This window comes from Balaenoptera physalus, assembly GCF_965194825.1.
Source record: "Balaenoptera physalus genome assembly, chromosome: 4".
Classification (NCBI taxonomy): domain Eukaryota; kingdom Metazoa; phylum Chordata; class Mammalia; order Artiodactyla; family Balaenopteridae; genus Balaenoptera; species Balaenoptera physalus.
In genome coordinates, this window is record NC_138891.1 from 8,246,524 (window position 1) to 8,534,881 (window position 288,358).

Here is a 288,358-nt window from a genome sequence, read left to right on the forward strand (position 1 = left end):
CGTCTGGCCTTGGCAAGGGTGGTGGGGTCAAAGTCTGGCTGATGTCTTCATGTGAATGACCATTCGTCCTGCAGCCTCTGCAGAAAATAAAAGTTGAGAGCAAAAGCCACACACTACTCAGATTATTTCTGAACTATAATGTTGGAAATCCAACACTGTCCAAAATACTTCATACTTAAAGTCAAACCACTCCAGTTCTTAACATTTCACGCCATACCCACAAATGAGAGGATTCTGACCCTAACTCCTTCCCTCCTTTTGCCTCTTTCTTCATCCATTGTTACAAGGCTTTCTAGAGATCAGAACACAATGCTCCAGGGCCCAAGGATGCAGGTCCGAACTTCTGGGGTATCAACCAACCTGGCTCTGTTCCACGCGCTCAGGCTCCAACTCCTGCAACTCTTCTCAAAAAAATGTCGAGCTTGGCCAGAGGAGCCCAAAAGAAATTACTCAGCTGAATTTTTTGCCAGAGTGGCAAAGATCAAAGCACATGCTCGATTAAAGGTAGGTTGCTGACACTTCTCTGGATGCAAAAACAAGCATTGTGTGGCTTTAAACCATCCTGCAATCCACACACTTTTGCTGTTTGTTTATTGCTTCATCCAACAAATGCGTTAACTGATAGTCAAAGGCACACTCTTTGACAAGATCGAATATGCTGACAATATGAGAGTCCAAGTGAGTAATTGTTTCCACCACTTGCAATAGGATTAAGCATTTATCAGATAAGGAAAATACTGCCATTCAATTGGGAGCAGGGGTGACAGTTCAAATATAAAATATTTGGAATATGTTTCCCTATCTGATAAACATCTCGATCAATTTCCTTGCTATTATATCAATTTTATCTCTATAAAAAACACAGGATTCTGTTTTTAAACACCATGCAGATATATTTACACTTGTTTGGGCACAAGTAACTATACATGTATATGCATACTGTGTGTGTATTTGATTGCATGTAAGGTTACATATCACAATGTGCTATAATTCACCAAAGTTAAGCCTGAAGTGATTTTGCACAGCAAACCATAAAGGGGAGCACAAAAGGAAGTAGGTAGGAAAACTCCCAAAAAATAGCATAAGGAAAGCTAAGGAGGAAAAAAGCTTTAAGAGGAAAGAGTGATCATCAATTTCAGCAGGGGTGTAACAAACATGAGGAAACGCAAAGACAAAAACATTTTCACAGACTGAGGATGTTAGGTGACCACTAGGGACTTTTGTTACCTGCAGGAGTATGATGGGGACAGAATCAGATTGAAGTCGGTTTAAGAATGAACTGGTGAGAGTTTGGGATTACCAGATGCAAACTATTATAAATAGGATGGATAAACAACAAGGTCCTACTGTATAGCACAGGGAACTATATTCAATATCCTGTGATAAACCATAATGGAAAAGAATATGAAAAAGAATGTATATATATATATATATATATATATATATATATATATATATATATATATATATATATAAAACTGAATCACTTTGCTGTACACCAGAAATTAACACAGCATTGTAAATCAACTATATTTCAATAAAATAATTTTTAAAAAATAATGACCTGGTGACTAAAATTAAAATAATAACAATAATAGCAACAACAATCATGGCATCATGCATCAGCACTACTTTAGAAAGAAAATAAACAAAAAGGCATCCTTCTCAAAGTTGTATGTGGCTTGACTCAGGGTTATTGGAAAGACCAAACTGGGAAAGACATTGAAAGGACTGTATTTCCTGAATTCTAGGATGCCTTCAATTATAAGGTGCTCCATCAATATAATAACAGCTTTCTTCAGAAGGGACAGGGGGAAACCACCGCTTAATACACACATATCAATTCTAATAACCAGACTTCCTAGGCTCAAGATAATGTAGTATATACAAAGGTAAAATGTTTATCTTTAAAATGTATGACTTTTTTCTATTGGAAGAGGACACTTTAGCTCTGTGGATAGACTCCAGTCAATATTATCACAGATTCTTAGGGAATTGTGGCTAAATATTCTTGGGCAAATGGTAACCAGAGTGAAAAATGTATGAAAGTTACCACCAGAGGTAATGATATTAGGACAAAGAACGGGGATAAGCAGAGAGGTAAGTGAACTTGGATTCCAAAGAGAGTAGAGACAGTATTATTCTGTCACTGGCCTCAATTAAAGAGATGAGACTAACCTAGGAATCAAAAGCACTCTGAGCACATGCGCCTGGGAGAGACCACATGCTTAGGTGAATGTCGGTTTCAGGTAAAGCCACTTCTGAGTTCTGGTGCCAGAGGGTCTTCACTGGAAGTACTGCCAGCATCGTTCAGTAGTCAGAGGAGACACAAGTGCTTTCACCTCTCCCATCCCCATCTCCACTCTTGCCATTTCTGGGCTTCCAGTCTAGAGGCCAAAAATGAACATTTTCCTTTACCTCCATCTGTGAAATTAACATCAGCATGGCGCCAGCTCACCTCTTCAGGCTTTATATGCACATGGAGAGGTATTTACTTTTATTAAAGAGCATCAAATCCTAGAACTAGAAAAGACATCATAAATTGCAAGCTATTATATATAGGATGGATAAACAACAAGGTCCTACTGTATAGCACAGTGAACTATGTTTAATATCCTGTGATAAACCATAATGGAAAAGAATATGAGAAACAATGTATATATACATGTAGCTGAATCACTTTGCTGTACAGCAGAAATTAACACAGCATTGTAAATCAACTATACTTCAATTTTAAAAAGTTAAAAAAAAAAAAAGAAAGAAAAGACATCATAAACCACCCTCAATTCGATATTGTCTTTAGACAGGTATTTGTTTATCCTGCCCCCAAGAGATGATTATTTATTTTCTCCTTGCAGATCCCTAGGGACAGAGACGTGACATTCTGCCTTGTTTGTTTGCTACCACATTTCATCCAGATGTTGCTTCTCCTGAACAGAGATCTGTACATTTGTGGCAAAATGCACCAACCTCGACGCTGGAGCCTTTGTTCCAATGTGGACTATATTTGAATAAACACGTCTGGGTCACTAAGTTCCTCCCAACAAATGTTTTAACATCTTCCCATTTCTTTCTCCCATTTGTTCAATTCATTTCAAAAATAATAATTATTGTTCTTTGCCCTTTTGTCCAGTTTGTTACTCTGTCTTGTATTTTTTTTTAATTAGAGAAATTTAGTGCAACATGTTATGCCTCTGATTCTAAATATCGACAGTAAAGCTCTCCAAACACATGATTCTGTGACAAATGTAGCTCCGTCTCATTGCCGAGTCACAGAGGCACAAGCATTAACATTTTATGCTATATGACAAAATACTGCACCTTTGGAAAGGGCCGGAATTAATGTTACTATGACAACTCCAAATTTCTGACTTTCAGGCATGTAAAATTTCAAAGATACAGTTGCATTACAACACAAGGTAGTTTATAAAATTTCACCTGAGCACTAAGATATTTATTACAAGTCTTCACTGAGACCCATAGGAAGTGTCTCACCCACACCCCCCAACCCCGTGCCGCCTTACAATACACATCAGTGAAATAGATGGGAGTGTATATGTGGTTGCAAAATATTATGAAATCAATTAAAATCTTATTTCTTTTCGTAGCGGCTATACTTATAAACACATACATACAGTATGCAGCCCCGGATAAAAATACAAATAAAACATAAAGAGAAAACATATAAAACCTCATAAATATACAGTATCCTGCCTTATCAATATTCATTTATGCATATCTCTGCACTCACGCATTAATAAAAGCACATATATTGGATTTGAATGTGTGAGGGATGGGTAGGGAAGCTGTAATCAAGATATTCAAGCTCTCCTCTTCATGGAGAAGGATTACATTATCTCTCTCAGCCTATTATGTTTTCTGAAATTTCCAAATGTATGTTTTGGCCTCTTCAACTTTAGTCTTTTGCATTTAAGTAATGAGAAAGTTAAGTACAATAAATGGATCACTCAAGGGCATTACAAAGAATGTTTTGATCTATTTAAAGCCTTTAGCTTCAGAGCAAAGGCCTGGTTTACTGTGACCTTAGTGAATTCAAACGGTTTTGTTTCACTAACAAGTGAAGCATATATTTCAATAGAATTAATGTATGACTAGCTTCTCAAAAAGACTCCATTTCATGGGGTGGGGAGTGGGGGGAGCTTATTTCTAAACCCCCTCAGACATTTTTAAGAAAGCATCTCACACACTACCATACATCAAATAGATAAACAACAAGGACCTACTGTATAGCACAGGGAACTATACTGAGTATCTTGTAATAACCTATAATGAAAAAGAATCTGAAAAAGAATAGATATATCTATATGTATGTGTAACTGAATCACTTTGCTGTACACTTGAAACTAACACAACATTGTACATTAACTATATCACAATTTAAAAAAAAGAAAGCATCTCAAGTATAAAGTCAATTGATGAAAACTTGAGAAGTATATGGACCCGCAATTCTGTTTTATTTCTGTTAGTAATTAGTGGTGCAAATATAGTTTTCTTCAAAAATTCAAAGTGCTGAGACTCTTTTGGGAGAGATCTGTGCTTTTTCTCAACTGAGGCTTACCTGTTTCCCCATGGGATACAGGGTAGAGGGCCCTGTCCTCTTCTTATTCGGTAACTGTTAATGCTGAGGCCAAATCCAGCTCTGAGAGGAGATTACTTACTGTTTTCTGGGCCTTCACGTCCCTTAGGTGTCTTTCTTTTCTATGGCTTTTTGTATTCCTTTGGCAACTATGAATAATGCCCCAACCTCCTTACTAAAGACCAGTTGTTTTATGGAAACAGGATGGATAATTAGCAAATTAATTCATTAGAGTTAGCCTCTTATTATTGAACCAATCATCTGTATAAGCAAGATGTCTTTAGTTTATAAAAGATATTTGTGCCTGTGAGTGAATAATTGTGAACCTGTTTTTCTAGAAAGAGTTTAAAAAGACATTTCACACAGAGTTCCTTGTGTTCTTACTGAAAACAACTGGAAGAATGTAACAGGGGCCCTGAGGCAGCTTAGGGTACCAGGATCCAAGAGGTCTAACACAAGAATTATAAGCAAGTCTCAGAAATGGAGCCTTGATTTAATAATAGCTCACGTTTATTGAGTTCTTATTGAAAGTGAGGTGCTATTGGAAGTACTTTCCAGTTCCATGCTTTAATCCTCAAAAAAAACCCCATAAGGATAAGGCAATGATACAACAGACTAAGTGACTTGTTCAAGTTCATACCACCAGAAAGCAGAGGAGCCAAGATTTGAATCCATGCAGCCTGGCTCCAGACCACACTCAACTGTTTTTCTTGACTTAATTTTATCAGACCGCTTAAGGAAATTCAGTGTTTTGGGCATAGAGTTTTGGACCCTCTTGAGGCACCTCTATTACCATCTGCATCTGAGGATGTGATAGGTCTTCCTATGAGTGGAAGCTTCAAAGCAGTTCCTCTCTGTTCAGACAGTTTCGCCTCCTTCATGTCTGAAATCCAAATATGTCATTGCCCTTAAGTCAGTGAGAGAAGGAAAGACCAAACTTATACCTTAATTGTTAAATTTTCTCTTTATTATTGTATAGGCTTTTTTCTTATTATTAAAGTAATAATCTCTTATTACAGAAAATGTTTTAAACACCAAAACTATCATTTTTAATAGTTATGCCCTACTCATGATCACTCCTGGTCATAATGCCATAGTAATTAGCCCTTTAACATATTTTCCATGCATATTTTCCATATTTTAGATCACAGTGTATATAGTAATTACTCATAATATTTATGCCAGTGCACTAATATGTCAAGTTTTATATGCATCTTGCTTATTTACTTTATATCATAAGCCTCATGCCACTTATTTATTACCAGGTCAATGGCTTTATGATATTTCATCATGTGTAATATCTAATGTGTTTACAATTAAACATTTGTGTTTTCCAATTTTTTTAACCATTATAGATAATACTGAAATGAACATCTTCATGTGTTTCACATTATTTCTAACATGGATAAGGTAGACTTCTAGACATGGGATTACTATGGCAATGACCTGACCCTTTATAAGGCTCTTTCTGGTAGTTATTGCCAAATTGCTTCCTAGAATCTACTGCACAATTCTCACTAGAAACCTGAAAAATTTAGTGAAGCAACTGTTGTTTGGGGAGGTTAGGTAAAGAGACGTGCCAACCCCGTGACCAAATTAAACCATCAGAAAGCTCCATGTTTGAAACTCATGAATGCCAGCTCCTCAGAATGGCCCTTCCCAAAGTCATATGTCATATGTCAAGACTTGGCCTTGGCTTTCATTGAGGACCATCAAGGCCACATCTGTATGGGCAAAACCACTGCTGAAAACTTCATCCCCGGTGTTGGGATGATCCCTTACATAAGAGTAAGCAAACTTTGTCCTGTCTGATTCACTGGTACATATCTGTCTTTTTCTTTTAGGAAAAAAATATATAGTTCCATTTTTGCCTGGACAGTCAGGATACCTAAAACTTAAGTGAATATCCTATAGTAGCCTACAGCTACAAACTTTTCATGAGCAAAATTTTCTGCCCACCGTCTTGCCCCAATCTGGCGTCCCAATCACATATCCTATTATTGCTGTAAGCAAACTCTCTGCCCTGGACAATTTAAGTCTTACTTTTTGACGACTCTTCCGTTGTCTTCAACATCCTCATTACATGCCCAGTGCCCTTATCCAAACACCTTGTCTGAATCGTCTGTGTTACTCTGTTTTCTTTAATTGCCTTTTATGTCCAACTTGATGACTGGGTCATAGGCCCCCAAAGGGTCCCTCTCATGTCCTCATCCTGGAGGAATTCTTAGAGAAGAGGGTCTCACATCTTAGGTTTATGTAGTGATCTCTATGGGATCTATTGTGTATTATTTCCCAGGGAAATACAGTGAGGTGAGAAGAATCCATTTTTACCCCTGATAACTTTTAAGGACTTGAAATCCTTTTAAATCATAATAGCTCTAATAAAGGCAGAGTCACTTAAGGTAGGAAGTCATTCTCCTGCACAATAGAAACATAAACTGCTAAACAGACCTTGTTCTTATTGTTAGGACTACAGCTTAGTATAAGACCTCAGCTGGAATCTCCTGAGTGGTTAGGAAAACACAAATGTTGACTCAGTACCCATTATACATACCGAACCTCTCCCCGAGAAAAGAGGACATTTCTGAAAACCCCCTTTCAGGTTGGTTAGGGTTTAGAAATTGTTTTCTGTACCCTTGCACCAGGGAACATTTCTCAGTGGCACTCCTTCAAGGAGAATAAGTATGTTTTGTAGAAACCTCTTTAGAGAGTGCTTGTGTTGTCTGGAAAGCCGCTCTTTTTCAATATGGAAGCTCAACAAACTAGCTCATGTCCTTTTGTAGCCCCTGATTATTCCTGCTCAAGTTTCCAGAATTACTTGAGAAGTATTCAGTTGGTGAACCTTTCCCTTTGTAAAGTCAGAATTTGACTTGCATGCCTCAGTCACGAGTAGAGTCATAAAATGTGACTGAACAAGGCACTTGAGGAAAGAAATTCAGGGTCAGTGTTCACGTTAGCCTGGCAAAGGAATCAATTCACTGAGGAAAGCCACCAGGTAATGAATGGGTTAGAGGCAATTGAATTTTCTGTCTGGAGAAGTCTTCAACTCTCAGGAGGGTGAGGGAAGGAAAAAACACTTGTTGATCCAAGAGGCTCTTTAAGTCTCCCATGTCTCGAGTGTGGAAATGTCCAAAATTAGCCACTGCCATAAGATGAGGCAGCTTCAAGACAGGCAGTGACAGCTTCCCCTAATTCCATCTGAAACCTGCAGAGAGAAATTGCAGAAACCATCTTCCAGCTCCTAGAGACCGGGAAGTAGTTAATGGAGCCATATATTCATCATATTGATTGGTCCATTGATTTTTTTTCCCCTGTTTTAAACACCCTTTTCTTGGTCCTGGGCCAGAGATGCTTTAAAGAACTTAAACAAGACTTACACCAAATCTTGCCAATGGCCCCCAGGGAACCGACAAAGTAACTTTCTCTGTTGTCACCAGTACAGCTGCACAGGTGAATCCCCTCCAGAAGAAACTGCAGAATTTTGGATCCAAAAAGCTACTCAACCTATCAAGCTAAGAACCCCAAATGGGAAGGGAGGTAAGGAAAACCTATGTGAGGAGCCTGGACATTTGGGCTAAGAGGATATGAAGAAAGAGATTTGCTCAGGTTGCCCTGCTAATAAAAGATGAAGGATTCTTATCTCAGCATCAGGGGTATGGATGGAGCGTATTCAGTCTCACAGGACCAATTCCAGAAGTTCTGGCACCACCAATTCCTTAATCCATTTTGAAAATCATCTGGAACATTGTTTAAAATGCAGATCCCTGGATCTACCCTCATTGAGTCTGATTCAGTAGGGAAAGGGCCTCAAACCTACATTGTAAAAAGCAGATTCCTAAGTGAAGGGGGTCTTTGGATTCAACTTCTCCAATTCTGCGAATAAGTTAACAGAAAAGCTTTATCTGGCGACTGCTGTAGATTAACTGACGAGGTATAAAATGGACGTTATTAAATATTTGGAAGGTTGATAATTATCCATTAATTGTTGGCCTTGCATCCTCCTACACAAAGTACTCTAAAGAGCCTCTGGCCAACCCTTGAGTAACAGAAATACACAAAGATTGGTACTAATTAGAAACTTTTGATTGCAAGTAGCAGAAACTGACTTACTGATTTAAGAAGTCAACTCAAGCAAACCAATGAGGGTACAATGGTGTCCCATGGAGTTTGATGACCCCAAACGTATAACCAGAAATTCACAACACTCTGCCTCTCTCATTTCTGCTAATCTTCTCTCTCTCTTTCTCTCTGTTTTCAAATATTCCTTCCCTCCTCAGTTTCCAAGGCAGGACATGGGTGCCCCCAAGCAACCCAGTTCACACAAGAGAGCTCTACACACTGAGACTAAATTCCAATTCTAACTTGGGTTGGTTGCTACCTATGGTACAATCGATACGGATCCAAGGTCATCTGGAGGTCAGGGGCCCACAAGAAGAGTGGAGAGTAATCTTGAACAGAGAGTGATAATGAATTTAAAGTTTCGATCATACTCTTTCTGGGCTTTCCATTTATCTCAAATCCTCACCCTCCTAATAGAGATTATCTTACAATTAATCATGCAGAATGTAACTGTTATAGCAAGAAACCAATGGTCCATAGATGGTTCTTTCTTAGAGGGAAAATAAAATATATGGAGAGGATTTAGTCTCAGCACCGGGTCGGCTCAAGGCATAATTGTCAAATGGATGATAAATAGCTGATTCCCTTTATCTTCTCTTTCCAAGTCTTTACACTCCACCTGTGTCTACTTGCTCACCCCACCCTCTTCAGTAGACTAATATTATTTAATCATTTGCACCCAGTGTGCATGGATTAAGTCGATCTGTTCCTTACTCCAGGGGAAAAGATAACCACAATAAGCTTAAAAACATCCATTTGAATGACAGAACATTAATTTCATTTACCCTGAAGGGATCTCTCTCCTGGAGCACTGGGCGTGTGGAGTTAGTCCTTGTGCTAGGATTTTGGTGCCTCTCACATTTGAGCAATAAAGCAAATCAAAACCTACAGAGTATGATCAGGAGTCCTGATGTCAAAAGCAGATGTATTCTCAGATATATCTTTTGGCACTTCATGACCTATTTGCCTGTATCAGGAGAATTTTCTGTTTTTAAATATTAAAATGGGGTGAAAGAGTTCATTTCAGCCTCAGCGACAGGCAAACCCCATGGTACCCTTCTGCAGCTTGAACAGAATTTTCTTTCTGAAAAATTTCATCCTCCAAAGGTTGAAGGTAGAGGTGTGTGCGTGCGTGGGTTGGGGGTGCGGGGAGTTTGATCACAATTTAGCAAACCTTGAAATTCTTTACAAGCTCCATCATCTACTGCTTGAGGGCATTTTCACCCACCCAGGTGTTCTCTACTGGCAGTTAGTTGGGGTGTGTGTGTGTGTGTGTGTGTGTGTGTGTGTGTGTGTGTGTGCGTGTGTGTTGGTTTTAATCAAGCCACAAACGTCTTTACTTGAAATTTTATAAGTTCTTTCTGGATTTAATTTGTGCATTTGAAGAAAGAATTACCAATAAGCATCTGGTCTCTTGAAGGTGAAAGTGTACACTCACCAAGCCGCCCATCAGACATCAGAACCAGCTTCAAATGTGTCTCCCTTTGAGTCCAACGAGCACAATCTTATGCATTTGGCCAAGGTGTGACTTTTCTTTAAGACGGGATGAGCTCGTGCCAGTGAAATACAATAGGACAGCAAGCAGCAATTTGTTCCCACTTCTCTTTGGGAATTCACTTTTGGTGGTGGTGGGGGCGGCGGGGGGGGGGGGGGGGTGGTGGCGGAGTCTGTCTACACTGAGCCACCTAGTGGTTGTGTAGAGAACAACAGCCAGAGGCACAGGTCCTAGGTGACACAACAAACATTTGCAGGGGGGCGCTCTTGGGGAGGGTGTGGTAGTGATTCTGTGAGACCCCTGAAGTGAAGGAAGCAATTGGACAGCAGAGCTTGCTTCTGCTACTCAGTTCGTCTTCTGTAACAACTCGTCAGGGCGATGGTATTATTGTAGTGATTCAGAGAGGAAATTTGGAGAGCTGGAAAAATGAGTCACTCCTCATCCCACCGACTACTGGCCACATAACCCGGAACAAGTTATTCAGCCTTTTGAGCCTCTGAAAAATGAGAATGATATTGGTACGTACCTCACACAGTTGTTGTGAGAATTAAATGAGATAATACATGAGGCACAGAATGTCTAGCACAAAGAATGGGCTCCAGATGTTTTACGTGGTTAACAAGCAAACACAATGCTGTCAGACTTCGTTGGGAAACTCTCACTGTTTCTCCTTTGAAATGAGAGCCGTGCTCTTCTTGCGTGGTCAAAGATCTGTTGACAGAGTTGCCTTTAGAGAAAAGAGGAAGAATCTTTTAAGAAGTGCTGTTAAATGGTCAAATTCAATTAGTCAAGTAGAAACGACCTTTAGCTTCTCTCCATTTATGAGGAAGAGGTTCGCTGTGCATCGTGGTGGACTCTGAAGATTCCCTTTCCACTTTGTCTTCATTGTGCCATATTTGACCAAACTAGACATTGCAAAGCCTTGGGAGATATTAGTCAGAGAAAACAGACTTATTGACCAGTTTCAGCAGCGTAATTTGATGTCTGTTCAGATGAAAGTTGAGAGTTGTCGGTGATGGTCACACGACCATTGCATTTATCTCATTTAATCCTCACAACAAACATATGAGGTTGGTACCATCATCATACACGCAGAGTGATTCCATCTAAATCCCAGCTCGCCCAAACCAGTGAGGGAAAACTTCCTTTCCCACTTCCTGTCTGTCTTCTTCCTTTCTCTTTTTATTTGAACATCAAGTGACTCATTCTTAAGTACTGATCTTCTGGATACATCTGAGAGCATTGGCCATACCACAGACCCTTTGCTTCTGCCAAAATACAATGAAGAATCTGTTGAGGGGGAAAAAAATTATAGAAAAATGTTGTCCAAACCCAATAGACTTCAATTTTGAGTGATTTTTTTTTCTGGCCAATATCTCAATAAGAAAAACCTAAATAAAATAGAATTATGTAGAGGATGAAATCTCACATTATTAGTGGAAGACACCAGATACTCAGCCATATTCTTCTCTCTCCATTTCTCAGGCTGACTCACTGGAAGAAGGTCTTAGAAAGGTGGATTCAATGCACAGAAAAGGCCACAATCCCAGGTAACGGGGTACAGGCTACTATTTCTGTTATTCATTTGAAATATAACTGAGATGGCATGGAAATTAGAGTCAAGGAATCCAAAGAATATCCAACTGTAGGAGATATCAATATTTTAAGTTTAATGACAGAAGGTATGATTTTGACCTTCTTCCATCGTATTATGTAGGTTAAATTAATAGGAGTTGGGAGACTGCCAATGGTTTTCCATCTCTACTAAGGCGTTCGATGTATTTTCTTGATTGTATTGTACTTTGAGAGGTGCTACATGAGCAAGAATTATGTTTAATATCATAGGAGCTTTTCACTGCACAATACTTCACAGTTTGAAAATTCCTTTTAAGTGGGTTGTTCAGTTTGATCTTCACAACAATAAAATGAATTCCACAGATTATTATTAGAATTCAAATTTGACAAATGAAGTTCCAAGAGATTAAGTGACTTGTTCAAGTACATTCTGCTAGTAAATATTCACGCCAAGATAAAAAGATGGTGTTGCTGGGAGCTTAAATGGGATGCCAAGGAAACTTTGGAACTTTCTCTCCTGCAAATCTTTTAGAAACACAGTGTTTTCTGAATAAAGCATTTTGATAAGCGGTCCTGAAGGAAGGTTAGGAAAGAGACCAGGAGACCTCTCCTAAGTATTCTGCTAGCCCTGTAATCGGGACAGTTTCTTGCTCTCTAAATGGAAGGGCAGAGATGATAATAATTAAGCTTTAGGCTTCTGTACTTCCTTTCATCTGAGCATTTCAGCCAGACAGGAAGGGACCACCCCCTCTACACGGTATGGCTCTCTTTTCAAGCAGGTCCATGTCCATTAGCTCTCTAGACTTTGATTTGGGGTGAAAGACAAACATCTTAAGGAAACCCCAGGAATTTGCACCCCCAAAACGTGTGGTCAGGGCTGCTTTTTATAGAGCTGAATGTCATCGTTATAGAAAACTTTCTGAACAAACCAACTTGCTGCCCTTCTGCGTAAAAATGAAGTTATGGCACCGTCAAAGTCTCTAGTCAGCAACATCTGCAAGTTTAGTTGGGAGAGTCTGAAGGCAGAGCATGAACAGAAATGTGACTACTCCCTCACTCCGTCCCCGCCTCCTCCCAGCCTCCCACCTGCAATAGACTGTATTCATATCTCCCAGAGGAAATATGCTGTTACCGATAATATGATCACTGAAACACTGGGAGTGGTTAGATACTGAGCTCTGGCAGTGGGTTAATAAAAGGCCTAATGAAGAACAAAATATCCTGCCAGTCACTGTAAAAAAATATTGCCCTCAGGAAATTATAAATCAGACATAACAGTGCGAAGTTAAAAATATACATATACATATATACATTGCATTGGCTCGCTGATAAATGCAGGAGTGGGCAGACTGGTGATGAAACAAATATGTCACTGGATGCCCTTGAAGTTCCAGTCTACCTCATATGGCGCAGTTAAACGCCTCTGCAGTGCAAAGCCAAAACCACATTTACTCAGCCTTGTCAGATCACGCTGCACCACACAACAGAAACAGGATGCCTGGTCCACAAATTAGTTCTAATTCCCAGAGCCTCACTCGCCTCTTCTCCTTTTCTTTTTCTCACTTTTTTACTTGTTTGTTTGCCTAATTCCACCTCATTCATCTCAATGGACTCTTAAATGCTGCCTCTGGCTAGAGACCTGTGGTAGGGTTTCCTTAATAGATCCACCCTGAACTTGTCTGGAAAGAGCCCAGTGGAAATTAGTTTTATGGGCAGCCTCAACCCAATGCCATCTGACCGACAGAGGAAATATGAGGAACAAACCAAGGTAGAGGCCCTGACCAACAACTTAACCTACCTTTCCGCCATCACTACAGAACCAGTAACCCCAAACATAACCAGAGTTCTTAAAGTATAAGCCCAAGGCAATAAATTCTCCCCCAAAATGTAGGAGTTGCCTTTCACTCCAACCTCAAAGTACCAACTTCGAATTTTTATTCTGAGACCCTTCCTCTTTACATCTAGCTTGAAGACAGAATTGGTTCAAGAAGGGTGTTGCTAAGGTAACGTCTATCACATGTAGACAAAAATGAGACCAGTGACTCTCTCGTGTTTACACTGCCCCCATCTTGAGCCAAGCCGAAGACGCACTTTCCCTTCCACATACACTTAACAGTGGCATTGTATGTATTTGGTCATGCGTATTATCAGACAGAGCTTTGTCATGTTGCCAGATGTGTGACCACCAGACTTATTTGTCAAATAAATTCCTTGACGGAATCTAGTTATTTAGTCATTTTAGTTCATGAATTCCAAATTCTAATATGTATTACTCAAAACCAACTGAATAACCCAACCAAGTTGGATTAACTAATACTTAACACAGTAAGTTATGCTTAAATAGCTCTTGGTCACATGCAAAATAAAGGCTATGAAAAGGTATGTTTTTCACCCCTAATTTCTAAGTATTAAAGAAATGACTTGTGTCAAAAGGAGACCCTCGATGGGCAACCAGGGGACCACAAACCATCCTTTAAGAATCAACACTTTGGGAACGCTAAACTACAAATGAACAAGCCATGCCTATGGACCAGAATGTTGGCTTGATAAATTCTTTCTGGGTTTATTTTTTGGGCTTTGTGATTCCTGAGTTTTTAGTCTAGTTATTTTTTTACATGTTCCTGCTGTGCTGGGAGATCTTAAAGAAGAGTCTTGAGTCTACAGCTGAATTAGGACTACTGAGAGATATCATAGGAGACACCTCAAGTCCACATCTGGATTTGGAGTTAGGAAAGAGATGGAGCAGAGGCTGTGCCAGTATATGGTTTCCCAAAGAAACAGGCATCTGGAGAACAGAGAGAAAAGATGAAGGACCTCCCACTGGCAGGTTCTTCCTCTCGGTCAGTTTTAGAGAACCGCAGTCCTATTTTACTAAAGATACCACTAAATGCTCTTAGGTAAAGCATTTAGATAAATAAATAAATATAATACTTATATTTATAAATATATATATAAATAAATAAAGATAAATAAGAAAATAAAGATAAGGACAGAAAATCAGCCTTTGAAATTGGTCCACAAAGATTCCTAGTGGTCTTAGCCAAAGCAATTGTAGTGGAACTGCAGGGGTGGGAGCCATTCTGGAGTTTGTTAAAGAGTGAATTCAATGAAAATGTGGAAGTAGCCTTTGCAGACCAATCTTGGGAAGATAAGCTATGAAAATGTGTAGGGAAATGGGGCAGTCGCAGGAGGTGGGACGGGGAAGAGGAAATGTAGAGATGGGAGATAAGACGGCATATTAGTATTATGGGAAAAGTCATTTAGGAAGACAAAGATTGATAACGTAAGAGAGAGAGAACGGTCTAATGAGCAGAGATCTTAACAAAGGGAGAGAGGATGATCTCAGGAGTATATACGGAGGTACCAACATTTGAAAGAAGGGATATGCACTTCATTTTAATATTAAGAAAGAAGAGGACAGGCACTACTGCAAATGGATTTGGACCACCCATTTTGATGATGGAAAAAAACGACAGAGTCTATCTTATGGTTTTTACTTTCATACCGACACTAGGTTATTAGCTGAAACGAGAGGGAAAGAAGTGAGAGTAGGATAGATTTTTTAAATGATGCTGATTGTTTTTTTTAATGTAGAATTGTTGAATAGTGAGTATTAAGAAGCCATTTGAGGCTGATATCTTGACTTTTTGTTTTTTCCCTCAGCTATGTCATACTCCTTCTTGTGCAGATATGGAAAGGGCAAGAGAAGTTGAACCAAGACTGGAAGTTTACAAAATTCATACAACAAAGGGAGAGAGGACAAGAGCATTGGGATATTTGCAAGGGAGAACTTTTTATCACAAATCTAACCTGGAAATGAAGGGAAGTGATAGCAGACATGAGCTCAAGGATTTTAGGTAAGCAATGAGATCAACGGATTGAATGTCATGGAGTAGAAAATACCAGAATAATGAGACATTGTGGTCCAAGAAAGAGATATATGTAACTGAGATTCTGGACTGGATGGAAAGGACAAGGTCACTTCAAAGAGAAGGAAAGGAACTGAAAAGCCAAGTTCCCAAGAATGATGAAATAGGTGTAGAAGGAAATTCAGATCCTGAGGCTAAAATTTAATTTAATGAAAGAAGAGAAATGGCTAGGAGGAAGGCTGTAAACAATGGTCATGGAAAGAAGATGATGATCTATCTAAAGAAGTGAGCCTCAAAGCTACAGGAGTTGCAGAGGACGGAGGGGATCCCTGGTCTAAAAGCAGCCTGGTGCAGTGGAGGACAATTATGTCTCTTTCCGGTCCTGGTAAGGGGGAAGAAACCTCTCCAAGAAAGAGAGCTGCTGAGGAGTGAGGTCTTCAGAGGACTGTCAGATGTCAGTCCAGGTGGCGAAGTGGACATTTATCAGAGAGTTAGGGTCTCTAGGGTGGTTTACCTCCCACAGGAAGAGTGTCAGGATTTGATAGTGAGGGGAGACTAGAGGGTGGAACCAGTTGTCCAGTGATGCCAGTTCAATGACTAAGAAAGGAGAAGAGGATGAGCAGAATTGTGAGGCGTGATGGAATGTTCCCAGGTTCTGCTTTTTCTATGAACATAGCCACTATTATGAGCATTACTGAGTATCTGCAATGTATGAGGTATACATTTTACATGCATTGTCTCATTTAAACTTCATAACAATCTATGAGCAAGTTGCCTCATTGCCCATTTTACAAAGGATGAAATTAGGACTTGGATGGGCCATGTAACTTGCCCCAAAACACACAGCTTTTAAAAGACAATGTTAGACATTGTTTAACATTTAGTAACAGATGCCTTACTGAAGAAGTTGATCATCATTTGAAATTTTGTTAATCAAGCCACAGTCGTAATGCACTAACGGAGTTCGGATTTCTGGGAACACACTTATGAATCCTTTGTCAATGCAAAAATAACTTCCCCAAATGGATGCCTCCTCTGTAATCTGTTTGGCCAATCCCAATTTTCCTGAAGTAAGATAATTTTTATTAAATAGTGTAGTTACATAGTATTCTAGATCAGAAATGATCAAAGCATTTTACAGACAATAAATGGTCTCTCTGATTTAAAAAAAAATAAAATGACCCAATAAGGTCAGTGGCAAAAGCAAGAATTACACCAAGGCATTATGATTCTACTCACTATAAAACACTGCAATTCCTTACTCATTAGCAGAGTTTTATTTTCCATGGGATGTATTTCAAATGAGGATATGCTATAAGTAGAAAACAATACATACGGGTTCATTAGTCTTGCTCTTTTAAAGATAAATGCTGTATGTGGGATAAATGCTGTGAGCAAGAAATTATAAGCAGGTTCCCATATGTTAGATATCTATTTCTACAGCTCCTATCATCATGGTTTCTGGGCACTTTGACAGATAGATGAGGCTAATTCAGGCAACACAGTATATTCAGAAGAGTAGGTGAAAATCCTCTCTCCTTAGCTCCCTGCCTCAAAAAACAATAATTCATCAGAAAGTGAAAAGAAGAAAAGATTTTCTGGAATGGAAACCTAAGAGAAAAGCCGCACAGAAGGGGCAAGTTTCAATCTTTTGGTTACAAGTAATAATGCTGACTGTATTACCCTTTGATCAAGGTGTTTGTGACTCTATCCTAAGAAATAATCCTAAGTGGGGAAAATGTTGTATGCTGATCATCATAGCCTTAGATAAAAAAATTCAAAAGTAAACAAGAAAGAAAAGTGTTCAAAAGTAGGAGATATTTTCAAGTAATTCATAGTGTCTATTTCTCTGAATATTATGTAACTGTTAAAATCATATTTATAAAAACAGTAAAATTATTTGGGAAAGTTCTTATATGACAAAAGTAGTAATCCGTTCAATGTAGTATGTCAAATGTTAAATAAAGAATATAATTACAACTGTGATTGGGTGTTGGGTTTAGGTATTGAGACAAGAAGCATAGAAAACACAAAGCATAGAAAAAAGGTTGGGTTTAGGGATTGAGACAAGAAGTCATTTCTTTTTGTTCTTTTAACTTTTCTGTATTTTTCAAATTTCTATTAATTAAAGTGTCATATTTTAAAATATAAATGATAATTAATTTATATTCTTAAGGTTTAATAGCTGGAAATTCTACCAATGATTATTACACCTTAAAAATTAGCCAGTGTGTGTTTCCACCAAGTGTATTATTATTGGCTAACCCTATGGTATTTTTTAATCATCTTTAATCAAATGTTCTTGATGTTACATGCCTCAAAGTACACTAAAGTGTGGACAGTTGATGCATTTTGACAAGCATGCCCATATAACCACACCACAGTCAAGATATAAAACATGTCCCTCCCTCCAAAAAGTTTCCTTATATGCATTCCCAGGCAAATCCTCCTTTACACTTAGAGACAACCACTGATCTGTTTTCTATCACTACAGATTAATTTTTCCTGTTCCAGAATTTCACATAAGTGTATTCTTTTGTGTCTGTCTCTTTTGACTCCACATAATGTTTCAAGGTTAATCCATGTTGTTGCAACTGTATCAACTGTTTATTTTTTTTATTGTTATGTGTATGTATATATATATATATATATATATATATATCACATATATGTATATACCACACCTTTTTATCCATCCACCCATTGGTGGTCATTTGAGTTGTTTCAGTTTAGGGATACGATAAACATTTGTATTCAAATCTTTCTATGAACATGTTTTCATTTCTCTTGGGTAAATATCTACCAGTGGAATTCCTGGGTTGTATGGTAAGTGTATGTTTCACTTCATAAAAGTTAAACCAACTTTCCATGTGCTTTTCCAAAGTGGTTTTAAGCATAAAACTTCTAGGAGAAAATCTTTTCAACCTTAGAATATGCAAAAAAATTCTGAGATAGGACACAAAAAGCACAAACCATAAAATAAAATTTCTTATATATAAGACTTCATCAAAATTAAAATTTTCTGTTCTTTTAAAGGCAGCACTAAGGAAATGAAAAGGCAAGCAACAGACTGGGAGAAAATATTTACAATACATATATGTGAAAAAGGACTTGCATCAGAATGTATAAATAACTTTTACAACTCAATGATAAGAACTCAAACAGCCAACGAAAACATGGGCAAAAGATTTGAACAGACATTTCTACAAAGAAGATAAACAGATGGTAAAAAAAAAAAAAAAAGCACATGAATAAATGTTCAATATCATTAGTCATCAGGGAAATGCAAATTAAAGCTATGATAAGATGCCATTACACTTCTACCAGAATGTCTAAAATTACAAAGATTGACAATACCAAATGTTGGTGAGGATGTGGAGCAACTGGAACTCTCATTGTGTTTTTTAGTGGTATGATTCATCTCACACTGACATCTTAAACAAGTAACAGATCATTTCCTTGAGTCAGGCCTGAGATTTAATTAATGTTCATATTTGTTCTTTATCTCGTCATGCCCTCAGACTTTGCTAATTTCCATGGCGGGATTACTGTACATAGCATCACTAAATATCAAATACTCTCTACATCAGAAAAGAAACAATTAATATTGGCCTGATAACTTATTTTAGGATATCACCTCTAAAACGCCACCTCTTATGTTTAACATCTCATTCCAACTTTGTTCTATTTAAATTCTTATAAATTATTTTAGAGATCATACTGCATCTCATTCTTACCATGTAAATCTTATAATGTCTTTGGCCAAAAGGAATAAAAATTCAGGCCAGAAACAATTAGCAAATTCTTGAGTTATCTTTCAGTTTCTACATCGAAAGCCAAATTCCCCTTTGACTCAAGTCAAGCTTTATGGAGTCAATTAGAACGTTAACTGTGCTAGGTTGTGGAGTTTGAACTGTGAGATTGGGAAAATTCAAAAATACTTTCATTTACTCTAGACATTTAATTTCCTATCATCTTCTCACAATCTATAATAAAACAGCTCCGTGGTCTTTCCAAAGTGAACACAGGATCACTCTTGAATTTTACTAATTGCCCTCTCTGCAAGTCTTATTTGTACTTTTTTTTGTGTTATTCTGACTTTCCAAACCCCAAATCAGATATTTCAGAGGCATCTGGGAGGCAAACAATCTGAGATATGTTGTTTCTCTGCCAGAATAATGAAATTTCCACAATATTTTGATGACCTATGGAAATAATGGAACAGATATTTTAAATCCAATTTTTCCAAGACCCCAGATCATATATTTACTGGAGCTATAGCCACACCAAATGTTCTCATCACACCAGAGCAGAAATACGTTTTGATGTTATACTACTGAGACCTCCAAGTTTAGACACACACGTATCTGATGGTTTTATAAATTTTCTGTGGATTGTGCCCTCCACAACTTACTGGCCCCTTTTCAGTACCAATATTGATGGGTTTTGCTTCATTATTCATTTCTTCCTAAGTTTCTTTAAAATGTTGACACATACAGATTAAATCAGATGGCAGGATTGTTCATGGTACAGCCTGTACCTTTTTGGAGACACACATTTAATGAATTAAGAAAAAAGTAATAGCATTCCGCAGGAAAAGCAAAAAATGCAAGATCAAAACTCCAGCTAAACTCTTTAAGCCATTATGAGTGACCTCTAAACCACAAACAATGCTAAAGTTCTTGGGAAAACTTTGTTTCCCTGGCACTCACGATACATATTAACTCAGAAGCAGAACTCTGCCAAAAACGTAAACCAGTCACTGTTTATCAGCGTGAAATAAAATTAGCACATGAGCAAAAGGAAAAGCACATCTTTGGTGTCAACCTTTCTGTGAACTTCTCTATAGTGATTACAGTTGCATTTGCTGGGTTTTACAGAGGTATGATGGGCAAAGGAAAATGTACACCTGGAGTGAATGGTACAGCTGTTTGTGGTTGCAGGTTGCAACTATGTCAGGTACAACTGGGTTCATTGTTTCTGATTCCAGATTTACAGAGCCTCTTAAAGTCACTGCAAAATGAGTAAGATTTGCAGAGGTCCCCAATTCTGGCTGCACATAGACTCACTAGAGTGTTTGAAAAAACTAACAAACAGACAAACAACCCTCCAATGCCTGACTCCTTCTCTAGGCTCACTAAATAAGAACCTCTGGGCATGGGACCTAGATATCAATCAGTATTCCCTAATAACCCCTGGTGATGTACAGTTAGGTCTGAAAAATTCTATATTGAAACAAACTTTAGCAGCTGTGTCCAACTCAGTCTTCTGAGATGATAGGGGTGGTTGGGACAGGATTGAAGGTCATGGAGCTATTTCCAATTTCTCAAAAAGTCCAAGAGAAAACACACATGCAACCTACAACATGCGGGGTGGGGAGGGGTTGTTTGTTTTCTGTTTGTTTATTTGTGTTTTGTCTATAATTATATTGGCTCAATACTGTGTCATGAAAGAAAACTTTATTTGAGGAATAGAAAATAAAGAAATGAACTATTACATAAGAAAGCATATTTTCAGTAGACAAATATCTTCAACCATGGGCTCCATTTGGGAAAAACTAAAGAGAGGATCTCTTGTAGATAGCTGCGGCTTTTGCCTATACAGCATCCATTTTCCTTTTGAAAAAACAGTGCTCTAATTTTGGAGTTGGGGGGAAAGATTTCTCCCCTAGAGTCAGTCTGAGACTAGTTGAGCCCACCACTTGGTCCTAGGATGAGCATGTGACCCTGACCTGGATAATTCCAATATCACACCCCCTCAGCCAGAATGAGTGGTTCAGGTCCTTGACAATGACCCTAGTCAGGCTATTAGAATAATCAGGTGTCAGCCAGAAAAGTCTGTGTTAACATGAGGGCATTGCAGAGGAAAGCAGAGAATAACAAGGAAGACAGAGCTGCTCCAGTTGACATAATTGGGTCCCTGAGATACAATGATCAAATCAGCAAGATCTTGGGCTTGTCAGTTATGTGAGTAAATAAATTTAATTTTATTAAATTCATTCATTCATTCATTCATTCATTTTGTAAAAGTCAATATAAATAAAGTTTCTGTTACCAGCAGCCAAGCAAGTGTGATGAATGCAAGATCCTTGTCAGTGAAATTGTCAGAACCATTAAGAAATCTGGAGATGCTTTCCCGTCTCACAGGCAGTTTTTGTTGGTTTGTTTGTTTTACTAGGCAAACTAAAGCTTTAATTTCCTAGAATCAGAACCTCAAGGACATTTCTAGTCAATCACTCAATCCATTAACAAGTATTCAATGAGCTCCCTACCTGGGCCTGTCACTCTACTAGGCATGACAGGAAAGTGGAAGTAAGTAGAAGGCTTGGTCCCTGCATTTAGGAAGCTCACAATCTACTCAGAGAGATAAAGCAAATGCATTAGAAATAACTCGGGGAAGAAAATCACGTAAACTTCAGTAGAAAGAAGTATTAATTAGCATGCCCTAAGTGTTTTCCATGAGCCAAATGTCATACGAAGTATTGTAAATGGTACTACCACTGCCTTCAAGGAGCATATTATTGAGAACATAAAACACAGATTCCAGAGATGATCTTAGTGCATTACAAAGCAACATGGCATTTTGTTCAACAACAAAAATGGTACTTCACAACAAAGGTCATGAGCAGCATGGGAATTACTGGGCAAATTTACTTCAGAGGCTTCTACTGTGACTCCCAAGTGCCTCCAATGCTAATCTCACCTAAACGTTGAATCTCTAGGGTCTGAGGTCTTCTCCAAACTCCACCACAGCTCCCATGTTCTCTGTTGGAACAGGTCATCCTCTAAAAACTAAGACCACCTCCACTGTTCCCCAATTCTCCAACTTTTCATTATCCTCCAATGCCTCATCATCTTTCAACTTCCCCTCTTTCTCTAGCTCTCTTCCACCTCTTCAACTCTCCAAGCTGTTCCCAGCTCAGCGTCCAGAGCTATCCAAGGGCACTGTAACCGAGTTCTCATACTAAAGACAGAGAAGGAGGCGATGGAAGGGTGCACTCAAGACACCAGAAATTGCATCCACGGTGAAACAAATCTCTATTTTGTTTCTTTTTCCTCTGGTTCTCGTCTTCCCTTCAACATCCAAATCCAGATTCCTTTGGAAACAAACTACTTTTGTGTAAAGAATTGCTTTTGTACTTTAAAAAAGGAGTTTGTTAATGCAAATGACTCTCCAGAGTATGTGTGTCTCTATGTGTATGTGTATACATGTACGTGTGTGTGTCTGTGTATGTTGAGGGTTGATATTTCAAAGCTTTGGAAGAGGGAGGAGGCCAGGAGAGGTTGAGAAAAAAAATCACCAAATAAGGATTCTTATTTACTTTATATACTCCTGTATCATTTCTTCACAGGGCGTGGGTGATCAATTAGATTAGTACTGCAAATATTCACATACCAAGAACACGAAGAATGCCTCAGTAACAGAATCAGAGAAAAATTCAAGAATTAAAGGTTCTCTAGTATCGATTCTGCTACCTTACTACCTTAATTTTCCCTTTGAATTCTCACTAACCTTTCTGTGAAGTCATGGAGAGCATGAAGCATTGAAAGGGGAAATTACACGAATTGACTACACAGAACTCTTGTTTTTAAATAAAAAGTTGACATTTAAATGAATGATGGAATAATAATGTTAAAATATTAGCCAGCCTGATCCCACCCTCCCACCCCAAGTGGTCTCTCAACACGTCTTTGGCTTACGCACTGTTCAGTCAGCTAGGCTGTTCCCATCTAACTGTTTCAGAGAGAGGATGTGACAGGAGAAAACAAACAAACAAAAAAAGGAGTGGCTTCTTGGCTTTTGGATTCAAAAGCCTAAATAACGAAGTAGAAGAATAGAAATGAGTCACAATCTAGCAAAATATTGAGGATAAAATATCATGACAATGCACACAGCTTTCCCTAAGTCCTCACGGCCAATCTAGAAAACAGAGTTCCCTAAATGTCACACTAAGCTAAGCCTAAGGCAGAGGACAGAAATCCCTGAGAAGCTCGTGAAATCTAGGTGAACCAAAGGAGGGAAAAGCTGAGAGAAAGAGTGACCTTTGAGTACGCTGAGGCAGGTAGAACTTTAGACAATAGCAGCATTTCCCATTCTGCAGTGCAGCGGAGGAGAAGGAAGATGACTGACTTTGGTCAAGTGTGGCTCAGAGGTAGCAGGAGAACCGCCCGACCTGTGGTTGTGCACATCAGAAGAAGGCATGTCTCTGTGGTGATGCGAGTAGATTGACAGCTGAGATCCAGATGAAACAAGGAATGTCGTAGCCATTGTGGACAGAGATCACTGAGGATTGGATAAGGCAATGGATGTCTTCAAAAGCGCCTAAATGGGCAAATGACATGGAAGACCAGATTTGGCCTGCCCCCTGCCCCTGCATAGTCTTCCATAATGCAGGATCTTTAACACTAAATAATTTATAAGGGCAGACGCAATATCTGTTAAACTCTTAAAAGAACTGACATATTTAAATAATCAAAACCTATTATCCAGCTGAATAATAATGTTCAAGTAACTGTTTCTAATGCAAAAACTTCTCTTTCATATGGATGATCACAAAATTCTGTGAGTGATCTCCTTCTAAAATGAAGCTGATCAAAATTTTACATCTGACAAATACGATCAACAGTCACCGCATCACCTTAGAGTGATGAAAGCTGCAACAGTCACACTTCACCCCCTTGAAAACAGACATGACTGAAATATTTGCAAGCCAACAGGCACCAAAGGCATTGCTTCAAACAAGGCTCGATAATAGCTCCATTTTCCCTGTTCCCAGAGCCATGAGTGGGTGGCTTAGGGCCAGAGCAGAGTAAACCTCTGAGCTTTTATGCTGGGAGTAAATGAAAAAGTATTTATAATGTCACTCATTTGGTGCCTCCACACTCATGTACCATTTCCATCATATTATGGTATGCTGCTTTTCAATGCCTTGTACATTTCCAGGGTCTATGCTTTGTGCCATCAAGAAAAGCTGTTGAGGAGAGGGACTGAGTCAAATCCAGTGGATGCCTCTTTATTTTAGGTCTTTCCCCTGTATTTGACATTATTGCCCATTGACTCTTAAATCTCTCTTTGCACTTTGCTCCTTGACTTGGAGCATTGATCACTCGATAAATAGTTATGGACCACTATGTAGCAGGTACCATCCTAAGTCCTGGGAATACTTCTGTAAACAAGGACAAGGTTCTGGCTCTCATTGAGTAAACATTCCAGTGCAGGGAAAAAAAAAAGAATTTAAAAAAGAAATATATGAATGACATAACTTCAGATTGTGATGTGTGCTTTTATTTAGGATTATCAGGAAAGACTTCTCTGAAGAGGTGACTTATGAGCTGAGACTTCAATGATTGGAATGAATCAGACTTGCATGTATCTGGGAGGAAAGCAAATAACAAGTGCAAAGGCTCAGAGACAGGATGAACCAAGCCTCATGGCAAGAAGACCAGTGTGTCTTAAGCTGAGCAGTCTAGAGGGGACATGAGGAAAGGGCCTGGAGAGGCAGGCAGGGGCTAGCCCTGTTGTGCCTTGTGGGCTATGTCCCCCCTCTCCCTGATTGTCCCCTTCTTTTCCTCATCATTCCATCTTAATCTCCTTCATGTGCTCCTCCGGTTCTTCTGGGCTCTCAGATAGTGGTATTCCCCAGATTTCAATCTTACCTCTATTCTTCCCCTTCCAGGCTTTTCCTAGGTTATCACTTACCATTTGATGAAAACTCCAAGATCATTATGTCCAGTGGTAGAATGTGTTCATTATGGCTCTTAGTGGTGGCCACAGACACATAGCAGTGTCAACATAGGAGAGTTGTCTGAGTTCAACAGGGTCAACATATAAGTGTTGTATACAGCCCATCATAACAGGGCCAGGAATAACATCTCCCACAAGGAAACCATTCGTGAAAAAAGAAATTTCTGAATATGAAGCTGTTATATCTCTATGGCACTTCTCCCAGGGGAGGGTGTACTCTGCCCCTCTTCTCTCCAACTTGCTTGAAGGTCAAGTTTCCAGGGACAGAGACAACATTTATCTGTACAAGACGTCTGGACTGTCGGAGGCACCCATGCAGTGGTTAAGGTAATAAGTCTTTATAGCCCTACCCTAGGTTGGTCTAGATAGATGGAATAATTTTATATCGGCATATTTCTGGAATGTTGAGTAGTCCTATAATAATTAAAAATCATTTGGAAAGGCTGCTACTGATCATTCCCACTTATTACATGGAAGCCAAAAGAGCAAATCTTGCACTGTTTGCTGTAAGTCTTAGACCCCCAGCATTTTGACACCAGCCCTGAACTCTTTCCTGAGCTTTAGGTTCATCTATCCACTTCCTTCTTGGTCTGTCCATTTTTTTTCATTGTTATGTATGTATTTTTATTGAAGCATAGCTGATTTACAGTTTTTTTCATTGTTATGTATTTATTTTTATTGAAGCATAGCTGATTTACAGTGTTCAGGTGTACAGCAAAGTGATTCAGTTACACACACACACATGCCTATGTATATATATACATACACGCATATGTATTCTTTTTCAGATTCTTTTCCACTATAGGTTATTACAAGATTTTTGTTTTGTTTTGTTTTTTATCATTTTTATGGGAGTATAGTTGATTTACAATGTTGTCTTAGTTTCAGGTGTACAACAAGGCGAATCAGTTATTCATATACATATATCCACTTTTTTTAGATTCTTTTCCCATATACTCAATTACAGGGTATTGAGTAGAGTTCCCTGTGCTATACAGTGGGTCCTTGTTGTTTATCTATTTTATATATAGTAGTGTGTGTCCATTATGATATAGCTGGGAAATGTAAACTCAACAGATCCTAAACTGAACTCCTCACTCACCTCCACAAGCCTAACCCTATACTCTTCCTATATTTCTGATTTATTCTAATGCGATGTTTATACTTTCAGTCACTAATGCCAGAATCTACCAGTCAATTTAGACTCTTCTCATCCCCCACATCCAATCAACTAACAGATACTCCCAGTTTTACTTCTCTCAAATATTTCCCTAAATCCATTCCTTTCTCTACATTTTCATAACCTCTGTTCGTTAGGTCCCATCATCTTTCACTAGACCATTGTAACAGCCTTCTAAGTAGCTTCTTTACTTCCAGTTTTATTGTCTCTGAATCCCCGGTACACACTAATGTCAGAGAGATTCTCTGAAAACCACTCTCTGCCCAGAACACCATTCCCTTGCTGCAACCCTTTCAGTGAGTCCCCATTTCCAGTAAAACATCCAAGCATCCTACCATGCATACAAGGTTCTCAGTGATATGTCTCTACCCATTTTTCCAGCATAATCCCACCACCACTCTGCCTTACCCTTTATGTTTTACCCACAACAGATTTCCTGCATTTCCTCACTCCCCATGCTGTTTGCTCTCTCCTTGGAATTTTGCCTGAAACTTCTCTTCTTCTCATACCACCATATCCAATCCATCAGGAAATCCTATCAGCTCTATCTTGGAATTTAGCTAGAATCTCACAACTTTGCACCATTTTCACTGTAATCAATCTGTTCCAGAAATTCACTGTCTCTCACCTGGATTATTGTGACAGTCTCCTAATTGTGTCTCCACTTCTACCCTTGTTCTCTGTAGTCTATTCTTTCCCAAGAAGCCAGAGTAATACTTTTTAAATGTCAGTCCTATCATATCTTGTATCCATTGTTTCCCCATTTTGCTTAAGTATAATCCAGATTCTTTACAACGGTTCACAGTGTCTTAACACCATGTGCTACCCTGAACTCATCACTTCTCAGCTCTCACCTCCTCTCACTGTCCCCTTTGCTCACTGACCTCTCTACTCTTCCTTGGCCATGCCAAGCCTGCCCTTGCTCATGGCTTTTTCACATGCTGTTCCACCTACCTTGAAATCTCTTCCACTCTGTATCCACGTGGCTACTCTCTGACTTCGACATGAAAGTGACGGCCCTACATAAACTAGAACACCAACCTCCCCATGAGTCTCCATGGCCCATACTCTGCTTTATTTTCTCCTTATTACTTTTATTTCTCCTTTATCAACACCATTCTATATTTAAGGAAGATTTGTTTCTTTAATCACCTGTCTCCCTCACTAGAAGAGAACCTCTACGACGACAGAGATTACGTTCTGCCCTGTTCATCTTCAGCCCTCTGCGTCTGTAGCAGTACCTAGACCATAGAGCTGCTCAGTGAAGATTCCTTGAATGAATGAGTGAATCTCCATGTCTGCTTAGGCTATGTTTTCTGATGGGTATGTTCCACATTTTCCCTTCTGTTTTGTTTATATTCATTTTTCTCACCATGGACATCATGCCCTCCATAAAGCCATTCCAGAAACCCCAGTTTGGGCTAATTGTTCCTCCTCACTACACCCATAGCACTGAATGTGTCATCACCTAACAATCGTTTGTCCATTATAATGACATAAATCTATGTCCTTCTTCTTGCACTAGACTTCAATATCCATCATGAGGGAATATATCTTCATTCGACATACTCAATAAACACGTATGAAGCACATAGTGCTAGGCACTAGGCATACAGCATTGAACTTATAGGAAAGCCCGCATATTCATGATGCTTGCAGTCAAATGTCTTACTCTTTGGTGCATGACTTGGCATATCTTGGCACATTAATCATCTTGGATGATTAATGAGTGTCTCTATTTGGGCCTATTATCTTTTATCTTACATTTAAAAATGGGTCTCTCCTCATATTACTTCTGTCTTTCATCAGAATAAAGGGTACAAAATTTGAAGATAATAGCTTCGGTTTTCCTTTGTAGTTGGCAACTTGGTTCCCATTCCAAAAGTCAAAGGCATTCATACATTTTTCCCAGGAATGGGAGCACCTAAAGAACTCAAAGAGAATAAAGAAGTAAATTGAGCTTTTGATTTATTTACTTTTAAATCAGTTTTACTGATGTACAATAGATATACACTAAAATGCACTCATTTTAAGTGTACATTTTGATGAGTTTGGGCTAATTTATTAAACCATGCAATCACTATCACAATGACAATATAAGAACATTTTCATCAGCCCAGAAAGCTCTGTTGCCTCCTTCTCAGTTACCCCCATCAACACCTCTAGCCTCAGGCAACCATTCATCTGCCTTCTTTCCATTTAAATTAGGTTTGTCTTTTGTAGTTTCGTATAAATGGAGTTATTCAGTGTGTAATTGCTTAGATCCAATTACCTTTGCACAATCTGATGTTTTTGAGATTCATCCATACTGCTGCTTGTATCAATATTTCATTCCTTTTTATTGCTGAGTAGTATTCCATTTTATGGGTATATCATAATTTGTTTACCCATTCATCGTTGGATGGACATTTGTGTTATTTCCAATTTGGGGTAATTGTGAATAAAGCTGCCATGGACATCTGCATACAAGTCTTTGGTAGAAAACTGTTTTCATTTCTCTTGAAGAAATACTTAGAAGTGAAAATGTTGGGTCGTGTGGTAAGTGTATGTTTAATTTAATAAGAAACTGCCAAACTGTTTTCCAATATGACTGAACCATTTTGCATTCCCACCAGCAAAGTATTAGAATTCCAGTTGCTTTGCATCTTTGCCAACACTTGGTATTGTCATTCTTTCTTATTTATGTCAGCCTATTTCTTATATTTCAGGGCAGACTAATGTCTTGATAACTAGGGCAGAGTTTGGGAATACTCAAGCCTTGTAGAATAAGAAGAACCAATCTGCAGATATCTTCTTATAGGCAACTTGGTGAAACCCTATATAGTGGAGCCTGGTACTAGCCAGCAGCCAAGATTTTCTAAGCCCTAGGAGCTGAACTTTGGCAACAAAACTGAACAGACGTTAGGGTTCAGAAGATAAGGATGAAAAGGATAAGAATGCAAATGGAAATCATGGTTGGGCTACAAGCTTTAGTAGGGGAAATACAGGGCTAGGTTCCTGTGAGCCTCTGGGCACAGCATTTTCATCAACCAATCAAAACATAACTTTGTTTTAGGTATGTTTCCGTTTAAAGACACTCTATTTAATATATGTTGTTGATTCATTAACAATGAACTCATAGACAACAGCACTACGATTCATACCAAATGAAGCTTATTTAAACACATAATTTTCTTCATAAGACACATCACAGCCTTCTTGATCTTGGGGACACTAGACAGTACTTCAGGTCTTCGACACTGTGTTTGGGGGCCATTTTAAACAGAAAAATCACCAAAAGATCAACTTGTAAAAAATGTGGCACTAAATTGACCACAAAAAGGGTACGTGTTTAGAGTAAGAGAGCTGAAACAAGAAAGCAGTGTTGCTTTGTTCATCCTTTGCTGGGAATGTGCACATCCGGTGCACTGAAATTGTATGTCCACAAATGACCATGAAAGTGCCACAAGTACTGATCTAGGGGTTACAGGTAAATTTTAGCAAGTAGGCAAATTTGCACAGCGGAATCTGCAAATAATGAGGATAGGCTGTGTGTGTGTGTGTGTGTTTGTGTGTGTGTGTACACAGAGTGGACAGTACCCTCCGTGAAGACATGAACATTGCTGATATGACTTTAGAAAGAAAATTAGCTCTTTGTGGATCCTCAACATATACTGACTAATCAGTCATTTTTGATCCAACATTAGTAGATCAAAGGAATGTATTCAAAGCTCCGTTTCTCTCCAGAGGTGTTAATAAATTATAATCATTTAACCTCAAGCATTCTCTAGACTAAAGTGCTTTGCATTGGTGATGCTTAACTTCGTAAAAAAAAGTTTTTATCCAAAAATACTGATATTCCAGAGTTTGAGAATCAATCACCTTATTGCTGTACATCTAGTTTGCCAGGTTTAGAACCTTTATTGCTTGGGGTTGGGTCTTTGTGGCCATTCCTCATGGAATATCAGAATTTAGATCTTTGTGAGCTCATACTTAATTTGCACCCTAATTTTCCCTTTTACTTTCTAACGCCTCCTCAACTCTTTCTGGAAGGAGCCAATACAAGACTTTCTATATTTTAAAGAAACTTATGTCACCTTATACCAAATGTAGATTTCTCTTTCCATAGTTTTAATACTTTTTCATATTGGCCATTCATTCACTTATTTTTAAAAATCATTTAAGAAATGATGATTGAGTGACTCATGTCCTAGATCACCATCATGTTCTATGTGGGAATCTATCATCTACTTAAATGCCATCCAGTCAGCTCTCTGCTGGGCCTAATAATCTTGATTCATATCTCCCAGACCTTCAATCATCTTCATGTTTATCTTCTATTATCTTCTTTCTTGTTCTAAATATCTTCTTTTGGTTCAAAAGCCCAGAACTGAATCCAAAAATATCTGATTAGTGCAGGTAAAACCAACAAACAACAACAACAAAAAGAATCTTGGGATTTGAAACAGAAAAAGTTTTTTTTCTAATTATAAAATGACAGGACTTTATTGTCCCAAAGTATTTAAAATAGTTAGTAAATGTCTAATCTCAGCATCCAAAGATAATGCTCTTTATAATCTGTTGTCTTTCTCTCCTTTGCATATTGTTTTAAATAGTTTAAATTGACAATGTATGCATTTTCCTGCCTTTTCCACTGTCCCATAGTTTAAATTCTTTATAAATATAATAATAGTCTTTTGTATAATGACATCATAATTTAATTAGTCATTCCCATGCTGTTAGACAAATAGATTCCTTGTAATTGAGTAACATTGCAAAGGATTAGCTTGCTATCCAAGTGAAGTCTTAGTCATTTTTGACATGATTAAATATGACCCATTATTTCTGATTGGAATACACAGTGTTAAATTTATTCCTGGAAGATATAATACTCTGTGGTTTTTGACTTCCATTTGTGTTTACCAAGGTTACTTCAGATTTATTCCTACTAAAGGTGTGAATTTAGCAGTGGAACTTTAAGTGGCTTTATTATAAACAAGTGACACTTGAACAGAAAATATATAGAATGGCATCTCTGCTATAAACAAATCAAACAAAGATATTCTTTTAAAAATAAAAAATGTTAGAACTTACAGGTTTAAAATAAATAAGTCATAGGGATGTAATGTACAGCATGGTGACTATAGTCAATAATACTTTGAAAGTTGCCAAGAGAGTACATTTTAGAGTTCTCATCACAAGGGAAAAAAAAGTTTGTTGTAAATTTATATGGTAAAGGATGGCAACTAGAATTATTGTGGTAATCATTTTGCAGTACATACAAATATTGAATCTTTATCTTGTATGCCTGAAACTAATATAATGTTATATGTCAATTATACCACAATTTTTTAAAAAGAAAAATAAATAAGTAAATAAACCAACAAATAAATAAAAACAAAAATAATGTTAGAATAATGCCAAAAATGAGCATGGAGCTTGTATCTGCTAGAGTTCAAATTTTGCCGTAAAGATAACAACATGACCTATTTGGGGCAGTCCACTTCACAATAAATTATATATTTCGTGTCATGCATGATAACTAAAAGAAATTAGAGTTCTTATTACTCAGAACTTGTGGAACAAGATCCCCTTTTCCAAATGTAAGCATTTACTTTATAGTTTTAATCATTCTATTCTCACCACTCAATAAATTTACTGAGTCCCCCACTCACCCCAGGGAACATGTACCAATTTGCTTTGTATTTGCTGAAAATAGCAATTAAAATGTCCAAAGAATTTTTATTCTGCAGAAACTTGTTAACCCCCTACTAATAGGTAAAAGGTGCTCTCTTTACATCCCCAAGGTGAAGAAATCAATAGAATCTCAAGTATGATCACCTACGAGGAGTGGAAATCACTTGCACCATAACTATCTGCTATATTATATGGTCAGAACAGGAATAAGAAAGTAGCTAAGTGTAGCTTAGCTGTGGGTAGCCTCTCTCCTGCGCTCTCTCTCTCTCTCTCTCTCTCTCTCTCTTTCACTCTTTCAGTTGTGGGTATGGAGTGAGAGGAAGCATGTATTCTGGGAAACAATTTATGGGCAAAGGGTTAAGATACAGGTATAAGAAATAGACCTCAAGAGAAGGGAGTCCATACTGGGATGTTGAAAATTATGTACATGTGGATGATTTCACATGGAAATAAATCCCATCCATCATTTCTCAGAATTTGAACAGTGTGTGCACATCCCTGCCTCCCTGATGGGAGATGTGGTCATGTGACTTGCAGGGGCCATGAAACATAGGATGTGCATCGCTTCCAGGCGGCAGCTTGAAGAAACAGGGCATGGTTTGCCATGATGCTACCTTCTTTACACTGTGATGGTGGATTCACATTTTGAGATGCGACCTCCATCTACCTGGGTTCCTGATTGACTATAAAGAACAAAGTCCCATTGCTAATTTGCTCTGGAAATGTCACATGCACAGGAAGTATATTTGTATTCTTCTAAGCCCCTGAGATTTTCGAGTTTTGGCTGTAGCATAACCCCGATTTATTCTGACAGCCATCCTTGAGGAGAAAATCTCCAGTAACAAAATTAAATGTTTCTTGTTCTCAGAATAACTTCATTTGCAAAGGACCAAGTAGAACTGGGGTAGATACTGGGGTCTTGTGACTGAATTAATTCTTCAAAGCCTACAGAAACGGTAATATTTGAAATTCACCCCTTCCAGACACAGAAGACTTGCTGAGTATTCCTTATTCTATGAGGTGAAATCCACTTCTTAATTCACTTTAATTTTTCCTTTTTTCATATTCATTCACTCCACAAAGTGGAGTTACCTAATTTGAACAAATTAGGTAACAAATATTGTTACCTAATATGAACAAATCACTTCAAGATCATCTTCAAAGATGACATGAATCTTATATTTGAAGACTTTCTCACCTAAGGATGGGGATAAAAGATTTTCAAATATTAGGATATGAAATAGGAAATGACCTTCCCTCCCATAAATCAATACTTTGGAAACAATTACTTAATTTGCTGTAGAGCGTTCAGGATTTTGATGCACATAAAAAGTGTTTCTTTTCCATAAAGGGATGTGCTCTACATGGTTTTCTGGAACCTGAATTATTCACATCCCCGGAGCATCTTTCCATATGACTACACAAAGACCAGCCTCATTATTTTTTTATGTTAACTCTTTTTTTTAATTGGAGTATAGTTAATTTACAATGTTGTATTAGTTTCAAGTGTACAGCAAAGTGATTCAGTTATACATATATATATACTTTTTCAGATTCTTTTCCATTATAGGTTATTACAAGGCACTGGGTATAGTTCCCTGTGCTGTATAGTAGGACCTTGTTGTTTACCTATTTTATATAAGTAGTGTGTATATGTTAATCCCAAAGTCCTAATTTATCCCCTCCCCATCCCTTTGTTAACCATAAGTTTGTTTTCTATGTCTATTCTGTTTTGTAAATAAGTTCATTTGTATCATTTTTTAGATTCTACATATAAGTGGTATCATAAGATATTTGTCTTTCTCTGTCTGACTTACTTCATTTAGTATGATGATCTACAGGTCCATCCATGCTGCTGCAAATGGTGTTGTTTCCTTCTTTTTCATGGCTGAGTAATATTCCATTGTGTATATATGTGTATATACAAATTGCAGATGCCGCAATAGTTTCAGCGTACATTTTTCCAGACTCACATCCAGAAGAAAAGAGTTTATATTCCAGGAAGCTCACAATTGCATCCTAAGATTGACTCTGATAGGACCAGCTTGCAGCTCGTAACATCCCTGACCAATCACTGTGGCTCAAGGAATTGGATAGGCTGTTTGACCAGGCATCCATCTTATACTCCACGTCTGGAATCACAGTGATGAAGCACCCACCCAAAGCGTGTGACCTGAGTGAGAGGGAAGGATAAAATTTTACACAAAGAAGGAAGAATAAATGTTCTTGGCCAAAAAATAATTAATGTCCACTCTAACCCCTGTCTCCCTCTCTGGACCACTATTAGCCCTGCTCACATATTATCATTCTTAACAATCACTCACGCATCCTTTACAAATCTTTGATGCATATACAAGACATACACAAATGGGATTACACTATAGTTTTTTTTTTATTTTACATTTCATTAATAATCTATCCTAGACTCTCCATATGAGCCCACAGAAATCTACTTCATGCTTTTCAATGACTACATAATATTCCATTATAAGTATGTACTCTAATTCATTTAACTAATCCTCTGTTTATGGACAATCGGTTTTTTGGGGGTAGTGTTGTCATAACAAATAATGTTGCATTGAACATACTTGTACATAAATCTGGCACATTTGTTCAAGTTTATCTCTAGATCAAAATCCTAGCCATAAAATTACTAGGTCAAAGAGGATGTGCATTTAAAATGTTGATAGAAATATTCAAAAATACAAAGAAAACTAAAGGTTGAATTTCTTTGTATTCCTATCCATAGTATATGAGAATGCCTGAGTTTCATTGTACCTTTGTACTTTTGCTCCAAGCGATGACTAAAAAGCAGAATTTTTATTTTATTTTGTATGTCATATGTTTACAGGCCACACGAATGCCATTATCTATGAATTGCCTTTTTCCATGCTCATTTTTCTTCTGGGTGCTGAATTTCTCTTATTTTGTTCTTAGTATATTAAGAAAATTAGCATCTATTCTGCTATGTTAACACACGTTTTCAGTCTTTTGACTCTCTACTTTTCTATGGTATGTTTGTCACATCAAACTTTTTCAACATTTTATGCATTTAAATTTGTCAGTCTCTTTCCCTTGCAGCTTCTGGGTTTTGCATGTTACTTAGAAATCACTTTAAATGTGTATAAACCTCACTCATGGTTTATTCTGTTCCTTTAATGCCACTTTTGGGGTCAGGTCATTGATCCATCTGAAGTTTTTGTTAGCCTTGGGATGTGGTAGTCCTTAACCACTTGTTTCTCTCTTCTTCCAGATACGTGGTGGAGGGCACGTACACAGCTCATGGTGGATTTGACTATGAAAATAATCCTAGGTGATCATTTGTGGGTCAAAGTGGCACAAGTCACTGCAGGTCAAACTATTTAATTGCCAAGGCAAAGCCTCACTTTTCCCTCTGATATGCAATTGGCCGAGTTTGACGTGGTGGCACTTCTACCATCTTGGATCTTTGAATGAATACAATCCACAGAGGCCCCTGGGCAACCATGAGTGAAAAATAAACTTTTGTGGCATTGAGCCACTACTAATTGGTTGCTTTTTTAACTGCAACATAACCAACCCTATTCCAACCGACACAGGAGATCAAGTATTATTTTTGCGTTTTTGTTTAATAGACACTCATTTGTCCAGAATGTTCCATCTTGTCTCTCGGGTGCAGTTTTAGATCAGATGCTGTCAGTGCCTCTCCCATATCACCTCCCTGTTAGCATTTGTTTGCACTTGCTCCGACTCCCAGCTCCCAGCACCAGCAGGTGTTGTTGGGGTGTCCTCTCACTGATGGAATTCACTTTGCCACCTGTTCAACAAACTGTAAGTTTCTGGAATCCATGCCTCCAGAAGTAATGCTCAAGCAATATCAGAGGAATGTTGGAGGATAAAAACTGTAGCTCCCTTACCCCTTGGGTGAGATAACTCTAAAGTGGAATAACTTATATGGGCTTCCCGTGCTTCTCCAGTGGGATTATACTTCATAACACTGCTCAGTATTTAATCCATTACAACTTTGGTAACCCCATTCTCATAAAAATCCAGGATGTCCACCCCCCGCAAAGGAGACACAGTGGAGGGAACATGACATCGGCCATTAGAGCTTAATGTGAATTAAGACCTGGAAGCTTTCAAGTCTCAGAAGATAGAATTGATTTCCAAAAATGTAATAAACCAGTCAATTATTCCATGCTTATTCACATTAAGTGTTTATATTTAACTTTTCTGAGGTTAAATCTACTTGAAATCCTATTTGAAATTCTTTTTTAACAAGGATCTATCAATTTGAAACTGAATTGGTTGGATTTTAATAAAAGGTATTCTTGTATAAGTTAAGAACAACTATGTTACTATGGAGAACAGTACGGAAGTTCCTTAAAAAACAACATAGAGCTACCATATGATCCAGCAATCACACTCCTGGACATATATCTGGAAAAGATGAAAACTCTAATTTGAAAGGATACATGCACCCTAATGTTCATAGCAGCACTATTTACAATAGCCAAGACATGGAAGCAACCTAAGTGTACATCAACAGATGAATGGATAAAGAAGATGTGGTATATATATATATATATATATATATATATATATATATATATACATATACATACAATGGAATACTACTCAGCCATAAAAAAGAATGAAATAATGCTATTTGCAGCAACATGGATGGACCTAGAGATTATCATACTAAGTGAAGTAAGTCAGACAGAGAAAGACAAATATCATATGATACCACTTATATGTGGAATCTAAAAAAATGATACAAATGAACTTATGTACAAAACAGAAACAAGCTCACAGACGTAGAAAACAAACTTATGGTTACCAAGGGGAAAGATGGGCGGGAGGAGGGATGAATTAGGAGTTTGGGATTAACAGGTACACACTACTGTATATATCAATAGAAATAGATAAACAACAAGGTCCTACTGTATAGCACAGGGAACTATATTCAATACCTAGTAATAACCTATAATGGAAAAGAATTTGTAAAAGAATATATATATTATTTTACCTATATATAAGAATATGTGTATATATATATATATATATATATATATATATATATATATATATATATATGGGGGGGAGGGGTATAACTGAATCAGTTTGCTGTACATCAGGCAAGAAAATAACAACTAGTATATGGGTGACCAGAAAAGCACAGATATCATTCAGACATAATATAGTAATTCTTGAGGTGATATTAGTTAAATTAAATTTTAATATATTTTTATTGGTGATAAAGTTCAAGTGAGAAGATGTTTTTAGAATGAAAGAAAATATGGTAGTATCCAAAGGATTGAATATTTATTTGTCTCAATTAATTCAAAGCTCATCTTATGTCTCCCATGAGAGGGCATTTCAAGAATGTAGAGGCCTGAGTTGTGAAGTTGATAGCTTTCCACCATGAATTAATCAGCATCCTCAGAGTTGAACAGGTGTCAGATGAGAAAGTTCAGGCTTTACTGACCTAAGGCAGCAGGAAACCAACAAACTAAAGCCTCTATAATCTATCACTGATAACCAAAAACCAAAACACTATTTCAAATTATAGTTTTTAATGTTTTGTCATAAGCCAATTTTGCTCTGTATTACAGAAAAGGAGGTTCAAGGAACTCAGAGAGAAAAATTCACTTGTGCAGTTTACATGAGATTACGGCTGTGGCAGGAATGTTTCCACTACTGGCAAAGCCAGGAAAAAAATCTTTGTTTTGTTTTTTGTTTTTTTGCAGAATTTGCAGAAACAATAACTTTAAATCAGCCCTCTTGATCTACCACAGCCTCCGGGTAATTATCCCCAATAGGTCCCTTTAGTGAGTCAGTTTCTATTTTTTTCTTCAAAAGTAGTTTCTTTTTGACATTTTTATGCAGTCTTTCTGTTTGCTAAAATAACAGAAGTCTCCTCTTACAAAAGCATCAACAACTGTCAGGGATTTTGTTTCTCCAGAGCGCAGCTCTCAAGCCTTCTGACACAGTGGCTAACAGCAATCTGAGTTGTGAATTTCATGCAGATTCCTCTTTTTCTTTAGCAGATTAATGAAACTGAAGTTGAGACTGGCCCACTGCTCTATTTAATTGTCAAACACCGATGCTGCATACTTGAAATCTCTTTGTGAGTTTCTTGAAATATTCTTTTCTTCTTTATCCTGATCTTAAAGAATCCAGTAGAAGTCACAAAGAAAAATCAAATAAGGAGAACGCCTGCCTCTGGCCAGGATAGAGAATAAGGAACTGATTTAGTCTCCCACCAAAAACAACCAAAAATTAGACAAAAATATACGAAGCAATTGTTTTCAAGACATTTGATCTTCAAGTGATAAATGATACTGGTCCCTCAGATATGAGAAACAAACCAAGTGAACCCTATGTTGTTCCATCTTGCTACCTTACAAGAGTTTCCAGGCCACATCTAGATGGGGAGAGCTCAGGTGGAGTGCAGCCAACTCCTTGACCTGAGGAGAACAAGGTAGCTATAGTTCATGGGACAGAGTACCAGAGAGTAAAGAGCTACACAGAGAAAGTACTGCAGATACCTACAGAGTGTCCCCCTTGAGTACACAGTTGAGTACAGGTCAGTGTGTGCATGTGAGGGAATTACCTGGGACCAGCGAAAGAAACACCCCAAAGGATTAGAGGTACCAGTGCCCAGTGAACACTTAGGGGTAAGAATCTTGTATGTACCCATCAGGCAGACTGGAAACCTGATGATTTACAGGGCATTGAGTACAATACTCAGAAGCATCTTTCGTCAATGGGGAATAATTAGCCCATGAATAAACACGACATTGGTTCTGCCTAATAGTTATTAAAAGCAATACCAGAAAGGACAAAACTGTTTCCAAGTAACTTAACTGTGTCCCAGAACAAAGCTCAAGAGTATTTATAGAAACACAAAAATATTCAACATCCCACAAGGTATAATTTACAATGTCTGGCATTCAATCAAAAAGTTCCAGACACACAAAGAAACAGGAAAATATGATCCATAATGAGGAGATAAATCAATCAATTGAATCTGATTAAGAACGAACCACAGATGTTAGAGTTAGCAGAGAAGGATGTTAAAATGGTTATTATAACGGTATTCCATATGTTCAAAAAGTTAAGCAAAAACATGGAAGATATAAAAAAGATCCAAATCAAACTTCTAATGTTGAAAACTAGAGTGTGTGAAGTAAAAAATATACTTTCTAGGATTAACAGTAGATGAGACATTGTGAGAGAAAAGATTAATGAACTTGAAGGCATAGCAATAGAAACAATCCAAAATGAAACACAGAGAAATTTAAAAATTGGACAGAGGGTCAGTGAGGTGTGGGACCATTCAAGCAGCCTAATATATGAAGTCACAATGGGGAGAGAGGCAAAAAAAAATTTGAAGAAGTTATGGATGAAAATTTTCCAAATTTGTTTAAAACTATAAACACATGAAGCTGAGAAGCTACAGAAACATAAAGAAAATGATACCCAGGCACAACATAATCAAACTGATCAAAACCAGTGATAAACAGAAAACCCTAAAAGCAATCAGAGAAAAAGAAACGTACAAAGGAACAAAGAAAAGAATAATAGTAGATTTCTTGTTGCAAACAATGCAAGAGAAAAAAACAACAGTAGAACATCTTTAAAGTGTTAAAAGGGAAAAAAAGCTGTTGATCTAGAATTTTATATTTAGTGAAAATGTCTCAGAAATGAAAGCAAGATGAAGACGTTTTTAGATGTATGAAAACTGAAAGAATTCATCAACTTCCTGAGAAGATCAGTAAAATTGATAAATCTCTACACTAATCAGGGGAAAAGGGGAAATATAAATTGTCAGTATCAGAAATGAGAGAGGTGATATCACTAGAGACTTTACAAATATCAAAATGATTCTACATACACAACTTTATACCAATAAACTCTGCAACTTAAAGGTAATGGGCTGACTCCTTGAAAGATACAGACCATCAAACCTCACTCAAGAAAAAACTAGACAGCATAAATATCCCTCCACCTATTAGAGAAGTTAACTTTGTAGTTTAGAAACTTCCTACAAAGAAATACTGAGGCAAAGATGGCTTCACTGGAATATTCTACCGAAGACTTAAGGAAGAAATAATATCAACTCTACACAAATACTTCCACACAGTTGAAAAGGAGAAAATACTCCCCAGAATGCCCTGATTTCAAAACAGATGAAGACATTACAAGAAAAACAATTGCAGACCAATATCCCTCATGATCATAAATGAAATTTTTCTTATCAAAATTTGAGCAAATTAAATCTGACACTATGTAAAAAGATAACACCTTCTGACCGAGTGTGCAAGCTTGTGCAAAGTTGGTTTAACAGTAGGAATTTGCCAATGAGTTTCATAATAACAAAGAAACAAATAAATGAAATAAAGAAAAGTTATATTAACACCTCAATAGATGCAGAAGAAAACACCTGACAAATTTCAACATACATTCCAGATAAAAACTCTTAGAAAACTAGAAATACAAGGGAAATTTCTCAGTTTTATAAAGGGAATCTACAAAAATACAGCTAAAAAACTGTAAATACAGCTTTACCTGAAATCAGAAACAAAGCAGGATGTCCACTCTCACTACTTCTCTTCAATATTGTATTGGAGTTTCTTGTCAGTGCAATAAAGCAAGAAAAAGAAATAAAAGGCATCCAGATTGGAAAGGCAGAAATAAAACTCTCTTTATTCAGAAACAACATAATTGTTTATGTATAACTCCATTGCAATCTATTAAAAAACTACTAGAACTATTAGGTGAGTTTAGGAAATGTTTCAGGATAAAAGATCAATATATAAAAATCAATCGTATTTTTATATATTAGCAACAAACAATCAGAACTTTAAATTTTTAAAAAATGCCAGAAGAAGGAACTCTTCCAAACTTATTCTATAAGGTCAGCATTATTCTGATACCAAAACCAAACAAAACACTATTAAAAAAGAGACAGAGAGAATTACAGGTCAATATCCCTGATGAACACAGATGCAAAAATCCTCAACAAAATATTAGAAAACCAAATTCAATAATACATTAAAAGGATCATACACCATGATCAAGTGGGATTTATCCCATGGGTGCAAAGATGGTTCAAAATCTACAAATCAATCAATATGATAAACCAAAATTAAGGATTAAAATTATATGATTATTTTAGTAGATTCAGTAAAAGCTTTTAACAAAATTTAACTTTCATTTATGATAAAAACTCTCAACAATGTGGGAATACAGGGAAAATAACCTCAACATAAAAAGGCCATCTATGACACACCCACAGCTAACATCATCATTTCCTCTAAGATCTGGAACCAGACAAGAATGCCCACTCTCACCACTTTTATTCAACATAGTATTGGAAATCCTAGCCACAGCAAAAAGACCAAAAAAAGAAAGAAAAAGAAAGAAAGAAAGAAAGGAAGGAAGGAAGGAAGAAAGAAAGGAAGGAAGGAAGAAAGAAAGAAAGAAAGAAGGAAAGAAAGAAAGAAAGAAAGAAGAAAGAAGAAAGAAAGGGAAAGAACAGAAAGAAATAAAAGGCACCCATATTAGAAAAGGAGTAAAACTGTCACTGTTTGCAGATGACATGATACTATATATAGAAAATCCTAAAGACTCCACCAAAAAAACTCTTAGAATAAATTAATTCACTAAAGTTGCAGAATACAAAATTAACATACAGAAATCTGTTGCATTTCTATACAGTAATAATGATCTATCAGAAAGAGAAATTTAAAAAATAATCCAGTTACAATTGCATCAAAAAGAATAAAATACCTAGTAATAAATTTAACCAAGGAGGTGAAAGACCTGTACTCTGGAAACTATAAGACTTTGATGAAAGAAATTGAAGACAACAGAAATAAATGGAAAGGTATACTGTGTTCATGGATTGGAAGAAGTAATATTGTTTTTTGTTTTTGTTTTTGCTTTTTAATTTTTTTAATAGATCTTTATTGGAGTATAATTGCTTCAAATACTGTGTTAGTTTCTGTTGTACACCAAAGTGAAACAGCCATATGCATCCATATGTCCCCATATCCCCTCCCTCTTGAGCCTCCCTCCCATCCTCCTTATCCAACCCCTCTAGGTCACTGCAGAGCACTGAGCTGATCTCCCTGTGCCACGCTGCTGCTTCCAAACAGCTAACAACATTTTACATTCACTAGTGTATATATGTTGATGCTACTTTCACTTTGCCCCAGCTTCCCCCTCCCACCCTGTGTCCTCAAATCCATTCTCTTTGTCTACATCTTTATTCCTGCCCTGCAACTAGGTCTCATCAGTACCTTTTTTTTTTTTTAGATTCCATATATATGTGTTAGCATACTGTATTTGTTTTTCTCTTTCTGACTTACTTCACTCTGTATGACAGACTCTAGGTCCATCCACCTCGTTACAAATAACTCAATTTCATTTCCTTTTATGGCTGAGTAATATTCCATTGTATATATGTGCCATATCTTCTTTATCCTTTCATCTGTTGATGGACACTTAGGTTGCTTCCATGTCCTAGCTATTGTAAATAATGGTGCAGTGAACATTGTGGTACACGTCTCTTTTTGAATTATGGTTTTCTCAGGGTATATGCCCAGTAGTGGGATTGCTGGGTCATATGGTAATTCTATTTTTAGTTTTTTAAGGAACCTCCATATTGTTTTCCATAGTGGTTGTATCAATTTACATCCCACCAACAGTGCAGGAGGTTTCCCTTTTCACCACACCCTTTCCAGCATTTATTGTTTCTAGATTTTTTTGATAATAGCCATTCTGACCGGCATGAGGTGATATCTCATTGCAGTTTTGATTTGCATGTCTCTAATAATTAGTGATGTTGAGCATCTTTTCATGTGCCTCTTGGCCATCTATATGTCTTCCTTGGTGAAATGTCTATTTAGGTGTCCTGCCCATTTTTTAATTGGATTGTTTGTTGTTTTGATATTGAGCTCCATGAGCTCTTTGTATATTTTGGAGATTAATCCTTTGTCTGTTGTTTCATTTACAAATATTTTCCCCCATTCTGAGGGTTGTCTTTTTGTCTTGTTTATGGTTTCCTTTGCTGTGCAAAAGCTTTTAAGTTTAAGTCCCATTTGTTTATTTTTGTTTTTATCTCTGTTACTCTAGGAGGTGTGGCAAAAAAGATCTTGCTGTGGTTTATGTCAAAGAGTGTTTTTCCTGTGTTTTCCTCTAAGAGTTTTATAGTGTCTGGTCTTACATTTAGGTCTTTAATCCATTTGGAGTTTATTTTTGTGTATGGTGTTATGTAGTGTTCTAATTTAATTCTTTTACATGTAGCTGTCCAGTTTTCCCAGCACCATTTATTGAAAAGGCTGTCCTTTCTCCATTGTATGTTCTTGCCTCCCTTGTCATAAATTAGGTGACCATTGTTTTTGCTTTTTTAAAAATTTTTGTCCATGCTGCATGGCATGCAGGGTCTTAGTTCCCTGACCAGGGATTGAACCCATGCCCCCTGCAGTGGAAGCAGGGAGTCTTAACCACTGGACCACCAGGGAAGTCCTGGAAGAAGTAATATTGTTACAATTCCCATACAACCTGAAACAATCTACAAATTCAATGCAATCCCTATCAAAATTCCAATGGCATTTTTCATAGAACTAGAACAAATAATTGTAAAATTAGTATGTAACCACAAAAGACCCCAAAGAGTCAAAGCAATCTTGAGAAAGAAGAACAAAGTTGGAGGTATTATGCTCCCCAATTTCAAACTATATTACAAAGCTACAGTAATCAAAACAGTATGGTACTGGTACAAAAACAGATATATAGATCAATGGAACAGAAAGAGATCTCAGAAATAAACTCACCCTTATATGTTTAATTATTCTACAATAAGGAAGGCAAGAATATACAGTGGGAAAAGACAGCCTCTTCAATAAATGGTGTTGTGAAAACTGGACAGCTACATGTAAAAGAATCAAACTGGACCACTTTCTTATACCAAGTACAAAAATAGACTCAAAATGGATTAAAGAATTAAATGTAAGACCTGAAACCATAAAAATCCAAGAACAAAACATAAGCAGTAAGCTCTTTGACGTCAGTCTTAACAATATTTTTGGATATGTCTCCTCAGGCAAGGGTGACAAAAGCAAAAATAAACAAATGGTACTACATCAAACTAAAAAGTTTTTGCACAGCAAAGCAAACCATCAGCTAAATGAAAAGGCAACCTACTCATGATATTTACAACAATATATTCAATAAGTGGTTAAAATCCAAATTCTATAAATAAATCATACAGCTCAATATCAAAAAACCAACAATCCAATTAAAATGGGCAGAGGACCTAAATAGACATTTCTCCAAAGAAGACATACAAATGGCCAACAGACACATGAAAAGATGTTCAACATCACTAATCATGAGGGAAATGCAAATCAAAACCACAGTGAAGTATCACCTAACACTGTCAAAATGGCTGTCATCAAAAAATCTACAAATAACAAACATTAGTGAGGATGTGGAGAAAAGGAAACCCTCATGCACCATTTGGGAATGTAAATTGGTGCAGCCAATACCAAAACAGAAAACAGTATGAAGGTTCATTCAAAAAAATAAAAATAGAACTACCGTATGATCCAGCAATTCCACTTCTGGATATTTACCCAAAGAAAACACAAACACTAATTCCAAAGGATATGTGCACCCCTATGTTCATTGCAGCATCATTTACAATAGCCAAAATATGGAAGCAACCTGTATCCACTGATAGATGAATGAATAAAGAAGATGTAGGTATATATACATATATATAATGGAATATTAATCAGCCATTAAAAAAGAGTGAAATCTTGCCATTTGTGACAACATGGATGGATCTAGAGGGTACTTTGCTAAGTGAAGTAAATCAGACATAGAAAGACAAATACCACATGATCTCACTTATATGTGGAATCTAAAAAAACAAAATAAATAATCAAATGAAACAAAACAGAAACAGACACACAGAAACAGAACAAACTAGTGGTTGTTTGGGGGGTGAGGGGGAAGGTAGTGAAATAGGTGAAGGGGATTAAGAGGTAGAAACTTCCAGTTACAAAATAAATAATTCACAGAGATGTAATATACAACAGAAGGAACATAGTCAATAATACTCTAATTATTTCGTATGGTGACAGTTACTAGACTTATTGTGATCATTTCATAATTTATTTAAATGCTGAATCACTATGTGTGCACCTGAAACTAAAATAATATTATATGTCAACTATCCTTCAATTACGTAAAAGGAGATAGACATCTTACCTTCATAGGAAGGGAAACTAAGCTAACAACTGGCTGCTTAATGGGAATAATAAAAGCAAAGAGATTGTGAAATAATATCTTCAGAGACAGAGAATACTGGGCAACATGGAACTGAATATACAACCAAACTATCTTCACAAATAAAGGTTACATAAAAATATCATCAGACTCATGAGCACAAGCATTTCTACTTTCCCTCAATTGATATTTATTCTAGTTCTAATAACATCCCAATATTTTGTTTTAATATGTTAAAGATAACTTTAAAAGTTATGGAAGAAGAAAAGTTCAAAAAAAGCTGAATAAACTTGGAGTTAAAGAAATGAAAGGCAAAGAAATGAAACAAAGTGTGGTGACTTAATCAGATGGTAAAATATTTTAAGATTTACAGATTTAAGACTTAATGAGTGAGAAAAATAATACTAGGAAAATAAGCTACCTCTTTGGGAAAAAATGGATCTTTACTGCATATAATATACAAAATAAATTCAAATGAATTAAGGACTGAATTATAGATGGCAATATTTCAAAGGTTTTTGAAGAAAATATACAAGAATATCTTTAACATCAGGGTAGGTATGGATTTTATCAACAAGACACAAAAATAATAAATTAAAGGAAAAATCCAAAATTATATTGCATTAAAATTAAGAACATCTATTTTTCTAAGTACAGCATAAAGGAAGAGCCAAAACAAACTACAACTGGAGAAAAAATGTCTGCCCCATACATATTATTGACAAGAGATATTTACTATCTATTACTGACAAAAGATGTTGTAATGGACTGAATGTTTGTGTCCTCTCTAAACTCATATGTTGAAATCCTAACCCCCAATGGGATGGTGTTAGGAGGTGGGACCTCTGGGGGGTAATTAGATCATGAGGGTGGAGCCCTCACAAATGGGATTAGTATTCTTATAAGAAGAAACTAGAAAGAGAAGATCTCTCTCTCAGCCCTGTGATGATTTAAGGATAAGATGGCTGTTTGCAAACCAGGGAAAGTGACCTCACCGAAGACTAGATCTGTTAGAACCCAAATCATAGACTTCCTGGCATCCAGAACAGTTAGAAACAAATGTTTGCTATTTAAGAAAAAAAAAATTGCCCTTAAAAAATGGCAGTAAGAAATATGAAATAATTAGGGATAAATCTGACAAAAATCATGAAAGACGTGTGCACTGAAAACTACAAAATGTGACTGAGAATAATTAAAGGTGTAAATAAGTGGTGAGAGATACTGTGTTCATCAATCAGAAGACTCAATAAGATTAAGAAATCAACTCTCCTCAAACCAATCTATAGATTTTAAGCAACCCCAATTAAAATCTTCCCAGGCTTTTCTGTAGAAATTAACTGACTGATTCTAAAATTGATATAAAAATCCAGAGGATTTAGAATAGCCAAAACAGTGTGGAAAGGGATGATCAATTTAGAGAACTAACACTTATGAAGCTACAATAGTTAAGACAGTTTGGTGTTGGTGTAAAGATAGACAAATAGATAAATGGAACAGGATAGAGTATAGATATGGACCCACACATATACAGACAAACGATTCTGACAAAGTTTCAAAGGCAATTCAGTTGAGAAAAATTGGTCTTTTCAACAAATGGTGCTGGAATAATTGAATATATATATAATTTTAATGGTACAAGATATGGATACATATACAATATATATGTATATATGAATGATCCGTATCTTGTACCATGAAATTAACTTAGCATGAATCATAGACCTAAATGTAAAATTTAAACCTATAAAAGTTCTAGAAGAAAACTTTCCTGACTTTGTATTAGATAACGTTTTATTAGATATGACACCAAAAACACAATCTGTAAAAGAAAGTATTAACAAACTGAACATCAAATTTTAATTTTAATCAAAATTTAAAACTTGTGCTTTTTGAAATGCACTGGTAACAGAATGAAAAAAACATGCTACAGACTTGGAAAAACTATTTGCAAATTACATATCTGATTAAGGACTTGAATTAAAATATACATTTTAAAATACTCTTAAAACTCAATAATAAGAAAACAAACAGTGGGCAATAGACTTGAAAAGGCACTTCACCAAAGATATACTGATGGCAAATAAGTGCATGAAAAGACCCTCAACCACATTAAATTAAAACCACAATGAGCAAAACAGACCTATTAGGATGGCTAGAATTTTTTTTTAAAGGTTTACTGTATCTGGTGTTACCAAGGATTTTGGAGCAACTGAACTCTCATACATGCTGGTGGGAATGAATGTAAAAGGGTTCAACTCCTTTGGAAAAAAACATTTGACAGTTTTTTTTATTTTTTGGTTTCTCTAGGCCACACCATGTGCCATGCGGGATCTTAGTAACACGTGCCCCCTGCATTGGAAGCCACGGAATTTTAACCACTGGACCACCAGGGATGTCCCTGATAGTTTTCTTAAAAAGTGAAACATATACCTACATATAATCTAGGCAATCCACTTCCAGATATTTACCGAAGAAAATAAAAGTATATGTCAGAACAAAGACTAGTACACAAATGTTCATTGTAACTTTATCTGTATTAGCCCAAAACTGGAAACAGCACAAATGTTCAACACAGAAAAAAGGGTAAAGAAACTGTGATATAGTAATATAATGGAACACTACTCAGCCATAAAAATGCATGAACTGTTGATACAAGCAATGACATGGGTGAATCTCAAAATAATTATGCTGAGTGAAAGAAGTCAGACACTTCCCCCACCTGCAAAAATTACATACTTTTGGATTCTATTTGTCTAAGGTTCCAGAAAACACAAACTAACCTACCATGATAGAAAACAGTGCACCGGCTGACTGGGGATGGGAGAGGTTCATGAGGAGGGGCAGGAGGAAGAGATTACAAAAAAGTATGAGGAAACTTGGGTGTGACGGGTGTTTGCATTATCTTGATTATTTTGACAGTTTCATGGGTGTAAATGTTTGTCAAAACTTACCAAACAGTACACCTTAAATATGTACTGCTTGTTTTATGGCAATTATTCCTCAATAAAGCTGATAAAATTTTTAAATATAAAAAAGTAGACTAGATCTTTCCTTTTATACAGAATCCAGACACCCTTCAAGGAAGATTTGAGGTGAAAACTATGGTGACCCCACAAAGAGTCATCAGGCTATAGTCTTGGGAGGTAAGAGGATTCACCTAGAGGCTGAAGCAATTTCTTTTCACCTAAAGCTTGAATAGACCAAGGTCAGATCCAAGTGTTTGGGGCCTAAAGAATGTTAATTTGAGGATGTTAGTTTAAGAAAAGAAATACAAAATTAAAAATATTAAATTAGATTCGGAAGTGATTATCACTACAGAATAAGAAACCAGAAAACCTTTCCAACTTTACAAAGCTGACACACACCTCAAATTGCACAAAATTCAAAAAGTGATGTATATATTCATTAATTCACCACTTTCACTTCTTAATACTCTTCGTGCAAAATCTTTGTTCATCTCTTTTATGACAATATTATAACATTGTCTATAAGAAGATAAAAAGATAGTTTGTTCGTTCCTCTAGAGACACCCATATAACATGAGCCATTGTACATGCAGCATTATTTATTATATTCCTAACCAGAGCACACTTTCTAGTCTGATTTCATATTGATAAGAACTACGTTACATTACTAATAATTGGAAGAATTTCCATAGACTCGCTTCCATTTCTGTACATTTCATCCCAAGTTCCTCCTCGCTAGCTACCTACTTCTAGTTCTGGACAGCTTAGCACCCATTCATTTCATAATAAAATCTCCAACCATGCAGATTCTTGTCTCAGTGCTGGGTACGTTGGCCCAGTTGATGGAATGAGTATTTCTGGAAGGCCGTCCTACACTGGGATCTCTAGCAATACCTTAACTAAACATGGAAGTGTCTGTGGCCCACATAAATACATCCCTCTTGAATTGCGTCCCCTAGAATTTCCGTAGTCACTCCAATGTTACCCAACCCAAGTAAATATAACAGGGCAGAGAGCATTCAAGGGGAGAAAAGACAATTGTCAACCAATTTCAGTTAAAATATCTAGCTCTCGAAAATTTTGGAAAATCCTGTGACTATATGAGCACATCAATAGAGTCCCTCCTGCAGCCTCAGAAGGGCCCTGCAAGTAAGGGACCCTGCAGGTTAACATCGTTAGTTTCCCAGTGGAGTGACCTTTGAAATAAACCTCTATTTCTTCTTCCACCTTCCTATTTTCTCTCTACTGTTTGCTCTCTCCCTCACAACCATTTCCCAGCTTCTTTCCGTTTCTCAGTTTAGAGGATAATGATAGGTATTTGGCTTTATACGTGATCCGTATAACACCTTCAGAACTATAGCCCCTTTTCACATACAGAGGAAGTTATCATCACGATACCTTCAGCAAATTGAGCAGTTATCAAGATAAAGAGAAATACCCTTTGCTTAAGATATATTAATATATTGCTGCAGATGAGAAACCAATATGTGCACACATTTTTTTAAATTAAGCATATGTGGGACTTCCCTGGAGGTTCAGTGGTTAAGACTCCGCCCTTCCACTGCAGGGGGCACGGATTCCATCCCTGGTCAGGGAACTAAGATCCCACATGTCGTGCAGCATGGCCAAAAAAAAAAAAAAAAAATAGTTAAGCATATGTAAAGAATTTGAGAATTTTGGTCCTCAAACATAAACACAGACCCCAGTTTTTATTATTCCTATGGAATTAAAACTCAGATTAATTAGAATTATCAGAGAGTGGCATCATTTAATTAATTTTTTTATGCCCAACTTAAAATCCTTAACTGAAACATCCTTTGTTTTCATTCTGCATTATTCAGAATCTTTGTAAATTTTAAGCGGACAACTTTTCTCACTTAGTGAGAATAGCCTGAATGTAATTTAATTTGATTAATTAGGTTGCTGAATTCTTTCAGGAATGTGATTCATACCAGAGTGCCTGTGTCACTTACAACTCTTTGCGGTGAAAGTAGCGCAAAACCTATAGAGTGGCTAAAACTATAAATGGTAGTTTGAGCGAATGTTTGTAATTATTCCTGGAGCAGGTCTTACTTCAGGTAAGGCTTGATCCAGGAGTTCAATGGTTGACAGTATGAGCCTGAATTCTCTCTGTCTCTGACCTCTATCTTCTGTCCCAGTGGCTTCAAACTCAGGTTCTTCATAGTAGTTACCCCAGCAGAGCCATGCTCTCTCCCCTAGGTAAGAAAATGCTGCCACCATTTCAGAACTCACATCCTTATACAATATAGTTAAAGAAGGGAGCTACTCATTTCCAGAAGGTCAGCAAACATCTCATTCCATTTCATTGGCTCCGAATAGTACCTATTCATTTTTGAACCAGGCAATATGGCAGGAGAAATGGCGAAGAGGAATATAGTGCTTGGCTTACATCAATCTAAGCTCACTTCTAAGGCAGGCATGGGGTCAATTCTGCACAAATCAAACAGCTCTAGTGTGCTGTGGGGGACAGGCAGTGAGGATAGATGTTCCAGAGGAAGATAATGGTGAGGGAGAATGGATATCAGGGACGCAACCAGGCCGTTACCTCTTCTGTAAAATAGTGAAAATAATACCTACTCCCCAAAGTTATTATGAAATTTACATAATATACATACAGTGAATGACAGAGTGTCTGATCTATAGTAGGTGTTCAATAATAATTATCACTCTTGTACAAATTCTTCAGTCCTACGAATGGCTGCTATTAAACTGGAAGGCAGGGGAATTCTCTTTTACAGAGAACAAATCACCACTCTGGCTAGAAGAAAAACAGATATGGACTTAAGGGGGCAATTGACTTTTCACCATTGACCTCACCCAATCTGTAGAAAATCCCCTTGCCAGCCTCCACTGAGAGGTATTTTAGGATGGAACTAGTCCTGAGGTCCCAAATCCAAACTGAAACTCATTTTCCAGATAAATAATGGTCTGAATGGTGATCAAGTTCCTATACTAGCTCAGATGTATCCATTTAAGTCCACAGTGTAGCTAAAAACTAGGACCTTCAAAGTACATTGGGTGTGATTGCAATGGATTCTTCCCCAAAACATGTCCATCTACATTAGAGTTTCTATGGGGAAAATATATTCATAAGTGATTTCCAAATGAATTTTCAGTACAGGTCCCATTATAAAATAGTGTGTAGTTTAGTCTGGCAGCAAACACATCATTGAGTGTATATATTTTTTTAATATTTAAAAAATATCATTGAGTATATATATTTGTTAATACTTAAGAAATCTAAATAGAGTCATCTTTCATAGAAAATCCCTGGGGGAGGGAGCAGAAGATGGGCAGAGAACAGCAAAACAACAGATTATTCAAAGATACGTCACACTTCCCAAGGTCCATCCCCTCTGCTATCCAGTCAGTGTCTCCAGACCACGCTGCAGCACCAACAAAGGTTCTTTCTCTGTATTTCTCTGCAAAATGTTCTTTTACATATATGAAATAGCTTTGGGGGTCTTTTCTTTGGGGGAGAAAGGACCAAAGTGAAAAAAAGACTTCTCATTGAGAAGCAAATTACCAGACCAGACCAGTAGGTGTCCCTTCCCCAGCCCAAACAATGGGATAATTTCTGGTGGGCCATCCTCAGCTCCAATGAAGTTCACTGCTTTTTTTTTTTTTTTAATTCACAGCTCCCACTCTGTGGAATATTGCAGGTGTGAAGCAGCTGTGTTCAGGGTAACATCTCATACATTTGCACAGTGTTTCAGGCTGGGCTTGCATCTTTCTACTTTTCCTTTCTCTTTTCTTTTTTTTTTTTTCTTTTCTTTTCCTTCTCATTTGAGTTTATAGGACTTCACTCTAGTACTCAATAGCCATTATGGCTAGAGAGCACTTCCTTTAATTCAATGTAAAATCCTCCTGCTATAATAGCAAGGAGGTTTCTTTCCTCTTCCACTCTGTTGATATTTGAGCACAGCTGGTCAATCAATTCTGTGTTAAAAACTTTCATGAACTTGAAGATATTATTAGATTTCCTCCCTTCTCCTGGCCATAGAATTATCCCCACTCATTTGCTAAAATATTTCTTGCTTACAAATGATTTTATCATCTGTGTTTTTCTTATTTACCCTATCCCCAATTTCCCCATCCCTTCCTGAACTGAACCCCTCACTTTGGTTATGCAATATAACCAAAAGGAATATTGGAATATAATAAAAGGAAAGAAAAGTAAGTAATATAATAAGAGGAGAGGAATAAGGAATATAATTAGTGACCAGAGAGGAATATAATAGGAGGAAAGAAAAGTAACTGTGGGCTTGGTCTTTAGATAGACCAGGAGTTGAATCTTGGCTCTGTTGCTGACCTTTTTGGAACATTCTTACAAATTACTCAACACTTCCATTCCTTATGTAAAATAGAGATAATTCAAAGGGGTATTGTGAAAACTAAATGATATACTACATGAAGAAAAAGCTTTTCTGGCACCAAAGGCTCAATAAATGTTTATGGTGATGTGGCAGGCACTGTGATTACCCCACCCAGATCCCCTTGAATTCCTTTGACCCTTTCTGTGCATTTCTTCCTGCTCCTTGGTTTTTACTTCCAGCAGCCCCGCACATGACTCTCCTTGGGTGGATGGGCCCAGGGCTGTTGGAGCAGAAGTACCTGGGAATTTACATGGCCCTGGGGTGGGCCTCCACAGCGAGTGTTGATGTACGTGTATGGAGAACCAGCCTCGTCCCAGTTGCCTCATGGGGGACAATCAACTCCCACTCAGGCTCTCTTGAAGTTTGAGGCTAAACATCCCACAGTGGAACTTGGTCTGAAGCTCACTTGTGGCTTTGCTTCTTCCCTTTCCCTGTCCTGATACCTACCCCCTCCATCACTGATTTCTCCTGGGAGCACTTCCTTCATAAATCAGTTGTATGCAAATCCTCACCTCAGGACCTGTTTCTGGGGTCCTGACCTAAGACAGGTACAAATGCAATGATCATTCCTCACAGTGTTCAGATACCTCAGTTTAAGAAACATAATACTGATTTTCACTCAGGTGAGCCAATATTCTGAAAACATTCCCAAAGAGGGCCACTTCCTTAACTCATCACATTATAACAAACTGTGGCACATCGTGAATTATTCAGTAAATTGCCAGAAGAAAGGGAGGCTTTAAGCAGGTGGCATGGACATTTCCAGAATAATTCACAGTAATTCATTCATTAGAAACTACCTTGCCATTCCTCACCTTGTTTTTGTACTACTGAGCCTACAAGGAATAAAACCTTTCCCAGCCCATGGACGCAGTTCTGCTCTGCATTAAGAAAATGTGTGTCTAATCTCATCCCCTCCCTTGCAAGAGAGACTAGAGACAGGGCCTTGAGAAGTTGGAACAAGACCTCTTATCCAAGCCACCCTGGAGAAGGAGACACACAAGCAAACAGCTGAGAGCAAGCCCATACACACACTGAAGTTGGAGTGGGAGACGAGGAGTCTGAGGTCTTACAGAGATGGGCTCAGGGCAAGAACAATGAAGAACGCTCAAAAAGCATCCCGTGTGATCGCCATCCAGGCCCTTGGGTCACTGCATCTGAGGTGTGGGAGCATGTCAGGCTGGCTTAAAAGTCCAGATGCAGAGATTTTAGAGCTGAAGACCACAGATCGTGGGAGTTTACTGCATATCACTGTCAAGCCACCACTCCTGAAGGGGGCATTTAAGGGACTTCAAATAAATTAATTTACTCCTCCCATGGGTCATCTCTGATCTTTGTTTTCACCTTCCCCATTGCACCCAACTCCTGGATTGGTCAGCAATTAGTCAATAAATCTGCTGCCCCTAATTTAAGTGGAAATCAAATAACCAAAGGAAGCAGCACATTTAGGGTTCCCTCTGCCCTCCAGGGCAGGACCACACCTGTCCTATATACTACATGAGGTTTTTGACAGCTTTCTCTTAAGAGGCTGTATTTCAGTTAGCTGAGGCTGCCAAAAATGCAATCCCAAATATGCAAAGCAGTGTGACCATTATTTTTCATGTGCATTTGCCTTTCTTGAGTCTTATGGAGCAAAGGTCTATACTTTTTCAATTTTAAGATTAATCCGATCACTCCCTTCCATTACCAATTCTCATTCCACTTAGGCTGAGTTTGAGTCCTTCTAAAAATCAAAGGGATATGCTTTTGTTTTAGCCAAGATTACCTTCCACCCTTGTAGCATAATTAGACTTCCTATCAAATCCACCCACACAACTGCAACCCCATTCATTTTTTTAAACTGGATTTTTACATTTAAATTGGTAACTATCGAGAGCATTTTTAAACAGCTATGTTAGATCACTTTGTTTTTTTCTAAAAGATGAGGAATCACTATTTATCTTTCCCTAGCTTTTGCTCTTGCCAAGGCCACAGCATGATAAATACATTGAGAAAGCAAAGCATACATACACACACACACACACACACACACAAAGTTTCTACAAGGTCTCTTTTCCGGTTGTCATGGTTTCTATTGAAGCCTGGTACCTATGGTAATCCTATTTGGATGATGTTCTAGTTTTTGTTTGTTTGCTTATTTGTTTGTTTGTTTTAAATATCACATCATTTCCATACTTTAGATTATTGGCTGGTGCTGGGAAGGAATTTAGAACTCTCTTCCTCAATACCGTGTTCTCTCACCCCAGCCTGCTTTTGAACAAATTGTTTCCATCCAAACCCATTTCCTTATTTCATCCATAGAGGTTGTTGAGGTGTCTTGGATTATTTAGACCTTGAGCACAACAGAATTAAGTTCTCCTAAAAGTTACTGATGATATATTAGGAGTTTGAGATTTACAGATACACAGTACTATATAGAAAATAGATAAAAAACAAGGGCCTACTGTATAGCACAGGCAACTATATTCAATATCTTGTAATAACATAATGGAAAAGACTCTGAAAAAATATATATATATGTGTGTATATATATATATATATATATATATATATATATATATATATATGTATATATATATATATGAATCACTTTGCTGTACACCAGAAACTAACACAACATTTAAGTCAACTGTATTTCAATTAAAAAATATTTGTTTAATTACTGATGAATTATGTATTGTCAAATGCAATGGCTACATCCCAATCAATGATTCTCATCTTATTAGACCTTTCAGCAACATTTGAAATAACTGATCACTATTTCTGCCTTAAAACACGTTCTTCACTTGGCTTCCAGGAAATCATACTCTTTTTGACCCCTCCTTCTCAGCTTCATAAGCTGGTATCTCCTTATGTCTCTGAGCCCCCAGTTTCAATTCATAGACCCCCTTCCCTAAGAAGTGACCTAAGTGATCTCATCCCATCTCATGGTTTTAAACCATCCATCTGCTGATGAGCCTCAAATTTCTATCTCCAACTTGGAACTCTCTCTCTCATCTCCAGACTCATATATCCAAGAGCTTACTTGGTAACGTCACTTGGATATCCAATAGACACATACCTCTTAACATGTTCCAAATGAGGATGTTTACACACACACACACACACACACACACCCTCCTTCTCCAATCTTCCCCATGTTAACTGAACCTCCATTCAACCTGTTAATTCAGTATCTGTTTACATCAATATCCTGAGGGAATCAATAACTCTACTCTTACTCTAAGAGCCGTCATCAAATCCTATTGTCTCTACCTTCACAATATACCCGGAACCTGACTGCTTACCATCCCCATTACCACCACCCTGATCCAGCGCCGACCGGATAATTCTAGTAGCGTCCTGACTGACCTCCCTTTCTTTGTCTTTGCCCTTCATCCATCTATTCTCAGTCAACATAACATCCAGAGCCATCCTGTTAAAAGGTAAGTATGATCATCTCAGTCTTCTGCACAAAACCCTCCAATGGCTTCCCATGGGACTCAAAGCAAAAGCCAAGTTCCTTTCTATGATTTACAAGATCCTACACGGTCAGGTCTTCATCACCTCTGTGACGTCACCTCCTATAACTCTCCCCCTCATTTACTCCATTCTAGTAATCCCAGCCCCTTTGCTTTTCCCCATAAAAACGCCAGACATGCCCCAGCCCTGTGGCCTTTGCACTTGCTCTTCTCTCTGCCTGGCTTACTTGTCCTCCAGATACCTATTATACATGGCTAGTTCTCCCACTGATTTCAGGTCTTTACCTAAAACCACCTTCTCCGTGAGGCTACCATTATCTCTCTCTCTAAAACTCTTCCTTCCCCTCTTTATTTATTATTAGCCCTTATCACTTTCAAGCATGTTATTTACTTTACTTATATATTTTGTTTATAATCTGCCTCACTCACTGAAATGTAATACCCATGAAGGGAGAAGTTTTTTCTATTTTGTTCATTACTGAATCCCCAGCTCCCAGTGCCGGAAGTACAGTAGGGGCTTAATGCATATTGGTTGAATGAATGAATAATGCTTAATATATACAGAGATAGTTTTATCTAACCCATCTCAATTATCCAAATCAAAAGAAGATAGAGTAAGAGTTGCTCTGGGAATGGATACAAGAATGGTCAAGGGAAATGGGCATCATCAGAAAATCTACAAACAACAAATGCTGGAGAGGATGTGGAGAAAAGGGAACCCTCTTGCACTGTTGGTGGGAATGTAAATTGATACAGCTACTATGGAGAACAGTATGGAGGTTCCTTAAAAAACTAAAAATAGAATTACCATAGGACTCAGCAATCCCACTACTGGGCATATTCCCAGAGAAAACCATAATTCAAAAAGACACATGCACCCCAATGTTCATTGCAGCACTATTTACAATAGCCAGGTCATGGAAGCAACCTAAATGCCCATCGACAGATGAATGCATAAAGAAGATGTGGTACATATATACAATGGAATATTACTCAACCATAAAAAGGAACAACACTGGGTCATTTGTAGAGACGTGGATGGACCTAGAGACTGTCATAAAGAGTGAAGTAAGTCAGAAAGAGAAAAACAAATACTGTGTAATAACACATATATATGGAATCTAACACATATTAACACATATATGTGGAATCTAGAAAAAATGGTACAGATAAACCGGTTTGCAAGGCAGAAATAGAGACACAGATGTAGGGAACAAACGTATGGACACTGAGGGGGAAATGCGGGGCGGGTGAGGAGGGGTGGGATGAATTGGGAAATTGGGAGTGACATATATACACTAATTTGCATAAAATAGATATCTAATAAGAACATGCTACATAAAAAAATAAAATAAAATTCAAATAAAAAAAAAAAAAGAATGGTCACAGGAGACCACGCCCAGTCATTACTAAAGCAATGTAAGATGTCAGACTAAAACTCATGACCTTCTAACTTTACGTGCTACCATATGCATTAGTCATTGGATGCACCTACTTGGGAAGAAATGGATTTCACCCAACTCATCCAGCATCTTAGGCTGCTAAATACTTACCTTGTACTAGATTACCTGCTGAAGATTTACCAAGCCCTCAGCTTTTCTCCATGCCAGGGGGGTAGCAAATCTACTAGCCAGTAGTGCCAATTTTATAGGACTACATCACTGTGCCCTTCTTCAAGGTATATGTAAACATGAAGTTTCTTGACCTTGATATATCAGAGAATTATGTGGAGTTTTGCTTAAAAATGGAGTTTCCATAAATTGATGACATGATGGGTCCCCCAGCGTGGCCATTCAAATCCTGATTCTCCTGCCCTTTGTTTTTCTGATTTTTCCCATTCTCCTCTTTGCAAAATTTTTTTGCTTCCCTTTTGTTGTTATTATTATTTTTTTAACTTTGAAGGTGCATAGCAGGGATTCTATACAGCTCACCTGAAAGCAACAGAAAATTAGTCAAGTAGTGAAAAAGTACCTGCAATTGTATTACTCAGTGGAGACCCATTTAGACAATTTTTCAGAATTGTGGTAAGTCTTCCAATTTTGTTTGTTTGTTTGTTTGTCTTTCTGTGTCTCAGATTCCATCATACCTAAGACTGGGGGTGGCTTCCTTTCCCATATTGCCTCACCTGCAGGCATGAAGTTACCTACAGGCACTCATGTGCATTAGCTGTTAATTTGGGGGTTGGGGATATTACTATTAGGGTGTGGAAGATTTGTTTCATACAGGGAGTTATGTAGCATCTTCAGGGGATCTGAGACCTAGAAAACAGCAGTCCTATTCAAGGAAGACCATGTTACCAGGGAACCCAGTTATCCATCAATGTACCACAAAAATTAAACCATCTCTTGTAACAGCAGTGGAAACACTATGGGCAATGAATTCTTAGGGGGTGGCAAAACAGATGAAATCCAGTCATCACATTTTACAACAGATCTGCTGCTTGATAAAGTACAACTGGAGAGCAGGCTGTTAGCAATAAGGCCATTTCTAAGAATAAAATGAGAGTTTGTAAAAGATCCATTTGAATTATTAATTCCAAAAAAGTGGCTGGAGAAGAAAATGGTTGCGTGTATCACTGGCTTTTCTCCTCACGTGTATGATTAGAACAAAGGGAGGCACATAAGGGCAGGGGAAAGAAGGGAAAGCAAATTTTCTTCCGACATAAGGAGGCACATTTTCACGCAGTGCCTCGTCAATACATGGAGAGGCCACCTACCAGGTAAAGAAAAACTGCGGCCACTGTGAAAGCAAGCAGATGCCGAAGCAGGGGAAAACCACACTCATTTGTACCCAACACCGTTTCTTTTTTTTGCTTACAAAAGCATTCCTTTAATGCCAAGTGGACACCTCTAGCCTTTATTCTGCACCCTGTGGATTTCCCCTCCCTGCTGCAGACACCCCAATCCAGACTCCATTTAAAATGCAAGGCATGTTGGAAGTCACAAGGAAACAGCCAAGGTGACCATTACGATCTTCTTTCTTGTATTGGCATTACAAACGGAGGATGAATCGATATGGAGAGACCTATTTGTGTTTTTCCAATTCAGTATTTTTCACCACGTTAATCACGAGATGTGAAATCTTTCATCCAAAGAGAAGCAGAGAAACATGTTCACAGGTCACAATGGCCAACGCTGTCCTTTGATTTTATGAGCATGTTTCTTCCATGTCATATGGAGACAAATGACACATCCTGACTCCAGAAAATAAGGCTTTTCGTTATGGAATCCAGTCAGTGAAGGAAAAAAGACCCATACTATCATTGATACTGAAGACCCTGGAATGTAATTTGGTCTTTCCCTCTTCCGGAAGTTGCTCTCAGGACCCTTTCACACCTTCCTTTTCAAATCCTTTGAGTAGAAAATTCTAAAATCTTCTTTAAAGAATGTACAACAGGACCCTTCAGAATGTGTAGGTCCTATAGATGGCAAATACTGTCAGTAAGTAATGTCAGTGTTTTCTGTTTCCTTCCTTGTTAAAGATGCATGCCTTTCTCATATAAAGCAAGCAAATGTAAGATAAACTGAATAATATCTAAGACTGTTAGGACTTAATTGTCTTTCTATTTAAAAGATGGGGGAAATAGAGTTTACACCTCAAATATTACAGATCTGATAAGGGCACTTCAAGAAAGACAGTCTAAGACCCAAAATAAAGGGAAAAAATGCTCCAGACATGCTCAGTCTGAATATCTGGAGGATGAAAGGCATATGATCAAAGGTTACTAAATCTCCACAGATAAATAGACTTGTTCACCATATTATGGAATAACAGAGCTAAAGTACTTGAAGGAGGTAGTTTGGGGTTGAATTATTGCAATTTTTTGTGTTGGGTTGTAGGGTTTTTTATGTGAGTTTTTCATATCACAGGGTGAATACAGATTTAGAAAGCAGTTTTTTCTCTGACGTTGTATATAAGATCCAAAGAAGATTTGGGTTCATTTTATTTGTATTTATTTATTTTGTTTTAGGCATTCATCTAAGCACTTTTTTAAAATTAATTTATGAATCCCCACTTTGTGTTCAGTAAGGTAGGGACTCTTATTATCATCATTTTTCAGATGGGAACTGAGGCTCAGAGAGCATAAGTAACCATCTTGACATCACACAGCGGGTAGGTGGTAGAGTCTGGCCCCAGGGTCTATGCTCGCAACTATTCCATCACCTCTCATTCAATCACACATTCACACATTCAATAAATCACACATTCAATAAATGTTCAGTGAGCACCTTGGGGGGAGAAGCACTGTGCTACATATTAAATAGTGTCCTTTCTTCAAAATGTCAACAATTAAGAAGAGAGATGAGACACGAACACAAATGCCTACATCCTAAAGAAGTGTGTGACAAGCTACCTAACAGAGACACCTGGAATATAAGAAGCAACTTTGTAATCCCTACAAGTGGTCCAAGCAGAGCGGGACATGGCAGAAGCAACAGGAGGAAGATTTAGGAGGAAGGGACCAAGAGTCACGATGGGGATCATTAGAAAGGGAGCCTACAGTAAATACCATTCCAATGTTGAGAAAAGAGAGTTCTCTGTGGGAGAAAAATCAGTTCTTAGAAAATGCTGGGGTTTTGCCAATTTCAATGTGCTGTCGACTCAGTGAGGCCAGATCTCTTGGAGCAAAACTTGGCTCTTGCCTTTTTTCCCACTTGGACAGTAAGGAAACTGATGAAGTATTTGCACACTTTAAAAATATAATTTATCTACAACACACCCATGAGAAGGACTAAAATTTTTTTAAAAAAAGAAGACCTGACAATACTGACAATGCCAAGTGTTGCCAAGAATAAGGGGCAAATGAGACTCTCATAAACTGAAGGTGGAAGTATTAGATGGTACAACATCTTTGGAAAAAGGTTGAACCGTTTCTTATAAAACTCAATATACACCTACTCTATAACTCAGCAATTCTATCCCTAGGTATTTATCCCAAAGAAATAAAGACAGAGGTCCACAAAAAGACTTGTACAAGAAACACAACATAGTTGAATCTTGAAAATATTATGCTGAGTAAAAGTAGCCAGACACAAAGACTACAAGTTCTCTGATACCATTTATATGAAGTTCTAGACTTGGAAAAACAATTATTAGGTGTTCAAATCAGAACAATGGTTGGCCCTGAGAAAGTTAGTGCAGTTATTACTGGGAAGGAGCATGAGGGACCCTCCTGGATGATGGTGATGGTCTATATCTTGATAGGTGCTTGGGTAGCACAGATACATGCAGTTGTCAAAACTCATTAGTATCACTTAAGATTTATATATTCCATTGCATATAAATTTTACCCTGAAAGACAAGGAAGAAGTCTAAAAGATATTAAATTCTAGTTAAAGATCTGCATGATGTTATATTTAGAAGTGAAATGTCCTGATGTCTTCTACTTACTTTAAAATGTATCAAAAACTAAGATGAAAAACTAAGATCATTTAATATATGAAGTATATTAAAATTTTAATTATAGAATCTAGCTATAGATCTATGAGTGTTTACTGTAATAGTCTTTCAACTTTTCTATATGTTTGAAATTTTTCATAATTAAATGTTGGGAAAATACAACTCAAGAATATATTAATACACATATATTTTTTAAAGAATTTTGAAATTTTGAATTACCTACAAATTAAAGGTAAAGTACTTTGCAGTGAGGAAGGCTTAGGTTTTTATTTTATTAAGTGCCCTCATTTCTTGAAGTGTGGTGTAGAAGGAAATAACCCGAGAAGTAAAACCATTAACTACAGAGCAAGACTGAAAGACCCCAGTTTCATGACACAAGACCTATGTCTTATGTTTTAGAAATAATTTCACTATAGACTTCAAATGGACTTTTAATTTAAAAAAACTGGAGTGGATAAACCAAAGATATTGGAATATAAATACAGTTTCTGGACACCTGAGAATTTGTTAAAGACATTTTTTACTTGTTGTGCAGAAGATTTGGAAAAGCTCATAAGTGCACAATGAAGAAGAAAGAAGCCACCCACAAGCCTATCCTCCCACCAAAAGAAAATCACTATTAATAGTTTGAGAAACTTATTTCCATGGATTTCTCTTTCCACGTCGTTAACAGAGTTAAAATGGCAAATATAATATTCCAGTAAAATGTAAATATGTTTCAGGAGCAAAAAATTATTTTCATAAATAATTTTAAAGACTACATAATGTTATTTTAAATGGGTATGTTCAGTATTTTACTATGGAAATGTGGGCATATATGTTGTTTTAATTTTATTTTGCTATAATAACATTGGAAAAACGTCTGAGTGAAAAGCTCTTTACATATTGATTGTTTTTAGGACAGAGAATTTCTGGAAATGTACATTTAACAGAGCCTGTTAGTTGGCCTGTGGGTTAAGAATTGTCCCTGTGGACTTGTGACAAAGTGTCCTTATTGCTGCAGATAGCTCAATGATATTAAATGTAGGATGAACCTCGTCCCACGGTTTGTCGGTATCCCAGCAACCCATGGAAAGATAATCGTGAACTGTCTACACCTGCAGTTCATGCAAACACAGACTTATGCACTGGACGCAGGTGGGGTGGGGAGGAGGAGATGATGAACTCTGTTTGAAATGCTCCTTTCCAATCCAGCAAGAAGTAAGACATAATCTAAGTGAGGTAGGAGCCCAGCTCTGGAAGACGCACCAGAAAGTGGGGGAACAAGTTCTTCTCATGGCTTGAGGTTCTGCTTGACCCCCTCCCAAGATGAGGGCCCCCTCCCTGCGCAGAGCAGCCTCTGTAGCATCAAAGGATAAAGAAACTGTATCACGGCAACAAGAGGATGGATAAGCCACGGTGCCCCCGAGGCCCTCTTTAAGGAAGTGGACGTAAGATGGTCAGGTTTTCCATTTCACAGCAGAGAAAGGTGAGAAGCATGGACGGACACTCAGAAATGGGGATTCATAGCAAAAGAACTTAAACTCAATGTATCCTGTAGGCAAGAGGACCTGGTGCAAAGTGAGGAAAGATTTGTGTCTCTCTCGTTCTCTGCCTCAACCAATGACTCAAAGCTAGGAGTGTAGTGGAGCCAGCAGGCACCAGCTGGAGAGAGCTGAATGGTAAGTATTCAGAAATTTTGCAAACCGGTTTGGTAACTTGAAACTGGTCATGATGGGAGTATTTACAGCATGGAAATCAGCAAACTACATATCACAGCCCCCTTGGAAATCTGATTTACCACCTTACCATAGCTCAGATCCAAAGCCCCTTTTCTGATTTCTCTCCCAAATTCCAGACCCATTGTTGGTAACTGCATTCAGAACATTGCTACTCAAATTGATTAGGTTCAAAAGAGAACTCATCATATTGTCTCCCACGTATGATCTTACTGTTGTTAACAATTTATCATCTTAACATCAAAGCTCTAAACCTCACAATCATGTTGAACACTCTGCTCATTGATAACAAGAAGAATAAAAGGGAAAAAAAGGAGGAGGAGAATTATTTGAGAGACATTAATTTCTCAATGCATTATGTCAGCTCTTGTAATAAGCTCACAACATTCTCACAACATCTCTTGAAAGAAGTTATTACTGTAATTCTGCGAAGGGAAAAATGAAGTTCAGAGAAGTTTTGTGACTCAACCAAATTTTCACAGCTAATAAGTTTCAGAACTATGATTTGAATCCAGAGCCCTCAGAGTACAAAATGCACTCAAACCCAAGTGCCATATTTCTAACCAATCAGTTGCTAAATTCAGCCCCTTAGGACTTTCTTTCATTGTTTTTATGGAAGTATTATTTACATATAATGAAATGCACAAATCTTAAATGTACATTCACAGTGTGGACAAATATATACACTTGCGTCAACTCATACTCCTTTCAAAATACATTTCCATCACCCCCCCTCAAAATTTCCTCCTTCCTTATTCCAGAGAGTAAACACTGCTTTAATTCATTTCATCGTAAATGAGTTTTGTCTGTTCTAGAACTTCATATAAATAAAATCATAAGGTATGTACTCTTTTGTGGAAGTTTTCTTTAGCTCAGCTGTTTGAGAATTATCTATATTATTCATGTATATCAGTATTTCTGTGTTTTTTTTATTGTGAGTAATATGCCATGGCATGGATGAATCAATGTTTTTTTTATCCACTCTTTTATTGATGGACATATGAATGATTGGCTATTATGTTTAAGGATGCTATGAACATTCTTATACAAGTCTTTTTGTTGACATATGTGTTCATTTCTTTGAGTGTAAAACCTAAAATTATAAGAGCTAACCCATAGGTTAGGTGTATTTTTACCTATAAGAGAAACCATCAGACTGATTTCCAAAGTCATTTTATCATTTTATATTCTGACAAGCAGTATATGATGATTCTAGTTGTTCTACTTCTTTGTCAACACTTAGTATTGTCAATCTCTTTAAGTTTAGTCATCCAGTGAGTGTGTGGTGATAACTCATTGGCTTTAATTTGCATTTCCCTGATGACATTTCCTTAATGACTTAAAATGTGGACCTGGAAATCAAAGAAAACACAGGATTATCAGGAATATATCTTCATGACTTTAAAGTAAGCAAAAATTCCTTTGACAGGAACCCAAAAGCACTAACTTTAAGAGAAAAAAGTGTATATATATATATATACACACATATATATATGACTTCATCAAAATTAAAACCTTAAGAAAATGGATAAACAAGCCATATTCTGGAATAAATATATACATACAAAGGACTTATACCTAGACTATATAAACAACTCTTTCAACTCAAATTTTTTAAAAATCCAATGGGAAATTATGGGCAAAAGACTGACAGGCACTTCACAAAAGAAGATATGCAATGGCTAAAAAGCACATGAGAACATTTCTCATAACACTTCATCTTTACTTTTCGAGGAGCCAATCATTTTGCATTTTGTACTACAGTTTATGTAAGTATAACTCCCAACCTGAACTGTAAGCCACTTGAAAGCAGAATGAATATTTGAGGCATCTTTGTACCCCCAGGGTATATATACATGTGGAGACGGAATAGGCTCACAAATATTTTTAAGTGGTTGGCCAAATGATTTAACAAAGTCTGTCTTAAGTCATTTTAGCTGGCTGTCAATATTGTAAGCAAGTGACACAGTAATATTAGAGCAGTGCCAAGACAGAAGAAATAAAACAGATCGCAAGAAGACTAAGCCTAAGAGGTGGAAAAAAGTGTTTCCCACAGACAGATGAAATGACATTTCAAGGGTTAGTGTAAAATATAAGAGGAAATAAGTTTAGTAGAATGAAATGACACGAGTAATGTGAAACAAAGCTTTCCAAAAATAAGACACCTACTCTTTTGCCTGGGCAACCCATCTCTGTGTGGGTAATTTTGCATCTATGAAAGCCCAGGGGAAGCTATCAGACCAAAACAGGAAGCTGTGCATGTGCTCTCAGGCGGAAGTCTCCAAGACATGCCTCTTGTGTACTCTGATGTGCATCCTGCTTGCCCGAAAACTCAGATTCCTTGTCAAAAAAATAGACCCAGAAAATGCACACGGCATCACTACTGCATTACAATAGTGTTTTCAGATTCTAGTGACATCTTGGAATTCCCAGCATGCCATAATTTTAACTCCTATAGGGTATGTCCTCCTTGAAATAAAATTTGTTCACTGGGGCACTTGTAACTGAGTTGTGTGAAACTTGCTCATCCCCACGATTCATGAAATATTCATGTTCAATATTTACAGTAATTCTGAAAGGAATTTTCTAGAAGTAGAGGCTTACTCAAATCTTATTCATAATTATTTTAAAATAATAATGCATTCTCTGTTCCAGATGATGACCTCAAGAACCAGTTCTTTTCAGGAAAAAAAAATCCCTGAGTATATTCCAGTGATCTTATTTCTGTCCCAGATTTCAAACTAATTTGCATAAATGATTCAGTTCCCATTTATTGGGTTTTTTTTTTTCCTTTCCTGATCAGCACTTTCACATACGTGGAAATTCTGACCAATAAGAGCAATTTTCACGACTTTTCCTTTTTGTGATTCTCAGTAGGAAAAAAAAGAAACTTACTGAATAAATTAAATTACATTTCATGACTAGAGCAGTAAACAAGAGGATTAGAGGGACACTCTGGGGGGGGTTCATACAGGTCCTCGGAAAAGAAGGAAAAACAGAAATTTTTTTTTTAAAGAGGGAAGAGTTAAAGGATTCAGAAGACCCTAAAAAAATGACATCCCAGAATTATAAATTGTGTGTGTGTGTGTGTGTGTGCATGTGTGTGTATATGTCTGTGTGTGTTTATGGATGTGGAGAAAGAAGGTGTATGAGAGTCAGAGAAAAGAAAACCTTAAGTGAAAATTATAGTTTTGCCAGAAAAACCTTGGAGTGAACATATTTATCCTTATTCAAGCAAAACACATCCAGATAATTAGCAGAACCACTTAAATAATATGACCTCACCCGAGATGCCACCTCAGAACCATTATTCTCCAATTGAATAGAGCCATCTAAAACACACACACTTTAACACCAGACCTGACTCCATAGTAATAAACGTAGGGAAGGAAGGAGAAGATGGAAATAGCAAAATGGCAGAATCCTCTTAAACACATTGGGTGGACATACTTACAACCTTTAAACCACTCTCTTGAGGTCAAACCACTTCTTTCTCAAGTTTTCTCAATGAAAAGCTAAAAAGAAAAGTAAGTACTGGTGGTCAGGGTGGGGAGAGAACAAAAAGAAAATGGTTCAAAATTCTAGAATGACATCAAGATAAAGGCAAATTCATTCCAGTTATTCCATTCTTTGTCCTTCCAAATGTTAAATAGGCTGAGGATGCACGTTCAAGGCTCCTCGGCTCTCTCCCTCTCTCAGGGCAACATTGGCTTTGACTTTTTAACAAATTTGATGCATTCCTATTAAAGGTATATGTGTATCATTCCTTAGATCTGTCATATTTTTTAAATGCTCAAGGAGATCCTGTTATGTAAAGGATCCCCCTAGTGTATAGATCTCAGTTCCAATTCTGGCATTTTGGACTTCTCTAAAATGCAGCCTATCAGAATAGTACTCCATCTCAGAATTACTGAATGCATCTGCTACACCTGAACGTCATTTTTATATTTTAATTTTATTTTTTTTAATTTTTAATTTTTATATTTTTAATTTAAGTTTTTATATTTTATATTTTAATTTTAATTCAGATTCTTCTTGTGACTATCTGTTTCTCAGTTGAATTTTTTGGGTGGTTTAAAGCATTTACGTCCTTTCGCATCTCTTCTTTAAGATGCTTAGTTTAGCAGCTAACATTTTCCCAGCAGGGTTTTCTTCATGCATAATTCTTTGGCACCCCAGGCGCCAGGCTCTGAAACAGTTGTTGGGCTTTCTCTGGCCCCCAAACTTTCCAAAGGAATATGGGCAACTTGGGAGTCTCCTGAAGGATTTGGTGCCTGGGGTAACGTGTGCTGTTTGTTTAGTGAATTAGCACCTCAGAAAAAGATGTAAAGAAGGTTTTCCTGATGGCGTGGAGAGCAGAGGCAGGAAGCCTAGTCAATTTACTTGGTACTATTTGGTACTTTGTCAGCACTAGCCACGTTTTCGACTCTGGCTTGAAATTGATAACCTTGATGTTTTTAGCCAGCGTTGACACTGTTTGAAGTTATGATTTAGGAGATTTCAGTCAGAATCCATGATCCATGAGGTTTATTTGGTCATAGAAGATTCTAATGCCTGTCTTGTTCCTTTGTGCTCCCTTGCAGGGGTGTGGAGCAAATTTTTTAGGGACCTCAGTTCTGATGTAGATTTTTTTAAAATTCTGTGCTATGACAATAAATCTATAATGACTATTTTAAGACCTAAATACATGAAACATAAGTGGTGAAAAAGACACCTGCATTAAGGTAGTACCAATAATAGCTACCAGCTACGTGATGCTAACTCGGGCACGGCCACAAGACTAAGCTATTTATATAAACCTAATCTTTATAATAATGCTATGACTTAGGTACCATTATTTATATTTCACAGGTAAAGAATCGGGGCATTTACATTGCTAAAAGTATATCACCTTGACTCCAAAGCCTACGTTTTTGACCAGTACACTATACTGCTGCTTTCTGTAATACATTTAAGTATACTTTGAAAAGGTATCACACTCTATAAGTATTAGGTGGTATTATCATGGCGTTGGAGAAGAGTCTTAATCTCGTACTATTCTTACTGCTACTCTCTAAAGGAAGAAATGCCTTAAAGTGGTTTGAATGGTACAGCCATCCTTGTGAGTCATTTAAGTGAGTGTAGTTAGACCTTTTGGAATTAGGTGCGGGAATACTTCAAAACTAGTGTTTTACAATTTCGAGAACTCAAGATATGGGCCTATGTCATCAGAAGCTGCTGTTACCCACTCCTGAGTGTGGAAAAGGAAAAGGCTCGGCAAGAAAATAACAAACAGAACAACTACTTCCAGGCTGATGATGGTCTAAGATGCCTACATTTTTCTGCTGTGGCTGCAAAGGAAACATTTGCATTCTGAGAGCACTTCAAAACGGGTTCAGTTATTTGCCCCTTGGAAGATACCTATATGTTAAAATCTCTAAGATTTTGTTTCTGGAACACCACAAGTGAAAGACATCAGTTTCCATCATCCATTACTGTTATTTTGAAGTGAGATATCGATTGAAAGTCAAAGGCCAAGACTCTAGAAGCAGAAACCTCAAACAATGTGTTTAGTATTTCCATAATACCTCTCCAGCTTGTGCGAATATGACGTTTCATAGTTTAAGGGTTATGGTTTCCTGATATATCTCTATGGAAGAAATATTATATGTCAGTGTTCCCTGAAATAGAAATACACATCACTGTTGAGACACAAGAATGCTTTTGCTAACAAGTTGATAATTTGGGCAGCAATAAACAATTGCAAGTTATCAGTAATTGCTTTATTAAGCAAACAGATTTCAGCAATATCTATCCAGTAAAATATTGCTTTCATGATATCAACCCTTTATTTTTTTATTGAAGTATAGTTGATTTACAATGTTGTGTTAGTTTCTGGTGTACAGCAAAGTGATTCAGTTATACATATACATATATATTCTTTTCCATTGTAGGTTATTACAAGATATCGAATATAGTTCCCTGTGCTATACAGTAGGTTCTCGTTGTTTATCTATTTTATATATGTGTATCTGATAATCCCAAACTTCTAATTTATCCCTCCCTCATTCCCCTTTCATAACCATAAGTTTGTTTTCTATGCATGACATTGATTCTTTAGCTGAAAAGGGGAATTAATCTACTGTTGAGGCAACTAAAACGATCTTAATTATAGCTGTGAATTTGGTCTCATCCATAGACTGGGGGAACTACTTTGTTCATCCCAATGGATTCTCGAATTTCCTCTTTCTCTCATTCTCTCTTTCTCTCTCAATTAGAGTCCTTTACCTGTCACATCACCATCCCCAAATACAGGCTTGCAAGTCAAAATGAACTTGACATGGTGGGACAATATATTTAATTTGTGAAAAAAAATGTAGAATGGAAGCAATGTATGATGCAGACCAAATTCTGAGGTCATTCACCCAGTTGCTCCTCTAAGGATCATAGAGCTATTGATACTTTGGGTTGTCAGAAACAACAAACAACAAAAATGCTACAATATAAATGATTAAAAGGAGTGGAAGGATGGTCTTCGAAAATTTTGTTCAATAAAAAGTTTTAAAACATGAGACAAAATATCAAAGAAAGTAAAATAAGAATGTAAAATGTATAACAAGTACATGTCGTTCAAATTTGACATTTGCTCATATACTTGTTGTTGATATCACAAAAGAAAAGATGTTCATTTTGTAAGCCATTATTAAATATGTCATTAAAATCAAAACAATAAAATAGAGTCCTCAGGCCTGAGCTGATGTAGTAAATGTCTATGAATGCATTCAAATATCTACCCCGTCTACAATGCTTTGGAGCCAGCACGATTACACACAGCCTCTGTCACTTGAAAGGGATGGCAACACATCCTTCTTGATAAGGTAAGCTACCTGTGATCACACACCTTCAGGAGAGAGCAGATGTAGAGTGTTTGGGTGAGAAAGGTGACTAAGCCAATTTGGGCACCATCCAAGCCAAGAGTATCTCAAGACCTGGAATTGGAATATGGATCAGAGCTATGGTGTATAACTGAGTTCTATCCCTTTTTGATTTTTAAATTCATATGAAAAAACTGAGCAGAGAAGCTGTCCACAGTCCTCTCTTTCAGCGCTTTTATTTCCTCTACCCTAAGGAAGTCTAATTTATTGTTGTATACAATTCTAACTTGTTTTGTGTCATTACCAATTTATCCCATTTTGTTTTAAATTGTACTCTGCTTTGTTCTGGAGGGGAAACCTTGAAAATTTCAACCTCCCCAAGGACACTGTGATGGAGAATCCATGGTAGGTTGTGTAACTCCTATCAGCCTCTATCTAGAGATACAGCTTGAAAGATCATAGAGTTTTGTGTAAACTATTATTCCTCAGTTAATGAGACAAGGGCTTTGACCAATTAACACACACTTCACAGCCTTTAAAACAATGTGGGAATGTCCTTAAAAGATTTCTGACAGAAATAGCTAAAACATTGTGTGTGTGTGTGTGTATGTGTGTGTGTGTATGGGCACACAAGTGTGCACATCCCTTGAAGTTTGGGTTAGAAGCTAGAAGGAGAGTTGAAAATTTTTAAAAATAGGCAAAGCCTTAAAAGTCTAAGTATTGTTTTCAGCTTGAATCTTAAAGAAGGGTCTGAGTGGTTCATATTCTATCTAAAATGGTTTGTTCATAAATAATGAATGTTAGAAAGGCAGAATGCTAAAAGTCCCTCTACATCTGAAAGGAAATTTATGATCCCTTCAAAACTTTAAATCATTTCAGGCTGTGTAAAACATATACCTTTAGGTATTATTCTTGATCTGAGTTCTACTCTGCAAACTTGCTAGCACTATATCCCTTATAAGGCAGAGTTAATCAACTTCAGCACGACTGATATTTTGGACCCGATAATTCTTTGTTATCAGGGGCTTTCCTGTGAATTATAGGATGTTTAACAACATTCCTGGCCTCTATCCACTAGCTTCTAATAGCAACCACACCATCAGTTGTGAGAATCAAAAATGTTTCCAGACATTGCCAAATGCCCCTTGGGAAAAATAGGTACAAAATCATCCCAGCTGAGAACCACTGATAGAAGAATAACAATGTAGGGCATGTGTGGCCCAGAGTGCCGGGGTGGCTGGTCTTACTAAAGAAACTAACATAAGATAATTTCACAATTTCATTTGGTATTGTACATTGAAAAACATGGCCACAACAGTTGGCATCTCCTAAGGGGTCAAGTGTATTTCACCTCCTTTCGAATCTGGCCTTGCCTTGTAAAGAGCTTTGACAAAAAAAAGTGCATACATGGCATTATGTGACATCTGAAGCTAGGTCTTTCAGCTTCCAGTTTGCTGTCTTAGAGAGCTGCCCTGGGACCGCCATGTAAGGAAGCCAGGCTAGCCTCCTAGAAGATGAAAGGCCACGTGAAAGAAAAACAAGGTTCTCCAACCGACCGCAAGAACCAACTGCCTGACATATGAATGGAACCCTCTTGGGCCTCGCAGGCCAGCTGATCCTCAAGCTAATTCAGCCTCGTAAGTGAACCTGGGTGAAACCAGCAGAGGAAATAACCAGCCTAATTCTAGAATCAAGGGAAATAAGGAATCATTCTTGTTTTAAGTCTCTAAGTTTCAGGGTGGTTTCTGATGCAGCAAGGACTAACATGGTACCCTAGCTTGGACTCAACGTATGCTGCTATCAAGAGACTCCTACGTGAAAGATGGTGGGTCAGATCCAGAGAAGTGAATGACTTTCGGTTAGAGTCATGAAGACATGGTTCCTGGTGACCTCAGAGACTTCACACAGCTTCTCCAGAGCACACATGGAGATTAGATACTAACTTTTCAGAACTTCATTCAATTCAATTAGGAAAAAGTGCATTTATACAGTATCAACAATGTACAAAGTACGTAAGGGGAGGAGAGGGGAAGCTATCATTTTCTACCTGTTTTAAAGTAGGTTAAAACAAAATCTTGACTATTATTGTGAAAAGAAGTGAAACATGATGCTCTGGAACAAATAAAAATACATACCTTAAACAGAGAATGATTGTGGTGGGGGGCTGTATTGATCACTTGTCAACTTGGCTAGTTTGGAAGGATTTTCCCAGAATCTCCCACTTATGGTTCTAGATGGAAGTTGACCAAAAGAGAAATTCACACGAGGTTTTTGAAAGGTGTAGGGGAAGCTGTAGCCATCATGCCCTGAAGGTTTTCATAGTTAGATGCAGAGATGCCAATGGATTCTGCCATGTCCTTGCTTCATCCCCCACCATGGGTCCAGCTCTTCTTCCCAAATGCTGGTCCTGCTGACCGGCAGCTACCCCAAGCTGGACTTTCTGTTGGCTCTCCTTAGTAATTTAACTTCAGCATCTGGACGTGCTTAGCTTCCAGGTTTTCCTGTAAGTTATCATTTGTCCTCTTGTATAGTGTATCAGAAGGCTGGTGGTTTCTATCTGATCTTTCAACTCGTCCTTTTGGACTTCTCTCCAACTTCTCCCCATTTGTGTAATGTCTTCCTATAATAGAGTCTTTATATCATGATACTCATAGTGGTTTTGACTTCCCAGTGGAACCCTGGAAGATAGGATATCACAAACAGTTCAGAAAGAGGAAGTTCTGAGAATAGGTTTTGCTCTGGCATTTTCTATGAGATCACACTTAATTTTGAGAAGCCCAGTTTGTTTGACTTCCTAGCATCAGTGATGGTGGAAAATGTCCCTATGTTTATCATATACACACAGTCCCCTCATTCTTCACCTAGTCATGGAGAACCAGAGGATGGAAGAAACCATTAAAATCGCTCCTGCTCCTTAGTTGTTCCAGTTATAAATCCAGGAGGACCCAAGAGGTAGCAAAGGGGATTAATACACTGCCTAAAGAGATAAAGATCTCATGGGCAAAAAATGTATTAAGGAGCAGTAATCATAGCATTTTTTAAAAATCAGAAGTAGAGAAAAAGTAATATCAGATATTTAGTGAGACAAGATCATGTTTATGGCATTTGAAGGGAGATGTATCTCAGAAATAATTTAAATAGGTTTCAGTGTCTGTCATAAATACCAAAATACCAAAAGAAAAATCTGTAGGCAAATGTAACCTTGAGAGGTATAAATCAGTAAAGAATAAAAAAATTTCTGTAAGACAAATTGAAATGTGTCAGGGAGAAATAAATGCTATGAGCTCCATGCTTAGTAAAATTGAGTGTTGGACTTTGGAAAGCATTGTATGTGCACAAAATTTACGATGTTCATGGTGTCTTTCATAATGGTTAGATGGAATTTTCAAATTATAAAAATTACAAAAATGAGCTGCAAGACTAGAGTTCTGAACTGTAGATAATTTTTTAAGCTCAATGGATCAAGTCAAACATATGCTACTTGTTTTCACTTATGTTTGGCTCTAAATGGTTAACTCTTTGCCATATTGGATGGAAGATCGACCCAGACTCTAGGGGACATCAGAAATTACCTGGGGCTTGCTGAATATATGCCCTTTGGGCCCACCTCCAGACATTCAATAGATCCTGAGTGGAATCAGGAAATTTCTGCTGTTTGAAAGATTCCAGGTGATTCTGACCTAGATAGTTTAAGATCATACCTTGAAAAACAGTTATCTGGACCCAACAGAATGAGTTCTCAGGCTCTGTGCTGAGTATACCAAGTGAAAATATCTATAGGTTATTTTTAAAGTATAAAAATACCACATCAAGTCCCATATGACACTTTGCTGAAGAAAACATACCATTTGCATTGTTTCCAAGTAAGATGCATGAGGCTCACACACACGTGTGTGTGTGTGTGTGTGTGTGTGTGTGTGAACATCCTGCGTTGATGCTGCTGAGGCTGTTGGCAGCTCTGTCTCAGATGTGAAGGCGTGAGGGTCTCAAATTTGGAGCAGAAGCAAGAAGATGGCCCCAGACCAAAGCATCTCCCATTAGAGTACTGCTAAGTCCAAAGAAATGTATAAAATTACTCATGTGAATGTATTGATCAAGAAAAATCTATATTTTCTTTCTAAAATGTATATTTAGGAAAATTAAGGACAACTTACTTCACTATGAAGAGTTTACTTTTGGCAAAAGGGGGAAATGTTGAAACATCCAGCTTTCAAAAATGGCAAAGGAGTTTACATTTTGTACTTAAGGATTTGGCAATAATTCGGATGTGGAACAGGATATCAATCATCCACACGTGGCATCTCAACTTTTCTTATTTTTTCGTGAATGGAAAGGTCATTGTATTTAACGAGGATAAGGGTTTCAAACGTTCCCTCTTACATCTTTGCTTTGTAGACTTCCTTCCCTCTGTCTGAAATGCCTTCCCTGTACCTTCTTCACTTAACTAAATTCTGCTTTTGCCAGAGATTTAGCTCAACTCCACCTCCCCAGGGGGCTTTCCTTGAAATGCATCCCCATCCCTACCCTCTTACCATCCTACACAGTCTCAGTACGGTCTCTTCCCTCCATCACTGCACTGTGACTCTGATGTCTCCAACACCTTTGGCTCCACCAATAACCTGTGAGTTCAATGAGATCGTAAACCTCGTCCTCTTCATATTTATTTCTGAGCAAATAGGGTTAAAAAATCCGCATAATAAGTGGATTTTAAAAATTGAAATTATTAACATTTGGTAAATCCTAATGAAACATAACATTAGTGCCTGAGTGTTAGTTGCACGTATACAAAAAACCAGGAGGTCATTAGTTGCAAGATGTGTAACTATACCAAGAGAAGCAAACATAATAACATATTGTACCCCCACAGTAGCAAACACCGACAGGGACACTTAACTAAGAGTAGTACGACCTATGACCTGCTATGTTGAACTGCTACAAAGTGTGATCAGAATTTGTTTTCCCCATTACACTGCAAAACACACACACACACACACAAACACACTCAAAGGCAATGAAGTTTCCTGATCCTTCTGTTTGCTCTAGCATCTAGCACAGAGATGAGCAAACATCAGTGTTCCTATTTCCTTTGCTCTTATTAATAGGAAGAGTTTAGTATTTATTCTTTGAGATAAGTGTACAGATTCTCCTAATCAAAATTTAGAAAACAAATAAGTACTTGGTTTTCAAAGAATAGGCATAAAATGTTTCCTTCCATTGATTGATTTATTTAAAATACAACTTTATCACTTAATTTGTATTGTTTATTTGGGAACAATCTTACATTTGTTTTTACTGTTCAAAACTTTTTCAAAGTGCAGATTGCTTACTTGTTTTGTCTTCTTTTTTCCCACTGCAAGTTGAGCTGTGCAACACCAAACAATCTGTGATTAAGAAAATGAGTTTTGCTTTTAATCAATTAAATTTAAAAGTTGGCATATGAAGCTCATAGCTCCTTAAAAGAATGACTTAATAAAGAAGCAGTAGTTTAATATTTAGACAGTGAGACAATAATCAGAAAATAATAAAAACAGACATCTTTAAATAGATAAAAGTGACAATCTTATATAATGCATAGGTTTTATTCCAATAACTTCCAAAATTAATATCTCATGAATGAGTGAGTGCAAATCACCTTATTCAGTGCAATCAGACTGAACCTGCCATCTTGACTATAAAGCTATCACTGCAGAGGCAATTATATCCTAACAAACAAATATTGTTCAGGTAGGAAGATGAACACATGTGGGAAGGGAAACATGTACATATTTCAAATGAAAAACTGTTCCTTGAATTAAAAAAATAAAGAAGACTTCAAATACTTTGAATCCTACATTCAGCCCAAAATCCCTATGTCACTTTACTCTTAAACTTAGTTCTTAATTCTTAATCTTCTATGTTAATTCTTAATCTTAATTCTTAATCTTATATCAAAAATATATTTTTGTCAATACAAATGTTCCTGAGAATTCTGTACATTATATTATAGAAACTGTTTTTGTCTCACAGTTTATAGACTTAGAGGTATGCATATGGGAAAACTCATTTTTACAAGAATATCTTAACAAAATATATGTCTGATAAAACTGGGTTTATTTTACAGTCAAAATTTTGAATCTGAAAACTCTGCCATAAATTTTAATTAGGAAATTTTTTCCTTTTTTTCTCTGTTTTATTAAGATATAATTGATACACAGCATTGTATAAGTTTACGGTATATTATATAATGATTTGACTGACATGTATTGTGAAATGATTACCACAATACATTTAGTTATCCATCATCTCATATAGACACCAAAAAAAGAAAAGAAAAATTTTTTTTCTTACAATGAGAACTTTCAGGAATTGCCCTCTTAACAACTTTCAAATATACCATACAGCAGCGTTAACTATAGTCATTGAGTTGTACATTACATCGCCAGCTCCCACTTTTGGTAACCTCAAATCTGATCTCTCTTCTATGACTTGTTTGTTTAGATTCCACCTACAAGTGAGGTCATATGGTGTTTGTCTTTCTCTGACTTACTTCACTTAACATAATGCACTCAAGTTCCATTCGTACTGTTGCGAATGGCAGAATGTCCTTCTTTTTTATGCCTGAATATTATTTATTGTCTATATATTCCACAACTTCTTTAATCATTCATCTGTTGAGGGGGAAAAAATGAAGGTAGAAATCTGTCCATGGCAGCACTGGAAGTACAGGAAGAGTGCAAACAGCAAATGAGCTCAGGCAGGAAGTTGAGCATGATGTCAACATTGGCCAATAGAATCCAATAGGGCTGAGGAATCTGTGCCCCGATACATGTTTTTTAAAAAGCTCTTATAAATTTTCATGATTTCCAGTTATTTAGGATAATCTATTTTTTAGCATGGACACAACTGATGAACAAATTAGTGACCCAGAAGATCAAGCAGAGCAATTCTCTCATAACACACTGAAAAGATAAAGCTATGGAAGGTGTGAGGAAACTACCAGGAGAAATAAAGGATAGATTCAGAAGTTCCAGTTTCTATTTAATAGGGATTCCAATTCTAGGGAATGAAGAAGACGCAGGGTTGGAGTAATTAAAACAGAAAATTTCCCTGCGCTGGAAAAAAAAAAAAAAAAGATGTAAATATTTTGTTTGAAAGGGTTGATACTGCCAAGCTGGAACGTTCTCAACTTAGTGAAAATTCAGCTTCAATAAAGAGAAAATCATAACACTGAAATCACAGAAATATGAAAAGAGTTTCCTTCAGCTTCAAAGGAGTGGAGTTAGAATGAGAATGCAGATGTGTCATCCGCAAATCTGGGTGCTAGAATGGAAAAAGTTCCTCTCGGGTTCTGAGATTAAATTATTTTGAACCTAGAATTCTACATCCAGCAAAATTGCAAATCAAGTGTAAGAGCAAAAGAAAAACATTTAGAGGCACAAGAAGACTCGGACAGCTTAAAATCCATAAGCTCTTTCTGTAAGAATTACTCAGTGCAATACTCAAACAAAGCAAAAAAATGATGTATATCATAAAGAGAAAAGCATAGGATAAAAGAAAAAGTAGTAAAAAGAAACAGCTGTTAAACTCTTGATTTAGTTTAAATAATCATCATTAAGTGACTAAGACATCTAAGAAAATTATATAATTCTTATGCTCCAGAAATTCCTAAATTCCTAAGTAAAATAACAAAGCAAAATTTTAAAAAGAGCAAATGGAAAAACATAAAATAAGAGGATATTATATTATATATCCCTTTATAACAATATTTGGGTAAATCTAGAAATCTAGATTCTAACACCCTAGATTCTAGATTCCAGTGGGTCCATAATCTTGGATCGTAAAAGAAGTTATATCTTTATCTCCACTCACCTCTAACTGAAAGTTAGCTTGACCTTCAGTTATGAACCTAGGCAATAAACATAGTGATATTAGCATCACCTGTGACAGTTGTCTGTACAAATCACACAAATGTCTATATCACTTTTCAGTTGGTGCAGGTATGTGAAAATATCATTATAGTCATTAGATCAACTGTAGATTGCACATAGTCTCCAAGTTCCTGTCTACAGATGCCCCTGCAAATGGGCTGACCACCCTCGCCCACCGGCAGGGCAAATATGCCTAGTTATCTATTTGATGACTCTGTCACCCATTTTACTCTCTCTAATATTCTTATCTACCTCTGTTCACCAATAGTTGAAAGGGGGTGAGCTTTTCCCCTCACTTCGTAAAGTTTTGTAAAACTGGACAGTTGATATGAGAATGTTTAACTCTCCATAAGGCAGGATGGTGTTTTGTAAAACTGATAACTGGTGAGCTACCAGTATAAGCCTTGCAAGTTCAAACACATCGTAAGATTGAGATAACTGCTGAAGCATTATTTAAAGTAACTTATTAGGAGTCACAGATTGTGCAGTGATACAGGCCATGCACGTTACAAGTTCTGAGGAGCAGCAAAAGTTCTTTTCTTTATTTGGATTCCTTTTCAATTCCTGTTTTGTACACTGTTATGAAGTAAAGACAAGCCTCATAGTATATTATACGAGCAGGTTTTGTGCATTTTTATTCCATGAAAATACTGCACGTATTGAGAATAACATTGTAACATCATAAACATAATCAGAAAAAAAAAACCCACACACATTATACGTAGGAAGACACAGAAAGTCATGTGATTCCACTCACAATAAAAGTCAAATTCCAGGAAGAACAGTTTTTTAAATTATTCTAAGACGAGGTCCATAGATTTCATCAACTGCCAAAGGGGTTCAAGGCATTAAAAAAAACAAAAAACAAAAAAACAAAGGCTCCCTGATCTAGATCGAGTAGATGTTTTCTAAGAAGATAAAAATTACCAAAACTAACTCAAGAACTGGGGGTGGGGGGATGGGCTAGACCAATAATTATAGGAAAACCTGAAGGGTAAGCAAAGATTTACATACACACCTCTCATCACCCTTACCACCCTACCACTATCACAGACTTGTGCCAAAATGCTGCTACCAAACTTGCAAGGAACAGATCATTTCCCTCTCTCTCTCTCTCTCTCTCTCTCTCTCTCTCTCTCTCTCTCTCTCTATATATATATATATATATATATTTATTTATTTATTTATTTATTTATTTATTTATTTATTTATATTTCTATATAGTAGTGTGTATGTTCATCTCAAACTCCTGATTTCTCTCTCTCCCTGCCCCACTACCCCACTATCCCCTTTGGTAACCATGTTTGTTTTCTATGTCTGTGAGTCTATTTCTGTTTTGTAAATAAGTTCATTTGTATCATTTTTATTAGATTCCACATATAAGTGATATCATGTGATATCTGTGTTTCTCTGTCTGACTTATTTCACTTAGTATGATAATCTCCAGGTCCATCCATGTTGCTGCAAATAGCATTAGTTCATTCTTTTCTTACGGCTGAATAATATTCCATTGTGTATATACCACATCTTCTTTACCCATTCATCTGTCAATGGACATTGAGTTTGCTTCCATATCTTGGCTACTGTAGATAGTGCTGCTATGAACATTGTGGTGCATGTATCTTTTTGAATTATGTTTTTCTCTGGATATATGCCCAGGAGTGCAGGATCATATGGTAAGAACTTTTAGTAAAAGGAAAAAACAAACAAAAGAAAGTACCCTAATTCATTCTACATATCAAGTAAAATAACCCTGATATTGACTATGAAAAGGATGTATACAAATGAAAACCATTAAAGCAATACTACTAATAAATATGTACACAATTCCTAGGGCATTGAGAGTTGTGGTTTTGCAGATAGAAAAAAAGAGAGAGAGTCTAATGAAATAACTATTTAAGTTGGAAAAGAGGAGAAGTGAAGAGGAGAGGAAATAGGTCAATGATCTAATCTATTCCTGCTGTTGGAATAGGAAAGTCCAGTTGAGAAGAGTTGATGAGGAAGATTATTACATATTTCTATTATGGGATACTATGCAGCAATTTAAAGAATGAAGTAGATATATGTACACTAAAAAGTAAAACTCCCCCAAGATATACTGTTGAATATGCTGAATAAAATCAAGATGTGTGTGTGTGTGTGTGTGTGTGTGTGTGTTTGTATGTGTGTTCCTACCAAATGATGCCATTGCAAGGAAAAAGGCTCACAAATTTTTATTTATTTATTTTTTTACTTTCCAATGGTTTGATATTTCTATGCCTAGTATGCATTTTAATTTTAAAAATATTTTTTGAAAAGCTATTTCCACGTTGGAAAAAAATGATATGCATAAGTCCATCATATAGAGACACTGCTGTTCGTATTTCTATTTGTTTTCATCCAATTTTTTTTTTAAGTATCATTTTAACTTTATTTATTTTTAAATTTTATTTATTTATATTTGGCTGCTTTTGGTCTTCGTTGCTGTGTGTAGGTTTTCTCCAGTTGCAGCGAGCAGGGGCTACTCTTCATTGCAGTGCACGGGCTTCTCACTGCAGTGGCTTCTCTTGTTGCAGAGCACGGGCTCTATGCATGTGGGCTTCAGTAGTTGTGGCACGTGGGCTCAGTAGTTGTGGCTCACGGGCTTAGTTGCTCTGTGGCATGTGGGATCTTCCCGGACCAGGGATCGAACCCGTGTCCCCTGCATTGGCAGGCAGATTCTTAACCACTGCGCCACCAGGGAAGTCCTATCCAATATTTTTTAATGCAAATATCCTTTTTTATGGAACGGAATCATATTGTGCATACTGTTTTTAATCAGCTTTTCCCACCTTTTCATAGCATTAAATATTTCTCTAGTATCATTTTTAAGGGCTAACTAAAGCCTTGTTTTAAAATATTTATGCTTCATTCAGTTCTTGTTTCTATCAAAAATACTTCCATAAAAATCTTGTAGCTATAATTTTGCAAACATCCATGACTATTTTCTCAGCATGAATCCCCCAAAGTAAAAATGCTGGTTTAAAGGTTTTAATGCAAAATTCTGAGGCATTCAATAGCTATGGCCAAACTGCCTTCCAGAAAAATTTTAAAAATTTACACGCTCACCAACAGCATATGACAGTGTCTCTTTCCATGCCATTTTGCCAGCACTGAGAATATAAATTTTTTCATCTAGTTTTTAATACTAGGTCCCTAAAACTAGATTTATCATGAAATTAAGGATTTTTTCCATTCTAACTCTATGTTAAATTGTGTTTTCAAATTCAAATACCATAGCGATAATGACCTTAAAGCAGCTTTGATTGCGTGAGACACAGGAATCAATACAACATTTATGTACCTCTTACAGACTTTTTTCCTAAGCTTCCCTTCTTTGGCTATCTGTTACACTACAAGATTGAGGATTAGGTTTTGAGAGTCTGCTTTTAACTGCCTCCAATGAGTAAAATTATTAAAATTTAAATATAAATTTAAAAACTATGCATTGGACCTTTGTGCCATTGAAGAAGGTCAAGTTCAAGCCCCTTATTTAAAAAGACCTCTCCCTGAGAGATCACAGAAGGAAGTCTATTAACATTACATCTTTCTCCTTTCTTTTCCTCTTTGTTCATTTTAAAACAAGGCTAATGCTGACTGAAAGCTAAAATTGCATAAAACTGTCATGACTTATGCTATATGGCATCAAAATCGAGCATGCTCCCACTGAAATCACTGTACACAATCATTAGTGAAAATCCTTGATGAATTACCCATCTAAACAAAGCCTAGCTATTTTGTTTTCTAAACAATCCTGGAAAGGACCCATTAAAGATTGCCAGCTTGGGCATTTTATGTTTTTATTTTCAAACAAGAAATTTAGAGTTTGGTATATTTGGAGTTTGGTAACTAAACATTCTCTTGTTCCTATAAGAGACCATGATGAGTTTTCAAACAGAAATGCTGTTTGAAATGCTTTGACACTAAACTTTGAGACTGTGAAATGGTCTACAATTTTTAAATTATTTCTTTTTGGAAGAAAAATAAGATATTTGCTTGCTCTGGCTGTAGTTGTGCTGTAGACATGCAAATAAAACGATAATCTACGGAGACAAAGTTGAAGATGATGGTTGCAAATGATTTTATTGTGTAGATGCAGCAATGTTTTTCAATTAATTATAACGACAGTGTTAACTTTTATTGTTTATTCTCCTATAAAAATTGCAAAAATGCTACAATACTGAAAAAAGAGTAGTTGAGAGAGATCAAAGCAGATCAAATGCAATTGAAACCTCTGTTGTCTTAGCAGTTATCAAAGGAAATCACACAGCTCTCAAGACATCCAATACTTATTTATTTCATTAAAAACCATACAGTTGAAGTAAAAACAAGAGAAAGAAAAACAAGATAGCACAATAAACACAATTTTTCTCTGTAGCTTCACCCAGGATCTTTTCAAACATGTGAAGGCCTGCATATCTTATTTACAAAATAATTATAAACCCTAAAACTTAAATTTTTGCTTTATATACTACTTACCTGGCCACGGACCTATTTCTTTCTTTTATTGCCAAGCTCCAATGATAAAAGGTCCACGTTAACCATGTCAATTTCATTTATTCCCAGCTCAACTTTTTGTAATATATCAGCTCAATCAAAATATTAAGTTTGTAGTTTCAGATGAGTCACCATATTAGAGTAATGCCAGGTGACAAAGGAGGTGCTAGACCATACGGAAATTTACAAAAGAGGTGTGTTGAAACTTTGTTACATGTTTCCCGGAACCCCTCACCTACTTCAAGGTTGTAAAGGGGGTCAGGTGTGGGAGATGAAAGAAGAATTTTGACGGGAATAACTTTGAAGAGAACTCTATAAAGTCCAGCTCACAAGGGGGAGGGAGACATCCCACCACTACCCACTACCCCAAACCTAATGAGAGGGGCTTCAGTAAGACCCTTTAGGCTGTTTCTTGACATGTGTTCTTTGCAGTTGGGGGATCCAGAGGACCTTTGCTGAACTCCTATACGGGAAAGCTAAAGGATCTGGGGATGGCCAGTGGGAGGGCCATTGCTGGTCTGGGAGATAACTTCACTGCCTACTGACAATAGGTATAAGGTGCATAAGTCCCAGAGTAGGTGATCAGACTGGAGTAATTCGAACTTCTTCCCAAGAGGACCCCAGAGAGAGTGTGTGCTGAGCGGACTGACAGAGAACCAGGGGTAGGGGTGGGGGGGATGGGAGAGTGGGATACTGCCAAAGGAAAGCTACCACATCAAGGGGGTTTCAGTCAGAGAGGCCCAGCAGAGGAAACTCTGTAAAACCTCCCAAAGTGTCTGACAGAGAAAGTGACAGTGGTAAACATCTGCCAGGCATATACATGGTCCCACATCATCTTGAAATGGGACCAGTTAAGTGAGTTTCCTGCGTCTCTTCTCTTTCTGCCTCTCTGCCCCAGCCCCTGGTTCCTCACAAACTGCGATTAGTCATCTGGAGAAAGAGGACAGGGCAAGAAAGAGTTAACTTTCAATCCAGTTGGATTCACATCAGGACTGGATACTCTTCTTTCTGAGAAGGGATTGTGGCTACAGGTAACCAGAGGATTTGTGGTTACATGAGAAGAACCAGAAGTGTCAAGAAGCCTCTCCATGTTTCCAACCAGGAGCAAGGAGAGGCTACCACCTGCCCAAGAAGGTTTAAAGGGCGTATAGATTGCTTATTGTAATTTCGTCCTGTGAGCCCTAAATGCTCCATTGCTCCTAGAAAACACTTTGTCCACAACTGTCAATAATCTTTATTTATTTTTTTTAAGGTACAGTGGAGTGTGGATTATTTTTTTGTCAAATAGATGGCAATACAGTGTGTTTATTAGGCAATGGCACTATAACTGTGTGAAAAGAATACAATATGTGTCAACATTACCAGACTAAGCATTTGTCACAATATTCCCCATTCGTGAGCTAGCAATGGTCAGATGAACTAGAAAATTTAGAAATAACAAATCTCCTCACAGCACAATCTCCTCACAGAAATGAGAAAGGGAAATGAAGCCACTGAAGCCACAATCAAACTAAGTTCCAAGTGGCTCATATGTTAGCCAAGCAAGGAAAATCACTCACCAATGATGAGTTAATTTTTTTTTTTTATTACTTAGAAAGGAACTTTTTTTTAACATCTTTATTGGAGTATAATTGCTTTACAATGGTGTGTTAGTTTCTGCTATATAACAAAGTGAATCAGCTATACGTATACATATATCCCCACATCCCCTCCCACTTGCGTCTCCCTCCCATCCTCCCTACCCCACCCCTCTAGGTGGTCACAAAGCACCGAGCTGATCTCCCTGTGCTATGTGGCTGCTTCCCACTAGCTATCTATTTTACATTTGGTAGTGTATATATGTCCATGCCACTCTCTCACTTCGTCCCATCTTACCCTTCCCCCACCCTGTGTCCTCAAGTCTATTCTCCATGTCTGCGTCTTTATTCCTGTCCTGCCCCTAGGTTCTTCAGAACCTTTTTTTTTTTCTTTAGATTCCATATATATGTGTTAGCATACAGTATTCGTTTTTCTCTTTCTGACTTACTTCACTCTGTATGACAGCCTCTAGGTCCATCCACCTCACTACAAATAACTCAATTTCGTTTCTTTTTATGGCTGAGTAATATTCCATTGTATACACGTGCCACATCTTCTTTATCCATTCATCTGTCGATGGACACTTAGGTTGCTTCCATGTCCTGGCTATTGTAAATAGTGCTGCAATGAACATTGTGGTACATGACTCTTTTTGAATTATGGTTTTCTCAGGGTATATGCCCAGTAGTGGGATTGCTGGGTCATATGGTAGTTCTATTTTTAGGTTTTTAAGGAACCTCCATACTGTCCTCCACAGTGGCTGTATCAATTTACATTCCCACCAACAGTGCAAGAGGGTTCCCTTTTGCACTCCACACCCTCTCCAGCATTTATTGTGTGTAGATTTTTTGATGATGGCCATTCTGACTGGTGTGAGGTGATACCTCATTGTAGTTTTGATTTGCATTTCTCTAATGATTAGTGATGTTGATCATCCTTTCATGTGTTTGTTGGCCATCTGTATATCTTCCTTGGAGAAATGTCTGTTTAGGTCTTCTGCCCATTTTTGGATTGGGTTGTTTGTTTTTTTGATATTGAGCTGCATGAGCTGCTTGTAAAGTTTGGAGATTAATCCTTTGTCAGTTGCTTCATTTGCAAATATTTTCTCCCATTCTGAGGGTTGTCTTTTGGTCGTGTTTATGGTTTCCTTTGCTGTGCAAAAGCACAGGTCCCATTTGTTTATTTTTGTTTTTATTTCCATGTCTCTAGGAGGTGGGTCAAAACGGGATCTTGCTGTGATTTATGCCATAGAGTGTTCTGCCTATGTTTTCCTCTAAGAGTTTGATAGTGTCTGGCCTTACATTTAGGTCTTTAATCCATTTTGAGTTTATTTTTGTGTATGGTGTTAGGGAGTGTTCTAATTTCATTCTTTTACATGCAGCTGTCCAGCTTTCCCAGCACCACTTATCGAAGAGGCTGTCTTTTCTCCATTGTATATACTTGCCTCCTTTATCAGAAATAAGGTGACCATATGTGTGTGGGTTTATCTCTGGGCTTTCTATCCTGTTCCATCAATCTATATTTCTGTTTTTGTGCCAGTACCATACTGTCTTGATTACTGTAGCTTTGTAGTATAGTCTGAAGTCAGGGAGCCTGATTTCTCCAGCTTCATTTGTCTTTCTCAAGATTGCTTTGCTATTCGGGGTCTTTTGTGTTTCCATACAAATTGTGAAATTTTTTGTTCTAGTTCTGTGAAAAATGCCATTGGTAGTTTGATAGGGATTGCATTGAATCTGTAGATGGCTTTGGGTAGTAGAGTCATTTTCACAATGTTGATTCTTCCAATCCAAGAACATGGTATATCTCTCCATCTGTTTGTATCATCTTTAATTTCTGTCATCAGTGTCTTGTCAATAATCTTTAAAAGGCAATGTAATACAGTGAGAAAATAAATGCATCTGTAACTGTGAGATCTGAAATCAAATTCTGAATTCACAGCTAAATATTTGAGTGGCCTTGGCGACATCATTTAACCTCTCTGACCTCATTTTTTTTCATCTATAAATGTAAGAGGTTAGAATAGTTAATCTCTAAAATTCTTTCCTGTTTTTTTTAATTGAAATATAGTTGATTTACAATGTCATGTTAGTTTCAGGTTTACAGCAAAGTGATTCAGATCGATTGCTTGATCTATCTATCTGTCTATCTATCTATCTGTCTATCTATCTATCTATCTACTTCTTTATATTCTTTTCCCCTACAGGTTATTACAAAATGTTGAGAAGGGATAAATTAGGAAGTTGTAATTAACATATACACACTACTATATATAAAATAGATAACCAAAAAGGGCCTGTTGTATAGCAGAGGGAACTGTATATTCTTTCCTGTTTTTAATGCTGTTTGTCATGGTTTGGATTCTCGAGAAACAGGCCCTGAGACAAGGATTCTAGTGCAACCTAGGAGGTAATCCCAGGAAAATTAGCAGAGAAGCAGGAAAATGAGAAGGAAAGAAAGTCAGTAAAAAGTGTGTTATCAAGCCAGTTACCACGGTGGGCACCAGGAGTTCAATCCCACTGGGCCACCCAGGGAGGTAGTGTACCAGCACTGGCCAGTAGATGTGTGAAGCATGCCAAACTGGCAGTTTTAAATTTTCCAGTAGCCACATTTTAAAAAGTAAAAATAAGGACTTCCCTGGTGGCGCAGTGATTAAGAATCCACCTGCCAGTGCAGGGGACACGGGTTCGAGCCCTGGTCCAGGAAGATCCCATATGCCACGGAGCAATTAAGCCTGTGCGCCGCAATTACTGAGCTGGCGCTCTAGAGCCCGCATGCCACAACTACTGAAGCCCACGTGCCTAGAGCCTGTGCTCCACAACAAGAGAAGCCACCGCAATGAGAAGCCTGCGCACTGCAATGAAGAGTAGCCCCCGCTCGCTGCAACTAGAGAAAGCCCACGTGCAGCAACAAAGACCCAACGCAACCAAAAATAAATAAATGAATGAATAAATAAATTTATTTAAAAAAAATAAATAAAAAGTAAAAATAAAAAGATAGTTAATTTTAATAATTTATTCTACTTATTAAATCCAAAATATTACATTTCAACATTTAAAAATTATTAATGAGATATTAAATTTTTTACTACATCTTTGAAATCAATTTTATACTTATAGGACTACTGGATTTGGACACTAAAGTTTTATCCTGATGTGTACTTAGAGTTTGTAAAATTTACAGTTGGAAAGTAGATTTATGTAGCCAAATTTTTCCAAATATAAAGGTCTTCTAGTAACTGGAGAGTTATCATTTTTTACTTCAACGTAATGAAAATCAAATAAAATTGAAAATTCAGTTCCTCTGTCACACTGGCCACATTCTGAATGCTCAGTAGCCACATGTGGCTAGTGGCTGCTGTATTGGACATCATGCCCCAGAGTTATTCTACACAAGGGGCAAAGAGGCTGGGGCATTTATCCTCTTCATGGGCCATCATTGGCTAACGGCTGTTTCTGGGGCTGTTGACAGCTGTGTGCACGACCAAGCTTGCTTACAACCAGAACAAATCTTTTTGTTTTTTGCAGGGAGGTGCAGCCGCTCACAGTAAGAAGCCTTCTGCACGTGGAGGTGAATGTCAAGGGGATGTGAGCAGAGCACTGATGGCATCTGCTGATGGTGTATGACCGCCATCTTGCCGTGTATTGTCATTTATATCAAGTCTCTTCCTGATCTCTTGGAAGGGTGTGACAAATCAATTTTTTGTTTCGAATATCTCCCACAGTCAGCTCTTTCCTTCCATTGCCACTGGTGGTGGACTCTGTGTCCGAGGCCTTGCCTTCCCTAGCATGACTTGCCACATTTACATGGCAACTCCCCTGTAGCTTATTTGCAATCATGCAGGTGTGAAGGTGGGTGCTGCCATATTTGGGGGTCTGTGGTATTCTTATGTTGCCTTAGCCCCCTTAGTCTCTAAAAACAAATCTGATTTTAGGTAGAAAGAATTTAACATCCAACTTAATATTCTAGGACTTGGCATTTAAATCTCTCTATACCTAGTTTAGTCAAGAGCTTAACCATGAGACCCATTCAAACCTGCACCATAGTTTGAATGTCTGATTCTCTGGTCTCTTTCTCCCAGCCCCAGCTGGGCTAATGTCTCTATTTCCTAATCTCAGGCTGGGCCCTACCTGCTCACCCCATAGGCCTCTGGATGCCTTGTGGCTCTGTCCTCTTCCTCCTTTATTCCTCAGTGGTTTTTGGTCTCCGTTATCCAGTGCTTTCTGGGTTGTATGAGGCTAAGCCCTGTGGACCCCACGTTCTGCCTGCCAGACTGAATCTCCTCCTTTCTCCTCCTTCCTGGCCTGTGCCACCCACCTGGCAGCATCTCATTCCAGGTCCCTGTCTCCACCACCCTATCCCACACCACAGCATTTACCCAAGTCACAAGTGTCACAAAATAGAATAGCATCTGCCTTCAAACCTAAATTAATACATGTAAGTTATTATCACTCCTCTTTCTTTCTATCTATTCTGCATTCTGAAGTCTGACTCATTTCTTGAAATCCTGTACTTGACATACCAAAATTTGCTAAAGAAAATCCATAAGTGCTCTACATGGACCAGGTGTCAGGGAGACAAAAGAAGTATATGACAATATTCCTGACTTCAAGGAGTTTTCAAGCAAATTTGAGAGGAAAGATTCATAAGTATGACAGAGTTAGCAAGTAGTGTAGAACAGGAATTGGCAAACGTCATCTCTAAAGGGCCAGAAAGTAAATATTTCAGTCATTGCAGGATGTGTGTTTTTTGTTTCAACTACTAAACTCTTGCAGCATAAAAGCAGCTACAGACAACAAATGGGCATGGTTGTGTTCTAATAAAACTTTATTGGACACTGAAAGGAACATTAAATTTTGAATTTCATGTAATTTTTCCACATCATGAAATATTATTGGTTTTTTGATTTTTCCAACCATTTAAAATTATAAACACCATTCCTAGTTTGCAGACCATACAAAAATAGGCAGTGGGCAGGATGTGTTTCGCAGCCATAGCTTCCCAGCTCAAGGTGTAGAACACAATTAAGTATTTAGTTGGGTGGCTCAGATCCAATGATATACAAGTTTAAGGAAGAGAGGGAATCATTCTTCTCAATACTTCTTTGATCTTTATTCTGGATAATTTTCTCATATCTATTTTCTAGTATCCAGTTCTTATTCTCAATAGTGTCTAATCTACTGTGGAACACTTCCACTGAGATTGTAATATATTGATATTTGAGCTCTTTATTATTTTAAGAATTCCATTTTTTTTAACTTCTTTTCTTAGTTTCATAATGACCTCTTTTTGAGTGCAGTATTATACCTTCATTTTTCTCTTTAAGCAAATTAAATATACTTACTTTATAGAATAGTTTAGATTGTTTTATTTTCTCTGGGTTTTAGGGTGTGGATTTTCTTGTTTGCTGCTTATGATGCTTTGTTTCTCTGAGAAGGGTATAATTTCTGATAGTAAATGCATATGCAATTGGGGTTTTTGCCTGAGAGATCTTTATGAATGTGTCCCTACAAAGCGGTTTTGCATTTACCCCTGCAAAGCCCATAGGGGTTTTACCCATTCCATAAGAGTTTCTATGTTAATTTCTTAGTTTCTATACCATGTGAGTAATATAAATTTAAACCCCACAACCGCAAAGAGTACAGGCTTGAGTTTGATATCTTATGAGCAATTGTTTTCCCATTCATGGCCCTGAGCATAATACATGTTTCCTTGACACCTCCCTGAGGCTGGTGGTTAGAGTTTTCTAGTCCCTTCAGCTCCTTACCTGGCATAAGCCTAAACCTTCATTTCCTGTCCCAGGAATGACATTACGACTTCAGCCCCTGATGGAAGTCCATGGGTCTCATATGTCCACGGATCGTTGCTTTCTGCTCCATCACTGTGGATTGCCCTTCCATTTATTTACGTATTTCACACATTTAAAAAATTCTATTTTGTCTAACATTTCTGTACTTGGAGGGCAAAGGGAGCCTTACCATGCGCCTTCATCAGACAAATTCTCCAGAAGACCCAGTGGTTTTTGTGTTTAAGGTGAGGACATAAAAACATGTGAGGGCCAAGAGGATGAAGATTTTAACTGTGGACAGGAAGAGTGTAAAGGTTCTAAAAAAGGAAAATAAGATCCTTCCAGAGACACAGAGGACTGAGAATTCTCTTCGGTATATACATGTTCTATTTGTTTTTTAATTGTTTATTTTGAGATAATGTTATTTTTACAGAAGACCTGCAAAGATAGTACAGAGTTGCCATATACCCTTCACCCAGCTTCCCCTAATGTTAACGTCTTATGTAATGATGGCACAATGGTCAAAAGTAAGAAATTAACACTGGTACAGTACCATTAACTAAATTACAGACTTTATTCAGATTTCATCAGTTTTCCACCAATTTTCCTTTTCTGTTCCAAGGTCCAATCTAGGATCCACATTGTACTAGATATTGTCTCCCCTTCGTCACCTCCAATCTGGGACATTCGCTCAGTTTATCATTGTGTTTCATGACCTTGATACTCTTGATGAGTACTAGTCAGGTATTTTGTAAAATGTCCCTCCATTTGCACTTGTTTGGGGGTTCTCATGATCAGATTAAGGTTGTGCACTAATAGGAATGATATCACAGAGCTGGGGGCCCTTCCCAGTGCATCATATCAGGGTTCCATATCCTATTACTGGTGATATTAACCTTGATCACTTGGTTAAGGTGGTATCTACTGTGTTTGTAGTTTCTATAAAGTTATTCTTTTTCCCTTTGTAAATAATAAATATTTGAGGAGCAATATTTTGAGGCTATGCAAATATCCATTTTCTCCTTAAACTTTTGCCCACTCATTTTAGCATACATAGGTGGATCCTGCCTACAACAATTTTTACTAATGTTCTAGAGGTCTAGTGATGATTTGCTATTTCCTTCTTTCCTTTTACACTTAGCATTTGGAATTCTTCTGTAAGGATGAGTTATCTTTTCTCTACCATTTACTTAATCAATCATTTATTTATGTCAGTATGGACTTCTGAATATTTATTTCATTGTTTCATCATCCAATATTTTATTTTGTTACTGAAATGGTTCCGGCTTTGGCCATTGAGAGCAATTTCAGGTTGGCGCCTGTGGCCTTTCAACGTGCCACCGTCCTTAGAACTTCCTTAGCCTTGGGTACTACAAGATTCTCCAGGCTCATCTTTTATCATCCCTGCCCCAGTCCTAGAATCAATCATTTTTCCAAGGACCTGGATAGAAGTTTGAAATCATAGGAGTGGATAGTTTAGAACCCTTCACTTTTATCCAGGGGAAGAGAAGAGAGTCAGAAAAGAAGCTGGAAGGAACTTGGGGAAGCCCAGCATTCAGGGCTTGAGTAGAGAAGGTCTTATCAGAGAAGTGAGAGTACACTCAGAGTCGGATGTCAGAGAAGCCATGAAAAGACACCCTCATAGAGCATCCTACCTGATCCTGTCACCTTATCTCACTATTTCCTCTTCCAGACAGATAGCTTTATTGCCCTGGGTGAACCAAATCCCCAACTCTGAGGAATCAGCAGTAAATATAACCACAACTAACAAATTCAGCCAATGGACTTTAGTCTTTCATCCCTCTAACTGAAATGTTTTTCCCTCCTCTCCCAACCCAAATCCCACTTATCTTTCCAAAGCAGGGCAAGTTGCACCTTTTCAGCCTACATTTACCATTTGCTCTATACAAATACCATGGCTCTTATCTCTCCAGTCAGTTGGTGTTTGGATTATATTCTTTAAAAAAATTTTTTTTCCATTTGTTTCATATTACTTGTTCCCCCAAAATACTGTAGCTCCTTTAGGTCAGAGGCCAGACCTCACACTCTCTGGTATGTTCAGTAGTTAACAATCTCTAAATACCTAATAAGCATTTAATAAATATATGCCATTTTAATACTCATATTAATAAATCAACCACTATGTTGAGTCATCAAAGAAATAGTTGAGCACTGGGAAGTTTCCAGGAGCCATCTTATCTATGCAGGAATGTTAAAAACTACTCCTTGAGATGCAAAGTTAGAATAGCTATGTGAATTGCTTATGGCTTTGATGATATTCCAAGAAAATGTAACCCTGAGCTGGAGCAATTCTTATTTTTCACCAGGAAATAATTCATCAGTATTTGTATGGCTTACCTATCAATAAAGCAAGTATTTTATATGACCCTTTCTTGTTCTGTTTTATAAAAACTGTATGATCTATTTCCATTTTTAAAATCAAGTATCTGTTACAGAATTACTAATATACAAAGCTATCAAATTTTCAAAGGACAAATGGAAGCATATTAATAAAATTCATTGATTTTTTAAAAGATAAATATCATTGTTTTTCATATTAAAAATAGTACTTATTGTTGAAAAAATTAAGAAAATATAGATAAGCAAAATTAAATAATCTCATAATCCCAACACCCAGAAACAGATACCATTAACATTTTTTCTAGCTTTATTGATATAATTGACCCATTAACATTTTATAACATGCCATATGTGTATATATATGTGGAGTGTGTGATCATTTTACAAAAATTACTTTGTAACTTACTTTTTTTCACTTAATGTTTCCTATTTCTCACATCATTAAATATTTTCTACACCATTTCCCTTGTGATAGTGAATGGAATTTTATAGATTGGATGTATTATAATTTATTAAACTAGTCTCTATGCTTTGACATAAGGCGCTTCCAATTTTCCCCCAATATATGCCGCAACAAACATTCTTACACTTAACTGTGAACACATCCATATTTCCTTAGCACAAATTTCTAAAAGTGAGTTTCTCTGTGTGACTGTCTATACACAGTTTAAGGTTTTGGGTTTTTTTTGTTGTTTTGAAGACCATTACCCACCTATTGTGCCAATTTACTATCTCAATCAGCAGTAGTTAAGGCAACTATCAAATAATATATCACCTCATATTTTCAAAGAAAACTTGCTCCCTTCTTGAGTCTCCAAAAAGATGATGAAATAAAGCTACATTTTCTTTTTTCTAGTATGGGAGTGCCCTTTTCCCTGCAACTTTGATTAATTTTTTAATAGTTTGCTTCCTGCTATTAAAAAATGCATAACAACACGCACTATTGAGTGTGAGTTGCAAAGAAAATACAAGGTTATCTGAAGTAAAGAAGTTCAAGGGAGCACGGCAACAGCAGGAAGAACAAAAATGAAATTTATTAATTAGGCTCCTATTTGTAAATCTCTTGTCAAGGACAATTACGTTTTTAAGTAAGTTTTCTTGTTTTCTTTGGTATTACTAGTATATTTACCGAAAGATAATATGTTGCATTTTTATTTCAGATTCACCAGGTTTTCTTATAAAAAAGAATCTGGATCAGCCAGCAGTTGTATGTACACAAACAATTGAGAAATAGTTGTCACATTTAAAATAAATTTCCCAATAGAAATGTGATCATTAGTTCTTTATTTGTAGTTATTTATACACTGCACAAAGACCAACAGGGCCAAGAAAAAGGGAAATACAAATTTGTTAATGTCACAGTTCTGCTTCAACTTCAAATTTGGTTTCCTGAATTATTCTTTCCTGTTTGGGACGTAAGTCTTTGTTTCTAATACACATATCAGATTTATTTCATGTGCAACATTAAGATGACAATTCAATAATTTCCAATTATTAATGTTTATGCTAAGAGAAAAATTCACGTAAGTCCTTAAAGAAAATAGTAGCTGATATATACACCTCCCCATTTCTATAGCTAAAAACAGAAGAGCAATGTAGCTTAAGTTACTTTCAAAAATTGGAACAGTTTTCAAAAACTTTATTTCCCCTTCAAAGATCTGAAAGGCAGAGGATGAAATCAATCTACATTTTTTTTTTCTACTCACCTAACATCAGTCAATCGTGGGTGACTAAATCTCTACAAGTTTGCTTTAAATTGAAAAGTCCTTTAAACTAATACTGTATTCTTGAAGTATTCTTAAACTAATACTGACTTCTTAAAGTATAGAGACAAAGTTGGTGTCTAGGAAAATATAAACATTCTATTGATTCCCCCAAGAGACGTGAAGAAAGCCAAAGATCACATAAGCAGTCTGTTTGGCAGTGGCAATAGTGCACGAAAGAGCTATTAGTTCTAAATAGAACTGTGCCCACCAGGACACAGGAATCTGCACCCAGGATCTCCTGTTGTTGTTTGCAATATTAATTTATATTTTCTGCAAACTGGATAATATATATTGGTAAGACAAGCAACATTGCTTCTTAAACAAAGGCATAGTGGGTAAAAGAACTGATAAGTGATTAGCAAAGTCGGGTCTACTTCTGGCAAGTACATCACAATGTTTGTAAAATCACGTATGAGATTGCCAAAGTGCCTACCGGACAACTGAGCGAATCTTCTAGAAAAACGGCTCACAGTTTAAATGCTAGGGGAGTGGCTCTGTAAATGCATGCCACACCTTGGAAGCTTTTAATAATGTGGGGGTAAGCACATATGCATGCAAAGTGCTTTACTCTCCTTGTAATGTTCCAAATTCGAAAAATGTACATCTTGTGACTGGCGTGAATTATCTCTCTGATACTGGAAAATTACCTGTCTTTCTAGCTTAAAGTTTTGGAAGGGCTTTTTTGTAGATTGAGTGTGCATTGAAAACATGATACATTATTTTCCAGAAACCATAGTCATTAGAAACTTTTGGAGGAGGGAAGAGATTTGTGTAAATTGGCACTTTACAACTCAGTACTTTTGAGTTTTAGTTCCTCCTTAATAGAGAATGTTGAATTTTTTCTTTGTAGTGAAAGGCTGTAACTAGGTACGATGACTCTTATTTGGGGCTTCAAATTAAACTTCAAGAACAGCTTCACTAATATCCAGTGAATGCCTGGATGGTCCATCTTTCACTCCAACTCAGTGTGTGTAATAATGTCATATTTTGATTCATGTGTCTCTTCTTTGTTTAACTTGTCTGTTTTATTTCTGGTCTTGCAGAGGTACCGTGCATTTCCTGTGTCTTTAAGCCTCTGGCCAGTAAGCATTTTCCTGATGTTTTCTGTGCCAAGGAAAGAAGAGATACCCCAGAAAGGGCCCTGACTCTTGCTACTCAGAGACCAAAAGAAAAGCATCATCTGGGCATTTACATCAATCTACTTTTTACGTTTTTCATCTGATGAAATCCACTTTCAGGTGATGGGGATTAATTTTGTTACAGCAAGATTGTAAAGAAAAAGGGAAAGAGTTAATGTTCGTCCTACAACATCCAAAATAAAATGTTTTATTGTGCAAAAGATAAAAGATTTGAAAGCCAAACTTTGTTAAGAGAAGATTTTCTACTAGTCCTGTCTTTCCCCCTTTTGTCATATCACAAAGCAGGTGAATGCAGATCATAAGTTTTTTCCGCAGCATAGAAACGATCTCTATTCTACCTATGACCTAGACTGTGAAGTTTTCCCTTCATTGGTTTTATTTGGAAATGACTGTATATTTACAGAAGAGCTGCAAACATGGTACAGAGAGTTCTCCTGTACCCCTCCCCCAGTTTCCCATAATGATCAAAATTAAGAAACTGACATTGGCACCATACTCAGACTTTATTTGGATTTCCCCGGTTTTTCTACTAATTTTCTTTCTTTTCCAGGGCCCAATCCATGATATCACATTGAATCTAGTGCATGAGTCTCCTCCAAGCTCTGATCATTTCGTGGTCTTTCCTTGTCTTCCATGATCTCTACAGTTTTGAAGAGACTGTCCCTCGATCTGAGTTCATCTAATGTTTTCTCACGATAAGACTAAATGTTTATGTTTTGAGGAGGAATACCAGAAAGGTGATGTTAGGTCATGAATGGTATCCTTAATGTATGAGGATAAGACAAGGAGAAAATAAAAAGCCAGAAGTTTGCTCCTTCTGGTCCCAAGAGATGGGAGGGAGAGAAAAGAGACAGAAGCAGGGCAAGTAGATAAGATGATAATAGAGATCTAGCTTTCAGGATCTCTTCCACACACAACTCTTGGGACAAATCTTCAGGGCAAGGGCAGCTTTGTAACATCTAGATAGGTACAGTGTGACCAGAGGCCATTGGGTTGATGGCTCACTTCCCCAGATTTAGGATCTAGGCAGTGATGTGCTGGTAAATGTTTAATAACTGGCTTTGGGGGTGGGGGGGTGGGGTAGAGGTGTGGGAGGGTGGAGCCCTGATTTATAAAGTTTGCTCATTTCCGTGGTATAAATACTCCTGCCTTGACCAATTTGAAACTATCAATCAACATAACATTACTGAACAGAATTTGGAAGAACTATGTTGTAGTTCACTGTTATATAGTATTTCTACCATGCATCTAAAGCAAACATAGATAATAGTAAAATGCAGTAAAATAAATTGGAAGTGATGATTCTGAGTATCAATTACCTTGGCTGTTAATATAATTTGTTTAAAGGTATGTTTATACTATTTGATTTATAATAATGGCTCTGTTTAACAGCTAGAGTGCAAAATTCCTAAAAAAATTTTTACGGGCTCCGTCTAGCATGTCACTGCTTCTAGGGGATTCTGAGCATTTGGTCCAGTACCACATCCCACGCGGACCAGAAGCAAGGATGCAGAGGTGGCCGCAAAAGGTGTACAGCACTTAGAAAGCAGTCCTGTCTCCTCATGACCTTTGTGTGGGAAGCAAAGTTCTCCGGAGTTTCTCACTTCCCCAGTGAGACTGCTGGGGGACCAGCAGAGGTCAAGGGGCAGGAAAGAGGCCATGGGTTGGGGTGGAGGGAGGTGTGGAACTCTGATACTAGGGGAAATGTTCAGGGTTATGGCAGCAGAAGTGGCCAGCACACATCATCCTGAAAGATCAATGGAATCTAGTCACATTTCAGTGATACCAATTCCAGGGAGAAGATGGATCCAGTCCTTCTATAGAGGAGATTTAGAGCCTCCAGAAAACAGTGCATGATCCAAGAGCACCACAAAGATACGAAAAGACCCACCTCGTATACCCAGATGCTATCTTGGGAAAGAGAAGGATGAGGGAGGAAGAGAATTTCAGATAGACTGAGTCATCTAAAATAATGTTATTCAGGCTTTCCGGGTGGCACAGTGGTTAAGAATCCGCCTGGCAATGCAGGGGACACGGGTTCGAGCCCTGGTCCGGGAAGATCCCACATGCCGCGGAGCAACTAAGCCCGTGCGCCACAGCTACTGAGCCTGCGCTCTAGAGCCCACAGGCCACAACTGCTGAACCCGCGTGCCATAACTACTGAAGCCCACATGCCTAGAGCCCATGCTCCGCAACAAAGAGTAGCCCCTGCTCGCCACAACTAGAGAAAAGACCGCGTGCAGCAACAAAGATCTGATGCAGCCAAAAATAAAACAAATTTATAAAAAAATAAAATAAAATAAAGTCATGCTACTCAAAATCCAGTCCATGGGCGTGTCAGTCCACTAACTATTACTGATCTGAGGTGAGATAAATACAGGTGAGTTCATGCTCAGAAATTTTTATCATAAATTGACATTGCCTTGACATCCTAGCATGCGATCAGTGGACGGGGCTTGCTGGACAAGACATAGACCAGTTCAGGTGCATTGAACTGGAATGGCCAGGTGCTTGTGGCACGAGCTGCAACCTAGTCCTACACAGGAAGACCATGTATTGGATCCATGATCCATTGGAAAGATCAATCAATTTGAGAAGCATTCATCTCAAAGGGGATGGTTTTGAAATCATCACCTTTAGAAGGGAATAAAATGCTGAGTAGTTTGAATGAGAGGTTGTCAGCGTTGTGTTCCTCGGACCAGCAACTTCAGCGTCACCCTGGAACCCCTTAGAAATGCAAGTTCTAAGTCCCCAGCCAATGTACTGAATCAGAAACCTTGGGGGTGGGCCCAGCGATCTGTGTTTCAACAAGCCCTCTAGGTGTTTCTGCTGCACGTCTGCATTTAAGAACCACTGGTTAGAATGTTTTAAGTGAAAGAATCATGTTCAAGCTGGAGGAAAATGAAACACAATTAATTAAGTGCAAATTATCCCTGCTAGTATGCAGAGCTGGAGCCCATGAAAAAGATCAGACCAGGTAGAGGAAAAAGGAAGAAAACTCAACTTTCTCTGCATATCGGAATGATACGCAAATGCTAAAGCCAACTACTCTTAGTGGGTGATGATTTTTAATTTTTCTCTACAAGCTTACCCATAGGGCTGTGTTTCCACATTTCCAAGCATCAGTCATTCCCCAGCCCACTGCAGCCTGTTTTTACCAAAAAGGGTCACAGCGATAGGAACAAAAGAGTGTTTTCTTCAGCTTTGCTCTCACCACACAACTGCTGGATTCCTGGCTTTCCTCGCATTCCCTACAATTACCACTATTAATAGCTCAGGAGGCCCCTCTTGGCTGCTTTGGGTTCTCCATCCTTTTCCCTCTCTGCTGTCTATTCCGGGTACCCCTAGCATCTCATCTTCTCCAATGCTTCTATCCCTTCCCAGATATGGTTTTGGCTGAGAATCTGGCTGACCTGGACATAAGCCATATCAAGCCAAGAAATTCCCTCTGCTTTCCATCAGTGCTGCATTTTCTTTCTGGGGGACGCCATATGGGGCTCACAGGATCTTCTAAGGCCATCTTTCTCAAACTGATGTGCATGCAAATCACCTGGGGCTCTTGTTCTGGGACAGGTCTGATCCTGCAGGTGTAGGGTGGGCCCGAGGAGCTGCATCTCTAACAAGCTCCCAGGTGATGCTGCCGTTACCAGTCTGCAAACAGTTATTTTGAGAAGCAGGTTTAGAGCAGTGGGTTTTTCTGCTTTCACCACGTCTTCTCCCCAGGTCTTGAACACAGGTGAGGAAGTGTCGTCACAGGGTGACCAGCTGTCCTGGTCTGACAGGGATTGTCCTCAACACCGTGTGTCCTGGGATACCCCACAGTCCTGGGCAAATCTGATAACTGGTCATCCCAGCAGCCCCGAACCACTCTAAAGAGCCCTCATTCTGCTTCTCCCCGACTCCCTCCCCATCCGACCCTTGGATTTTTGCTTCTTGGCTCCTAAGATAAATGTTTTCCCTTGAGGCTCTTCATTTCTCCTCCATGAGATGCCCTCTCCTTGGCAAACCTGTCTCCACTGGCCCTGAAGACAGAACTGCATTTGCACCCTGTGTAGTTAGTTAGCCCATTCTTTGGAAGAGCTGCCCATTAAACTTGGTTTGGAAGGTTTCCATGTAATGTTTCCCCACAGATGGTCAGAACTAAGAGGCCTCTCTGAGATTGGCTGGGCCCCTATTTGACAGTTCACTCCTGTGCTTTCACATAAACATTCGCATTCCTCCTGGTCTCTGCAGACCAAGCAGGTTTGCCCAGTGCCTGGGAGCAATGCATATTCTGCTTTGCTTCTTAGGTGATGATGTGGATATTAACTGGAATTAGCAAAAACCAAAATCTTCAACTCTGAGGCTTGGCAAATACATGTTTTCCAGTATTTCCAATTGTCCTTTCTACGTTGAAGCCATGAATTCTTTCATGCACAACTTCATGCTTCATCATCGTAGAAATACAGCTCTGATTATGTCCATCCACAGCTAAACACCTTCATTAACACTGAATTTCCAGCAGAATCATTTCCAGACTCCCCGTGTTAGAACAAAGCAGTGGTTCTCAAAACTTTAGGATGCATCAGGATGACCTAGAGGGATTGCTAAAACACTGATTGCTGGTCTCGCCCCCGAGTTTCAGATTCAGTTGGCCTGGGTGGGGACCCAGAAACTTGCATTTCTAACAAGTTTCCAGGAGATTTGGATGCTGCTGGTTCACAGACCACACTCTGAGAACCACCAGCCTAGTGGACCCCTTCCATCTGGCCACAGATTGCTTTCCCGTCACCCAGCTACAGTACATGTTTTCAAAGATAGCCCTGTGCATACTGTATGCTTTCCTACTCTGTGCCTTTGTTTTGTTTCATTCATGTATTCACTCATTCATTGTCTTAGTCAGGATGCTATAACAGAATACCAGAGACTGGGTGCCTTAAACAACAGACATTTATTTCTCACGGTTCTGGAGGCTGGAAGTCCAAGATCAAGGTGCCCGTAGGTTTGTTTCCTGGTGAGGGCACTCTTCTTGGCTTGCCAACAGCCACTTTTTCACTGTATCCTTGTGTCTCTTCCTCTTCCTCTAAGACGCTCCACCTTCATGACCTCATCTAAACCTAATTACCTCCCAAAGGCCCCACTTCCTAATACCACCACACTGGGGGTTGGAATTTCAACATAGGAACTTGGCGAGGGACACACATTCAGTCCAGAACACTCATGGATTCATTCATTCAATCAGTGGTTCATTATTTCATCAAACTTTTTTTTCCAGTTTTATTGACGTATAATTGACCAAAGTTGTAAATACAGTATGATTTTTTGATAAACTTCTTCAAACATTTTTTTTAGCATTTGCAAATTTATTTCTTTATTTTTAAAACTTTTTCATCAAACATTTTTTAAAGACCAACACGACTGGCCCTGTCCAGTGCCCTCATGAAGTTTATGGTATAAGAGAAGAGAAATTTTACCGTTTTACGGAGTGCTTCATGGTTTCCAAAGAGTTTCCACACTCAATCTCCCATTAGATCTTCTCCAGAGCCCTGAAAGACCAATGGGCACAGATCGTTTTACACATTTCACAGATGAAGAAGTTGAAGGGGAAGCGGCTCACCCAAAGTAATGTCAACGCAGGTCTTCCCAGTCCCAGGCCTGCGTTTTTTCCACTCAGTTCCACAACTTCAGTCTTGGCTCACTGTATCCTCTCACTCTCTGCTGTCCAAACTGTATCCCTTCTTTAAAGCCCAATCCGACACTACCTCCTCCATGAAGCCTTCCCTGATAACCCTAGTTAAAATAATTTCTCCTTCTAGAAAATTCTAATTCAAAAACATACATGCACCCCTGTGTTCATAGCAGCACTATTTACAATAGCCAAGAGATGGAAGCAACCTAAGTGTCCATCGACAGATGAATGGGTAAAGAAAATGTCGTGTGTATACACAATGGAATATTACTCAGCCATAAAAGGAATGAAATAATGCCATTTGCAGCAACATGGATGGACCTAGAGATGATCATACTAAGTGAAGTAAGTCAGACAGAGAAAGACAAGTATCATATGATATTGCTTATACGAGGAATCTAAAAAAAAAAATGATACAAGTGAACTTATTTACAAAACAAAAACAGACTCACAGATATAGAAAACAAACTTATGGTTACCAAAGGGAATAGGGGAGGGGAGGAATAAATTAGGCGGTTGGGATTAACAGAAACACAGTACTATAAAATAGATAACCAACAAGGACCTACTGTATAGCACAGGGAACTATATTCAATACCCTGTAATAACCTACAATAGAAAAGAACATGAAAAAGAATATATATGTATATGTATAATTGAATCGCTTTGCTGTGCACCAGAAACTAACAGAACACTGTGAATCAAGTATACTTCGATTAAAAAAAATAATAATTTCTCCTTCTCATAAAGTAAGATAGTACTTTATTTTGTCTCTCTACTGGCATTAAAAATATATATATAACCTCCCTTTCTAGATAGACCCCAATCTCCTCGAGAATAGGATTAATACTTCACTCTCCTTTTGGTCTCCTAAAGCAGTCAGTTCTTATCTTACAGTAGATGCTCATTAAAGCACTGAGAAATGAATAAAGGAATGAAGTTTGGGGAGATGAAAATTTCACCTATTTTCTGAGTCAGTAGTTATATTCATAAGATAATCAATGAAGAATATATTTGAAGATGAAAGCAGAGTTGTCTATTATCTCCATAAACAGGGATGGAGAGAACTAGCATTAATTAAGTGACTGCTGTATGCCAGGTGATTTATGTTATGACATTTTGCTCTCATAACCTAATAGATAAAAACCATCGTTCCTATTTTCAAGTGGACATACTGAAGCCCAGAATTGTTTAGAAATTTTCCCCAAGTTCAGGCATTGATGGCTTGTTAGAGAGGTGACCAAACTCAATTCCTTTTCACCTCATGTGGTAACATGAGCACATGAAATCACCTCCAATTTTACTATAACAATAAGAAATTGTCCAGCATTTATCTACACAAGAAATTAGTTCAAATTATAGTAATAATCTTGAGATCACCTTTTAGTAACATAGTCTCTCACAGTATTATTGACTCATCCTTGATTCACCATTTGTTGGGTGAATCCTTTGATCCACTTTTCCAAAAGAGGAAAGGAATTTCACTACTACCCTTGCTATTACTATTTTCTTATTCTTCGTGTGGTCAGTCATCACTAATTGTGAAATGCTGCCTTCTGACTTAGTAAATCTGTCTTAACAAGTGGTATTGTGTTTTAACGGAACATGACTAGACAAGAGAGTGTAAGAATTTGGGGTAAATCCTGGAACAAAGTTGGGGTGGGGGTGGATAAACCTAGAGATGCTTTCATGAGTCACCCCCAGAGGAATAATAACTTTAGCAAAAATGAAAAACTCAGACATTAAAACAATTTGTTAGACATTTACCATTTTATAGAGATGAGAATTATTAGGGAGTTTAACCAAAGGACATTATTAATGAATGTCATAGGGCCTGGAGAGAGGCAGGTAAGAGACAGATGGCATGAAGGAGACAGCTAACTCACTTAGGAGGGTTCACGAGTGGGTTCTGCAGCTGAAGTCTTAGAAGAGCAGAGGCCAGCAACATCCTGAAAACCAAATAGGCACATCAAAGGTGACTGTTCTTCCAAATGTATAAATACCAATTTGCATTCTTTCCTCTTACAGGTACTGCAATATTTTACCTGGTAAACACCTGTCAGTATAATTGGCAGGGGGTATTAGAAGGTCTTGTCATTTCATTAGCCATTAAGACAGCTAACAATAAATCCCAGCATCTTAACAGTTGTTTGGGTTTTTTGCTTTGTTTTTTGTTCTGTTTTTGTTTTTGTTTTTATTTCACTGAAACTGTTTCAGGTCATGAAGAAATTCTACCAAAATCTTCCAAATCTTCATATCTTTTGGATCTGACAGGTGGAATAAAGTTTCAAAGCACACCTTCAGGCCTCCTGGGGTGTTCAGTTCAGAAAAATCAAGTCACAACAAATGTCTTCTTTCTTATACAGCTTTCTATTGTCAGATCAGGGAGCTGGAAAAGGTCATGCATCGAGAGGAAGGTGAAAATTGGGGAAGTAGATAAATATTTTCTCTAATTCAGGGCTGGTGAAATTAATGTAATATTGACTTCAATGGGCAGTTTCAATCGCTCATGTACATGTCCTCAGAGATATGACACTAGCGGAAACTGAGCTTCTTGAAAATAAAGAACATAGACGTTTGATTTTTGTCAGTGCTTCTTGGAAAAAATTCAGAAGTGCCTCTTCAACCAATAGTAGGCAGGTTTCTAGAAATCTCTGCATTGGGGAATTCATAGTAAGGACAAAGTACAATCTATATATAGAAGTGAAACTTGTTGCTAATGGGTGTGCTATCTAAGGACCAGTTACAGGGAAATGTCATTTTGTTTGGTCACTAAGGAGCTGTAAAGCAATGAGGTTTGTTTGTAAAATAACAGTAACAATACTAGATGATACTTACATATTTAAGTTCCACACAGTGTTCTAAATACATTTAATTTAATCCTCCTAATCACCCAATGAGGTAAGTACTATAATTATCATCATTTTACAGGATAAACTTAGAAACAAAAGTTCAACAACTTGCCCATGGTCACACACCTAATAAGTGGTGACACAGGCAGCCTGGCTTCAGAGCCCAGGCTCTTACACAATAAACTCTATAAGATTTTTATATATAAATAATGGCATACATTTTTAAATGTAAGGAACCCATATTATTAATAATGGAATATAAGGAACACATATTATTAAAAATTTGAGAAGGTGAGAAATGGAAGAAAAGAAATGGAAGAATAGTGCTACTAACCTCACATAATTGGACTTTATACTTTCTTTTTTTCAATAATTCCTCGTTGTTTCCTTTCCAACTTGTCTTTTGCATGGACTATGTTTTGTTTACTTTTATCTTCCACGATTATTTATAAAACAGATATTCTGTTTCCCATTCAACTCCTACCTATATTAAATTGTTCACAATTAACCTTAAGTGCATTCTTACCTAATGATTTAAAAAGAAAAGCAAAACTTCTAATGCTTTTTTTGTTTTCTCCATGTTCTCTTTTCATATTGTGATCATAAGTTACAGACTCTTTATTAAAAATTTTAAAACTTCCTTTTCAGGATTATTTTATTGAAAACGTTGTTTCTTTAGTAAAAAAAAAAAAATTCTAGCCATTAGCATCAATTCTTAATTCACTTCAATGTTCACTATACTTTATTCATTTATTACTTTGTCTTTACCTTCTATGCTAAATTAGCACTAATCTTTTTCCCTGAAATTTCCTATTCTTGAATTTTTATACTGTCTCACCTCTTAGTGATCTGGAAGCTATCTCTTTGCAATTTTTACAGAAAATACTCTTAGTTGTATTTTTTGACACCTTGCAGATTTAAAAATGTTCTTCTGTTGTTTATACATATAAGCCAATAATTGGGTAGTCATAAAACTTGCAGAATCAAACTTGTTTCTCTTAAAATTGTGTAGAAATTGAACTATGGTCTTAAAAATGTTCTTGTTCTTTATTAGAAATATGAAGGCAATCTACAAGAGCACATATATGTTTTCTTAGATACTTGCAGGAATTTTGTCCTAGAAATTTAAAAATTTACCAGCCTATGACCAGACATTTATTTATCTCTATTCCTTAGTTTTGCCCCAAAGAAATCTTACAATGTCACTGTGGCTTTTATACGTAGAAAGTTTTCTTCTGTTATAACTTTGATTTTTATGTCTGATCCACCTGTTCTATTTTCAGGTGGATCATTTGATTCATAAATTTTATTTTGTTCATAAACAAATGAATTATTTTCATTATTTTATTCATAAATTCAAGAAATATTTATCTAACACTGATAGTATATACTGTGTGTTAAGCACTCTGTTGGGGTAGGATTACAATAAGATGTTTATTGTTCTCAAGGAGCTTACAATCTAAGCTAGAGCTCCATAACTTGCCCATTTTCCTCTTATCCTTTTAACTTTTACTCATTTTCTTTGGATAGTTAGACTAGTTATGAGGTTTATCTTCTGTATCCCTCATTTCTACTTCTGCAAAACAGAAATTTCACCTACTGAATTTTTTATTTAGTCACAATCTATTCTTATTTTTACCTGTTCTTGTTAAATTAAAAACAATACAGTCTGTCCTGCTATATTGTTACAATTGCATTCCTAAGACACCTCGTATTATCAGAAGGTTATTATAAAAAAACAATTATTTCAAGGAGAAAAGGGGCTAGGGGCTAAACAGTTTGAAATGCACAATAATAAAATAATTTTTACTACAGTAATTTTAATAAGTGTGCATTTAAATCTGTTTTTAACTCAAATTACAATAAATTTTTCTTTCAAAATCAATAAATATAGTGCTCAACATTACTGACCAAGTAATATTAGACTTACAATGTAAAGTAAGACCACATTTTAGACAAGGAGTTCTTAGGACCATGAAATAAATTATATTACAGTTTGCAACTATCCAAGGTAAGGAAAGGACTACAACACCAACTGAGCAGCCAGCCATTCAAACAAATCTATTCCAATTATTTTTATGGAATAATTTTGCTTCCACATGTATAACTCTAGTTCTAGATAGGCCATCATGTTAAAACTAACAATAGCCAGTAAAATGCAAATGATATATCTTAATTTATCAGTGGTGTTATCTCCAATTCCATCTACAGAGGAAAAGCTCCCGTGCCTTCAATGTACTGCCATGAAATTCCCCTTTTCTTAGAAGCTTACGGAGCCAGCTTCTAGCACTTACCAAGAAAGCAAAGGAGAGAACACAAAAGGAACAAAGGAGAACACTTTGTGATGCTTGTATATTTCAAGTGATTGGTGCACAAGGCCCAAGAAACCATCAAAGGGAAGTCTTATGTTTGACCATTAAAATGCAGAAATGCAATTCTGCCCAGGAGTAACTTTTACTCTGCTATAGCATAGGAAACTCACAAGGTATGTCAGGGCCAGCAACACTGAAGGCCACAGAAACATGTTACAGTATGAATGTGACAAAGTAGACTCTTCATTCCTTCCAATATCCGGAATATGCTTAGTTCTCATATTTTTACTGTTGATGCATAAAATTCTTCTACAGATGGTTTTAAAGCCTTTAAAAAAGTAATTCGGTGGAAGAGTGTATTCATATATTACAGCTCATTCAGTGTCTTTGCAGAAGTCCCCCAAATTGGAATCTTAAAATATGCATATTGGGATGAAAAAAAAAACCCAGCTTAAAAACAGTTTTGTTAAATGTCTGTTTTTCTAATTCAATGAATGATTTAAAAAATTAACTTCATTGTTTTTTAATTTACCATCTGTTAACTCAATAAATATGAGTTCTTAAAGTTAACCTAATTGTCTTGAAATTTGCTGTTTTTGAAGCTGATTAAAGTTATTTAAATTAATTTTATTGTATATTCAGACTAGAACAAGGCATGTCTGCATTTGGATAGATCTCGGCTAATAATTCACAAATAAATTTGCCCATTTTAAAAATGGACTAATTTTGTTTATGGTCCTTAATATATATCAGTCAACTTGCAGAAATGCAGAGATGCTGAGGTTAGATAACCAAAGACATAGTACATCAATACATCAATACTTGTAGCCATTAAAAACTGACCAAGTACAAAATTTTCATCAACTCTGTCTCTTGTCTAATAAAGAGGAAATGTGGAGTGAATATCAACTAGAATGCAATTTCTTTTCACCCTACATTCTCATAGATGAAAGGAGCTGCTATGTTCTTTAAACATTGTCCTTCCTCTGGTCAGTTTATTGGATTAAGTGTGGTCATGGACCCAAGTGGACCGATCAGACTCTTCCTTGAGAATTGTGAAAGACAGAAAGATGGTCCTGTCTCTGGATGGCTCCATTGGAACATCCATGGCTCAAGAACAACCTGCAACCATGTTCTGCTACATAACTGAGGAGAGGAGCAGTTGGACAGTCATAAGGAAGAGAGCCAAAGAAGCGACATGGAGAAAAAAGATTGGGTTCCCTCTAGCACTTCAGGACTTCTGTTCTGGGAGGCCGCATTGCACCACTGACTTTGGATTCCATGAAAAGCCCCAGTCTGCTTTTCCTTTTTTGCTTAAGCTCAGAGTCAGCTTCTATCACTTACAAGTCAAAATGACTTGAACTAATGCACAAGAGAGGAAATCCTCCTGATGGCAATGATTGTTTGATCATGGATTCCCAGGCTTTACTCCTCCCCCTCTTCCCTTTAGATGAGGAGAAATTTTTTATTTTAACATGTAATTTATCTATTTTTTTCTTTTATGATTATTGATTTTTTTGGCTTCTCTAAGAAACCTTTGTCTATCTCCAACTTACGTTTTAAAACATAAAGCTCTACAAGCTTTAGGGCTTTAGCTTCTACATTTATAGCTATAATCCATTGCCAATGAATTGTTGTGTATGATGTGAGGAAGGGATCAAGGGCTTTTTGTTTGTTTGTTTGTTTTCTCTATGGATGTCTAGTCATTCTAGCACCATGTGTTGAAAATACTTTCTTTGGCACATTGGGTTGCTTTGGAGGAGATGAAAATGGGGAGGGAGGGCATGGAGAGGCCATCTGAAACTAAACAAATGACTTAATAGTAAAATGAAGAGGTAGACATTTTATTTTGCTAATCTTATTAATGAGTTTAAGAAAACATAGTAGCCTCTTCACGTAACAAAAGAATGGGCTGACAGTCCATTTATTAGAATTCACTTTTTCCATGAACTTGCACATAATGCACCTAAAACATAACTGATGACCAATTAACTATTAACTCAGTTTTCTGTTCTATGTTGTTGCCAGCTTAACCCTTTACACTGTCTGTATAATGTGCATCCATTCGTGTTCTAAACATTAACTGAGATCTAGACTAGGACTGTATCCATTAGATGGAACAGACTACATTTGCCCAAGAATATTAAATAAAACCAAACTGAAAACCAATTCAAAGTAGGACATAACTGTTGGTCCTGCTTGTTTGTTTGTCTGTCCCACTTTTTTGCACAGTAACTGGAGCTTTTATTGTCCTTTCATTTGCGTAAGCCAACTTCCAAGTTATCTCATGAAGATCTTAGAATAATGATATTATTGTGTTTGAGATGACCCCAAAGTGTGAATGATTCTCAGAATCCATTGATTCTCAACGTGCAAGTCACAGGTGAGCTGCATATAAATCATCTTCATGGTGCACATAGAAAGTGCTTAATATTGGCCAAAAACGCTGGGGTAAATTGTTGAGGCAACTGGCTCAGGGACTTTGACAATCCTAAGCCCTTCTCAGGCCCTGTTGGGTCACCTGAAAAGTTGAAGGCCTCAATATCTTGGTACAGTGGTCATCCGTTTGTAACAGAGCAGTTGGCTTATTCTCATCTAAGTACTTCTAGGAAATGTACAGTAGTGGATGGAAATCTACAGTTTTGGCCAATAGGCATCCATTTTCCCTATTTCTGGGAAATTATCCCCAATGTATCTTGGAGAACTCCCAGACTACCTGATTTGGGTAGTGTGGCTACACTCTAAAATCCAAGGTGGGCATGTGACCCAAGGCTGGTGAGTTAAAGAACTGCAGCCCCTGACCAGGGTGATCAGTGCAGGTCTGGGTACAGGATGCAATTTGATCCAGTCACAACCAGGTGTAATTTCTGGAAACTTTGAGAAAGAGGAACACTCTTTGTGCTGGGGTTTCTATGTCAGAAGAATGGAAGCCTGGAGGGAGTAGCTTACTCTAGTAAAGGGACAACCAGACTGAGGATAAAGTGAAAACAGAAGAAAAGAGGACCAAGAGATAGTTGGTGACATTATCTGAGCAGCTAGATCTAATTATGCCTAAAGCAGGCCTTACACTGTATTTTCCAATTTATGTGAGTATGTGTGAGAATGTGTATGTAGCAGGGAGAATAAACAATGAAACAAACCTTCCTTTTTGAGTTGGATTTCTGCCCCTTGCAGCCCAAGTTTCTCAAATCAATGTGGATTGCTGGATCCCAGCTTATTTTTTCTACCGAATCTGAATTTATAGACATGGAGCCAAGGAATCTGCATTTTAAATAAGCATTCTATTTAATTCCAAAACACACTAAAGTTTGAGATCTACTGTTCCAATTTGATAGGTTAGGAAACTGAGACTAATAAAGACTAGGTGTCTTTCCCAAGATCATTCAACAGCACATATTTATTCTAGGTAGGTGGGAATGATGGGTGGGAAGACATCAACAAACTAGCTGATTAGTTATAGAATCAAAACTAGAATTCAGTTATGCTCTTGTCTTCCTGGTGACTTTGATCTTCCCAAGCTTCTGCTCTAATACCTTGCTTCCCTATACCAACATATTTTTCATCTAAAATGGGAACATTGGGCAGCATTCACAGTATATCAAAATAGGAGGTGCTTTAATAAACTTAGGTCAGTGTTACTAGAGAGGGTGGTCTGGAATTTGGAAACATTTCCATCAAAGCGAAGGAGGAGAAGAAGCTGTAGAACTAAGCAAATGCTGTCTCCAGGCAGTCCTCCCCACTCCCCTTCCAAGTCTCAAAGATTCTTGTTTTCGTTAAAAATGCTTGCAAGGGGACTTCCCTGGTGGCGCAGTGGTTAAGAATCCGCCTGCCAATGCAGGGGACATGGGTTCGAGCCCTGGTCCAGGAAGATCCCACATGCCTCAGTGCAACTAAGCCTGTGCACCACAACTACTGAGCCCGCATGCCACAACTACTGAGCCCGCGAGCCACAACTACTGAGCCCGCGCGCCTAGAGCCCGTGCTCCACAACAAGAGAAGCCACCACAATGAGAAGCCTGCACACCTCAACGAAGAGCAGCCCTCCCACTCGCTGCAACTAGAGAAAGCCCACGTGCAGCAACGAAGACCCAATGCAGCCAAAAATAAATTTATTAAAAAAAAAACAAAACGCATGCAAAACATTGCGTTCAATTCCAGTGTATGTATAACTGTTTTAAAAGGAAAAGAATTTCTTCCAAAATCTTTAAGTAAAAAAATAAGTACTCCAGAAATAGAGGTCATCATTATTCTCCGGCTTTGTGTGCCCCTGGCACAGCAGCAAATCAACCAGGAGGGACTTGCTTCTACCCCACTTACATTCCAGTCAATTCATTTTCTATTCTTGCTTAGATCCCAGGATTTCTTTTCTACTAGAATCATAATGACAACAACAACATTATGTTGTTGAAGAAGCAATTGTTAGCCTTTATTGAGTACTAGCTGTTTTGAAACCCTGGGCATTTACTCTCTAGAGGAGGTGGGTACAATTATTATCCCCATCATAAGGATGAGGAAGTTGAGGCAGAAAATTAGGAAATTTGTTCAAGGTCATACAGGCAGCTGAACCAGGATTAGAATCCAGGCAGTCAGACACCCAAGGCTGCTTTGCCTGTATCTATTAATTTACTCTGAAATTCACGTAAAATATTATGATTTGCTCATGCTGCTCCTTTGTCTTCAAAACTCATGGAACATATTAAACGGGTGAACTTTATTGTATAGAAATTATACCTCAAGAAAGCTGAGTAAAAAAATGACAATCTGTAGAGCGAGCTGTTGAGAATTTAAAGATTTGATTGCCTGGTGAATTGAGTGGCTTTAAGAATCTGGATGTGCCTATGGGAACAGAACCTACAAGAAACCAATCACATACCTTATGAGAGAATACCTAGTGTTTCTAAAGTTTTACAGGCGTTTATGGGAGAGTGTGGGGTGTTCTTGCAGACTGCTGACTGTGGAATGGCAGGCAAGTATGGTTTCAAAGCAGGAAAGGAGCTGGGAAAAAGGAGGGTTTAGTGCACTCAATTTTTTTAATTGAAAAATTAACATCATTGAGACAGTCTTAGGCACATGGATATAGGACAGACTGAGTTATAATATACTCTGATGGACAGTCATAAAGAATTTGGCTTTCACTAGAAACATACATAAGCTATACAAATGGGTCTCTGTAGTTCCACAGAGCCTGAGAATACAGTTTTAGGGCCCAGTACAAAATCCATCTGTTTAGCTGGCATTCCTCAATAAGGTGGAAAGATCAGGAAGTTTAGTCCCAGACAATACATATTCTGATGTCTGCTGATCTTTGTGTCCCGCACTGAATGATTTACGCATTTTAGAAATCCAATAATATGTATCAGAGAATGATACAGAAAAATTACATCTGATCAAGAAAAGATCATTGTGCATCCATGTTGCTGCAAATGGCATTATTTTGTTCTTTTTTTATGGCTGAGTAATATTCTATTGTATATATGTGCCACATCTTTATCCATTCATCTGCCAATGGAAATTAAGTGAAGTAAGTCAGACAGAGAAAGACATATCTTATGATGTCACTCATATGTGGAATCTAATTTTAAAAAATTATATAAATGAACTTATTTACAAAACAGAAACAGACTCACAGATTTTGAAAACAAATTTATGGTTACCAAAGGGGGAACGTGGCAGTGAGGGATAAATTAGGAGCTTGGGATTAATGTAGACACACTACTATATGTAAAATAGATAAACAACAAGGGCCTACTGTATAGCACAGGGAACACTACTCAATATTCTGTAATAACCTATATGGGAAACGAATCTGAAAAAGAATGAGTATATGTATATGTATAACTGAATCACTATGCTGTACACCTGAAATTAACACAACATTGTAAATCAACTATACTCCAATAAACTTTTAAAAAAGTCATTAAAAAAAAGACTGTTTTGCTCTTGAAAAATAAACAGTCTAGCAAAGGAAGTGTATAACATAAGGAGTACTCAAAATATGTGCCCCCCTTCTAAAACTTCAGATTTCTTCTCTTTCATTCATTAGCTCTGCAAATATTTATTGGGTACCCCCTATATACATGGGAAGTTGTGTCCTATAAAATGGGCAGTGTTATAAAGGGCTTTGCATCATCGCTCAGATGGTTATGTGGTATCAACTAGACCCTCCCGGCTCCAGCCTTTTCCTATCCACTCTGCCACCAGAGTGACCTTTCTAAAGAGATCTGATGGTGTTACCCCATCCTTACAAGCTTTAATAACTCCTTATCTCATGAAGTAGGAAACATGCGACTGACTGGGGGTCCTTAAGCTGATTTTGACCTGTAGATGTTTTCCCCCCACATGTGTTCTTTAAAATGTGGATAAGTCCTCAACATTTAAGATTTCAATTTTTCATAGCAATCTGAATCAGTAGCTTCTCTTTAAAAGCTGGAAGATCTGACACTTGGTGCCATTGGCCTTCTCCATTCCATTTAGGCAGAAAATCTCTCTCCTGCTTGCCATCGTCCCTACCAATGCTTATGGTCTCAACTCCATCTGCTTTGCTCATTTACATTCGTGCTTGGACCAAGGTAAATGTAAGAGTTTGCAATCCCCTGATGGATGGGATAATGCCTAAACTCTATAGAGTATGTCTTCAAGGTCCTTCACAATTTGAAGCTCTTTGGTTTCATCCTTTGCAAAGACCCCATGTCCAAGCCACACTGAATTCCCTGTAGTCCCCTAAATGACAAGCTTTGTCATCCTCAGTGCCCTGACTCCTGCTGGACTCTGCTTGAAATATCTTCCTTCCATCTTCCTTTTCTGCCTAAAGGAATCTCATATATCCTCAAGACTTAGTTCAATTCCTCTATGGAACTTTCCTCAATCCTGCCGGAGAGTTATTTGCTTTTACCCAAGTGTTCCCATAGCACTTTGTGCCTTTACTAGCATTGCAATTCTAATAGAATTCAAAATTCAAAATTCTTTCTGCAACTGTCCAATTGGAAAATGCATTTCTTGAAGAGGAGGACTCTACCCACCTCTGTATCCCCAACCCTTAATAGGGTGCCCGGCATCTAGTAGGTACACGATGAATGTTTACTGAATGAACAAAAATATGGATGAATGAATGAACGAATGAATATTTCCACGAGAATTTTTTTGTGTGTGTCACAAGATTGTGACATTTAAAATAAGGGAAGTAATGACTCGAGATCAAATTTCAAAGTTTGATAATGATCATGACATCTTCTGATAACAGTTCGAGACCAAATTTCAAAGTTTGATAATGATCATGACATCTTCTGATAACAGTTCTTAAAAGTTCCTGTTCATTATACCCTTTCCAGGAAAACAAGTCTTGAGAAAATACAGTGTATATAATATTAATAAATGTATAAAGAGTGACTTAAAATTGATAGGGAGCCACATTTTGGTGGGGGAGGGGTGGGTTATAGGGCTGCATTCAGAGAGTGGATGGTGAAAGAAATCAGAGCATGTCTCCCTTTAAGCTGGTGGTCTCTTTGGCAGCGTTTACCCTGAGGAGTGGAACATTTGGGCCACAAAGTGGCAGGAAGAAATCAGTTAGCTGGAGGCGATCATGTGGACACAAGTCACTATGAATATATCAGTTTTTCGAGCTGTGTACCATAGTTCTCCACTTTGGGGCACAAGGTAGGCTGCTCTCTTTGGCCTTGTTGTGATGATTCCAGGGAGCCATGTCATCAGTCTTGGACAATGAGTTGTGAGTCCAAATGATGTGTGTCACTTCTGGCCGCAGCATTTAAATACCAGTACGAGACTCTCCAGAGTGATCTTTATTTTTACCATAGCAACATGAAACATTCAAGGTGGCAACTGTTCCACCTGCCTGCGACCCTAAATGAGGAGACGTGGAACAGACCAGTAGACCTGCAGTGGACTCATCGCGTAACCGAGAAGACAACCTTTGCCATTATAGGTCATTAAAAATTGGGATTGTTTGTTACTCTGGCATAACATAGCCTATCCTGACGAATACAATAGATTTGCTCTGCTTTGCAGCAGGTGGCAGAACTAAGACTAAAGGCTGGAAGTATTAGGAAGACCGATTCTGCGCAATTTAAGAAAAAGATGTCATAAAGTGTACAAAGCTGGAATTAACTACTTAGGATGTTATTCATTCACACAGTGTACACTGAACTCTACTCTGTGATAAGTATTCTGTAGATAAAATCCTTGCCTCTATGGAGGTAAGTGGTGAGTTTCCCTTCACTCAAGATGTTTGTATTGATGGCCCCTAAAGTTTTCACTCAACAAATCAACTTTAAAAATGCCTTCCAACCTGGAACTTCAGGATGTCTATTTCCTCCAGTCTAAAAAGGAAAAAAAATCTATTTAAAAAAAAATATTCCTTTGACTCAAACCATTTACTGATCTGCCGAGTTGTCTTTTCACATTATAATGTCATTTTCCCAGCAAGTAAGTTCCTTGCAGGCCAATACTGTTTTATTCTTCCTTTGCATCTTTCTCATATTATTTAGTAGGTAATATTTTACTGTCTGTTCTCCTAGGAAGATAATGAGCTTTTGACACTAGCTATTATTATTGACCAATTGATATGTTTCAGATTTAGTTGTCTTTCAACCATTTAAATTAGGTTTGGACTTGTTAAAAAAAAAACTAGGAGCACAAATGTATTACCCTAATAACTTTCAGGCAAGATGATTTTTCCTTCTGAAAAAAAAAGCCTTAGCCCTGTACTATTGAATTTGTGCCCAATTACAATATTTCATTAACTTCTTAATCCAGTAAGTATTTAATGTATTCCTACTATGTGCCAGGGGGCAGGGTTTACATAGAGTTTACCAAGATATGTTATTTCATGCACTGTACCCATCATTACATAATTCTATATTAAAACGGTGCCTATGAGTTCTCTGTAGAAGACTATTTCCCTGGGGGAAAGCAAATTCAAAAGGTTGGGGCAAAATGTTCCCTTGGTTTAATGCAGAGGACCATATCACACCTTAAATTCTGGGGGCTTGGTTGATAATATGGGGGAGTAGATGAGTACGTAAGAGTGTGTAAGGGAGGAGAAACAATCTTTTTTTAATATTTCGATTTCTGCTAAGCTTCATTTCAGGCTTTCAGAATTGGAGAATCAGCTGCCTGCTTCAAGAAATTGCTAATAAGCAGTAATTAAAGACTGAGAATTTATTCTCTCCATTCCAAACCTGATGTCATTCCCAGATGGAGATACTGGTACTAGTTAGGCAATTCAGCATTTTGGTAAATGAAGGCAGGAGGATTTGGTGTCTCTTGGACCCTGTGGAAACAGAAAGTGGTCCAGGAAGGAAAACTTGTGTTTTATTTTGTTTTGCCCATTGCAATCATTTATACCTTTTTGCTTTAGAACCAGAAGCTGAGGTGGGCACCTGTGTCTTAAAAAACACCGAGGGGCTAGTTCTCTAAAAGAACGCTAATTCATCAACTTTCTACATTCTTATGTCTTTGGAATTGTCAACTCTGCATAAAATGACAATCAACTGAAAAAGACGGATAAATTCCAGTGAATTCAATACCCATTGATAGAAAAGAACAGGCATATCAGAAACCAGAGTGAATACAGGCAGTATTATCCTTTATTTAGAAAAACCACACAAAAATACAGCACAGTTGATGTGCTGTCACCAGGACTTGAACGTAGAATCAATCACTGCGTAAAAGGTAAAATAAGAGGGCACAGATATCAGGATTTTCCCAGCGTGCTTTATTCATAGACATCTGACAGAAGAGGACCTAACAGAGCTTTGAGGAAAAACTGAATTCTCAGCCCACTGCCACTTTCCAGGAACTTCACTTCAAAACAGTGCTCTGCGCTGGCGGGATGGAGATCTTAGCAATCTCTCTCCTGCTCCCATAGTTTCCTGCTCTCTAAATACAATTATTTATGGGGTCTTAATAAGAGAGCGAGCCTTGTGTGAAAGGAACTCAAAAGTGCAGCTTCTAAAAATACACCGAGGCGCCTCTACCGTCCTTATTGTTACAAACTGACGTTTTGCAGTTCGAGCTTAACGACCACACACACACACACACACACACACACACACACACACGAAGAGAGAAAGTAAAGACTGTGTTTTTTCTTTCTGCGATTCTCTTAACTTTGAGTAAACAGTAGTAATTTCCTATTGTCATACTCAGTGCGCATTTCCCAAAGACAACACAACACAAAAGACCTGTTAGCTCCCTTAGAGCTGGGGGTAAGAACGGCAGGAAAAGAAAGCAAAGTTGACCGTGTTCCAGTTTCTCCTTAGCCTGGGGTCCTGAATCTCCAGGCACCCAGATCTTGCAGAGGTGTCTGGAGTTTCACTCCCCTTTTGGAAAGGTTTCCTCGCCCCTTCTCCTCTCCGAGTCCGCTGTCATTTAATCCTCCTCACTCGCCCTTTTTGCTTCCCGCTTTTTGGAGAAATTGGACCTCAGTTTAGGCGTCTTTTGCCAATGGGTTGAAAAGAAGTACAGCTGCTGACGGGAGGATATTAAATAAATGAGCAGGGGCGCGGCGTGGGGGGTCTGCAAGAGGGCCCCCTCCTCCTCCTTCCGCCACGTGCTCCGCAGTTGGGGTGCAGCGCTCCTGGATGGGGTGCTGAGCGGGGCGAGGGTGGGGTAAAGAGAGGTGCACCGAGCAGGCTGGAAGGGAAGGAGGCCCTCTAGGAAAGATCGTCTCGACCGAACACTGACGAGAGAAAAAAGCTGGCCCACATGCCCCTAGTGGGGAGCGATCCACCCCACGGAGGCTGGCTTGGGGCGGCGGGGGGGGGTGGTGCGTCGGGGCCTCTCACCTGACTTCCTCCTCCGCTGGCACACAGCTACAATCATCCCCTTCCCGCTCCCCGCTCCCCCCACCCCCCAGGCAAAAAAAAGCCCAGCCAAACAACGAACAACAAGAGGAAGCCGCAGGCGGCTGGAGGAGGGGTGCGCGCGCTGGGGGCCCGGGAGAGGTGAGGGGGGGTGGTTGGCGGGCGTCAAGAACCGCGCCGCGCACCGCCACGCGCTCCCCCAGGCGCCCACACTTACCCTCGCGGCCGAGGGTCCGGTCTCCGGCGCCGATTGCAGCGCGCGCCCCTCGTCCGCCCGCGCCCCTCCGGCCCGCTGCCCCCCACACCCGGGCCGGCGCGCTGGGAGAAAGCCTGGGAGCGGCGGCGGCGGCGGCGACTCGGGCTCGGCTCAGCTCGGGCTCCAGCGCGCCCAGTGTCGCCGGCGGTCGCCGAGGCTCCACCGCCAGGGGGAGAAGCCGGGGCGGGTGCTGGGGAGGCGGGCCGGGCCCTCGCCGCCCCGCCGGCCAGCCCGCGCCGCACACGCTCCTCGGCGGCGGCGGCGGCGGCGGCTACGCGGGGTCCGCCGAGCCCCAGGGCGCCGCGTGCCCGGCCCGGGAGCTGCGGCTGGATGCGCGCCCGGGTTGCTGCGGGCTCCCGCGGGGGGCGCCCCGGCCGCCCCGGTGCGCCTCCAGACTGCGGGCGCCGCGACCGCCGAGCAGAGAGCGACTCCCGCCGGCCCCTTCCCCCTCCCGCCCCCGCCGCCGCCCCCTCCCTCCCCCCGTTAACATCTCCTCCCTCCCCCCCCTTCCTTCTCTCGGCCCCGCGCGCTCGCTAGCTCGCTCCTCGCCTCTCTCTCCCCTTTAAACGCCCACTTCGGATGGGAAAAGAAGACAACTTAAAGTCAAGTTGCAATTAACTTCCGCGGCAGCCGCAGCTCCGGCGGCGGCGGCACCAGAGGCAGAAGCCGCCGCCTCGGAAGTCCGACGCCGCCGCGCCCGCCCGGGAAGCCGCGCCTGGTCTCGGGCCGCGCTCGACAGCCACCGCCGCCCCCAACGCCCATGCCTGAGTGAGTTCTGCTCCTTTGCCTCTCTCTCTCTCTTTTTTCTTTTTGGCCCCTACTGTTGCCCTTTTATCTCTGTCTTTCTTTTTTCGGAATCGATCTAAACTTCACCGTAGCGCCCACCTACCCGCGGTGCCCGTCGTTGGGGCGACTCGGCTCACCTCTCGTGGGCGCCCGGGGACAGCGGTCTTCCGAGCCCCTTCTCTCGCGCGCGGCCGGATCCGGAGGGGTGGCCGGGAGAGTGAAGGAGAGCACCGGGACGGGGGACTTGAAGATGCCATTCGTTCTTTCTCGGGGTGTGGACACCTTCACACACACCTGCCCCACAGACCCTGGCTGAACAAACTCCTTCAGGTCATCGGTAGAACCCCTTTGGGAAGAGAAAAGGGGGATCGAAAAGACCGAAGGAAGCACACGGGGAAAGGGAGACCCTCTCTGTGCGCCCCGGGGCCGGGCTGGCAGAAAGGTGCCGGGCGGAGTAGGCTGGGGAGTGGAAACGTTCCCCCGCCGGATCGCAAGTTAAGCTCAGCATCCTTACCCGGTCCATCTGCGCCTTCCTCCGCCCCCCGCCGGCGCGGCTGGTTGGGAGCAGTGGCGGAGAGGGGCCTGGGAAGTTTGTGGCAACTCCTCCATCCCGGGAGCCACTCGGGCCCCGGGGTGCTCAAGTTGGAGCCGGGAGTTTGAAAGGGGCGGCAGTCCGCGTTTCGAGCCCTCGCCGGTTGTAGTGAGGTCGGTCCTGAAGGCGCTGCTGGAGGGAATGTGGGTTTGGAGTTGGGCTGGAGGCCGGAAGAGGTGCTGCCCTCTTTGCAGAGACAGAGACATCACAGGTGCGGCCTCGGGGTCCGCGCCGTGTCTCCCTCCTGCGGCCCCGACCCGAGCGTGGCGGCCTTCTCTGAGCGCTCCACTACCGAGGCTCCCGAGGCGGCGGAGCGTGGGTTTGAACCACCACGATGAGAGGGACAAAGCAGGCGGGTGGCAGGTCCGGGGAGTGACAGGCGCGTACCGGGGAAATCCACTGAGCTGGACTCTTGGGGGCGACCCCAGAAGATGGAGAGGGGCTTAGGGCTCTTGCTGGAGATTTTGGCCCTGACCTTAATTAGAGCGTAGCAAATTTCACTTACAAGAGTCAACCACCGGATCGCCTCTCAAAAGTGCTCCGGTTGGCAGCTTGGACCTCTGCGCCTTTCCTGGGCGAACTTTCTCAACAGCATTCCGGATTTCCAGGCAAATGCTGTTAAGACTTGGACTCCACATGGTTGTAAAGAGACAGAGAAAAGCGAAAGACGTCCTGTTCTCAGGAGAGAACCTTTCTGCCCCGACTGGCTGGGGTTCCACCCTGGGAGGCCAGGGGACCTGAGTTTCCCAAGAGGACAGAAGAGGGGGTAAGAATGAGTAAAATGCGACTTGCTGGGTGTCAGGATTTGTCCTAAGCAGTCCCTGAAATCTACCGTGTTTGTGCTGCTGACAGAATAACTCATCCCGCTGAAACTTTCTTGAAATTTACACCCAATCTAAAGTGGATTTTTCTGAGATGTCAGGAATTAAGATTTATTCTGTCGTCAAAAGTAGCTGGGGGAAAAAAAAAGTAAGACTGGAGAAAGCCAAGGTTGAGTTGTTTGCTCTAAAAACCTTTAATCTGCTGTGTGGTACTCGTGCTATGATTTAGCAGCGGTCCTTTATTTCTATTGCATATTATTTTAGTAGAACAGTAGTTCATTCGTATACTGGCTGCTCCAGTCTGCTGGCAAACATTAGCATTCAGGCTTACATTTTTGACAAATGTGCAGACAGGAATAGCATGAATAGGCATCTTAAATATTAACAACCTAAGCATCTGTTGTGAAACAATTTTAATATATTTACTCTGTTTTTCTCACATTGTTAGAAAAGGTTATAATAAGCGCATAATTTCAACTTTAGTTAGCAGAAGTAACTGGCTGTATCTTTCACTACCTCTCCAAGTGTTTAACACAATCACCAGACATAAATACTTTAACTAACTCGGTTAGGCACATTATTAAATACACTTTAGACAATATGTATTCTATATAAAATGTAACAGTAGCAAAATATGTATCCTATTTGTGCACATTTTAAATGACTATGCATTTTATAAATGTACCAGGCATGTTTATTCTTCATCTCCATTTGACACTTATTACTTCATATTTTTCCTAATGGAAACAATATTTTAAATGTAGAGTCGTTCAGTCATATGTAATACATAATATGTAAACAGTAGCTATAAAATACAAAGCATTGTTAAATTTGAGTATGGCTACATGTAACAAGATTATACAAGAGAAATAAGAATCACTGCACAATTTTGTATTCTTTTCTAAATAATGAATACAAATGATGGATGAAAAAAGAACAAATAGGGATTTCCTTCCTAAAGTACTAGTGACTTAAAATGTGTGGGGGGTGGGTATGGGGGGACAAGGGGGGGATGAAGGGAAGAAGCAGGAAAAAAAAAAAAAAGATCAGCAGAGAAAGAAGACTTAAAGAACTTCCAAAAGTCTGAATAGTTATTTCCAGAATCAATGCATTCTTCATTTTCCCACAAGCTGAAATATGTAATAAATAATAGTTCTTTGTATGTAAAAGTATTCCAAAGGAATGCCTTTTGTTCAGTTGTTGTAATAAATTAATATATTCTTTGGTTGATAATCTACAAAAGGAGTTCTTTTGTCTCTCAGCATCTTAAACAAGAACAACAACAAAATGAATAATGGTTTATTTCTGCAAAGAAGTCTGTTGCCAAGCTATATGAACCTGCGATTGAATAAGATGATGTGCTGAGTGATGGTTAGGCAAGTCTGCATTAAATTAGCAAAGACTGAAATATCTGGGAGAGATTTTTGATGATTTTTTTTCATGTGACAGGTTGCGGGTTGTAAATTAGGCCTAAAAGGTCAGGTGACAGGCACCTGTTCCTCATTATTGTTAAAATCTTTTGGTTACAAACACTGTTAAGCTAAATACAACATGGATATACAGCAGGGACTCTCTAAAGCACTCTGGTGGTTTTTCATCTGCTCTGTAAATTTCCAAAAGGGCCATACACAGATATGCCCTTTACACAAACACATCTTTTCTTCCAAGACGTGTTGTCTCGGATGACTCTTGTGTCATATTCGTACTTGGGACTGATGAAGTCTATAAAATAAATGCATATGACCGAATCGATCTTCAGACTGTCTGGACCTGTTGTAGTCAGATGCAAAAATATTGGGTTTTTTTTGCATTTGACTTTTACAGTCCACTGATTAATGATCAGAATTTGTTCAGGTTTAAATAGAAACCTCCCCAAATTACCTTTTATACTTTTTAGATAAGGTAAGTTCTCATCTTAAATGATGCCAGGAGATATTTTGCTTGGTGCTTATGTATAAGGAGAACATGAGTTGCTCTATACTGTCAGAGCTTTGTGGTATATAGAAAATGGGAAGAAAACCACATTTTACATGAATGCTGTTAGGAAGGGTATCATCATTTGCTCTTTCTACTTGCCACTTCTCTCAGGGGAGTTCAGTAATATTTTGATTAGAATTAAAGAATGTGATCGGATTTTTATGAATCAATGAACCTTTAGATAATTCAGACAGCAGAATAAGCATACATATTGAACAGGCCTGAGTAGCACAAGGTTGCAAAATATGAAAGGTGCCAGTTGCTTTTAATTAGCAAAGGAGGAGGATTTTGAGTAAATTCGGTAACTGAGATGATTAAATTCTCTATTTAAATATGTTCTTTGTCTTTTTTGGTTTTGTATAGTTTCTGCTTATTATCTTAAGTAGTCATTTTTAGCATTTGTGATCAGATTACAGAACAGTCATCCTTCTTGCGTTTCCAGTTGGTTTTCAAACTCCAAAACTCTGGGATGCTTTTAACAAATTGGTTTACATTTTGACAGAACAGAGTTAAGTTAATTAATAGATCAGGCACGAAAATCCTCCACGGTAGGGTGTATTTTCTGGTAAAATGAAAGTTATGTTTCAGCACGATGAGCATCAGGCTTCAGTAATCTGTTCCTCGTGTGGAATGAACACTTCCTACTTCAAGCTAGCAGGCACCTACTGTTTATTTACGCTGCATTAAACTGACAGCTCAGCAATCAGAGGAAAAATATTACTTACTTTCCTGAAGTAAATACCAGTTTATAGGTTAGTGCACGTATTTATATTCCTGTCACCACTAAATAACGGCTCTGTCTCCATTTTAATATCTACCTGTACTATAATCCACGGCTTTAGACTCTTCCTGGTTAGGGGTAGGGGTCGAGAGGGGTTTTCTTATCATTTCCCAGTGGCTGAAGTTTTAAAAGGAGTCATTTTATCTTCTCATTTTTGTCCTGCGAGAATCAGTTGAAAGGAATATTATACATTTTTCCTTTGCATACTTCAACTATAATATCCAAATCCCCAAAGAATCCACATGCCACTTAAAATAGTCATCTTAGAGCAACCTCAAGACAAATATGTTCAGACACATTCAAGTGTACATTTGCTAAATTAAACTCTCTACAAAGTTCCAAAGAGATAACTTCAACTGTTTGATTTCTTAGATAATAACTTTGATAAAGTGTCTTCTATTCCAAGCCATAGATGGAATGCTCCAGTTTTTAATGGAGGTCTGCAAATATGAGTATAAAGTGGGACACATTGATTGATTGATTAATACTGTTAACTTTCCTCTGAAAATACTCTTGCCTCCTTTGTCTTTTTGCTTAATCTGCCAACCTTGAATTTCAACTTTTTTACAATACTAAATGCATTTGTTGTTTTTCTTTTTAAGTTGAAAGCCCATTCTCTTTGGAGACCCCTAGAAACTTCAAAATACTGTTAAAGTTGAATTCCAAAACTTATTATTAACTTGAGAAAGTGCTCGTTTTCGAGTATGCTCTGTAAGTAGCTCTTACACTCATCCTGTACACACAGTTGTTAATCTCTAATCACATGTTCCATTGACATCAGAGCAGAATGTGGTCTTAATACAGCATGTAAATCAAATCTGTTACACAAGGTTCTTCTCTTTCTCTCCCAAAGAAAAAGTGTCTACTATGGTAATTTATATATCATTCCTAAGTGTTATTCTCAATGGTAAGTCTATTTCAACTTGATGTCTTCATAGAGTGTGATCAACACATTAACACACATTATTTAGTACTTTTGAACTTATGCCAACGGTACCTTTTGCTGTTTATTTTTTTTTAAGTCTTTTTTAAGATCAGATATTTCATTTCAGAGTAAATAGATACAGATTGTGTGTATATATATTCAGGGTGAGATTTAGTAGCATAGCATTTCTCCAGCATATTGGCCTATTTTTATTCTTTCAAGTTATTCTGTATCACTTCCACAGTTCTTGCTGTCTGAAGGTTCGTAAATAGAAATTCTCATCACCTCTTTCAATGGACTCTCAAGGATGTAATTTAGCTTATGCAGTGATCCAGTTTAGTTATGAGAGATGAAAATTAGTTAACCGGTACCCCAGCATTTATGTCCCTAGATTCAGCTGAAATTTATTCAGTCCAGTTATTTGATATTTGGTAGTGAAGTGTCTTGTAATCAAACATTAAGAGTTGGTTCAGTTTCCAGCGGAGAAACGATCTTGCTGGATAAAACATTTAACTGTGCAATATTTTATTACACTCATCACTCATTTGAGAGCCTGCTTATTGTGGCACGAGTTTTTGCTGCACCTTAGGGGTGCAGGTCCCCCAAATGAAGCTGAGATGCTTGCAGAAGAAGCAGATGTCAGGCTGCACTTGGTCCTGCCTTTGCTAGGATGTCTGTGGACCTGCATTTCCCTCCACCCCTTCCTCGGCACCCCTTCCCCCCAGGTGTGCAGGAAATGGAGGGCGTTGTACCCGGTGAAGTGGGTGGACTCTACCCAGAGCTATGACCTGATTTGTGACGTACCCTCAGAACTGCAGTAATGGTCCAGCTGCTTCACAGGCAACTGGTAACCACCTCATTTGGGGATGCTTCTGCCTTGCCAGCAGCGCCAGAGAGAACTTCGTCATTGTCACCTCGTCAAAGACTACTTCTTGAGAGCTCTTTTGTAGGGCTAGATTCGGAGAGCAGCCTCTGATATTTGGAGGGTAAGTGGCAGAAAAGTTCCTATTAGTTCCATATGGGGAATCAGGGCTATAGCCACAGGGAGAGACCAGCATTTAGTGTCCAGGGGGTGTTTCTGTGTTGGGATGTTGCTTTTTCTCAGCGAGAGATGATTTGGGACTAGATACCAACAGAAATTCTGCAGTGTGAATTCTACTGTGGGTGGTGAAATGTGGTAGAAAGCTCCCAGGAGAAATTAGTAGATCTTCTTTCCCTGAGATATTTAAAGAAAAGGTAGACAGTAATCTGTGAGAGGGGGAACTCTTTAGATGCAGTTTTCCAGGAAGCTGGGCATATAGTAGAGTTGATTGCTAGAGGTTCTTTTCTAGTCTTACTCAATGGTTTCTGATATGCCGTTAAGAGCATGCAAAAGACAATTTGGCCTTTTAATGTTTATAATGTTAAGGACTTTAAGGTAAAAGAGGTTTTCTGTTGTAAATATTTTATTGTAATAAATACTGTAAATAAAATAGAACCTAGTATATGCAGATATCTTTTAAACTTGAGATAGTCTTGAATATAGTGTGCCCATAATTAGCTGTTTGATGTTGAATGCAACTGAGTTTTCCTGTTCCAGTGAACCAGACAATGGAAATCACTGGGGATTAACAACAGGGCTATGTGATGATTCTTGATATAGCAGACCTTTTTTCCCTGTTCACTGATAAAAATATTTTATCAGTAAAGAAAGCACTCAGTTCAAATGCTTACAGTTTTAAATTTTAAAAGAATATCTAGAATTAATAAAATAATCCAAGTGTTTCTCACTATATTTTCACCAACTGAAATAAATGATACCTAGATGTTCTAATAGTAGACAGATTTCTCCAGGCTGTGAGAGGAAGGAACAATATTTTAATAACTATGCTTTAAAATTTTTTTCTTAGAGGTGGGCTCTCTTTGGGGTGGTTTAAGAGGACTCAAAAACAATTTAGAACGTTATCTTAAAAGTTTAAAAATGACAGTCTTACTTTGTAAGGAGTCATTGTATTTTAATAATACTGTACACTTATTAGTGTTATTGGAGCAGTAGACAGTTAATTACAGCCTTTTCTGAGACATGTTAACTGTATATTAACAGTCATGTTAAAAAAGAATGATGTATACTCTTACATACAAGCTGCTGCTTGCTAGACGCTTTTCAAAAGAGTCTTTTAGAATGTATGGAGTCAGATTTTGGGTCCAGATTATCAGAATGTTTTCTGCTAAAGCAACTTTATTTTAAAACTTTTCACTGGGATGTAAGATTTTCAATTTTCTTCTTTTTTTTTTCTTCTCTTTCTTTCTTTCTTTGTAATTAGCATTGGCTTGATCTCTTTTGCCAGTGGCTTTAGAAATCAGTGTCCCTCAGTAGTTTTAGCCTTCCCACATTGTATTTTGAGATGCCTACCTTTTTGTTTTGTGATGACTTTGGCCAACAGAAGCCATTAAAAGCTTACTGAGTTGATTTAGCACCTCTTGGTACTACTCATTGCCGAATCGTTTTAGTCACTGTTTCTTGAGCCAAGCTATGTTTTCCTACAATTCTCTGTAACCTGGTATTTAAGATACATTTGAACAATTGATCGTAGCAGTAGTTCTAAGAATATTTTATTTTCCAAATCTAAAGCCTGGGTTTTTGCTTTGGCTTCTGGTATGGCAGAACAATGCGTGACTGAAACTAGTGAGGTTTAAAGCTGGACTGAGCCTGCCTTAGACACTTCTATCAAATTGGTTAACTATTTGAACTCCCTTGGTTAATCTGGATATGTTGACCTTGTAACCTTGTAATACAGCACTTAAAAATGCACTAGGATTCCCACTTTACAAATTTTTAGGTGCTGCCCTTATTTATTTCTACAAGGTATTCAACTACAAGGAAAAAATTCAATGTAAGGTACATGTCTGTGTTATAGAAGACAGTAGAAGCTTCGCAGTTAGCGTTCTGTCTTGCGTGGAGAGCACTCGTTAAAGATTTGCTAAATTAATAATAAAATAGTGAATTTAGCTTGTGCTGATATGGTTTAATGGGAAAAGACTTTTCTCTCTAATTTTCTGTTTTTACTGGGGTTATCTGCACACGTAATCTACACATGCCCGTGTTCTGGATAACTGAGTGTTTTTTTTCTCTCTGTGCTCTGTCATTTTGGACAGTAGCACTGGGGTTTGTTTTCTCCTCACTGACCTTGAGGATGAGGCAAAGTCTGTCTGATTAGGTTCATGGTCCTTTGGTGTTCAGTTATGGGAACAACCTATTCTGGTATAAGCACAGAGCACTCCCTGCAGGTCCTTGCAGTTAGGCTACCATGTAATGGTTTTTCTGATATTCTGGGGCCAAAAATACTATGTGGCCCAAGTCTGATTGACCTCTATCTGTTCTTTTCTACAATAATGATTTTTTTCAGGACCCCACTGGATAAATATCAGCCATGATTAATTGCATAAATAGATTTTTTTAATTGTAGCTGTATCCATTATTTTAAAATGTTTTGAGAGTTAGGGTGTTTATATTAATGAAGATTTCACTCCATTCCTTAAAGGTTGTGTTAGGTGCATCTAAAACATTCTGAAAAGTTCTGGCCATTCTATGAAAGTTATCTTTAAAAAAAGACACTTCCTCTTTAAATTTATTTTCATGTGTGTGGCTCTTTACAAGATAGTGTTAGTTACACCAAGAAAAGTATTCCTGAAGCAGTACACTGCTGTGTGACCTATTCCATTATCATGCACATTCTGTCTCTTTAAAAACAGTCTCCTTTATTTGCCCTATTAATTGTTGATATGTTGCCATCCACGAGACAAAAATTAGAGCTGTAATTAAATAATCATGTGATGCTCCTTAGTGCCAGTGAGAGCAAACTCATTTTTCCAGGCCCTGATGGTCACTGATTATTGTATTACTACTGGCTTGTTTTATTTTTTTTAATGATTCTCTATCTGTAGATTACCCAACTACTGTCCTTCTCGGCAAAATGAAAGAACATAGAGAACATTCAGCCAGTTAATTGGCTGGAGGTCCTCAGGGATGTCAGGTAGACATACCTTTTTCTGCTTTTGGTCACCTGGCAGGTTCTTTGGGGAGGCTACATCAGCGTTGTGGTTGCCTGCCATTTCATTTACACTGGTGTTTTGGCTGGGATGGAGGCATATGGGGAATGCCAGGAGAATTACAAAAGGAGCCGGGTATTAAAATTCAGAAATGATTAAAATTGAAATAAAAGGATGCTGCTTCTTTGCCAGTACTCTGGCAGTCATAATGACACATAGAGATTAGTTTCCACCTTCATCTTTTCCTTCTTTTTCATTTCCTCTTGTTTATTGTTGACACATTTTCCTTATGTCTGTCTCCCGTCTCTGTATCTTTTTGCACTATTGTGCATTCCTAGTTCTCCCTCTTTCCTTAAGCATGGAGAAGCCTACTTAACCTTATTATAACAATAACAGAATAGGTTATTAATATTTAATATGCACATGATTAAAATTTCTCTCCCTTAAACATAGGTCAGCTGTATTATTATTAACTGGCATGTAATTTTTCATTTAAAATATTTTTATTCTGCCCTTGCTGTTTCTGAAATGTAGTCTACTTTACTAGTGATTTAATACATAATGTTTAGAAAACTGTGGTCGGCTAGTGAGAAAAGAACTTACCAGTCATGGATAATCAATTATGCATGAATTCAGATGTAACAGATGGAATCTGGTGAGTTAAAGTTTCCCTTTGCCTTAGTGGTTTTTTTTTTTTTTTTTAATTTGTTTGTTTGACACCTGTCTCATATATAGATAAACATCTAATGTAGCATGTGAGAAATTTCCTTATATATCTCTGTATTCTCTTTAAAGTGAACTTGATTTTTTAAATTGAATTTAAGGGCAGAGAATTTTTTTTTTTTTTGTGTGGTCTTAAAGATGATCAGATTCTTTTCCAACACTTTGTAGATACAGAACTGGGTTCTGCTTGGCTTATGAAGGGTAACTCTTCTAATTGGTAGAGGAAGAAGCAAGACCTGAATCTAGGATTCCTACCTTTTCTCCACTTCTTTTCCCACTACGTCATTTATCCTTTTCTGTAGGAGTTGCCTAATGATAGAACACTATTACACTAGCTCTGGGTTTTAAAGAATTTCTGATGAAAATTGTGGTTGTCTAGTTTTAAGTTGTGTGATATTCTCTTGTATGACATGCAAATAGTATCTGTGAATGTATATATCATGTTATGCTATATGTATATCATACGTACATTTATTCATACCAGGTTGTTGGCCAAACAGTTGGATTTTTCAAATCTATTGAGGATGCCCCAAGATTTGGTTTATATCTGAAACTACAGCATACGCCAGCCACAAAGATGCCTTTACCCTAGCTTGCGGTGTTGTAAATTCTTAGTGACAAAACCCCTTTGTGCAAAGTGAACCTAAAAGTTATTTTTGAGAGGAGTCTTGTTACCTCCACAGAGAGATAAGTTTAATTTTCATTAAATATGATATGAATGTGTAGTATTTTTTTCAGTTGCAGAAGTAATAAAACAGTGGGTATTGTCCATCTTTAAAGCAATTACAGTCTCAAAACAGTTACAAGCTGGTCCCCATCAAAGATTTTCATAAATATGCTGTTTGTTTCTCTTCCAAGTGTATTTATATATAGATTAAAAAAATACAAATGAAAAGTCTTTACAGAATAAACAAAAATAAATGATTAAAAAATAGCCTGAAGGCTCACTAGTTCTGTTTTTAAAATTACACTGCAGCATTATTTACCAACTTTTTGCTTCGTATCAGCTGGAAAGTTGCATGTGTATTTACGGTCCACGTTAGTTATCTAATGAATTAAATTCCACCATAAACACACTAATAAAGAAGGCCACACCTGCAAAATAGGTAACTGGATATGCTCTAGCTACAGTTATGCTGTGAAACTATTTTTTAGTATTTTATTTAGGCTTTTATACCCAATAAATATGTAATTTTACTTTGGCTTTACTATGTAATCATATTCCTTAGTCATGCATCAGAAATATACATATATGTAGGAATGAACTTCCATGAGACACAATTTATATATGAATTTCCAGTACATTAAAAAAAAAACTCCATCATTAATATAAAAGTCCCTAATATAAAATCAGTAAGAATAGATGATAGGAAACAGAATATCAGACAATATACTGTGAAGAAAAGATGATATTATGTAAAAATAAGATGATTATTATTGCATGCAGAAATAAATACTTCAATCATAATTACTATCACAAAAAAGTGACTGATAAAAATAAATTTGAAAGCCTTTTGGACTTTTTATAACAAAAAATATACTCTTTTATTAGTAAATAGGATCTAGAATCTTTATATAGAGACAGTTTATAAATTATTACATTGACTACATTTATACAGTTGTTTTACCTCTGTGGCTGGACTGCATGAAAGCGTCCTGCAGACGTTCCCCTGGGATGGTCTACTGTTTCATGAGTATAGTTAATTTTTACTCATTTGAAAAATATCCAAAAAGAATGTTTGGATATTTGAATGTTGGATATGTGCAGTGTTTGGTTTTTGTCTATCCTTCCTCTTCTTTTGCTAAGATGCAAGAATATAGAAGAAAATCTGAAAAGAGAACCATTTTCTTGCATCAGAGGACCATCAGATTACCTAGTTTGGGTGAGATCTTGGTCTCTCATTATCAGTCCATGTTACTTATCCTTGGGTCAGGTAATCATCACATGAATTAATTATCCAGCATAGACTGGACCGTGCTGTCGGCAGGTAAGGACAAAGCAGTGGAGGGTTGGCATCAAGGAGGCAGTTGTCAGTGGGTTGTAGCTTATTGTTTTTCTGTGCGGCATGATAATATACGTCTGCCAATCTTAGGAATAGATGAAAGATTGTTTTGCTTTAGTTCTGTCGTTTTTACATTTTTTAAATTGGGGTAAAAGATATACACCATAACATATGCCACTTGGACAGTTTGTTAGTGGACAATTCAGTGGCCTTAATTACATTCACACTGTTGTGCACTCAGTGCCACAGTCTCTTCCAAATCTTTGCCATCATCCCAAAGAGAATGTGCTTTAGTTTTGAATTACACTTCTCCTTTGCTTCAACAAGTTTCAAGCATTATAGGGGTATTTCATCATTGTCCAAGTGTGTTGCACTTGTTTCTGGTGGTGGCTTTTCTTCCCAATGAACAACCCCTGTCCACTGCTTTGTGGCGATGGGCACAGCGGTACAAAATCAGATGTTGCCCTTGCCTGGTACTCTCCCCCAAAACAATCTGAACCCGGATTCAGGTCTATTTTAACCTCAAACTCTTTTTCCCTTTAAGTAAGCCGAGAAAGATTAAAATAGCATTCACATCACTGAGAAGATGTGGTTGATACGTCTTGGCTAAAGGTTGATTGGGAACAGTTCCTGTTTGACTTCATTGGAATTCAAATCCCCTGAGCTTCCCGAGAGTACCACACAGCAGCTAGGTGCCCTGCCACTAGCTCTTGGGCACGGACAACGTGAACACTTCAGTTCTGCTTAAGTGCAATGACTAAATCTAGAAATGAGTTGAACAGTTCTCAACTGTTGCAGAGGGAATCCCACTCCAGGTTGAAATTTTCTGGGAGAAAAAGCCTGCTGGGCTATGTTGAAGAAGAAAAAAAAAAGAATTAGAGAAAACTGGGATGGTTCTGGCTCCAGTAAATAATAGACTGGTTTTGGAACTTTACTTCCACGTGTAATTTTGTGTTTAGTCGCTTATGTCTGTAATGATAAATGATATACTTGCACAGAATTTCTGGCACCCCCGTTAAGTCTCACGGAGGTGCCCAAATGCGAATTTATCATGGTTCCTCAAACAGCAGACTTTTATTCACCAAATCAATGATCTAATAGCTTGCCCCCTACCTTTTTTTTGTTTGAAGCAAGTAGCTTGCCTGCACATATATTTCTTAAATTTGGGGGTGAGTGCTGGTTCCTAGAAAAGCCGTCACTTTTCCAAGTGACCCCAGGATCTTCACTTCACTTGAGGATGTCCTAGCAGGTATATTTGATTTCCTGTCTTCAAAACATTACCTAATCCAATAGATGCCGAACTTGGCTGTACGCTGGAATCGCCTTGGTAACTCTCAACCACCGCGTGCCTGGCTCCTACCTGTGGCAGCGGGGTTCAGCCTGGACATCTATCTGGGTTGTTGAAGTAGCTCGCAGGTGATAACATGCAGCAGATTTGAGGAGCCACCGAACTAACTTCTGATCTTGCACCTGGCTTTACTGCCCAAGATTGCAAGAATCTTTCTAAGATTCTCACCAGCGTTCACTTGTTAAGAGCAGTTCTTGGATTCCTTTCCCTGAGGTGGCAGGCACTGTGAGACACTCCTGGAATACAGACAGGAGTCCACCCTCAAGATGTTGACAGACTTACAGTTGGGAGGGGCAGACCTGTGAATACGAAATGCCACACTGAAGGACAGGGGGTGGGATGGAGCATCGAGAAGGAAGTAGCTAATAGCTGGAGGAGGCTTTGGACAGAAGAGGTGCAGTCAAGCTGCATGTTAAAGGATGTGGCAGAGGGAGAAGTGGGAGGGCGGGCACTCAGAAGCAATGGGGAAAAGACAAGGCAACCTGAAACTCTTAAGTAATTTGGTGGCGATAGCTACATAGCTATGTGAAGGTCTCAATAGCATTGCTTTTGGAACCTGGCCCCCTCCCTACTCAATTTTGGAGCTAGGTCTAGATGGAGATGCCAGTTTTCATGGAATTATTACCATTGTGCCTTGCCAAGGCTATGCTCCACACTGACATCTATGGAAGGAAAGGTAGCTTTTTAAAAAAATGTGTCCAATAAATTCTTGCTTTAAAAAAAGGTAATATTTCTGGGTGAAAGGCCCCGATAGCCCATCAGGTTCTAGAATCCAACTATAATGGCTGCTCATTTCCCTTAGCCCACTCTCTCCAAACTCGCTTAAACATTGGCCTTTCTTTGCTTAGCTTTAACACTGACCTTTGTCTATTAAAACCATAATCCAAATTACCAGTGGGTGTTTACATCCACCTTAAAGTAATTAGGAAACAACTTTTGATCACTCTCAGTCTGGCTATAACTGAAACCCCATGTATCAGGGAAAAAACAAAAACAAAAAACCTTAGGCCCCATATTTAGAGTTCATTATTATTTCTCCTTTATCTCTCCGGAAACATATTCAAGCCTTTTGCTATGATTTTCTGCAGTACACCATTATTTGTTTGGTGTTTGGATGCCCTCCCGGTTTGAGTAGGTATCTACATTAAAGCTTCCAAAAAAGCCATTTCTAATGGCAACTGTGCTTATTTAACGTGGGGGTGGGAGAAAGGATGGCGAGTGAGTCTGTGGTTTTTAGCTTCACCTATGAGCTATTTAAATGTTCATGGAAAGCAGCATTTGGGGTAAATGCATATTATTCCAAATGTACTCTAGGACCCTTTCACATACAGACAGGTCTAGAAAGTTGTCTTAAATCTGTGTGCAGCGGTACCCAATTCTTATTCCATGCAATCTTACAGATCTATGGGCTCATTCTAAAATGGAAAATGACTTCAATTTGGACATGATTAGAATGTCTGAAAGCCATTCAGCACCTCTAAGACTCTTCCTGGCTAGGTCCTGGATTTACTTAGTCATCTTTGATAGAAGTTCTCCAGATAAATGCTGTCCGATAGAACTTTCTGTGATGGTGGAAGTGTTCTATAATCTACACTGTCCCATAGGATAGCCACTAGTCACATGGGGCTATTGAACACTTGATATGTGACTGAGGAACTAAATGTTATATAATTTCAATTAATTCACATTTCAATGATATAGCCACTTTCCCCTCTGGCTAACTCCATCTCACTTCCGCAATCTCTAAAAGGAATTGTCGTTGCAATTAGCAGTGGAATTTGGTTTCAAGTGACACTGTGAGCGTTTGGCTCTCATTTATTTATTCAGAATGTAAATATTGCAAGGACGCTGTACAAATCCCTGGTAACAGGGCAGTAAGCAAGACGCAGCTGTACAAATCCCTGGTAATAGGGCAGTAAGCAAGACGCAGCCGCTGCTCTCATAGGGATTACAGTCTAGTGTGGGAGATATTTATTAAGCCAGTAATTATCCAAATTGTTCATCCACGATAACTGTGACAAAGGAGAATTGCCAGAGGCTATGAGAGTGTAAAATGGGGACCAGACCTTCTTGTAAGATGAGTCAGAAAGTTTAATCAAGAGTTCTGTTTATTCACTAAATGAGGAGAGCGTGAGGCGGCTTCCCTTCCCCAAGTTCAAGGCTAGGTCAGGCTGACTGCAGGACACAGAGCCCTCAGAGTAGGGCAGCTACCATGTGCCATGCCATGACCTCCAGAGATGCGGGGTCTGTCTGATTCAGCTGTGCATACACACACACACACACACAGACACACACACACTGCAAACTTCTGAACTTGATCAAATAGATCCTCTCCCAAGCTATGCAGTCGTGATGATGTCAGTCACAGATAAGATGTGAGAAGAAGGGTGCAGATGTTTACAGGATATTGCATTTCCTCTCCAATATATGTTTTGACAAAGTTGTTTGGGCTCCAGCCCCAGTTCTTTTTTCCTCTCTGCTCTTACAAATTTGTATTTGGTCCATTCAAGAAACGATGTGGAAATCAGTCCTGACATCCCAGACAGACAAAATGAGACACATGACAGCAGAACATATGGCTCAAAGAGACATCCTTATATGGCCAACACAGACCGTATTCCCAGAAATTCATATATGGAAAACACCACCTGCAGCTAAAGCCAAAAAACAAAGAGTTGACACGACAAAAAGAGCAATATGCCACGTAAAATGTGCTGTTTTAAGAGTGTGGAGAGATAGCCAACAGTATTTGAATTTAAAAATTTGAAAAAAAAAAAAAAAACCCACCATGTCCTTAGAAAGTGCTATGGTGGTAAGCATTGCTTTGCTAACACAGTCACTGGCGGAGCTGCCATATCTTAAAAGCGTTCAAATTCTAAATACTTTCTCTGTTTATTACAAATGTATGTGCTATTCAGAACTCTGAATGTGTTTTAATGCTTTCGGATATCTGCCTGCATATTTATCTTAATATGTTGCCATCTGAAACATGCAGTAGTCCTTTTATTATTCAACTTAAAAATAAATCTTGTCATCTGTTAAAATATTTTCTCTCTGCTACCTTTGTGTAGCCAGTCTGAATGCCTTCTTCTGTGATAAAAAATTGATGCCCTCTGTTTTAACTGTACACCCACATGTTAAATAGTTCATGTATTTGACTTGCAATATTTCATGTTCCTGAGGTTTTCTATTTTCATAGCTAGATTTATAAAGTTTAACTTTTTTCAATACTCTCTTGCATCTTTGTTGCCAAATTTAAGATGCCTGTGTAGAATAAAATTGATGCCCCCCTATTATGATAGTTTATTTTCACATATGCCTGGAAAGGTGGTATTTTCCTAATTACCTTTCTTTTCTTCTTCTTTATTTTAGAATGAGTATTCTAAAGGGGTAAATAATATATAGGAAGTTCATCAGTGTACTGTATCACTTGGAGGACATAAACCTCAGTGCCATTTTACTGATGTCACTTCTTATATAGTTCCTAAATAAATTATTGCTTGGGGGAAATTAGTTATGTATATGTGATTAACAGATTTATAATTGTACTATATTGTTTTTTTTAAATAGTAAAGTCATTATTAGATGTCTTTATCCTCATTTATTCTGTTTATCATTTTCCAAGGCCACGTCCATCCTTACTACACATTTTTATGTTTTGTGTTGAGAATTAGCTTGTAATTCCTGGATAAAAGGTGCTATTCAGATTTAAAGATTAATATTTTAATCCCCACATCATTAGGAGGCTAAGGCAATCAGGAAACTTTTTGTCTTGTTTATTTGTGTAAATAATGGGATAACCATCATTTACAATATTTTATGCCAATGTGTCTTAATATTGATATTTTCAGTCACCCTTTTTTAGTCTCCTTTTCTCTTTGCTCAAATTTTGTTTTGCCCAACAGCTGTCTTCCTTTTCTTTCTTTTTTTAAACATTCAACTTGAGTTGCATTTGCATGGATAAATGATTTTTTGCAGTCCACTATACTTTTTCTCTATTTTTTAATTTTGCTATTGTTTGTAAATTTGTACACTTGTGATGCTAGAATGCACTGTCCCTACTGAAAATCAGGCAGGTTTCAGGGAAACATGTCAGGCATCACCAGTTTGAAGCAACTATTAAAATATACATCTTGGAAATTCCTAATTTGACCTACCATATTGCAGAAATCATTGTCATTCTAAGGATAATTGAGTGTTATCCATGTTTTTCTTTTTGAATATCAAACATTAAAAAAAAATAAGTTTACGTACATCCATCCACAATACCAACTCTGACACCAGTGCTGTGTTTTGCCATGTTTATATATTTCCTTACTGACTGTATTTCTTATACTTTAATTAAAATACCCGCCTCCATACTTCCCCACATTTCAACTTTTGAAAATATGTTATCATTTGAGCTTTTTAGTGAAGATTGCCTTATGTTTATTTTCTTGTTTTGGATGCTGGGTTTTGTGTTTTATTATCACATTCTTTTGCCCTAGGCTTGGGTTTCTATGCGCCAAGATTCACTGTTGCCTTCCCCAATTTTCACTAACCTTTCTGGTTTGTGGGTGAAACGTGGGTGCCATTAGAGTGATATATTTTCATTGTGTTTCTCCTAAACTTATCCTCCCTGGGAGGCCATTATTTCCTATACTTTATCTTCTGCTTTACCTTCTGCTTTTCTTAGATTTCTAATGTACACACTAAGAGTGTATTTGTAGTTTTAAAGAGCTTCATTTGCATATTTCCCTCTTATCTCGGTACTTGTGCTAACTTGTTGCTTTTTTTATGTGTAACAAAATGTTCCTCTGATTTTTCTCTTTTCCCTCCTAGTGTATTCTGAAAAATGATTCTTATAACATTTTTGGTTTTGTTTAATGATTAACTGCCTTCAGGGTTCTAAGGTGTTAGTACTAAAACCTAAGCATCTCTATTTTGGGCATGACTGTAATGTTCTTCATTTTTACAGGAACTAGATTTAATAGATTATCTAAATAAGAGGATCATACTTATGTGCTAATGACCATTTATCTACCTGGGTAATTCACCGTAAATTACAGAAGTATTTATTGCTACAACAGAGGTTCTTAACCACCCCAACTTTCTTGTCTTTCACCGAGGTAAATTAAGAATGGTGGCATCTTTTCTTTTGTAATAACTAACTAGTCAGGTCTCTTTCAAGTGACCCAAATTTTGTTTCACTCGGCCACCGTGGGCCACGTACTTCTTCCTCCGACGTGTTCCCTGGCTCAGAAGGGACGGAGTTTTGAATCTACCTCTGACTAGTACAGAAAGGCTCTTACTCATCTTTTTTGATCGGTGGCTCTTAATAGTTTAGGATTCCCCCGCCTTTGAAGATAAATAGTCGCCAGAGCGTTTCAGGGACCCTGGCCTTTATTTCTCTGCAAACGTCTCGGAGAGCTGCACCTCCCGATGGTCCCCTTCGGCCACTTCCTTGAAGTCCCCCTGCCTCGGTGCTCGGCGCCCGTCACATGCCCGCCCGGGCCGCTCTCCTGAGGGCCGGTGCGCCCTCCCCACCTCGCCAGTCCCCCGGGTGCCCGCCCGCTACGCTCCCGACGTATTCCTTTCGGTGGCTTTTGTGGCGCGCGGGTGCGGTGGTTAGTTTCCCCCGGCCCTCGCCCTCTCCTCCCTATCACTTTCCTCCCCCGACACCCCCCGCCGGCCCTGTCCCTTCTCCCGCCCCGCACCCGCGCACACCTGCCCCCGCTGCCCGCGCTCCCGGCGGCCGCGGCCCGGGCAGCCCCCGCCCCCCGGCTCCTCCTCCCCGCGCGCCCTCCCCGCGCGCCCGGCGGCCGGCGCCGGCCCGCGCGCGGCGCCCTGTTATTCTGGGTATTGTGTGTAATAAACGTCGGGCCGCCTCACTCTAATCAAGCTCATTACAAATTCTTGCGCGCCCGGGGCCGGAAATCGTGCGCTCCCCCCTCCCCGCACTCATTCACTAGTTACTTGTCTCGCTGCTTTTTTAACTCGCCGCCCCCGCCCCCTCCCCCAATCCCGGCCCTCCAGCCCGGGTTTTAATCCCCATCCCTTTTCCGCCTGCTCCGTGCACCCTGCCCCCCCCGCGCCGCCTTCCTCCTCCTCTCCCGCCCCCTCCCCCTCCGCCGCCGCCGTCGCCGCCGCCACTTGCTCGCTCGCTCGCTCCCGCTCCCCGGACGCGGCGGCGGCGGCGGAGCCGGCCCCGCTGGGGAAGGGCTCGGGGCGGCGGCGGCGGCGGGCGGCCCGGAGGAGGCTGCGTGCTCGGGGCTGGGGCTGCGAGCGGGGTGACTGTGTATTAAAATGAGGAGGAGGAAGAAGAGGCAGCCACAGCGGCGGCGGCGGCGGCAGCAGCAGCAGCAGCAGCAGCAGCGGCGGCGGCAGCAGCGGCGCGGAGGGCTGCAGCCCGGCCGGACGCGCGGAGCCGAGCGGGGCGCGGCGGCGGCCACCGCGCCCGGGAGGAGTCCGCTCCGAATTTGATGGGGGCAGCGCCGGCGGCGAGGGGGAGAGCGGAGCGGCCCCGTCCGGGGACCCGCGCCCGCCCGCACGCACACACACCGCCGCGCGCGCGCCGCTCCCGGGGCCACCAGGCGACCGCCGGCCTCGTCGCCACCGCAGCAGCCGTGGCCGCCCTCTAGCCCGCCCGGGGGCCCAGGGGACTCCGGGGGGGGGCACCTCCCCCTCCTCCACCCTCCCCCTCCGCTTTCGGGAAACTCCTGCTCAGTTGTGTCGGGGTTTCTGGCTTCCTTTCCCCCCAAGTCCTAGTGCCATTGTGGGGCTCGTTGTTTATTTACCTCGGACTCCGGCTGAGTGAGAGCTCGGCGACTTTTTGGGGGGAGGGGGTGGGGAGTCGGTGGCGGCGGAGGCGGCTGGGGTGCCTTCCGATCCCCCCTCCCCTCCCCCCAGCCCTCTTCCTCGGCCTCACTCTCTCGGCTCCCCAGACGCTCGCAGCCCTGCGTCCATGGGCAGGGAGGGGGTCCTCGGGGCTGTCGTCAGCGAGGGCCGAATCAAAAGTGGCATTTTAATGCCTTGCCGGGGCTTTTTCCGCGACCTCCTGCCCCCCACCCTCGCGGCCCCCCGGTAGATGCCCTGGTCTGGGGCGCGAGGCTGTGGGAAGAAAGTTGAAGGTTTGTTACTATCAGGAGCAATTGTTGGGGAGGGGGAGGGGGCGGGGGCGATCGGAGGGGAGGCGAGCCGGCCTTCCCCTCCCTGCGTTCTCCGGGGTGCCTGGAGAATAAGATTACAAGTGACAGCCAGAAGTAGACTTTCTGTCCTCACACCGAAGAACCCCAGCGAGCAGGAGGGAGGGAGGGAAGCGAGGGGAACCTTTCTTGCCTTTCTGGAGACCTTGTCCGCAGTGATTTTTTTTTTTTTTTCTTTTTAAGAGAATCCCCAGTCACCACCTCGCCTCCCCAGCACCGCCACAGTGTACTGCTCTTAACGGGTTTTGCTTTGTTTTTACGATTCTCCCCCCGCGAACGAATCACTTGTCAGATCAATTTTATCTTCTCTCTCCTCCCACTCTCCCCTCCTCCCCCATCGAAAACCCCGTTCTCTGAGGTTAGACATTTTACAAACCATATATGTTGTTTTTCGAATTGTGATTTTTTTTTTTTTAACCCCTCTCTCCCATGGCTACTTTTCCAGACGTTTATCGGCCCTTCCCCCGCTTAGGGGGGCGGGGGTAAGGGAAGAGAAAATAATACAATTTCAGGGGAAGTCGCCTTCAGGTCTGCTGCTTTTTTTTTTTTTTAATTAAAAAAAAAAAAAAAGGACGTAGAAAACATCATTCTTGAACTTCTCTTCAAGAACCCGGGCTGCAAAGGAAACCTCCTTTGTTTTTGTTATTTATATGCTGTCAAGTTTTGAAGTGGTGAGTTTCAGGTCGGTTTTGCTAATTTCACTCAGTAAAACTGCAGTGTTTCTGTTTCTAGATAGTACTTTGCTTCTTTGTCTCTTTAAAAGGTCACAGTGAAAGCTTGGCCTGGATCGTGCCGGCCATATGGAATGGATAAGGGCACAATCTCTTAAAATGTGATTATGAGGTTCTGTGGGCCGAGGGAGGCGATCCAGCACGGAACTCATTGAAAAGGCTCCCACGCTGCAAAAAATAGGTTCTTGAAACCGGAATTTCGGGCTTTGCTTTTTCTTTTCAAAGGAAGTAATCGCTGTGTCTGAGTTCACTGTTTATTTCGTTGATTATCATATATGGACTTGGTTTACGGACAGGGAAATGGGGTTTTGAGAAAGTAGCCTGCTTTCAATGCGCCAGCCAGACGTTGCAGTAAAATGGGTTGTTTAAATGTGTAACTTAAAAGAAACTCTTCAGCCTGGCATCGGTTGAGACTGTAGTTAGTTTCCGTGCTGTCAGTCCAGCGGGCCCCGTGGAGGTTGCTCTTTGCAATTCCAAACTCAGGTTTGGTGAACTTTAGCCTTGGGCGTAGAGTTTAAATGAGTAAATTGGGCGTTTTATGTGCATGTAATTTTGCTTTATAATGTAGAGCTTTTTACAAGGTGACTGAGTTTGATAGCTGCTTATAGGTGGGTATTCATTCGAAGGACAGTTTTGCATGACCTATATGACGTTTTGATTGTCAATACATTAACTAAATTATCACCTAACACTTTACTGTACAGTTTATAACGCTGTTAAGCCTCATGACTACTTAATATGTTTTGTAGCATTAACTTTGACGCTTTTATCTACTCCCCCCCTTTTTTTTTTTTTTGCTCTTAAATTGCCCCACGGGTTAAGTATTTTCTTTTCAAGTCATATGTTTTAAAATTCATCTTCCGCTTTAGGGTAAGACAGCCAATTTCAGGAGAAGCAGCTCTGTACTGTAACCCATATGAAGCATTATAAAGTGTGTTTTGAATAAGTTAATAGTCACCACTAATTTTGCCTTTAGACTACAGTTTAATATTAGTGGAAAAGAGTAATCTTGATAAAAAGTGGTTAAAAGAGGCACATTTATTGTTAATGAACCTCATAACCAAAACCAGATGGGACCTCGATCAACGGTAGACCTTTGGTCTCAGTGTGCCACCCTGGAGTACAAGGATAAATAGCCATTATTTCTCTAACTTTATAGTTCTTCAATTGACATTCTTAAGGTTGCTTTTAAACCTACAGATTATCATTGCTCTCCCCTCCCCATCACCTCTTTCCTTGATTATAATGGACAGAGTAATCTACAGTTAAACAGAGGGGGGAAAAAAAATGCTTACAGAAAGGCCATGCTAATAATACAAGCTGGCTTTCAAATCTGGATCTGAGTAACTTCTTCGTTATAGTGTGTGTGTGTGTATGTATGTATATGTATATTTTTTTAAGTGAAAGATACGTCGAATTACCAGACAGCTGGAGAAAAGTGATAATTCTCATATTGTCTCTGGTTTTTCTATATATGCTCCCCTCTCCCTTAGTGTCGGTGAACTCAGTACTTCAAGTACCATGAAAGTTCATAAAAGAATTCTACTCATCTGTTCATATTAATGCTAGTTAAAACTGTATTTTAGAAGTGAGTTTGGTAATGTACTACTTTCTTATAAACAGTATGAAAATTGATGTCCAATGTATGATACAACTGAAAATAATTATCTGTTAATTTTTTCTGAAGTTAATTGAGATGTTGACTTCATTGCATGCTGAGATTATTTTTGAACACTGGCAATTGTGTTTTACTGAAATTATCAAGATTTTTTTCAAAGCGAGTTTAGCGCTTTAATGTGTATATTATGAAATATTTTCACAATTTTTGCTATTTAAATTGTTAACATCATTTTATTACTAAAGGACCCCTAAATATTAACCCTAAGACATGTGAGTTGTAACACTTCAGTACCGGGGCTATTTGAAGAAATCCTCCACTTCTGTCCATTTGCTTAGGGGTGGAATGATTCAATCACATGTTTGAGACAAGACTTGACTAAATCTTTAAAACAGGTCATGTAACTCTTGATACTTTGACAGTAGAAAAGTTTTTCTACAAATTAACTGTAAAGCCAATAGAGAGTTTCAAAAGCAGAAGTTTGCTACCTTCTTTTGAGGTGGTGTATATGTATGTAGATATATTTTCTTCATGAGAAACTGCATATAAAAATATAAGCAAAGACATCAGATCTAACTAATATTTTGGACTGTGATAATCTTTCCATCTTTGATTAAAGTGTTGTTATTGTGTTCTGTATTAAGTTTCTAATTTTTAAAAATTGGGACTACATAAATACAATTTGTTATTTTCTCTTTAGCTATACTTGTAAATTCTTGTTCTAAAAGTAAGCCCATTCCCCCGCAGCCCCTCCCCAGTTAGTTTTGCTGGTAGGTGACAAATTACCTTTTTGTTCATGTGTGTTGGTACAATTTCCGCAAATTATTCTGTTACCTTGAATGGAAATATAATGCTGTGATCTAGAAATAGAGTAACGTCTGCATTATATTATATGTCCAGTTAAGCAATCTTACAAATAAGAGAGAAGCATCCAGGGATAAAACATTTACATGGTGTTATATATACAGAGAGAGAGAGAGAGAGAGAGATGCGGAGACCCCTACCCAATTATAACATGTCTTCTTTTTAAATTCTGGCAGGTGATCTTTAGAGAGTAACTGAGTATGGATCATTTGAACGAAGCAACTCAGGGGAAAGAACATTCAGAAATGTCTAACAATGTGAGCGATCCGAAGGGTCCACCAGCCAAGATTGCCCGCCTGGAGCAGAACGGGAGCCCGCTGGGAAGAGGAAGGCTTGGGAGCACAGGTGCAAAAATGCAGGGAGTGCCTTTAAAACACTCGGGTCATCTGATGAAAAGCAACCTTAGGAAAGGTAAATACTTTCGATCCAAATCCTGGAAAGCTGCAAGCCCTGTGTTCACCCAAGGCCACTTGGTATCGGGGTGGAGAGGCAGAAGGCTTCTTTGTTACGTTCTTTTCCTTGATTCTCTTTCTGATCTGAAGTTAGTTACTTTTCTGGCTGCAGGGTCAGCCACGTTTGAAAGTGTGGGCTCCGTGCCTGAGCAGAGCATCTTACTCCCCTATAGACTGGAGTCTTTGGATGTCGTGGACAATAAGAACTGAGTTAAATGTCATTGTCTCAGTTACACAAGGCTTCCATTGAGAAGATGTTATTGTAGTAGAGCATACAGAGGTGGCTATTGCTGAAACTAACCCTGATTAAGAAGAAGACATTTGGGACTTCCCTAGTGGTCCAGTGGCTAAGACTCACGCTCCCAATGCAGGGGGCCCAGGTTCGATCCCTGGTCAGGGAGCTGGATCCCACATGCTGCAACTAAGACCCGACACAGCTAAATAAATAAATAAATAAATACTAAAAAAAAAAAAAAAAAAAAAAGAATAAGACATTTCCATTGTTTGAGGACCGACCTAGCTTTTTCATAGGATTACTGGTTGTAAGGCAGTTTCACAGATAATGGAAGTCTTCTGCAATATGATGTAAAAGTTTTGTGATGTCATTTTTTTTTTGGTGGTTTGTTTTCTTCAGAGCAAATTCATTATTTAGTAACGAAAAACCTGATGATTCTAGTGTCTCCCTTTTGCTGTAATTGGGTATTTTTGATAAAAGAAGGGCAGATCTAGACAAGTTTTTAAGGAGAGGGTATGTAACTGTGATTCCTTTCTACCAATTTTATATTCCATTGATGCAGTTGAATAACTGCGTTCAGCACTGTTGTTTCTATAAATCATTGCCTATCCTGGGCATAATGTGTGGGCCTTAGAAGGTCTTTATTTGTCTCTGAATAACTGTGTATAGGATTCAGATTTTCCTTACATTTGCTAAAGCAGAGGATAAAAATGCCATCTTGTAGCAACCAAGAATATTAAGTAGATAAAGTTAGCAGGCAGAGGAATTTCATTGTGTTTGATGCATAACATTTATCATACAATCATTTATTTTTTCCTTGGTTTGGCGAAAACAAAGAATATATTGATCCTGAAATGAACAGACACAGCAGTCCGTATTGTTAGATCTTTATCTATTAAAAATGGAAAAACAGCACTTCAGCAAATTCTTTGGCCTCGCCTCATGATTACCCTATTTATTGATTGTTTGCCAAGAATGTATGCATCTTAAGAAAGCCAGGGTAAGAGCATTAAAAATATAATTTATTATGGCTTTTCAAACAGAGTGCATTAATATTGTACTGCGAAGCACTGGGGCTCTATAAAAAAGACTTTCTGACGCCTGCAAACATGTAAGTTCCATAAATTCCTAAATAGGAGATTTCAGCTGTCTCTGGTATTATGTGATATTTGCACAGCAAACTTTAATGCCAGGACAGTTTTAGACAAGGATTCTACAGACTTCTCTGCTCCTTATGGCAGACGTGCTGTTTACACAGGCTCATAAACCTTCAGCAAAAGCTCCTAAGACTGCCTTCAGGTTTAAATCATGGGGTATTTTTAGCAGTCAGCAGTGACCAGCGCACTCCCCTTTCCATGCTGGAAGGTTATGAAGTTGGTGGAGTTGGAAGCCTCGTCCAGCACTTACACAAATAATCAGACAGTTCAGAGAAGTCCCCTGTTCAGCTTGACTCCCAGCATCAGGAGGACAGTGTGACAGTTTGCTGGAAGATTCAGCAGCTAGATTGGGAATTAAAGGCTGCTGTTGTCGCTTTATCAATAGCCACCTTAATGATCTTACAGGGTCCCTCTAAATAAAGTCCAAAACAACTCTCATATATTTCAACAGTTTGAAAAACCTACAGTTATTTCATAGGTCTCAGGAGAAGCAAAGAGCAGAACAGGTCTGTATCATTCTATAAGAGGAGAAATCAATGTGTATGTTTTTGTTGTATTAGTAACCCAATTCTTTGAAGACCTCAGGACAGGGGGAGGAGAAACCAAAGTACAGTAATTTCACTTCCTGCTCAAGTGCTTTTTTTTTTTTTTTTTAAGCATTGCATTCATAGTGACATTTTAAAATTGCAGTTTAATTGTAGAAGTTTCTCTGCTTACTTCAAGCAACAAAAATTCCTACAGCCTTTTGGTGGTGGTGGTAGTATTTTTTTTAATCTTCTTTTTCAAGTGCAGGGTTTCTGTTTGACAGGTGCTAGATAAAAAGTGGGGCCGGGATGAGAAAGCACACCTTAAGAAAAGGGGTTGGAGGTTTTTGTTTATTTGTTTAGAAGGTTTTGCCAAAGTACCTTCCAGCCAAGGAAGAAATCACCAGTTTGCATACTGCTGTTTTTGCTGTGGTCTCCCCCAGTCTCTTTCTGATCCCTGACGGGTTCTCTCTCTGGTATAAAACAGCCGAATGAGTGACATGAATATTGGCAAGCTCCGCAGCTTGTTTTTCATCCCTAGCCTGTTGGGTCCCTCCAAATGAGTTTGCGAGCCTTTCTAAGTAAACCTAAAGGGGTTTATTTGTCAGAGCTAGAATCTCTTGTGAACAGTTCACTGAAGCTGTGGTGTAGATGCACACGTAGAAAAATGTAGCTGCTTTTACTGCCGGCTTTGTTCAGCAGCAACAAGCAAAGAGGGCGTTTTTAAAGGGCATCCCTAGTGTCAGGAGGAAATCCTGATTTTTATCTCTGCTTGGCAGGCACTCGACACCTTCAGAAGTTGGTTGGATTCTGTGAGTCCAGAGGGCAGAGCTTATAGAGGCATTAATGTGATAGGACTAATTGGGGATCCTGGGTGCCCTGTTAAAGTAACCCTAGTCATCATTTATGCTAAAGATGATACCCTCCTGGCAGCTTGCCACAGTACAGTTCAGATGCATCTGCTTTTAACCCTTTTCCGTTTATCACTGGACGTCTTGACAGTGTGCTGCGTAAACACCTCGAGTACTACCACGTCCCGTGATTTCTGTTTCTAGAAGCCTCTTTGCTAACAGTGGTGTGGCCTGTGTTTATTAATCATCTGGCTACGGAGTTATTACGTGGGATTACAGTAAATAGAGAACACCTCAAGTCTATGCAGATTCCTGTATCCTAAGATGCCCTGATGAAGCCAGTTTCCTTTCCTCTCATTTTTATCCCATTTGCTATAGCAAAGATGGTTCATTTTAAAGACATGTGGTTACTGTGATATCTTTTTAGTCAGGTAGATTAAATGAGTAGCCATCAGAGTAAAATCTTACTCATCTACATTATGCACATATTGAAATCGTGTGTTTTGAACATCAGTTTGGTTAAGTTTTGTGTTTCTTCTATGGACTCGTTAGAGTCAAGGTCTTAAAAAGGGAGGAAAATGCTAATAATTTTATCATCAAATATAATTTGTTTGGATACAGACAATGAACGTTTAATGTTAACAAAAGTGTGTAGGAAGCACGAAGGTGGGTTCTTTCGAGGACAAGTGTAGCGAATTGCGTTTGCACACTGGGTACCACTCACAGCAGATCAGACGAGACCCTGGCTCCTCTCTCATCAGCCTTACGGTTTGATCAAAAAGGTAGTTCTGCATTAATTGATGTGGGGAAATGCGCTGTTCAAATTAAAGCAGAGCCCAAGTTACCTCAGGGCCAAGTTCACATTCTATTTCAATATTTCTCTTACAACTTAAAAAAATAAAAATAAAGGCAGGTGTATGTGTGTGTGTGTGCGCCTGGATCTCTGTGCCCTGTCTGCCTTGGAAACACAGCCGCCCCATTCTCTCACTGTGTTGAAGATTTATTTTCACGGCTTCGTTTTTCCTCCCCCCAGACTGTATTTCTGAAGATCGTTGGTTTGCGTCTCTTTTTCCTCTGTGTCCTTGATAGGAACCATGCTACCGGTTTTCTGCGTGGTGGAACATTATGAAAATGCCATTGAGTACGATTGCAAGGAGGAGCATGCAGAATTTGTGTTGGTGAGGAAGGATATGCTTTTCAACCAGCTGATTGAAATGGCCTTGCTGTCTCTGGGTTATTCGCATAGCTCTGCTGCCCAGGCCAAAGGTAAATAATGCAGACGTGGGGTTGGAAAAATTGCTTGGCATCGTTTGTTTACCTTGCAGAGAAAGCAACTGAATATTTTCATTCAAAGAACTGTAGCCTGTGTGTTACATGGGTTCCTTCTAGACTGTGGCTTTGAAAAATTGGCTTAATTCAGTTTGGTTTAGTTAACACACATTTTGCTCATGTGGAATGTCGAGGTAGATTTTTTTTTTTTTTAAATTACTTCAGCTGAATCATTAGTATGCTTATTGACCTTAATAATCTGCTCCACTGAGGACCCACAAGGAAGTGAGGAGCGTATTTGAACAGATGGACTGTTGAGAGTCAATTTGCATTTATGACTGAATATCTAGTTCTGTTTCTTTTATTCTGTTTCTGATGGTTTTATGGGCTGTAAAGTATTTTTCAATGCTGATTCCCATTGCAGTAGAGAATCTTATCTAAATCGTAAAGCCGTTTACAACTGGTTCAGCTATGTCTTATTAGAACTTCCTGCAAGTTAGGAAAATGTGGCCTCTGCCTAGGTTTTATTGATGGGGTTTTATTTCCAAAATAATAAACAACCCCCACCGTCATTTACATAATTTCACAATTTGGAAAGCTAAGCTGTGAATATTTTCATTGACCTGCCTTTTAGAGGGAAGGGAATCATTCAAATAAATAACAATATTGCTTGTGGTGGGGGCAATTAAAAAAAGAAAAAGAACAAACCTTCTACTAGGTGTGTTATCTGAAGGGTAAAATAGTTAGTGACATATTCTCTTTATCTGGAATAGGGCTAATCCAGGTTGGAAAGTGGAATCCAGTCCCACTGTCTTATGTGACTGATGCCCCTGATGCTACGGTAGCAGATATGCTTCAAGACGTGTATCATGTGGTCACATTGAAAATTCAGTTACACAGGTGAGTCAGGACAGCAACTCTAGGGCAGAACATTCTACTTACCTGATCATCTGAAATAAAGCATCTCTGGTCACCCTTCAGTTGTGATTTACTCTGTGTTTCAGGAAGGTTAACCCAAATTGATTTTGTTACCTTACCCCTTCTGCTTTATTTTCCTAACTTCAATCTATCATTAAAAAGCAGCCTTCCCCCCAGATGCATCGATCTGTGCAGGTTATCAGATGACAAGACTTTGTATGTGCAGTGGATTAAATGATGCATTACAAGAAGGCATTTTACATAAAGTTTACTTAAGAGAAAAATATTTTTGCATATCATGAACAGTGCCATCTGTGTACATTTTGTGAAAGAATGCCTTATTCGCTATTGCCGAGCTCTTCTTCATTTGTGTATTTTTTTTTTTTTTTTTTTTTTACCATTTTAACTCGTATGAACAGAGTCCTGAAAGGAAAGTGTTCCCACGTTCCCGTTTTTCACCATAGCTCGTGAGAAAGCAGCACACCTTAAATTGTCTTCCCAAGCACATCAGAGCAGGAAGGTAGAAGTAACGTGAAAAAATAGCCACCACAGGCAGCTGATGTATAATTCATGCATCGATACAGCAGATGTGTTGTATAAAGTAATTAACTAATCGGAACAATCAGGAGACCGAGAGCAATCTCCAGATGCATCTGTTTGATGCGCAAAATGAAATCTGTCTGTCTTAAAGGAACGTTCTGCAGCAGGATGTGATCTGGTCATAATCCCCTTTCTAATCTGTGTCTCCAATAGTTGCCCCAAACTAGAAGACCTGCCTCCGGAACAGTGGTCCCACACCACGGTCAGGAACGCGCTGAAGGACTTACTGAAGGATATGAATCAGAGTTCCTTGGCCAAGGAGTGCCCCCTCTCGCAGGTACTTGGCATTGCCTGTCCTAAATGATAGGACATTGTGGGAAGCCCTAGTTGGAGGTGTAATAGCGTTCCATAGTCTAAAGCAACTGGCATCGGAAGCAAGAATCTCCCCAAAAGGCCAAGTGACTTGACCACTGGTGACTTTCAAAAATATGCCCTCTTCGTCCTGAACAGAGCCTTTACACTTTTTCTCCCTTGGGGAAAAGAGCGGAGGAAAAACAACTCAGCAGAACTCTACACTAGCTCGATTGTAGATTCCTCCTCTGAGTGTTCTGAGCTTGGAAGCTACATTGTCCTGAGAGCCCTTATTTAAGGCAGTAAAGGTGGTATAACTTCCAGGCACCCCTAGGTGAGTGGGAAGGGCATTGGAAGTGTTAATGTTGAAAGCTGCACCATGCTACCTCAATAAAACAAGAGTATAGTATAGTTTTTGGATACTTTGTTCATTACCAAAAAAAAAAATATATATATATAGCATTTAGTAAAAAAAAATTTTTTTAAGTAAGAACAGAAAACAGAAATCTCTTCCCTGTAACTAAAGGTTAAATAGTTATTATTCATCAGGATTTTGTCACCAGTTTTATGGCATTGGTTTACCCCCCGCCCCAGCTTTTTTTTTTTTTTTTAGTGGGATCATATGTTTTCCTCTGAGACGCCTGTCATACCATCAGGGATTTTTGAAATGAGACAGAGATTTATTATTCTTGTACTCGAGTTTATAGAATGAATTTTGGGAGAGGGGCAATTAAAACTCTACTGAGAGATTGCCTCTGTTTCTAAATGTAAAGCCAAACATCACTTTTGATGATGCAGAGCTGATTCAAATAAAAAAGAAAGGATGCCGTGAACCCGCTCTTCATGGGCTGCTCCTGTGGTCATGACGTAACTGTGTTGTAATGCCATCTCTCAGTGCCCACACCAGTGAAGGTCGTGCCACCATAGCGTATAGTTGAAGTGCTGGTCTAACTAGATTTTTACTAAATTTTTAATGTTTTTCTTTCAATGCAAGTTTAAAATGTAAGTGTGAATGTTAGTCTGTCAGTCATTTGGACTTGAACTGTATGAGTGCTGTAAACATTTCTGCAACTGAGATATTCTCAAAATGTGTTTCTAATGTGATGGCCGTGAAGATACATGGGTACCTTAGGAAGGAAGGTTGTGGCCTTTTGTGCCGCCGTTTCATGGAAACTCCATGCATTTACAGTCCCTCAGCTTTACTTTGTTATTTGTTAGCAATTATAGGAATGAAGCAAATGAATTAAGTTTACAATTAATGATGGCTTTTTTTATTCTTTTAAGGTAAGCTATGGCCACAGGTAAAATATTCTCTGGTGTTAAGTGTCCGTTTCTTGAAAATCAGAGCAAAGTCTTTTTGTCATTTTAGCTGATCTTCTCTTCTTTCTCTCTCTCTCTCACCCTTGGAGTAGGGAGGATGTGAATTTATAACCATCGAATAAAAGTAATTTAAATTAATTAAACACAGTTAAATCAATAGGATGATATAATGAAGCAGGTGAACTCTTAACCTCTGGGGCTTTGGATTTTGCAGACAACTCCAGATAGTCTGTCACTTGGTTTCAGCATTTGAAAATTTGAAATGTCCTAGAATTAAAGGCTGGTTGGTTGGTTTGTTTGTTTAACTCAGCGTTAAAATATGTATAAATACCCAGTATAGGAATCTCATGTATCTTCATGTTACTAAGTGTCCCATTGATTTGGGAAGGCAGAGATTTAAGGCATTTACTGTGAGCCGGAGAAGAGGATGCTAGCATAAGTATTTATTGAAACAGGCAGTGAAAACTAATTGTTAAATGACATCAACATTCAGCCAATAAACTCTACCTCACTATAGCTTATAAATACAATTGTGAGTTTACTTAATGTTATCATGGGAAATGAATTGAATACAGACTATTATAATGTTAAACAGAATTGACAAAATGAAATTCAGGACTTGGTTTTGGAGTCAGACATGGGTGAATTTCTATAGAGAGGCCTCGAGAGGAACATGTGGGCCTGGGTAGCTGGGGACCCTGCTGTCATCCTTAAGTGGTGAAACTAGGCTGTAACTTCAACATCAGTTATAATTACAATCTTCCTTTCTTTAAAAAAAAAAAAAAAAAAAATTGAAAAAAAGGTATACATCGTTCAGCAGTGGCAGCAAATATTTGAAATTAATTTAATATTTAATATTATGAAAAAGTGCAACTTGTTCTCTAAATGAGGGGGTTATTTTGTATTCTGCTGCATCATCTTCTATTTCTCCAGAATGAATTCGTGAATCTGATACTCAATTCGGAATGTTTTAATTATGGACTGTTTTCCATTTGCTTCTTTATTTTCTCTTCTGTCAGAAGTTATTAGTTAGAGGAAATGCAGGCACTCTGAGGCCTCAGCCCCAAATATATGCTGAGCTTGGTAAAACTGCTCTTTTCTTCCTCCCTGGTGAGATTCGGTGATGAAGGTGCTGTGGTGAAAAATGCCTAGCAAATAAATACGGCCTCAGTCTTGTACAAAATGGGACCTAACCCCAAGAAATGCTACAGCTTAAGACTTTTTCCCCTCCTGTGGAGTTTTGATTCATTCACGTGAGAACTTTTAGCATACAATTCAGCATGCCCATTTTGCTGTACAGTAAGGGTTTGGTTTTGTTTAATATGGTGAAATAGCGCAGTCTTGAATATGGCCATTGGGTCCGTTAATGATAAGCTGGGCAGAAAGAATGTCCACCCTGTGGGCAAGGAGATTCCCTTTACTGAGGAGCGGCCAGGAGGGAAGGGGAGGGGCAGCCCCAGGAATTTGCCTGCAGCGTCTGGCAGGCCACGCCTCCAGTGCTCCCAGGAGGGTTGTCCCCTACTTGAAAAGAGCAAGTCCAGTTTGCACTTCCAATCTTAGAACCAGAAGATGTTATCTTTCCCAGAGATTAAAGTCAAAATGCTGGTTAGTGACTGACCCCAAAGTCCTTTCCCAAGGATGCGTTTTAACGTGTTGATTTTAAAATGAAGACTTAGGTTTTGCTGCAGTGATGTTTTCTTGGATAATCTTTGCAAGGTTTTCTCTAGCCACAGAAATTTCATGAGTGTGCGTGGGGTTTGATTTATAACTCAGACCTTTATTTCTGTGACTGATTCCCTATCATAAATCTGCCCAAATAGACTGACATCCATTTATTGTTTTTTTCTACCACGTGTTTGTTTATTTTTGTAAACTGTTCTGAGGCATAAGAAACCCGTAGCTCATTATGGATCGGAGGTTGGGTGCTGTGTTGTTACTCTTGCTTTTTTCAGTGGATGTAGTTAGGTAATGTGGGTGTTGTATTCTGACCTGCAAGTAAGGAAGGGAGGATAAAGTCTGACATGGGGATAAGAAAGTTTATGGTCCTGGGAACTTGGAGGGTATGGATTTGGAAGGTAAATTGGGATTTGAAAAAGTAAATATTTTGATGTACGATAAAAATACATTTCATTTGGATTTAAGTTTCCCCTGAACCTTTTTCTGACAGCATCTAGGGATGTAGAATGTGTCAGACTTTTCATTAGGTACTGGCAAAACAGGCGAGAAAAGAAGCCACCTTTCCCTGCTGAAGCTTGGCGTTTAACCGTGCCCATTCTCTGAAACTTGACAATCATTTCCATAGACATTAATAAACCCCTGTGTTCAGTCTGTATTATACAAAGCACCAATTTAAAAAATCTCTATCTGTTAGGCTGTAGCTGTATATATTTTTTAACTGCACTTTATGTTATTTTTTCCATAATTTTTGGACCAAAATGACGTTTCTAAAAAAATTCCAATAAACAATAATCACATTTTCTCCAGAGAATATCCAACATCAGTATTCAAATGTTGTATTTCACATGAGAGTCTAACCTATGAAACTTATTCACATATTCACATACTTATTCATTCAGAAATATGTACTGACAGTCTCCTGTGTGACAGGCATTCTATTTCCTATGGAGTAATAAGGGTGACACATCTTAGTAGTTGAAATAATAGTAACTTTCATTTAGTACTTTTACAGTATCAAGAGTGTGTCTAGGGCTTCCCTGGTGGCGCAGTGGTTGAGAATCTGCCTGCCAATGCAGGGGACACGGGTTCGAGCCCTGGTCTGGGAAGATCCCACATGCCACGGAGCAACTGGGCTCGTGAGCCACAATTACTGAGCCTGCGCGTCTGGAGCCTGTGCTCCGCAACAAGAGAGGCCGCGATGGTGAGAGGCCTGCGCACCGCGATGAAGAGTGGTCCCCACTTGCCGCAACTAGAGAAAGCCCTCGCACAGAAACGAAGACTCAACACAGTCATAAATAAATAAATAAAAGAACGTGAATTTCTTTTAAAAAAAAAAAAGAGTGTGTCTATCACCCTAAGTGGTAGATGGTTTTATATCCCCATTTTCAGTTAAGGAACCCAAGCCATGGAATGTTTAAGCAAGTCCCATGGTTACGGAGCAGGTGAAGCAGAGGGGCGAGAATTCATACCCAGACCCTGTGAGCTTAATCAAGTATTTTTGGATGGATGGATGGATGGAAGGAAAGATGATAGATAGATAGATAGATAGATAGATAGATAGATAGATAGATAGATAGAGACAGAGACCTTTTTAAAAAACCTTTCTCCAACTAATTTGATGTTTTATAAAATAGGTTTCTCTGAAGTACTGATAACTACTTACAGTTTTCCAACTGTATTTATTCTTACTGCTGAAATTTTTCTTTAACGTATGTTTTGGTTTTGTATCTTTGATTTTGTCATTCTTACATTGACTCGCTTTAAAAATACCGTCATGCCCCTAATTTAGAGTATTCGAGGGGGATTTAGACCACGGAGACTGATTCCTGGGATAATCTGGTATTTGGGAGGTTCCAGAAAGTTTGACTGTAAGAACTCTGTTGGCAGTCACTTCTCCCCATCCTTACATCCTGTCTGGATCAGTAGGTATAATTGCGCTAATAGCCCTTTGTTTTGACCCCCAAGACAATGTTAGATATTTGCATGGGAAACGGTGGGCAATTTCTCGAGTCTATGTGAAAATATAGACCTTAGTCATTCACTGGCTCAGTGTGATGACCAAGGGTATAACTGGCAGCTCTATTTAAAGTCTCCTGTTTGAGATGTGCTTGTAGGATTTTGTACCTGCCCCTTCCTAGCATAATATTGTAAATCTATTGTAAATTTTGTCGTTAAATATCATATATTTTGAGGAAAAGCTCCATGTAGGAGCTTTTCTTTCCTCTTTTAAATGACAAAACTTTTCCCAGTTTTTACCCTACTGCCCAAGGGAGTCCGAGGTTATGAATATCTGCTTTGCCAGGCATGGAAGTACTTGATACTAATTGGATTTTATTACCACTTTCAGCAATTGTATTAATGGCGAGATCCATAAAGGAAATGGTAAACCAGTCTTATATGGGCAGTTGTGTGAATTGCTAAACTTACATCAGATTACTTTTTCTGTCTCCTTTTTTGAACCAGTTATTACTTCACTCTAGTACCTCTCTCAGATTAGACAGTGAGATATCTGTACTGTGTTAATAACGTAATAACGTAGCATCTACAATAGACGTGTCCTCCAAATTGCAAATTTTCTTTTTTGTGTCTCATCTATCAGGCTCATTTTTAGCCAGTTTATATACATAAGGGTTTTACTGTAGCTTGATATTAGTTCCCTGTAACCTTTCAAAAAAGCCAAACTTTTAATAAAGCATCTAACTTCAAATGGATTGATCTCAGATATTTTATGGCCACTATCTTTTCACAAGAGTAAAACATAAAAGAGTTTAAGCCATGCCAATTTAGAGGGTGCTTTGATAATGTGTAAGCACTTCATTTTCACTTAATAGATTTTTACCTATGCTTTGTTTTAGATCTGAACAAGTTTCCTCTGACCTCAAAATCACTAATGCAAGGAAAATTACCATATCATGAGTGCATTTCCCCTATTTTTTTCTGATTTGCAGAATAATAAATACTGCCAAGGCTTAGGAGAAGACATGGCCTGAGAGAAAGCCTATTAAATGCTATTTTCTAATTCTTTTAAAAAGTTAACCAAATCATGCTAATCAATCAGATTTTCTTGCTCAAACAGAGCTAGTTTTAAAGTGCTTTTGGAGTGTCTTTTGTCGGAATGACTACGTAAATTTCAAGTTGGGCTTTATCTGGATTCGCTTTTTAAACCTGTTCTATTTCATGTCAGATTTTGGTCCCAAACAAACTCATAAACAAACAAACAGAAAACCGTAAATTCAGAATAATCAAAACAGATACTACACGCACCCGATTTTTCCCTCTTTCTTTGGAAACTGCTTGATTGTAAGGTGCTCTGAGTATTAAAAAACATAACAGAGCCTTTAACATAACAGGAGAGAGCATCAGCCAGGCTCCGCAGTTCATTGCCAATTGAAATAAGGAACGCTCTTGCTGTTGGGACTTTTAAATCTAGACTTAAAAGTTATTTGTTCTGCTTAGCATTTTTAAAATGGTTCTATTAGGAATTGTATGTGCTTTAGTTTTAATTTTAACTCATAATGATTGTAAAGCACCCTGGGATCCTTGCATGAAGGGCGCTACAGAAATGTAAGATTGTAGTGGGTTCTAATATGCAGTATTATTATGGGGTGCTGGAGTTCCATTCTGGACAATTCAGGAGCCTGCAGAATTCCGCATTGTAGAGAAGGTGGCTGACTTAAGAATCTTTTTCCTTTCTCTCATTCTTACTCTTAAAATTTCATCCTCTTTAGTCATCATCTTTTTCTTTCTCCTTTTCAAAAGACTGTTCTCTTGTATGGCAGTATTTCCCCATGAAAATGCTAATCTAATTTAGTTTACTCAAAGAGGTTAAAGAGGCAAATGATATGTTGAAAGTTAAGAATGATTAAAGCTTTAATTGTTAGCACCATTTGAGATCACATTCTTATCTAGATGACAAGACAGGGTATTTCCTCATTGGGTGCCACCCGACTGTCCTAGGCTTGTCCCATTTTACTATCAATCCAGCACTTATTCCTATGCAAGTGAAAAACGTGGAGCAAACCAAAACGAGTATTAACTTTATGAAACGTCACGATAAATATTTCCCCAAATGTATTGAATCTCCTCGGTTATGTTAACAAAGGGCAGTGCTTGATCTCATTTTCTTTTTATTTCTTAATGGAACTATCTTTGGAAGTGATATATTTCATCAGCAACTGCTGTTTGCCATCACATAATTAGTAAGCTAATAGCATTCGTTCCATGGGAGTCAAGAATGTGAGCTCTGTCGTTACCGCTCTGTACATTCAGGCAAGTGACTCTCCATGCCTCATTTTTTAAATCTATAAAGTAGCAAGATAATAGTACCAATTTTTCAGGATTGTTTGGAGAATTACATGAGTTAATACTCGTAAAGCATTTAGAACAGCGCTCAGTTCTAAAGTACAGTATAACGTTACTTGTTTTTCTACAGCATGGGGATTGAGAGTTTGAAATGGCACTTGTGGGTCTAAGAAACTTTGTTGCTAACATAGAAGATTTTGATACAAGTGTCACTTTTTTATGGAAACAACCAAGAACTTTTCATTTGTGAAAAAATTAAAGGGCTGTTTTATAACTCATTCTCACCTTTAAGGAATGCTTTTAGTGCTGTCCTTAGAGTCAGTGTAAAGGTCTGATGCATCTTAAAATGCAAGTGGGGGAAGACTCAAGCATGATGCTTTAAATAAGCACATTTGCAAGTTAAGCAGATGTGGTATCTTAGACTGGATAGTGTCAAAGATGCCTGATGGGGACTATCCTCTGGATGTGAGTTTTCCCAGTGTTCCTTCCTTTAACTACCCTTGACCCCCAACTCCCTACATCCAAGGCTCTGTCCCTCCTTTATGCCCCCCCCAATAGCACTTTCCAATTTGTTTTGTAATTATCTGTGGACTAACTCCGTTCTCTGAGTACACTGTAATTGATGGTCACAAAGGGACTAAGTTTTATTCATCATCACATTCAGAGATCTGACACATAGTAGGATCTCAGGAATATTTGTCAGACCTAAACAGCCTCATAGAATTTTCATCATGTTTATTTTGTGAACCTATAAACTATGTCAGTAGTTTTATTAGTAGTATTTTATATGTAGTCTTATCTATAATATCCTACTTCACAAAATATTTTTCCTATTACTCTTAATTCTGAATTTTTAATTTACCTTACCAAGAGCAAATTACTTCTACATTTTTCTCTAAGAAAACCTACTGATATTCCAAGCTGTCCCATACTTTTGCTTATATTGTTAATGTTCTTGAGTATATGTACAAAACTTCTATGTTTCTAAGCAGACAATAGGCTTGGGAGGTACAAGGGACCCAGAGATCTAAAAACTGCTATAAAAGACCTAATTATACATCACTGTTAAGCACACTCTTTAACAACATATTTCTGTGCACATTTTAAAATTTTTCTTTTATAATCAACTATGTATTTCAGCTTGGCTAATAGGTTTCATTTTGTCTCAATTGCGTTATATTTGAGATCCATGCTTTTTTACTACTAGTCTATTTATTTATGTTTGTCTATTTCTCATATTTAAAAAAAAAAAAAAAAGCGGGGGGAATGCCAATAGCAGAATCAAAAGATTTATAGACCAAGATGCTGACACCACCAGGCTGGAAATGCCAGCAGTTAGTACCACCCCGTGTTAGCTCACAACGTCCCTCCCTCAGCTGAGGTTCCAGAGGCCACATTTGGCATTGGAGACTCCGTTTGGAGCTATAAATATATAATGTGTAAAAGTCAGCTGTGTGAAGGTCCAGAATCACCTGAATTTAGAGAGAGCTGCAAGTGGAGATAAGTGTTGAGCCATTCCAGAACAGGCCTCAGGGGCTTGGTTTGTCCACCCTTCTGCAGGAGCACCAGCTCAGCCTGGCTCTCACGCCCCCGGTGATGGACGGAGCTCCTTACTTCATGACGGACAGCCCATCCAGCACATTCTTTTTACCATTTCACCGTAACTCCCAAAGAGGTGATTACCAGTATATGGCATTTTCCTAAACTGTAAAGCATTTTCATAATACCGATAGAGGTGAGCTAGGTTAATTTGATTTTTCTCTGTGACCTCATCCAGAGGTGACGTTGGTTTATATTTAGTAGACGTGGGAAATCTTGGCTAACAACTAACAACTAATAAAACACAGAAATCAAGGACATGATTTAGCCCTCAGTCTCCTGTGAAATCTTGGATCAGATCTGGGTGTGATCCACTGCCCACGCAGTGGGCTCCCAAGGGTTTGTGCAGACCCAGAAGTTCCAAGCCTCTTTTGGGGAGTATATATGTGGGGAGAGCTTCCATCGGTTTCATGAGACTCCCAAAGAAAGTCTTTGGCCCCATAAAAATCTAAAATGCAGTCTTACTTTTCTCCCCAGTTTTTAGGCAGTGTGGCTTAAAAATCTAATAGCGTTCATACAAGGAAGGAAGGAATATAAAATCTGTGAAGAGTTACAGAGTCTAATTCTAGTATTTACTTTTGGAAAAATGGATTGTTCAAACTACTTTAGTTCTTTTTTTCACTCTGTGGCTTGAAGTTTCTCAAAATGCTTTATTTAGGACCTCTGGAATTGAATACAATTTTGGTATCTTTTTCTGCTATTTCTAAGTACAGATATGAGAAATTTTAATCTCCATAGAGAATGGGAGATTTAACCACACAAGGACCATCAGAGCAAGAAGAAGCAAGCATTCCCAGCGCTCAAGATTTAGAATCTTAGGAAATGATTTTTGCTATAAAATCAAATAAAACTCATTAGATTTAGATTTATCTAATGAAAAACTTGTGAAAATTCTATTTGGAGTAGCATAATGTTTAATGATAGTGAGTATATTTTTAATAATCATATTATAAGCAAGATACCAAGGGACTCCAACCTTCCTAAAAAATAAAACTGTAGTTGGGGATGTCTGATCAGTGAATGGATGATGGGTATTACAATCGCATCTTCTTTAGTCACTAAAGAAGACCCTGTAGGACCTGTGTCTGGGAATGCATACAGATCTCATGGAATCTTCAAGCTGTTAGAAGGGACCTTGCAGATTATCTAGTTCATTTCCCTTCATATTGCAGATGAGCAAACCTAAGCCTCTAAGTGCAGTTAATTTGAAATATTACATGCCCTTAGTAACAGTACACTTCTTAGCAAATATTTTCTAATTTAAGCTCTTTACCAACGTATTCAATTCGTTTGAATAAGAAGGTTTCAGTAGCGTTAAGAACGATCTAGATGGATACTTATACAAAAAGAATAGAGAATCTGGTCAAAAGATATTATCTGGGCCTTATGTAAAATTACTTTAATTTTGCGGAAAAGCCATATGAACTGTGAGCCAGCATTTCCTTTAAAAATGATGAATTGGCTATTTAAACCATTACATAAAATTCCTGTGCTTCGAAACGGTCACATTTTCATCTTTAGGAAATGTAGTAAGAGAATTAAAACAGAATTGCCCAGGTTCTCTTTGTGCTTCCTTTTGTATTCCTTTGGAGCTTTGTACCAAGTTTCTATTTTTAGCACGATACTAGGGTGACTTTGTGTGACGATGCCATTTTCAGGCACCGGGATTGATCAAGATGGCAAGAGCCATAACTATGACAACTGGAGTTTAAGTAAAATTTAGAAGTGATTAGTCTCTTCTCAACAAATTGAGATGCCGAATATGCCCCAGTTGTATCTCCCAAGAGAATAGCTTAGAAAGCAATAAAGGATCCAGAGGGAAAGATTTGGGGAACATAAGCTAACATCACAAACAGAATATGACACTTAGAAATCCTGCCATTTGCTTCCCATAAATCGAAACCTGATTCCCTTCCTCCCCTCCCCACCCCTCCCTCAATACCAGATGGGGACTACCTGTGAATTTTCAACAAATTCGTTCCATGTCAGCATCTCCTATGATGCCTTGTTTGTAGTATTTGATATCCTTTGGGATGAAAAGAAAACCCCATTTTCTGAGAATCCCTATTAAAACAGTATTTGAATGTGGAGTTGATTCCATTTGACCTGAAGTTAAAATTTGGCCTTTTAAGTTTCCCACGCGCATCTAAAACCCTGCTGTGAAAATTCAGGCCATAGGCAGGCCGGACCTAGAGAAAGGGGAGGGCCAGCTGAGTGTGTGAAGTTACACTTGTCAAAAGATAAAAATGTAAAGGAATAGAGAGCCAGCAGTTTGACAGATTGTTCAGTAAATGCTCATTTTATTGAAAATTATAAAAAGGTGCTTAATGTCTCTGTGCCATTAATACAATACATAAAAAGGTTACTGTCAAGATTAGTGTTCCAACCCTGAAAATTAACTGCGGGGCTTTATAAAGCATCACTGTGTGTCGCCCGAGAAGTTAAAGGTTTCTGTATATACATTCTGCACGCACAGACATTTATTTCAGAAAACAATTATTTTAGACTTCATGCCAAAGACATTAGCAGTGATGTGCTTTCATTTAAGACATGGATGTACCAGATATATATTACAGACAAGGTAGAACCATGAAAAATCGCCTTACAGAATTAAACCTGTGCAAGATGATTTCCCTTGTGTCTCTGGAGTATTCCGATTCAAAACATACATTCCTTCCTACAGAAGAAGATATTCAGATTCCTTAGTTGAAATTAATTAGCATTCAGAAACCAGATAGCATGTTTTTGGGTATTCATGAGATCTCTGTTTGAAAAAAAAAAATGTTTTTAACTTGTAGAAATGTGTTGCAACACACAGATGGGAAGAAAAAGGAAAAAAAAAATCTCTTTAGCAAGCACTGTGTGTAAAAGGAATATTACATTTTGCACGCTCCTGATTGCTCTGTGTAAACAGTTTTTGACATCTGTCTTTATAGTTTTCGAGGAGAGGAAGACTTTGTTAAAAGAATCATTTTTATACAGCAGTCCCCATTTCAGTCTTGCTTTACCTGTATTATGAAAGCAGATGGTCTGCATGTCTTTTGAATATTTATAACTATCAAAAACAATCTCTTGCTATTCACCCTTAGGCTTATGAGATGTCAGGACTGTTCTGGTTGAAAAAAAATCATCTTGGGTGTTTACAGAAAGAGGATTACATTAAGCTGAAATGACTATACATTTTCCAGTTTAATATTTGTCCATCAGCTGTTTAATCGTATTTAGATAATTGTGTAAATAAGATGTTGTAGCTTTTGCCCTCTCTGCTGATGGAGCCTGAAAGCTTTAAACTTGGGTGAGCCACATTTTGTAGAGGCTCTGGCGCCTCTTCCCACCTCAGTCGGACCATCCACAAGTCTTTAGTAAGTTTTGATCATGATATCACAGTCCTGTTAAAAAAAAAAAAAAAAAAATTTGTGCACGGAAAGCCTGTATGGAGATCACATGAATACTAGGGAGCTGCCGGCTTCCGGTACAGGCTGTGTAGTTTATTAGAGTATACTGTAATATGCAAATAGGGTCCAGCGCTCCAATTACCCTTTAAAGATGGCATGGCTTTCTCTTTCTTCTCCATGAGCACGCAGCGCTTTGAGGGTATTTTGGAAAACTTTTGGTATAGTCGGGGTTAACTGGTTTTTTGACTGGAAGCTGAGCAATCAGAGATAACAGATTTTGCTGTGGTTGGTTGATTTGGCAGAAAAGCATGAACAGTTTTGGTTTAAATGATTGAATAACCTGATTAGCATTGTTTGGGGGTGGGTTTTTTTGTTGATGTTAAAGGCACAGCAAAGCAACTATAAGGGTAATCAGATCACTCTCTTTCCCCAGTTATGAACCTTTTTTTCAGAAGGCCTCACCTCTCCCCCAACCTCTTCCTTGGCTCCTAAGATGACCAAGGAGAAAAATAAAAAACTCTCTTCCTTCGGTTTTCTAAATGTGTTATAAATACATACTTAACAGTGTACGTCCTATTCTAGCGGGGGGTTGACAGGATAGAATATTTTGAAAAAATTATGTAACCTCCACCAATTCCTTATGGGTTTGGGGGTTGTTTTTTGTTTTTCAAATGCAGAGACCTGCAGTATTTGAGAGCAAAGGTTCAGAATGTTCTAACCATATCGAAGTCAGGCTGTAGAAAAATTCCACCCTTACCTTTTCACAATTAGAAAGGTTATAAATAATGTATTTGGCTGAAAAGGAAGCTCAGCCTGTGGCAGATGGTATCATTCTAGAGAACCAGGGTTTCTGTGAAGATGGCATTCTTTCAGATCGGAACTCGAGCAGACTCTCAGAAAGAGCCGGAGCTCCTCATAGGGCGCAGACATGTGCTTTATGGATCTTAGAAAAGCTTACAACTTGGCTCCTGGGATGAGAATATTGTGTCACACTGGGGTTAGGAGACCCACAGCCAATTTCTGCCGACTTCCAAACTGTATTTCCTGACGCTGGAAGCTGGGGCCGGCCTCTTCCTTGGTTTGTGTTCCTGGGTAGCGTTTGAACTTGGGATTTAAACCGAAGGAGTTTTATCAGCCTGGTTATTTTAGTCCCTGAACGTGGATGCTTTCCACAGACTGGCCACCAAATAAGAAGACTTGCCAGGCAAGCCGTGCCCTTTTCCCAGTGCTTTGGAGAAGCTCGTATAAATAGACACCCAGAGATCTGGGAGAACACGAGCACCCAGCTCGGTGACTTCCAAGACATCTGTGAGGAAGTAGCTTCAAAAACCTGGAAGGGAGCTCTTGCAAATTCAAGAACAAAGGTTCTTCAAACTCTTTGAGTTGGAGCTTGACAGCTAAAACTGATGGATCGAAAAGATTCCCTGTGACAATTAATCTAACATTACCTTTGACCTTTAAGAAAACAGAGGAGGACTTTCTGGTAGCCTGCAGTTAATGACTTATTTCATTGACCTTTTATCGATCACCAAATAGGTGCCCAGCCCTGTGATAGGTCCAGGCTATATGGAGATAAGCCCCAGGGCTCACCCACCTAGTAGGAAATAAACAGCATGACGGGTGCCATAGAGGTTCTGTGTACGGGATGTTTGGGCTGTCAGGAAGAGCCTTGCAGGAGTCCGCACTGAAATTGTATCCTGGGTGAGCAGCTGTTAGCTAGAGATGGAAGAGGGCATGGATCAAATAAGTCGGAGGAGTGGTGTGTATCTTCCTGATGTCAGCTACCACCTGGTACCTACTGGCCAGCTTTGGAAGATACCACCAAATTGCAATATTGAAACAAATGGAAATGCTCTTTTTCATTGATGTTTTCCCTTGTTATCCCTTGACCCGACTTGTCATGGAATCATTTAATTTGTATCCTCTTTGTTCTTTCATAAGAAAATTTCTTTGACTTAAAATACATCATTTGAAAATTGTATCTAAGACTCATATGTTATTTAAAGCATAGTCTTTCGACTGATCTGAAATGTGATCACATAATAAAAGCCAATGAAGAGGGAGGCGGAGGGTTGTCATAGTAATTAACTTCTCTTAAGTCCATACTCCGTATGTTCCAGGCTCTGTGCTAATTGTATCACATTCATTGTTTTATTTATTGTCAGTGCAAGTGGAGATAGTATGTCTCTTCAAGTCATTATTTTTCTAGTGACTTGTTGAGTTCCAGGCACATAGCAGGAGTTCCATAGATATTTGCTGGATGAATGAAAAAAAAAAAATGCCCATATGAATAGGTTCTCAGAACAGCCCCAAGAGGTGACTGCTGCTGACATTCCCGTTTATTACTGGGAATTGTCATAGTGGTCAATTAATCTGACCGAGGTCACACTACCAGTATGTGATACATCTTGGACTTGAATGCAGGTTTAGCTGATTCTGCTTCATCAAATGAACATTTAGTGTGTATTTAATACATGCCAGGCATTTGGGCTGGAAAGTAATACAGAGCCCCAGACCTGCATGGACTCATGGCTTAGTGAGTAATCTTTTTAGTTAGTGATCTTTTTAAACTACATAGTGTCTCCTTTTGATTGACAGAAGAATCCCAAGCCTCTTTCTCAGAAACATAGATCTTTGTTTACCTACCCCCTATCCATCCTCAGCCTGTAGGAAAGTATTATCAATCTTGACTTTCTCTTCTTTGTATTATCACAACAAGAGGTGTTTCTTTATGATTTTCCAAATTTAAGATACAGGACTGAATGTGATCTTTCAAATACCACGTGCCCCCCAAGATTCTGAAATCTCTCTTCCCTGCCTTTAAAACTCATAGACCTAGTTCGATGCCATGCCTAAGCCTTCAGTGGGGATTTTACCACAGGGAAAAAAAAATGTCTCATGCAGTGGCTGTCTGAGCAGTTTAGTTGGACATATCACTGCATATTGTTCCAGTAAAAATAGAGGTGACCCCAAGTTACCTGAATTGTGGACTATTTCCCGGCCCCCTAAAAGCACAGAAAGATAGAGAATCTAGAAAGTTGCTTTGGCATGCGTCATAACCTGTGGATTAGCCTTTTGACTTATGTCTCACTTAGGCTAATATTTACGTTATTCAGAGTTTCCCTAAGCACACACCACTTGACAGAGAAGAAAGCATCCAGAAAGTCACTTAAGGACAGAGCCTACCAATTTAGGGTTAAACGAGGGCAGGGGGAAGCTTTGACGAACACGCACATATGGATATTATTTTCCACATATGGGTAATAATGAACTACATAGCACTGTTACATATGGGCTCTAGTTTTATAAAAATATTTCAGATGTTTTTTTTTTTCTTTTTCCCACACATTGTATATTTTTCTTCCTCCCCCACCCCCATATATTTTCCACTCTTGCTCTACTGAATCACATTAAATTGAAATGATCTGTTTACATACGTCTTCCTAATAGACGGTAAACTTCTTGTAGGCAGAGGCTGTATCTTATCTGCCCTTGTATCCCTAGTACCAGCCAGGGACGTAGTAGGTGCGCAGCAAAGAGCAAATCTCATAGATGGAACCATTGGCAAAGTCAGGTAGCCTGGATATTTGTCAGAAACCTCAGCAAAATTTTGATATTTCAGACTTTTCTGGAAACTAAGACATAAGCTACATCTAAAATTTACATGTACTATTATGTTAACATTTAAGAATCTGCCAGCATGTCTAAGTTGAAGAGTAATAATTTTTAAAAAATTGGACCAGAGTAGAAGAACATGGGCTCTCACCCATTTGCAGAATCACAGTGATCCATCAGCCATCTCAGTAGTTTTCTTAGTGTCTGACTTTATTGATCCATCATTACAATAGAGTAAGTGTGATTGAAGCTGAAGGATTGTTAACTGGATCAGGTAACCTTCTGGGTCTGGTTTTGGCAACCTTGCTAAGTATCTTTTTGTACCTTGGACTGAGGGACTCTCTTAGGTCTGGATTAATGGCAGAGTATCGTGAGCACATTAAGAATGTCTTTTTAGAGAAATGTAAAAATGACTATGTAGTCGAAAGTGTCAAAAAGAAAAAAAAGATAATCATAGTGCCTCTTAGGAAAGATAGCCATGTTTTACATCAGTAATGTAACTCCAGCTTATCCTTCACTGGAAGTTCTTCAAAGATCCCCAAGGTTTACATATTACGGGAATGTGTGCATGTTACAAAATTAACACTGATGCCGGATGTCAGGAGAATGAAAATCAAAAGAGCTCTACATTAGAAGTAGCTTAAAGAAGATAACGATGTAAAAATCCTTTTGTCCCCAAACTGGCTTTTCTGGTTGTTCCCCGCCTTCTGTAAACCGTTTCACCATAGACCACCTGAAGTCTGAAATGTAAGTTCTCATGTTTCTGCACACAGGAGTGGAAGACAGATGGGCTCTGCAAAGTCTAATTATTCCTACGACTCAATTGGAAATTAATTTAGCCACTACTAGAGAATATGAGTGTTGTGGCTGGAAATAACCATGATCAAGTCACTGAAATGACCAGAACCAAAATTTCCTGGGAAGAAAATACTTTTCTTTGTTGAAAATGAGTTTAAAAAAAAAGACAAAACTAGTAATACATCAAAATCAGTCTGTCTTCATTTTTCTGTGTTAAACTGTTGACTCCATTTTCCAAGCTTTTGTTATTAGAAGCAGGATTCAGACAAGTGACAAAATAGGGCGTTTTCTTTTTTGTGGTATCCTTGAGAGATGAGTCACCATGAAATGCGTATTTTTAAAAATGATACAGTTAGTTTGAAATTCAAAACCCAAGCTTTACTATATATGAAGCTAGCAATAAGATTGCAGCATATTTTTTTCTTCTGTTAGAGGATCTTTGTGAATAGTTTTTCTCTTCTTAAATGTGGTCAGTCAGGCTTGCAACAGTGTTAGTTTACCTCCAAGTGAAACCCAGATACTATGAGTGGAAAGTGCAAGGGGTGTTTCCCAAACTTTAGTGGGCACGCGAATCCCCGGGGATCTGATTAAAATGCAGGTGCTGCTTGACCAGGTCTGGGGTAGGGCCCAATATTCTGCATTTCTAATAAGCTTCCAGATGATGCTGATATTATGGTCCCTGGGCCATCCTGGGAGTTGCAAGGATGGAGAATTTAGTCACGAAACCACAAAGTGGCATTTATTTATGAATTACAATCAGAAAGTCGTCTCCAAGTATTTGGATTTATTGGGATTGGTGGAAGTTTGAAGTTTGTCCGCCCTGGAACAGATGACATTGGTGGAGGTCCCATACATACTAGAGCAAAGTCTGTGGGTGTGATCATTTTATACCAGTCTCAGTGGACTGTTGCTTTCTACTTAAATAAAGCATTTGATGCTCTACTTATTGACTTTGAAGAAGTCATGGCTTTAGGCTACAGTGTGAAACAAAAATGTATTGGTACTCAGTGGATGAAAAATAAGTTACAGTTTCCACAATTGAAATCATGTCTGTGTTCTGTCTTGTGCCGCTGTGTATTACAACTGTTTCCATCCCCCCTCTTCATGCAGAGTATGATTTCTTCCATTGTGAACAGCACTTACTATGCAAATGTCTCAGCAGCAAAATGTCAAGAATTTGGAAGGTGGTACAAACATTTCAAGAAGACAAAAGATATGATGGGTAAGCAGAAAACCGTTGCAGCGGTGGGTACATACCATTACGTGTCATTTGGGGGTTTATCCAAGTTGCATGTAAAGCCAGGTCTTGTGATTGCCCAATTAGAGATCAATTTAGAATGTTTCTTGGAGGGTGGGGAGTGGGTCTGAGTATAATGAGATAATTAAATTCAATAAATGTTTGTGTTTAAATCAGCCCAACTGACTTGGTTGTCAGACATGCAGGAGATGGAGGCGAGGCGGGGCGGGGGGAGCTGTCATTTTTTAACATCTCAGTGAAGACCTAACCAGGCCTTGAATAACTAATATTGGCTGTGGGTTCTCTCGGAGATAAATCATGCTTTTATGTTTTTTTGAGTTTTGTTTGAGAGAAAGAGAAAGTGCCAATTTTTACACCCAATTTTTGAGGGTATCCAATTGTATTTATAGTCTCCACAGTTGAGATCAAGTGATGTTTACAGCTATAGTCTCCAGCCCCCCCAGACAGGCACTTTGGTGAGCCTGCTGCTTTACCATCCGTAACCAAAGAACCATTGCATCACTTCTAGACTCTCAATGCCATGGCATCCTATCTTAACATGTAACTTTAGGTCAATATTTGTTACGCAGGAAATACATTAAAATTATCTGCAGTGTGAAGTGACAGATAAAAGTTGTGTGTTGTACCCTAGCATTTAGATTATGCCGTTTCTCCCTGTTGAATTTGTTAGTGTTCGTTAAAGCAAACACTGTGATTAAGGTTAATGTTTTCATTTCTATTAAGGTTTTCTTTCACACACTTTGTACCTTCCAAATAAAATGTTTTCAAATAATATAGGAATGGGATGTTTAATATGCATAGCATTACGTTGTGTTTTAAGTCTATTTTTGTTTACGTCCATTACGTTCATTTAGTAAAACAATAATAACTTCTCCTGAAGATTTTAAGAGGCAAGAGAACCTGAATTTTGAGCCTATTTTAGCTTTTAATATTTGAAGCAAAACCATCCATCTACCAAAACAGATTCTTTGCCGTTTATAGCTTAGAGCTGTAATGAAGACAATGCATCATTTTTTGGAATAATTGCTTGAATTACTATTCCCTATGAATGGCCCACTTGGGCTGATATCACTGGTAGAAATGGAAGGTTTCTTCCCCAATGCTTAGTTATATTTTGCATGTATCAGTGACTATAGCAATATGATAAGTTCCTCTAAATATAAAGCCTGAATATTTAATAAAAAGAGAAATGATGATTAAAATCAACCCAGAGTCCACACATGGGAAGCATGGTGTACTATTTATTTATTTATTGGCCGCACCGCATGGCTTGTGGGATCTTAGTTCCCCAGCGAGGGATCAAACCCGGACCCACAGCGGTGAAAGTGCGGAGTCTTAACCACTGGACCGCCAGGGAATTCCCATGGTGTACTATTTAGAAAGACTCACCTACTGACCATCCTCAGCCTTTCAGGTCAAGAGCATCAAAGCAGTCTCTTCCTTGTAGCAGGAAAGCAGTTGACACACTTACTGTTCACTCTCAGCCAGTCCCTGTGCGGGATCTAGCCAAGGCAGAAATGTTCGTCCTGTGTGGGTGCTAATAAATTGCAAGATGGTGACAGTATCACCATTGCATCAGAGTGACTCCCCACCCCTTCCTTGAAAGATTGTCATAGCATCTGGTGATGGTCACAGCTTCTTCAAGAAGCATTTGGGTCTTAGCAACACTGGGTATGCTGGCTTGCAGTACATTAAGTGCTTTGCTTCATTCTAAGAAATATTTGCAGCTATACCCATCATCTAACATGATAGTTAGAATTCAGCAAAACAGGACGTATAAGAAACCCAGCCCAGTGTTCCGCGTGCACTGAGTTATCATTACTGATCATTATGACCACTTTTATTATTTATTATATTGATTACTTTTTTTATATTAACGGCTAGGTTAGAATTGAACATAAGTAACATTTGTGTACTCTTTTTTCTTGCAAACTTTTTGCCTGGAGTAGTAACGGTTAATGTATATATTATGAGAAAATACTTGCATATTTCTTTTTTCTACAGTTGCATATGCTCTTTTCCTAGCTCCGCTCACTCTTTCTAGTTGCCGTTAAGCAAATAGTGTTCTTCTAGAAGCGACTTTTTTTTTTTTTTGGGCCGCATGCACCACGTGGCTTGCAGGATCTTAGGTCCCCGACCAGGGATCGAACCCAGGTCCTCAGCAGTGAAAACGCCAAGTCCTAACCACTGGACTGCCAGGGAATTCCCTAGAAGCTATTTTAAAATAAATGTTGCCTTATAAGAAGTAAGAGTGAATAATCGTTTGACCCCCAAACTAGTCACATTAGAATTTGAAAATAATTGATTTCCGGCCTTAAATGTAAACCACATTATCAAACTAGAAAGTGTTATCCCCCTTTCAAAGTTTGTGCCATGGTGCAGAAGACAAAAGTAAAAACATAGCCAGTTGCATTCCATCTTGAGATGTTCTTAGTTTCCTCGGACCTTGGGTGTGCCCTGTGCCTTCTGTCTGTATTAGGGAATGATGGGAGATCCTTATCAATGCAGATCATTGTTGGCTCAATGTGATTTTCCTTCTCGTCCACTTCAGTGGAAATGGATACTCTCTCTGAACTGTCCCAGCAAGGTGCCAACCACGTCAACTTTGGCCAGCAGCCGGTCCCAGGGAACACCGCGGAGCAGCCCCCGTCCCCCGCGCAGCTCTCCCACGGCAGCCAACCCTCTGTCCGGACCCCTCTTCCCAACCTGCACCCTGGGCTCGTGTCAACGCCCATCAGTCCTCAGTTGGTCAACCAGCAGCTGGTGATGGCTCAGCTGCTGAACCAGCAGTATGCAGTGAACAGACTTCTAGCCCAGCAGTCCTTAAACCAACAGTACTTGAACCACCCTCCCCCTGTCAGTAGATCTATGAATAAGCCTTTGGAGCAGCAGGTTTCCACCAACACAGAGGTGTCTTCCGAAATCTACCAGTGGGTACGTGACGAACTGAAACGGGCAGGAATCTCCCAGGCAGTATTTGCACGTGTGGCTTTTAACAGAACTCAGGTCAGTTTTGTTTTATGTGTAAATGGTTCCTCTCTCTCTTTTTCTCTTCCTTCTTTCATCCCATCTATACTGATGTTTATGCTCTTACTTTGTACTAACATTTTTTTCCTTCTCTCCCTGTGGTCATATTGTCTGTACCTGGGGGTGCCTACATTTTATCATTTCTCTCCTTATCGTAAACCTCTTCTACCAAGAGAAAGCTGTGTACAAATCGATCCTGATTCAGGGGCCTTGAAAGAATAAATATCGAAAATATTTCAAACTGACATTACCTATGCTTTTATATAATGGAATTATAGACTGTTAGTAGCAGATTGAGAAAGGTTTCAGGACTTGGTCAAGGCCATTGGTAGGGCTCCAGGCTTCTAGCCCACTAGCCACCTTTCCTAGACCAGACATCAGCAGACCTTTTCGGTAATAGGCCAGATAGTAAGTATTTTAGTCTTTGAGGGCCATAGCAGCCATAGACAGAAATGCATGGTGTGGATATGATGTTTCAATAAAACTATTTACAAAACAGGCCCTGGGGTAGGCTTGGCCTTGGAGGCCTTAGCTTGAGACTTCTCACTGAGATTTGCATATACCCTTTGTGTTCACACCTTTGTCCTCCTGGGCAAATTCCTGTGAAGATATTATCAGCAAGGAAGATGTTTAGCAGGATGTGGAGAAAGGGTGATATACAGGAGAAGACCTAAGATAAAGACATCTGAAAAGCCCTAAAAAAATTGATTCCATTAAACACTGAATGAGAGGATTTTTTTTAAATGTCTTTTTCTGGAAACTAGTATGATATGTACATGGTGTTTATTACACACACACACACACACACACACACCAGAAAAACCCCAGAAGAACATGTAACTTTGATTAGAATGAGGACATTATGTCCTTTTAACTTTCTTGCTTTACCACTGTTCTTTCTTCTGTCAATTTTTTTTTTTTTTGGCCTGACTCATACTTTCCTTTCGTATTTAAGTTATTTTGTTTATTACATGATTATAAGAATAAAATCCGGGTACAAAAATATCTAGTATTAATTCCTTGCTGGCAGAGTTTCCATACCTAGGAGAATCCCAGCTGTGACTTATTTTTGGCTTGCCTTCACTGGATTGAAACTTAGGAGGCCTTACAAAGCCTTTAACTCAGTGTTCTCAGTTTCTTTAACTGTTTTTTGTACATCATCTGTCTGTGTTTAAAAGGGTGGTTGCAAAGTTATTTCTCAGGTTAAAATTGTATGGTTTTACCTAGTTTTATTAATATATCTTTACAACTTAAAAATGTGTTCATTATTAGCTGGTAAATTTAATATGACACCCCTATTCAGTTGGAGGGTCGTTATTTTAAAAAAATTTTAAAAATGAATGGATGAAAGAATCAAGTCAGCCTTCTAGCTACTCCTGTTTTTGGCAACATCCTTTGTTTTTGTAACTAGCAGTAACTACCAGTAGTTCTCAGTACTGGGCCAAAACTAGGCAGGTCTCTGCCTAAAAGTTGCTTGTTGAACTGAATTGAAAGCCCACAAAGACAAGCGTTGACATGGACACAAATGACTCACAGATTCAGTGGAAAGCATTTTGGAAATTGAGCAAATTGTTATTTCTTAAAGGACCAAGGAAAATGTGTTTTATGTAGTCAAGAGAGTCCAGCTGAAGGTGAAAAGGGTAAGGTCACCACCCATCAGTGTGTTTTTTCTTCTGTGGGGCTGTAATGTCCCAGGCATCACCCTGGAGAGTGACCATTTGTTGTCCTTGGGTTTTCACGTGGACAGATTCCACAGATAATCAATAGGATTTGTTACTGGAAAAAAGACAAGGGTTCTCTATTTTATACCCTATCAATCTCTTCGAAAAGATGGTTATCTCTGTGGTTAACATTGAAAACAGTGACTTAATGTTTTCAAGGGAGAGAGGAGAATGAAACCCGGGTGCAGCTTGATACCCATCTCTTTATTAATAATAGCCAGTTGAGAAAGAGTCATTCCCGAAAAATTGTCTGGAGCCCCGGATGACAGAGGGGTTTGGTTTTAAACCTGTATAGAGGTAATTGGGACTCCTCCGTCCAAGTGGATGATGGGCCGTGTTTGAAGATGTCTTGATTTCAATGAGAGTCATTGTCTGTGTATGTATATTTAAGAGTTCACTTTGGGAGAATTCGCTTTGGAACACGCAAGCATGCATGCCTTTTCGGTGGTCATACCAAAACGCTGTGCACACTCACACGTACACACACAGCTGCATTTATTTTAATGATTATACATTCATATGCGTGTACGTAGTATGTTTATTTCAAACTGTATGCATTTCAATAAAAGCAGGTGCATCGTGAGAGTGTATGGTGTGAGTGTGGAGGGTGAAAATACACATGCTAATGCATATGTATAGAGCAGGAGCTCTGCAGAGTTAAACCGCACAGACACATTTGTGTGTACTTATTACAGTGTGCAATTCCGGCTCCAGGTTTTAAAAAAATTAATGTAAAATATGTACATACAAATGCAGAGTTCTCTGATGTGATCGGATAAAGACACTGGCATCCTATAAACAGTATGTTAAAACATTCATGTAATAGGTAGTGCTGTTGTGAGTTGAGAATATCGACAGCTCTGTATAACTTTAAAATCCTGGGTCTCATCTTTCAACTCTTCATTGGAGAATTTTCTCATCAGCTTAATTGGGTCTCCTGAATTAAAACATACCCTCTCTTTTAAGACATTCCTGTATCACTATTTTTTTTAAAAAAAGTTGAAAACAAAAAGATGAAAAAAAAGTCTACCTTTTCTGAAAGTTTGTGATGAAATTTATATAATTCCTTGCTTTAAGGATGTTTCCCCCTTCTGAATTGATGGGCATATGTTCTTTAATTGCTACGGAAGGTACCAGCTTTTAGCATCTGTCATTCATTCAGTTATGCCTACTTGATGTCTTTTTAATGGAAACCCATGGCTAAAATTAATTGCTGAAGCTTCTAGGTTTATACTTTTCAATTCACTTCTCTGTATTATTGCTATTTAAAGGTCATGATAGAAGAAAATATATTCTTTAGTGCTGCCCCCCCCCCTTTTTAAAATAAATCCCATAGTTTAACTCTGATCCCATTCTGTGGCTTTTTCCCCTTTTTTCTCCCCCCTCTTCTTGTCTTGGGCACACTTTATTTTCCAGTAAAATAAAGAATGAAGATGGATTATTCAAAACTGATAACAGTAATGGACCATCATGTAATGTTTTATTGAATTTGAGTTCTGTAAATTATGTGGTGGAGAGAAATTTGCCTGCTTAAGTATAACAGAAATTGTTACTGTGTTCCTATAATTCTTCACAGTGTAATTTAAGAAAAGTCCACTCTCCATATCACTATTGAATAAAAGGTAAAAAGGTGCTATTACCCCAACGTGACAGCTCTTGTTTGGCCTCCCAACCGACAGAGATAAATGTGTCTGCTTATAACTTGCTTGGCCTGAGTCCAAGGTAGGAGGTGGAGTTTGAAAGTAGTCTTTCACCTGGACGTGTGATTAAAAATTCACCAAACAAGAGGCAGGTAGCCTTGAAGAATCTTCTACATGTTTTATTTTCAGAGGGAGGTTTCATCAAATCATATTCTCCTTCTGAGGGCTTTGAAGTTCCATGAAGCTGATAAAAATCTATTTGAATCAGTGATTATGTTCAAAGAGGAGACAAACGGGAGGCCAGACAGGCTTTTTGTTCATATTGGCAGTCTCTTTCGCTTATCTGCTGTTTTAAAGAATTCATAATTAGCTTTTGGAAGTACTGATAATATTTATTGAAGGTTTTTCTTTCTTTTCCAATACTAATGAATTTTACTTGTAAACTCTTTCTGGAATGTAAAAAAGGTTTAGGAATTCATCAGCAAGTTCACTCTTTAATTGAAAACATTAGAAATCTCACAACCACTATGGAACGGCGATGCAGAATAATTTTACGTTTTCATGTATAGAGCACATATTGAACAATTTGAAGATGTGAAGTGCCATGAAAAGCAGCTTCTCGTTTCCCATAAAATTGATATCCATGAGGTGCTGGTAACATACTACATAATATACAAAATCGCAAGTTCTTTTTGGAAACAAAAATGACTAATGATTTTGTTTAATTTCATTCAGCAAATTTATTGAGCACCTATGGGGCATAATATTGGTAAATATTTTAGTCCTGGTATTTCAGCGATAGCAAGTATGGTACATGATGACCTTGACATGTTATTTTTTAGCATGAAGAAAAGTTTTTGGTAAGAGATCTCTCTTACTGTCCACCATGGGGGATTACTACAAATGACCTTGACCTAACTTGGCAAGTCTTAACTGGATTTTCAGTCATGGAAAATGGGAAACAAGGGCCATGTACATCTTGAATCCATAAATGTGGCTACTCAAATAACAACCCAAACAGGACCAAAACGTGCATTCCCATATCCGGATTCTAATGCCAGTCATTTCGCATCCAGAATTTTCTCAAGTGACATCATTCTCTTTAAAAAAGTAATTAACACATTCTAATCAAAACATTTTCTAATAATATTTTCAAGCATTTCCACCAGGGGGCACTCCCCTCATTGAAAGCCTGGGCCAAAAAAAAAAAACCCCACAAAAACCCGAAGGTTTGTAAAACACCTGAGACTGTCTACACTGTCTGCTTTCGAGCTCTGTGAGTGTCCCAGGATTTGAAATATCAGTCTAGACCTTCAACACATCCCAGGCAGAAAACCTGCACTTGCTCTAGTTAGAATAGTTAAGTGGAAATAAAATGCTTTGCCCAGAAAACATTTCATATGCTCAAATGGGACGTCATGCTAACGTCAAAATATGAGTAGAGAAATTGCTAAATTCTCTCCCAGGTGACCTTCTATCTGTTACTTTAAGCCATACAGGAATGACTCAGTCTCATGTTAGCAACACTTGATATCATTATGTATTTTTTCATGTGTTGGCTTTCTCACTGTAGTTCTTTGCTGTCTTGGGAAACATTTCTAATGGAAAGAGATGATATTTTGTTATCTGAGATCTCTGAATGTCTAATTTCAAATTTCCCAAATACAATAACATCTGTTTATAGGATCTCTTTTGACCTAAAGTGTTTTTTTTTTTTTATTGAAGTATAGTTGATTTACAATGTTATGTTAGCTTCAGGTGTACAGCACAGTAATTCAGTTTATATATATATATATTCTCATATTTTTTTTCAGATTCTTTTCCCTTATAGGTTATTACAAAATATTGAGTATAGTTCCCTGTGCTATACAGTAGGTCCTTGTTGATTATCTATTTTATGTATATTGATAGTAGTGTGTATGTGTTAATCCCACACTCCTGTTTTATCCCTCCCCCCCCTTCCTCTTTGGTAACCATAAGTTTGTTTTCTGTGTCTGTGTGTCTATTTCTGTTTTGTAAATAAGTTCATTTGTATATTTTTTTAGATTCCACATATAAGTGATACATGATACTTGTCTTTCTCTGTCAGACTTACTTCACTTAGTATGATAATCCCTAGGTCCATCCATGTTGCTGCAAAAAATTTTTTTAAATTACTGAACAATTAGTGTAGATAAACGTCTTACAGAGTGCCACACAACTTTTCACTGAAGGCTCACCTTGAGTACATTATTAATTACCATTAGAATTTTCCCATGGGGAGCATATCTTGTTGTTAAGTTTCTGTCACCCATTTGGAATTTTTTCCTTCTATGGTCTGAATACACATAATCCATTTAGTAAATATTTATCAAACACTTACGTGGCAGGCATTGTGCTGGGATGACAAAAAAGAATATTAGACTATTCTACTCAAGGAATTTATAATGTATTTATGTGTACTGTATGTTTCTATCTTTCTGTAGAGTTAAGATATATTGCTTTGCGAAATACATCTTTTAATATCTTTAAAAATTTGTTATCCCCATTTGATGGGGAAGAGTATAGAGCAAGGGCTATTTTTTTTACAGCTATTTTCAAACATTGTTTCTGAGACCTCTATTTCTTGGTTTCAACGTGACACATCAAAAACACAGTCAATCTAATTAGTTGGCCTTGTGCAGATTAAATAGCTGGGTGATTGACTGCCTGTTTGACTGAATTTTAGTTAAATTGACTGGATGTTTTGCTCATGTATAAACACAGTTGCAACATTACTTGTCAGTATTATAAATGAAAGGACAAGTACCCTTCATTCTTCAGTCACATTTCTTAGGGTGAAACTGGCTTCCCTTGCATAGACCAAATGAGAAACTAAAATGTACTCTTAAGCCCCCGAGCCTATTGGAGGATCTTTTTTAATAGCAGCCTATATAGATCATTTTTGAAGTGGACACTGCTTTTATATTGTCTGTACCCAACTGTTATCTTGGGGCAATATGCTACATTTTCCTTGAGGAATTGGGAACAAAGCCAGGTTTGTGCTTCCAGGAAACCATGAAAAAACCCCAATGTTATAACGTTGGGGCTTGGTTGTTTTGACATGACACTTTACCTCCCTTTCCTAAATGTACCCTGTTGCCATTTCTGCAGGGTTATTAGAAAGTGAAATTTGCAAATGATATAGAGATCTCCACAACATTTTATTCTGAGCCATATTGTGATAAACTGAAATGTAGAAAGCAAACATGTCTTGGCATTCCAGGCATTTTTTCATGCAGAAGGTTGAAGAGGTAAGGCCTGCTCAGTCCTTATCAAATGGGCAGAAAATGTTTCTAATCCTTGTATTTCATATAAGCTCTTAAACAAAATTGTGGAGAAACACCCATTTTTAAAATGCATTCTTCCAAAAATTAAATAAGTAGTTAACAATTCTCTGTTATTTGGGGAGGAACACCATAAAGAAGTTTACTAATGGTTTGTGAGTTTCTTCTAACGCTATTAAAAATGTTTATTCCTCAAGAAATTTGATTATTACAGAATTTGATAATATTCTTTTTCTTGGCATGCTACGATGGATTTTTGCAGTGTGGAAAAGGGGTTATGTATTTCAAATTTAAAGGATGGTTTCTGAAGTTCAAATTTTCAACCTGTTACTCAGAGGTATTGTATAGCAAGCAATGCAGTATAGTTTCCTTAAGCGGTAAATAGAAAGAATCACTCGTCATTGACTCCAATAATTTGAAAACCGAGGAATAATGTAAAATATTGCCTGCAAAAACATAGCATAAATCTTAGATGATGCTTTAGTGATATTCTTTTTCCTAGTATGTTACAATTCATTTTCGAGTATTTTCTTTGTAAATCCTACTTCTCTCGAAATGGCTTTGTATCTTTACATATTGGGCTGTTGGCATTCCACTGCCTTTGTCTAGGCAGCTTGAGAACTATACAGTTCAGTGCTGTCGTATTATGAGCATTTCATTTATTCTTAACTTGCCTCAATCCTCTCTCTGTGAAAGATTTCATGGCAAGTTAAGCTACTCAAAGGAAGGAGACCAATTAGGCAGTTGCAGTTTATGTTATATGTAAAGCAGACGCTTAATAAAATTAAGAATACAATTGAGGCTCTCTTCTCTACCACTTCAATTGTAACTAATATATTCCTATGTGGAATTAATGCTTCTGACTGTTCATTTTCTGAACAGAGTGGGGAAGAAAAGGAAAGGATCACCGCGGGCTGGGCAGAGCATGGGGGCAAGCTTATCCTGTGCCTTTTATTCCCTGCAGGGCTTGCTTTCAGAAATCCTACGAAAGGAAGAGGACCCCAAGACTGCATCCCAGTCTTTGCTGGTAAACCTTCGGGCTATGCAGAACTTCTTGCAGTTACCGGAAGCTGAGAGAGATCGAATTTACCAGGATGAAAGGGAAAGGAGCTTGAATGCAGCCTCAGCGATGGGTCCTGCCCCCCTGATAAGCACACCGCCCAGCCGCCCTCCCCAGGTGAAGTCTCTTTTTCTTCCTCACCTTTCTGCTTTTTTTGTTTTAAAAAAAAAAAAAAGTCTAAGGAAGAATCTCAACAAGCATGAGAAAGGTAGATGGATAGGGATTTTTTTTTTTTTAATAGTAATTCATAAACTTGCTTGAGGAGAATTTGGTTCCAGCTCACTAATTCTGATATAAAAACAAGCAGCTACTAATTAGATAGAGGGAAAAAAATTGCTTTGTATTGCTTCATTTGGGGGGTTCTTTGGGGGTGAAAAGTCATCTTGAAATGGGATACTTGGCTCAACTACTACTAAGTAAAAAGGTATTTTAAACTCAATAGGAAAAAAAAAAGTAATGAAGTCCATTTTATCCCTGCGTGTTTTAGAACCACCATGTGAATAGTAAATAAATAAAAATAAATAATTCCATTTGTATTTATGCTTTCCAATACCAACTGCAGCTGGTACCAATTACACATCATCTCGTTTGTAATCTTTCATAATTAAGTTTAATACAATCCTTGAAGGCAGCTTTAAATGGGGCTGATAAGGAATTCCATCCATATTCCCAGAAATGGGCACATTTTCTATTTTCCAAATTTTTGCACTTTTTGGGAAGGACAAAAGTCATCTGCCAGGTAGTTTTGTGTATGTGCATCTGTATTTTTTTTTTAATCAAGTTTAAAAGGTAGCCTCATAACTATTATAAGAATTGAGAAGTTAATTTTCAGTACAACTATTAGATACAAATTTGAGAGTGGATTAGATGTACGATCCACAAGCAAATATATTTTTTACACATTTAATTTGTGGCCTGTGCAACTCTTAAAAATGAGGTCAGCTAAAACGATGGAAAGTAAATATGGAATACTAATTAAAAGTGCTTATGTAACATAATGTCATAATGAAATTATCTCTTAATGTTAGTTTCATCAATAGTAAAAAATGGTCATCCATTTCCAAGTATAGAGATATAACTCAACACTAAAAATGAAACTGCCATAGATACTCCATAAATAAGAACTAGACATAATATACAGCCACTTGTGGAGGGTCTTAAACTGCATATTGTAATGTTCTGAAATGATTATTGTTTAGAAACATCCCAAAGGTCCATTTTCTCCATTTTATTCAATGAAAATCAATTAAGTCTTGATGTCTATAGGAGCAGGCAATAAGGAAGGCATTGCTGTAATTGTAAGAAGGACATGTTTCTCTAGCAGAAAAGAATGGCACCCAAATACATGTATACATATCTATCTGCCAACACACACACTTAACTGAACTTGATCTGTTAAGCCTTCAATACAATATTTCTTACCAAAAAGAATGAGGAACTCTTTATATACATACATGACTTTTGTAAGAGTGATTAAACCAAAAATACTGTACTTGGACTTGATTGAACACTGAGTTTGTGTTGTTTAGAGTTATCATATGTACCATCATTAGTTAATTTTGCTGTTGCAGTCATCATTGGAAAGCCTCTGGGCAGAGTTATTTTACTTATCACTTAATCTTGCAATACTAACAAAAGAAGGGCTTACTTAAGACCAGTGTGAATTTAAGCTTTGAGCTGCTGCTTCTTTTTTTTGTTTTAATCTATCCAAGTATTTGACTTAGTAGTTCCTTAATATAGCTTTTGTTTTCTAATTTTTCTAGGATTTTAATGCTTTTATTTGTTTTCCAGATATGATTCTGCTTTCCTTACTCATCAAGTTTTTTTTTTGTTTTTTGTTTTTTGTTTTTTTTAGCCAAAATTACATTAATTCTTAATTGTGATATTTATTTTTGTATACTAGTAAGATACTCTGGGTTGCTTTCCTATATGTATGTCTAAAGACTATACCTGCTGATAAGCTGGGATAGAAAATATAATTTATTTTGGCCTGAATTGCTGATAAACTGGTTGAGCCACCCTCAGCTGTATGTGTTTGTTGTCAAGAGGGGGTTGAGACCAAGCCTTTAGCTGGGATATTTAGCGAATGATGAATGTACTTAGATACTGTAGATTCTTAGTGAAGCTCTTTCAAAGAAAAGAAGTTTCTATTAACACAATATTATCGGCCATCTAACCACATTCTGAAATGATTATCTGATATGTGTGAATAATTTTATTTCACTGCTTCATAGAGAATCCCTTTGCATTCCTTAATTTTATCATAACAGAGCTCACAACCAGTTTGTTCACCTTTTACCCTTTGACAGTGATTCAATGAATTAAATTTTAGGGAATTTTTAATGTATTAAATGTATTATCAATGTAAAATGTGTACTTAGGATTTGGAAAAACGGGTTACAGAGCAGTTGAGTTAGTACTGTTTTGCAGCAGTTGAAATCCAGCGCTTAACCTGGAACCAATATACCACACATAAGTTTTCATGTGCTTATTTACAAATGACTAAAATGGAAGGGGAATAAAGGAGGAAACCACAGGTATAGAAAAGGACTGCAGGATTTTGTCTTTTTATATTTTATATTTTGCCAGAGAGGAATCTGTGTGAAATCACTGTGCGTTTCATTTCCATCCCCTTCCCGCCCCCCCTGCCAAATGAAGATATTCGAAATCTGTTTTGAGACTAGCCTTTGGCTTGGGTTGGACCCGAACAGGATTTCTTTCTAATGCTTGTTGAAGGCAGAGGTCCCTTGTGGCTCGCTGAAGACCCAGGACACCTTTAGGCCTGAGAGACTGGATTATCTAACAGCTTCTCTGAAGAGTTTAGGTCATATGGAAGATGATTGGGATGTCCCTGGGTCCTGCCAGACCAAGGACCTAAACCATTGAGGAACTCAGATTATAAATCATCTTCAAGAAGGGGCTTCCTTCAGGCCCCGGGTGTTATTCTTCGGAGAACCTCACCAGGGAAAACCTAGACCAGCCTCAAGAAGCTCTCGGCTGGCTCTACCTAGGCGAGATGGGTCCTGTGCCTCACGCTTCGGTAGGGGTGACCACACCAGGGGCTTTTGTCTTCTGGCTGGGGCAGTAGGCTCCAGGCCAGACCTGTTTGTTGAAAGCATATTTTCACAATATACATGCTCTAATTCAAGAAATATGAATACCTTGCACTTGATAATGATTCACAGTTTTCTAAGCACCTTCACGTACATGAATTCATGGAATCATTAGACTAACCTTTTGGTAGGAGAAAAATGAGAAAAGTCAAATACTTAAGTTTTCAAATCCCCTATTCAGTCTGATGCTCTTTCCCCTACCTCAAGCCACTTCCCAGAAGACAGACATTTTAGAAAGGAGAGAATGAAACCTGGGGACTCTTTCTGTTTGTCAGAGAGGATGAGAAGTTTTCTTGTTAGGTTAGAAAGAGGAACACATGTGAAATATTCTTCTGATAGAATACATTGAATATTTGACAAATGGTCCACTTTGGAAGACTTTAGACAGTTGGGCATTTCTGAGATTGTAGAGAAAAGAGCCCTTTCCAAACTTTGGTAGTAGGAGTATCTGGGAGAAACCAATCCCTCCAAAGCTCCATGGCCTTAAAGATTTCTTTTCTGACTATCGCTTAGCAAATTTTCCAGATGAGTTTACAAGATGAATCTTATTAATAGTAATTATTATTTTCTGGAAGTTGTCTGTTGCACTAAACATATCCATTTTAAGTTGATGGTTTCTATTTAGGTGTGCACTTATTATGGAGTTACTTGTGTGTTTTAAGATGTGTGACTTGTGGAGTTAAATTAGCAATTTCTGTCTTCATAAGGACCATTTGAAAGCCTATAATTATCAAGTTATAACGTTTACATGAATTATATAATATTTTTTCTTTTTTTTAACATCTCTTTATGGCATTCTTTGGTTTCTTCTGAAGATGGGACATTTTATAACAATGTTTTAGGAAATGTACAAAGTTTATATCAATAGAAGCGATATATAATTAAGTTAATCTGGTAGCTGTGCACACTTATGTCTCTTTACAACACATTCTTCTATAGTGTAATGAAACATAGGTTCAGTTATGGGCAGGAACTTCACACTTGATAAAAGTTTTATTTGTTATGAATCCCTTGACCAGCTTTATTTTAAGATCACGTATGTGCTTGGAAAACGCTTCTCATTCTTGGTCATCTTTTAAAAGCTAGAGGACTTTTGAAAGTCCAGATCTGGAAAATAACTAATATTGTTTCTATAAAAGGAAGAAAAGTGTAAAAAGATAGAACCATGATACTCAAAACAGTGTTAATATATAAAAACATGAAAATGGGGACTGTTTTCTATCACCAATAGGAATTCCTCAAAATAGCACGGACTTTTTCAACTAATGATAAAACCGTTCACTACTAAAAATTAGACATTCATGAGCTAGATTTAGCAAAGGGCCACCAAAAAGCAGGTGCAGCACGTCTTAAAAAATAAGAATTTTTCCAAATAAAGAAGTCCTATATAACATCATACCGGTACTCAGTGTATTGCAGTGATTTCTAAGATAAGCATTGGTATTAGACTTAAGTTCAGTTTTCAGCCTTGCCCCGTGGACAAATTACTTAACCTCTTTGTTAGCTTTCTCAATTTAAAAATGGGGCAGTAATGTGACATTACCTACTCAGGGCTATTATGCAGGTTAATATATGTTAACACAAGGCCCAGCTCATAATAAACAACTAATAAATGTGAGTCTCTCTTATTATCATAATTATTATTAAAACTACATCAAACTTCAATTGCATATAGGCATGCCCTCATGCCTGTGTGCAGTATGAGCTTGCAGGCAATTCCACTTGCATCAAGGAAGAGCACAGACACCAATCAGGACCACAGTAGAGTCCATTTTGTGTAGCCTGTATGTAGTACATATGTAGTACGTATGTAGTATATATAGTTCATTTTGTAGTATGGGTTGATGAATTCAGCAGCGGTAAAGGAGTAAAAAATTCTCATGAAAAATTTGTGTTCTACTGCACAATTGTAGTAAAATAAAAAGCACACCCTAGTGCTACACCCTCTCCCCATGTGGGAGGGTAAATAGCAGAAGCTCCAATTCTTAACTACTTCCCTGGCGCCACCGTAATGATGGAGTGGTACACACTACCTTGATACATGCTATTCAGAAAGCAACTGCATTTATTTTACCTCCTGTGCTATTTGCAGAGAAGCGCTGAAGAGTAGTTTGTTTTGCCTGGAATGAACTACTTTATGAATTTTAATGTGTGATATAATATTAAAAGCTAAACCAGGATTAAAGAAGATTTTTTTTGTGCTAAGCTAAAATAGTACTTAGTAGAGTGAGGTATAAAAGATTTTTGTTTCCATTTTTACCTGGGGAAAAATTTCAGCTTTCATATTTTTGAAAAGCTGTCCAAGTCAGTTCCCCTTAAGCAATACCTTGTGTTTAGAGAAAAATGTGGTTCCAGAATTCTAATAGCTTATCTCTAATAAGATGCATATCTGAGCCAACAAGATGATAAGGAAGAGCTTTTCTAAATATTTTTTAAATGAGTAATACAGTTTCTTAATATTTTTAAAAGTTGTTGCTCTCACTTTTTTTAAAAAAAGAACTTTTTTAAAAAGTACTTTTTTTTTTTTTAAAGTACTTCTTTTCAACTTTTGATTGTGTTGGCTACTAGGAAATGGTTATTTGATTTTTTTTTATGATTTAAAATGTTTGCTTTTTGGTTCAAGTTGTAATTGCTTTATTAAAAAAAGAAAAATTAAACCAAAGAAATTTTTAGAAACAAAATCACAGGGTTGAAACAAATGATTATAACCCACCTCGAAGATAAATTCTTAAACATCATTTTTACAAAAGAATGAAAATTATTTTCAAAACACACTGAAACACCAAGTTTCCAAAGCCTGCCCTCTTAACTGTTGCTAAGCAGATGATACCAAGGAACTGTTTCTTCCAATGCCCTGGACTTCATGCCTCCATTTCCATAACATTCAATGTTCAAAGCGATTGCAATGGCTTTTCTTTTCTCTTTCATTTAACCAGTGAAAAAAATAGGTATTAAAAGGGACCCCATGTGGTGATCAAATCTATCCTTCTGCCTCAAAGCAAGACCACCCCAGAGCAAAGTTGCGAATCTCAGCAAAGCAACTTTGTAGGCAATTTATGGTAATGCATTAACTCTTCTGGCTCCTAAAGTGGTGTTTAGCAGATTACTGCTTCAAAGCCCTGTGTCTGTGCCTAGTGGCCCCCAGTCCTTAAGATGCCTCGGTGAGTTAGTGCCCTTTCTTACTGGAGTCCAGAGCTGGCAGGGGAACGCTGGAAATCCAGCCACTGCTCTTGCCGTTTCTGTCTGCGGATTATGCTTTAGGAGAGGCCATTGAGGCCAGCCGGTGGGTCCCTTGTCCGGCCTCACCTTCTGTGTCCTCACTGGGGGCCTGTGGTCCAACCGTTTCCCAGCATTATCCTTTCCGTGCTCCCAAGGGTAGTGTCCAGGTGGGAGAGTCTAGCTGCATCCTCCAGAGGTGAGTTATTTTGCTCACCAGCTAGAAGTTACGAGTCAGAAAGCACGTTGTAAAGGAGACTCAGCTTTACTGTCTAAGTGCAGGGGTTTAAATGGCTTAGGATAACCTCTGCCCCTCTTTTGATACCAAATATTTGGGGGCAGGGTGAAATAAACATTAGAAGACTTACTGTATGACTAGGAAGGTATGTCATTTAGTGCCCCAAAATCATTTGTTTATCTTAAAATGAGCTTCATTTTCTATTGTTCCTAGTGGATGAGAGAAATGGTCCAAGATGGTAAGTTTCTAGAGAAGGAAAACCTGGATTCTGTAAAGGACCCTAAGAAACGTGGTCCTTGATGAATCACTTTGCTGGGAGAAATGTGGTCCTGCATCTGGACAACTTTTCATTTATGTTTTCATCAGTTTCCCAGTAAAAAGCAGCTACATGGTTCATATGTGAATTTCCCAGGCTGGTTGGTTCCTATAAATGCTCAATAAAGATCAAATTTTTATTTTAAACATTTAAAGTTTTAAAGATTGTTTTTAAGTTTTGAAGATTAATCATGATATCAGTAAATTTTGAGGTTGATTTTCCCCCTAAATTTTGTAGCATTTTTCTGCAGATATCTGCTTATCATTATTACCATTATTAATTTCTCACTCAAGATTATACATTTTGAATATATTTGTAAGTTACTGTTTATATATTTTGTGTAACTTGCAGTCATGTTCTATTAAATATTGTGAAACATTTTCTTATTATTTTCTTATTGTCTGGTTCCACCAGTCAAAAGGAAAGAGTTATATACAGCGGTGCCAGGAAATGATGAAATAATTATACAGAACAGCTTGGACATGCATGTGTAAAATGCAACCAGCCTTTATGATAATTAAGCAAGGCACTCTACCTGTTTCATGGATGGATAGAAGATTTAAATGTGCAGCTCTGCAAATGGCTTTGTTATGGAAGATTTTTTAAATGAAACATAAGAGGAAAAGGCATTAAAAAAAAAGAGTCTAAAATTAAAAAGGCCGTAGTATGTAATAGCTATTAGTGATGCAATTGTCTCTTAGACATCGGGTACCCAGCGAAGATACAGCACTGTGCATTATGATTTTAATTGTGAATTTCCTTTGTTAGAATTGCAATGGAAGGTAATTGGGAAACAATTAGTTTAGGGTTTTCAAGTCTTTGAAACTATTCTGTTTTCCAGAAAACTTACTTTATGGCATTATAATTCCTGGTTGTCAGCTGGCAGTTGCTGTCTTATTACAGCTGCAGTCACCTGTGACAGTATGACTTCCTTAACTTAAGCAATCTGATCTCCAGCTAAGAACTCATGTTGAATGACCGCATTGTTGATCACCTTGATCATAAAAGGAGCAACAATGTCCAGTTTGGATGCCGAGCCTGAGAAGCTTCAAAACAGTTTGGCCAGTGGAAAATGACAGGCATGTTCAAAATGTTTTGTAGGTGAAAACAGCTACCATTGCCACTGAGAGGAATGGGAAACCAGAGAACAATACCATGAACATTAATGCTTCCATTTACGACGAGATTCAGCAGGAAATGAAGCGCGCTAAAGTTTCCCAAGCTCTGTTTGCAAAGGTGGCAGCAACCAAAAGCCAGGTAAGAGCCTCTGTTAGGCATGGAGAATGTTTATCTGTGATGCCTGTGAAAGTTCATTCGAAGGGGTGTCTATTTGCAAGTTGAACTTGCATCCCTGAGAGGTCACGGTTTCCAGGATTATTGACAGAGCTCATGATGAAACAGAGGGTTCGGATTCCGGGAACAGAGACACTTGGTTGTGTTTCCTCCAACATCTACTGTCCAGACCACAGATTTCTCAGGAAATCCCTGAGTCAGTTAATAGTTGTTTCCAGAAGAGTACTGTAATGTATAGGAGGTTTCTCCATCTGGTCTATTGTAATGGAACAAATAACTTGAATTATTATTATTTCATTAGTACTTAGGTGACCTTGATTTCCATCCTAAAATACTACGAGCATTGTAGTTTTTTTCTGTTCCAACTTAGGCATCTACAACTGTTAGGTGTGCTTATTAAAACAAACTGACACACACACACACACACACACACACACACACACACACACACACACACACAGACAGCTTTGCCAAGTAATGATTTTAGTTTATATATATATATATGGATACCTATATATGACACACAAATTTAATTACAATTAGAAAAATTGTCTAACTCTTTTGAATTATAAATGAATCGAATTGAATGGGGAAAGTGACAAATCCCTACAAGACATAACGAAGAATAGATAATGCAGTCTTTTTGTCATATATTGATAACTTATGTTCATCAGAAGTAGAGTCATCTACGTGAATAAGCTCACAGTTATCTACAAACCCTTGTTCAAGGCCAGGAATACTTTTTAAAGGACCAGAAGAATACTGGTCTTGTCCAGTATAAGTCTTGTCCCCTTCACAGAAAGATTTGCTAACACTATCAAAGTGAGATTGAGAGGCAATCAAGGAAATTTTAGACAAATATATTTCATTATCATTAATGGACTCTCCTTTGTAAAACAGCCTGTCTGCTGTCAGCCTCTGATAAAATTATACAGTCCTGAGACTATTTACAATATGATGTATTTACAATACAGTACTTTCATTATTAGGTTTTTCTGAAATTTCACTCTAGCGACATTAATAGTGGTCCTTGCTGGGAGTTATGCTTGAGAAAAGGTTGTTCTTGTTTAAGTTATAGGCTGGCTGGAAATACGTAAGGGATATCTTGGAAATGTTATATAAAAATGATTAAACTCAAGCTGTGGACTGTAAAAATTATAGCTTTATAGGCCACATGCCTGCGTACCCTTCAATCACTGTCAAAGTGATAATTTCTACAATAATATGTTTCTTTTATTGTGAGATTCTAAACATCAAGTGCTGTTTAAACATTAAACTGAATTGTTTATGTTAGTGCCATACTCGGCGTGTCATACATCAGGCCACCGTAATCTCTCATGGAATGTAAAATTCTGTCATGAATCATGGCTTGTATATCGGAAATTACTGTAATTTTGATTGGAAATTACAGGGCTCTTGAAATGTTTCTAATTATGATAGAATGTCAGAGCCGCTTCAAACCTGTGTGCTTCTTCAGATGTCTTCATTTACATGCCAAGACTAGGCATTAAGGAGAAATGTCCTGTTCGCACGTCGCCCCTCACCCACCCACCCTGCACTTTCTTCTTTTGGCTATTTAGTCTAATTAGGATGAGGATCTCATATTTCAACATAGTTTATCCTGCTTTTCTTTCTGATTCTGCATCTCTTCTGACCTTTCCAATTAAATTATCAAGAATAACAGACTGTCTTCTTACAAGGCCAAACACTTTCCCCCAATCTCCAGAATAGATAAACAGAGAAACTAAACATGCATTATTGTGATAAGGGGCAGCCTTAAAACCAACAAACAAAAATAGAATATTAAAACTTTTTGGTAAGTTGGCATCTGTCATATAATCACCACCACCCTCCCTCTCCTTTCTGACGAGAGCATAGCTCCTTCTGGCTAGCGGCGTTTTTGCCACCTTCATTCTTTCTTTCTTTTACATGATATCCCCAATTCTCCCCTCCTGGGCTGAGTTCTGATTTTGGAGCTATTCAGACAGTGGTAGCCATGGGTTGATAATGTCATGTGAGTGATGTTCTAGGGGGTTTTTAAACATTTTTTCTCTTGGGACTCCTGTCCTACGAAGCTCCCCGTGAGTCGCTTGCAAAGATGTCAGTTGCCAACTTCTGTGTATCTGCCATGATGGTGTGTTACCCAGAACCCCCAAAGCTGCTAGCTCATTACTGGTTGAAAGAGAATCCAAGGGGCCAGTTGTAGACTACTGGGGTCCAGCAGACTGTTAACTTTCATTCCCTCACGTAGTTATTCCTAACTACTAATTTACTGGAACTTCGTTAAAAAGCGTTTCTGTAGCTTTCTCTTAGCTGTTCAGTTTAGATGTTAGCACTGCCCTCTTGATGAAAATCTAAAAGTTGATGATTACTGAAAAATAAGACAGTCCAAAAACTGTATATATATCCCTAAGAGAAGAGATCTGACTTAACAAGGGCAGGTAGTCCATTGACTTAAGTTCTGTTCACCTGCCATGATTTTTTGTGAAGGAAATAGAAAAACTAGAAAACAAACCAAAACCAAAAAAAAATCTTCAAATCCGACGGACCTTTCTCATGGTCAGAATTCTTAACTTGTGCAAGACTTGTTTATGCCTCGGGAGATAGGTGCCAAAGCTTGTCAGCATGGGCAGAGGTCCTCCCAAATGAAGCACGTGTACAGAGGGATGTGCTGGAGCCACTTTTATCTCAGCCGGTCCAGCCCCATCTGCTTCTGTATCTCGCCCTGATTCTCTACGTTGGCCTAACATTCATTACCTTTTTTGTTCTAGACCCCGTCATGCATTATATATCATCTGCATTTAGTTCTCAGTAACCCTGTGGGCCGTAACATTGATTTCCTCATTTTACACGAGGGTTACTTGACTGAAAAGTAGGAGAGCCAACCCCAAATTCTCTGCATCTCTGCATCACTATTTTAGTGTCTCTTCAGGGTTCCAGGCAGCATCAGGACCAAAGGAAAGAGGAATTAAGGATGCTGGACTAATTGATAGTGGAAATGGGAGGGGCTTTCCTTTCTTCATTGACATATTCATGGAATATGGGTTCTTGCCAACATAGGGCCCTTAGAAGCCAAGCTTTTTCATGTCTGTTTGGGGTTGGGGCGTAGGGAAGGGTACATGGTAGAAGACTCAAAGGAGGCTATGGTCCAGGCTGTTCTGGTATTGGGAAATGATTTAACCTTTTTGAGCCCAAGATTTCTTTTAACATGGGAGGAGGTCCCATGCTGTCATGTATGCAGAAGAGCTTTTAGATTTGCAGCACTGTAACACAAATAGATAATGTCTCTTATAACGTGCTAAGCAAAAGACTCAGACCTCCACACAGAGTGACTTATTTATTATCTATTTATGTATCTCAGATACCTTTTATTTTACAAGGTAAAGCTTTATGTAAATCCCCTGAATGGCAGGCAGCAGAATTATTTTGAAAAGATAGTACAGCCCCAGAATGTGGTGGAACCAGACATGTGTAGCTGTGGTCTGCAATGACTAATGCGCAAAGTATTTTCAGGAAAAGAAACCAACTTTTCAGATCCCACCATTTCGCATGTATTATACTTTCTCTTCGATGAGTAATAGAAATGAGATTTTTTTAACGTTAATAGAAATGTCTGGGTAAAGTATGCAAGTGCAAACTGAAGGTAGGCCACTTTTTGTGCTTGGGTAGGAAAGCAGGCTAACGCAAACTTTAAAAAGATGATATGCTTTAAACATAATGTGAATAGCTACAAATGAATACACTGTATATTCAGGGTATTCAAATAAGCAGCCGTTTTTCCAAGTGAATCATATTAGAATTTTATCAAACATTTAGTCTGGTAATATTCAAATAATTATGAGAGCAGAATTCGCTAATTTTACTGTTTAAAAAAAAATAGTTGATTTGGGTAATAACCATTACAGTATCAAGGTTCAGTTACTGTTCAGTGGTTATAGTGTTTTCATATGGGAGACGGAAATGGAATTTTTTCCTTAATGGTGGCAGATGTTGGAATCTAATTTTATTCCACAGCAAACCTCCTGAGAACTCTGAGACTTAAGGTGTATGTCCAGCAAGGGGACATTAGCAGTGCCGTAGGCCTTGCCTTGTACGTCGAATTGTTACATTGATTTTCATGTTTGCAGAGGTGGAGGTTGCAGATACAGTAATGCAGTCAGAATAAAGGGCTTTTCCAGAGCGGCTGCATCCCCACTTGCGTTTAGAAAATGATTTTCTCTAGTGCTTTATTGAACAGGGTATTTCTTTTAGGTGAAGCAACTAGATGATGGAAATTCTATTTGACTGAACATGCTTTTCAATAGAATCTTTTGCAATCTCTACCTATACCAGTCCTGTAGTTACTGGAGTCTTTGGCTGCAACAACTTCGACTGCTTGATAGGTGTGGTTTTTTGCACTAAAAAAAGAATTTCTGCCTCTGTGAAGATAGCACGACCAGTAAAAGAGACCAAATAATTCGAAGCCTTTTGCTTTCTTCCATCTACTTTTCAGACACTTTTGTCATTGAGATTCAAGACCTCTAGGATGGGAGAGAGAGGGGAGAGTGAAGGAGAAAGAAGAAAGCTTTAGTGCTCTTTGGGCTTGTAGGTAAAAAAAGAAAAAAGCATCTTCAGATTTGGTAATTCTTAGATGGTGATTGGAATGCCTTAAATACGAGTAAGACGTGATATGTCACAAATCATTAGAGATAGAAATAGGGCTAAGAATGTCATTTTCATTGCTGGTTATAGGAATCTACAGTGATAAAATCCAGGAAAAAAAAAATCACGGCACCATGACTGCATTGTGTATTCTCGCATGTCAGCAAAGGCATCTTTTATTTTGTTAGCATCAAATTACACTTCCCGGAAACTACACTTTGAAGCCCTGTGCTGATTCATGCTTTTGGAATGTTCACATAACAGACTTCGCTGCAACACGATTTCACCTGTGTAACCTCCTGTTTGAGATCCACAGGAGGCCCCTGCAGATTTGCGAGTCACGGTTCCGGTTATTTCTGGTGCCACATGCTTTTCTAGCAGCCTGTGGGAAGATCTTTACATCGTGTCCTCAGAGCCCCTACTCTTGGGCTAATAGAGTTGCCTTCAGCCAGCATCTAAGGAGAGAACTGCCTCTTCATACATTTTCCATCTAGTGCCTTATTTTATTTTACTTTATTCATTTATTTATTTATTTTTTACACTGGGCGGGAGGAGATCCTGGGGAGATACAGGTTAGGTTTCCCTGGATCAGCTTCCGGGAAGAAGGAAGAGGCCAGAGGAATGCTTGAAGGGAGAAGAGAAGTAAGACAGCCCAGCGTGTAGCATCTCAGGACCTGCCTGTATTCAGGTTAACCCACATTTGGGGAGGGCCCGGTGCTGCCTTCTTGATAAGGACCTGGAGTCCCGTCCATCTCCTATTTCAGGTGTTCTGTGGGAGCCATCTCTAAAAATCCCTTCTGTCTAAATATTGGGAATCCATATTGGATTTAGTTTTCTACAGTGTAGACCTATCTTTATGTCTCTAGTGGTTGCTCAACAGGACTTTTGAAATTAATGGCTTTAAATACATAAACATTGACATAATCTGGCAGTTTAGATTGTATGTTATACGATGTTTTAAGACCTAAATTTGTGAATCTGAATATGAGCCCTTTCCACGTTTCTGTGTTATAAAAACAAGCATATGTTTTAATTAATCTAGGGTTTGATCAAGGAGGTTCAGAATTATTAAATAGAACACTTACTGGCCGATCATATTTTGGGCTAAAAAAAAATCACGTAAAGGGGTGTTTTTCCCCAAGGCACTTGATATTGTCTATTGCAGCAAGTCGGAAACTTCTTGGTTATCTTGTTGCCACCTTCAAATCATTTAAAAATTTCTTTTCCTCTAAAATTTAAAATGCGGTAACTAGAGTGATATAAATGCATCTTCCTCATTATCCCATTTAATAAGTTCACTGTAACAAGTATAGTCATAACTCATTGAGCCCAGTTTCTCCATCTTTCAAAAAATGTCATAGGAAAATATTAGTCAAGATTTGAAAAGAAGCAATTTGTGAATATTGAGCCAACTCTCTAAAGAGGATCATCACGTGAGGAAGTTCCAGGAAGGTGACCACAGGAGTGGTCCACTTTGAAGCAGGCCAGTGTAATGCATTCTAAAGCATGAGTATAGCAAGTACATATTTGTAGAATCTGCTTTAATCTAAGGCCACCTTTTGTCGTAAAATGTAGTATAAGTTGAAAAGTGGGTACTCAGAATATCCTACGAGTTCCTCTTTTTGGAAGCCATTCTATAATCATCTTTGACAGTTGAAGAGTTAAAGTTCTTCAGGACAGGATCCAGTATCTACAAAATGGGAGTAGGGAAGAGACCAAACCCATGGGGTTTTAACTCTTAAGTAGGAATGAATTTCAAAACGGAATGTCATTCAGTTAAACTTCACACATAATTATAACACTGATTTCGTTCTTTCACAAACTACCAAGTGAAAAGACAAAGTGTTTTCTCAGAAGTCTCAACAGTTGTCTTTTATGGTTTGGATAGTAAAGGTAGGTTTTATTTTAGCTTTATCTTCTTTTTCCCTCATATGAGAAATGAAAATAAAAGCCCCATGAAACGAATGAGCTCTAAAAATGCATTTATGCAAAATGACAATAGAAAAATAGCTCTGGAAGAAACTGCACTGTTAAACTTTGACATCAGTGAAAGGTACTAAAAGAAGGATGGAAGAACTTATGTTGGTAATAGGAATCTGATGTAGAATTTTTTGGCCTTGCAAGACCTGCACCTTAAAAAGTAACCTTTGAGATTATTCATTTTTATAACTATAGTTGTTAGGCTTTTGCACATGTAGTTCTTTTGCGTGACAAAATGACACAACTAAATCATAGACCATCCATTTATATATATAAAAATATATATACAAAATATACATATTAAAAATGTTATATATATAAATATGTTTATATTTATAAACATATTTATAAATATATAAATATAAATACATAAAACAAATAAATATATTTATATATCATATAAATATAAAATATATATGTATATTTTATATATATAAAATATATATGTATTTTAGAGATTACTAGAAATATAGCCACTTTATAATTTATCATTAAATACCTTGTAAAAATATAAGCTCCAATCTGCTGGTGGCGTCACCATACAATCGCTAAATTGATGAAGTTGTCCTTTTTCTAAGACTTAATCTACTTCTGTTGTCTGGTCATAGAGAATCTGTTCTCCTTCGATTTCTTGCTTCAACCATTCCAGTGGCCTTTTGTATAATTTTTTTTTTTTTTTTAAACAATCCCCTTTTCAACCCGTATGCCTCAGGAATTGGGTTGAAACACACTGTTTCATAAACCGCCAGCCTCCTCGGCTGCCTCGGTGCCTCTGATTCCGTAAATCAGATCATAGGCAGCATGCTGTCGTATAATAAGGTGTCTGATCCTTATTACCAGTTTGTTGATGCACAGGCTCCTTCAAATTGACCATTGCAACACATGGTTTCCCCTGAAACTAGCTGTGATAATTAGCGTGGTTCTAATGAGACAGAATGTCACTGATCTTGTGCTGAACTGTCGAGTCTTGATGCTACGGGTGGGAACTGTCAGAGCCTGCCATCTGTGACAGCGCTTGGCGTATTCCGGTGGCAAGGTAGAGCATGCTCAATAGACTAGTTTCAAACAAATGGCCCTTTTCTTGACGAGGGCTCTGCGTTCTGTTCAACTCCAGAATGTTTGCCCCAACTTCAGCCTACGCCAAAACCCATTTTGAGATCCAAAGGGGAAGAAATATTTAAACCTCTGTTATATGTTACAAAAGAGAGGACTCTTTTGTTTAGCAGGTGAATTTTAAGTGGCATTCCTTCCCTTGGGCTTTTTTTTTTTTTTTTTGTCTCTCCCAGTGGCCCCATATCGTCAGTAAGGCAGTCCTGGAAGAGCCTTTCCCCCAATTTTCAAATTGCCTTGTTTAAAAGAGATTTGTCGGGGAGTTGGGCTGGCTCGTCATGATGGAGCAGTCAGATTTAGCAGAGAGAGAGGGGGAACGAAAGGAATAGTTGAGAGTGTGTCTAGGAATACGCAAGTTGAACAGCAGAATGAAGACGGACGGGATGTTAGATCTGTAGGCTCCAGAGAGAAGTGGAGATTTTTTTTTTTTTTTTTTTTTTTGCTAGAGTACAAGTCCAGCGCTGCTTATCATTCCAAAATATGCTTTGTTGCTTTTTATTTCCTCTTCTCTGGCAGACCACACAGGGCTTGTTCTGAAGAACATTTTCACTAATCTGATGAGGCAGCCAAATACGCCGGGAAAACTGCTTTAATGATCCCACTAATTACCTCAAGTCAATATGAACTGTATTATTAGACTGAGGGAAAATATTCCATTAGGTCTCCCCCTTGGGAGTTCCTCCGCTTTGTGATGTCACCGAAGCCTTCACCCTCTCGCTTGTAATTAATTTTATTTACACACGCAGGCACGCACAAGGTCACACCTGCACAACCGGCGCTGGCCAGGGAGCTTGTGGCACTCGGGCTTAATCAGATCTGTCATAATTACCATTCTGCATGTTTCTGACACACGCTGTGAAATATTTCAATTTAACTGCCGCTACCAGCACAACCAGATGTAGTGCGAGTGTGGCTGCATTGGAAATATTATTCCTCAGGATAAACTCTCTCCTCCTCCTCTTTTCCTTCCTCCCCCCCCCCTCCGCCCCCAATTTACAGCTAATGTAGCACAGAAGCTGATGGGTCCTGTAAATCTTGAATGCAGCGCTAGATTGATAACAGGCGATTAGACAGTTTAACCACAAACAGCTTGTTCATTTTTCACAAATGAAAACCACATGTGGTGTAACTAAAATTTCAGGCCCTTTTTTTTTTTTTAAGAGTTGGGGTCTGTATGTGTGTGTGTTGGAGATGTGCTTAAATAAAAATAAAATGCAGTGGAATGAAGTGTCTAGAAAAATGGAGAAGTTGCCTAGTTTTTTTTCCAGGTGATTTTATGAAAACCATCATCAAATTCCATGTTTTCACTTTAGCCAAAACTCGAATGGGAAAAAGATGGTACTCTCTGTTTCCTTTTTTTGGTACAATTTTTCTTTTATTTTCTTTCTCTCTCTCTCTCTTTTTTTTTTTTTTTTTGGTATGGGAGGGATAATATCCTTGGAGTCTCTGCCTTTTTTATTTTGTCAGTGTTAAGCCTTTTATTTGAACATAAATTTTGAAAGAATTTCTACAGTGGGCATATGCAGTTTTTTAATGGACAGTTTCCCTTATTTTTGTTAATGAAAAATTGTTAGTTTAGGCGTGCTGGTCATATTCCAGATAATCCCAAAACAAAAATGGACCCAATCAAAAAATTTATTTCCTAGAGAGGTGTGTTAATTTGCAGAATCAGTTTGAAAGGTAGAGTTGAAAACCAGTGAATTCTGTTGCTGCAGAAATAGTGGAGATACCCTGGCAGAAAGTGCAGGTGCAGGGTAACCATATAAGGCCAAAGTTATCACCAGTCTCAGAAGAATTCAGCCATAAGAAAATTAAAGTACTGGAGCCATAAGAAGGCAAATAAGCTGGTGGAAAACTAAAATTAAGAGAGGAGAAAGGAATAAGATCAGTGGTGATTTAGAATCGTACCTCTAGAGAAGGCTCACAACCATCCGCTTTAGAGAACATTTAAAACATAGATCAAGATAGTGAAGTGTCTTTTAATGCCAAATAAAATACACTCTCTCTTTTTATCTTTATTTTTGTTTTACTACTAAAGTTATGAGCCTCGTTTGGAAGCTTCCTAAAGTTCCATGGTGATTCCTATTACTGATAAGAGGTACCGTTTCCCATAGAATAGCGGATTTTTCCCCTTTATTTCCTTCCCTTAACCATTTTTCCCTCTTTTTTATTTCCTCACATAAAAAAAAAACTTCCCAAGTTTTCACTGTTTGCTTAGAGTTTGCTCCATAATATCTTCCAACTTTGAAATCTAGCATTTTTCTGCCTATTCATACTTTCTTCTGGCCTCATTATCACTTTAGAGGAAAAGAAGGTATTTTCGTTTTAGTTACAATCCCTCTTCCATCTCAGCTGCTAAGCAGTTTACATGGTTAATACCAAATTATTAGGTCAGTTTCTTCGAACAGTCTTAATCTACCTTTATAATCATTTTGCAAGATACAGTTATTGTGGAAGATTTGATTCAAGCCTCACATTACCTGTCACATCGCTATTGTGTACAGATATAACCTCAGAATCCTTCTTAGCACACAGGTGAAAGCACCCGTTACTAATCAGTGAGATCCATCCACAATGGCTTGCTGTCACTTTTTATTTAGGATTCCCAAGAAGAGGTTTGAAATATATAGTTGTATGGGGATGAGTCCAAGAAATAAGAAAAGTAGAGGTTAAAAAAAAGTACAGCTTATGACTTCATTGCTCCTCACCTTGCTTTAGTGACCCTGAAGATTTTGCATAGCTACTTCAAGATAGGTTAGCCAGCATGCAAATTGAATCGCATTTTGCAGTCATTGGTAAAACTCGCCACTTAAAGGAAACTTGCCTTGTTTTTTTTGCAAGTGAAAGATTTCATTTATAACCTGAAAAATCATCCCTAGCTTTCCACATTTGCAAACTTTAGTTTTCATGTGTTAGGATTTCTTTGTGTCTAAGCACACCTGTAGATACAAAAGGGAAGAGGAAAGAGAACCAAAAAAAAAAAAAAAAGAATTGCTGTTTAGGGATGCTGGGGTATGTGTGAAGTTTGAGAATATTCAATATTTTGAGTATGAGGGAAGAGCATGTCTTTCCATTAAATTTAATGAGACTACAAGAATCTCATTATTCAAAGAAAATATTGTAATTTTCTTTACGGACCCTGCTGGGTCCCCGTCTAACGAAAGGACAGTTTTCACGTATCTGTTAGCAAGTGCCGGTTGAAGATTGGGTTGAAAAGGAATTTATAGACTTGATCCTGCCTTTCAGCTCAGTCCCCCTTCTTCAGCCACTCTGCAGTCGCTCTTCTCCACTGCCCTCAGATCCTTAGGAAAATGTACAGGAAGGAGAATTAGTTTCTTTGAATACTTTCTGCTGTTTTCTTTTGGACCCACTGTCTGCATTTTTCATCAGCATTGTCGAAGTCATCAATATCGTCTATTAGTGTAGCTCACGTTTCTATTCCAAGCTGAAAGGAAGGGGGGAGGACATGGTTCCTGATTATCTACATCAGAAATAGGATTGTCCATAAAGTCACATGTGGTTTATATAACAACTTGTACATAAACTGCATCTTTCAGAGAAAGCATTGAGGACTGCAAAGAGTCGGAGGGGGGGTGTCCCAATTTCCTGTCTATCATGTTGTGGATTCCCCTGGGCAGGTTGCTTGACCTTTCAGGCTTCTAACTTTCCCTTCAGGAAGGTGACATAGATTGGGTCGGACTCTGTAATGTCCCAGGCAGTTCCAGGTTCTGTGAGTTTGTTGCTGAAACAGGTGCACAAGTGTGAAAAAGGATGCTCTTTTGACTGAAGGTCCTGCTGACAGGTGTGTTAGTGTGGGAATGAGTCACAAAGGAGGCAAGGTTTTGAATAATGGAAGGGCTTAGTTTGTGGGGACAAAGTGCTATTTTGAGGTCTGTAGCCCAAAAGGATTATTTATGAGTGGCATATAGTGAGGAGAACTGATTGTTTGGAATCCAGGGTATGAACTCCATGTTATACAGTGTGAGATGAGCTCAAGATTGATATGATCTCATCTGAGACTTGTTGCTAGAAAACTGGAAGATCCCCCTCTCTCATCAGGGACCTAGCAAAGTCAGGACACTATAGAGAGGAGGTGAGCTTCATTCAGTTGGGCGTGGGCTTGGCTTACTATGTGGTGAAGCAGTGGTTGCCAACACCATATGACTTAGAGATTGCTAAAGAGTTTCCCCCTTTAACATGTCTTTTTTGGGTTTTTAACTGATGCCTGGAAGTCCACCTTTAACTTCTCATTTGGGGGGATTAATGAAAGTTCTTCAGGGCAGGATAGCACATCAAAGAGGAAAAAATAGACTCAGTCCGTGAGAAATCACAGGTTTGGAAGAGGTTCGTGAAATGGAGAGTAAACCAGGAGGAGGAGGCAGGGAATGGCTGCTGATGTGAAGGAACATCTTGAAGCCCATATTTGCAGCTTGTAACTTGGTACCTGTAGCATGCGTTTAATAGCTGCTGAGGAGTGCCCGTCCCCAAGTGTCTCCTTTAAATATTTACCCATTTTACTTCTGGTACCAACACTAGGCTACTTGTCAGGGTGTTACTTGGCTGGGTTCATTGATGGAGTATTTGGTGGTTTAAATGCAATGCAGATTAGGTAAAAATAAATTACTTTCAATACGGTCAAGAAAGTGAAGGCTATAAATAAAATATACATTCACAAACAGACAAATGCTATTAGAAAATCCAGCTCAGTCTATGCCAAGCTGTTACTGTCTAAATTGCCTTCTTTCTTCCGGGCTTGCAATTAATTTTTGCTTGTGTGTTTGGAGATTGGGGGAAGGGTAATAGCCTAATGGGTAATGATTTTATTTTAGTATTTTGATTAAAGAGACTAAATAACTTGGGCCCTGGGTAGCCATAAGGACTAAAGCCTTATCCATCAAGCTTAATTTCTAGGCAGAAAGTTGTGTTTATATTTTTGGATAAACATTGCATTATATGTAATATAAAGTGATGCGATGGTAATGTGCTCATTTTCTACCTATCCCCACTTCCTTTACCCTCTTTCCTACTCACTTTCTTTTCTTTCTTTAATCCTTTGACTAGCTTCCTTCTGCCCTGTTTTCAAATCTTAAAGGCGTGTCCTTTGTGACGAGTTGCTCTTTGAAGAGGTGATGAGAGGAAAGACCAACCATTGTTTGATTTGTAAGCCTTCCCCCCTCTACCTCCACCCCCCAACAGCAAGCACCTGCCTTAATTCCATTCCTTTCCCCACCTGCATACTGTATCCGCCCTGCTACTTTATCCTCTTCTATTTGGGAAACCCAGGTGTCTTTGGAAAATTGATAGTGTTCCTCTCCTGGCACATACAGACATTTCTCAAAGGATACTCTACTAATCTTGCTTACCTTTATAGTTATTGGGGTGGTATGACGTTAGTTAACTACGTCAGAGTATGCATGCTTTCTTTATTCAGAGGGTGGTAAACCCATTTACTGAGTTTGTAACAGGACCAGGGAAAAACAGTGAGATATATATATGTGCTAGTGCAATTGTCAATCAAGAAATTTCAAGCTGTAAAACTGTTGTTTTTATGAACAAAAGCTCATCCAGAACTGAAATACATAAATGGGATAAAAGTCTTCCCCCGTTCTGATTGACTTGAGGATTGGTTGGGGGCGGGGCGTTCTCGTCAACACCCCACCCTACGTACACACACAACCAGGGCACTGCTGAAACACCCCTGGTGGAAAGCTGGGACTCCTCAGGACGCAGTCTGGGAACCATTAACTAGTGATTAACTGTTTCCCTCCAACCCATCTCTAAGAGGCATGGTCCTTTAGTGGCAAAAAACAAACAAACATGATAAGCAAATCTGTTCCAAGAACTTATAAATACCAAAGTTTTGTAATCTACTAGGAGCTTTTATATAAGATAGTTCTGGAATAATATTTGAAATATATGTGTGTATGTATCTACGTTGTATACAGACATATATTGCAGGGGGCACCCTCTTCAGGAGTTCTTAACCTGTGTCCCATCTTCCCCCAGGGGGTCCATGCATGAACTTGAATAGAATAAAAAAACTTTATTTTCACTAATGTCTTACTGAAATTTGACATTTTATTTAATTATCAATATAGGCAACAAGTCACAGTAGTATTAGCAATACGTATGAATTTGTCACCAATAAAAATCACAAATATTTTCATATCACATTTTTATTGTAGATATCTCAAAATACTATTTTTGCTCATCACTCTGAAATTATGGTAGTTATTAGATCTGTTCCTAGATCTTGCTATTTGGTACGTTAATAAAGAAGCACATATATTACTGTATGATACAATTTGGATGACTGTATTTCAGTACAGTTGGTTTTCTTCGTAATTTTATGCATTTTATTTCAGGCACATAAAAACATTTTTCTGAAAACAGTGGGCTTTACCAGACTGCCAGAAGGGTCCATGGCACAATAGAGATGAGACCAATGATTAGATAAGTTGTGTGTTGGAAGAAAAAATTATATATTTTTTTAACACGTTAGCTGAGGAATTCTTGAATTTGCCTGGGAAAGAATTGTTATTTGTTTATTACTTTTTCAATGCTTATTTTTCAAGTGCCCTTCACTCCAAAGCATGTAAGCAGGGGTTATGATCAGATCATTGCAATGACATTTCAAACCACAACAAAAACCTTACAGGCCACCTTTCTCCAGCATTCTGATGCCTACATATAGTGCTGGAATTCGAAGAGAGAGTACCTTTGCCCTTAGGCTAGAAACTTTTTGCCAGGTAAACTACACCTTTGCTATCAGCTTACACATGAAGTTCAAGCTGTTCTGACCTCACTGGACAGTAAGTGCTGGGAGAAATAATTCCCTATGATGTCTGCCCCCGCATCTCTTAGCCTCACAGTAGATGGCACGTAGATGGCGCTTTGTAGTTTTTTGTAGAAGGATGGAATGATTCAGAAGCAAATTCATCGGATCACAATTTTGCCCTCACAAAAGTGGGCATATTCCTAAGGTAGTCCCAGCAGGGGGGGACCCTGTGCTCAGAAAGGCAGGATAGGGCCAGACTCCACCCCTGTCCTTCTACCCCCGGCCCCTCTCTGGACTTGCTCTCCCCAGTGTAGCACGGGACCAGTGGTTGTGAGGCGTAACTGCCGGCCTGAGTGGCCCCAGCCTCCCTTGTCTCCTGTCACTGGTAAATTTCTAACCTGCCCTTTATCACTGGGACCCCCACGATGCTTCTAGAAATATTTACGCTTTCTTTTTTTAAAGCCTACTTGTGAATCTCAAAATTTGAGTCCCTCAATTAAGCCGACTTCTGATGAGTCGGTGTGCATAATGGGTAAAATGATGCGGTTTTTGGCCACAAAATGGGTGTTACTCTATCAGCAAAATCATAAGCAACTTGGGAGCTTGTAATGACCCTGCCCGCTTGATTGTTCCTCTAAGATATGAGTCCCATAACTTTTACAATCCCGAATTGCCTTCCCCTGGTTTTAAAAATTCTTTTGTTATCTCTCCTAGAATATCATAGAGGGAAGATTTAAATTTTTAATTCCCAGCCCCTCAATATGCATAATGGGAAGTATAGCTCATCTGAGGAGATATCTGCAATATTGAAAAGTTTTATATAAATCAATTAAAAATGCAGTGGCAGAAATATTTGTTTAAATTAACCTGACAATAGATTATTTTTGTCAGCAAACAAACCAGTGTATCGAGTCAATCATAACCTAAAAATTGTTCATCTTATAGATTCATATTTTTATAGTTTTTTTTTTTTTTGCACATGGCATATACACATATTCAGCAACAGTTTTTCTTAGTGATCATCATAATTTTGAAGAGAAAAATAAATATTGTAAATTTTTAGTAGTGACTTAAGAATGCAACATGATAAGAAATTTGCTTCGTAATATTACAGTATAAGAACACATATTTATTGGGGTCAAGGGATTTGGGAAAAGGTAAGTTTCCCAGGAAGCTTCTGCTTTAAACAGTCTAATGTATTTGCCTTTGATAGAAGCCTTTAATAGTGCTTCTCTGCCTCTTAAACCTACTAGTTTCAGCTCGCTTTGAATCTTATTCCTTTGAAATGCAACATTATTATGAATGTAAGTTGTTGGACTTTGCTACAATACACAATGCCCTCAGGAATTGTAGAGGTGTATACAGTTTTTTTGCCACTAACTAAATGTCCCAGACTGTGCCATTTTTCTATTTTCCTCTGATCCCCCAGCTTACTGCCACTTCAGTGTTGCAGGAAATCTTTTGCTATATTTTTACACTCACTCATTCAAGTGTGAGCCTTAAAGCGTCTCCAAGCCCCTTGGGTGAAGGAAAGTGTAGAGTATGCTGTTCAGGGGGCTCTTTGCATTGACATTTGTTTATGATAAATGTAACTCAGGTAACAGAGATGGGGGTGGATTGGAATAAAGAAACCCATCAGCCTTAGTTCGTGGAAGAAATGCTGAGGGCCTGAACCAGAGCAGTAGGAATGGAAAAGAAGGAACAAATTCAAGACGCCTTCTGAAGGAGTAGAATTGACAGGACTTCGTGATTGTTGCTTATGGAGGAAGCAAAGAAGAAAAATCATATTTTTAAATTGAAGCCGTTTGCTATGTTTTTTTTTTATTAAAAAACAGTACTAGCCAATTTAGAAAAAAAATTTTAATGCAAGCATAAAGGAGGAAAGAACATAAGAAATAACCATAATCCTAATTAACTAGTGATAACCTGATTTATGTTCTTTGCATATACACATACGTGTATGTGTGTATGCATATATGTATACATATCATGTATGTATACACATATACATGTGTGCACATGTGTGTGTGCATATATATGCCTTTCATTCATTCATATGCTATACCCACCTTTTAATTCCCTATTGAGGTATATTTAAGTTGTATTCAACTTTTGCTGTCACAAATAATGCTAATGTGAACATTATTATAGTTAAATATTTGTATACATCTTTATTATTTCCTTATGATTAATTCTCAGAAGTAGAATTATTGGATCAAAAAAGGCATTTGTGTTTTAAAGGTAATTGGTAGTCATTTCTACATTCAACATTTCTACCTTGTGCTTCAGAAAGTATATACCAATTTACTTCAAATCACAGCCTTTCAGCTGAGGTGACTGGGTGAGTGGTGATGCGGTTAATTGAGTTAAGCTATATAGGAGGAGCCTCGTTTGTGGGAGGAAGATAGTGGGTTCAGGTTGGGATGTGGTAGCTGAATTATTTTCATTAACTCCCTAGATATTTCACATTCCTTTGCATTATCTTTGTGATAATGACAACAATAATAAAAATAATAACAGCTGACATTCATCATACTGTTACTGTGTGCCAAGCCCCTTGCGTGAATTATCTCACTAATTCTTACAACACTGTGAGTGGTGGTAACATTACCCCCATTTTACAGAGGAGAAAATTGAGGTCTAGAGAACTCAAGGAACTTGACCAAGGTCACAGGGCTAGTCAGTAGTAGAATAGGTGTTAAAATGAAAATCCAGGCTTTCTTAACAAATAGATCTTAGAAGTACATTATAAAGAGGAGATGAAGTCACAGTAATTAAGTTGCATCCTCAAGAAAGTATGGTAAAAAGCAATGGCGAAAGAATGGATTCCAAAGCAACTAGTCTACCTATTTTTCCTAGCGTATTGCTAATTCATCTCTTTTTTTTTTTTCATTATTCTTCCCACTCTAAATACTGCCCATTCTTAAAAGCCAAACCAACATGACTCTACATCAGCAAAGACTTCCTTGACCACCCCAGTGCATCTCTCCTTCCTCTCCTCTTGGTTCCCACTGGATGTCTGCCCCTCACTGACCTTCACTGCATACTGCCTTGCTCTAGTAATTATTTTTGAATGTCGCCTCTTCCCAAATGTACTGTGAGCCATTTAAGGGAAATGCTTTTGGTTAAGTCCATCAGACCTTTTTGTAGTTATCACGGACCGGGCACTGGGCTAAACGTATCCTATTTCATTTGTACCAGCTGCAGTCTTGTGAGATGAATACCATTATTATCTGCACTTTGTAGAGGAGGATCTGGGGCTCAGAGAGGTAATTTGCTCAAGGTTGCATACGTAAATGCCTATAACAGGATGTAACCCTTAACTGGTACACTGAGGTGATTGAGAGTAGCTGGAAGGAGTGTTAGTATTTGGATGGGCAGAAAAAAAGGGGAGAGCGCTTTCCTGTTCGAGAGAACAGTATAGGGAATGGGAGTAGAATGTGGGGAAATGGGCAACAGTTAATAAATGGTCCGATGAATTAGGACCTAAGTGTGATTGAAGGACCCTTCAGTGACCTCTGGGGAGGGTGACCTTCTTCTCTGTCTTGGGAAGCTTTGAAGGTCATTTTGAGCCAGTAGGATAACTTTGGGTCGTTTGAAAACAAAGACCAGAGCAGTGATTTTCATCCCAGCCTCCTTTTTCCAAGGGCATCTCAAAGAGGAGGACTAAGGGGGGATTCAAGAAAGCTTAATTAAACCTGTGTATTTACCTATCAGGAAGTTGCGCAGGCCAAGTCAAACATCGTATTTATTTGCTTCTTGTAGGGATCACAACTCTCTATGATAACCCTTGTTTTCTCATTCTTCCCCAAAGCTCTAGTCTTCATTGGTATACACTTTCCCCTAAGTTAAGAGAGGAAAAGGAGTGATTACTTAAAGGCTATTTTGTTCAGAAATTAAGATAATTGTCCATTGGACATAATTAAAAAGAGTGTTTGGGGCTTCCCTGGTGGCGCAGTGGTTGAGAATCTGCCTGCCAGTGCAGGGGACACAGGTTCGAGCCCTGGTCTGGGAAGATCCCACATGCCGCAGAGCGGCTGGGCCCGTGAGCCACAATTACTGAGCCTGCGCGTCTGGAGCCTGTGCTCCGCAACAACAGAGGCCGCGATAGTGAGAGGCCCGCGCACCGCGATGAAGAGTGGCCCCCACTTGCCGCAACTAGAGAAAGCCCTTGCACAGAAACGAAGACCCAACACAGCCATAAATAAATAAATAAATAAATAAATAAATAAATAAATAAAATTTAAAAAAAAAAAAAAAAAGAGTGTTTGGTACCTAAGAGTATCATTCAAGGAAAATGTACCCCAGCGCTGACAAGTCAGTGGTGGGCAGAATGGAAAGGAGCAGACGATTCTTTATGGTAGAAACAGAGGTGAAAATTGTTGCAAGTATTACAGCGTGAACCTTGGGGGTATGGTGTTTTCTGTCTTTTAATGACACTTGCTATGAAGAGTGAGGAGAGAATAAGAACTTAAGATTTTTTTTTAAACAAACAGATGTGGTATTTTATTTTTTATTTTTTTGGATTCTTTAAACTGAAGTATAGTTAATTTACAATGTTTTGTTTCAAGTGTACAGCAGAGTGATTCAGTTTAATATCTATATATCTATTCTTTTTTCAGATTTTTTTCCATTATAGGTTATTACAAGATATTAACTATAGTTCCCTGTGCTATACAGTAGGTCCTTGTTGGTTATCTATTTTATATATAGTAGTGTGTGCATGTTAATGTCAAACTCCTAATTTATCCTTCCCCTCCCTTAAGATTTTTGAGACAGAGAGTATAAATGTTAAACAAGAGCCAAACCATATCACTGAAACTTATGTAATGTCAAAAATACATCCTGGATTGAGAGGGAAAAACAAATTCTTTTTCAAAGTCTGTATTCAAGTATCGGACATGTAAGCTAGATTTTTATTTGTTTCATTTAAACTTTGAAGAAACCATCCTGAAAGCAGCTTTGAAGACTATGAAAAAAATAATCTTTAAATTAGATATCTTCCATATATACTTTTTTAAAAGTAAAATGAAGGCTTTCTTTGGAAATTCTGTTTCAGTCGAATTAAGAGATTATCTTCTTGCCAGCTAGTTTAATATGTTGTCTAGAATTTCATAGTTTTATCTTCAGTCCTCCTTTTTCTCCTTCTCAGATTCTTCTTGAAAATATTCTTTAAAACTTTCCTGACAGTCTTAAGTGAGAACCATTTTTATGCTTTTATCTACCCTGGCCATCTGATAATCTTGCTACGAACCAAACAATCTATAGGAAAAGAAATAAAACACCATATTTACGTGTTCCCTCAAGTCAGTGGCTTTGAGAAGGTAAAAAAGAGGTGAACAATCAAACCACAGAAAACAAATGATGTCTTTTTTTTTTTTTTGGCTTGGTTAAATTTTAAGCAAAATTGAAAAATAAAAATCATTTACCGGTGATTCTGAATATTCCTTCTAAATTCACTAAATTTTAATGTGAGCTTCCCCTAGATTGTAGAAACATTTTGCAAATGCCAAACCTCCAGGAACTCTGCTAGATGTGCTTAACCTCTTAAAGACAAAGTGGCAAAAATTTACTCAAGTGAGAAATTTATGGGTAGCCATTTTATGTCCTATTACTACCGCAGTATGGAAACCCACAGATTTTTTGGCTAAGATATTGAGTCCCTTAAATAAACTGTAGAGTCTGGAGAGAGTTTAAAACAGTAACAGTTTAGATGTTTAAAATAGTAATAATTTAAAAAACTAGTATGATTGGGTTTTTTTTTTTCCCCAGCAAAAATACAAGCATCAGAAACCATACCTTGAAAATAAAATATATTTGGGGATACACACACATATACATATATTCCATTTAAGTATGTTTCTTTTTAAAACCCATCTTTGAATAAAGCGAGTATAATATGCTACTTTTCGAATGGCAAATGCATTTATTGCTGCGCCTCTCTTCAAATTTATTTCCCATGTTTTCTTGAATCTGACCAATGTTAACTTAGCAGGAAAAAGTTACTTGTAGTGCCTGCTGAAATTCTCTTTACACAAAGTAGATATTAGTAAACTGGGAAGGAAGATTCATGTATTTCCTGCTAATTCCATAGAGAACATGTATCTTTATTAATGTTAATGGTGGGGACCTCTCATTATGTTATAGAATAATCTGCTTTAGCAAAGGTTTTTCTCCTCAAGAACTTCGTAACATTTAAAGGTTAATATGTTAGGTAAAGAACAATATCTTAAGATAAGCGTTTTTATTACAGGACATGATGGGATGGTTTTTATTAAATTATATGATGATTTGAATGGGGAGAAAAAAGTGCATCGCTTCTTTGCCCTCAACTTTAATGCCTTTAATCAAATAATGACCTTCTGGAAAATAGTTAATTTTCAGCATTTGGAAAGATCAATACCACTTTGCCACCAAAAAATGGCCCAGACGATGAAATCTGATGTATTTAAAGTATCATTTCACCCTTTTAACCTAGTAAATAATTGAAAATGCTTTCAGTAGTGCTTTGCTGCTGTTTTGTTTCTCACTGTTCAAAGTGTTATGATTGTTCTTGAAAAAAGGTTTAAAGTTGGTGTGTGAAGGAAGGATACAGGCCTCACACCCAGAAGTGGGATGGTACCCCCATCAGGCCTTGTGTGTCTCTGCATTAGGGGCCTGGAAGAAGTAATATGTTTTAATACTATTTGAGGCAGAGTGTGTATAAAGCACAAAAAGTGTGAAAATGGAACCCTTCTGGAACGTTCAAGGGGTGGTTTAAAACATCATTAGTCACTTTGCATCTTTTGTGATATCTTTCAACCTTTATGTTGGGGTAAAAGATTCAGTAGCTCTGACAATTAGAACCCATTTCCCCCCCACCCCAGCTTATAGAACATTGATATGAAATTACCCGCGAGCGCAGATAGCTTTGTAAATTAAAAAAAAAAAAAAATTGCCCTCTATTAGCATGTTTGTGGGCAAATTAAAAACTGTCTTCATTAGCATAAGTAACAGATTCTTTTAAAAGTAGAAAATTATTTGCTGAATGATAAATTGCTAGCTCTCTAGTTAGTTGTTGTTGAAAATGTACTCATTCAAAATGCCTGGTGTAGTTTAGTCTACGATACTGAAATTTTTTTGTGTGAGAAGTACTATTTAATGGATCATGTACTTAATCCTGTTCCTACTACTTGCTAAAATGTAATTCATGCTTTCCACTAGAATGTTTGTATCAAATACCTCCCTATTTAGATTGATGTCTTTTAATATCATATATTATTATACTATATGCCCCAGAGATTGGAACAAAATACTCCTGCAAATAACACATGAAAGGTGAGGGTAAGGGGTGGGAGAATAAATACAGACTGCGAAATGTTTTGCTTTTTAGAACTCAAATTACCCATTCTGTTTTTTTTTTAATGTTTTTTCCTTCTTAGTTGCAGGGAGAATTATTTGTCATTTTCTTTCTCTTTTTATAGCTCTTGGGTTTAAAATGTATATGTACGTAACGATAATATATACGTATCTGTATATTGTATTAAGTGACTTTTTTTTTCTCTCTCAGAGAACACTGAAGTCTCTTTTCCCCTGGAAAACTAGTTGTGTTACGTGCTCCCAGCTCTGTCACAGACCAGGCCTTGTAAGGGTTCTCTTTTTATGTGTGTGAGGCTTCCGAGGTACAATAAATTCATTCGTGAAACGAGGTTGCTTTCCTGACTCAGTTAAAAATCACTGTGCACCCCTTATCTGTTAAAATGATAGAAGCAGTGAATTGACTTGAATTAACTGTTCTAAAAAGAGTGGAGTGGAAATCAGAGATTGAGTTTGGGTGGAAATTAAGCAGCTGAGAGATGAAGGTGCCAGGATTTTTATTTCAATGTGGTACAACAAGATGCTGTCGGTAAAGCACATCATTAGAATACTGAGTTTAGAACTGCTAATTTTTCCTTTAACATGAGCGTACAGTCATGTGTTTCATGGACCATGATAAATTGCCATTGTGTTGTCATTGAGTTTGTTTTTGCTTTTTTTCACTACTGGTTTGGCAGTCGTTCTGCATTTTCTCTTTTCCTTTTTCTCCCCCTCTGATCTTCCATGTCTTTCATAGATTCCCTAACCAAAACCAGTCCAAAGAATGTTATTGATTTCATATAGTCTGAGGTTTAGCATCTTGACCATTTTCTTGCTTACAATGGCAAGACATTTACAGATGGTTCTTGGTTCCTATAAAGTACATGACAGGATTTCCTCTGTGGCAGATGGATTCAAGACTTTTAGTTCTCAATAAATGTAGGTTTTACAATACATAACTTTACAGGATTTGTGTTGTGTATAACAGGTTTGAACATATTATCTCAGAATTCATCTGCATGGCATTTTCAGCTTGTTCAGGGTCCATGCCAGTTTTTTTAAGTAATAGGGGAAGTGCTGTGATTGATAGCAAGAGCTCAAGGCGTGATTTTGAATAGAAACAAAGGGTTTAGAACAGAAGGTGTCAAATTCAACTTTGTCAGTTTCAAAAGTAGGAACATCCTGAAAGTTTTACTTATTTATTTACATGTGGCTACTGTTTATATTTTGCCCTCTTTATATGCAGCGTAATGTTGCTTGGCAAATTTACTACATCTAAAGTTTAGGTTGTTCCTTGTGCCATTTTAGTTTTCTGAGAATAGATCAGTCTCATTATTTTAAGGCTGTTAGTCTCCTGTCTTTTCTACTGTTCAGAACAGTTGTGATCTAATTTAATTGTCAGAGCAGTTCCCTACCCCCGCCTATGGTCTTATGATATTTTAAGTCCCAGAGACCTGGCTCAAAAGGTAATTATGTTCACATTTTGCAACAAAGTGCTGCACCTTATTCACCTCCTCCACCCAGTAAATCTATGCATGTATCATTTAAAAAGCCAATCTTAGTACATAGGGAAATCATTATTTTTATTTGTTACATATTACCAGTATTCTGACATATCATTGTCTTTGTTTGCCCTAATAATATGGCTTATGGAGAAGTGACCTAGGAAAAGGTATTAGGGAATTAGAAAGCATTTGGCTTTTTTCGTCACTTTCTGCAAAGCATAGATCAGATTACTGTCATCATTAATAGAGTCTCGATCGATAGGATTTGAGGGCGTCAGAATATTCCGACATGTTTAAATGGTATTATAATAAATTGATCTTCTTTTTGCCAGTGAAATTGGGAATGAGCCAGTTGATTTCTCTGCTGACAAAGAACTAGCCTGTCAGAATATCTGTTTTCCGTTATTTGTTGAGGGCGACGCACAGCACACCGCTCCTCCCCCCATTTTTGTTTTTTGGAATACCCTTGTAGAACTAACAGTTCCCAGCTGCACGCACCGTTAAATATTTTTCTAAGAAGCATCTGATTTCAGTCTCTTAAAATCATCACGTCTCTTGAAAGGCTAGCGGAGACATGCTTCAGATTTATAATTCATCACATTATTTTTAGATAAGGAATTAGAAGTATTATTTAAGGGCAGAGGTTAATAGCAAACTACTGGAAATGTTATGTTAGTCATGCGCAATTAATAAAAATAAGAATCCATCTCATAAGTATAGAGACAAAGAAGTGACAATATGAGCAAAATATTTGTTGAATGAGTCAGGGCTCTTTCTCTGAAATATTTGTGAAACCAGCATGAGTGTGATTGTTTAGGAATTAACTATCATTATTAGCCATTTTAAAAGAACTAATGATTTTCTTTTCCAAAGAACATCTGTGACCCACATGTTTGTTTTTTTTTCCACATATATGCAAGTGCTAACTGATCTCTATGTTACTTTTGAAAGTTTCTAAAAGGATTCGAAAAATTATTGGAGTTCTTCAGCTTTCTCTGAGAAGATTTTCTTACATGAATCGTTCTTAATTTAACTTTTAGCAATTTTTAGTTACAAGCATTTATTGCTAAAAAAAAAAAAAAAAGACATGCTCAATGTTAAGCACTTATTGCAATAGTATAATTCTAGCTAAGTAAAGTAAAAAAAAAAACTGTTCTGTTCTTGATGAACCTTCTAACATCTCTTGAACGGTAAATAAAATTGTAGCAATTTGCTGTGTTTAGGTATGGGGGCCTGTAATTGCCATAGCTGAAGAATGGAGACGAGGCGGGGGGGTGGTAATCTTAACCATAGTTAATATTCAAGCCTTCAGGAAGACAGATCTAAAACCTGCCCTGCCTCGAAACATAGAGGTAAAGTGTAAAGAAATAGCTTAGATGTAGGAAAATATAAAATATTTTCATGGCTTAATCGAGAGAGCAAATATTTGTCAGTAAGAGCTAAATAAACCTCTCTGGGGCACCATATGCAAGTGGGTCTCAAATATTTCAAATACTCAAATACAGTTTTGTAGTTAATGTTCTAGTCACATAAATAGAGCTAAAATGTGACATGTCACCATATGATTCCAGAAAGAAGCATAGAACTGCCATGGTTAGAAGAGAAGCACGTTCAGTGACACCGTCAATCACAATTACTTTTATTTTTTATTGAGCTAATATTCTTTCAGGTAAATCTTCAGTTTACTGTCTGTTCTCTTAGCCTGGAATTATGCATTCAGTAGCATCAAATGAGTGCATGATTACATGACCGTCCGTAGGTTAATTATTTGTTTAATTAAACAACGAGTTGAATGGAGAATCAAAGGCCTCTTAGGGTGAAGGTTAGTAGATGTCATGAGGTTTAGTAGCTGTCACCCTTGACTGGGCGGTAGGTGTGCCTTGGGAAGCTAGTGTTATCAGTCTCCATCTTTCCTTTTAAAATGTTTCAAATAGGCCATTTCCAGGAGAATAGGCCTTGCTTCTTCCCACCGTAGATTACAGTTAGAAGAGAATTTCTCCAGTGGTTCAGTTTGAGAAGAAGGAAAGGAAAGTCACACCATTTTCTGATGTCACCCAGAAGTAACAACAACAAAAAAGCAACCCCCTTTGGCCAGTTCTAAAAATCAGATACTAAACTGTACTCTTTCCATTCCAGTCCAACTCATTTACTTAGAATTTCCAAGAAACCCCTTTGTCTTAGGTCGAGTTCCCTAAAACAGAGGCTAAGATAAGGAATCAGGGGCTCATGATTTGGTGAGGGACCCGGAAGGCGTTCAGGAGGACAAGAAAGAGGAAGAGGTCAGGAAAGAACGTGGTCTCAGGTAAAGTCCGTATTGATGGGGAAAGGCAGTAAGAAGATGGGGGAGAGCCATCTCTGGCCATCTCTAAAGGGTAGAGTGAGTCGTCACTGTGGGGCAAGAGGGTGGGTGAGCCAGCCACTGGTCACGCCAGGGTGAAGGGGCTGGGGAGGGGGTGGAGTAAGCATCCGGGCATCTCCAGGTGCGATGGCACCAAGACGTTTCTCCAGAAAAGAGTGTGGTTGTGAGCCGACGACAGGCAGCACGGCAGCTGGGGCTGGTTGCCTTGGCTGGTGAAGGGGGGGGTGTGGGTGGGACCTCTTCCCTCTTCCTGCCCACCCCATTGCAATCCACCCCATTGCTTAGTGTCCATCATGGCGGCCAAGATAAAGAAGGTTTGAGATGATGATTAGAGAATGTGAGACATGAGAATGTGAAACAGCGTACTCTGTTGGACCACTCGGTTCTTGAGAATCTGAGGATCAGAAACTGGGTAAGCTGTGACAAAGTGAGAGAGAGGCATGGACATATATACACTACCAAACGTAAAATAGATAGCTAGTGGGAAGCAGCCGCATAGCACAGGGAGATCAGCTCGGTGCTTTGTGACCACCTAGAGGGGTGGGATAGGGAGGGTGGGAGGGAGGTAGATGCAAGAGGGAAGAGATATGGGAACAAATGTGTATGTATAACTGATTCACTTTGTTATAAAGCAGAAACTAACACACCATTGTAAAGCATTTATACTCCAATAAAGATGTTAAAAAAAAAAAAAAGAAACTGGGCCTTAGGAGGCATCAGAGAGGTTCAGGTTTTGGCATTCGTTGGACATTTCCTTGTCTCTTAGCCCAGGAATTCTATTAAAATGCTCACTTGATGAACCACGTGTGTACATAGCAGCAGGCAGGACTCCGAGGTGTCTTTCTGGAAAGTTCCATCTTGGAGAATTCTTCTAATGCTCATTCTAAATACAGTGCCTTACCTTGGACAACATTTTTGCTCACATAACTGCACACGTCCTTTCTCTCCCTTTCCTACACACTCACACACACACATGTTCACACAGAGTTGCCTTTCTAATACAAAAATTATAAACTTAGGGAATACTGTTAGAAAAAAAAATTATTCTAAAAGCCTGTCCTAGCCCTTCTTAAATACCTTCAGAACCTCAGATGGCCACTCATCAGACAAGAAGCACACTCAGCCTTGCTTTTCTCCTCTGACACATTCTGCAGACTCCATGGTAAATGGGTCTTGCCCTTGGAGTCTGAAAAATAGAACCCTCCTTTAAGATGCAAATCTGAACGTGTATTAGAAACAGAGCCCGCTTCCGCGATAGCCACAGCTATTCTCTTAACAGGTTAAAAAAAATTTTTTTTAACAAATTGGAGTGTTTTTATTTTTTATTTTTTTATTAATTAATTTACTTGTTTATTTTTAGCTGCTTGGGTCTTCGTTGCTGCACGTGGGCTTTCTCTAGTTGCGGCGAGCGGGGCTACTCTTCGTTGCGGTGTGCGGGCTTCTCATTGTGGTGGCTTCTCTTGTTGCGGAGCACGGGCTCTAGGTGTGCGGGCTTCAGTAGTTGTGGCACGTGGGCTCAGTAGTTGTGGCTCGGAGACTCTAGAGCACAGGCTCAGTAGTCGTGGCGCACGGGCTTAGTTGCTCCGTGGCATGTGAGATCTTCCAGGGCTCTAACCCGTGTCCCCTGCATTGGCAGGCGGATTCTTAACCACTGCGCCACCAGGGAAAGTCCCGGAGTGTTTTTAGCTTGTGAAAAAAGTTAACTTCACAGGGTCCTTCCTTTTTAGCTCCTAATGGAAAATGTCAGCCGCCCCACCCCCACCTCCCCCTGCCATCAGCCTGAACTGACCTGTTATGCCCTTGTCTCTAAGGGGTGGCTGTGTGAGCTCTTACGCTGGAAAGAAGATCCTTCTCCAGAAAACAGGACCCTGTGGGAGAACCTCTCCATGATCCGAAGGTTCCTCAGTCTCCCTCAGCCTGAACGCGATGCCATTTATGAACAGGAGAGCAACGCGGTGCATCACCATGGCGACCGGCCGCCCCACATTATCCACGTGCCCGCAGAGCAGATTCAGGTTCGTTTACCTTGGCCAATTCAATATAACACTCGGTAAATAGAGGTTTAAACTTAGCAGGGAAACGAGCGTTTCTCTTCTTCCCGCCAGTCTAAACATAGGCTTCTGAGCAAGAGATAACAATACACTGCCATCTCACTCAGGGGGAGAAAAGGGAAGTGAACACACGTTTTCCAACACGTGTATTGTGTTCCTCTCCTCTCATCTCCCCTCCCCCAGAGCGGTGGAAACCCCTTCTACACTTATTTGGCAAGTCTGTCTTTGTTAGAATTGGGTTGTTTTGTTGTGTGAGAGCTTAAGAGTTTTGTTGTCGCTTTTGAAAAATCAGAATTTTTAGAACGCCACCTCTTTTTTTAATGAGTACCAATACTGTCCCCGAGAAAAGGCATGACTGCTGTTTCTGTACAGGAAGTTTATAGGACCACAACTCTATACCTTGGATTCTGTCCAAAAGAGAGGAGGGGAGGGAAACTAAATTGGCTTCTGGCTGCTGACTCCCTAGCTCTGCCTTCACTTTGTAGCTCTATCCTCACAGCCTTAGGGAGCACACAGGTTAGGGGTGAGTCACGTCTGTCTGTCTTTCCTTTAGAGCCCCTCTCCCAAGACCCCTGGGAAAGGAGAGCCTAGAGGCGTTTTCTTGCCAGGCCTGCCGACCCCTGCACCGTGGCGTGGTGCTGCTCCGCAGGTGAGCGGGCACAAGCTACCTACGCCAGCAAGAGAGGGACACGCAGAGAGGGTGGCGCCAAGACCTGCTCTCTTGGTCAGGATGCTCAGCCTTGCGAAGGCCATGCTAACCGTGGCATTGGCCAAAGATCACTGTGCCGTCAGAGTCAGCCTTGGGCTCAGCTTGTCAAGTCCCGTGACCTTTCTCCACTCATCCACTGAGTGGATCCACTAACTTCATCCCCAGTGAATTCAGATTGGGAAGCTCTGGGTCCAGGTTGTTGTTGGCCTCCATTGCTTAGGAAGTGTGTTGAAATTGAACTTGAGCTGTACAAATTATTTGTGTTAAATCTAAGGGGACGCTTTTAGCTTTCCCCTTTCAGGGAAAATGCCACTGCCTTCCGGAGCCCTAAAATTCTATGCTCTCTTTGTTGAATCACCTGCGTATTATTTCTTGGCATTGCTATTGGGGGGAGGGGCCGCGAGAAGGGGAGGCATACACACACACACACATATGTACACAATAATAGCGTTACCCATCCACTAAGGAAAAAAAACCTTTGACTGTATATTAAAGATAAATTGAAAAAGAGAATCCCTTAGGATATCAAGCACTAAAATAATCTCGAAAGCCTGAAAAATTTGCTGTTTAGCAAAAACAAAAAAAAATATGTTAAGTTAAAAAAAATAGTACTTGTTTGAAAATGTAAATTGTTTTTAATAAAATTGCTTCTTAGGGGGATTAAGGAAATGCTTAGGGCACAGTACAAACGTTCTAGTATTTTGGGCTTCCTCGGGTTGATTTGCTTTGCTGATAAGAATTTTGGATATGGAGTGTATATATTATGTGCATGTGTCACACGTTTGTTATGTATGATTGTGTATGGAAATTACAGCACATATACAGATACTAATTATGAAAAAGTGTCTGTATACACTAAATTTAAATCCTAATCACATCTGCGTTTAGTATAGACAAAACAATTTACTAGCCGTGTGGGATGGATGGAACCTTTATTTTTCGGTAAGAAAAAAACTTGCAGTGTCAGCCCAGTGCAATTTTGTAAGAAATCTGTGTGTCTGTTAGATTGAAACTGTGTAATAGGACATTCACACGTGGGAATCTCAAAAACCCTTTGGATTCACAAGGGCTATGCTGCAGAAAAGCAGAGGCTTACCCATTTTATTTGCAACGAAAATAAGACTTTGTATGCATATGCTTGCTCAACGTTTTACCCATCCAATGAAATGGGACAAAACACACATTTCCTTCCCCACGGCTCCACAGCTCACCTTTCGAAAATGCCTTTGAAATCCTTACTTCCCAATCTTCATTTAAAATCTTTGTCCATTATTGACATAATTTGCTTTGCTGTCTTCGACTCTGATGCGTATCCTTCTGGTGAAGTTTATAGCTCACATTTTCAGAACGCTGAGTTCCAGCCACCGTGAGCTAGCCTGACCTCTGACGAGGAAGCCCAGGAGCCCCCCAAGCCCTCTTAATTCCTCCCGTCCTGGTGATCATTTTGACTTTCTTCCTAGTACTGTGGGCCATTTAGCTGGCTTGCCTTTCCGCCCAGGATCGCTGTCCCCGTCCCGGTCCAGGCAGGTGCATGCGGGATGCCTGACCACGTGCTCGCTCGTTGGGAGGCCGCATGCGCAGTGGGAGAGGCCGCAGCGCAGTGGCCGAGCCTGCATGCGCGGTGGCCAAGCGCGCCGTTGACCCTGTGCTTGTTTCTTTCCTGCAGCAGCCGCAGGCGCAGCCGCAGCCGGCGCCGCCCCCCGCGCAGGCGCAGGTGCAGCAGCCTCCGGCCGGGCCCCGGCTACCCCCGCGGCAGCCCACCGTGGCCGCGCCCGCCGAGGCGGAGGACGAGAGCCGACAGAAGGCGCGGCCGCGGACCAAGATCTCGGTGGAGGCGCTGGGCATCCTGCAGAGCTTCATCCAGGACGTGGGCCTGTACCCGGACGAGGAGGCCATCCAGACTCTGTCTGCTCAGCTGGACCTGCCCAAGTACACCATCATCAAGTTCTTTCAGAACCAGCGGTACTATCTCAAACATCACGGCAAGCTGAAGGACAACTCGGGCCTGGAGGTGGACGTGGCCGAGTACAAGGAAGAGGAGTTGCTTAAGGATTTGGAGGAGAGTGTCCAAGACAAAAATGCTAACACCCTTTTCTCGGTGAAACTAGAAGACGAGCTGGCGGTGGAAGGGAGCACAGACATTAACGCCGACGTCAAAGACTGAGATGAAAGTCTTCTTTTCCTCCATCAGCACCAGTGAAATTGACTTAACGACACGGAAGGTCCACCCCTGTACTCGCTCAGCAAACCGTGTTGTCCATTGTTTGGCCAATGAATCTTCAGAAACTTGCACAAACAGGAAAGTCGAGAAAGGATGATACAGACTGCACTAAGCGTTTTGCTCTCTTTTACAAACTGCTTGGCAGCCCCAGGTGAAGCATCGGATTGTTTGGTATTAAAAATGAAAATTTGTGTTCACGAAACACACCCAGGTGTGTACCCCGTAAGCATGATACCAGTGATTTTTTTTTTTTAATTATTATTCTGGAGCCTCAAACAAGCATTATAACTTCTGTGATTATTATTTCCTTCCTTTAATTATTTCTGTAACACTTCACACTGATCTTTGGAAACTCGCCCCTTGTTTTAAAAAGGAAAAAGAAAAAAAGAGTTTGTTACTCTATTGTATGTTACAAAAGAACTATAGACTGTGGAATGCAGTTAAAAGATGACATATGCCAACAAATGCCTTGTATTATATGGCACTGCCGTAATTCAAATTTGTTTTTATTTTGGAAATAAAAGTTCACTGTAATTTTTTTTCATTCTCATTGTTACATGATTTTTTAAAAAAATGAAAAAATGTGAAACACAGTTTAGTCCTCATTATTTATTTGTAGATCCTGCAGCATCATGTTGTAATTAATTTTTTGGAAGTTTCCGTTAAATGTAAAATTGCTTCTCTTGTTACCATACTGATTCTTTTCTATTTATAAATGTATTTTGATGGGCAGTAAAACAAAGTGTCTTAAAAGTTTTAAATAGATAAAATGTGCTTTACACAGTTGCCTATAAAAAGTGCTCTATGTTATCCAAGCAATTCATACTATAAGCTTCACTCTTATTGTTGTATGCAATTTTTACTATCATGCAAATAAGCTTAGGTAAATAAAACTAATAGATCACCTTAGAAAATTATGCAATTAATGTGAAAATAATTGATGTTTGCAATGTGTCTTCCTTTGGTTTACAATCAATTTTAAAGCTACATCTGTATAAAATTTCTGTATAAAGGTGTTATTTCTTTTTTTATGAGTTTATGGCTATGAAAACACCAGCTATTTTGTTACAGCTGGCTGTTTTTATAAGTGTATCACAATTTTCTTTATGCAGAAATGTTCTGATTAGGAGTGGTTATTGACTGTAACTACACAATTAAAATTGTTTGTATGGTATGACATGGTAGGGTTTGTCTGCTTATGTGAAGTAACTTACAGAGTCCAAGATAGCCCTCTCAGTTAGATGCATGTTAATACTTTCTTGATATTTTACAGATCTGAAAAAGAGCAATTGAAAAGTCACTTGAAACACTGTATATTTAAATTACAAACACATGCTCATTTTTTAAGTTTAACAATGAAGACGATAACCTGTTTTTGGTTAACATATTACTTAATAAACAGAAGGATGGTCAAAAGACTCGCCAACAAAGACATCAATTCAGTCTCTAGCAGATAGGTGCTTAGAATGGATTCATCTGCATTTACTTCACAATACTTCCATCATGGCGACACTTTTTTTAAGCTGATGTATGAATATTTTTAAAGGCCATTAATAGTAACGTAAGTAGGGGAAAAAATGGACCTTCTGTTTAAAAACTCCTTAGTAAGCAATGTATTTTTTTTTTAGTTGTAAATGGAATATAACTTAATAACTCTGAGCTCATTTGGTTGTGTATGTCATAACTATAAGACCTCCATGAAGAAAATAAGAATAACATGCCTGGAATTGAAACACGCACTTCAAAATTCTTGCGACATAAAACTTAGTAAACTCCAAGATATAAAGTGAGGTGTGCTAATGGTCATGAAAAGGATTGGGGCCAGTGTTCCAGTTTTTGGTTATTTTTTTTTCACATTCACTTTATCTTTTGCTGCTGCTTTTTAAGATTTCCTACTTGTTAGCAGGTGTCTGTTTTCCTTTGCTTCTGAAATCGCCCACTCTCTTCCTGCCCATCTTTTCCCTGGGCCCTGATGAGCCCATCGGCGGGTAACTGGACTGCTTTAATGCTGAACTTAAGAAAATAAAATGGGATCGCTGAAAACTCCCAATTCAGCTTTCAAATTTACTATTTACTTTTGAAGCACAGCTGAACTACTTCAAAGGCACCTGGTTTGCTGTAAACTTAAAATTATATTGGAAAAGTTTTCAATTCATTAAATGAGAGAACAACTTTGAAATATTCTTGCTTATTACTAGGGTTCAGAAAATCATTTAAGCAAAAGAAATTTGAGGTAAAATAGAAACTAGATAGTGTGTATTAAAAATAATAATTAAATAAAATAATATGCCAGGAAGCTTAAAGTAAAGCAACCTATCTTCTTTCTTTTCTCTGAGTTTAAAGGGAAAACCTAGAGCAGAGGGTAGTTTGTTTGTTTGTTTTTTCCTACACCAGCACAACAACTAATATAAGGTGTCAGAGATTTAATAACATTTAGAAGGAGAATCTGGGTTGTGAATAAGATTTTCTCATTCCCAGTAACCTCCTAACTTCTTTGGAAATAACATTTTCAATGAGTTGCTGAGTGTGTGTAAGAAATCAACATGACGATACTAATAAAATTCTCACTTAGACCCTTTAACTCAAGCAGCATCATCTTGCTAATATGACTTTTTAAACCAAAAAAAGAAAAAGCACATGTGTATAAACAATGACGGTCATGATGGAGTGAGCAAAATTGTTTTCAGGGAAGATGGCGCATTTTGCAAGAGGTTTGTCTGAGTTACCTTCCACATGGCTCCCCCAACGTCATGTGTGGCTCGTACCAGTCCCAGTGTTGCCAGAGACTGTGGTAAAATTCCTTGAACAGACTTCACTGTGTCCATGTATTTCAGAGACTTTTTAAAAGATGGGCATGACATAGCGCTTCGTGCTGTTAAGACCTTAGCAGAGTCAGGTAGTTTACGGGTAATATTCAACCTTGTGCATCTGAATCTGCCATGGATTCCTTCCCTCAGCACTTTGCCACTAATTTGTCTTACACTCTGTGGCCATATAATACTTGCACATTATGCAAAAAATAATGTTGATAGTATATCCTTGGCACATAATATGCAGAGTTGACACATAACCTTTGAAAACCAAGGTAACTAATATGTGTGCCCTAGTTGCGTGGCACTTGGTTACAAAGCCTGTACATATTATATATAAAACGTGTATTGATTAACATTTAGTCCTAAGGAATTCTGAGCTTAAAAGAAGTGGTTTTTTTCCTGCATTAGTGATATCTATATCTAACTGTGCTTATCTAACATATAGCTTGAATAGAAAACATTTTCCAATTGTTCAAGATTGAATGAAAATGACAATCTCATACATTCCATTATTCAATTCTGCCCTATTCCATATTGTTATCATTGGCTGATATTAAGGTCCTTGACTGTCACGATATTATCAATAAAAGGTATTCTGAACTGCCTGGTGATATTTTCAAAAAGAGCAATTAAAATGTGTATACCCTATTATATAGCCAATGGAAATTGGACTATTGTGCTAAAGCAAGCCAGAATTTGCATGATAGAGTGGAAACCAATAGAGGTCCAAAAATACTAATCCTATCTAAAATATCAGAAGATACCGATACTGTAGTTAACCTTACAAATAAATATTTTTTACTTTTTAAGGGAGCATATCATGGATTCAGCATTTCTGAGGCAAACCATTTAATGTAAATACTAAATACTTGCATGTCTTTCGACAAAGGCTAAAACTACATCTGTTAACATGCACATTTTTGATGAAATATGAAGTACCCTCATTTAAGAAATGTGATAGAAAGTATATGTCCTGAATACTATTACCTGTTTAACAATACCACGTTACATAAAAATAGTTTGGAATTCATGTTTAAATGATGAACAACATTTTTAAGCCTTCCTTACATTACCCTCCTTATGTGGATCATACGTATTTCCAAATTTAATTTTATCAAAATAATTCTACAAAAATTCCATTTTGGTTTCTTGCCCGGTATCAAGGTTGTATATTAAGTCACCTTCTTCTGTCAACTATTTCAACTGCTAATATCCCTCTGGTGATCAAAAGCACATGACTAAGGTCCTGTTCTCTCTGATACTAGTGGTTGGTGAGGAAAACAGTAGAGCAGTACATTATTTTTGTTGCCTTGCAAAGAAAACACAGAGAAACTCTAAAGTGACATTTTGCACTGAGTTAAATGTTGCACATTATTTTTTTACTCTTAGTTGCATTTTTTTACTGTTATTGAATATTTGCATTTTATGGTATTCAATAAGTTTTCATGACAGTGACAGTCTCTTTTCATGCCCTTATGCCCCCCTCAAAGAAAGGATGTCCCATGGGCTGCTTTGATTTTCCACTCACAGAAGAACCATCAGTACCTGTTAAATGAGAACACTGAGAAAGTTCAAATATTCAAGTGTGTGCATTAATTCACTGAGCCTGTGGCAATGTGATACAAAATAAGCCTTTGTTCAGCACACAAACCTGTCCAACAGCATCTTTCACCTACTCCACCTTTGTTTCCAATTTTAATTTCCAAATATTTGTTCTACCAGATCTCATACAAAGGCTTCCTACCTTCTGAGGCCCCTCCCTAGCATTTCCCTCAAATATGCTTAAAATGATAATAGCAACAACATTGGTAGAATGCTTCGTTTTACAAGGCACTGCCACACCATCTCCGTTCCACTATGAGTATTTAAGGCAGTCACAAGGGAGGGGAAAGTCAAGTAGGGTAACTGATTTGTTCAGCTGTTGGGTGGCCATATTTGTTTCAAACCCAAGTCTTCTATCTACAAATTTCTGTCTCTGTTTACTCCTTAATAAGAGCTTTTTCAAATGCAGAAAATATAGAAAAAATTAAATGCAATTCGATATTGTCAGAAATAGAGTGTAATGTATTTTACTAATATGAAAAAGTCCATCACTAAGTAACTGAAATCAAGTGTATGAATATTAACCCCAAAATTCTGCTGTAAAATCCATATACACCGATTTTTTTAAACATACATTTTATTATAGGAATTTCCGAATACACCCAAAAAAAGTAGAGAGAATAGTATTTATAATGCACCCGCAAGGATTCATCACCCAGTTCAACCATTGTAACATTTTTCCATTAATAAATACTTTGTGAAACTTGTTAAAATTTTGATGAAACGTATGAAAATATCGAAACTATTTGATGGGTTTTGCCCATAATGACGTGACATCATCTTGCTGTTGCAAAGTAATGAATTTTCTGGTTTCTAAAGAAAATATTAAAATGAAGTTTTCCTCGGAGCTCTCTGAGAATTTTCAAAAAGCCAGTTTTAGAAAGAGAACTTTTGAGAATTCCACAAATATTTGTAACAAAAAAAGAGAGGCAAACCAGCCACTCTTTATTTATAAACAATACGTGCTTTCATATCACTGTTGAAACTAAAGTACATAATTTTCAGTTATGCATAATAAAATATGTAATTAAGCAACATTCCATGGTGGATTAAAGAATTAAAAGCTTCAGGTGCAGAAAAGAATTTGTTGGCATTTTCTTTTTCAAGGTGGTATTTTGAGATGTTACTTTTCATTTTCCTTTGACATCTTATACACAAATAAATAGAAACAGGTGAGAAGCAGAGAAACAAAGAATTGGCTTTACTACAGTGGACCTGAAAAAGAGAGTGAGGTAGAGTATTTGCAATGTGCTCATGAAGGCAAAATTAAAAAGGACAGAAATCTTCTTAGCCTGGGGAGAAAAAAAAATCTCTTAATAGGGGCATGTGCTCCAAGAAATAGAAATAACATACAAAGTTAACTGCATTTGGTAATTCCTATATTTCAAACTACATTAAATTAACACACACTCCAATTGATACAGTCCAGTAAGCTTATTTTTCAAATGAAGAACTGAATCTAATTAATAATTCTATGCTAGAAACACTGAAGTTCATAGAGGCGTTTGGCATGTATCCTATTTTTAAAAAAGGGTAATACATCAAATAAAATCAAACCACTCAAATGTCAGAAGGTGTCAAGATGATTCTGAAAATAAATTATTCTGCTGAACATCTAAGAAAAAAATAACATAGAGGTGAAACTCTGCATCTAGCATCAGTAGAACTTTCTACCTAGTATCGGCAGTTTTTCGTGCAATGCTTTAACTACAGTTACAGTCAGCCATATATGAACAAGTAAATTCAACATTTTTTGTTTATATTACTCAAAGAAATATGCGCTTATGAGGAAATAAATGAATGAATGCGATCAGACCATTTAGAAGAAGTGTTGGGGTATGGTATGGAATGAGACCCATATCCCATGGACAATCCTCTTGGTGGTGGGTTTTTTAAATTAATTAATATATTTTTTAATTGAAGTATAGTTGATTTACAATGTTGTGTTAATTTCTGCTTTACAGCAAAGTGATTCAGTTATACATATATAAATATATATACACATTCTTTTATATATATATATTCTTTTCCCTTATGGTTTATCATAGGATGTTGAATATAGTTCCCTGTGCTATACAGTAAGACCTTGTTGTTTATCCTTTCTATATATAAAAGCTTACATCTGCTAACCCCAACCTCCCACTCTATCCCTTCCCCAACCCGCTCCTGCTCTGCAGCCACCTATGTCCATGAGTCTGTTTCTTGGTGGTGCATTTTATTTTATTTTATTTTATTTTATTTTATTTTATTTTATTTTTTTAAACATCTTTATTGAAGTATAATTGCTTTACAATGGTGTGTTAATTTCTGCTTTATAACAAGGTGAATCAGTTATACATATACATATGTTCCCATATCTCTTCCCTCTTGCATCTCCCTCCCTCCCACCCTCCCCATCCCACCCCTCTAGGTGGTCACAAAGCACCGAGCTGATTTCCCTGTGCTGTGCGGTTGCTTCCCACTAGCTATCTATTTCACATTTGGTAGTGTATATATGTCCATGACACTCTCTCACCCTGTCACATCTCACCCCTCCCCCTCCCCATAGCCTCAAGTCCATTCTCTAGTAGGTCTGTGTCTTTATTCCCGTCTTGCCACTAGGTTCTTCATGGCCTTTTTTTTTCCCTTAGATTCCATATATATGTGTTAGCATACTGTATTTGTTTTTCTCTTTCTGACTTACTTCACTCTGTATGACAGACTCTAACTCCATCCACCTCATTACAAATACCTCCATTTCATTTCTTTTTATGGCTGAGTAATATTCCATTGTATATATGTGCCACATCTTCTTTATCCATTCATCTGATGATGGACACTTAGGTCGCTTCCATGTCCTGGCTATTGTAAATAGAGCTGCAATGAACATTTTGGTACATGACTCTTTTTGAACTATGGTTTTCTCAGGGTATATGCCCAGTAGTGGGATTGCTGGGTCGTATGGTTGTTCTATTTGTAGTTTTTTAAGGAACCTCCATACTATTCTCCATAGTGGCTGTATCAATTTACATTCCCACCAACAGTGCAAGAGTGTTCCCTTTCCTCCACACCCTCTCCAGCATTTATTGTTTCTAGATTTTTTGATGATGGCCATTCTGACCGGTGTGAGATGATATCTCATTGTAGTTTTGATTTGCATTTCTCTAATGATTAATGATGTTGAGCATTCTTTCATGTGTCTGTTGGCAATCTGTATATCTTCTTTGGAGAAATGTCTATTTAGGTCTTCGGCCCATTTTTGGATTGGGTTTTTCGTTTTTTTGTTATTGAGCTTCATGAGCTGCTTGTAAATCTTGGAGATTAATCCTTTGTCAGTTGCTTCATTTGCAAATATTTTCTCCCATTCTGATGGTTGTCTTTTGGTCTTGTTTATGGTTTCCTTTGCTGTGCAAAAGCTTTTAAGTTTCATTAGGTCCCATTTGTTTATTTGTGTTTTAATTTCCATTTCTCTAGGAGCTGGGTCAAAAAGAATCTTGCTGTGATTTATGTCATAGAGTGTTCTGCCTATGTTTTCCTCTAAGCGTTTGATAGTGTCTGGCCTTACACTTAGGTCTTTAATCCATTTTGAGTTTATTTTTGTGCATGGTGTCAGGGAGTGTTCTAATTTCATACTTTTACATGTATCTGTCCAATTTTCCCAGCACCACTTATTGAAGAGACTGTCTTTTCTCCACTGTATATGCTTGCCTCCTTTATCAAAGATAAGGTGACCATATTTTAAATTGATGTTTGTACAGAGGATTTGTTAGCCTTTAACGTCTCATGGTCCTGCTGAAATATGGCATTGTTGTATTTGTTTGTGTGTGTTTTTATACCCCATCTTATTACAAAAAGAATTTGCTAAGACTCTCATATATACTACACTGACATAGGATAAAAAAGAAAAAAGAGAACAAAATTAATCCAAAATTTGGATAGAAAATAACACAAAATGAAAGGTATGTTTGACACACTGAAATACGTATCCTGAGCGCCTATACAATTTATTAGAGTGGGCTACTAAAATTGTAACAGCTTTATTGAGGTATAATTGATATACAATAAACTATACATATGTAAAGTGTATAATTTGATAAGTTTTGACATGTATATCAAATACAAATATGACACACACAAACACACACAACTGAGAACATAACACACCCAACATTCCAGTAGTTTCCTTGTGCCCTTTTGTAATACTCCCTCCCCCTCACCCCTCCCATCCTCATCTGTCACTGTCCCCATGAAACCACTGATTTGCTTTCTGTCACTATAGATCAGCTTGCATATTCTAGAATTTTGTAGAAATAAAATAATTCAGAGTGGACTCACTTTTTTCTGGCTTCTTTCACTAAGCATGATTATTTTAAGATTCATCCATGTTCATTCCATTTATTATTGTGAAATATAACCTTTTTCAGCTGTAGCACAGTTTGTTCATCTGTTAAGCATTTGATGGATATTTGGGTTGTTGCCAGTTTTTGACTGTTACGGATAAAGATGCTATGAGCATTTATATGCATACCTTTGTATAGATATATTTCATTTCTCTTGGGGAAATTCCTAGGAGTAAAGTAACTTCTCATATCATAGGTATTAGTTTAACTTTATAAGAAACTGAGAAACTATTTTCCAAAGGACTTTACTGTTTTACATTCCCAACAGCAGTGCATGAGAGTTCCTGTTGCTTCACATTCTTGTCATCACATGATATGGTCAGTATTTTTAATTTTAAACATTCTCATAGGTGTGTCATGATATCTCATCATGATTGTAAATTGCATTTCTGTAATGAATTGCATTTCTCTAATTGAATATCTTTTCATATCATTTGGTATTCATATATATTCCTTTAAGAAGTGTCTGTTCTTTTACCCATTCTTATTGGGTTGTTTGTTTTCTTATTATTGAGTTTTGAGAGTCCTTTATATATTATGGTTACAAGTCATTTGTCAAATATATGATTTGCAAGTATTTCCTGTCAGTCTACAGCTTATATTTTCATTCTCTTAACAGTGTCCTTTAAACAACATAAAGAAGTTCTTGAATTTGGTGAAGTCCAATTTAACAAATTTTTCATTTGTAGGTCTTCCTTTCAGTGTTGTATGTAAGTAATATTTGCCTAATACAAGGTCACAAAACTTTTCTCCTATCTTTCCTTTTAGAAGCTTTGTAGTTTTAGGATTTACATTTAAATCCATGATCCATTTTGAGTTACTTTTCGTATATGATACAAAGTATTAAGGTATGCAGCAAAACTAGTTTTTCTTTTCTTTTTTTTAAAAGATGTATTTCTAATTGCAACAGTACCATTTGTTGAAAAGACTATTCTTTCTCCATTGAATTGCCTTTGCATCTTTGTCAAAAATCAGTTGGCCATATATGTGTGTGTCACTTCTGGACTTTCTATTTTGTTTTGTTGCTCTATCAGACTTTCCACCAAGACAACACTGTCTCGATTACTATAGCTCTACAATAGTCTAAAGGTAATCTACATCTTCTAACTTTATTCTTCTTCAAAGTCAATTTGTTGATTCTGGATCTTTTCATTTACCTGTGAATTTTAGGTTCAGTTTGTCAATTTCTACAAAAAATCATATGCTGGATTCTGATTGGAATTGCTTTAGCTCTATAGATCATTTGGGGAAGAATTAGCGTTTTAACAACATTGACTCTTTAGACCCACGAACAGGATACAGCTCTTCATTTATGCAGGTCTTCTTTTATTTCTCTCAGCAATGTTTATAGTTTTCATTGTATAGTTCTAGCACATTTGTCAGATTTATCCTTAAATAATTTTATATTTTTTATTTCATTGCATATGATGTTCTATAAAATTTTGACTTCCAATTATTTATTCCTGGTATAGAGAAACACAATTGATTTTTTGTATATTGATCTTTTATCCTGCAACCTAGCCTAAACTCAATAGCTTTTTAATAGATTCTGTCAGATTTTCTACACAGACCATACTACTGTCTACAAATAAAGACAGTAGTAGCTGTAGTTTTTGCCTTGGCATTCACTGTTTTATCCTTACTTACCACAAGGGTGACAGCTTTAACACTCAACTCCTGAGTAGGTTGTCAGGTTATGCCACAAAATTCTATTTGACCAAAGTAAAGTTGAGATGTGGAAAAAGAGTAGGAGGAGGACTGTGCCAAAAAATAGCCCAAAGGGAAGAAAAGGAGATCTAGGAGAAGGAAGAGGGTCACAGAAAGAGGAAAGTAAAGATGTTGGGCAGGAAATAGGAAGACTTTGGCTGGCAAGTGAGATTACTCAAAGGGGAAGTATATCTTCTGCATATTTCCATGTAATGAGTAGAAAGAAAATCAGGAACCACATGGCAAACTGACCTCTTTTAGTCATTCTAGAAACACTGCCTATTTTTAAGTTTGGGGCTTCTAATAAGTGCTCTAGTTTTGGATAAAGAAAATATTTTTATATATAATATCAGAGGGGATCAAACAACAGAATCAATGCCGTAGATCAGTGATTGGCAAATTATGATACGCGGGTCAAGTTTGTCCTGCTACCTGTATTGTAAATAAAGTTTTATTGGAACATAACAAGGCCCATTCTTTTATGTATTATCTCTGGCTGCTTTTGTGCTCAATCGTAGAATTAGAGTGGTTGGGAAAGAGACCACATGGCTCCCAAGCCTAAAATATTTACTCTCGGGCCCTTTGTAGACAATGTTTCTCACCTTCTGCCCTAGGACATTAAGCTGTGCCTAGGTTTACAAAGGTCAGGAATTAAAGCAACTTTCTGGACAACTTGTGTCAAAACAAAATAATTGTTTTAGTGTTTTTCAGAAGAGATGGAGCCTATATTAACTAGAAAACTCTTTTGTTCTCAATTCCACGTTTCACTTGATGTGTATGAAGAACCTAATTCTTTCCTTCTACTAATTATCTCATTGGGCTACACAAGAGCACAAGACCAGAGATGCTACACCCTGTTACTCACCAGTAACTGTTCTATAAATTTAGAAAATTATTGACTAGAAATTTCACCCCTTCTTGATAAACTCAGGAAGTGTTAATATTCTTGGCAAAATTGTTTTTGTGCTAATTGCCGTATCCATCTGCTCTGTGAGATTTATTAGACTGTGAGAACATTTGCTCTCTCCTGCAGTCCGTGCTTCCTGGCCCCGCAGAAAGCTAGACCTGTCTTATTTCCACCCTGAGAAGGACACACCACTGACAACCGTAAACTTTTCCTTTGGGAATCTGAGATTCAGTTGGCACTGCCCTTGGCTTGATGGCCCTTCAGGAAATCATTCTGTCTAGAGAGAGTTCTGTTGAAGGAAACCAATACAACAGGGGTTTAAATGATTTCTGCTTACATAGAAAACCTCCCTTACTTCAGAAAAGCTCCCATATTTCTATAGATCTGGTGGTTGGGTACCAGGTCTTGGAGAGATGTTCTCACCGCTGGAGAACACAGGAGGAACAAAGGACCCTGACCTCATCCCTCTTAACTCTTGGGCTCATGAAACCTGCAGAGACTGAGTAATGCTGTCAGTGTGTCTAGAGGAAAGAAGCCTCAGGCCCAAATCTGTCGGGATTGGACCCAATATTTTATTTATTTATCTATCTATCTATCTATCTGTTTATTTATTTATTGCTAAAAAAAAAACCTGTCACAACAGCCTATGGGTTAAAAATAATGGAGAGAAACTTAAGAAAGAAAAACTTAAACATTTATCCAAAAACAGCAACAAGCTCCTGCCATTACAGTGTTCCTCATGAACCTTATTACAACACCATATTAGACATTTATCCCAGAACTTACGTATATGCAGTTCAATGTTCTACAATGAAACAAACAACTTGATTTCACAGATCAAGTGTGAAAAGACACCTTTCTCTGCAAACCAACAGAAAAAATATGAATAGACTTTCATTTAACAAAATTTTATACTCTCCTTACTGTGGGACAGGTAGTGTGAGTTTAAAATCACCATTGCCAGAGAGGAAAACTAGAGCAGGAGTTTCCACATGCTTGTCTCTCCATGGGTACTTATGTAAAATTGAGTTTCCTTTGGACCAGAGGGAGTTAAGAAAAATGAAAAAAAAAAAAAAGAAAATGAAGGTAAAATTTTTTATAATGCTATATTATACATTTTAAAGAACTGCAGCTTCTTCTGAGATGTTTGGTTTCTTGGTGGCAAAACATCTCTTTGGTGAAAAAAATGGTGATAAATTATGAGAGGACCCATCTTTTTTTACTGTCTGATTTTTACCGTCTTGGTGTCATGCAATGAATAGAAAACAATCTTATTGAGACTACGTTTTAAAATCCTTCATTTTCTTTTGTTTTACATATCCATGAAATCCAAAACCTAAGAACCTTTGAATTTAATCAGAAGTTCTCAAATCTTTTGGTCTCAGGACTTCTTTATACTTGTAAAAATTATTGAGACTTCCACTTCCACGAAAATAGAGTAGACACACTTTTTCTTATTCCTCCTGCTATGTACAACTAAAACCCCTGGACATTATATGTAAAACAAACACTGAAGGACTCCAAAAGATGACAAGAAGGCAGACCCAAGGAACAACATAGTGATAAGTTCCCCAAGTTTCCTTTTTGCCTCATACATCCCAGACTTGGAGTTGAAGAAGCCAGCAACCCAGAAATGCCAATGGACACAAACAAAAGAAATCCCTAAAAGCCTGCTTTCTCTAGACAAAGGAAAAGAAAAGGGGCAGTCTAGCAAGACAGAAAACTTTTAGGCAATATCTGACTTACTCCAGACATACAACACAGCAAACACTGTGCCCTACCCCTACCCAGGCCAGCAAAGCTGAATGGAGAGTCTAGATTTCCACTCTCAAGAGACTGTAACAATTGCCCCAGCCTCCCCACGGGGGTGGTGTCAGAGGTGGTCAAGAGGACAGTCAAGAATTTCATCACTGCCCAATGGTGACAAAACCATTCCATACCCCAAAATGGCATCATGGAGGCCACTTAAGGAACAAGAACAAGGTACTCCTACTTCTCCCAGCCAGGGAGATATTCCTGGAGTCCTACTAGGGAGCTGGAACTCTCCCTCCTCGATGAGGAGCACACATCCAAATGTCAATAAAAGCCAAGTGGGGAAGCAGTCTTAGTACATTCTCTCTATTTAATGTTCTATTTGTCATGTTTTCTTTTTATGAAACTACATTTTAAAATCTATCCAACAAATATGTATTGAATAACTACTGTTTTATTTTGGATTCACATGAAAGCAAATGCTAGGACTTAGACTTTGTTTCCAGCAGTGTATTTTGGGAGAAGGAGCTGTCAAAGTGAGACACGGAAGGGGGAAAACCCAGTCAAGTGTGTGTTAACCAGTGGATTACAAGAACAACTAGGGATAAGTCCCATTAGAGACTCAGAGGAACCATGTAGAATGAAGCTCAGGATTGTCCCCTGAGTGATGGGAAGGCTGAGGTAGTTATCCACTGATTTTCACCTCTCACTGGTGCCAAGTTGCATTTGGGTCTGTTTAATCTCCATCACTATGGTAGCTATTCTTAACATAATTTTATTGGCAAAGTGTTTTCAAATACAGCAGGAAATTCCAGGACTACTAGTAACGTGAATGGGGTGGAACAGGCTAACCGAAAATATTCCAGATAACTACTTACCTGGGAACATAAATAAACCACATATTGATTACAGCCATGGCTTTCATAACGTGGTCCAGAGAGAAATGCCCTGGGTGCTTTCAGGAGAGTCATTCACAGTGAAATTTAAGAGCAATGGATTGGGATACCCCAGCTCCTGACATGAGATTCTGTTAACAGGGAAAGTATGGCACATTCGAGAAAGAGTTTTTTTTTCATTCTTGAAAAATCCGTATTAGAGGCTACTAATTTGCATATCAAAGCCCCAACCCTGCATATCATTATATCTTCCAGGACATCTTATGACATGTGAAAAAAAAATCGTGAATAGAAAAGCCTGCAATGAGGAAAATACTACCATAACATAGAGCAATATTTCTCTCTAGGAAACCCATCTCAAACCTTTATTTCTGAGAATGTTTCATGGTTGCTTATTGTTTGTAAAATCTTACCCAAATATGAAGTTCCCTTTTCTACTGGCTAGAATAGATAAGGTATGGGCAGGGTGGAATAGAAATTCTATTCACAAACCAAAGTACATTATCCACATAACTCCCCAAACAATAAGCTTCTAATGTATGAAATATTTCTTTCAAATTTTTCAACTGATGATAAATATACAAAACAAGTTCACTTTCATTACAAACATATGCTGGAAAAGTATCTTTACCAATGGTACTGAGGCATCATATTGACCTGATTTTAATCTATTCCAGTGAACATTTCCATATTTAGAACATTTGTTTCACTCAAATAGAAATTGCTGATTAGATGACAATGCAAGAAACTAAGGAGAGCTAAATTTGAGAAAATCAAAATTATACAAAGTATATCTTCAGATGTAATGGAATTAAACTAGAAATAGGTAACAGAAAGATAATAGGAAAATCTCCAAACACTAACAAATTAAACAATATACTTCTAAATAATCCATGGGTCAATGAGGAAGTAGCAAAGGATATTAGAAAATATTATGAAGTGAACAAAAATTCAAATATAACATGTCAAAACTTGTAGAAGCAGCTAAAGTAATGCTTAGAAGGAAATTTATAGCATGAAATGCTTATATTTTAAAAGAAAGAAAGTCTGAAAGAAATAGCTTGAGTTACCACCTTTAGAAACTAAAAAAAGAAGAGAAATATAAACCCAACTGAGTACAAGGAAGAAAATAATAAGAAGCAGAAAGCAAAACAGAAAAGCAATAGATGAAATAAATAAAACCAAAACCTGAATCTTTGAAAATATCAATAAAATATTTTTAAGTCTAGCAAGAATGACAAAGAAAAAAAGACACAAATTACCCATATCAGGAATAAAGGAAATGATATCACTACAGACACAGCAGGTAAAAGGATAATAAAGAAATACTATGAACAACTCTGTGCACATAAATTCTACAACCAAGGTGAAATGGACCAATTCCTCAAAATTGACAAACTGCTAAAGCTCACCCATGATGAAATAGATAACATAAATAGTCCTATAATTATTAAAGAAAATGAATTCAGAGTTTAAAAAAATTATAAAAAGAAATCTGCAGGCCCAGGTGATTTCACTGATAAATTTGACCAAGCATTAAATAATACTAAATTTACACAATCACTTCCACAAAATAGTAGAGGGGGAGATATTTCTCAACTCAATTTATGAAGCTAGCATTATCTCATACAAAACCAAGACATTAAAAGAAAACTACACACAAATATCTCCCAAGAACATAGACAAAAAAGTCCGCAAAAAATAGCAAATTGAGTCCAGCATTATGTAAAAAGAATAATGTATCATGAACAAGCAGAGCTTATCCAGAGATCGCAAAACTGCTTCAAAATGTGGGAATCAATCAATGCAATCCACCACATTAACAATGTAAAGAGGAAACCCACATGGTCTTATCAATATGCAGAAAAAATTTGAAAAAATCCTACTCTTAGCAAACTACTAATAGAAAGTAACTTCCACAATTTGATAAGGGGCCTCTACCAAAAAATCTAAAACTAACACCATTCTTAATATTGAAAGGATGAATGCTTTCCCCCTACTATCAGGAAAAGGCAAGGATATCCTTTCTCATCACCCTTATTTTTTGCAATAAGGCAAGAAAAAGAAATAAAAGCCATAGAATTTAGAAAGAGAGAGATTAAACTGTCCCTGCTTGCAAATAACATAATATTTTAATACAGAATATTCCAAGTAATCTACCAAAAACCTTCTAGAAATAATAAGTGAGTTTAGCAAGGCCACAGGAACTAAGGTGAACAAATAAAAATCCAATTTCTGTAAACAAGCAATCCAATATTGGAAAAAGAAATTTTAGAAAGCAAGATCATTTACAACAGTGTTAAATAGATGAGATGATCTGGGACTTTCTCTTGGCCAGTACAATCAGACACAATCTGAACAGAAGACACTGATGGGATAAACTTCTGCTTTGCTTCCTTTTTCCTTTTTTTCAGACAGTTCTATTCCTGTTCTTTGAAGGCAGACACTTTTGGGGGAGCTGAGAAAGCTCAGTGAATAATGTAAAACAGAAGAAACAAAGATTTAGAGAGCCTTCGCTGGCTTTTTAAAAGCTGGTACCAAATGGTCCAGCCATCTCACTCCTAGATATTCACCCAAGAGAAATGAAAGCATTATTCACATAAAGACTTGTGAACAAATGTTCATAGCTGTTTTATTCATAATTGTCCTAAGCTTAAACAACCTAAATGGCTGTCAATTGGTGAATGGACAAAAAAAATCGTGGCACATCCGTACTATGGAATACTACTCAGAAATAAGAAGGAATGAATTACTGATATATACTACAGGGTGGATGAATTGCAAAAACATTATACTGAATGAAAAAAGCCCGACACAAAAGAGTATATACCGTTTGGTTCCATTTATATGTAATTCTACAATAGGAAAAATCAATATACAGTGACAGAAAACAGATTAGTGGTTACCTGAGGCAGTGGGTTGGGGGGGATTGAGTATAATGGGGTATGAGGGGTGAGGGAGATGTTCTATCAACTGTGCTTTCTAGGTAAATAAATTTGTCAAAACTTATTGAAATTGATCTACTTCAAATGGGTGATTTTTAACATAAGTAAATTATATCTTATTACTATTGACTAAAAAGAAAATGGACAACCACTTTTATTTACTGTCTTCTACCTACCTTAGGGTTTTCTTCCTTTCTTTCCTTCCTCCTTTTTCTTTCTTTCTTTCTTTCTCTCTCTTTCTTTCTTTCTTTCTTTCTTTCTTTCTTTCTTTCTTTCTTTCTTTCTTTCTTTCTTTCTTTCTTCCTTTCTTTCTTTCTTTCTTTCTTTCTTTCTTCCTTCTCTCCTTCCTTCCTTCCTTTCTTCCTCTTCTCTATCTCTCTTTTCTTTTCTATTTTTTTCAACTCAAACCCCCCTCAAACTGCAGGTGGTTCCACTCATCTTGCAATAATAAAGAAAGCAATACCCTCTGGTCAACAACCTGGAATATGAAAAGGATCTGACAGCTGGCTGCAACTATTTGGAGTCAGGTATGATGAAAACATATGCAGTCAACTGGTTGAAAGCATGAATCAGATCTGTTCATGTATTTCTAAAACAAGCTCAAGTTCAGTTAAAAAATGGTGGAGAGATTCCCAGCAGTGATACTGCTGGCAGAAGGAAAAGCTCTTAATGTCCAAAGACTGCAGGGGAAGAGGAATGTTTTGGAGGCAAAAGTAGTTATTGCCTACAGCAACGATGCTGATTGAACCATCCTAATAGAAAAACTAAGAAAGATAGCACTTTCTCTTAATATCAGATTTGGCCTCACCACCAGGATGAAAGGGAACGAGAGGGAGAATTTCTCTTCTGGGACACTAAGGCCATAAGTATAACTTTTTAGCTCTTGCTTTATATGGTTCCAATGTTTGAAATCTAATTTCTATCTTAACATGAATTTTATTTAGATCAATGAGGAATTATTCCTTGAGAGAAGAAAACCTCTGCTTGGTTCATTAGGATAATAGTCCTCCTTTATTTTTTTTTTAACCATAGATATCAGGACTCTTCCAAAGGACAACACATGGAACAGCTAAAACTGCAATCAAAGAAATTTTTTGACATCACTGAAAACAGAAATTTAACTAATGTAAACTTTTTCCATTTCTCAACAAATTTTATTTGAAGGAACAATCTAAACCCCATTTCTCCATCTAAAGTTCAGTAGCAGAGAGGAACGAGTAAGATTGTATCAGCACATCCAGGTGAGTGCACAAATCAATTTGGCCTTGACAGACAGGACCGGTTATGAATGTGGGTCATGATGATAAGGTCAGGAGTGTTCTTTTCTAGTTCAGTGGACAAAGCCACATAGTGGTTGAATGGTTTGGCTAAACCTCCCAAGGGAGTAGGTACAAGGGATACATACAAGTGTGTGTGTGATTGTTTCCTGCTCCCACAGGCTAATGACTACTTCTTGAAGCAACAGTCACTGAAATGTGACTGGAAATGTCCATTTATTTATGGTAGCTACACCCCGCTAAGAAGAGCCAAAAGATCGATAATCAAAGAATGACCTAAAAAGGACAGAATGACACTAGCAGATGACATTAGCAGAATGATACTATTTCCTAGACAGAGAAAAATTTCGTTTCTGTGCAAAAATTATTTTTTAATTATAAAAACATATTGACAAAAGAAGTGATTTTGAAAGATAAAAGCCTAATGTTATCACCTTAATAGGATTGTTTTCAATTTTGTGCATTTTCTTACTATTGCTCCATAAGAATGAAGATGTCTTTCCTTTATTAAAGTCTTAGCTTACTTATAATTTTGTTTTATGATTTTGTCATTTAGCAATAATTTTCATGAAGTCTAGAAATATTATTTTTAAAGGATTTTCTTAGCTGGAAACAGGCATATGGATCATTTAATCTAGGCTTTCCTAATGTGCTTTATCTGGATTTTAATAGGTGGTAACCTGAAAAAGGATCCCATGATTAAATAAGTTGGCTGACTTCTGATATTGGCCACATAGACTTGAGAAATGGCTGTTGATATGACATATTTTTAAACCTGTTTGGATTATAGGCCCCTTTTGAAAAGCAGCAACTCTTAGGAATTGTGTTTCCCATAATTTGTTCTTTACAAAACATTATTTAAATCAATTTCTCTATCAGGAAACTGAGGCCCAGAGACGTTAATTAAGACTCAACATTATGCAGTTAATTTGTGACAGAATCCAGACCAGAATTTATAGATAAGTTTCCAGAAATAAAACTTCAACCAAAATCTCCTTGACTATTTTGACTGAAATATTCCCACACTGCCACCAAAGATTCTCAGTTATTGACAATTCCACAAATATATTCTCTATCACAATGTCCTCCTGTTGGGTCATTGGTATAAACGGAAGCCCTCCTTTTCACCTTAGAACAAAACGAGGTGTTGAAGCCTGGAGGGTAGATATTGAAGTAGTGTCCCAGGGCCCTAGAACCTAGTGATGGATTAAGCAAATCTATGCCTAAATATATACAGAACCGAGCAAATTGTTCATAAGTCCCGCAAGTTGGGAAACAAAAGAATGTCGTTGAGAAATTACACCAGGAAATTTTTGAGCAAAAAGTTTCTTTTCTTTTGCTGTTATTTCTAAATGTCCTAAAATAAAACTATTAAAAATTTCTGCACTAGACCATAGTTCACAAGGAAAGGAACTGTCTTAGTGAAAGAACAGGTTTTTCTTAGCCCTGTAATGCTTTAATTTTGATTCTGAAATTCTACACAATACTCGGTCTGCTTGCCAGAATTGATTGATGAAATCCCACTATATTATGAAAGAATGTATTCTTGGCATCACATAGACTTCTTTATTAAACATTCTATTCACTCACATACTAAAGTTATTTGAAGGCTACTCTATTAGTAATAGCTTAGTTCAAAGCACTGCTCCCTAAATCATATGGTTAAGGTTATTTCTGCTTGTTAAAAAAAAAAAAAAGCATCCCCGCCCCCATTCTCAGGGTGGCAGCTGACATTCCGAAGGTAAATCTGTATTTCTTTTCACTAAAACTGGATCCCTTTGTAACGCTAATATAACCAAGACCTCCTCGGTTTGTAGAGGCCAATGAAATTTCAAGAACCCAAAGTTCTTGTTCTTGCCCTGTCTGCCCAGACTGGAACGTTCTTCCACTTTCAAAATCTCCTCTGAGTATCTCTGAGGGTCCCCAAAGGGCTGATCTTTACCTGGCAGGTACTGGTACAGCAGTGATTTACAGCAGGCTTCTGGTCTAATTGGCTGCTGTCAAGTAAAGTATTTTGCATTGATACCCATGTATGTGCTGACAAACTAGGCAGTGTGCTCTGGAAAACTGTGTCTCAAATACCCACTCCCAAATGTCACTCCTGCCAAGGTGTGACTTTTTCACACCTTGAAAAAGTCTGTCTTCTACATTCCCAGAGCTACTGGTCTTTGATGTGTCATAGCATACTGCAAAAGAAGGGAGAACGGCTCTTGCCATTGCCATGGAGAACTCCATGCCACGCTGTCACCTACACCCGAAGCAGACTTGCTTCTTCCCAGAGCTTCACCAAGTCCCTCATGAAAGTACATGAAGATCTGATTGTAGCTCTCAGACACTTCACCTGACCAACCCACTCCCAGCCCCGAGAGCAGGGTAAGTCTTAAATGCGTCATCACCTCTTCCAGAGCACCATCTCCTCTCTGCATTTTCTGGACTCCATCATCATCTAAATTCTTCCCTTCTCAACTAGTCACAAAGTGAAGATGCCCGTGAATTTCAGTGGCTGCCACCTGAGACTCATGGTGCCTTGGGAGTGAGTGTTGTTCTCACCAGTTGCCACCTGGATCCCAAGTCAAATCAGAAAAATACCCCTTTACAGTTATTAAAAAGCATCAGCCCTTGGGGGGATAAACGGGCACATTGGTGTATATATAAAAAGACTTGCATAAGTAACAAGGGAGAGTGTGGAGGGGTGGGAAGGCTGTGATGAAGCCATCTGGAGCATTTACATTGAAATAGCTGTTTCTTGGATATTTAATGAAAGCATTGCCTGTTGACAACATAGACTGTTCTATCTGTACTGAGAAATGACTTCCTTCTTAACTCCACATAGAAAAAAAAAATGCAGCGGTATCTTTTAATTTTATTTTAAATGGCAGTAATTTAAGTCACAGAATAATTCCTTCAGACTTAGGGCTGCCACGAAAAATCTGACCTTTGATATTTCCAGTTTTAAAACAATGGATTCTATAAAAGAATGAAAACACTGAGTGCTGACAGCCATGGTCAGGTGAAAACTTGAATGACGTTGGTCAAATTCTATTCCAAAAAGCTCCTTTAAACAATCAGATATGATTCAGCCTTTCAAATAAGTTATGAAGTTTCAATCAGTGGAGCTGGAATATTTCCAAGATTAAAAAATGGTAATCATCTAAAACTGATTTCACATATTAAATCAATGTATCCACATAACTATGACATCTAATGTGACTTTTGCTCTGATTTTTTGAAGTTACCATGCTAAAAGAAATACACAAAAAGTTAAAACACAGCCATGTAATATAGTAAATAATTTTAATTTTTACTGGAAATTTTCTTCAGTATAAGCATATATTGTGATTGCAGCTCTAAAACATACTGTTTTATAAGTAACAATAATGGTCAGTTTCTCTGGTTTGATTTGGACACCAACTCCAGTAGCCTTTATGAAGAGGACAAGGGCTTGACAGTGTGGGTTAAGAGCAAGTGAGGGTGCAGGAAATATCTCAGAGGTTCAATCCACAAGACATGGTGGTTGGTTGGACGTGGGTAACCATGAAGAGAGCTAGGTTACCATAATTTCCATGCATTGGAAGCAAGGTGGGTTGTACTGCCATTTATCAAGGTAGGCAACCTGGGGTGTAGTGGGTGTGAAATGACTTCACATCCATTTGTTTATAGAAAAATGAACTTGTAAAGTTTTTTTTTCACCACCAAAAAACAAAAGTACATATATTATAAGCCCAGATGTAGTAGAGAGACTGATGCTAAATCTTCTGCATTACGGGTATTCCCTTCAATGGCTCCATTTCGCCTAGATCCCAGATCAATCCAGTGTTCTATTGTGGTCCCCGCTCTCATTCAGTGTGGAATAGTTGTTATCTAATGATTTTATGTTTGATCCCATACTGCTCATCTGAATTTCTTTCCGACCAGGTTTCTTATCTGATTTCTGGTTCCGGTCAATGTGAGGGAGAGTGCTATCATCGTATCAATGACTGCTCTGGCTTCCAGAAGCATTGTTTAGATTCACCTGAAAGTCTGATTTCTTCCATCCTTCTTTTTCCAGTGGCTTCCGCAGTTCCTTTTATCCCCAGATTGTCTGTAATACAAGCTCTGCGGCTCAAACTTCCTTTTCTGAGCGGTTCCCTGATTGTAAAGTTGTTTTGATATAAAACAACTTTCATGGCACCTGTGATTGCCCAGCAGCACTCAGGAGCTTAGCTGCTGGGGGCCGCTGCTGGGGGCTTGGGGATAAGAACATATGAAGAAGCAAGTGTGGGAGGGGACCGTTAACCTGTAAACACCCAGAGATTGTGAGAACTCTCCAGGGTGTTCGGTCTGCGCAAGGTGACTCTTGGCTGATCTAAATAGCTCTCCAGAGACCTTGGGGCATTAGCTCCTGCGTGGACAAGTGGTGCGAACCATGAAGTGGCTGGAAGAAAAGCTCATCTTGCCCGCCACCACTGGAGCCTTCTTCCCTAGCAACGTGCTTTAGCAACAGGGACTTTAAGTTTCACCCGCAGCTGGACGTCAGCTTCTGATTGGCTAAACTGACTCTCCGGAGAACCAACTCAAGGAAAGTTTCACCTCAGTTAAATTTGGGCTTTATTCCTGTCCTCTCCCCTTTGCCTGGAGCAATCGTGTAATTAATCTATCATTGGTCTGGAGTGTGTTACTTCTTTATTGGTTTATTAAGTAAGAGACATTATTCTGTATGCTACTGGCTTGTGGAATTCTTACAATTCTCGCAGTCAACCTGTGTTAACTAAAATATTGGCAAAGACAGTCTCAGTCTCTGAGCATAATTTTCCCCAAAACAAAACACAACCCAAAAGAAGGAGATCATGAGGGAGGAAGCTGAGGAATGTGGTTCTGGACATCATGAAGTTAAGATGTCGTAGGTCCAGTTGGCAGTGATATACGTGCATCTGGACTACAGGAGAAGTCAGACAGTTGATAGAGATTTGTGGGGTCCATCGGCAGAATTAAGAGTTGAAATATTGAGCAAGGATATGAGGGTATATTGATAAAGAAAAGAAGAGGTCTAACAGAAGAGCCTAGAAGAAGTCAGAGCTTTCAGAATCAGGGAGAGAAAGCAAAGCCTGAGAGAAGGAAGAATGTTTCAGAAGCAGGGGAAAAACTAGGAGAACCTGGTGTGATAGAAGATGACAGAGAGAATTTCAAGAACAAAGAAAGAGTGGGTATTGGTGTTTTGACCCTTAAGCGTCTGGTTCCCCTGTGCCTTTCCCTTCGTGGTGAGTGGTGTGGGTCAGAGGAATTGTCTGTTTTCTATGAGGAGCCCAAAGGGGCCAGGTGCACCCTCCTCTTCTCCTGGGCAGACAGATTTAGCTGGGCCAGTGGGGACAATCTCTTCCATGACTTACAATTTTTTTTAAATTTATGTTATTGAAGTACAGTTGATTTACAACGTTGTGTTGGTTGGTTTCTGGTGTACAGCAAGGTGATTCCGTTTTTCATATTCTTTTCCACTATGGTTTATCACAGGATATTGAATATAGTTCCCTGTGCTCTACAGTAGGACCTTGTTATTCATTCATTCTATATATACTAGTTTGCATCTACTAACCCCAAACTCACAGTTCATCTCTCCCCCATCCACCCTCCCCCTTGGCAACCACAAGTCTGTTCTCTATGTCTGTGAGTTTGTTTCTGTTTCATAGATATGTTCATTTGTACCATATTTTACTTTCCACATATAAATGATATCATATATTTGTCTTTCTCTTTCTGACTTACTTCACTTAGTATGACAATCTCTAGGTCCATCCATGTCACTGCAAATGGCATCATTTTGTTCTTTTTTTATGGCTGAGTAGTATTCCATTGTATATATGTACCACATTTTGTTTATCTGTTCATCTGTCAATGGACATTTAGGCTGCTTCCATATCTTGTCTATTGTAAGCAGTTCTGCTATGAACATAGGGGTGCATGTATCTTTTCGAATTAAAGTTTTTTCTGGATATATGCCCAGGAGTGGGAATGCTGGATCATATGGCAACTTTATTTTTTGAGGAAACTCTATACTGTTTTCTACAGTCCTATACCAATTTACATTCCCACCAACAGTGTAGGAGGGTTCCCTTTTCTCCACACCCTCTCCAGGATTTATTATATGAAGACTTTGATGATAGCCATTCTGACTGCCTCTGACTGAGGTGTTACCTCATTGTAGTTTTGATTTGCATTTCTCTAATAATTAGCAATGTTGGGAATATTTTCACATGTCTTCTTTGGAGAAATACATGACTTACGACTTTTAATGTGAACAACAAGAATGCAGGGAGCAGTCAGAGTTAACACATCATGATGGTGGTGTGGACAAGACTGGACCTGGTGTGTGAACATAGTGGTTGTTCTTTTACCCAGTTCTCTTGTCCCTCCTGACTGTCCAATTTCCTATTCATTTTTCCAGTAAATTCACTTTTACTTAAGATAAATAGCTAATGTAGAGTTAAAATGGGTTATGCCTAAGAAGATAATCTAAAATAGTTTCATTGTATAGATTCAGGTTCAGTAACATTAAAATCACCCAAGTTCACAGAGTTAATTATGGCATAAATGGAATTCATGTCTCTTAACTTCCAGGCTAAGACACTGTTTTTTGTTTTGTTTTATTGTGGTAAAATACACATCACATAAAATTCACGATCTTAACCAATTTTAAGTGTACAGTTCAGTAGTGCTAAGTACATTCACATTGTTGTGAACCAATCACCAGGACCCTTTTCATCTTAGGCTAAGTTGCTTTCCAACGTACCCCTGGTGGTACATGACCACCCCAAATCAATCTACCTTCCCAGCCTCCCTTGCAGCTAGATCTAGCCAATGGGTGTGAGAAGGTGCGGCTTGTGCAGCCTCCAGGTTGTGGTCTTGAGAGGAAAGAACATGTCCTTTTTTTTCCTCTTTTCCACTTGAAATTAATGTGGACCATAAGCCATTCTCATGAAGCCAATACCTAGGGATGAAGGTTGAGCAAACACGAAGAACACCACGGACGACTTCATGAAGCAGAGCTGCTATGAGAGCTCCAACTATTATACATAAAAAAAAATTCCAAGAGTATTTAAGCTACTTTTTTGGGGGGAGAGGTGTTTCTCTTAGAGAAGCTGAACCAATTGTACTTTATACAACCAGACTGACTTGTATTTCCCTTCCTCTTCTCAAACACCACATGAAAAAATACAAGGGATTTGCCTTCTTTCCTACTGAAATGTTGAGTAGGCGGAGATTCACATTTATTATCCTTGGACCCAAAATCCAAGAAGAATGACCTTTAGTTTATCCTGTTAGCAAGGTCAAGTTGATGGAGGCACACATGCATATAATGCTGCAGTTCAGTGGTTAGGGGGAAGCTTGGAGGACATTGATTTGTGGCAATGTGTTTGAAGTGGGACCTTTGTACAAAAACAGCTTACCAAATAAATTAAGGGAAAAAAATAACCATCTTTTTTATTCAGATGTATTTCTGGAAAATAAGTGTGTGCAGGTGGGGCGGGGGATGAGCAACAAGAATACTGCACAAACATTTTAACGTATTCTTACACGTGTGAAAACTAGGAATATTCACTCAGGAGCTGACGGTTCCACCAGGTGGTAAAATGCTGGATAAAGAATTCAGGAAAGAATGTTTAAGGTTTATATTTAGCAAACGATGGAGAGCACTATAAACGTATTCGTTCTAATTCACAAAAGTCTATAATTCTTATGAAACACGCATTTTATATAAAGATGAATTATAATGCTGTACATTTTCTTCTAGAGGCATCTTGGATAGATAAATCAATCATGTACTACTTGGAAAACAAAGCTGCTTAATTTTTCCCCCAGTGACAGTGTATTCAATATAGATGCTCAGTACATTAAAATCACATGTCTATGAATCAGACTTAGGTCCAAATCCTGACTTAACCATTTGCTAGTGCATGATTTGAAAAAAATTACCTAAATTTTCCGAGTCTCAGTTTCCTCACCTGAAATTGCAGGTAATCATATTGGTACTAGAGGGTTGATACGATGGTTAGGGAATATAATTATGTCAAATGCTGAGCATGTTAACAAGTGCTCCGTGAATTGTGCTTTTTGTTATTATTATCGCTATTTCTAAATGATAATTTCATTACAATAAAGCTTAATTGCTGTGAGTCCCCTCTCCCATGTTTCCTCTTCTTGGATTTTCTTGACCCTGGTGATTTCATATGTTTTTCAATATGAATATTGCATTTTAAATTAGAAAAATCTCAATTAAAAATGTGAAGGGAATTTCTACTTGAATTCAAATCAGGTTGAATATTTTCTTAAAAGAGGAGAGACAGAGAGAGAGAGAATCCGATTCATATAGAAAAATGCAGAAACCAAAGGAATAAAAAGAAATTATAAATAACAGAAAGCAAAAAAGTAAGATCCTTAGTACTTTGTCAGTGCCCAATAAATATTAGGTATCACTAGTGTGAAGTATTATTATTGAAAAACTGTGCATCAACATAAATAGAGATAAGTTTTTGGAAATGCAAGGAATAATATACAAAACATTATTTTACCAAACAACTTAACCCATTCAGCCTTAAACGGACAATGCAAGTAAAAAGTAAATAATGATGTATGGGATCCATGCAAAACAATTTCTATAACTGAATAGAGTTAATGTTATATATGCATTAATCTTTAGACCTTTCAGAAAATACAATTGCTTTAGGCAACTATAGAACGTGTATAAAATATATGAATCAGAGGATCTTTACTACTTCTAAAATGCCAAACTTATACAGGCTCTGAATTTCAATGCAGGGAAAATAGAAATTAGTTGAAGTTAAAAATTTAAAGCCCCACCTACTCAAAAAATTTAAAAACAACTTTTGTGCTAAAGAGGAAAAAAAAAGTACAGTTTCAAAAATACTTAGAAAATAGTGGTGACAACACTGTGTATTTGTAACTGTGCACTGTGGTCAAAGGTATACTCAGAGGAAAATTCATATATTTTCATTTTTAAATAAAAAGGAATTTAGAAAGACAAACAGCTGTTTAATGCAGGGGCGAGGGAAGTTCGCTGAGACCCTAAATATCTTTAATCAGATAACATTCACTTTAATCAGATAATGTGTATCCTGTATCTGTCATTTTACGACTAGAAAATCATATTGGTTTCCAATGAGACTTACTTTGAAATTGTTGTATATGCTCATCATGGGTTGGCTGCAGGTCTGTGCCCTGACTCCCATTTCCAGGATGGTGAAGCAGACCTTAAGGAGAGGGATCACGGCACAGGAAAAAGAGAGCATGGCAGAAGCCATGCAATGGTTCTTAACAGTTCTGTAAAGTGGTGGCCCGTGGATCTTCTGCTCATGTATCATGACAGAAACTGACTTCAATAGAGCATGAATGAGTAATTCAACCACGGGAAAGGACAGCAAATATTTTGAACAATAATACAATCTTACCACGGTCTTCCATCTTGGTCACAAATATTTTCTTCCTTCCCTTGTGCATGCAAAATACACTCAGTCGCTCCCTAAAGGAGACAACATGGAAGTCTCCTCCAATCAAAGTATCAGACTCAAAACTCCAGCATTCTTGTGCTAGTCTCTACCCCCATTCTGCATGTGGCTTCTTTTGATCTGGAGATTAGGAACGAAAAAGGAATCAGTGACAGGATAACCTTACTAAGCACAGCCTTTTGGAAAAGGAGTGAGTGGGAAGTCCACGGTAGTCACTGATCCATCCATAACAATGGTGAAAGCCCACTAGACATGCTAGCCAGGACCCTGACCCATGGCACTAGAAAGTGTTCCTTGAGCAAGTCCTGGTTCTGCCCCTGCAGTAGATGCCCAGTCCAATATTCTCCACGGTTCTTGGTTCTAACTCTGGGAGGTCCTTTCCTTTCCATCTTCCCCATTGGCCACATGTACATACCTTGGGGAACTGGTTCTCCTTGGGGGCTGAGAAGCTCTCTTGACCTGCTTCCTGGCTATAGAAACACGAGGAGCTGAGTGCAATCTTCCTGAGGTTGGGGTGGAGGGAACAGAACATATTTTGTACAATAATACAATGTACCACATATGCTTTACATGTGTTGAAAGCTTCCATGGAAAACCAGTTCCACTGGCTTGGGGCCTTACTTGGATTCCCTTTAGAACATGTATTTCAGGTTCTAAGTTTTTGGCTTTTTAGTGAGCTTACAACTTGCCTTAGAAAGAAGCTCTTTGGGTTAATCAGCTTACCCTCCGGAACGCCCACATAGTTACGCTGAATTGGTGTTATTAGATCTCAGTTGAGTCAGGAGCTCCTAGGAATTTATTTCCCAATTCTGCACCTGTCCATCAAGTCAGAGGACACTGAAATGTATCAAGATATGATGCTCTTCTTGCCTTTTGCTGCAACAGCCTTGGAATAGTCTACCTGCAATGAAAAAGGGGCTCCCATTGAGGCACTGCAGTCTTTTCCTTAACTTAGTCCTAAAACTATCCCTCAAAATTAGGAAATATGAGTGACGGTTTTAGAATGAAAAAAAGAATTTCCTTCACATTACATTTTTTTCTTTAAGGTCGTTGTGAGTTGCTTCATGGTTTCATGTTTCAATTTGATTCAAAATTTACCTTTTGTTTTCAAAATAGAAATACAGTTGACCAATTAAAACAAGGGGAGTTTGCAGAGATCTACGTTTACACGGATTTTTTTCGGTAGATACATACTACAGTACTACACGATCTTGTTGGTTGAATCCACAGATGCAGAACCCAGGATGTGAAGGGCCCACTGTAAGTTGTACTTGTTTTTACCATTGCTCAGAGAGCCGGCACCCCCAACCCCCAGGTTGTTCAAGACTCAACTGCATATTTATTATCTTTTCTGATTATAAAAGTATAGCTGCTCATTTAAAAAAAAATTAACAGTATGAAATTGACAAGCCCTGACCTGGTCACCTCACCTGCTGGGAAGTAGGGATTTCCATCTGGACACCTCACATATAGAGCAGAGACAGGTGGATGCCATAATCCAAAGATGGGCCCCATGCTTGCAGCCAGCCGGTGCTTATTTAACCAAGTCCAGTTCATCACCAGCTAATCGACAACACTCAGAGATGCTGCTTTCTTAATATGAGACACAGGTATGTGCAATGTTCTGGCTTTAGAAGACCTTCCACATTTTCTCTAGCATGGCTTCTGTTCCCCAGAGCCTAGACTCTGTAACTGGATTTCACCTTCGGCAGTAAAATTTCTACACTGTGCACTCAATCTCTGAACTCTTAATTTTTTATTTTCTTCAACAAAAATGTTTTTGTGATCTGCTTGATAATTTTAACGTCTGCTTCCTATCATTACCAGTATATGATTTTTCCTATTTTTCTTTTTTCATTATTTTATATGTTCTTTTTAAAATTTGAATCTGAAGGAGTATTATCCTTTTGTGAAATATGTTCCAAGCTTCTCTCCAAGTTGTTGATTTGTTTATTGTGTTATTTTGTCATATAAAAATTAAACTTTAAAAAGTCAAAACTTCTAATTCTTTCTTTTATTATTTATGATTTTGGTGTCCCAAATCATACTATATTTTCCTTACTTTTTGTCCCTTTTTCTTTTTTTATCAACTTGAGGGAAAAAGTTTAAAACTTGCACTTAATACATCTGTAATTCCATTTTATTTATAAGAATGTCCACTTCAGGGCTTCCCTGGTGGCGCAGTGGTTGAGAATCTGCCTGCTAATTCAGGGGACACGGGTTCGAGCCCTGGTCTGGGAAGATCCCACATGCCACGGAGCAGCTGGGCCCGTGAGCCACAACTACTGAGCCTGCGCGTCTGGAGCCTGTGCCCCACAACGGGAAGGGCCGCGATAGTGAGAGGCCTGCGCACCGCGATGAAGAGTGGTCCCCGCACCGCGATGAAGAGTGGCCCCCGCTTGCCGCAACTAGAGAAAGCCCTCGCACGAACCGAAGACCCAACACAGCCAAAAATAAATAAATAAGTAAATAAAGTAGCTATAAAATTAAAAAAAAAAAAAAAAAAGAATGTCCACTTCATATGTGTAGCTGTAATTTTATTTGGTACAGGAAGGTTTATGATTTTTATACTTTCTCTGTCAAATATAACTTTTTTTTAATATAAAATGACCTTTCAGGACAAGCAACTCCTTTATCTGTTTCAATGAATTCTACTTTGTCTAATATTGGCCCCTCAACATTGTTTCCTTTGACTAGCATTCATTAAATTTATTTTTACCTGTACTTTCACGCTTAATGGCACACTTTGTGTCAGTTTTTGATGTGTATCATTGTCGGTATATAGCTGGATTTCGTTTTTGACCCAGTAAAAAATCTTGGCTTTTCATGTGGAGATTTAATTTATTTATAATTTTTGTTACTACTTAAATATTGACTTTTAAATCTATCACCTTATTTTGTGGAATCTATTTTATGCTTTCTCATTTTTCCACTCTTTTCTTACTTTTGTTATATAAGTTATGGTTTCATATTTCATCATTTCCCAGGTATGTAAAGATAGGTTCTGATTTTAATTATATCATTGGTTATATTTAATAGTTTCAAAATAACTATTTAATCTATTTTTCTCTAATCTTCAAAAATCTTAGTGAAACAACAAATTTTGAGTTTTTCCCCACCACTTCTTAAGTAAAAGAGTTCAGTACACCTCCTGCCCTATACCTCACTTCTCAATCTTTCTTAATATAATCTGGGGTTTTAGATGCCCATTATTATAGTTACTTTGTTTTCAGTTACTATATATCTTCAATTTTGAAAACAATTCTTGACAATTATAATTATTTAATAGCTAGTTTTTAATAATATCATAGTACTTTATATTTATTGATACAGTTATTGGCAGTGCTTACTATATCTTGTATCCGTTACCCTCTTTCCTTGAGCTTTTTGTTTCTTCACTAAGTGATTTGGAAAATATCATTATTTTTTTCCAAGAAGGACATGTGGTTGGTATATTTTAAGAACTCTTGGATCTCTGAGACTGTCTTGGCTCTGGATAAAATCATCAAGTCAGAATGTTTTCTCCAAATTCAGTAGATATTCCTTTACTAATATCTTCCATTTAGTGTTGTAGAAGAGAAGTCTAAGGCTGTTTTTATTTTTGTTCTCAAGTAATTTTTAGGTAGAGTACCTGTTTATTACCAGCACATAACTATTTTTCATATATTATATATATATATAAAATGATATATGATGATTTTTTTGTTAGCATGTAATAAATTCCTAATTCAAAAATGGCACCAGGGTGTGTTAGCTATCTATTTCTGTGTAAAAAATTACCCCCAAATTTAGAAGCTTAAAACAACAAACATTTGTTATCAGTTCTGTGGGCCAGAATCCAGTAGAGGCTTAGCTGGGTAACTTTGACTCAGTGTCACTGGTGAAGTTGCAGCCTAGCTGTCATCTAGGGTTGTAGGCAGCTGAAGGCTTGCCTGAGGCAGGAGGATTTGCTTCTAAGATAGCTCCCTCATGGCTGCTGGCTGTTGACTGGAAGCCGTAGTTCCTTTCTGGGTGTCATCAGGATGCCTCAGTTCCTTACCATGGGAACCTCCATGCAGGGCATCTGACTTCCCCCAAAACAAGTGACGGGGGGGTGGGGGTGGGGGCAGGTTGGGAGAGAGAGAGAAAACAAGAAACTGTGGTGCCTTTTATATCCTAGTCTCTAAGTCAGACACTCCCATTTCCACCTTATTTTATTTATTTTTTAGAAGCACGCCACTAAATCTGGTCCACACTGAAGGGAAAGGGAAGTAAGATCCACCTCTTGAAGGGAGGATTATAAGAGAACTTGAAGACATTTAAAAAAAAAATTACCACACAGAATAAGCCAGTTGTGGATACGGTTTCAGTGATTTTTTTCCCCCTCGCAAATTATTAGCCTATGATGTCTGATTTTTATTTAGTCTGTAATTTTCTTTTTCACTAATATCTTTGACATTTTCTTCCATTGTATTTCTTTAGCTTTTCTTCATGAATTCTAATTATTCTACAGTATTTCTTTCAGCTTTCTATTCTGTATAGTTATATCTCTTTTGTAACTTTCACATCTGTGTTTTTTTTCCTTTGCACTCTGGTAAAGGATTCCAAGTTTGTACTTGACATCAATTCTGCTCCTTTTGACCTCCAACAGCATTTTAAATCATGCTGTTGTTACCAACCAGGGTTCTTGGCCTCCTTAATCAATAGAAATTGATCAGAGACCAGACAAGAAATTCAGGCAAGGCTTTACTGGGACCCCTGCTGAAGCAGGAGGGTGTGGAGAAAAGGGAACCCTCTTGCACTGTTGATGGGAATGTAAATTGATACAGCCACTATGGAGAACAGTATGGAGGTTCCTTAAAAAACTAAAAATAGAACTACCATACGACCCAGCAATCCCACTACTGGGCATATACCCTGAGAAAACCATAATTCAAAAAGAGTCATGTACCACAATGTTCATTGCAGCTCTATTTACAATAGCCAGGACATGGAAGCAACCTAAGTGTCCATCAACAGATGAATGGATAAAGAAGATGTGGCATATATATACAATGGAATATTACACAGCCATAAGAAGAAACGAAAGTGAGTTATTTGTAGTGAGGTGGATGGACTTAGAGACTGTCATACAGAGTGAAGTCAGAGAGAGAAAAACAAATACCTTATGCTAACACATATATATGGAATCTTAAAAAAAAAAGGGTTCTGACAAACCTAGAAGCAAGACAGGAATAAAGATACAGACGTAGAGAATGGAGTTGAGGACACGGGGAGGGGAAAGGGTAAGCTGGGACGAAGTGAGAGAGTGGCATGGACATATATACACTACCAAATGTCAAATAGATAGCTAGTGGGAAACAGCCACATAGCACAGGGAGATCAGCTCGGTGCTGTGTGACCACCTAGAGGGGTGGGATATGGAGGGTGGGAGGGAGACGCAAGTGGGAGGGGATATGGGGATATATGTATACATATAGCTGATTCACTTTGTTATAAAGCAGAAACTAACACACCATTGAAAAGCAATTATAATCCAATAAAGATGTTAAAAAAAAAAAGAGAACAAACAACAGGTTCCCATCTTGCTTGCTCCCTGAGGAGGGGCGAGCTGGTTCCTTATATGGGGTGAGGGTAGGGGCGGGTCCAGGGGTCGGGCCAGAGGGGTGGCTGAGGTGGTCTGCCCACCCCTTTGGTGGTGCTGAGTTCAGGGGGCATGCGCAGTACCCTGCTTTTGCTCCCAACACCCTGCTTTTGCTCCCGGCTCTTCAGAAGTTGCAGTTGGGTTTTGGTCTTTTTGTATCTTGTTGTCCATAATTTGCCCCAGCTGCATATGCATGCAGTTAATTTTAGTCCCTTATAGTTTCTTTGTATTCTGTTGATTGAGGAGACGTTTGTCCAGGTGCAAGCACTGCAGCAAAGGGTCCCAGGTCCCAGGTCCCAGCCTGTCTCACTATTATTTTCTTAATTTATCTTCAGTCCTTCCACATCTATTTTTAGCTCTTAATATTGCCTTTTTCATGACAACTTGTTGGCTTTCTTCCTTGGCTATTCTCACCATACACATTTCAGCTCCTCCTCATTGAAGTAATTTTTCCTTGTATCAGTTGAAAATGCCAAAGAGTTTCATGAAATTTTCTTCTGAACTAGCAGTTGATAATTTTCATAATTAGACTCCTCCTCTGAACTTTCCATATTGGCGTTACTTCTTCATAGGCTTAACGGTCCTTTCTTTTCACTTTTGTTATAACCTTGGCATATGTCAACAAACAAGATGTGTGGCTTCCTTTAGTTCTGTCCACTTGCATAATGGTGACATTTTTTACTTATGACAGCTAGAGGGCAAGTTGATGAGTTTACTCCAAGTTCAATACCTACCTTCTAGAAGGCACCCATCTGTTGCAGCTCTGCCTTATTGAGATGCATCTACTATTGCTATTCTCTGGCTTTATGATGCTGTCAACAGGCAGAAATCCCTAAATATACATATGTACTCATTGATACATGTTTCCCAGCATTCTGCTTATCTCTGTGTTCCTGACTTAGAGAGTTTGTTTTGGGGGCTACATCCTTTCCTAGGATTAGAGGCATTACCACCAGCATCCTGTTTGTTTTATCTGTTTTCATTCTGGGTATAACTGTCTCTGTAGTGGTGTAAAATATGTGGTATTGAAGAAAAAGACTGAACATCCTTCAGAGGCAACATCTCTAGTGCAAAGAACAGCTTCTAATCTTCTGCTTGCTGAAGATCTTGGATTCTGAGGAGACAGACAGTGGGAGAACATACAGTGTCCTTTTTTTCCCCAAGTGGTTCTGTTTCACAGGGGTGACAGGCATTTCATGACATGAAACTTAAATAGTTTTGTTTTTGCTCAGTCTTTTTGTCTTATAGTTAGCATTGAGTCCTTTCAGATTCTTGCATTAAATTGCTCATAAATCAAAGTTTTTAGAATTGCTGTGAATTTTTGTTGTTTTCTGGTCTTTACCATTATTTTCATTGAAAATTAGATGAAGTTTTATTGTGGTGACCAGCCAGGATGGCATTTTAACCTGGAAATTTCTCTTGGTACTATTTACATTAGCAAAAAGGAAATACTTTGAATGCTCAGCAATAGGGAATAAACAAAAAAAAATTTATGTCATATGTCTGTGAAAGAACACTTTGTAGTCTTCAGAAATCATATTGTTGAAGCACATTTAATGGCATAGGGAAATGCCCACAACTTATCATTTGGTAAAAAAAATTTACAAAACAGTATATACAATGTGATTCCAATTTCATATAACAGCAAAAAAAGGAAAATAAAAAGACAAGAAAGATCTATAATATAACATTCACAGAGGTTCTCCAGACAGTAGAATTCCGGGTAACTTCTGTGCTTTATTTTGAAGGTGTTTTCTTTATTTTAAAATTTTCTGTTAAAATATGTATCACTTATTAAACTAAGGAGAACAGTTTTTCAATTAGCAGTTTATAACTACAAGTTAAGTTATTTGCAAAGGTGTTATCTTTAAGGATTAATATTATATACATGGTGGTTTTGGGGTGGAAAGGGAAATGTATTCTCAGGTATAGAAAAAAATTTCTCTTAATAGCAGATATGTGAGAACCACAGTGTTCTATGTTTAATGTAACACTCACTAGGCATGGTTTTATTGTCCTTCAAAGTAATTGATATATAAATATTACAACATACGTGTGTACACACACACACACACACACACACATACAGACACGTGTGTGTGTCTTCTAAAATTGATTGAAGGTATCTGATGGCCACTTTAATAGGGTACTTGTACCTTTCATCCATGAGAGGACAATAAGGAAGATTAATCTACGGCCCAGTGGTTCTCAAAGTGTCGTCCCTGGACCATCAGCCTCAGCATCACTTGGGCTCATGTTACAAATGCAAATCCTCAAGCGTCCCCTCAGGACTAGACCTACTGAATCAGCAATTCAAACCTGTGTTTCGAGAAACCCTCCAGATGATTCTGATATATACACATTTGAAAGCCACAGCTATGGACGTTAATTAATGTCCTTGGAAGTGGGCATTATCAAACAGACGGAAGCCTTTTATAGGTATGGTCACGAAGAACCAAAAGCGCTCTGAGAGGCAGAAGCATCTCTGATACCCAGCTGGATAACTGTTCAGAAGACATGATCTATCACAAGTGTCTGATTGAAAAATAGGAAAGTGAGAACTTGATCTTATTTCTTCTGTGGCTCTGGTGTTCCACATCTATTTATTGTGGAAAATAACAAATAAAAATATCGTGTATACTCTAAACTTCTTGTGAACACATCAGTTTAACTTGTACACCATTATTATGCGAGAATTGGCAGAGGTCCAGAAATAGGCTACCCTGTGGTTCGGTGGAAATGATTTGCCATCTCTCCACCCCGGGGATGCTGATGTCGGGTGCTGATGTTGATGAGCCATGTCTAAGGTCATCTGTTGGACCACGGTGCATAGTGGTGACAATTTGGGAGTAGAGACTGAAGGTCCTAGAGCTCAGAGACCTGGAATCAGGCTGGCCTTTCCTAGTCTTTCTTTTCATACATGGTTGACATGATGGAGGGGCCTGGGTCACCTTTCTGGGGAAGCCAGACTGAGAGGATTTGACACATCTGCTGTAGACTTTTAGGAAAGAGCTTTCTTCCACTTCCTTACTTGTGGTGTCCTTTGCTGGCAAGTGGGCTGGTAATGACATATGTGATGGGGATACGGTAAGGGTGTAGGTCCAGGTGAATGGGACCAGGCAGGGCACTTGCCTTGGACTGACAGGTAGACCAGGTACCGGGAGTCCTTTTCTTCTTAGTAGGGTTGCCAGATTTAGCAAAAACCAAACAAAACCAACAAAAACACCCGGTGCCCAGTTAAATTTGAATGTTGGATAAACAACAAATAATTTTTAGTATAAATATATTCTATGCAATATTTGGGACTTACTGTATAGTATATTGAATGCATTATTTTGGTATAAAATATTTAATATGTATAATATTTAGTATGTTATTATAGTACAGTTAATATTTCATTATATTGTATGTCTATATGTCTTTTCTCACTCCGTGGATCTTTTGGGGGTTATGGATTATACTTTATATCTCTAGCATGCAATATTTGGGACACGCTTACTCTAAAAGATGATCTGTGTATCTAAAATTCCAATGTAACTGGGTGTCCTATATTTTATCTGGCAACCCTCCTAGGTAAACTTGGCTAGATAGGAGACTCCATTAGGGTTTGGGACAAAAGTCCTACGAGGAAAACAAAGCTTTTGCCTGAATGTTACCCTCCTTCAAGAAGCTGCTGTGAATTTGGGTGTCAGTGTTCCTGTACCCCAGTGTTCCTGTACCCCATCCCAACACCATCTCAATACAACTCACAAAGAGTGGCTATACACCTGACTGGCTATGTATTTAAGTCATTTTTATTTCCTTGAATAATTTCAAATTTCTCAAGGATGTTAAAAAGGGGCAGCGGGGGCAGTGTGGGGGGAGCATGGTCCTTTGTCATGACCCATGATTAACTTCTTTTGAGAAATGTATTTTCCTGGTTCACTCACAGCAGAAAAAACCATCTCATTTCCTCTGAGTATGATTTCCAAACAGAAGTAACAGCATTACTGATCAATGGGTCCGTCTCTAGGACCAGCAGCCACATTGAACCAGGAGCTCAGAAAAACAGTTGTGATTCACACTTGGTTTTCACATTCCTGTCTCAACAGCAGTTTAGGAGACCAATTTTGTTACCAAAATTTTTTTTCAATAAGAGGAAAGGCCATTTTCTAAAAAACCCAAGTCTGAAGCTCATCCAAGAAGGTTAAAGGAATTTACTTCGTGTCCTCCAACTTGGTCTGTTTGTCAGTCTGGGAGCAGGGTTCTGTGCAAAGGCTTTGTGTGCTGCTGGCTTTCAGCTGGGGAAGCTGTGTATGAGCAACCGCTCCTCTCCCAGGTGAGAACAGGTGTACACCACTTAAAATTTCCCGTGGATCTGATTGCATCATTTGTTATATTATCCAACATAATGACATGAAATACGTAAATAATAAAATACCAGTTGCCTGCTGAAAATTTAAAGTGGCAGGTCCTCTTTCTTCCGTGGGAGAGGATGCTGTCAGTTGATGGAGCTTTCACCGTTGAAAAATGATGACCAAGCTGAAGGGAGCCACAGGGGAAAGCTTGCTCCTCCGGCTGATGAAGCAAGTACAAAAAGGAACAGCAGGGCATCACCTCTTCTCCACTCTATGCGACTGCCATATCTTCCCACAGAAAGCAGGTTAGCTTGGAGCAGCGTTTAAATCATAAGACAATGGAAGGGGTGTGTTCAAAGGTCAAATGCTCCAGTTTCCACTGTATGTGTGTGTGTATATATATATAGTCACTCTTGCTTGTCTTTTTATCCAAGTGTCAACTTGATGCGGTAAATGTTTGTGTTGGGTAGAATCCACAGCACAAATGCAAAACAGAATAGCTTGATTAAAGATTTCCCATGGATTTGGAAACTCAAGGCAAAACTCTCCCAACCTTTCCACATACAGTTTGTCTCATTACCTAGGTTCTTTAAAATCCAAGAATGTTCCCCTAGACTTGCGTAACGTTATCAGCAGGTTTCCATCCACATCATAAACAAAAGGAACGACAATTTTTTATTCAGTTGGATTCAACACCAGTGCACCGACCACCCATTCTGGAAGCTTTGTGTGAGGTGCAAGGAGTTTAATAGTGAGTAAAATATGGTTTCTGCTCCCAAGGCCCTCATGGTCTTGTGGATAATTTTTAATAGGAATTCAGGGTTTCATCTATAAGTCATTTGCAACGAAGAGATGAATCATAAAGAAGCCTTCATGGAAGGAGAATTCTTTACCTCTAAATTCCTTTTTAAAAAACACAAAGGTGTAGTTTTTAGCTAGTGTTCTTTAGCCATTGCTGCACAAGTAACCATTGAAGACTAACTTACCAAATGTCTCTAGATAGTGAGTGACACTAGGACAAGAGTTGTAAAGGATAAACAAGTTGATGGGCTATGAGAAGAAATAACCCATGGACAAACTGACACTTGTCCTAACCAATATGGTTGGGCTTCTAGTTCTGCGCCGACAAGGACGGGATAAACAAAATATATTCTGGAGGCCTCACAGGAGACATAAACAGTGTGGTGAAGGACTTAACAGGGGATCTGGCTCTGGAGCATTGATGGTGTGTTGGGTAAGGAATGGATGCCAGCACCGTACACAGCTATGCGACTTGCCAGCTCCAAGTATTACTGCTTATGAATTAAGAATGCATTTTGATGGTACTCTGCTAATTTGCCTAGAGGAAGGAGAGTGAGAGCTATAGGAACAGAAAAATCTCCCAGACGGGTGAGACACTGGTGACCGCAATGCTAGGTAAGTTGCAATTCTGCATGGATATGGTAGGAGCAAACATTATGTACTTATAGTGTGACTCTTTGGGGCAATGTTTTGGATGGTATACTGACTGTAACTATTCTGACTTAAAGTATGTCATTTGCAACAAAAGTGAAAATCAGTTTTTGAGATATTATTCAGAACTATGCTGGTGTTTTATGTTTGCTTTTGGTTTCATATATGTTAGCTTCCCTTCTATGCTTTGTCTGTACTCTTCCCTTGCCTCCAGTTTCAATTTGTTTTCTCTTAGCCATGGGAGTGAAAATATATTGCAAACTGATGATGGCTTAAAAGTGTGAATTGTCACGAGATGACAATTCTTTACCTCTAAATTCCTTTTTTAAAAATACAAAGGTGTAGTTTTTAGCTAGTGCTCTTTAACCATTGGTGCAGAAGTAACCACTGAAGACTGACTTACCAAATGTCTAATGAAATGTCAATAGTATTTCCCTTAAAATGGAATAGTTATACAACATTCCATTTTAGTTGTATGCATACGTGTCTCATCTCACTTATGTGTGGTTTTGCAAGCATGGATTTTACCTTATACCTCTATGAATCCTCTCCCAAGGCCCTATTGAACACAATAGATGCTCACTAAATATAACTGGATAAATGAATAAATGAATAATTCTAGAAAAATGGGAGAGAATCGTTCACAGACCTGTTGCAAAATGATACCTCATACATGTGTCTTAAATGGATTGGAGATAGAAAAACTAAGGAACATAAGTATCAAAATTTCTGGGTCCATAACAAATAGTGCTTTCCAGATTCAAACCGGCCCAGTGAATCACTATTTTATTCTAACAGATCTCAGGCTTACCAGCAACATGGCAGAACATCAAGTCAGGTTTATGGATGAGCTGATCTTTTTCCTCAAATCCTTGGTTCTTTTGATCTTGGTCTTCCATTCAGAGATTCACATCCCATAGTGTAAGTAGAGATCTACAAAACTAGTTCCCATATGTTTGGCTGGTAGAGGCCAGATACCTAGAAAATAAAGTAGTTAAGCCAAATGTTCAAGGGTTGAATCTCAGCTCTACTACCTGCTAGTGACTTGACTGCCATGGCTCTCATTTCCCTCCGTTACAAATGGGGGAAAGTAGTTGTGAGAATTATGTTGGATAAATGAATATAAAGCAGCACATAGTAAGACCTTGTACATAATAAAATTATAGACTACTGGGGAAGACGGGATCCTTTCATCCTGTTGAAAGTTGGAAGTAAATTTCGAGCTAGGCCTTAAAAGAAGAGCAGGGTTTTCTTCAGTTAGTTTTGTTTTAGGCACAGAAATAAGGGAATGAGATTCCAGACAGAGGAAACAGCATGAGCAAAGGCACTGGGATTAGAAAATACAGGAGGGACCAGAAGACCATCCACCTATGGTCCATAGGTGGCCCCCAGAGCATAGGGAAGAGCACACTGGATGGAGAGGAGGACATTCAAAGTCATGGACTTGTTCATAGCACAGAATGTGTTAGAACCTATCTCTTGGCTCCCAATGAATGGTTTCTTTAACAAATACCAATCTTCCTGATACTAGAATTTAAATTTCCAGCAGTTTTCAGTATCTCTAAGGAAGTTTAAATGCAGTCTACACAGATTGCTGGGGAGAGGCTCTTTATTCAACCCCTTGAAAGCCAAGAGCCTACCTGTTCCAGGTGAATATTAAAGGCTTCTCAGCATGCATCGACAATAGGGGCAGATGTTGCTGCCAATATTTTTAGACAGAATTCAGAGACCTGCTAAGAATTCTGAGCAGCTGAGCATTTACGCTCCATAGAGGCTATTCGTCATCCCACAGACATATCTTTAGACGCCCTAGTATGAAGTTTGCTCATCCTGATCATGCAATTCCAACTTCAGCTGCCTGTGGACGGTTACTTAGTAATTGTGATTTAAAGAAGTGCAGTGGGGTACACTTAGAGTGGACCAACCTATTTATAGACAGGAAGCCCAGAATTACTGTCATGCGTTGGGAAAATTATGGTTCTACTTATAATGACTTCTAACTTTCCATTGCCTTCAGCTAAAGGGAAATAACAACTGTTTCTTTTTGAATAAGTTTATTATTTATTTATTTATTTTTGGCTGTGTTGGGTCTTCAGTTCCTGCGCGTGGGCTTTCTCTAGTTGCAGTGAGCGGGGGCTACTCTTCATTGAGGTGCATGGGCTTCTCATTGCCGTGGCTTCTCTTGTTGCAGAGCACGGGCTCTAGGCTCGCGAGCTTCAGCAGTTGTGGCACACAGGCTCAGTAGTTGCGGCGCACGGGCTTAGTTGCTCTGCGGCATGTGAGATCTTCCTGGACCAGGACTCAAACCCGTGTTCCCTGCATTGGCAAGCTGATTCTTAACCACTGCACCACCAGGGAAGTCCCACAACTGTTTGTTTTTAACTTGGTTTTTTGATTCGCTGTGCAGGAGTGCAGTGATTAGCACAAAATGTTCAATAGCATATGATAGATGTTCCATGACATATGATAGGCATATTTTCAATCAATATTTGTTGAATGAATAAATGAATGAAATCAGTTGAACCATACTTTTAAGTTGTGTTTCAGAATGTGTGGAGCATTGGTTAAAGCTGATGCCTATGACCATGTTATTATTATACACAAAAAAGAAGCAAGATATGTTCTAGAAAGATTCCTGGGCAGGTGTCAGTTTACTGACCTTGAGCTAGTCATTTAACCTCTCTTATTTCCTCTTTAGAAAAAGGAATGGTTTGAACTCAGTGATCACTAATGTCCCTTCTGGCTCCAAAACCCCATGACCTAAATTCTGGTGTGGCTGATACTCTTGTACATGAAATGATCCCTTGTCACATCAGCCTGAAGTTGAACTCTTTTGTTTCACATTGGAAGCCTCGCAATCCATCTTACATTTCTTCATGAAAATAATGTCTTCTTTAATGGTTTGCTGCCTGATTGGAATGTTTTTCTTCTGCACAACTGTTGCACGTTATACATGTACATTTCTGATGCTGGTCTCTTTCTCTCTAGCTGGGCATCCTGAGAGGCAGAAACTGTGCTTTATTCATCTTTATGTCCTTTAAGCACCTAACACCATGCCATGCAGAACAGAATCCCTTCTTTACAATCCCAGTGTTATTTGTTTCACAATCATCCTGGAATAATGGTTCCACCCTAATTTGTGGGTTTAATAAAATGCAGCTGCTACAGCAGCCAACCTATTTCATCTCTCTCTCTCTCCCTCCTTCACTGTGTTCTAGCCATAAGGCTGCTTTCGAGTCCTCAAAAATGCCAAGTCTGTTGTGGCTTCTGGAAGCATGTCCTGTCTGGAATGCTTTTTCCTGAAGTCCTCCTTCAGGTGTCATTACCAAAGTCACCATCTCAGAAGGGAATTTCCTGGCCACCCGCCTCCGGGTTACCCCTTCAGCAAATATTGCCTCTTCCTTATAACCCCACTGCCTGAAATGCTTATGGATTTTAAACTAGTTTTGTTTTCCTTTCCCACTAGAATATAAGCTCTGTGGAAGCACAGAGTGTGTCTCTCTTGCTTTTGCCTCTATTGCCAGCAGCTGGAACAGTGCCTGGCACACTGTGGGTTCTTGTTAAATATTTGTGGGATGACTTCAGTGCCCTTTTCCACCCTCTTCACCACCTGTCACCTGCTGCCCCTTCCCACTAGGTCCTCACCACTTCCTCCCCCTTTGCCTTTGGCCCACCTTGGGCACTGACCATCACTGAACACTTCCATGAAACGTCGTTTAGCGTAACTTCCTTTTTGCTACCTTCACAGGATCAACCAGAAAATTCCTTCTATCCGCCCCATTTTATGACTCACAATAGGAATTGTCATCTGAAAACAAGCAAAGATTTTATTTTGTCAGGGAACAGAGAAAAGTTCTTTGAAATTTTAATGCGATGCTATTGCTAGACATTCCATGGTTAGAGTAATGGGAATGGCGTTGAAAGCATGCCGCAAACTTGCAAGTAACCTTGCCAGTTTATGGAATAAAAGTGTGCTAATAAGGATTGTTGTAAGACTTTGTTAGCAGCGATCTTATCTTGGGTTCTATATATAGAAGAAAGGAAAAGCAATAGCTCACCATCAGGCAAAGCAAATAAACTAATATTTAAAAAATAACCATAATCTGATGACATCAGAGAGAGTTTCGCGTGTATTCTCAGGACAGCTTTTCGCAGGAGGACGGCCCTCCAAAGAACACTTGCCTCCCGAAAGCCCCATTAAAAACCTTATAGGCAGAAGAGCAGGTGGAAACAGTTTCAGGCATAATCCTGCTCTAGTCCCAAACATTTCCTTAGGTGGCTGTGGTAGTCAGGGGACTGTCCCAGCTCTGCTACGTGTCACGAAGGACTGAAATGTGTGCATCCCAGTTTCCCTTGCCAACTGGAACTCCGGCAATGGAAGGTTCTGGAAGGAAATTGGATTGGAAGGAGGGAATAACCCAGAGTCTCTCTCCTCCTGTTTCGCTGCTTTGGACTGTGCCCTCCAGCAGTGGTTGCCTGGCCTCTGGAGATAAGCCCTGGCACCTGGCTCTGGTTAGACCACTTCTTCCTTCTATCCTTCCAGCCCGAGGGAAGGGCAGTTTCCTGCTGTTATTATCTGGGCTGTCTCACCATTTCTTCTCTCCCCTTTTGTCCTTACAGTATCTTTCTAATTACTTCCTGATATAAACTTCCCTCTTTTGAAAGATTTGGTGAGAATTCTCTCGTTCGGAGCATATCCTGATGGTTACAATAGCCTGGGAGTCATCAGTTTGAGACCTTTGTGTTTAAATTTCTGAACCTGTGGTCTTTGGAGAGGCTTTAAGAAAGAAAAAAACCCATCTCCATCAACATGGACCATATTCTTTTCAGGCACTCTATGCCGCACTTAATCTCCATTGGAAAAAAGTAATTGAAGTTTAAGAAGGATGGAACATTCATGCATAATAATAATGAAAGCATGGTTTAAATGTAATAATGGGAACTTCAGTTTTTAAAAGACCCATTTAAGTAGCTAATTAATAAAGGAACAAGGAAGGGCAATAGAAGGTTCTCAACACAAAGCGACTCACCCAGAGCACAAACAAAAACAGCTTTCTTAGAAACCAAGGATGTTTGCCTATTCACAGGATGTGGACAGCTCGAAACTCATTCTACTGATCCTTGAGAACAAGCTAAATTCAAAGCCAAAGGACATCGAACAAAACATTTCTCGAGAATTATGTATCTCCACACAATATGCAGGGAAGATAAACAAGAAGGGATTCAAAGGCTTCGCTAATAATGCAAGCCGAGAGTCCCTTGTGATACCAAAAAATAGGGCTGTGCGTTCCAAGAGGGGACACAAACGCCAGTGGCAGAGGGGAGAGACAGTATTGTTAGAAAATTGGAAACAAATTAGACAACCCATAATTTTAAAAGTTTAATTTACCTGAAGTGAATACCATAAGACATAGACCTGCCTCTCTTTGGTGAAGAGACTGTAGCTTGAGGAGTTTTGATGTCACCTACTCAGGGATGCTCTAATTTTCAGACTGCTTTGCAGAAGACCAAAAGACATGACCAGAATGCATCTGCCTCAAATGGAAGTTTCTGTGAAAAAGAGTTTAACCTGTAAAACTTTGCTTTACACATATATTCTGCTCCTTCTAGCCCTCCACAGGCTGCTACAGCTCTCCCCTTCTTTGTCTGGCTTCCACAGTGTAACTCTTGAGACCATGAAGACGCTTTCTTTTTTGTGACTTCTTTCCTCCTCTGATGGCATGCCGTGTTCTCATGGTCTAAAAGCTTGTCATTAAAAACAGATGAGGCACAAATATGTCCTGAGGAATATGGGATTGTTAACCATCCAGAATGCTGCCTATTTTGGGGAGATAGTTAAAGGTATGGAGAATTAAAAAGCCACTGATTTTCATTCTAGCTCCAACACATCGATCTTTGAGTGCTATTAGACAAATGACTTAAGGTCCATGGGTCTTAATTTATTCTACACTTAAAAGGAGGATAATATTAATAGTACCGTATTGCTCAGGTTTCTTAGCTGCAAATAACAGAATCCACTTTGGCTATTTTAAGGTGAAATTGAAAAATTTAAGGATATTAGGCAACTCATAAAATCAGCAACGTAGTCACAGGCTCAATTGTAAAGTTTCAGAACAATGGGCAACACCCTAAACCACGAGGGAGAATCGGATGAATGAGGAAGCTCCCACAGCAGCTGCTGCCTCCTGGGCCCACGTGGGCAGGAACTCTCCTGGATTCACCACTGTCACCCATTTCTGCTTTCACCGTGCCAAGAAAATGAACGTCCCTCTCTGCCATGCAGAGCCTCTGACCTCTGGTCCCTCAATTCTGAATGAAGTCTTGTGGGGGAAACGCCATCAGGTAGAGGTGACGATACACCTCCACCCCAGCTGCAAAGGAGTCTGGGGTAGGCAAATGTTTGTGTGCATCTTGGGAAGGTGGGACTCATACAGGGAATCATCAAAACAACAGGTGCCCCCTACAGATATAGAAGACAAACTTATGGTTACCAAAAGGGAAAGGTGAGGGAGGGAGGGATAAATGAAGAGGTCAGGATTAACAGATACATGCTACTCTATATAAAACAGATAACCAACAAGGATCTACTGTATAGCACAGGGAACTACACTCAATATTTTGTAATAACCTATAAGGGAAAAGAATCTGAAAAAGAATATATATATATGTATGTATAACTGAGTCACTGCGCTTTACACTTGAAACTAACATGACATTGTAAGTCAACTCTACCTCAATTAAAAAAACAAAGAAAATACAGGTGTCCACTGTCAGTACTGCCAGATGTAACTGGAGTAGGGAACGTGAGGTGATGCACATAAAACATTTAATAGATGTTCAGCCCATAATAGACCCCAAAAGCCTGGATTTTATTAATAGTTGTTATATGAAGCTGGGTATAACCCGGATACCAAAACTGAGCACCAACTAACGGTTTGTCAGGGAAAATTAGCTCAACCACTAGGAACTCTCATACAACTAACCCAATATTCACTTAAAAAGGTCAAGAACAAGGCCTTCACCAGTGAATATGGAGACCACAAGCCTAGTCATGGGGCTGAGGGCGGGGAAAGCAGGTGCAAGGATTCTGTAGATTCATGTGAAGAGACACAAGGGAATCCTGGGAAGCAGACCCTGGATTTTACCGACATGAGAGGAATCAGGAGATTTGATTGTACATAAAATCCTGCTTATCAAAGAATGCTTGGCCTTTTGTGACTGTTTTTGTCCGCCTTTCTAGATGAAAGATATTTATGATTGTTTATACTTTGGTTGAATGGTACTTATGGAGAGAATGTATTATTTTTGAAAGGCATTTGTTGAAATACAAGACATAGACTAGGTAACTAAAGAAACTTAGGACTCTTACGTTACCCTCCCTTCTTCTCCAAACACTGTGTAGAATTGCGTACCACTGTGTAATACAGAAGAGGTTACTCTTCCACCAACAGATAATGCATGTGGTGGTTTGCATGAAAGCCTGGATGTGGCACAACCCTTTTCCTTAGCTCCTAGGAGATGGGCTATTATCCTGCTTCCCTTTAGCATATGAGGCACCTTCAGTTTAAAATGCAGATGTTCTTGGCTACAGTTGCTATGTGAAACGTTACAAGATAGAAATTACTGTCGTAATTAATAATAGGTAAAGGTTTTACCTTTGATGTGCTGCATCCTGCATGCGATTGAGTCTTTTTGATTGTATTTATGGTGCAGCTCTAACTTCCCATTGGTTTTCTGGCCGTTTGTGTGCTTAGCTGGATGTCTGTTTCTATTTAGTCAAGGCTATTAATGCCTTTCAGACTTATTTTTGACTGCTTTGTAAACCCATATGGTTTAAGTTGAAAGGGAGATTTACACTCTTACTCTCTTGGATATTAAAACCCACTTGTGTCCTTCATTTCGCTGTCCTTCAAAGATGTTGTGATTTATAAGGAAGGTACATAGAATTTTGCGCTCAGAATAGCCAAAATGAGAACAAAGGCAATCCAGAAACTAGGCTCTCCCAAAGCCAAATATTTTGGTAAAATAAAGATCCCAAATATATGTAAAATCTTACAACTTACAAAGCCTGTTCACATATACCAGAGAGGTATTTAATGTAACCAGTGATTGGGTGGACACTGCATGTTTTTACTTGTCCAGCATCTTTTTCTCTTTCTTCTGGGAATAACTTCCTAATTTTATTTTGAGAAACGGCTCTTCCCTAACTGAACACAATATTGGTGAGTTAATCAAGGTTACATGACATCTCCTGGCAATGGATGGGCACACGGTTAAGGAGATGTTGGTCTCCTTCCCCCTAAAATGTGACTAGTGAGCACAATTCCTCAAAGATCAAAAATAGTTGCAGGTCATTCATTTTGACCATGCACCCCTAAAAAGGCTTCTTGTTAAGTTAACTAGACCTATGCAGGTTCTAATACTTTCCAAAGCTTGAGTTTGAGCTTTTCCTCCAATCCTAGGGACTATGTGATATCCATTTAGTAAGACCATGCATTCTTTTTTCTTAGGATATTTTATCAGCAACCAAAGAACTCTGATACAAAAACTGGAGCATGGAGTGGGAGACAGCTCTCACTGTCAGGAAAATGTGTAATATATGGAATTAGAAATTAAGCGAAATACACTGAGGCACTAAGTTGTTGCCTCTGGGTATGTGGCATCATATGCCCACTGAAAACAAAAATCTAGGGTATATGTTTCAACTCCACATAACAACTTAAAAGGCATGAGAAATTCTGGCACTGGAGTGGAGTTAGCATTGATTATCTTTAAGGTAAGGGTATGGCAAATTGAAAGATATAAATTCTTTGGCCTGAAGGCCCCAAATGAACTTTAGAGACTGTCCTGACTGTGCTGAAAGGAGCTCTTGCCTCATATAGATAAGGGCTAAGACCACCAAAATACAAAGCCCAGAGTAATGTTCACAAAGTTGCTGGACAATAATGACAGTTGAATTCACAGCCACACAAAGCCTGTTATTTGAAGCTTAGGTAGTGGCCCGACTCCCGACAATAGGAATGGTGATATCCAGAGAGAATTCAGAGTGCCTTCAAAACACTGACATCACAAACACCCTCTGAAAAACTCCCATGAAATACCCCCTATTTCCTCTACTGCCTGAGGAAGCAGAGAGGAGACTGACCCTAGCTACCTCCTCTCTGCCCCCAACCCCCATCTGATCTCAGTATGGACAGGGTGAGGAAAATATGGAGTCTGAGCCAAAAAAGGGTTGCATGACTTGCTAACATATATCAGGAAAATCTGTGGTTTACTTGTGGGGGTGGATTTTGAAAGTACTTGATCCAAAAGCACAGAGGGGTCTGAATTCTACAATGTGAAGGTGCTTGTAGAATGTTTGTCCTCAGTGTGTTTGCTCAGACACCTGGCTGTGGCTCTAAAAGCTCTCAAGTTTGGTTAACGCAAACATAGATCTAACACTTTCCCCAGAAAGAAAAGAAAAGGCCAGAAATCCTATGACATAATGGAGAACGATGGTTCTCAGTGTGTGATCCCAGAGCAGCAGCATCAGCCTCATTTGGGAAGTTGTTAGAAAGGCAGACTCTTGGGCCCCAGCCCAGATCTGCAGAATCAGAAACTCGAGGGACAGGACACAACAAACTGTGTTCCAACAAGCCCTCCAGGAGATTCTGATGCATGTTCAAATGTAGGGGAATGAATTTAAAAACAGGCAGGCTGAAATGCTGGTTTGTTTCTATCATGTACTTTCTGCCCATGCACTCCCCACCTATGCCCTTCTAGAGGGGCCGCAAGATTCTCTCATTCAGGAAGGCCTTGAGCACAAAATCGTGGAAAGAACTCTCTTGGCTCATCTCTCTAGGATGGCAAGACTTAAGGAAAGGCCTATACTAGAAACTCCCCTTAACTTCATTGGGCACCATCTCATGGCAGCAGAGAGACAAGATGTCAAATTATATAGGCATCAAGGCTGGTGACATCATCAAAAATATCCACAGATCCCTCTGGATGTTCTTAATTAAACATGGCTTGCAAGCATTAAAATTAATAAGGAACCATCCTTTAGTCTTTCTTCATATATTTAATACACAATTAAAAACACTCCAGGTCTGGTGACTAGAAGTCCAACTTGAGCCATCACCCTAGGGACCCATAGCCCCTTGCCAGATCTCAGACCTGAGTCAGTTATGGACCCAGAGTCCCAAAGATGAAAGAAAGATGGCCCTGGAAGAGAAAGCCTGCTGTTCACTATTGACGCTTATTGCATACTTTCCATGTAGCCCTTCAAGGAAGGGCCCTGCACACATGTATCAAGGTAACTATGCCCTTGGAAAAGGAAATATTTGGGGGAATTTTGACTGAATTCTGCCTGACAGTAGATTCAATAGGATCTCGAATATATCCAAGAGTTAATTCCCCAGATTTTTAATACACAGTTGGAATAGATGTTGTTGGCAGCCATCAGAATTCCTTCTTTAGATCTTTGAGTAGGTCAGGGCTATTACAGAAAGGTACCCATTGACCTGATGCTGCTCCCCCGCCATATCAAAGAACAAATCAAAAGGCATTGAGCATCCCTGAAGGGAGCGTGGCAATCAGAGACACACTCTGATGTAACAGACTTGGTGGATATAGGGGAAGTGTAACATTCATGTACCGGTCACTAAAACTAAGGGTGGGCTTAGAGCATTGATGATGAATGATGTCCATCTCCAGGGACCCTGGCATGGCACAGTGATCATGGATTTCAGCAGTAACCAGACTGCCCTGGTTTGATCCCAGCTCTGCCACATATGGGCTGTGTGACCGTTGGTATCACTTAACTTCCATGTGTCTAAATTTCCCCCTGTATAAAATGGAGATGGTAGTAATAATTCCTAATGTATAGGATTATTATGAGGAATGAATGAGTTAATATTTGCAAAGCGCTTAGTACAGTACGTAGCACATACTAAATGCTCTATAAGTTATATAAAATCAGAGAAATTCAGAGCTATGTCCCAGATTGTTTTCATTTATTCATGACCAATGGCTACATTTGTCCTGTAGATTATTGTGTCACGGGTTTAAGTTGGTTCAAATCAACTATATTTGATATGCTCACATAGACAATGGATCGTCCTTTCAGCGCCTCTGCATTAGTTTCTTAGGGTTGCTTTAACAAAGCACCACCGACTGGATGGCATGAAATGACAGAAGTTTATTTTCCCATATTTCTGGAGACTAGAAGTCCAAAATCAAGGTGTCAGTCGGGCCCTACTCCCTCTCCAACTTGTAGGGAATCTTTTCTTGCCTCTTCCTAGCTTCTGGTGGTTTGCCAGCAATATTTGATGTTTCTTGGTGTGTAGATGCATCACTCCAATCCTCCGTCTTCATGTGGCCTCCTCGTTGTATCCCTGTGTCTCTTCTCCTCTTATAAGTACACCCACCATATTCTATTAGGGGCCCTCCATACTCCCCTCCCCTCATAACCACTCTTCCCCTTATGACCTCATCTTAACTTTACTAATTCTATGTACAATGAGCCTATTTCCAAGTAAAGTCACAGTTTGAGGTACTAGGAGTTAGAGCTACATTTTGGGGGGAGATATACAATTCAATCCATAAGAGTATCTTCAAATGAATTGTAATGCCTGTGGATAGGCATGTGCTTTTGATTTTGCTACAGGTGCCACCACTCCATATTGCCTCATCTCATACCTGACTTGCTTTATTAATTCACATGACCTGCTTTCCCTTTGCTCTAGACCATGACTATTAACTGACATTTGGGTCAGAAAAGTAGAAACATCTTTGTAAAATTGGATCATGTTCCACACACCTAGAATCCCCATGTGTCTATACTTGAATGCTATAGAAAATATCAGATTTTGAACTTTTTTTCTCCCTAAGAGCTCAAGCTTTGGAGTCAGATGTATTTGGGGCGAGCTGGCATCTCCACCCCTTGCCAAAAATGAATCTAAACTGAACTGGTTTTATCATCTATAAAATGGAAAAATTAATATTCATCATATCGAGTTGATCTGATTATTAAGTAGAACCATCTATGTGAAGTCTTTAGTATAGTTCCTGGCACATAGTAGGCTCTCAAAAAATGGTAGCATAGCAGCAGTGGTAGTAGTAGCAGTAAGAGTGGTAGTCATTCCTAGATAGGTATTAACATCAAAATTGACAAAGTTGTACTTTAGCCATGCATTCTGGTTTTTAATTATATTTGTTGATTGTATATTCTTACTCATCTTTTTTAAAAAACTGATTATAAGTTTAATTTAGCATCTTTTTCCAAGAAAGCAGGGACTTAATACTTATCTGTCCTTGTGCCACAGGGTCTTGCCTGCTCTTGACACAGACTGACCCTGTCTGTGCCTGGTGACATTAGTACACCACTTGAAAATTAATTGCATATATTTTTTATATTCAGCTACATCTTCAGCATGCTCTTAGCATTCAGACTTCATGTATCCTTGGTCTATGTTTGCATTATTTGTTCACCCCTGGAGAAGAAAGCCAAAGAAAGATTAATTCATAAAAAATGAATGGTTGTTGAACCTCTTCAAAGCCTTGATTTACTGCATAATTAGTAGACAACACTAGAAAACAGAGTATCTTTCTGCCTGTGAATTAAGTAAATTGATTAATTCATTAATTACGCATGATAACTCCATAGATAGCATAATTGTATCACTGGTTAACAAAACACAGCAAAAGAATCAAGCATGTTTTCAACATGGTCCAAAATTTAATTTACAATATTGGGTTCCTCTCTTAGAATCCTAATTAAAGATCTCAGGAAAGCCATATATAGTCCAAACACATTTCTGGAAGGAGAGTTGTATTACTTACAAAGCATTGTCACAATTAGGAATAATCTTTTTCTTCCAGAATTTCATCCCAAACAGGAATCACTCATTCATTCGTTTATAATTAACAGAATATTACTGAGCAATATCTGTCTTTAAGGGACTTATGTAAGCTTTGGGGATACAGCAATGAACAAGTCAAACAAAGACCCCCGCCTTCATGGAACATATATTTGAAAGCTATTCTGTTCATTATGGTAGGTAACCACCAGCCACATGTGGCTACTGATGTGTAAATTTACATTGATTGAGTTTAAGAATTCAGTTTCTCTTTAGGTAGGTTTATTCCTAGGTATTTTATTCTTTTTGTTGCAATGGTAAATGAGAGTGTTTCCTTAAATTCTCTTTCAGATTTTTCATCATTAGTGTATAGGAATGCAAGAGACTCTGTGCATTAATTTTGTATCCTGCTACTTTACCCAATTCATTGATTAGCTCTAGTAGTTTTCTGGTAGCATTTTTAGGATTCTCTATGTATAGTATCATGTCATTTGCAAACAGTGACAGTTTGTCTTCTTTTCCGATTTGGATTCCTTTTATTTCTTTTTCTTCTCTGATTGCTGTGGCTAAAACTTCCAAAACTATGTTGAATAATAGTGGTGAGAATGGGCAACCTTGTCTTGTTCCTGATCTTAGTGGAAATGGTTTCAGTTTTTCACCATTGAGGACAATGTTGGCTGTGGGTTTGTCATATATGGCCTTTATTATGTAGAGGTAAGTTCCCTCTATGCCTACTTTCTGGAGTGTTTTTATCATAAATGGGTATTAAATTTTGTTGAAAGCTTTTTCTGCATCTATTGAGATGATCATATGGTTTTTAGCCTTCAGTTTGTTAATATGGCTTATCACATTGATTGGTTTGCATATACTGAAGAATCCTTTCATTCCTGGGATAAGCCCCACTTGATCATGGTGTATGATCCCTTTAATGTGCTGTTGGATTCTGTTTGCTATTATTTTGTTGAGGATTTTTGCATCTATGTTCATCAATGATATTGGCCTGTAGTTTTCCTTTTGTGACATCTTTGTCTGGTTTTGGTATCAGGGTGATGGTGGCCACATAGAATGAGTTTGGGAGTGTTCCTCCCTCTGCTATATTTTGGAAGAGATTGAGAAGGATAGGAGTTAGCTCTTCTCTAAATGTTTGATACAATTCACCTGTGAAGCCACCTGGTCCTGGACTTTTGTTTGTTGGAAGGATTTTAATCACAGTTTCAATTTCAGTGCTTGTGATTGGTCCATTTATATTTTCTATTTATTCCTGGTTCAGTCTCAGAAGGTTGTGCTTTTCTAAGAATTTGTCCATTTCTTCCAGGTTGTCCATTTTATTGGCATATAGTTTCTTGTAGCAATCGCTCATGATCCTTTGTATTTCTGCAGTGTCAATTGTTACTTCTCCTTTTTCATTTCTAATTCTATTGATATGAGTCTTCTCCCTTTTTTTCTTGATGAGTCTGGCTAATGGTTTATCAATTTTGTTTATCTTCTCAAAGAACAAGCTTTTAGTTTTATTGATCTTTGCTGTTGTTTCCTTCATTTCTTTTTCATTTATTTCTGATCTGATCTTTATAATTTCTTTCCTTCTGCTAACTTTGGGGTTATTTTTGTTCTTCTTTCTTTAATTGCTTTGGGTGTAAGGTTAGGTTGTTTATTTGAGATGTTTCTTGTTTCTTGAGGTAGGATTGTATTGCTATAAACTTCCCTCTTAGAACTACTTTTGCTGTATCCCATAGGTTTTGGGTCATCGTGTTTTCATTGTCATTTGTTTCTAGGTATTTTTTTGATTTCTTCTTTGATTTCTTCAGTGATCTCTTAGTTATTTAGCAGTGTATTGTTTAACCTCCATGTGTTTGTATTTTTTACAGATTTTTTCCTGTAATTGATATCTAGTCTCAAAGTGTTGTTGTCAGAAAAGATACTTGATACGATTTTAATTTTCTTAAATTTACCAAGGCTTGATTTGTGACCCAAGATATGATCTATCCTGGAGAATGTTCCATGAGCAGTTGAGAAGAAATTGTATTCTGTTGTTTTTGGATGGAATGTCCTATAAATATCAATTAAGTCCATCTTGTTTAATGTATCATTTAAAGCTTGTGTTTCCTTATTTATTTTCATTTTGGACAATCTGTCCTTTGGTAAAAGTGGGGTGTTAAAGTCCCTTAGTAGGTTACTGTCAATACCTAGGAATAAACCTACCTGAGGAGACAAAAGACCTGTTTGCCAAAAACTATGACACTGATGAAAGAAATTAAAGATGATACAAACAGATGGAGAGATATACCATGTCCTTGGATTGGAAGAATCAACATTGTGAAAATGAGTATACCACCCAAAGCAATCTATAGATTCAATGCAATCCCTATCAAACTACCAGTGGCATTTTTCACAGAACTAGAACAAAAAATTTCACAATTTCCGTGGAAACACAAAAGACCCCGAATAGCAAAACCAATCTTGAGAAAGAAAAACGGACCTGGAGGAATCAGGCGCCCTGGCTTCAGACTATACTACAAAGCTACAGTAATCAAGACAGTATGGTACTGGCACAAAAACAGAAGTATAGATCAATGGAACAGGATAGAAAGCCCAGAGTTAAAGCCACACACATATGATCACCTTATCTTTGATAAAGGAGGCAAGAATATACAATGGAGAAAAGACAGCCTCTTCAATAAGTGGTGCTGGGAAGACTGGACAGCTACATAAAAAAGAATGAAATTAGAACACTACCTAACACCATATACAAAAATAAACTCAAAATGGATTAAAGACCTAAATGTAAGGTCACACACTATAAAACTCTTAGAGGAAAGCATAGGCCGAACACTCTATGACATAAATCACAGCAAGATATTTTTTGACCCACCTCCTAGAGAAATGGAAATAAAATCAAAAATAAACAAATGGGACCTAATGAAACTTAAAAGCTTTTGCATAGCAAAGGAAACCATAAACAAGATGAAAAGACAACCCTCAGAATGGGAAAAAATATTTGCAAACAAAGCAACTGACAAATAATTAATCTCCAAAATATACAAGCAGCTCATACAGCTCAATAGCAAAAAACAAACAACCCAATCCAAAAATGGGCAGAAGGCCTAAACAGACATTTCTCCAAGGAAGATCTACAGATTGCCAACAATCACATGAAAGGATGCTCAACATCACTAATCATTAGAGAAATGCAAGTCAAAACTACAATGAGGGGCTTCTCTGGTGGTGCAGTGGTTGAGAATCTGCCTGCCAATGCAGGGGACATGGGTTCAAGCCCTGGTCTGGGAAGATCCCACATGCCGCGGAGCAACTAAGCCCGTGTGCCACAACTACTGAGCCTGCGCGTCTGGAGCCTGTGCTCCGCAACAAGAGAGGCTGCGATAGTGAGAGGCCCGCGCACCGCGATGAAGAGTGGCCCCCGCTCACCACAACTAGAGAAAGCCCTCGCACAGAAACGAAGACCCAACACAGCCAAAAATAAATAAATTAAAAAAAAAAAAAAAAAAACTACAATGAGGTATTACCTCACACTGGTCAGAATGGACATCATCAAAAAATTCACAAACAATAAATGCTGGAGAGGGTGTGGAGAAAGGGGAACCCTCTTGCACTGTTGGTGGGAATGTAAATTGATACAGCCACTATGGAGAACAGTATGGAGGTTCCTTAAAAAATTAAAAATAGAACTACCATATGACCCAGCAATCCCACTACTGGGCATATATCCTGAGAAAACCATAATTCAGAAAGAGTTATCTACCACAATGTTCATTGCAGCACTATTTACAATAGCCAGGACATGGAAGCAACTTAAGTGTCCATCGACAGATGAATGGATAAAGAAGATGTGGCACATATATACAATGGAATATTACTCGCCATAAAAAGAAACGAAATTGAGTTATTTGCAGCGAGGTTGATGGACCTAGAGACTGTCATATAAAGTGAAGGAAGTCAGAAAGAGAAAAACAAATACCTTATGCTAACACATATATATGGAATCTAAAAAAAAAAAAAAAAGGTTCTGAAGAACCTAGGGGCAGGACAGGAATAGAGGACTTGAGGACACGGGGAGGGGGAATGGTAAGCTGAGACGAACTGAGACGAAGTGAGAGAGTGGCATGGATATATATACACTACCAAATGTGAAATAGATAGCTAGTGGGAAGCAGCCGCATAGCACAGGGAGATCAGCTCGGTGCTTTGTGCCCACCTAGAGGGGTGGGATAAGGCGGGTGGGAGGGAGACGCAAGAGGGAGGGGATATGGGGATATATGTATACCTATAGCTGATTTACTTTGTTATACAGCAGAAACTAACACAACAATGTAAAGCAATTATACGCCAATAAAGATGTTAAAAAGAAAATCGAATTCAGTTTCTCAGTCCCATTAGTCAAATTTCAAGTGACTGACAAGCACATGTGGCTCGTCGTTACTGTATGCAACAGGACAGAGGAACGTTTTCAACGTTGGCAGAGAGTTCTCTCACAGCATGCTTTTCTAGAGGGTGGAGACAGAACGAACGATAACTATTAAATAAGGAAGACATGTTTAGACTGTGATTAAAAACTCTGAAGGAAATAAACAGGAAAGTGTGATAGAGACCATTTGGGGACTGGGATGGCCACTTTCTACGAGGCGATTGGGATAGACACCTCTGACGAGAGTGAATTTTAGTTAAAACTTAAAGGCTTCAACTCTGTGAAAAGCTGTCAAAGCAGAGGCACGCACACGTGCAAAGTCTCTGAGGCATGGAAGACCTAGATGCGCTTGAGGACAGGAAGAGGTGTGGCCGGAGGACAGCCACGACAAAGAGTAGGGTCTTGTGCTCAGTTCCACGGGAAAGCGCTAAAGAGATTGAGAGGAGATGACACGTCTGATGAATGTTTCAAAAGACAGGCTTCTGTGTGAGGAACAGAGTGGTTGGGGGCAACATTGGAGGGTGAGAGGCCTGTTGGAAAGTAAAATATTCAGGTAAATGGCACTGGAATTGTGGCAATGCCTTTGGAAATTAGAATGGAATTGAAATATAATTTGGAGGAGAAATGACTGGAATGTGATGGGTTAGACGTTGAGAGTGAGGAACAAGGAAGAATCAAAGATGACTCCTGAATTTCTGCATTAGGCAGATGAAGGGGGGGATAGTACCATCCTCTTGAGACTGGGAAGATTACCGAAGGGCAAGTTTGAGGTAAACTAACGCGATTTCTCATTTGGTTGTGTGAAGCTTAAAAGTCAGTGAACATCTGAATCAGAATGTTGAACAATAGTTGGATAGATAAATCTGGAGCCTGCAGAAAAATTAAGGTCAGATGTATCATTTTGAAATGATCATCAAATAGGTGGTATTTAAATCCACAAGACTGGATGAAATCATCAATGATGAATGGAGATAGAGAGGAAATAAAGAGGGCTAAAGACCAACACTGCAACCTTCCAACGTTTAACAGCGGGGTAAAGGGGACAGAGAAGAAAGCCAGGGATGCAGGGGTAAGACCAGGAGGGTGTGAAGCATGGATGCCAACTGGGGAGCAGAGAAGATGCTGAGCAGTAGGGTGGGATGAGGGCAGGAAGGTATTACTAAGGCATCTACAGGAGGCCTTTGGAGACCTGGCCAAGAGTAGCTTCGGCTGAATAGTGGGGGCATAAGCCAGAATGGAATAGGTTGAAACATGAATGAGAAGTGAAGACACGGAGCTAGTTGCATGCGGGATCTTTTCGGAACAAGGACAGAGCTGCAGTGGGTCTTGGTAACCAAAGAGGACCTCGCTTAGAATGGGAGAGAGTGGAGCTGGCTTGAGAAAGCAACCTAACAGGGGCACACAGCCTAGATGGGAGGAGTTGTTTTCTATTGTACGAGGAGCAAAGGCAGAAAATGTGGGTCCAGATGCAGATAGATCTGTAGATTAAGAGGCTGGCTTAGATGCGGAAAGAGTCCCAGTAATATTGCTTGTGGTTTCACAACTTCACAAATTACAGAAATTCTGAAGGCCACAGTTGTAAGATGCAATAGAGTCAATGAGTCTATTTTTCATCACCTTGGCTCTGAGAAGAAAACATTTTCAAGTCTTCTGAAGTTAGCTGAATATTGCACAGGACAGGGCTTTGGGGTTAGTCCTTGTATGAAATCCTGACTCCATCCATTAGGAGTTTTTGTGACTCTGACCCAGTTATTGAAATTCTCTGTCTCCACCTCTTTGTCTGTAAAATGGCAATTACCACATCCTTAACCCATTAAGGTTCTGGATAACGGATACACAGCATATATACGTATGAAGTACTTTTGAAAAGACAAGGAAAGGAAACAGAAAAGCAGGAATCAGAGACTGCAGTCAGAGGTTGAAGAACAAGAGGGGCAGAGCATCCTGACTGTCAAGGAAGGATAGGCTTTCAAGACTGGGAAGTAGATTATACACTCACACAGTCCAGAAAGATGAAGAGGAGTCAAGCTGAGAGAAGGTGCTGGATTTGCTGATGCAAAGGTCACTGTTGACCTTCAGGATTACAGTTTCCATGAAATGGTAGGCACCCAAATCAGAACGTATGGGCTTTGGATGTAAGCGAACAGTGAGGAAACAAAGGCAGAAACTGTTTAGCACTTTTCAAAAAGCATTTCAGCAGTGAAGTAAGGACAGTAAGGTACAGATAATACAAGAGCAGAGTTGGAACAAGAGAAGGCCCTCTTGCAGTGTGAAGGCAATGGAGCTATGCTGTAGGCAGATGGGAAGGAATTATGCCAAAGGAGAAAAGGTACAAGGAGGAGTTAACATGCGAACAGGAGCAAAGTACCCCAAGGGCTACATGGAGATAGAACTTCAGAAGAACAGATAAACTTCTATTCTTAGAGACAGCTAAAGGGACCAGTTTTGGGCTGGTATGACCTCAAAGAAGAAAAGAAGGGGAGAGGTGAGTGCTAAATGCAAATCAGAGTTATTAGGAAATCTGAGAAATTAAGGAACAGAATGGGATGCACAACAAGGTCCTACTGTAGAGCACAGGGAACTATATTCAATGTCCTGTGATAAGCCATAATGGAAAAGACTATTTAAAAAAGAATGTATATATATGTATAACTGAGTCACTTTGCTGTACAGCAGAAATTAACACAACTTTGTACATCAACTCTACTTCAATTAAAAAAATATTAAAACTGAAAAAAAATAATATTCTAGTAATGGAGTACCAAGATCATCATCACATTACATGACTTCTGAAAGGCAAAAGAATAAAACATTTTTGAAATATTTCTTTTATAGTGAGTTGATTTTCAAAATGTAGCTACCTATGTTTATCATCAACTAAACAGCAAACTCAGTAGAACATTAAAAAAAAAAAAAGAAATGGAATGTGCCGGTTTCACAGCATCAGACTTGACAGGCTGAGAAGTCTTCAAAATCAGGATTTTCTTGTCTGGAAGATGGATTTTCCCAACACCTTGATGAGCATCTCCCTTCTTGACTTCCAAGAAACAGAAATGGCAACCTATAGTTCTTTGGTTGTTCTTTTTCTGTAACCTGTTCTCAAACAGGACACAGTACACCAGATCCGGTCTCTTTCCTAGATTTCTATTGAATATTCTGATCCATTGTTCTGAGATATCTCCTAGGTAACTGTGTCACTCTGACTGAGATTTTTTTAGGTACTCCCAAACTCTTGAATCACAAACTTGTAGATGTCACTGCAGTTAGCTGACCAAACCTACTGCGTGTGGAATGTATTTGTTTAATTCTTAGTGGAAAACCTTGGGGGTGTTGCTTCTAGGAAGACCCCTCACAGGATGCAGCTAAAAAATTGACCAGCTCTCAGATTGATGTCACAGGTTCTCATATTGGAATGAGCTGTCCATCAGAGCATCTTATCAGCCTCTCTCTACCACTCTCTGGCTCTCTCTTCATTATCTGCACCCCACAGAAGTCCTGAGCTGTACAATGGAAACAGTCAGAAGTTACCTCCATCACAACCTCCAAGCCCAAACACCACTTCATTAAATAGCTGGCATTCCCCAAACTTCCAGGTTGTAAAAGCAGTCTATTTATAAAATATCTGGCTATGGTGTATAATAAACAATGCCAGAGTGAACTAAAAACAGACTAATTTAATACGCGATTTCCTTTCCCCTCCACTGTTGAAATTTACATAGTCCACTGGCTCTAATATTTCGCATACTTTTAATGTTTCTCATTTGTTTACATTACAATTCTGTGCTTCAGACTTCTCCAGGCACCAAAATATCAATGGGCCTACAAAGGGTTTAAAAACAGCAAATATTTTGCTGGTGATCATTACTAGAATGTGAAGGAAGTGAGCGGTAGATCTACTGTATTTTTCTTGCTAATTACAAACTTAATATTCTATTAAAATGTATGCGATGACAAAATCTCAACAAACTCTTTAAAGCCATTACGAGCAGGTAAAGTATCCTCCCAAAGGATTAATATTAGCATCATTAAAAGAGTTTTATCAAGTGCGCATTTATCTCCACCTTGGAAACAACACAACCCGAAGGAGACAAATGCCCTTGAGTGCTGTGGTAAGAAAACAAACAGCAGTTTTAGAGGCACATAAAGTCTTCTTGTGGCTTCACAACTAAAACAAAACCAAACAAGAAAATTCTTGAAGCCACAGTTATAAGATGCAATAGTGTCCATGAGTCTATTTTTTTCACCACCTTGGGTTCTGAGAAGAAAACATTGCGGGGTTATCTTGATAAGGAAAGAGCTCAGATATTAAAATACATTAACTTTACTTAATTGATTTAAACAGATCCAGAGCTTTCTAAATGCACATGATGTTATTTCTGCACTAGTGGACAAAATAGATCTGTTTTAGATTGCAAAGCTCCATCTCTGTATCTCCTGTCTGGTAGGGAGAGAAAAACCTCTCCATTTCTTAGTCTTTTAAAGAAACCAGAACAACACAGGAAACCATATACGCTTGTTTTTTTTTTTTTTTTTTTGCTCCAGCTAAATAATTTCTTTCTGTATGCTTTCCTCAAAATGTCTTTTGATAACATCAATGCAGTGTTTTCCTGTGTCTCAGAACGCTGTTTTCACAGAAGAATAACAACAGATAACACTAATTGAGTTTTTAGGCTGTCCCAAGCACTGTGCTGCATTGCGTTACTTTGTTTAATCTTCAGATGAGGTAGATCTCATTATTTATTATTTCCACTTATACAGATGAGGAAACTGAGGCCCCAAAAGGTTGGGTAGCTCACCCAGACAGCAATCAGCTGAGATGGCTTATGAAGTCAGCAAGGGAGCTCTGAGGCCCTGGCTCTTGACCAAAATTGCATGATGTGGCCTCTCAAGCTGCAGGGGGTGTGGGGGGGGTAATTAAATCAAAGGTCAAGGTCAAAGTTTCTTCTATACATCATAAAAATAAAACCTTTACACCAATCTCCAACTGAAATGGTTTCTTTCATCAGTTTCTTCCTCTCTGTTATTCTCTTTGGTTTGCAGCACAACTTTTTAAGTTGAAGTATAGTTGATTTATAATATTTCAGGTGTACAGCAAAGTGATTTGGATATATATATTATATATGTGTATATATATTATGCATATACATGTATTTATGTATATATATACATATATATATATAATATATATATTCTTTTTCAGATTCTTTTCCTTTATAGGTTATCACAAGATATTGAATATAGTTCCCTGTGTTGCACAGTAGGTCCTTGTTGTTTATCTATTTTATATATAGTAGTGTGTTCCTGTTAATACCAAAGGGGAAAGGGGATGGGAGAAGGATAAATTCAGAATTTGGGATTAACAGATGCAGCATGATTTTTGCAAGTCAGAGATGAATCACTGAAGGACAGAAGTAACTGGAAGGGCTCACCAGACACCACGTCTAATGGCCCATTCAAGGTGAGGGAGGTGAAGGAGGAAGAGAACTAACTTATCACAGAACTTCCCTGTGGCAGAGTCCACTGCAGACTCCAGAAATCTTTTATGTTATTTTTTATACACGTTTATGGTGTCCAAGAGAAAAAGAAAGACAAGTGTAAGTATAGGTTTCCATTTCAACGAATTCCTTTTAAAAGTAGAATGTTTCAGGTTTTGATCAAAAACCTGTAAGAATCTCCCGTTCTGATATGAGAAGAATGGCAGTATTTGGGGCCGTTTCTCCAGCAGCTGAATTAAATGATGAAGCTTCCTCTTCGTCTCTTGGTTCACACAAAATATTTTCTTCTAGGGTTCCTGCAGCTTGGAGCTCTGCTTTTAATCTTGGGTTCACTAAGCCCCAGTCAGGGCCATAAAAAGAATGTTCAAAACATATGCTGATTCTTGGGAAGGTAATGTCCAAGACGATGAAGAAATATGCCACCGCCATCCCCCCCTTCAATGCACTGCTCCACATGCAAGAAGCAGCAAATGAAAGGACCCATGTTAACACACAGTGGGAAAGCCAAAACTCTGTGTGTCTTTAATAATCCCGAAACAAATGCTATTGAATGGACTGCTTTAAGTTCTCTGTTTATTTTAGGGAAATATTTCCACAGGAAGCCTTCCTATGTAGGGCCATGAAAAGCCTTTTATAAAAGGATATTAATTATATGCTGAAAGTTAAAATCATCACTGAGCCAGAGTAGCTGGATAAAATACCAATATACCATCTCACAGATCTACTAATTTAGGCTAGTTCTGATCCTAGATTTCCAGCTGAGAAATGGAATTATTTAGCAATTATTTAGCTGAGCATAAATATTTAGAGACAGTTTTTGCTAACAAGTCTTGCCTCTAGGATCCAGGCCTATAACAATATTCTTGGCGCTAGTTTTCCACACATAAATCAAGCCTCTAACTTCACACCTTCTCTATTTCATTTTTACTATTTTGTGCTCTTTTTTTATTCCTTGTCTCTTTTTGTACTACCCTGTGGAACAGAAACCTGGCCAACCTCATGTAGCCTGAACTGAGAGTCTGAAAAACTGCTCAAGAGAAGCAGGTTGGCTTCTTTTTGAGTGTTCCATTTTGGATTTGTAAAGTTGATGAGAGTTTGGGATTTTCAATTTCTGGGGTCTCATTTTCACAAAACATGCTTGTTGCAAAACGTTCTGTCTTTCCCTTGTTTTTTTTTTTTTTAAATTCAAGTATAGTTAATTTACAATGTAGTGTTAGTTTCTGGTATACAACAAAGTGATTCAGCTATATATATATATATATATATATATATATATATATATATATATATATATATATAAAGAATCTGAAAAAGAATATGTATATATACATATTTCCATTATAGGTTCTTGCAAGATACTGAGTATAGTTCCCTGTGCTATACAGTATGTCCTTGTTGTTTACCTATTTTATATACAGGAGTGTGTATATATTAATCCCAAACTCCTAATTTATCTCCTTCCCTTATTTTGTGTCTCTGCCCACATGGGCGAAAGTATACACCCCTGATCTGAAACCCGAAAGGCTATGGAAGACACTAGGATATTTCTCCATCTGCAAGAGATTCCTGTTTTAAACAACCCACCAATTGTGATGATGAAATTAAGTGTTCAAAGCAACATGTTCCCTTCGGTGGTGTGGGGTAGATTTTCCTGTCCCTTGTGGATTTTAGGCACTCGGATTCCTATTAACTTTTATCCTTTGAGAATGTACAGCCTCTTAGGAAAGTTCACATGTTTTCCAACTCTCTGCTAAAATTTCCTGGGAGCGTCAGTGACAGCAGAGACTCCAGCTGAGTTCTCTATATACGGTAAATAAATCATGTGAACAACAGTCCCCAATTTCACATTAATTGTTTGGAAATCTCCACAACATCAAACATTTTGTTAAAAGTCTAGAAAAAAATAAGTGTAGCTCTTTTGTTGCCGTCGTCATTGTTTTGCTTCAGAGTGATTTGTTCTAAATACAGCTTAACAGGCAGATGACTGGTTTGTGACTAGAGTATCTTTTCTGAGATGAAAAAGCAATACAAATGCTCCCCAAAAGGATGCCAAGCAGGCACAAAGCAACACGAGGACCGTGGAAGGGCTGCGCCCGGGGAAATCCTTATCACAAATTGGATTGACGGGGAGGGCTGGGTTCCTGCCCCAGCACACGTGCCTCTGAAAAGCTGAAAGGGAATCACATGCTTTAGGAACGAGATCTGGGAATTGCCTGTATATGAGAGTTTCAAATTGCTCAGGCATTAAGAGAATAAGAACATGAGATGCAACTATTGCAGGAATAAAGGGGGGAGAAGATACGGTGCAAAGCTCATCATGACTGAGAAGTGGAAGCAGGACCTGGAGCCATGCCCTGGGATGGGATGCAGCAAGATGGCTTGTTCCTTGTGTTGGGCAACTCGCTTTCATCCCTCCCTTTCACAGCTGACTTCTGGTATCTGAACAGAAATGGAAGGTGGGGATTCCTTCAGAATTTGGTGGAGGGCAGAAGTAGAAAATCTATCTAGACCCTTGTTGGTCAAGATTTTTCTCACTCATGAAGTAATTACCAGACTGAAAAGAGAAATAAAAGCCAAGCTCTATTTGTCTACAAGAGTCACTGAAAAGGTTAAAAATGAAGGGCTTTGATTTTTTATGCGATAGCCCCTTGGTTCCTCTCAATGTAAGATGCTACTGTGTCTATTACCTTGAAGGCTTAAATAGCATGAAGATAAAACAGTGAACTTCATTCCACAAAACTCGCCCATAAATCTGGTCAGATTTCTTTAGCGTTCTCTTCTGTGAATTTTCATTTCAGAGTCTGCCTTGCAGGTAAGATTATGGTGAATTTTACCCATGTTTTTATTTTTTCAAGGATTTCAAAATCTCTGCTTTAAAGTGTTTCTATCCAATCACTCCCCACCCCCCAAATAATCATTTTATTATTGTTCTGATGAACCCCCTCTTCTAAGCTATGGGCATGTGCATTAAGTTACTGATTTTCAAAGTAACACGAATCCTTGGACATCTTTCACACAAACACTTCTGGAGATGAGAACGCTGAGCCCCACTGAGGCGAAGGCACTGACTAAAAATCACAAAAGCAATTTTATGGCCAAGCTGAGGGCAGAAACAGCAGCCTAGAATCTTTCTACATTGCTTTCAAAATAGAATTGGGTGCTTCCCCGGTGGCGCAGTGGTTAAGAATCCACCTGCCAATGCAGGGGACACGGGTTCGAGCCCTGGTCCGGGAAGTACCCATATGCTGCGGAGCAACCAAGCCCGTGCCTAGAGCCCGTGCTCCACAACAAGAGAAGTCACTGCAATGAGAAGCCCGCGCATCGAACGAAACGAAGAGTAGCCCCTGCTCACCGCCGCTAGAGAAAGCCCTAGCGCAGCAACGAAGACCCAACACAGCCAAAAATTTTAAAATAAATAACTAAATACAAAATAGAATTGGGATATTTGCATAGGCTGGTGTTAATGAAACTTAAACCTTGGGGTATCAGGATGGAAGAAATCCATCCTGTTGACTCTTCTCAGCAGAAAACAAGAGCTTGTTCATAAAATGAACAATGTGAGATCACAGAGTTTTCCCCTGAAGTATTAGCTCCTATATTTTCTCTTTCTCCCCACCCTGCATAACACCCTGTGCTATACAGTAGGTCCTTGTTGATTATCTATTTTATTTTAAATTTTAAAAAATATTTTGTTTATTTATTTTGGTTGCATCAGGTCTTAGTTGCAGGCACATGGGATCTTCATTGAAGCATGCGGGATCTTTTCGTTGTGGCACGTGGGCTCTTTGTTGCAGCACTCGGGCTTCTCTCCAGTTGTGGTGTGCGGGCTCCAGGGCTCGTGGGCTCTGTAGTTTGTGGCACGTGGGCTCTCTAGTTGAGGCGTGCGAGCTCAGTAGTTGTGTGGTGCACGGGCTTAGTTGCCCCGCGGCATGTGGGATCTTAGTTCCCTGACCAGGGATCAAACCTGCGTCCCCTGCATTGGAGGGCAGATTCTTCACCACTGGACCACCAGGGAAGTCCCTCTATTTTATATATAGTAGTGTGTATCTGTTCATCCCAAACTCCTAATTTATCTCCTTCCCCCAACCCCGCTATATCCTTTGGTAACCATAAGTTTGTTTTCTATGTCTGTGAGTCTGTTTCTCTTTTGTAGATAAGTCCATTTGTATCATTTTTTAGATTCCACTTATACGTTATGTCATATGAGATTTGTCTTTCTCTGTCTGACTTACTTCACTTAGTATGATCATCTCTAGGTCCACCCATGTTGCTGCAAATGGCATTATTTCACTCTTTCTTATGGCTGAGTATTCCATTGTATATATATATATATATATATATATATATATATATATATATATATATATATATATATATATATATACCACATCTTCTTTATCCATTCATCTGTCGATGGACATTTAGGTTCCTTCCACATCTTGGCTATTGTAAGCAGTGCTGCAATGAACATTGTGGTGCATGTATCTTTTCAAATTATAGTTTTCTCCAGATAATTGACCAAGAGGCTCCTTTTGTGCATCAGGTACACTGACCTTCTGCACTGCCACGCTGCATGGAAAGGAGGGAGTAGACGGTTCTTGAGTGAGGGTCCTGCTCTTGGTTGGACCTGTGATGGCTCTTGAGTAAGTTGCCAAAGTTCTCTAAGCCTCACCTCCTCCCGTGTAACAAAGCTACTACTGCTATCTCCAAGGGCACTTAGGAATATTGAATGAGAGCGTGCATGTAGCATAATCCAAAAAATGTCCAGCTCATAATAAACTTGCAATGATGCTTGCTATTGGTGTCACTATTCTGAAAATATCTTCAATCCTATCTCTGGAATAGTTACATGACCAAGTAGAGGACAACCAGGCAAAGGTCTCTGGCCTCAAAGTTGAAAGGGCTTTTCAGTAAAAGGTTGACCTCCATTTCCCCTGTGGTTCCATAAACATTTGTGGTTCCCCCAAGGTTCAAATGTTCTCCATGTAGCTGACCCTAAAGTGAGATGGGCTCCTACCCTGGAATTCGTTGGTGGTTTTTTTTTTTTTTTTTTTTAAACTGGAAACTAAAAATGAAAGGCTCAGCTATTCTAGTGATCCCTGGAAGAGCGAAGCAAAAACAGTAATACTAATTAGTAGCTACCAGAGCTGTTCAGCATGGCAATAAGCTGTAAATTTATGGTTTTGTTAAGAGTCAGGATACATTTGAAATCTTTTATATAATATTAGCTATGAAAATACACACCATCTGGACCTCTTGCTGGTAGCTTTGAAATGTCTACATCTCACAGGAATCAAACCCATTTTACCTGCTAGGGAATAAAACACCTGTTTCACATATTACTTCACACTGGGTGATGAACATTTCCACCATCTCCAGCCAGAAAGAAAAAATGAAACTGTGGTTTCACATTGTTTAGTAGATTTAAAAAAGCTAGCAGGGTTGGGGGCTGTTTTATTATCTGGTCAGAAGAAGGCTCTGCAAATTGCCTCTGTATTAGTAGCAGCTCCCTAATAATTTGGGGGAGTCCCCAGAAGCCCTGCTTAGTGTCAATAAAAATGCATTTCCCTCTCATTATAAATCTGTTTATGAAAACACTTAGTGAAATGAGCCAACTGCATCTTGGCTGCTGGCTGCATCTTGTAATGGATGGTCCCAAAGTGGGTAGAAGGCTGTAATTCACTGGAGGAACTCTGTTGATGACATAAAATAGTGGAGCAGCTTATGAATAGCCCTAGAATCTTGAGAGAGAATGAGAACTTGCATTCTTTTCTAGGACATCTGCTGTCAGTTACAGATCTCCTTCTACAAACTTAAAAAAAAAACAAAGTTTCTTTAACATATCTTGCCTTTACATTTTTCCGTAAATTCTTTTGTTCTTCAGCTCAAATCCAACTGCCCTGTTAGGGAGCTAGGTTGTATTTTTTAAAACATAATCATAATACCATTATCTCTCTTAAAGATATCACAATGATTCCTTTATATCTTCAACTATCCGGTCAGTGTTAATGTTTCCAATCATCTCATGATCTTTTAAAGTTTATTTGTGTGAATCAGAATAAAATATGATCTGAACATTATTTCCTTTCAAATAGCATTCCTATTTGTTTTACAGAGGTTCCTATAGTCTGGATTTTGTTGATTGCATCCCTTTGGTGTCTTTTAACATGTTCTCATGTCCTCTGTATTTTTTGTTTATTAATATATAGTGTGTACAGTATATTCTGTGTATTAGAGGCTTAATTCAATTCAGGTTTGATTTCTTTGGTGAGATTGCATCGCTGGTGGAATTTCTCCTTCTGTAAGGAGACATGTATTGTCTGTTTTTTTCTGTTTACTGTTTACATCATGTCAGCAGTGATTCACTGTCAATATCAAGATTCATTAGTTCATTCCTTGAAAAATATTGCTATTCTAACCCTTTCACACCGTCCTCATGTATTAGCTGTAAAAAGTCTCTTTAGAGAAAATTTCCCCTGATCTGCTACTGGTAACTCAGTGATACAAGAAGGCAGGATAGAATACTTGATTTTCTCCCTTTATCTATCAGTTTTCAAAATAGCACGTTGCTTTTCTAATATGGTCCAATATTTATCTATTTGCTTTTCTTAAGTACCATTATAAACTCATGAATTTAAACATATTTGAAATGTTTCAATCAGCTGATTTTTTTTTCCCCAGAGGAGACTGTATCTGGTGATCTTTGACAGCTCCTTTGCTATTTGTTGCAAGACGTTCCAGACTCATTTTATACATTTTCTGCCTCAGACCTGGAATTGGCCATTTTTTAAAGGTGCCCATGTTCCTTTCAGTGGGAAATGATATTTGGATACTATAATCTGAACACTAGGCTGATCACTGTTACTGAGTTGGTAAGTATTTCTAGATATTCTCAGTGGACAGAGCTGGGTGATATATATACCATTAGTTCATGGAGAGGTTTCCAGTTCAAATTCAGGGCCACAGAATTTTGACTTAAACTCTTCAATTTTAAGTCTGTATCTGATTTAAGAATCCTGGTTCTCAGCCACACCAGGAATGATAGAATTGGAATATCGCACACTTATTCAGTTGCTTTACCCTACAGTCTACTCACTGCAGGATCAGAACAGCAATACCTACACTACCAGCAGTAATATGATTACTAAAAATAGTTTATAATTCTTTAAACTTATTTTTGCACGTAGGATATATCCCATTAGAGATGTCAAATTACAGTGTTTTAATATCACTTGAAATTGTTTCTTTTGTTTTTATGCCACCAGCTGTATATTTGTTTCATTTTATTTACTTTCTAAAAATATTTTATAACATTTATTTTTATTTTATACTTTTAGAAAATATTTACATGGTTCCAAAGTCAAATCTACAAATGTAGCAAATTTAATAAAATCTAGCATCCTTGTCTTTCCCTCTTTCCATAAACCGTAGGTAATGGCTTTTTTGAAAATTACTTTCCCCATAGGTTATTATATATTTTTGAAAAATCAAATTCTGGTTTAACTGTTCAGTTGCTTGTTTACTAAATATAAGTCTATTAAATATCTATACATCTCCCTATCTATCTATGTAGATATCAGGCATATTCTACCATGTATATTTGTATATATGTTTATATACCTGGAACTACTTCTTTAGATAAATAGTAGCTTACTATACACATTTTTATCCACTGTGCTTTTTTTTTCACTTCAAGTACAACTTGAATATCTTCTCTTAGTAGCATATAAAGATATCTCTCATTTCTTTTAATTCGCATAGTACTCCATTCTACTGTTATACCATAGTTTATTCAACCAATCTCTTATCACTGTTATTTGGGTTGTTTTTAGACATTTGCTATTAAAAATAGACCCGTAGTAAGTATCCTAATGTATACATATTTTCATATTTTTACCAGAGTAACTTTAGAAGATATCCCTAGAAGTGGGATTGCTGGGTCAAAGAGCAAATGCCCATGAAATTTTGTTAATTATTAACAAATTTCCTCTCCCGTAAGTATTGTACTACTTTGCACTCCCAGCAATGATATACGAATGGAAAGCTCTGTTTTAATGCCTACATCTTCCTTGCTGGATATTGTAACAGTTGGTATTTTACGTCACCTTCTTTTATTTAGCAACAAGAGGAAAGGATAGCCATCTCTTTAAGTGACATTTGTGAGAAAAAGTTTCAATGAAGTAAAAACCTAGAGAGATTTAGAAGCAACTCTTGACTCCCTCCAGTTTGTCAAGGAACAAGGTATTAAACGCAAACAAAAGAGCCACCAACTTATGAAAATGGCCACACTCCTTTCTCCTTTGATGTTTGACTAACTTGTTTCTACCTTTTACTTTTCTCTGCATTTGATTTAAGATGGTTTGCATCCTGCTAATCTTCAACATGAGTTAACATTTCTTCTTGTTTATCCATTCTGAAATGTTCTGCGTTGAAAAAAAAAAAAAGATTCACCAGATTTATATCCTCAACGTACTGTCCTCTATGGCAGTGGTACACAAAGCAGGCTCCATGGAATGTGTCAGTCCACAAATTGTTTGCTTCCACAATGAGAAAGGTGCATAATTAGGGATAAACACAGCAAAACTCTTTTAGTCATTTGACATTATCATGACCCAAGTGCATGATCAGTGGACTTATGCAAAGGTATTGACACATGATGGATTACAAATGTCATTATTGTAATGATAATATTATGGATTACAATTGTATTATTATATAATGGACTACAAATATGGTCTTTCACCACAGACAGTTAAGAAGCATTGTTCCATGGCCCTGTTTCGTCTTCTGCCATTATCTTGAGCCAATAGTTCTACATCTTGTGTGTTTGCAGAGTCTCCCTTCATCTGATTTAAACTTCTAATAAAATTTTCCTTATTTGGTTTGGCTCAGTGCTTCCCAAAATGGGCCATGGGGTAGAGTTATACAAGTTTCTTTACGTCTTCTCTGCAGAGCTTCTCAGGGCCATGAAATACTGATGTGTTTTTACCAGTCTCTCAGAGATCAGGTCCCAAAGGTAGTGGCCCTTGGAAGCCTTTTTTTGTGAAGTGTTTTGTGGGATCAGGTTTGCAGACAGGAAACATAAGAAAATCCTGGTATAGGCTCATAATTTCCTTTCTACAAAAATGGTATTATGGGAAAATGTCAACGTTTTACAATTCTATCAAACCATCCAGACCCTAAATAAAGACAGGGCAAAAACAAACAAGCAAAAACTATTCCAAGACTTTAGATCACCAGATATGGCTTATCCTCTAAATTAGCTTAGCTTCCATTCCATGCCTTTAGAATATCTGGCTACTTATTTGATATTGAAAAATTACTTAGAAACAAGATCCTATAAGCACTTTAATAGTAGTTTTTGTTTGCAACAAATATAAGTAACAGTCTGTTCTGAGGTTTAACAATTTTTGTTTTGTGGAAATTCTCCCATGGATGGCTCTAAATCTTGTCAACTTCGGTCTAGACTCAGCTACAATTGAAATTCTTTTCTCTGTGTTTCTAAAGTTCCTCAAATTTCTTTTTCCACTTTTAGTCCTTTCAAGGCTAGAACTCTATATATTAACCTTTGTTTTCCAAGACCAGAATATTTCCTTGGTAACTTTCAGTCCACACAGTGTAGATGTGAAGAGCCTAGGTTTTGGAAGCCATCGCACGTGGGCACAGGTGCAGCATGAGTAGGATATCTAAGGAAACACTGATGACATCAGATTTTCCCTTGGTGAGTTGGACGTGGTGTGATCTGCCCCCTAATCCCTTCTTCTTTATTTCTATTTCCCATTATGTCCTATTCTCAAAAAGAATTTGGGGGCCAGAGTTCACTGCTCACTCAGTGAGTTTTTTCAATTAACATCTATTTTTCTTCTTCCTCATTACCAAAGACATATTCATTGCAAAAACTTTAGAAAATATCTGTGAGTAAATATAAAAAAAAAATCCCTATACTATCACCTGACATAAACACTAGAAACATTCTGATGTTCCTCCTCTGGTGTTTGCTCTAAGAATACATATAATAAATATGTTATATACATATTGCACAGATGCACCAATATATGATACATTACATTATGTGATAAATATAATATAGGTTTATATATAACAAATATCTATTCTCATGATTATATTTCAGTTTACGAGAACATTCCCCATGAATTCTCCTGCACATAAATCTCAGTCTCAAAGTCTGTATCCTGGGTTACTTGACCTAAAACATCATTATTTGTATGTGTTTATGTGTTATCTGCATTTTCTTTCATGGGATATTTTTCTTTGTGTCTTTTGCCCATTTTGTATTGCTTGCATTGTTTGATTTTTTCTTATTGATTTATACATATTATTTATATATTCTGGAGATTAAATTCTTTGTTAATTTTACTGTAACTGTCTTCTTTCACTTTGTGACTTGTCCTTTCATAATCTTTATGGTGACTCTTGATGAGCAGGTGATCTTATTTCTATAGTAGTTTGATTTGTCAATCATTTCTTAGATAGTTAATGCTTTTGTTTTATTTAAGAAAGACTTCCATACCTTGAGGTCAGAAATATATTCCCCATATTTACTTTAAAATGTTATATTTTGTCTTTCACATACATCTTTAATCTTCAGGGAATCTACTTTTTAAGGAGTGTTAGATAGGGATTCAGTTTCATTTACTTCTAAAAGGGGATCTCAAATCTATACATCTTGCAAAACACTCTTATTTTTAATAACTTGTAATTTTTGGAAGTTTTTCTATATCAAAACCACATCCTTTTTGAAAATCACAATTTTATTTCTTTCTCTCTGGCCCTTATATCTTCTAATCCTTTTTCTTGTTTTATTCCAATGACTAGGAATTCAAATTCAGTCTTGAATA

The 288,358-nt window shown here is 38.4% G+C and overlaps 2 protein-coding genes and 1 long non-coding RNA gene across 9 annotated transcripts; 2 read left to right on the plus strand and 1 right to left on the minus strand.

Annotated features, from left to right (window-relative positions):
• Positions 1–29,557: 29,557 nt before the first annotated feature.
• On the minus strand, positions 29,558–118,059 carry LOC309660575 (uncharacterized protein; the record flags this gene model as incomplete). The annotated part of the gene is made up of 6 exons (XM_082461372.1): positions 29,558–34,428; positions 72,474–74,386; positions 100,843–100,914; positions 102,944–103,006; positions 117,259–117,692; positions 117,910–118,059. The coding sequence occupies 4 exons, from the start codon at positions 118,057–118,059 to the stop codon at positions 100,896–100,898; spliced, it is 666 nt and encodes a 221-aa protein (XP_082317498.1). The 3' UTR covers positions 29,558–34,428; positions 72,474–74,386; positions 100,843–100,895.
• Positions 117,880–216,730, plus strand: SATB1 (SATB homeobox 1). Of its 7 annotated transcripts, none has more exons than XM_082459277.1 (12): positions 117,880–118,065; positions 141,856–142,090; positions 145,988–146,164; positions 146,941–147,067; positions 147,839–147,962; positions 165,793–165,904; positions 168,492–168,946; positions 176,598–176,810; positions 184,678–184,833; positions 212,389–212,592; positions 213,182–213,277; positions 215,004–216,730. In XM_082459277.1, exons 2-12 carry the CDS (start codon positions 141,880–141,882, stop codon positions 215,499–215,501), a joined length of 2,373 nt encoding a protein of 790 aa, XP_082315403.1. In that variant the 5' UTR covers positions 117,880–118,065; positions 141,856–141,879; the 3' UTR covers positions 215,502–216,730. The 7 variants fall into 7 exon arrangements, with proteins under 7 accessions (XP_082315403.1, XP_082315402.1, XP_082315399.1 ...); XM_082459276.1 differs by lacking the exon at positions 117,880–118,065 and adding an exon at positions 124,144–124,165; XM_082459273.1 differs by lacking the exon at positions 117,880–118,065 and adding an exon at positions 137,420–139,137.
• Positions 188,284–208,873, plus strand: LOC309660464. The gene is made up of 2 exons (XR_014263425.1): positions 188,284–203,327; positions 203,661–208,873. It is a non-coding gene; the product is annotated as an uncharacterized lncRNA (long non-coding RNA).
• Positions 216,731–288,358: the final 71,628 nt, after the last annotated feature.

Excerpts from the sequence above, each read along its gene's own strand:
- SATB1 (XM_082459277.1), top strand. The coding sequence starts at position 141,880 with ATGGATCATTTGAACGAAGCAACTCAGGGGAAAGAACATTCAGAAATG. Across the intron at positions 142,091-145,987 it reads GAAAAGCAACCTTAGGAAAG|GAACCATGCTACCGGTTTTC; the intron begins GTAAATACTTTC and ends TGTCCTTGATAG. Across the intron at positions 212,593-213,181 it reads TGCCCGCAGAGCAGATTCAG|AGCCCCTCTCCCAAGACCCC; the intron begins GTTCGTTTACCT and ends TCTTTCCTTTAG.